Source organism: Schistocerca cancellata, chromosome 3 (assembly GCF_023864275.1).
Source record: "Schistocerca cancellata isolate TAMUIC-IGC-003103 chromosome 3, iqSchCanc2.1, whole genome shotgun sequence".
Lineage (NCBI taxonomy): Eukaryota > Metazoa > Arthropoda > Insecta > Orthoptera > Acrididae > Schistocerca > Schistocerca cancellata.
In genome coordinates, this window is record NC_064628.1 from 741,256,392 (window position 1) to 741,533,517 (window position 277,126).

The 277,126-nt window shown below is 39.7% G+C and overlaps 1 protein-coding gene across 7 annotated transcripts; it reads left to right on the forward strand.

Moving 5' to 3' along the window:
• The first annotated feature begins 60,245 nt into the window (after nt 1–60,245).
• LOC126175748 (cyclin-dependent kinase 12) lies at nt 60,246–239,640 on the forward strand. Of its 7 annotated transcripts, none has more exons than XM_049922711.1 (15): nt 60,246–60,538; nt 83,710–85,396; nt 87,842–89,271; nt 93,396–93,677; nt 94,201–94,364; nt 97,821–98,017; nt 98,131–98,335; nt 104,387–104,658; nt 105,485–105,664; nt 105,944–105,985; nt 115,805–116,219; nt 126,823–126,961; nt 129,168–129,386; nt 229,497–229,653; nt 239,586–239,640. In XM_049922711.1, the coding sequence occupies exons 2-15, from the start codon at nt 83,715–83,717 to the stop codon at nt 239,623–239,625; spliced, it is 5,424 nt and encodes a 1,807-aa protein (XP_049778668.1). In that variant the 5' UTR covers nt 60,246–60,538; nt 83,710–83,714; the 3' UTR covers nt 239,626–239,640. The 7 variants fall into 7 exon arrangements, with proteins under 7 accessions (XP_049778668.1, XP_049778667.1, XP_049778669.1 ...); XM_049922710.1 differs by lacking the exon at nt 239,586–239,640 and adding an exon at nt 231,975–232,041; XM_049922712.1 differs by lacking the exons at nt 229,497–229,653; nt 239,586–239,640 and adding an exon at nt 202,196–202,751.
• The last annotated feature ends 37,486 nt before the right edge of the window (nt 239,641–277,126 follow it).

A 277,126-nucleotide genomic window follows, 5' to 3' on the forward strand; every position in this document is an offset into this window, starting at 1 on the left:
AAGAAGAAGCCCGTCTGGAAGCCCAACCGAGTTTGTCGAAGTCAGACAAGCTGAGATAAAATGGAGCAAGTCCCAGCAGACCATGTTAAATGAAGGAATAAATAGACATCATAATTTCCATCATCATTCCAATAAAAGAATACAACAGCAAGTGACAAGAGCGTTAATATTAAGTTCACACACACCCACCACACATGACTACAGTCTCTGGCAGCTGAAGTGAGACTGTCTGGCTTTGACTGCCAGAGGCTGTGGTCGCGCGCGCGCGCGTGTGTGTGTGTGTGTGTGTGTGTGTGTGTGTGTGTGTGTTTGTTGAGAGTTAAGAGAGTTTCTTGAATATGTAAATGCAGCATTTGACATTGTGTGGAATGAAGATAAGACATTATTGTTTCAATATCTGAAGTCCAAAATTACTGAGGGTACAAAACCTAGGTTAACAATATGTGACAAGACTAATGTTTGGATCCAGGCAAGCCAAATGCTAGAAAAGAATTATTCCGATAAAAGAACTGTTGATTTCTGCACATGCTGTAAGTTTTAAACCATTCAAAGCTCAAACAAAACAATTGCACCAGGGAAAACAGAATTGATGAGCTGTCCAAATGATTCAGAAAGGCTGCTGTAAAGGTGATAGGTGGATCACAACTAAAAGGTGCTTTAAATTATGATGAGCATGTTTTGTCCATAGCAAGTTATCAAATTGAAATGACTTTATGAAAGCACAGTGAAAATATAAGTTTAATGGATGCCGTAGAAGCTGCACAACAGGAAGAGAGTGCACTACTGTTGATGGAGGAAAGGTATTAGGTACCAAGGGTTACCCGCAGAGAAATTGAAAGAAAAAAATAATATAGTGGCAAGATATTATAACTGAGTACAAAAAAATATTCAAATGTATGTGAAATCTTATGGGACTTAACCTAAGGTCATCAGTCCCTAAGCTTAAACACTACTTAACCTAAATCATCCCAAGGTCAAACACATACACCCATGCCCGAGGGAGGACTCTAACCTCTGCCGGGACCCTGAGTAAAAAAAGATCAGCTAGCAGTGTATTGCTGGAAACCAAAGAAAAATGTGAAAACACGATGGGTAACACAACACCACCCACAAAGGCACAAGAGGCGAAAAGTTTCAGAATTTCTGTTAGCATTGTGATAGACTGGGGCATACAGATGCTGAGTGTAGAAAGATAACTACCAGCAAACAATCCCACAGATGTGGGCATCGAATGAAGGATTATTGGACACCTAAATGCTACAGTATGGGCATATTATGCCTTGGTGTGGAGAAAAAGTGATACAAAATTTGGTGGACAGATAGGGAAATGAACAATCTGGAACACAAAGCAGCCATGTGTTACCACAATAAAGTGGCCAAAAATTAGAGCCATAGAGTGTGAAGCTAAAAACAAAATAATTGTCATGCAATGCTATGACTCAGATAAAATGTTAGTTACTGGCTGATACGGGGGCACATTATGTGAGACTTGTGAAGGAAGAGTGGCTAGACAAGAAAAGAAGAGGTATTAGTTGTAAAGACATTCATAGGTTGAAAGGGGTCACACAAAGTATAATGGATACACCAGAGGTCCACGGATCTCTGTGACAGTTTGTAGCAGAGAAACTGCAAGTAATACTCAAGATCCATGTCAAAGGGAAAGGATCTGATATTTCTTATGATGATTTAATAGGATGTGGTGTTTTAAAATGACAAAGGATCACAATGAATTTTGATGACAAAGTGTTCAGAATATGGGGTTGACATATCTACCTGCTGACGGTGCCCATAGTAGTGACACAAACAGATGAAGTAAAGCAGCAAATTTCCAAGGAACCCATAGGTTAGGTGAAATAAATAAAGAATACAAGACTACTAGTCAGATGGAAGCCAAGACTGATATGATAGTCGGCCATAGCTTGAGAAAATTTGGAGATATGTGTAGAAAGAAAAGAATCCCTCATGATTGGAAAAGAAATAACTATTCCCAAGCAGAAAATAATGAAAGTTGAAGATATACCAGAATTGATGGTACAATGAGGAGAATGTGTTATAAGAGTACTGAATATGAAAGAGGTGAGTGTAAACTGAGTTCAGTGAGAGTAAGGATGGAAAAGCTTGCAAAAATAATACCAATTAGGAGGATACAGGAAGGAGCAGGCAAAGTAAACACATATGAGAACTGTATGACTCAAGCAAGAGCAGCAGTCTGCATGGGGTGTTTGAATAGAGAAGAGAAGTATGATTTAGAGAAACTATGCAGCAAGTATTGTTACATATGCTACTTCAAAGGTGATAAGTTATCTTATACCGAAACAGTGAAGAACACTCTCCGTATATTACCTGAGCATAGTGGGGAGGTTGTGTATGTGTGTTTTTTACAGACTACCAGAGGTACAAAGAAAGTGCTGCAGAAAAAAATAGAGCCCAAAAAATGCACCAGTGCTGTTAGTGTCAAAAGACATCAGAGTATTATTAAAGTATAGTTTTGTAACAGATTAGAGGAAGTTAAATGAAATTTCAGTTGGAGAGGCTTTCTCAATACCCAATGTAAATGAGATCTTAGACCAGATGGGAAAAGTGAAGTATTTTTCCACTTTGGACTTGACAAGTGGGTACCACCATATCTTTGTGGAACCAAGGGATAGATAAACAAATGGTGATGTGACAAAAAACTGCACCAAATACATATACATCAAAGGTTAATGAATGTAGTATTGTCAGGACTGCAGGTAACAAGACTTTTAGTGTGCCTAGATGATATTATTTGTTATGGAATCTGGTGAAATAAGAATAATGAGAAGTTCAAGAAATCTTTGATAGATTAAGGGAACACAGGTTGAAACTTCAACCTGACAACTGTGAATGCCAGTGAATATTTTTAGGGCAAAAAAATAATGGATAAAGGGGTAGAATCAAACGGATGAATATAGAATAGTGTGGTATCACACATTGATACCACCCCATGGGTGTCAAAATTGGCAACAGAATTGCAAGTTTCTGTCAAATGCCGATAGTGGTGGTACAGGATCTGGCAGACACAATGGAGCATGCACACTTAGCCATGTCTCCAGTGGCTCCGTACAAGGAGCGCCCTCTGCCACTACAATATAGGACAGCCAGCAGCAACCAGATAACCCACTTGCACTTGCAGTCTCTTCTCTACGTGACACTATGCAGATGCCACCTAGTCACAGCTGTGACACCATCATTCGTGTTTTAGTTCAGAGAGCCTAATCCTTGTTGACACTGAGAACTGGACTCTGTTTCTTGTTGCATTATTTGTAACAAGTTCTCAAAGGCATGGAGAAATACAAGTTAAGTAAATCTTCTATTTACAGTGTTAACTACTCCACTAACCATTCCGCAATGTTCAGCTTTCCTACCATGACAGTTGCCGCACCACTCTGCAGCCCACTCTTCTTACCATTGAGTATGAAGTCACACACAACGTACGTGGCGATGAGTGATTGTGCCTATGTGTGGCCATTTTCAAGTTGACTTCTTCCTGTTCTGTCAACTTTTTGCTTGTTTTTTGCTGTTATTGTCTTCTGTGTCACTTCTGTGTCTTCGCCTGTTGCATTGCCTGCAACTGATCAACTCTACCTCAGTTTACTCAGTTTCAGAGTCAACAAAAGGCACAACTGCTTGAAGTGATAAATCACTTCATGACAGTGCAGATGACTTCACACAAGATGCTGGGTCCAATGGCAGTACCACCAACTGCACCACCTGTGTATGTGCCGCCATTTCATGAGTTTTATATGGAGAAGGAAGACTGGACAGCGTACCTCGCACAATTCAATGTACACATCGCAGCACATTACATACAACAGGAGTGACTATTTATAAGCTGTGCGCCAAGTTATTTCCCTCATCTCCCCCTTGCGTAAGCAACAAGGACAAACATACTGTCAGTGAGTGACTGAATTGCAAGGCCTTACTATACAATGTAACCTCAAATGTGAATGTGGCAAATATTACAGTGATACAATGGTTTGTTATGCCATCACACACAGTGTAGCTGACTCTCGGAATTGGGAACAGATTCTTAAATACCTGGATCCTTCATTGCAATAGGTTCTGCAGATTCTAGATTATCGAGATTCCTATGAAAGTGCAGCAGAAAGTTTTGAGAAAGTACCTGTTTCTCTGGTAGATAGACATGGCAAACAGACCTTCCAGCCAGCTTGCAAACAGTGGCATGGCTGGACACAGTACTTGTGTAACTACATGTCGTGCCCACTGCAAGATATGAAGTTGTCACTTTATTGCTGATTTTGCCCCTCACATGAAGTGCTTTGCTTTTTTTATGGCAAATGAGGACATGTGCAGATTGTGTACTTACAAAAACATAAGGCACTCCCTTCTGCTACTGCTCCATGCAAATCTAAGTCACAAACAGTTATAGTGTGTTTTCAAAGACTCAGAGTGTTGTTAGTCAAAAATGACAGTGTAATAGCCATTCTAGAAAGGCTCCCAACTCATCTCAGCACTACATGAGGACCATAAACATTTTGTGTCTCTTACTGTTGTTGGACAATCAGTCCATTTGCGTTTGTTCAGCTGTAGCACTTATGAATTGCCTGGCAAATTTAAGTTGTGCATATCATGCCATATGTTTTGATCTGTTTGGGTTAAGTATTTAGGACAATGTAATTTCTATTTCTTTCTTTGATCCTCGGGGCAGTGTTGCTAAGTTATTTGTAGAATTTCAGGATTTGTTTCCTGAGAGTTTAGACAAAGCCAATAATTTTGTTGCCTGCGTCACAATGCACAGCCATGTTTTGTTAGAGCTTGTCCTGTCCCTCTGGCTCTTTGAGAACAGGTGTTTCAGGAACTTAATGCTTTCCAAGATAGTGGGGGGCTTAGCACCCATTACTGCCATTCAGTGGGTGTCCCCTCTTGTTTTTCCAAAGAAGCTATTTGGCAGACTGCTGTGCACCGATTTTAAGAAAACAGTGAATGGTCAGTCAGTCATTGACAGTTATCCCTTGCCGTGCTCAGAAGAACTGATGGACAAATTAGGTGCCAGTAGTTACTTTTCCAAAATTGATTTGTGTGACACTTACCTGCAAATATCTCTGCATGAGCAGTCACTAGAGGTCTCGTCATTGATGCCCATCTACGTTTCTTCAAATTTTTGAGATTTCCATTTGGCAGTGCTTCCACGCCCACCATATTTCAGTGCTTTCTGGAGCACCTGACTGCAAAAGTTTATTTTTGCTTGAATTCCTTTGATGCCATTGTCATCTCAGGTCACACTCCTGATGAACACATCAGCAATCTTTGCACTCTGTTTTAAGTGCTGTGTGCAGCTGGTCTCAAATGTAACAGACACAAGCTTATGTTTCTTGAAACTGAACTTGAGTACTTAGGATATGTCACTAATAGCCAGAGTGTTCACCCACTGCAATCACATTTGCTTGCTGTCTGTGACCTTCCACCCTCACACAATGTGCGGGAATTACGGTCTGTATTATGGAAGCTCACATATTACATCTGATTACCCCCAACACTGCTCACAAATCATGGTTCCATTCCAGTGCCTGTCCAAGGAGTGTGTTTCTCCTGTTTGGTCATATGAGGGTCTGTTTGCTTTCCAGAAGTTGAAGGAAGCTTCGCTTGGTAATCGATGCCTTGTTCATTTTGATCCAGCCAAACCTGTGGTCTAGGCTGTGCGTGCTTCCTCTTATGGAAACAGTGCAGTTTCATCTTATGAATTTGTCTTTGCTTCGAAGCTGTTGAAAGAAGCTCAACTTAATTATTTGCAAACTGAAAAGGAGGCTCTTGCCATTGTCTATGGTGCCACTAAGCTTCACCAGTATCTTTTTGGTAGAAAATTTTGCCTGGTGACTGACCATAAACCCCTATAATCTTTATTTAGCCTTTCTCAGTCAGTCGTAACTTGCTCAGCACAGAAGCTACAACAATGGGCTCTTCTTGTGTGAAATTACCAATATGAGATTGTGTATCAGCCCACTTCTAAGCATGTCAACACAGATGGCCTTTCTCGCCTCCCTGTTGTCCCACATTCAACTTCAGATGAGTGCTCTGCTTCTTGTTGCTACATTCATGTACAAGACACAGATGCCTTTCACAGTTTTCCACTTAATCACTGGGAAATTGCCCAGGCCATAGCCGTCCATAGCAGTGGATCCTGATTTACAAGATTCTGTTGCACAACATTTGAAATATTTGGCTGCATATAGCCAGACAGATCCATAGCTCTGTGGTTTGCTGATATTTTGCCTGTTGGCACGCTCTTGAGTTCAACAAGATGTCATTTTGCTTTACACCAATAGTGACCAGTCTCATTTTGTGGTTCCCCACAGCCCAGCCTGACATGCTTTATTTGCAACCCCAAGGTCACTGGGATGTTGTTCGCCCCAAGGAGTTGGCACAATGTCATTGCACCTGACATGGTCTGGATGAGCAAATTGAACAGTTGACTTCTCAGTGCCAAGCCTGTACTGAACATCAGTCAGCATCACCTGAGCAGTTCTTTGAATGGCCCAAACCACAAGCACCTTGACAATGCTTGCACTTGGATTTCACAGACCCTTACTGAAATATATGCTGGCTCTTTGTCATTGACACTTTCAACAAATTTCACTTCATGAAGCCTATGCAATCTGCTGTGATTCAGTCCTTGATCCAGGCCTTATCACAGATATTTTGCCTCAAGGGATTGCCTTAAGCAATTGTGACTGACAAAGGATTTAAATTTGTTTCCTCCAAGTTTCAACAGTTTTTCACTGCCTATGGCATCAACCACATCACGAGTGCACTGCCCCCCCCCCCCCCTGCCTCCAATCCAATGCCAAAATTGAATGCTATATACAAACACTTAAGCAACACATGGACAAACTTCATGCCTCCCACACATGGGATCAATCTCTGTCGCTTTTCTTGGCTCCCTACTGCTCCCACACATGCGACGGGCCATCACCGGTGGAGTTGTTACGCTGACGATGCCACCGCACCTCACTTCAGCTGCTGCACCACAATGTGCGGTACCCACTCTTTCCAGACAGGTGAAGTATCACACTAACGATTCAGTCTTTTACAGATTGTATGGCAGGCAGAGGTTCTGGAAGTGAGGCACCACTGTAAATTTTCTTGGATGTTCTATGTTTCTCCTGCAGGGACTGAGAGTCCTGTTGAGGTGCCACCAGAATCAAATTTGTCTATGTGAATTGCATGATCCTGCCACAGGAGTTGTGCTTTCATATTCCATGACCACCTGGAAGTAGCAGTCCTCACTTCATCACATACAAAATAAGAGGTATGGAATGCAATGCTTACTTTTTGTCCACCATTGGCCCTGACATGTATTGCCTCCATGTCAAATTATGTGCTGCAACTGTTCTTGAGAAAATCATGTTTGAGAACCTTTTGAAATTTTTAGAAGACTATTTTGACTGTCAAGTCTATGTAACAGTTGGATTGTTTAAATTTTTTCATCTGAAGCAGCAGCCTGCTCAGACAGTTAAACAGTGGATACTGAGCATTATGAGTTTAAATGTTTGTGTGGAATTAACAATAGTGCAATAATGTTATGTGAGGCTTTTATACAGAATGTATCTGATGCATGCATCGATGCTGCAATTCTATAACTGCCAGACCCTGATTTAAAAACAGTGTCTATAGTGGAATCACAAACAATTGTGAACTCAGCAGAGATTGATTTTCAGGCTCCATGTATTTCTGTTGTTCATGGTGCACCAGACACTCAGTCTCATGTATAACATGGTGTTCAAGTAATTAAGAATAGTGCTCAGACAAACAGCAAGAACAATAGAAGTAAACATTTTGTCTTGTAGGGAACACAGCATATGTTTTCCGAGAGATGAACGGAAAAATTTTCCATGTCATAATGCTCAAACTACATTGCACTTGGCTGCAATTATTGACATGCTGGCACCTCGTAACATTAAGGACCTCCAATCAGTCATGGGAATGCTCACGCCAGAACACACTTCAGCAATTGAAAGAGCCACTGTTAATTTGTAGATGTTTGATTCACTTTCATGCAGCTATGTTGTGTTAGCTGTGGATGCATCTTCTTATGGGATTGGAGTTGTGTTCTCCCATCAGATTGGTTATTCTGACAGACCTATTGCTTTTGTTTCAAGAGTTCTTAACAAAGTACAGTGTAACTAGAGTCAGCTTGAAAAAGAGGTGCTTACAAATTTCTACCAGTATTTGTATGGTCAGAAATTCCATTTGTTGATAGCTCATCAGCCATCAACAGCCTAGTTTGATCTTTCCAAGCCTGTATGACCTTGGATTGTGCAAAAATTACAATGTTGGGCTCTGACATTGTCTAATTATCAGTATGAGATGTCATACAAGTATAGTGCCCAACATTTGAACACTGACATGTTGTCTTGCTTATTGGTCAGTAACGACATGGCATTTAATTTGTCTGAGGAACCATGTTTTCAGATCAATTCTCAGGATATTGATTGTCTTCACAATTTTCCTCTCAACTTTTGGCATGTTGCCACAGCAACTTGTGATGAAGCAAGCTGGGATCTCTTTACTTTCTCTCTTGTTTTGCCATCTGCCTCCCTGAATTCATTTTATTTTCATTTTTGCCTAATTACCTTTAACATACATGAGTATTTTCTGCATTTCTGTAAAAGAGAAAGGCTGACCCTCAGTCTTAAGAAATATAGCACCAGATCTAATTTTGTGCATAGTTTTGTGTATGTAATCAATTTCCTAATTTATTTTGACCATTCCTAGTTAATATATTTTGTTATAGGATGATATCAGTAATTGTTTTGTGGCTTAGATTCTGTTGTTGACTTATAAACAGATATAAATTCTGTACTAATTGTAAACATTTGGAAGAACTACTAGGATTCTTTTAGTATTTTTTTGACTCTATTCGAAAACATGTTAGCAAAGCTAGCCCTTATTTAATTCCAAAATAAATACCAGATTTGTCAAAAGCATTGTTTGCATAACTATATCTGTTAATTTCATTATTTGAACAAATAATTTGGCCTAACCTTCATGGTAGAAGAAACTATTAAAAAGGAGGAATTTTTCTGATGTATTCAGTTAATTGAATAAGTTATGTTCTAATTGTAATTTCTGCAAATTAAACATCAAACAATGAATAGTTTCAATGCCCATTATTGTAAGGATATATAAAGGATGGATTTTTGGTCTCGAAACAGTCAGTCCTTGCTGATTTTCAGATGGGAAGTCTGTATCAGTTAGAGGAACAATAATGAATTAACTTAACAGTGGAATTAGTGTAACACAAATAGGCCATGTGTTAAAACAATGACAGTGTCTGTTCAATTTATTTGAAAAATGGTGTCACACATAAGTTATTATTCTGCAAGAACTGTGAACTGTGTGGTTAGGTATTTACTGCTCACAGATGTTCAACAGCAAACTATTGTAGCAGTATGCTCATGTTTGTCTGTAAACTATTAATGAGCCTTATCAGAAGTTACCAATAGTGAACTGGCCATATAACTGTTATCATATTGGTGGGTTGTAAACAGTGAAAGTAAGGAACTGTGAAACACAACTGTTGGTTATATCATTTACAGTAGTCAGTGTTGAACTTCCATCTCCCATTTTTCAGCCAGTATAACAATGCCGTACATCGACAATGAGGACTATCAACGAAGAAATAAAGCAGGTGAACGTCACAAACTGCTTCTGATGCAGCTTTGCAGGTTGTTTTGCCATATGTGCATGTTGGATGGCCACACAATTTTCGTGTCGGCACACACTTTCTGTGCAGTTAGGCATTCTGCTCCTGTGCACACAGAACAATGATGTGCATGTTGTGATTCCTCAATCCACACAGCGGAAATTCTTGTTTTTATTGCACCAAGGCCACTGGAGCATAGTTCACATAAAGGAACTTGCCTGCTGTCATTATACTTGGCAGGGCATGGACAATCAAACTGAGCAACTGACTGCCCATTGCAAAGTTTGTGTGGAAAATCAGCCAGCTCTGCTACAACACTTGTTTGAGTGGCCATGTCCATCAGGACCATGGCAGCACATTCATATTGATTTCACAGGTCCGTTTTGGAACACACGAAGGTTGATAGTGGTCTATGCTTCCAGTAAGTTTCCTTTTGTTGTCCCCACAACATTCACCACTACTGCAAGTGTGGTATCGGCTTCACTTCGCAGGTCTTCCCAAGGTCATTGTCTCGGGCAATGGTCCACAATTCATATCAGCTGATTTCCAACAGTTTAGTGCCACCAATGGCATTCACCATGTGACCACTGCACCTGTTCACCAACAGTCTAATAGTGAAGGTGAACAGTTTGTTCGAACATTTGAACATCACTTGCAAAAAAACCATGTTCCTCCCACACGTGGGACCAGGTTGGTTCAAATGGCTCTGAGCAGTATGCGACTTAACTTCTGAGGTCATCAGTCGCCTAGAACTTAGAACTAATTAAACCTAACTAACCTAAGGACATCACACACATCCATGCCCAAGGTAGGATTCGAATCTGCGACCGTAGCGGTCGCTCGGTTCCAGACTGTAGCGCCTAGAACCGCACGGCCACTCTGACCAGCGGTGGGACCAGGCACCGTAAAATTTTCTGTCCTCACACTGCTCCTTGCCACACGATAGGAAGCTGCTGGCAGAATTGTTATATGGTCAAAGCCACCATACTCTGTTCCATGTCCTGTGGCTGCCATGGAAACCATTCATTCCACCGGGTTGGATAAAGTTTCAGCCCCAGGATGAAGTCTTTTAAAAAGTCTTTGGCAAGAAACAGCATTGGGGCAATTGAGTCATTATTATCAAAGCAATCGCAAGCTCATCTTATATCATGCACTGTTTTGCTGGGCTACTGCAGTGCCACCACAAATAACTGCACCCCACACATACGAGCACATTACTGATTCCACTACCAACTATATGTCCACAGGCTCGGTGCATTGCTAGGGTCACCATATGCAGTCGCAGTCATCTCTTGGCCAGTCATGGCGGGCATCTTCCCCAGTGGTGCCTGTGGAGATCGACACCTCACCACTGCTGCTGACATAACTGGCATTCCAGCCACCCGAAACAATGTCCATGGATCAGTTGCCACTGGAAGGTCATCACGTTGCTCCAGAAGATCACTTGCTGGATGCGGCATGCACCCTGTGTCTGTTTTTCGGTTGGTGTTCCTAGATACCCTTCTGATGGATACTGGAGTGTGAGCAGAGAGGTGCCAACAGGCACAGTTCCCCTCGATTACCTCCTCATCTGCATCTGGATCCAGTCCTGCCCCCACCATCACCATTGTCGTGGGTGTCCACCCTACACGACAATTATGTAGAGGTTGGGGGGGGGGGGGGGAAGAGGAATGTTGTTCTGTACAGAGATTACGTTGCCACATCAAAGTTGGCAACATGGATCGATATCACAGACATAAGTGGGGGTTTGCTGCAATCCACAATGACAAATAGGAGGTTTTCCTGAAGACCATGCCCCCACTCTCGTCACAGCAGCACCCTCACACTGAAGTCAGTATAGTGTCAAACTAGCAAGAGCTCTACGACAATTTGAGACCTCAGCTACAGCAGTTACCATCATCGTGTAGGATCAATGAGTAATTAAAGTTTCGGATGAACTTTAGTGTTGTTAATGTCCTACATTGTACCTCAAGAGAACAGTTTGTTAATTAGTGCTTCAAGTGATGCTTTACTAGCCAATGAAAGTTTTGAATTATGCAGTACTCCTGTGGCACAGAAGTGGGTCAAAGTTCAGTAAATCTTTTATTCATTTGCATAATAAAGTTAACAAATATATCACGTGTTATAGTTTGATGAGCCTCCTCCCAGATCAATCAAAGAACTCACAGTTATGGACGGATGAAAGCAGTTTCATCAGGACACAAGACAAATAGCACAGAAGAAAGTAGTTGTCTCACATAAGGATAGTTAGAGAAGAAGAAGAATGAGATGCCAAGGTTGAAGAAATTAGTGCAGAAGAAAAGACAAAGATTATGAAGGAGATGCACGACAATCTATTAGGCAGACACCAAGGGATCTACAGAATGTTGGACTGCATAAAGAAGTATAAAACATAGAAAGGCATGAAATAAGACATGGAAGGATATATCAGGAGAAGTGACAAGTGTCATTAGAAGAAATTTACAAAGTGAATATGCTGTTAGTGATTACAGACGTGGTATATACAGTATTTGAGAAATGTAATATATACATAGCTGGTCCACTAGTTGTCACATAGCAGGAAATAGATATATCATGACATGCCAAGATGAATTAGGCAAGTTTATGGTAGCAGTAGCGATCAAATGTCAAGATGCTGAGACAGAGGCGCAAAAATGTGTGGAAGAAATTGTACTGAGATATGGGATTCTGTCAAAATTACTAACTGACCAAGGGCTGAATTTTTTGAGTGATGTATTTAAGCAAGTATGCAAGCTACTACATGTAAAAAAGATACAAATGAGAGCTTTTCATCCACAGATGAACGGAACACTAGAAAGGAGTCGCAGAACATTGGTAGAATATCTGAGGCATTTTATAGGTGATGACCGCAGTAATAGTAATTGGGATTTATGTGTATCATACAGTACATCCATGTTCAACACTACACCACATAATAGTGCCATATACACTCCATTCAAACTTATGTTTGTGAGAATGGTGAACATACCAGGAGTTTTTCAGAAAGAAACAATGACTGTTGGGTACAATTATCACAAATACATATACTAACTCAGAACACAGATGCAAGAAGTTCAGAGTAATACACAAGGCAATTAAAGGGTCAATTGAATCAACTGAGATTTATAGGACAAAGAGACCAAACACATTTGAAACAGGAGACAAAGCCATTAGAAGAGGTAGATCAGAGAAACAAGAGTCACAGTTCAGAGGAAAGTGTTCAGTGGCAGCAGTGAATCTGGCAGACTTAATGATCAAAGTACACAGAAATAAGAGAATGAAAGTACACGATAACTGACTGAAGTCCTGTTATTAAAATGATATATGCAGGAATGCTGAAGAGGAATAATAAATATTCAGGCATATGACATGAATGATTGTCTTAAGCAAAATATTTCTAAGGAGATAGGGCATATTCCAAATGGTTTCCAAGATAGAACACATTTAATGAACAATTGTTATTTATTTTCTGTATTATTAAATACACTGTCAGATTTAAACATGTACAACAGTTAGAAAACATTACATGTGTTTTACAAAGTGTCAATTCAAAAAATATGTATTTTTAACATGTTCACCTCTAAGCATTCATACACATCTCATTTACTCCTGTTGTACAGTTCACAATAAATGTTTGAATATCCTGTCGTCAGCTTCAGTAAATTTGTGCATTCTTTGGAGAACATATTGAGTTGCTTGTCTGAATGCATCTGCACATTCCCTGATGAGGGTGGCAGTGTCCATGATGCGACCAAGTGGTTCATCTCACATATTCACCTGTCATTTGTACACCTCAGACTTCATCCTAACCTGAAAAAAAAAAAATCTAGTGGCACAAGGTCTTGGTGGCAAGTTAATCGTATTAACACGTCCAATCCAGTGATTAAGGGAAAATGCAGTTGAGATGTTCCTTCACACATCTGGTAAATTATTGAGGGACACCATCATGCTGGAAGCACATTGCAGTCTGTGTAGCCAATGGAACATCCTCAAGGTGTTCAACGAAAGAATTTTCCAAAAAATGCAAGTTGTTCTTCCTGTCATGTACTCTTCTAAAATGACTGGACCTATCAGCGCATTAGTGATCATGCCACATCAAACAGTGATTAAAAAATGAACTTGGAGTTTGGTTTCCACTACAGTATGTGGATTTTTGCTGTGAACATTGATGGTTATTATGTGTGGTGTTGACTCCATTCCGTTTAAAAATTGCTTCATCGGTGAACAGTATTAATGGAAGCAGTTGACAATTTTCATTTAACCAGTGGCAAAATTCAAGTTGTGTGGTATTGTCGCCAATGTAAAGATAATAGACGCACTGTGTGTGATATGGGAACAAGTTTTCTGCATGTAATGTTCACCACACACGTTTGTGGGACAGCAATACATGCAGAAAGTCCCCATGTGCTGGTAGCAGGACTATACTGCACCATTTCAACAATGTGTTCCTGTTCCTGCACAGATTGTTGAACTACAGATTCAGAAGAAAAATGGGAACTTGAAAGGATACCTGTTTCTTATAGTGTGCTGAAAACTCAGGAAAGCACTTTGTGATCAGGAAATGGACTAGTTGGAAAGTTCCAATGATATTCTTATACAGCAGAAGGAGCACTACCATTGCAGAAGCCATAAGAATATACCAACCTGCATATTCTTATTAGTGTAACGTGTGGTATTTTAGCCAGCATGTGTACAAACACAGGTAACTGATTGTCCTCTCTGATAAAGTCTCAGTCCCTTGCACTACTTCACTCACAACACACCACAGACAAAATGAAACTAAATTAAATTTCCTACTGAAAAGGTTCTATTCATTTTTTATCTAGGACTAACAGTTTCCATGTTGCAGGGGATAGAAAAATCACAAATCATTAAATATATTGTTCAAAGGGTAAAAAATTAAAGTTTATCTTTAAATGAACTAGGTTAAAAACAAATATTAAATATGTGTACAACATCTAAGTACAGTAGAGCCATATTAGGGGATAAATTGTATTATAGAAGTGTAACGGGGGGAGGGAAGAAGCGTGAGGGAAAGTAGGTCACAGGATTGTGTTCATGCCTTCCCTCCTTCACAGGTCTGCAAACTGAAGGTTACTCCCTGCTCTATCCACCCGACTTTATTTCACAAAGCACCTTATGAATCACCTTTGATGTAGCGCCCAGACATGTCTGGGGAGTGTTTATTTTGCACAAAATGCATTAATACTACATGGAATGCAGATATGAGTTACTACTAATATCGATGCAAGTAATGCAGATTGACAGAATCTATGTCAATCTCTGCACACTGGTGTATAGTGTTAGAGGAGAAATTGATTCTTAGTTATCCTATACAGCAGCTGTAACATTCTTCCAGGAAGACAACTACCCACACCATGAGTGCTGCTCACTTTTCAGTTTACAAGAAGACTATACCTCCCCTGCATTCCTGTTCAGTTCTCTTATGTGGGTAGACAAAATAACTTCACTGAGCTCATGTTGATATAGTGAAGTTATTTTCAGTTTATTAAGTGGGTACTTAATTGCAGTTGTTAAGTGAATTATTGTTTAAAGAGCTCAATAACTGGAGCAGTTAACTGTCTACCACACTGAAGAGCCTTTTCCAAGTGCAACATGCTGTCAATATACATTCAACGATGTCAATTGTATTGTCTTCACAATCACTGTTTAGAATGTTTTTCACAGCATGATGGATATAAAACACATCATTCTAACCTCAGCTCTCCCAAGTTATGAAGAGGCCCACAGGTGTAAACTGTCTCCCTTTCCAACAGAAGTAGGTCATCTAGATGTTATAGAACTTCAGATGTTTCAACATAAGTCAAGCAATAAGATGATGGGAAAGAGTTATACACTCCACCAGTAACACAATTTATGGTGAGAGAAGTGCAGTAACTCTTTGGTCAATCACTAATTCACCACCAAGCATATTTACAATATGCTCGGAAAATTCAATCTCTTGTCTTTAAACCAAAACGGTTTTTGCAAAGGCATGAGTACAGAAACAGCAATTACCCAATTCATCGAAAACATTGTAATATTACTTGACAGAAATAACAGTACAATAGAAATAAACTTGGACTTAACGAAGGCATTCAATACTGTTGATCACGATATCTTGCTAGACAAACTAGAAGCTATAGGTATACGAGGAGTTGCATTAAATGGTTTCAGTCATATCTCCACAATAGAAAACAGGTAGTAGAAATTACCTCAGCAAACAATAAAAACCAAAGCATTATGTACAGATTGGACATGCAGACAGTACCAATCGGAGAACCTCAAGGCAGTGTTTTAGGACCTTTCTTGATATCAAAATCCCAATCAGTGGTATGCACATAACTTTGTTTGCTGATGACACAAATATTGTTGTAACAGACATAAGTAGGGTATTGTCAACATCTGCAACCACGGTTTTGGAATAAATACAAAACTGGTTTGAACAGAACAGGCTAACCTTAAATATTTCAAAAACTAATTATATACATTACAGGAAAACTAAGTCTCTTCATGATGTGAACCTCAAAATTCAAAATAAACAAACTGAAAGGGAAGCTGTCACATAATTCTTAGGTGTGAAAATTGATGAAAATTTAGACTGGAAAGCCCACATTCTCTACCTCACTAACAAGTTAAGCTCTGCTTGTTTTGCATTACGCATAATTAGTACTGTGTGTAGCAGAGAGTGTAGCAGAACTGTCTACTTTGCTTACATACATTCTGCTATCACCTATGGCCTAACCCTCTGGGGTCATAATAAGGCAAACATGAAAACTATCTTCACCTTACAAAAACAAGCTGTTAGAATAATTTCAAACAGTAAAAGGCTAACAGTTATTTCAACATCTAAATATTCTACCCTTACCATGCCTCTGTATAAAAATAAGTATTGTTAATATAAAAATGCACACTGATAATTACAAAACCAACTCAGATCTTCATTCATACAATACAAGAATGTGCAATGACATCCACATAAAAAGAGTAAACAAGGCTTTAACACAAAAACAAACCAACATTCAGGGTACTATTTTGTACAACAAACTTCCAACTCAGCTAAAAGAAATATAAACATTATCTACATTCAAGGAAGCAATATTTAAATTCTTAATGACCAACTGCTATTATAGTGTAAATGAATATCTGCAGTAACCTTGAAGCAAGTAACTACATTCATTTACTATATGTTAATAGTACCATAAATCAAATGCTTGCCACAGCCTCCATGTAATTTTTCTGAACAAAAGTGTTAAATCAATTATTTACTTGAAAAGTATTTCATGTAAAACGCCCTGAACAAAAGTGTTAAATCAGTTATTTACTTTTAATGTATTTCATGTAGAAGATTCTTCTCATATTTTTATATTATTACAGCAATCAAAGTTGTATTGCCCAAAAATATTGTGATGGGTACAATGAACCATTGTATTATGTAGGAAACTGTACAGCCGTATCTTATGTTTGTTATACATGTTCTTTGACGAAGTCCATACAATGTACATTGTTGTTTGATACTACTACTACTACTACTACTACTACTACTACTATAGACAGAGCAAGGTGTATAACAATACATTACCTTTCCCACCAACACTATATAGGCTACTAACATCATCACACTTACAAATTAAATACACTGGCATGTGTTTTACATAAAAGTTCACTTAAAAACTGCAAATAAGTAGTCATTCAATAAACTCAATGTAACTCCACTATATAAGAATGTGCTCAGTGAAGTTATTTTGTGTATTCACATAAGAGAACTGAACAGGAAATGTTGGGAATGTATACAGTCTCTAAGTAAACTGAAATCCGAGTAGTACTTATGAATGAAGTCACCTCTCCCAGAAAAGCTGCCATACATGACGACTAAGAATGAATTTCCCCTCTAGCAGTGTAGAACAGTGTGCAGAAATTTACACAGATTCTGTTCATACATTTGTGTTGGTACTATTAGAAACTCATATCTGCTTTCCTAGTATCATTAATGGACTTTTCAGAAAATAAACACGTCCTCGGGCACTTCACCAGTAGTTCATAAGGCACACTGTGGACTGTCCGTACGTCTTGGTAAAAATCTTATAGTCACTTCTTGTGATGTAGTGGGAATCACCTGCTCGGCCTTCAGCTTGTAGATCTACAAAGGAGGGAAGAGCATGAACACAATCTGGTGACGTACATTCCCGCCCAGTTCTACATGACACATCTCCCCCTATCCCCTCTTAACACAATTTACTCTTAATACAGCCCTACTGAATTCAGATGTGGTAGACACATTTAATATTTGTTTTTAACCCAGATCATTTAAAGATAAACATTAATTTGGTACAATTAAAACAATATTTTTAACAATTTGTGATTTTTCCATCCCTTGCAATGCGGAAACTATTACCCCTACAGAAAAAATGAATAGGACAATCTCTGTAGGAAATTTAATAAAGTTCACTTTTGTATGGGGAAAAATTTTGCGAGAAGCCATGGTTTTTGAGTTATTCGAGTGAAATATAAAGAAGTGACCTTAAAATGACCCCCACTCCAATGCTCACACCCTACCAGTCAGGTTTGTGACACTCCCCCCTAACACTGTGCAAAATTTGTGGCGACTACATGATTTCATTCCCAGGTCGATTTCCTTTCTTTTTTTTTTTTTTTTTGCTGACTGGGCTATGTAAAAAAAAAAAAATCAACAAAAAGGGAATACTAGTATTAATGGCACTCTGTTTACTGCTCATTAAGTATTCTAGGGAGGAGCTATCATGGCAATCCAATATGATTAATTTATTAAATGTCATTGTCATGAGTGTGCAACTCAATTTGTATAAATGAACACTTGAGCCAGTGCAGAACCAGAGGACATGAAATCGGATGTGACAGGGTAAGAACTACAAGGAGAAAATAAATCATCACTTGTTGATACAGGTCTGGAAAGAAGACAGTATGTATGTCACATTAGCACAGCTGGGAGCTGAAACACAGAAGAGATAATAAGCCATCCAGATTGATCATCTCTGTAACAATAAGTGAAAGGTTTTTGGAACTTGGGAAAAAGTCAGAGATAGTGACAAATAAGTGACAAGAAACACAGATGCAGAATTTTGGGAAAAAGTCAGAGACAGTAACGAATAAGTGACAAGATGCAGAATTATTAGAGAATACTGTACTATAAGTAATTCATAATATGTAGCTGACAAGAGAGTTCACAATTAGTCAGGCACAAAGAGCCATCACAGCACAGTGGAAGATGACGAGCTACTGAGGTGCCATTTTGGGGAGCAAATGACTTACGTAATAGAGTCCAGAAATATTGAGTGTCTCTGTGTGTCAGATAATGGTTAGAAGAACAATGGTAGTCAGCACTTGTTTCTGTAAGTTTCTGTACATATGAGGGTAGACTGTAAAGTTTATGACCTCACAAAGAAATACATTTTTTCATCAAATTTATTTTTGGGTTTCAACATTATCTCCTTGTAAGTCTATACACTTCTCCCAGTAATGCTCCCATCTCCTTAACCTGTCCAAATAATAGTGTGTTTCTCTATAGTTGTTTACGAAGGTGATTGCCTCTTCATTTGACAAAAATTTCCATACTTTGAGCTCAACTTTTAGCTGAGGTAATAAAAAAAAGTTGCTTGGGATTAGATCCGGTGAGCAGCTGAAACTGTAATTTGTGGATTTTCACTACAGAAATCACTTAGGTTTGAGGCAGCGCATTGTCTTGGTGAAACAAATTTTTTTTCTTTTTCTATTGTGATCATTTTTCCTCAATCTCTGCTTTCAGTTTGTCAAGTAATGTCACACGGTATGAGCCTATAATAGTTTTCCCTTTTTTCTAGCACCATTTGGTGAACTTGAGCAATATTATCATCAGTGGTTGCTGTTTTTTGCCGTCCCATCACAAATTAATTTGTAAATATGGCTACATGCTAATCATTTATAAGTATTTTATAATAATAATAATGTGCAATAATGAATGTCTTTTTTTATATTGTAATTATGTAGTACATCATTGTTTCTTTTGAACTGCAGTGGATTATTTACAACAAACTTCAAGGGGGAGTAAATATACTGTGCACCTGTAGTCAGAATGCCCAACAGATGTGTACAAGATGATCATGGATGAGCACCATATATTATTCTTGCAGCACATTTTCAGGTAATGAAGACTTTCTTTCCTAGAGATGAGTCACCCCAGAATATTATACCATATGACATAACTGAATGAAAATAAGAAAAATATGTCAACCTACTGATTTCTCTCCATAAGATTTGCAATTTTTCTAAGTGCAAATGTGGCTGAACTAAATTGATTTAGGAGTTCCAAAATATGCTTTTTCTGGTTTACATTCTCACCAGTATGGACACCCAAAAATTTTTAAATTTCCGCCCTATTTATTACTTCCTCACCATGTGTTACACTTATCATTGGTATAGTATCTCTAGATGTACAGAACACAAGAACCGCCATAGTCAGACATGAGACCAGTTGAGAAAAATTTGGGGGGGAGGGGGGGGGGGGCGGAGTAACACCTTGATTCACCAGGCCCGGGTGATACTACCTCACAAGGGTGGTATGGTGAAGACTTCAAAAGCAGCGAAGATGGAAATGGAGACCATCAGAATGGTGGAGCTAGTGGATGAAGCAATCCTGTGTTTCTGAGCCGACACCAAAATGGATAGAGGAGGAACCTCCTTTTTGTGGTTCTCAGTCGTTGTCGAGGTGGATGATATCATGCCAGATGGACCAGCTGTGAGAGCACAACTCAGTGGCATTTTGAGTCAGTGATACTCTGTGGCAGTTGCAGTACTAGAATCTGCATGTCACATTTCATCTGAACTGTAGAGTCTAGACCAAAGATCATACTGTGTGGGTCACTTCCTTGCAAGCTGTGATCCACCTTAACGAAAATCCTGCTTGTGGGACTTTTTCCTGCTGTCACACCTTCAACTCAAGTTCAACAGTGATGGGTAAGGATAGTGGAGGGAGATTTTCAGATGAAGCTGGAAGCCTCCAGTTCAGATCTGCATGTTGGCAGCAGATGTGTGATGATCATCTTTCTGAGATCCCATGACTACTCAGGAATTTGGTCCTGCATCTGTGTTTGGGCAGGCCTCTTTGGGATTACTGCTGCCCACTCTGAATGGGGAAGGCCCTAGAAAATGTGATGAGAAGGATGTCCTTGTCACCAGGACTGCAAGATGCATTGGTGACTGCTGGGCAGATCATAAGCTTCTTTACTGCTGGTGGAGGATTTAGTCTGTTGCTAACCAAAAGAACCCATCCACAATCTGCCCAGGCTGAAATTAGATATGTCTAAACTTCAAATTAAATCCACAGGTACAGTTTAACAAAACACAATCTCAAATAACCTGGCTAGTCATCCAGTCAGCACTAACAGTATTAATCAGGAACAGGCCACACTTCAGAATGCCATTACCGAATCAGCTAAAGAAACAACTCGTTTTGTGAAGAAAAAAAGACAAGACTGGTTTGATGAAAATAATGGAGAAATTATGCATCCGATCGATCAGTGCTAAACAGGAAGGCTATCTATCCTTACTTCATGATCCGTCTTCCAGTGCGAATAAATCACATATCATGGAACTTAAGGGGAAATGCCAGGCACATATCACAAAAATAAAGAATAACTGGTGGCAACAAAAAGCTGGAGAACCACAAAGATTATCTGACCTGCAAAACTTCTATGCAGGCATAAAGGAGATATATGGTTCACTCCGATCCTCTTCAGTAACACTGAAGACTGCTGACAATTTCATCACTTTAACTAAGAATGCGAAAATCTTAGAGCATTGGAAGGAACATTTCTCTGGGCTTCTAAATCATGGCTCCAGTGTTGCTGAGGACTTTCTTTGGATTATCGGTCAGCAAACCCAACAACCATGGATGTCGCATCCATAGGCTTTATCAAAGTACTCAATCAACTAAGACCAAGAAAGACTCATGGTCCTGATAACATTCCTCTGGAACTGATACATAATGAAGGTAAACCCCTGAAGAATAGACGTTTTACACTGATCCTCTTAATTTAGGAAATTTGAGAAGTACCTGATGACTTGAAGAATGTTACCATCATCACTATTTCAACAAGGGCAACAGTATTGTAAGTGGGAACTACCGTGGTATATCGCTATTGTCAGTTGTAAGTAAAATTCTATTAAATCAGCTCCTGATTATTTCAGAGAGGATTTTGCCCAAATCTCAATGTTGTTTCCAGACCTCCAGAGGCACAACAGATATGACTTTTTGTGCAAGACAACTCCAGGAAAAATGTGGAGAGCAACAAAAGCCGCTATATTTAATTTTCTATGGCTTGGAAAAAGCCTTTTATACTTTCCCCAGATTACATTGTTTTAATTACTAAGTATAATTTTCTGCATTCTTTTGGTTAGGTGTCATTACCCATTGGTTGGCTTTACCATTAATTCCACAGAACTTCAGTTTGTCTAGGAGCACATAGTGGTCAAAATAGACAAATGGCTTAGATAGATCACACGATTGGATATTTGTGTGGAGTTTTCAGATAGTTCTTCATTATCAATAACTACATCATTTGCAAATAATCTGAGGTTACTATCAATAGTGTCTGTCAAGATATTAACGTGAATGACAAGCAAGGGTCCCAAGACATTTCCATGGGAAACACCTGAAATTACTTCTATGTAATTGCTGACTTTCCACCCAAGATAAGATACTGCAATCTCCCAATGGAGAAATCCTCCAAATAGTTACAAATTTAATTGATACCCCATGTGACCATACTTTTATTAACCCTAGGACTCACTCTTGGGTCATAGGTGACCCCAATCATCTTTACTATGGATAAAATAATATTTCTATTTCTTGTAAAAATCCAGAATTTTATGACTTTTACCACACAGTATTGTAGTTCTCTCACAAAAATTTTTAGAGTGCTTGATGCAACATTTAAATCAATAATTAACAAAAACTACTGTTGGGGTCGATTATGACCCCAGATAGATTATATGTAACATTCATAGAATGTATAGATTATCAACTATCAATCTTTCTTAGGTATTTTGAGTTGGTAACACTGAATTCAGGTGTTATTCAGGTGTTACTCAGAACTAACCTCAAACTGGCAGTTCGTTTGTACGTTTGTTGTATGTTTGTTGTTGCAGTGTAATTTCAGCATGGATGGAATACGTTTTGCTCCTGGCTATAGTGTAGAACAAGCTATGGAAGACTTATTTCGTAGCAGTAGTGATTCAGAAGGTAGTGACGCCGAAGATGATGGAACAGAGACACAGGTAGACCAAACTGATGAAATTTGTTTACATGAATTAGAAGAAAATGATATTCTTGCTGAAAATGATGACAGTGGAGAAGATGAAAGTGCAGTACTGGTAAGCAGGGCTCGGGATGTTGCATGGAGTACAAAAGAACCATCAATTCGTAGATTTCCAATCCGCAACATACAACGATTTTCAGCAGGTATTCCTAGTACAGTTAGTGTTAGCTCAGCTGTTGACTGTTTCAGGCAGTTTATTACTAATGAATTGCTGGATATAATAGTTCAGTTCACAAATCAACGAGGAAATGAATTGAAAGTGTCTGAAAAATTAGTTGACTGGCGTGATACAGACAGATGCGAGCTTCTTTCATTTTTAGGCTTGCTGATTCTGTATGGCGTACAGAAGAGTTGGGGGAAACCTATTGACGAATTTTGGGACTCTGAATATGGCACTCCTCTATTCCGTGCTACTATGTCGAGGAGGCGATATCAGGACATTCTGCGTTCACTTCGTTTTGACGACCGCATCACAAGACTTGAAAGGAAAGAGAGGACTGGAAATAAGGCTGAAGCTGTACAGGAAATATTTGATTTGTTTGCCATGCAATGTCAAACATCATTTATACCTTCCAGCAACATTACTGTTGATGAACATCCTTGCGTATACAGAGGTCGGTGCAGTTTCAAGGTCTACATTCCTTCAAAGCCAGGAAAGTATGGCATCAAGATATGGTGTGCAGTAGACTGTGAACATGGTTATCTGACAAATCTTCAAATGTACACTGGAAGGAGTGGTGATGTGAGAGAAGTGAATCAAGGCAAGAGAGTGGTCTTAGATTTAGTGCGTCATCTGGCTGGCAGTGGTAGGAATATTACCACTGACAATTTTTTCACGAGCTATGACCTTGGCCAAGAATTGTTGAAAATGAAGTTGACACTTGTAGGTACTCTATGTTCTACAAGAAAAGAAGTCCCAAAAGAGTTTTTGCCTTCGAAAACTAGGGAAGAATGCACTACCAGATTTGCATACAGTGGTAAAACCCTATTAGTTTCGTAGGTTCCAAAAAGAAATAAGGCTGTGCTACTCCTGTCAACACAACATCAATCATTTGAAGTGCCCAAAGAAAACAACTTGAAATGAAAACCAGAAGTAGTGTTGTATTACAACTCAACAAAATCAGGTGTTGACACGCTAGATCAAATGAGCTCTTACTATTCTGTGAAAAAGGGTACAAAACGTTGGCCATTAGCAGTAGTTTATGATCTTGTCGATCTAGCTGCACTCAATGCCTACAGACTCTTCTGTGTTGCTGTTGAAAAAACAGAGAGACGTCTTATTCTAATGAAGTTGGCCAAAGAAATGGCAAAGCCCCAAGTGGAACGTCGTTTGAGTTTACCACAAGCAAGGAACAAGGATATTATTAGCAGTATCAAACGGCGTGGATTTGATGATCTGTTAGACAATGGACATCCAGACGTAATACCCGACAATCAGAAGAGATAGCGAGGCAGATGCTCCATTTGCCTCCAATCAAAGGACACAAAATACAGTTCAACATGCAAAAAGTGTAACAAATTTGTTTGCAAGGAACATTCTGAAATAGTTACTACTTGCAAAATATGTGCTGATGACTATGGTACGGATTCCAGTTAGAATTATGTTTCCTGTTGAGTTGTTCATCACATTTTCTGTAAATTTAAAGCCATTGTGAAACATTTATGAGTGAAACAAATTATGACTTAGAGTAATATTGTAACTTCTGATATGTAATTACTCTGCCATATGTAATTTAATTCTACTATGTACATATCTGTTAAAAAAGCTGTGAAATGTGTCTCAATAATAAATAAAATATAAACAAACAGTATTAAATGACAGTATGTTGTTCTCTGAATGATTAGTACACATAGTCAATTATATATTGATTGGGGTCATGTATGGCCCCAGATGGAGTACTAGGGAAATTTTAGCAGAGTGAGTCCTAGGGTTAACAAGTACTGGTGTGGTACTGCATCAAATGCTTTTTGGAAGTAAAGAAATATGCCAAAATGTGTAAAAAGGTTGAGCTGGATTTCACTTGACTGATGTTTGTGGAATCTGTGCTGAGCAGCATGGTGGAGGTGAGTCCATATGAGATGCCTTATTACCAACATATATGTGCTAATATTCTATGGTGCCTACTGAGCATAGTTTTTTGTCTGGAAGATGTATGGTGTATTATAGGTAACAAAGGGGCCAATCCCACTACAAAATCTGTACTGAATCTGACAAGGATTCCAATGACACCTTATTTAATTTTTATAAAATCAGCTGTTTCTCAACACAACTGACTCTAATACGTACATTACTTATATTTACAGTGGTGTGAGAATTAATTGTGGAACTAATCCTGCTCCTTCTTTTGTAAAGGACTTTTTGAAAATGTTAACCATTTATGGCTTTACATATTACCAGAATTTCATGAGGTTTTGGGAGAAGTCAGTCAGTAAGAATCTTCTATGGTAGATATTTAAGGATTCACTCACTGCCCCTTTCACAACTAAACAGGATTCATTCAGCATCTCTTTTTTCTATTGCCCTGTGCTTTCAATGTATACCATGGAGGGTCCCTCCTGCCATGAGCTGTTCTGCTACATACTAGTTCACTATGTAACATGATTGCTAATTTTGGGAATTATTATGAGAAAATCAGCTCCTCTGCAGCAGTATGTGACACAAGCATGCAAGCACTGAGGTGCTGGTATGTGATTTCATAAACAAGCCTGTATACCTACCTCAAGGTAGCTAGGCTGAGCCATGCAATTTTGACGACATCACAGAAAAACAGTGCTGCTACCAATGGCCAGAAAGGAGTTTCCATATTCTTCGGCCATGAAAGTGATGATCTGTACATGCTCAGAAGCAAGGCATCTGCCCAACAAACATGCCATTAATCACTATAAATACCATTGAGTCTAGCACAGTATACGCAGTCTGGCAGTACCGTCCATGACACCACGGCCAGACAAGTCTGGACTGTGTTATGGGCCAGTGAGCAGCTGATTTCGATCTGGGCAGCCATCTCCACCAGACTAGCTCTTGGGGCTAACTTTGCACCCATGGAATTGGAGCAGTATAACACATGAGTTGACTCCAGGTTCTACACCAGCAGTTGAATGTCTGCCTTGGAGAGCAGCAGTTCACAGCCAGGGCAGTACCACTGCCATCCACTCGCAATGGGACAAGCTTCTCTTCCAGTAGGTGTAGACCTCTACGAGAATCAGGACAGACGTTTGCATCACTGGCACTTCTTACTCACTGCCACACAGTGCTAACTGGAGCATGCACTGCTGAGTGAAGCAAGCAATGCCAGTAAAGTAGGACACTGATGTCAGACATCCAGCATACTCCTTCTGCAGCTGATGGCAGCTGGCAGAACAAACGGCTGCAGGGAGAGTGTCTGTGGTATCAAAGAATTTCGAACATTGTAACAGAAGTCCCAATTAAGATGTTTTGCCTTGTAGCCAAGTTGCTATAGCCAGCAACGTCGCCTCAACACTCAACATCCCACCACTCCACCACCTCTACACCGTATCAGCCCTGCTCTCCCCAGGTCGCTACAAATTGGTGTCAGAAGTATTTTGGTATCAGTAGACCTCGACTGGCAGCTGGTGCTACACAGTCTATCTCCATGCAGCATGGCTTTGCAACCATAGCACACAGTTTTGTCACACAGTGGGGTGAGTGAGCAGAATGTTGGTTTTTGTGGTTGTTTTTCCTGTTTCTGGGTAGATGGCATGGAGTATAAGTGGGAGATCCACAGAAATTTAAGGGCTACGCTTGTATAGCCATTGGAACAGGCTGATATTTCTCACTTCCAAGGTAATATGAAGGAGCAATATTTACAGTTGGTGAGATGTGGTCAGAATAATTTTCTAGGGCATTTTTCACCACATGCAGAATCAGTACTGGTAATTTGTGTTAATTTTCATAGGAATGGCATATGGCTAGTCAGTGAGCAGAGTCAAGATGATCAATGATAAGACATAAGATGTAAATGTTATATTGAGGTAAGCAACCTGTTATAAGTGTATTCTCTGTTATGTGGTGTGTATTAGAGATTCAGATTTCACAGTGACAGAGTCTCAGATACAAGATGTCACTGGTTGGGAGGCAGTTCAGGTGTTCGTTAATTAGATAGTGCTACTGAGGGCATATAATACAAACTTGAGTAATGAGCTTTCAGCTAGGAATGAACAGTTAGAATTAGCCAAGCAACCTAGCCCTTCACTAGATTTAGCCACCATCAGTTTGATCATGTCTTTCCCTGGAAAGTCAACAGCCAATATAATGTCCTTTTTTGATGACCTGCAGTTAATAGTGAGAATTGTCAAAGGATGGTCAAAGGATCAGTTACTAGTGGTGATGAAGTTGCAATTGGTATGGAAACCTGAGATGCATGTCAGATGTAAGGAAGGACTAAATGGTGTGGAAACATTTGATAAATTGAAACAAGAGCTGCTACAAAAGTACGAGAAGCAAAAAAGTGCGAGATTTTTTTCACAAACAATTGAGTAGTCTCTCAAAGAAATACAATAAGTCACTTGAGAATTTTGCAGATAGGATACTTAAGGTGAATGTGCTAACAAATCAATTAGGGGAGAGTGATAAGACAAAAAAAGTCATACTTCAGGAAGTGGAACAGAAAACATTGGATGCATTTTAAAGGGTTTGCTGGTTGATATGTCAAGAATAGTGAAAAAGGATACCACAAAGGATTTGTACTCTGCAGTCAGATTAGCCGCAGAGTTTGATGAATCTGACAAAGCAATAGGAATGCAGGATAAGAAGGGAGTATTTTCTGTTAACATGAAGTGCTGCAGATCTGAGATGGCAAGATATGTACAGAGGCAATGTCGCCAGTCCCAGTGTGATAGGTGTGGTGTGGCTGGACACCACCAATGCAATTGTAGGGATCGTAAGGGGCTTACTGGACACAGGAGTGCATGTATTGGTAGTAAGTAGGGACCTCATGGGTCAGCGGTGTTTGAACCCCCCAAACTATAATTTTCATGGTGTTGGAGATAGCGATGTGGAGTCTTTGGGTCCAGTAATAGCAAATTTTCAGATTGGGTGCAGAAATTTAAGCAGTGTCTAGAAGTAATGCCCCAGTTAAGTGAAAGTTACTGAATGATCTTATGGTTACATTTTCTGATAATCCAGCATACCAAAATCAACCTTAGGTGATGTATAGTTGAACTTAGAGGAATAATGTTTCAGCTAGGGGATGCTGTTGCCAGTGAAGTAATATTGCAAGGTGCATCAGTCTTAAGGGGAGAACCACTTGAATTGCAGTCAACAACATTAAGGATTAATTTGCATGTTATTGTGCCACAAGACACAGGGAAGATGGTCTGGGTAAATGTGGAACCAGAACAGCCTATTAACGTATTGTGTTTGATAGGATCAACTGCAGAAAATGATGTATTAGATAAATCACACTGCTTTGTAAGGAGAAGTATTGTAAGCATACAGGAGAGGTTGGATGGGAAAGTAGTACCCACGATTTGGATAATTTTAGTGTTTACGGAGCAGAGCTGACCAAATGAATGCTGGTAGCTAATCTGAAAGTCCTAGATATGTTGACAGGGACTCAGAGTGCAACAGAGTAATATGCAAAAGTAGAGCACCTTAAGGGTACAGACAGACTGGATATGTAGATGTTATAATTTGAGTTTGAGATTTTTTTCCCCCTCAAGGGCCTTTACCTTTGACACCTATAACACATCTTACCCCTACAGGAAATGAGTCACCAGTACATCATACGCCTTACTGCATACCTTAATATTTGCAACCAGTGTTGGAGAAATTGATTGATCAACTAGCTGGTAGAGTGATAGAGTACAGAGTAATAGTCAAGGGGGCAGCTGTGAGGGTTGTGCCAAAGAAGTCACCAGATCAGCATAAGAGATATAGATTTTGTTGTGACTACAGACATCTTAACAGTAAAACTGTAACCAAACTGTATTGGATGCATGTCCAATGCCGAACATCACTGTGACTACTGACAGCTTAGGGCAGTGCAAATACTTCTCTACCATGGATCTGAGGACAGGCTACCATCAGATAGAGGTATTTCCTGAGAACCACCACAATACAGCACTCTCAATCCCACTACCAATATCGTAGGATGCCATTTGGTTTGAAGAATGCTTTGGCAATGCTTCTGCATCTGTTAGATGGAGTGCTGAAGGGACTGAGACCTCACCAGTGCATGGTATACCTAAATATTATAATTGGTGTCATGAAGGATACGGCAGAATATACACATTTGTCAAAGGTTTATAGAAGGTTACAAGCTGAGCATGGAAAAATGTCACTTCACTTTAGAAGAAGTAGCACATTTAGGGCATGTGACTAGCAGTGAAGGAGTTCAGATGGATCAGAGGTTGGTACAGGCAGTATGGGAATTTCCAATTCCTAGTAGTACTAAGGATTTATGGCATTCTTCGTGTTTAGCAAATTACTAAACAAAATTCATAAAAGTATTTGCACATGTGGTGGGACCACTGTTAAGAAAAAGGGTGAAGTTATGAATGAAGGAATGCTAAAACATGTTTGAGGAGTTAAAGAGAACATTAACAACAAGTCTAGCACTAATTTTTCTGAACTCTCTGAAAGAATTTGTCTTGTATGATACTCCTAATCAAGTTGTCGGATGTGTTCTCAGTCAAATAGTAAATGGAGAGGAGCATCCAGCAGCATATGGCTCTAGGCATTTAAACAGAGTAGTATGATGTATGGAATCACATATTTCTGATGTTATTTGTATGGAAATAAGTTTCAAGTAGTAACTGACCATGCAACTCTTAGGTGGCTGCTGGGACTTAAAGGCTCTTTTAGTAGACTGATCAGATGGGCGTTGAGACTGAGCGAGTTCACATATGAAGTCTTATACAAGCCTGGTAGCAAGAACTACAGATGTGGATGGTTTAAAGCAAAAGATACTGGTTATAGAGTCACTGGGTCATTGCCTTGCATACTGACGAGCAGCACAATGCACTGCTGCAGAATGTAAACTATATCCATCACAGTCGCAATTCACTGTGTGTGACGAGTTGTTGTGTAAGACAATGAGCTTGGGACAGCTTTGAAATTGAAAGAAGTGCATGATCACATATTGTCAGGACATGAGGATTCTTGAACAGTGAATAGGAGAATAGTGGAATGCTACTGCAGGGAGTCAAGGAAAGAAGATGTGGATCAATATGTGAGATGATGTACACAATGTGCAGATACGAGTCATAAGTTAATACTTTTGCAAGGATTACCAGAAGTGACGGAAAATTTCCAAATGATTGGGTTAGATATTCTTGGACCATTTAAGTGGACTCTAGCAGGGGTTGATTTGTGTTGACTACTGTTGATAATTTTTCCCAATATGTAGAAAAGGTTGCAATCTCTAACCAAAAAGGAGCAATCGTAGCACAAGAATTGGTCGACAGCTGGGTGCTCACATTTGGAGTGCCATCAATGATAATCACTGATCAATGGACAGCGTTTACTCGGATTTGTTAAAGCAACTGTGTAATTTGTTAAAGGCTAGAAAGCTAAGTATTAGTCTCCTGCACCCAAAGGCTAGTGCTAGGATAAAGAGGGTGCATTGCACTATTGGCAGGATGTTGAGTAATTATGGGAACTCATACCATAATGATGGGACATGTATCTGTCATTTGTTGTGGCCTTGTGCATTTCAGAGACCTATTTTGGATCTGGTTTGCCACCTTATGAGGTAGTTTAAATGAGGTGCAAGCAGTAGCTGTTGGACTGGATAAGACCAAAGGTTGGCAAAGATGGGGAGTCTGTCAAGAATTTTGCTAAAGAATTAAGGACAATATGGAAGTATGCTCAGGTCCCAAATGCCAGAGCTCTGGAATGTCAAGATCAGTTTGGAAATTATGTGGACAGATTACCACAGTATAAAGTTAGTCAGTGGATGATGTTATCCCCAAGGAAAAGAATGAGAAGTTTGTACTTCTAGACATCAAGGGCCATATCATATAATTGAAACAACATCACCAGTTAACATCAAACTCCAATTACTGAATTGTAACATGGATGTTTATGTTGGGCACATAAAGCAGTTTCAAGGCGCTCCAGATGTGTTGAAGCAAATGTTGTCATTAGTCAAGGGTAAAATTACGTACAGAGAATAGGAAGAAGGGGAAGTGCAAAAACATTTTGCAAACTGCAGCAGAGTTTCAGTTTGGATTAAGGCATTTAGGGGTTAATGTAAAGCATAAATGATTAATGTATCAAGTGGTCTGCTTGTGTCTGTGTATATGCGGATGGATATGTGTGTGTGTGCAAGTGTATACCTGTCCTTTTTTCCCCCTAAGGTAAATATATATATATATATTTCCCCCTAAGATATATATATATATATATATATATATATATATATATATATATATATATATATATATATATATATATATATGGTTATAATAGAAGGAAACATTCCATGAAGGAAAAATATACCTAAAAACAAAGATGATGTGACTTACCAAATGAAAGTGCTGGCAGGTCGACAGACACACAAACGAACACAAACATACACACAAAATTCAAGCTTTCGCAACAAACTGTTGCCTCATCAGGAAAGAGGGAAGGAGAGGGAAAGACGAAAGGATGTGGGTTTTAAGGGAGAGGGTAAGGAGTCATTCCAGTCCCGGGAGCGGAAAGACTTACCTTATGGGGAAAGAAGGACGGGTATACACTCGCACACACACACATATCCATCCACACATATACAGACACAAGCAGACATATTTAAATATGTGTCTGTATATGTGTGGATGGATATGTGTGTGTGTGCGAGTGTATACCCGTCCTTCTTTCCCCATAAGGTAAGTCTTTCCGCTCCCGGGACTGGAATGACTCCTTACCCTCTCCCTTAAAACCCACATCCTTTCGTCTTTCCCTCTCCTTCCCTCTTTCCTGATGAGGCAACAGTTTGTTGCGAAAGCTTGAATTTTGTGTGTATGTTTGTGTTCATTTGTGTGTCTGTCGACCTGCCAGCACTTTCATTTGGTAAGTCACATCATCTTTGTTTTTAGGTATATATATATATATATATATATATATATATATAGTGAAAAGCAATGGTCCCATAACACTCCCCTGTGGAATGCCAGAGGTTTCTTTAACGTCTGTAGACGTCTCTGCATTGAGAACAACATGCTGTGTTCTGTTTGCTAAAAACTCTTCAATCCAGCCACACAGCTGGTCTGATATTCCATAGGCTCTTACTTTGTTTATCAGGCGACAGTGCGGAACTGTATCGAACACCTTCCGGAAGTCAAGAAAAATGGCATCTACCTGGGAGCCTGTTTCTAATATTTTCTGGGTCTCATGAACAAATGAAGCGAGTTGGGTCTCACAGGATCACTGTTTCCGGAATCCATGTTGATTCCTACAGAGTAGATTCTGGGTTTCCAGAAATGACATGATACACGAACAAAAAACAAGTTCTAAAATTCTACAACAGATCCACGTCAGATATATAGGTCTATAGTTTTGCGCATCTGCTCGATGACCCTTCTTGAAGACTGGGATTACCTGTGCTCTTTTCCAATCATTTGGAACCTTCCGTTCCTCTAGAGACTTGCGGTACATGGCTGTTAGAAGGGGGGCAAGTTCTTTCGTGTACTCTGTGTAGAATCGAATTGGTATCCTGTCAGGTCCAGTGGACTTTCCTCTGTTGAGTGATTCCAGTTGCTTTTCTATTCCATGGACACTTATTTCGATGTCAGCCATTTTTTCGTTTGTGCGAGGATTTAGAGAAGGAACTGCAGTGCGGTCTTCCTCTGTGAAACAGCTTTGGAAAAAGGTGTTTAGTATTTCATCTTTACGCGTGTCATCCTCTGTTTCAATGCCATCATCATCCCAGAGTGTCTGGATATGCTGTTTCGAGCCACTTATTGATTTAACGTAAGACCAGAACTTCCTAGGATTTTCTGTCAAGTCGGTACATAGAATTTTACTTTCGAATTCACTGAACGCTTCACACATAGCCCTCCTTACACTAACTTTGACATCGTTTAGCTTCTGTTTGTCTGAGAGGTTTTGGCTGCGGTTAAACTTGCAGTGAAGCTCTCTTTGCTTTCGCAGTAGTTTCCTAACTTTGTTGTTGGACCACGGTGGGTTTTTCCCATCCCTCACAGTTTTACTCGGCACGTACCTGTCTAAAACGCATTTTACGATTGCCTTGAACTTTTTCCATAGACACTCAACATTGTCAGTGTCAGAACAGAAATTTTCTTTTTGATCTGTTAGGTAGTCTGAAATCTGCTTTCTATTGCTCTAGCTAAACAGATAAACCTTCCTCCCCTTTTTTATGTTCCTATTTACTTCCATATTCAGGGATGCTGCAACTGATTCCCTGTTCTGCACTTACAGAGTCGAAAAGTTCAGGTCTGTTTGTTATCAGTATGTCCAAGATGTTATCTCCACGAGTCAGTTCTCTGTTTAATTGCTCGAGGTAATTTTCAGATAGTTCACTCAGTATAATGCTAGTGGGGGCAGCTGTGTCCAGCTCCGTTAATGCTGGATCAGTTCTTCATAGGCTAGCGGAATGTGTAGAAGGAATTGTCACCAGAATTAGAACTTGTTCCCAAGCCAGATGAATCAAACCTACCACTGTGTTACCCCATAGCAGTGGTTGAGATTAGAAGAGATCTAAAGTGATTGTACGTATTAGGTCAATTCTGGTTAGCAGTGAGTCAACCCAGTTCATGAGTTACACCCATACCTATTACAGTGGTGGACCTTGGGGAAGTTTGTCCAACTTAAAACAAAAGAGATATTGCTGATCTCAGAGGATGGTGATAGTCATGCGGTGATGTCACTAACCAAACTTCAACACTGTCAAAGGCAGAGGGTTACAATCTGCTCAACCCAGATGGTGCATCCAAACACTGGCACACATGAGATTCAGATGTACTTAGGTAGGACAGAAGGTCAGGATTGCCCATTTGACTTCCTGCAAACTGCGACTTGCAGGGCAGGCTTGCAGGAGCTAAACAGTTGGAATTACATGGGAGTGGAGTAATTATTAACAGAAAAGACTTTGAAATGACAGGGCTGACCTGCCAGCCTCTGTTACAGGAGAATCTAAATTGAACATTACGCAGCTGTACTTGCACTGGCCAGAGAAGCCACTAGGGATAACTCCAGTAGGAAATTTAACTTGCCTAAATAAAACATAGGAGCCTAACCTAATCCTATCCTTAAACCAGCTAATAGACATGGGATGGATTTCAGTACGGCAAATATTTTCACACATAGGGCAATATGGGGAGGAGTAGCAACACCACATGATCACAATTATGACTGTCACAGCAGAAGCACTGTGTTGATTCTGATTCAGTTTTGTGTAGCCTTGATCTACCTCAGGCAGAGGGCTGCTTGTCAGTGTGACCCTCCAGTACAGAAAATACCTTGCAGTGGTTAACTGTGCAAACATGAAATAGTACAAGGGGTGCAAGAAACTGAATAGTAGTGAGAGAAATTTGTTGTAATGTTAATGATTGTAACTAGGGGTGGGTGTTTTTTTTTTGGGGGGGGGGGGGGGGGGGAGCGGGCACTGAGTGATGTTGGGACAAGTACTGTTGCTTATAGTATGAGACACCATAATGGAGCGATTAGTGGATATTGATGCAAATTGTTATTAAATGTTTTTGAAGGGTTAATGCTTATGGGGTAATTTAAACAAGAAAAGAAGTTTTGTGTATTAATGTAAGGAAGGATGGATGAGTCGATGACCTGAGAATAGCAGAGTGAGTGTGGGACCTCTGAACTTTGTAGCCCATGCTGCTTAATATTGTAGTAACACTGTTCACGTTTTACGTCGCACTTCACTTAGCGTGGACTGGGAACTGTGGCCTAGGCATGGCCGATGTGAACTGACTGGGCACGGCCTGTCCTGCCTGAGTTGTTGTTGTTGTTGTTGTTGTTCCGCTGGCAGAGGTCGCGTCCGAATTTTTGCGTGCCCTCTGGTGGACGAGACTCTACTTGTGGCAACTACCGTCTGTGATGCGCCGTGCCGATGTGCGCCTCCCGTTATCTTTCTGATGGCTACTACACTCCTCCTCCTTCGGGGGGTGAAGCCACTGTGATCCACTGCATTGCAAGGTGGAGCGTCGCGCAGGAGCGATGACCTCCACGTCCATTGGAAGGCTGGAGTCGAGGGGATCTGCCAACCCTCTAACCGGAATCTTCGAATACGGTTGGAAGTGACCCACACGAAGAGGCCCCTGTCGTCCCACCACCGGAGCCCGGGACAGAACGGGAGACAAGCCATCGAACTCCAGATCCTGGTCCACCTTGGGAGGGGCAAGACCCAGTGGCGGGGACGATGGGGAAGGAAGACCACAGGTGAACAAGCCTCCTGAGAAACCGGGCCTGCAAGGGGGGCCGGCTCTCACTGGGGCATCTCTAACGATGGCAATGCTGGTGCTGGAGCTACTGGAGGCTGCCAAGGGTGAGAACCATCGCAGTGCGGCGGAGTCACAGCGGGGAGAGGCGGTAATGTCCCCTGAGAAACCAACACGGGTGCCAGCAATGGGGAAGCGGGTGCCTGAGAGGTCGGAGGGTGGGTGCCCAAACGTGGATGTAGTTGATTTTGGTGACAACGTACCACCCGGTCCCCCGCCTGCAAGGTATAGAGCCAGCGGCCATTTTGGCACAGGACCACCGCCGGTATCCAATGTGGATCACGACCAAACCCACATGGCCAGACCGACATACCCAGTGGAAAGCCAGGTACTCCGTTTTGCGAAGACTGGTGAGGACCAGGCTGGAGGAGGTGCAGCAGAGTCCTAGGTTGGCGCCCGTGGAGGAGCTCTGCGGGGCTGTGTTCTCCCATTCGTGTGGTCCGGTATGTCGCCAGGAAAAACGTCAATGCCAATACTTTTTCATCTGCGTCTTAAATGTGTGCACCATGCGCTCGGCTTCCGCATTCAATTGTGGATGAAAGGGGGGAGAGCAAATGTGCCGAATACCGAAGCACCTACAAAAATCCTGGAAGGTCTGCGAAATAAACTGAGGTCCATTGTCCGAGACCAGGGTGTCTGGCAGACCTTCCATAGAAAAGATTTTTGCTAGTGCCTGGATTGCAACTTCTGAAGTGGTTGAGGAGCAGTGAACCACATACAGGAATCGGGAATAAGCATCAATGACAATGAGCCAAAAGCCATTGAGAAACGGGCCCGCATTTTGATGTGAATACGTTCCCATGCTTGGGTTGCAGGTGGCCATGAAGAGAACGTTGCCCTGGGAGATGCCTGTTGGCTCGCACACTGGGAACAGGCGGCCACCAAGTGCTCAATTTCTCTGTCAATACCGGGCCAGTACACATGTCTGCGAGCCAAGGTTTTAGTACAGGAAACACCCCAGTGCCCCTCATGTAATAACGTGAGGACCTCCCGTCGTAAACTTGCAGGAACAACCATGCGAGGAGCTTTATCATCGGTAGCCAGAAGGAGAACTCCTTCCAAGACCGAGAGGCAGTCTCGTAGAACAAAATAATTACGAAGAGGGTCCGAGGCCCGGCCTGGAGGTCGGGATGACCACCCCTGCTGAATGAGGCAAACTACTTGCTGGAGAACTGGGTCAGCTGCTGTTTCCCTGGTGACTCTAGGACTAGTGATCAGGAAGCCATCAACCGCTTGGCGGGACGCCACATCCAAATGAAAACACATAATCTCCTCTCGATCAAACTTAGGATCCGGGCCCACCGGAAGATGGGAAAGAGCGTTGGTGTTGGCATGCTGTCCGGTAGGGCGAAAATGAATGTCATAATGGTACTTAGAGAGGAACAAGGCCCAGCGCTGTAGTCTGTGGGCCGCCCTATCTGGAATCTGAGAGGCGGGGCCAAATAACGATATTAACGGCTTATGGTCAGTGATTAACTGAAACTTCGTGCCATACAAGAAAGGGTGAAACTTGGTAACAGCGTAGACAATGGCCAAAGCCTCTTTTTCCACCTGGGAGTAATGGGCCTGCGCGGGACTAAGAGTTTTAGATGCAAACGCCAATGGTTGCTCGGAACCATACGCATTGCGATGGGGCAGGACCACCCCCACCCCATACTGTGAAGCATCAGTAGCCAGGACCAGTGGCTTATGGGGGTCAAAAGTAGCCAAACAAGGTGCTGACGTGAGGAGGCCCTTCAAAGAGGTGAACGCTCGCTCGCATGCAGGCGACCAATCAAAAGGAACACCCTTGCGCAGAAGCCAGTACAGGGGGTGGGCTATGGTGGAAGCCCTGGGAATGAACCGGTGGTAATAGGCAATCTTGCCTAAAAAAGCTTGTAACTCCTTCAGCGAAGCGGGCCGAGGAAGGTCGACGATACCTTGGACCAAACTTCCTAGTGGCTGGACGCTGTGTCGAGAGATGGTGTAGCCCACATACTCAATGGACGGTTGGAAGAAGTTTTGACTTACGCAGGTTGTAACGCAAGCCCATGGACCTGAATTTGAGAAAGAGGGTGAGAAGGTTGTGCAAGTGTTCCTTCGTGCTGTGGCCTGTGACAATTATGTCATCCAGGTAATTAATACAATGAGGGATCGTCGATGTGACGTGCTCAAGATAACGCCAGGGCACTGGATGTTCCGAAGGCCAACCGCTGGTATTGGTAAAGGCCAAACGGGGTGTTGACAACCACCAGCCATTTGGAGTCCTCATCAAGTGGTATCTGATGATAAGCCTCCAAAAGATCGATTTTTGAAAAATATTGGCCTCCCGCCACGGCGGAGAACAATTCATCAGCACGAGGCAAAGGATAGGTGTCCACCACCAATTGGGAATTAATGGTGGCCTTGAAATCGCCACAATGACATAATTTTCCTGAGGGTTTCCTGACAATAACGAGGGGCAAAGCCCACTCACTAGAAGAAATGGGAAGAACGACCCCTAGGGCTGTCAGCCGGTCTAGCTCTTCTTTTACCTGAGGGCGGAGAGCCAAGGGGATCTGCCTCGTGCGTAGAAAACGCGGGCGAGCCGACACCTTCAATGTTAAGTGAGCTTCAAAGTCTGAAACACGCCCCAGGCCCTCCTCAAAGATATCTGGAAAGTCTGAGATCAAAGATTCCAATGATTGATAGGAAACGTCTTCAGAGACCAACTGTATGGTGTCAGCGATAGAAAAACCAAAAGCTTGAAAGGCATCCAGGCCAAAAAGGTTAGCGGAGCTCGCATCACTGACAACAATAAAAGTAATAGGCCGAGTGACTGATTTGTAAGTCACATCGGTAGTGAATTGACCCAGTAGGGAATGAACTGTTCATCATAACCGTGTAGACGCCGGTAAACTGGCGCCAACGGGGGCGATCCAAGGTTGGAATAAGTTTGTGCATTCAACAAAGAAACTGCCGCACCCATATTTACTTGCAGTTGTAATTGGTGCGACTGAACCGACACCTTGATAAAGAGTTTGTGTGCCGATGCGTAGGGAGCCTGGCCCGATGAAACTTCCTGAATGTCAATGTCCATGTCCTCTGTACCTGCTTCCTTCGATTCTTTTGAGGCTGAGCGGCAAACTTTAGCAATGTGTCCTTTTTTATTACATTTGCAACAAACGGCCCAACGCTGGGGGCACTCTGACCGATCATGATGTATATAGCATGACGCGCAGGACGGTAACAGGGACTGGCGGCCGGAACTCTGTTTACGCGCCCTGCAGGAGCGGCCGTAACGGTCGTATTGTACTGCTCGCACGTCATCCACCCCGGATCCACCCCGCCTTGAACTGCCGCGACGTCGCACCACGCTTCCAACTGTTGACCTGTGGCATGAGAGACTTCATACGATTGAGCGATGGACAGGACTTCCTGAAGGGAAGGGTCTTCTAACTGCAGGGCCCGTTGCCGGACCTCCCTATTAGGGGCAGAACGAACAATGACGTCGCGTACCATAACATGGGCATACGACTCTCGCGACTGCTCCGTGACAAAATGACACTTACGACTAAGACCGTGCAGGGTAGCGGCCCACGCCCGGTAAGACTGATGGGGCTGTTTCTTGCTCGGAACCATATGCATGACGTCGCGTACCATAACATGGGCATACGACTCTCGCGACTGCTCCGTGACAAAATGACACTTACGACTAAGACCGTGCAGGGTAGCGGCCCACGCCCGGTAAGACTGATGGGGCTGTTTCTTGCATTGATAGAACTCGACCCTAGCTGCCACAACATGCATACGGCGGAGATAATATGAAGACAGCAATGAACACAATGCGTCAAAAGACAAGGATGAGGGTTCCTGCAACAGCGCTGCTGCAAAACTTGATACAGCGAGGGAGATATCAAAGACAAGAAGAGAACACGACATACCTCCGCATCGCCGAAGGCGATGTTCATATGCGTCCCAATCCTCCACAGTCTCGTCATACGGGGGAAAGGGAGGAGGGAACGGCGCTGGAGCAGACTGCGTGGAGAGCAACGTCGGAAGCACTTGTTTCATGGTGGCCATGAGCTCCGTCTGCTGCTCAACCAAAACCCACACTAAATCCTCCATGCCGTGGATAATCTGCGAAACCGGAACAATGACGCAACATGCGAAAGAACAACCCTACTCGTCGCCAATTGTGTAGTAACACTGTTCACGTTTTACGTCGCACTTCACTTAGCGTAGACCGGGAACTGTGGCCTAGGCATGCCTGATGTGAACTGACTGGGCACGACCTGTGCTGCCTGAGTTGTGTTGTTGTTCCACTGGCAGAGGTCACATCCGAATTCTTGTGTGCCCTCTGGTGGACGGGACTCTACTTGTGGCAACTACCGTCTGTGACGTGCTGTGCCGATGTGCCCCTCCAGCGATCTTTCTGATGGCTACTGCAATATTAACAGGGAGACTGTAAATTGCTTATGTCATAATTATGTATTTGAAGTCTTTTGTTGCAGACTGGTCACAGGTTCAAACCTGGGGTCCAGATCTTTCCAAAGAGGGGAAGCACGTAACGGTATTGCTAATTTTGGGCATTACTGTGAGAAAAGCAGTGCCACTGTTGCAGTATGTGAGGTGAGCAGACAAGCGTAGAGGTATTGGTATGTGATTTCATAAATGAGCCTGTTTGCCTACCACAAGACGGTCATGTCAAGCTGCGCAATCTTAGCGGTGCCACAAAAAAAGCAGTGCAACTACAAACAGGCCAGAGGGGAGTTCCCACACAGTTGAGCTACAGAGCTGTTGCTCTGCAAAAGCTTGGAAGCAATGCATCAGCACAACAAACATGCCATTAACCACTATAACCACTCCCTGACTCTAACACAGTTATGTACAGTCTGGCAGCACCCTCATGACACCATAGCCATACAAGTCTCCACACATTATGGGCCAGTGAGCAGCTGATGCCGGTCTGGCAGCCATCTCCAGCAGACCAGCTCACAGGGTTAGGTCCACACCTGTGGACTTGGAGAAGTACAATGGATGAGTCTTTTCCAGGCTTTACAGCAGCAGCAGCAGCAGCAGCAGCAGCTGAACTTTTGCCTTGAAGGACAGTGGTTCACAGCCAGGGAGGTACAACCACCAGAGCCTTGTGCTGCTGATGATGCAGAGCGCTGACCAAGCACCTGCAGGGGCATGTCTGTGGCATCACAGCACTTTGATCATTGTAGCACAAGAGTAAATAAAGATGTTTTGCCATGCAGCCAAATTTACTTAGCCTCTATAGATCAGTGGCACCACCTCAACATCCCACCACTCCACCACCTCTACACCACAGCGACCCCACTCACCTCAGATTGCTACAACTAGTTCAGTCCCCTAATTATACTGTCATCATAGGAGGAGACTTTCAGCATCTGGCAATTAATTGAGAAAGAATAACAGTTTTTATGTGGTGAGCATGAGTAGGTGTACTGTGAAACATTACTAAATGCCTTTTTTAACAACTACTTAGTACAATATAATGTAAATGGATAGATAAAATATCTACTCAGCATGAGGCAGCAGGAGAACATACACAAAAAAAGGTTCAACTTTTACAAGCTTTCAGAGCCAGTGGTGCCTTCTTCTGGCAAAAGAGTTGAAGGCGAAGGAAGAGGGGTGAAAGAAAAAGTCTGGAGAGGTTTAGGAAAAGGGGTACAGTTCAGAAAAGTCACCTGGAACACAAGATCAGGGGAGACTTACCAGACGGGATGAGAAGGAAAGACTGATTCTTGGGGACTACAATGGATGAGATTTCTGGGCGACTTTCCTCCAGTCCTTTTTCTTTCATGCATCTTCACTCCCCTTCAACTCTTCTGCCATAGGAAGGAGCCACTGGCTCTGAAAGATTGTGAAGGTTAAGCCTTCTTGTGTATGTGTTCTCCTGCCACCACTTGGTGAGTAGATTCTTTTATCTATCCATTTACATTACTTTGTCAATAACTGATTATTTTTGTTGTTTAACTACTTAGTACAGATTATTTGGAAGCCCACTCGTGATGGAAATATGTTGTAGTTGTGATGTTCAGTCCAGAGACTGGTTTGATGCAGCTCTCCATGCTACTCTATCCTGTGCAAGCTTCTTCATCTCCCAGTACCTACTGTAACCTACATCCTTCTGAATTCTGAATCTGTTTAGTCTATTCATCTCTTGGTCTCCCTCTACGATTTTTACCCTCCCCCTCCAATACTAAATTGGTGATCCCTTGATGCCTCAGAATATGCCCTAACAACTGATTCCTTCTTCTAGTTAAGTTGTGCCACAAATTTCTCTTCTCTCCAATTCTGTTCAATACCTCCTCATTAGTTATGTGATCTACCCATCTAATCTTCAGTATTCTTCTGCAGCACCACACTTCGAAAGCTTCAATATTCTCTTCTTGTCTAAACTATTTATTGTCCACGTTTCACTTCCATACATGGCTACATTCCATACAAATACTTTCAGAAACGACTTCCTGACACTTAAATCTATACTCGATGTTAACAAATTTCTCTTCTCCAGAAACGCTTTCCTAGCTGTTGCCAGTCTACATTTTATATCCTCTCTACTTCGACCATCATTAGTTACTTTGCTTCCCAAATAGCAAAACTCATTTACTACTTTAAGGGTCTCATTTCCTAATCTAATTCCCGCAGTGCAGCATCACCTGATTTTATTCAATTACATTCTATTATCTTCGTTTTGATTTTGTTGGTGTCCATCTTATATCCTCCTTTCAAGACACTGTCCATTCCGTTCAGCTGCTCTTCCAGGTCCTTTGCTGTCTCTGACGGAATTACAATGTCATCAGCGAACCTCAAAGTTTTTATTTCTTATCCATGGATTTTAATTCCTTCTCCAATTTTTTTCTTCTTTTTCCTTTACTGCTTGCTCAATATACAGATTGAATAACATCGGGGATAGGCTACAACCCTGTCTCACTCCCTTCCCAACCACTGCTTCCCTTTCCTGGCCCTTGACTCTTATAACTACCATTTGGTTTCTGTACAAATTGTAAATAGCCTTTCGCTCCCTGTATTTTACCCCTGCCACCCTCAGAATTTGAAAGAGAGTATTCCAGTCAACATTGTCAAAAGATTTCTCTAAGTCTACAAATGCTAGAAATGTAGGTTTGCCTTTCCTTAATCTATTTTCTAAGATAAGTCGTAGTGCCAGTATTGCCTCACGTGTTCCAACATTTCTATGGAATCCAAACTGATCTTCCCCAAGGTCGGCTTCTACCAGTTTTTCCATTCATCTGTAAAGAATTCGTGTTAGTATTTTGCAGCCGTGGCTTATTAAACTGATAGTTCAGTAATTTTCACATCTGTCAACGCCTGCTTTCTTTGGGATTGGAATTATTGTATTCTTCTTGAAGTCTGAGGGTATTTCACCTGTCTCATACCTCTTGCTCACTAGATGGTAGAGTTTTGTTAGGCATGGCTCTCCCAAGGCTGTCAGTAGTTCTAATGGTTTGTCGCCTACTCCCAGGGCCTTGTTTCACTTAGGTCTTTCAGTGCTCTGTCAAACTCTTCACGCAGTATCATATCTGCTATTTCATCTTACTCTACATCCTCTTCCATTTCCATAATATTGTTCTCAAGAACATCATCCTTGTATAGACTCTCTATATACTCCTTCCATCTTTGTGCTTTCCCTTCTTTGCTTAGAACGGGGTTTGCATCTGAGCTCTTGATATTCATGCAAGTCGTTCCCTTTTCTCCAAAGGTCTCTTTAATTTTCCTGTAGGCAGTATCTATCTTACCCCTAGTGATATGTGCCTCTACATCCTCACATTTGTCCTCTAGCCATCCCTGCTTAGCCATTTTGCACTTCCTGTCGATCTCATTTTTGACATGTTTGTATTCCTCTTTGCCTGTTTCATTTACTACATTTTGTATTTTCTCCTTTCATCAATTATTGTGTTAACCAAGGACTTCTTGTGTTAACCAAGGATTTCTATTAGCCCTCGTATTTTTACCTACTTGATCCTCTGCTGCCTTCAGTATTTCATCTCTCAAAGCTACCCATTCTTCTTCTGCTGTATTTCTTTCCCCCCATCCTTGTCAATCGTTCCCTAATGCTCTCCCTGAAAATCTCTACAACCTCTGGTTCTTTCAGTGTATCCAGATCCCATCTCCTCAATTTCCCACCTTTTTGCAGTTTCTTCAGTTTTAATCTACAATTCATAACTAATAGATTGTGGCCAGAGTCCACATCTGCCTCTGGAAATGTCTTACAATTTAAAACCTGGTTCCTGTATCTCTGTCTTACCATTATATAATCTATCTGAGACCTTCCAGTATCTCCAGGCTTCTTCCATGTATACAACCTTCTCTCATGAATATTGAACCAAGTGTTAGCTATGATTAAGTTATGCTCTGTGCAAAATTCTACCAGGCGGCTTCCTCTTTCATTCCTTACTCCCATTCCATATTCACCTTTCCTTCTCTTCCTTTTCCTACTATCGAGTTCCAGTCACCCATGACTATTAAATTTTTGTCTCCCTTCACTATCTGAATAATTTCTTTTATCTCATCATACATTTCATCAATCTCTTCGTCATCTGCGGAGCTAGTTGGCATGTAAGCTTGTACTACTGTGGTAGGCGTGAGTTTCGTACCTATCTTGGCCACAATAATGCGTTCACTATGCTGTTTGTAGTAGCTTACATGCATTCCTATTTTCCTATTCATTATTAAACCTACTCCTGCATTCCCGTATTTGATTTTGTATTTATAACTCTGTATTCACCTGAACAGGAGTCTTGTTCCTATTGCCACCGAACTTTTCTAATTCCCACTACATCTAACTTTAACCTATCCATTTCCCTTTTTAAATTTTCTAACCTACCTGCCCAATTAAGGGATCTGACATTCCATGCTCCGATCCGTAGAACACCAGTTTTCTTTCTCCTGATAACAACGTCTTCCTGAGTAGTCCCGACCCGGAGATCTGAATAGGGGACTATTTTACCTCCGGAATATTTTCCCCAAGAGGACGCCATCGTCATTTAACCATTCAGTAAAGCTGCATGCCCTCGGAAAAATTACAGCTGTAGTTTCCCCTCGCTTTTAGCCGTTCTCAGTACCAGCACAGCACGGCTGTTTAGGTTAGTGTTACAAGGCCCGATCAGTCAATCATCCAGACTGTTGCCCCTGCAACTACTGAAAAGGCTGCTGCCTCTCTTCAGGAACCACACGTGTGTCTGGCCTCTCAACAGATACCCCTCTGTTGTGGTTGCACCTACGGTACGGCTATCTCTATCACTGAGGCACACAAGCCTCCCCACCAATGGCAAGGTCCATGGTTCATGGCGAGGGATGGAAATATATTGGATGCAATAGCAACAAATTAGTCTCGGAAACTGACATACAGCCGGGGGAGAGTGGTGTGCTGACTACATGCCCCTTCATATCCGCATCCAGTGATGCCTGTGGGCTGAGGATGACACAGCAGTCGGTTGGTACTGTTGGGCCTTAATGGCCTGTTCGAGAGGAGTTTTTTTTTGTTTAATAGCAACAAATTGCCACCCCCCCTTGATGATGTCCACAGCATAACTGGTATCAGTGACCATGAGGCAGCTGTAGCAACAATCATTTATGAAGTAAAAAAGGCTTACTAAAACAAGCTGAATGATTTATAGGTTCAGCAAACTAGATAAGGAGCCAGTAGTGTCGCTTATCAGTTACGAAACTGAAACATTAAGCTCTGGAGAGAAGCAAGAAGAAGATCTGTGGCACAGATTTAGAATAATGGCTGACCATGCACTTGATAGATATGTACACAGACAGCAGTTCATGATGGGAAGGACCCTCAATGGTGTACAATCATCATAAAGAAACATCTACAAAAACACAGACTACTGCATAACAGGTGTAAAATCATAGCTAAGGGTTATAGACGGGGAGATGTTGAATGAGTTTGGCTGTCAAAACAGCTATACATGAAGTCTTCAATGACTATTGTAGCAGAATATGGCAGAAGGATCTCTCATAAAACCCGAAGAAATTCTGGTCACAAGTAATGGCCATTAGTGATACTAGAGTTAGTGTTCAGAACGTATGAATGCAATTCATGTTAGTAGAGCAAAAGCATAAATGCTGAACTTTTGTTCCAGTAGCAGTATTACTGTCAATGGTGTTGAGAAAAAGCTGAAATTGTGAAAACTGAACAAAGCTCCAACCGCTGAGGAAATCCCTATCTGATTATATACTGAATTTGCGGCTGAGTAAGCCCATCTTTTAATCATAACCTGCTGTACCTCCCTCAAACAAAAGACTCTACATAAGAATCTGAAGAAAATACGGGTCACACTCTACAAGAAGGGCAGCAGAAGTGATCCACAAAACCACCATCTAGTGCACTTGATGTCTATTTGTTGTAGAAACTTAGAATATACCCTGAGCCAATAGGTAATGAGGTATCTCTAACAGAATCACCTCCTCCATGCCAACCAGCATGAATTCCTAATACATAAGTCATGTGAAACACAACTTGCACTTTTCCATTAAATCTCAAAAGTCATGGATCAAAGGAATGAGCTACAAGTAGTATTTCACAATTTCTGAAAACCATTTGATTCAGGAACATACCTGTGCTCACTATCGAAAGTACAATCATAAGGGCAATCAAACAAAACTTGTGACTGTATTAAGGATTTCTTAGTAGGCAGGACACAGTATGTAATCTTAGGTGGAGAGACGATGACAAATGTTGAGTTAACATAAAGTGTGTTACAGGGAAATATGTTCAGAACCTTGCTATTCACACTGTATATTAACGACCTTGCAAGACAACAGTAACCTCAGACTCTTGACAGATGATGGAGTTATCTGTAATAAACTACTTGCTGAAAAAAGCTGTACAAATACTCAGTGGTGCCAATAGTAGCAATTTGCTATAAATGTTCAGGAATGTAAAATTTTGCAATTCAAAAATGAGTATGCATAGTATCATATGGCTACTATATCAACAAGTCACAACTAGAATCTCAAAGCTCATACAAATGTCTACAACTACATTCATCTCTGCAAGGCATCATGAAATGCATGGCAGAGGGTACATCCCATTGTGTCAGTTTTTAGGGTTTCTTTCCATTCTATTCATGTGTGGAGCACAGGAAGAATGACTAATTGAATGCTTCTGTGCATGCTATAATTATTCTAATCTTGTCCTGAAAATCCCTATGTCAGTGATACACAGGGGATTGTAATATATTCCTAGAGTCATCAATAAAAGTTGGTTCTTGAAACTTTGTCAGTAGACTTTCTTGGGATAGTGTACTTCATTCTTCACGAATCTGCCAGTTCAGTTTCTACAGCATCTCTGAGACACTCTCCCATGGATCAAACAAACCTGTGACCATTTGAGCTCCCTTTCTCTGTATACATCCGATATCTCCTGTTAATCCTATTTGGTACAAGCCCCACACACTAGGGCAGCATTCTAGAAGGGGTCACATGAGTGATTTGTAAGCAATCTCCTTCATAGAGTGATTGTAATTCCACAGTATTCTACCAATAAACTGAAGTCTACCACCCGCTGTATCCAAGACTGAGCCTGTATCATTGTTTCAATTCATGTCCCCACCAAGTGTTATATCCAAGTATTCATATAAGTTGGCCAATTCTAACAGTGACTCTTTGATATTATAATCCTAGGATACTACTTTTTTTTTCATTTCTGAACATTTGAAGGAAGCTACCAATCTTTGTATCATTTTGAAATCTTATCAAGATCTGACTGAATGTTTATGCAGCTTCTTTCAGACAGTATTTCATTATAGGTAACTGCATCAACTGCCAAAAAGTTTAAGTTTCCTATTAATATTGTCCATGAGAGCATAAACAGCAAGGATCCCAAACACACATTTCGGGTGCACACCTGAAGTTAATTCTACATCTGCCAATGACTCTCCATCTGAGATAACATGCTGCGTCCTCCTACCATTCTCAATTCAGTCACAAAGTTCACATGATGCACCATATAATTATACTTTTGACAATAATCATGGGTGTGGCACTGAGTCAAATACTTTTCGGAAGTCAAGGATTACTGCATTACCTGCTCCCTAGTTCAAAGCTTTTGTATGCCATGTGAGAAAAGTGTGATTGGGTTTTACATGATCAGTGTTTCCAGAATCCATGCTGGTTGGCATGGAGGAGGTCATTATGTTCAAGATACTTCATTATGTGTCAGCTCAGAATATGGTCTAAGATACTCAAACAAATGATGTCAAGGATACTGGACAATAGTTTTGTGATAATTTCCACTATCCTTCTTGTAGATGGATGAGACCTGCACTTTCTTTCAACTAGTGGGCATTAGCATGGTTTGCAATCAAGTGATCTTGATAGCTTATAGTTGCAACACAAGCTAACTCAGCCACAAATTCAGTGTAGGATCTGATACTGATTCATCGGGCCCTGGTTTCTCAACACCACCAACACTAATACAGATTTCACTCATTTTTTTTTTCAGTGGTATGAGGATTAGATTGGGGCAATTGTACTGGGTTTACCTATATAAAGGAACATTTGAAAACAGAGTTAAGCATTTCAGCTTTTGCTTTCCTACCCTCAATTTCAGTTCTTGTCTGATACACTAGGGGCTGGACACTAACTTCCATCAACAATCTTAGCCTTTCCATACATCCAGAATTTCTTTGGGTTTTAAGAAAGATTATTTTACAATATTCTGTTATGGTAGTCACTGAAGGCTTCACAAATTGCTCTCTTAACAGCCAAATGAGTTTCATTCAGTGTATCTATATCTATAACCCTATGTTTTGTTTTACGTCTGTTATGCAGTAGTCTCTGTCTCTCTAGAAGTTTATTTATAGTGACTGTATACTGGGGAGGGTCCCTCCCATTATGAACTATTCTAATGGGTATATATCTAACCAACACATGGTCAACTCTTGTTTTAAACCTAATCCTTAGATCTTCTACATACTCCAGGCCTGTGCTGAAAGTTTCAAGTTCCTCATTGAGATATAACACTACTGCTGTCTTATCTAGTTTACTGAATATATCAATATTATGAAAAGGATAGTTGCTACTCACTGTATAGCAGAGATGGTGAGTCACAGACAGGTGCAACAAAAAGACTGTCACAAAATAAGCTTTCGGCCAATAAGGCCTTTGCCAAAAATAGACAATAGACAGATACGCTCTCACAACCTTACACAAGCAACTCACACACACATGGCCACAGTCTTGTCAGCTGCAAGTGACTGTGGTTTTGTGTGTGTGTGTGTGTGTGTGTGTGTGTGTGTGTGTGTGTGTGTCTTTTATCTACTTTTGACAAAGGCATTGTTGGCCAAAAGCTTATTGTGTAACAGTCTTTTTGTTGTGCCTATCTACGACTCAGCATCTCCGCTATATGCTAAGTAGCAACTATCCTTTTCATGATATTGTTACAGTCCATCCTGGATTTTCCATTGTTTGTTTTTATTGAATATGTAATACATTGTTGATATTCCCACCTGGCGTTTCCACTGTTCTGTTCATTTTAGTTGTCCTTTGCACTTTGGTAACCATTGTTGCAAAACCGCGTCAGGGTCACCGATATCAATTTCAATGTGGACATGCTCAAAGAAGTCAGGTCCATTTGTTGCCATTAGATCTAGTATATTTCCATCATGGGTGGGGTTCTGAACTGTTCGTTCTATGTAGTTTTTAGAGAAGGCATTTAGTAATTTAGTTATTCCGTATGCTCATACCTTTGTTAATATTCTGTAGTGGGGCACAATGTCAAATGCTTTTTGGAAATCTAGAAACATGGAATGTGCCTCTTGTTCTTCATCCATGATTTGCAGAGTATCATGTGAGAAAAGGGTACAGAGAATTTGACATGAGTGATACTTTCTAGATCCATGCTGATTTTCTGTCTCCAGGAACTTTGTCACATTCAGACTCAGAAGAAGTTCATGAATTCTGCAGGTAAAAAATATTAAGATTACAGGGTCCATTCTTTTGCTGTTTTTATATGCAAGAGTTACCTGTGCTTTTTTCCAGTCACCTGGGATTTTGTGTTGGGTGACAGATTCACTATAAGTGCAAGCTATGTAAAAGGCCAATGACATAGAGTATTCTTTATAAAAAAGAATTGGGATTCCATATGGACCTGGTGACTAACTAGTTTTCTGCTCTTTCAGATGCATCTTTAAGACAAGGATACCTATTACTATGTCCTCAATATGGGAATCTATCCAATGGTCAGTTGCAGTATGTCTGTATCATCCACGTGTGTGAACAATATTTTAAACTCAAAATTTAAAACTTCAGCTTTCCTTTTATTATGACACCAGACAGGACTGCGAGTAACTGGACAGAAGCCTTCGATCTGCTTATTGATTTTATATGGGACCAAAATTTTGTTGTATTCTCAGAATGATCTTTTGCTAAGGTATGATGGTGGTAGTACGCTTCAGTATTGATCCTTTTATAGGCGCATGAATCCCTACTAACTTTTGCCTGTGATCATTTGTGCATTTTCTTTTGAATGTGAGTGCAACCATCTCTGCTTCCTCAGAATTTTATGAATTTTGTATTAAACCACGATGGGTCTTTTCTGTCATTGCTCTGCTACTTGTCTCACATTTCTCCAGAGCCCGATTTATAGTTTGGTTAAGCTTTGCCCATAATTCCTCTACATCCATCATACTGTAAGTAAATGATGTCCATTCATTTCTCTAACTAGGATTCTAACAACTGCTTATTCACTCTTTCTAGCAAAATTACTCTCCTTGTCTTCTTGGTTGATTTGTTAATATTAGTAACTATCATCACTATGATATTGTTAATCTAAGTAGCTATATTAACACTGTTGATAAAGTCAGGCCTGTCTCCAGCTACAAGGTCTAAAATATTTCCATTGCATGTGGGCACTCGAACCAGCTGCTCAAGACAGTATTCAGAAAACGCATTCAGAAGTACTTCACAAGACTGCCTGTCCATAGCCCCTGCAGTGCATCTGTAGATGTCCCAGTCCATACTCTGTAGCTTAAAGTCTCATCCAACTAATATTGCACAATCTGTGTCTTTACATGCTACTGACCATAGATTTCCTGTGATTGATCCTAATACTGTTACACCAGAATTGGGTGGCTGTTAAAAACATCCGACAGTTAACTTGATTTCACGTAGACCTGTTGTATGTGTCCAGATAACTTTACAATCACACTCAAATTCTACCTCAATGGAGATAATATTTGTTGACTGCAATGAACATTCCCACTCCAATGGTATCTAATCTGTCTTTCTGATATATCTATCATGAATTGCTAAATAATTCATTTGGGGGTAGGAAAAGACTTTTGATAGGTTGCTAGAAACAAATGACTCTACAGAAGTTTCTCCTTTATAGGGATTTGGTTAGTAAATAATATTTTTTTCTACTTTTGAACCATAAACCTTGAAGTTGGTGGGGTGGCTTGCATGCTTCAGTGATACAAATAGCCGTACCATAGGTGCAACCACAATGAAAGGCTATCTATTGTTAGGCTAAACAAACTTGTGGTTTCTGAAGAGGGGAAGCACCCTTTTCAGTAGCTGCACAGGCAACAGTCTGAATAATTGACTGATCTGGCCTTGTAACATCAACCAAAATGGCCTGGCTGTGCTGGTACTGGTGTAACTGTTCCCGAGAGTGTGCAGCTCTACTGTATGGTTAAGTGATACTGGCAACCTTCTGGGTAAAATATTCTGGATCTCGAGGAAGGGACTACTAAGGATGACATCATCATCAGGAGAAATAAAACTGGCATCCAACTTATTGGACCATGGAATGTTAGATCACTTAATTGAATAGGTAGTTTAGAAAATTTAAAAAGGGACATGGATAGACTGACGTTATAGTGATAGTGAATTTCGGTGGCAGGAGGAACAGGACTTCTGGTCAGGTGAATACAGGGTTATAAGTACAAAATCAAATAGGGGTAATGCATGAGTAGGTTTAATAATGAGTAAGAAAATAGGAATGTGGATAAGTTGCTGTGAACAGCATAGTGAACACATTATTGTAGTCATGATAGACACAAAGTTCCCACCCACCACACCAGTACAGGTTTATATGAAAACTAGAGAATTGAAAGATATTGAAGAAATAATAATGAGATAAAAGAAATTATTTAGAAATTAAGGGTGGCGAAAATTTAATTTTGATGGGAGCTGGAATGGGACAGTACGCAAAGAAAGAGAACATATTTGTTCATATCAGTTTCAATGTGGACATTGTCAAAGAAGTCCTGTCTATTTGTTGCCATCAGATCCAGCATATTTCCTTCATGAGTGGGGTTCCGAGCTATGTGTTCTAGGTAGTTTCAGAGAAGGCATTTGGCAAGGTTCACAGGATTTCTTATCATGCCCACCACTAACAAAACTGTAATTTTCCCACTTAATTGTTGGATTATTGACGTCTCCATCAATGATCACAGCTTGATTGGAGAACTGAGAGGTTTTTGGTTATGTCAGTGGATGAGTCTGGTGGGTAATACAAGGATGCAGATACCATTTTATGCCCACCCCTGATACTGAGTCTTGCGAAAACAATCTCACATGCAGCTCCAATTTCTATCTCATTGGATTTGAGTTTCGTGTCTACTGCAACAGGTTTCAACCAGCTTTCTGTACCTAGTATTATGTGAGCTTCACTGCTTTTCTGGAGCACTTCGAATTCTGGCACTTTGTTGTTAGTGCTTTAGCAGTTAACCACTAGGATGTTAATACTCTCACTTGCGAGAGGAATTTATTTCGATCTTACACTGATACTTCTAGATTTCTTACAGCTACCGTTATTTGGACTGAACTGAGAGTCACCTAATCTAAAAAAAAAAAAAAAAAACAACCTTGTGTGTACCCCGCACACAGTTAACTACTTGGGTAGCAGGCTCTGATGTGTACTACATACCTGACACTTTTAGGGGCACCCTACAGGCCTAAACCCTATAGCGCAAGTATAGGATGTCACAGCCTAGCTTGACACAGAACCTTTGTTGTCTCTGGTTCAGTTCTTCCACTTAACTCAGAACCAGAGGGCCATGATCTGGTCTGGGGATGATGCTGCAAATTGTGAGCTTCATTGAAACCCCTTATGCAAGTCTGGTCTTCTGAACTTTCTCTGCCAGTCGCTGGAATGATCGAAGTCTGACCTAGGAGCCCAGATGACATGCACCATTTGTTCCAATGTGCACCACAGTCTTGCAATTGGTTGTACCCTGTTCCATCAATCGCTGCCAGAATAGTCTCTTCAACATGTCCCACGAAACCTCCAGGCGCACATACACTTAGTGCCTCTGGTGTCTTTTCCTATCCATTGCTGCCATTTCCCCAATGGGTGCCATCATTTGCTATATGTCTGAACTGCTGAAAATTAATAATCCTCTACCCTTTGGCATTTGCCCCCTCTTGACAGCAGAGAAAATAGGTTTCCCAGAAGAGATGAGTCCCACTGACTCAGTTTCAGCTTCAGTGAACTTGTTGGTTAGGAGGATCCGTGTAATACCCCGAGTCCTGGACCCTATCCATCCTGTATAGAACTACTAGATCAACCATTGAGACACTACCTGCTGCCAAAAGGATGAGCAATGACAGATCCCTTACTTCCTGCAGGTACATGACTCTCAGGAGTTCTTTGGACACACTGACTTGCAGCAGCTGCCAATTGTTTGATAGTAGTCAGGGCAATTTCCAATTCCTTACAAACATCAACCAACTCATTCTTTGTTCAAGAAGGGCATCCACAGTGGGGCTGCATTTTGGCTGGTGCTATGTATTACAGGGCAGTGAGCAAATAATTTTAGACTAGGCCTGCTGATTATGAAACTTCCTGTCAGATTGAAACTGTGTACCAGACTGAGACTCGAACTCGGAACCTTTGCCTTTCGTGAGCAAGTGCTCTACTGCCAGAAGTAAAGCTGTGAGGACGGGACGTGAGTTGTGCTCGAGTAGCTCAGATGATAGAGCACTTGCCCACGAAAGGCAAAGGTCCTGAGTTCGAGTCTCAGTCCGGCGCACATTTTTAATCTGCCAGGAAGTTTCATGTCAGCACACACTCCGCTGCACAGAGAAAATCTCATTCTGGAAACATCCCCCTGCTGATTATCTTTTAATCTGTATGACCTGACCGAAGAACAAAACAAGATTTCTGTTAAGGCAACAGAAAAACCTGTGGTAAAAATAAATAGTTTCCTAAAACTTTTTGACGTTAGTTATAATTGTTAACAAACTCAAAAATTGAGTTAATGTATGAAAAATGTAGATCATATATACTGTACCCATATTTAAGGGAAAACTAGATGTAACACACTATGTTAGTTACTATATCTGCTACAGTAACTAAATCACAAACGCTGATTTACTAGAAATTAGATTATGCATAGGACAATGGTAAATTCTGGAAATTCTCAAAAATGCATGTTCATTTGTGTTGATGTACAATGAAATACCTATTTGTAACAATCAGTAGGAATATAAAATGGAAGAGATATGCTCCCAGTTGTGGGTAAAACATTTCAATTTATTGACAGAAAATGGGGGAAATGCAATTGGTCTACAAAGGAGATTGCTTACGAACCACTTATCTGACAGGGGATATTGGATGTATACAGAGAAGAGTATTATGAATTATCACAGGTTTGTTTGACACATGGGAAATTGTCACAGAGAGGCTAAAGAAACTGACTTTGTAGATATTTGAAGATAGATGCAAACTATCCTGACGGAGCCTACTTACAAAGTTTCATGAACTTTCTTTGAACTATCAGGTCAAAGTAGATTCCAGAGGGTGCCGTTACCATTGATTTGCAGGTAGCCTCATCGTGCACACTGCTCATGAAACTGTAAATATCCCAACTGATTGTCAGATGACTGAAGTTTGCTTCAGTGATGACAGTATGATAGGGGGAGACATACTAATGAACTTGAGTTTTTCTCTATAGTATTTGATTAGATCAGTGGGAGAGTCTGATGATTGATAGAAATACATAATTAGAAGTTGTCCACTCTGGATACTGAGTCTTGTCGAAACAATGTGGCATGCAGTATCAACTTTTATCTTGGTGGATTTGAGTTTCTTGCCTATTGTGAAAAATAAAACAGCTCCATTTCCGATTAGCCTATTCTTTTAATATCCACTTAGATTCATAACAAAATTACAGGTTTCAATTTCATAATGTACGGAAAGTTCTGGCTGAGAATTTCGAATTATTTAGGAATAAAGGAGACGACTCACCAAAAGGCAGAAGTGCTGCGTCATCGACAAGTACACAAACAAAAGGGAAAGAGCTCGCTAGCTTTTGGAATAAAATTCCTTTTTCAAGCTTGTAGGAGAAACGTGCACAGAAACACACACACACTCATGCATACTCCTGGCTCCCTACATTGTGCTCAGTCAGCTGCCAGCTCTTTACTGCCCCACAATGAGTGTACTGGGGTGAGGTGGGGGTGCAACACACACGCACGCACGCGTGGTTGGATGGTGGTACAAACTGGGGCAGGAATCCTGTCTGTCCCAATTCTTACCAACATCCAACTGTGACCTTTCCACACTCCATTCTAACCATCGCCTGGTCACCTTCCAGGAATTCCTAACTTCCAACCTGGCCTCACCATCCTTTCCCAGGTCCCTCCCTGAGAACAACAACGATTCTGCAGAAGAAACGACTGCCCCATACAACCTAAAAATGGCCAACATTGTTGTGATGAACTGGAGTAACTACCTGGCAGAGGGCCTCTGCCAGTTGTCTGACACCTCCACCTACAAGCTCTGCCAAAGTGACCCCATCCCAGAAGTCCAACGTAACCTCCAATCACTGACGAAATCTTTAGGCCCTTCCCAAAACCTCTCCCCTAAATCCATCTCCCTACTCACCACAACAACAGCCTGCACACCCACCTTCTACATGCTACCCAAAATCCACAAACCAAACAATCCTGGGTGCCCTATTGTAGCTGATTACAGTGCCCCCAGTGAAAAAATATTGACCCTTGTTGACCAACAACCAATTGTCCAAAACCTAGCCTCCCACACTGATGATACCAACCAATTCCTGCACCAGCTCTCCACTATGCACACCCTTACCTCCTGTGTTCCTACTCGTCATTGTACATGCAGCCTCCTTATACACCAACATCCCTGTAGCCCATGGCATTTCTACGATTGAACACCACCTCTCCCAACACCCTGCAGATTCCAAACCCACCACTTCATTCCTCATACACCTAACCAAGTACTTCCTGTCCCATAACTACTTCACGTTTGAAATTTGTGGCACAACCATGGGCACCTGCATGTCATGCTCCTATGCTAACCTCTTCATGGGCCACCTAGAGGAAGCTTTCATAGCTTCCCAAAACCCCAAACACCTGGTCTGGTTCATGTTTATTGATGACATCTTTATAATCTGACCCAAGGCCAGGACACTTTATCCTCATTCCTCCAAAATCTCAACACCATCTCTCCCATTCACTTCATCTGGTCCTCCTCCACCCATCATGCCACCTTCCTAGATGTCTATCTTCTCCTCTCAGATGGCTCCATCCATGTCAGTTCACATCAAACCGACCAATCACTAGCATTGCCTGCAGTTTGACAGCTGTCACCTCTTCCACACCAAAAAATCACTCCCATACAGCGTGGCCACCTGACGCATCTGCAGTGACGAGAACTCCCTTGCCCAGTATGCTGAAGGCGGCCTTTACAGACAGGCAATACCCTCAAAATCTAATACACAAACAGATTTCCCATGCCATATATCCCCACATACACCTGATCCTCACATCTATCCCAAAAACCAGTCACAAAGCAGTGCCCCCTTGTCACCCGACACTGCCCGGGACTGGAATGAAGGAACTGTGTCCTCCGTCAGGGATTTGATTATCTATCATCATGCCCTGAAATGAGGGACATCATACCCAAGATACTTCCGTCCCCTCCCAAAGTGGTGTTCTGACACCCACCCAACCTCGACAACATCCTAGTCCATTCCTATGCCACTCCCACCCCAAATCTCCTGCCATGAGGATCATATCCTTGTGGAAGGCCCAGATGCATGACCTGCGCAATCCACCCACCCAGCACCTCCTAATCCAGTCCCGTCACAAGCTTATCCTACCCCATCGTACGCCAGACCACTTATGAAAGCAGCCATGTTATATACCAGCTGTGCTGCAACCATTGTGCTGTGTTTTATGTTGGTATGACAACCAACCAGTTGTCAACAATGATGAATGGTCACTGTCAAACTGTTGCCAAAAACAAGGTGGACCACCCAGTGGTACAACATGCAGCAGAGCACAACATGCGAGATTTCAATGGGTACTTCAGAACCTGTGCCATCTGGATCCTCCCCACCACCAACAGCTTTTCTGAGCTGCAAAGATGGGAGCTATCCTTATAGCACATCCTTACTCGTGTAACCTCCCTGGCCTAAACCTAAGGTAATTCTGTGTGTGTGTTTTTCTCCTACAATCATGAAAAGGAATTTCATTCCAAAAGCTAGCAAAGTTCTTTACCTTTTTTTGTGCATATGTCAACGATGCAGCACTTCTGCTTTTCAGTGAGACATGTCCTTTATTCCTAAATAATTCATAGTTTTCGATTTCAGGTTTCAGTCAGTTTGCTGTATTACATGAGCTCCACTGTTTTTTATTAATGCATTAACCATCAAAGACAATTTATTGCATTCTGCCAGTGATGAAGTTATCAGTTTAGTCAAAAATCTAGCTAATTATCCATTATGATGTTTTTACTCTAATAGGTGTCTGCTTAGTGCTGAATCAAATACTTTTGTACGTCTAGAAACAGCAAAAGCATCTGGATACTTCTGCCCGTAGTTTCTAGATCATCATATAGGACATGAAAAGTGGGACTATCATTTTTCACTGTTGGAGTTTACAGATTCCATCTTGGCTGCAATGGAGTTTGTCTTTTTGCTACAGGTAAGTCATTATGTTTGAACTGGGAATGTTCATAAAGTATGGCACTGATAGTTTAGGTAGCTATTTGTATGCTCTGTACATCAGTTGTACAATTAATTGTTATGAAGTGGAACACGTCATTTTGCATTCACATGTAATATGATACAAATGTTCATCTACTTTTTTTTCTTCAGTACTTTTGTTAACTAATTATTCTTGCCTGTCACCTTGAACACATTATAAAATTACAAATTCTTCTATGGAATGGATGGAGGTATCAAGAAGAAATTCTTTCAGTTTGTTTTCAAATTTAACTTTGTTGTATGTCATATATTTTTTATCCCTGGGTGAGTGATGAAAAATTTTGGTGGCAGCGTTGTGCACCCCTTTTTGGGCTAAAGATGACCTTAATGTGGAGTAACAAATATAATTTTTTTCTGATATTGTAATATATAGATCATTGATTCTCTTGAACTATAATAGATTATTTACAACAAACTTCCTATGGGAATAAATACAATGGGAGGCAGTAATCTAAATGCCTACCTTACACAGATGTCTACAAGATGTTCATTGGTGAGCTCCATATATTATTCTTAATGCACATTTTTGAGCAATGAACACTTTCGTTCTTAAAGTTGATTCACCCCAGAAATATTACTGAGTAAAAATACACAAAATATGTCAACACACTGATATGTCTCTCCCCAATATTTTCAATCATTCAGTGTCCAAATGTGGCTAAATTAATTGTTACAAATTTTTACATTTCCATCCTAGTTATTATTTCCTCACCACGTGTTACACTTGTATTTGGTGTAGCACTAATACCTTTTTATGGGTAGAACTGAATATTCTGTATCTTTTTGAAATTGAGAGTGAGACTATTTACAGAAAATGACTCAATAACACTTTTAAGGACCTTATTTACCATTTCCTATGTTACCATATACTTGTTTGGATTGATTACAGTCCTAGCGTCATCCACAAAAAAAAGTAATCCTTCTACTTGTATGTTAGATGGAAGGTTGTTTACATGTCTGTGAAACAATAGTGGACCTAAGATTCAGACTTGTGGACCCCGTAAGTGATTTCTCCACTCAGAAGAATCTCTCCTGCTTACATTGGTTGAATTTTTAGATGTAACTTTCAGCATTATATTAATGATATGGACAGGTATACACTCGCACACACACCCATATCCAACTGCATATACACAGACACAAGCAGACATGTCTGCTTGTGTCTGTGTATGTGCGGTTGGATATGGGTGTGTGTGCGAGTGTATACCTGTCCTTTTTTCCCCCTAAGGTGTCTTTCCGCTCCCGGGATTGGAATGACTCCTTACCCTCTCCCTTAAAACCCACATCCTTTCATCTTTCCCTCTCCTTCCCTCTTTCCTGACGAAGCAACCGTGGGTTGCGAAAGCTCGAATTTTGTGTGTATGTTTGCGTGTCTATCGACCTGCCAGCGCTTTCATTTGGTAAGTCACATCATCTTTGTTTTTAGATATATTTTTCAGCATTATATTAGTTAGATAAGACATTACCCTCTGGTTTACTATACAATCAATTCTATTCCACCCCAGTTTCTCTAGGAAAGTATTTTATTTCACAGAGTCGATGATTTATGATACAGTAGTTAAGGATACCTTTTTGCTGATGGATATGAAAAAACTGTTTTCCATCTAACAATAGTGATAAATTACAGTTAATAACGGATGTCACCCCCAGTGATCCTTGTCTCCATGTGCCCAATCTTCTACACCCGATGTTTTAGCTGAAGTACCAGGAACAGCTTTTAAGGGAACACATCAAACTGTTATTGCTGTTAATGAATGTGAAGTTTATCACTAATACTTTAGTGGCCCAACCAATTGAGTACATTTCTTGTGTTCTGTGTACACCCTGGCTACAAAGTCTAATAATTAAACTACAGTTATGTGTTGCAGTGTTTGCTGGTAGCCATCTGTTTATGAGATCTTAGAGCTTAACTCTAACAAGTAGCAATATTAGTTGTCAAAAACCATTAATATAGCAGTCAGGAAACAGAGTGTGTATTGTGTATTGCACATCCTCCCCCACCTCTTATTCTCCCCTGTGACGTTATTTCTGTACCTATTGACTTCTTGTAAAGGGCGAACTAATTTCTGGGGATTTTCCTCATGGGTTTTTGCACAAAATTAACTCCCGTCAAGGGTTAATACAACAGCGATGGTTTTTCTTTCTTTTCAAGGACAGCAATTGAACATCAGAATTAAGTCACTCGACAGCATAAAATTTGTGCAGAGGCCTAAAGAAACCTACTAAAGCGTATAACTAGAAAAATTCTAAATATGTAACCAACATAGCTACATTATAGATATTATTAGTTACGATGCATCAAGGTCTACAATTAAAATAATTATCCCTGTACGTTTACTATTTACCACTAGTGTGTTTTGTTGACGCTATTTTAACTGTGTATTTCGTCGTCATATGCACACGACGGATGAGTAATATACTTTAATACCTAGACTGATTTTTGCTACGGACTGTAATAAAGTGCAAGATGCGCATTAAAGTTTTCCAAAACATTTAATAATTATGGGCATCTATTCCCCATGTCTTCCGGCGTGCAAACACCCACCCACATTGACTTGTTTCGTTTCCCCTACCCTACGCTTCCTTCACGTTTATCCAGTGCATGCAACGTTTTTAATTGGTGTGAAAATGGACACAACGCAAAGTTTTAATATTGAAAAAGATATTTTTAAAACGTAAAACATCGATAGGTCAACTGCGTGAGCAACACAGTTGGGTGAAATATGGCCATAAACATGCACTGCTCATTTTTCAGAAGACTTCGCTCTCGGTGCATTCACAAGGTTGGCAATAATGTTGACGTCACCAAAGTGACCAAATGGCTGTATCTAAGTTCACGTAGATGATGAAGCTAAAACATGAGTAAAGAATAATGTAAATTACGAACATAGCTCCAGAATCGAATAGCTGACTAGCAAGAAAAACTGACTTCAAAAGTATAGATAATTTTGCATAAATAAAGAACGATACCTGAGAATATATATATATATCTTCCTTTTTATCCTCAATTTACGTCGGGCTCAATGGACTGATGCCCTGTGTACTAATCGGATCGCCTTGATGAAGAATACGCAAATATGTACTGTCTGACTGAATAGTGCTACCCATCAGTTCTGGTGAGTACGCACCGTTCGCTTTAGTTAATATATTTAATGATAGTTTCTGTGTAAATATCAATTTACGATACTAATTCCAACGAATGTACCGTGTAACCACTTCTGAACAAGATGGCGGACAGGTAGTTCCTGAAATTATTTTGCTGCGTGTTTTGAAATCATTTTTAAAGTTTTCAGTAGTGATCATTACATGACTGACATTTGTAAACACAAATTCTAAAATAAATGTAGTGTTTTTGTGGCTGTAAACAGAAACGGTAAGGTTATGATGTCTTTGTGGGCTACATTGTGTATCTACAAATTAGGTTTTGTTTTCCTGGAATGATAAAACACCGTTGCACAGTGACGAAAAGTTGAACACCTAGCACTTCAGTTATTATGTGTTTTGTTTGCAGGTAAATGTCTTTTCGTATTTTTGGGCCTTTTGGAAATCACTTCTAGTGTCATTGTGGTGAAACAGTTGTGCAGCGGTGCTGTTTCTATGGCAAGGGTAGATCACTGGCTGTATCTCCCGTGTAAAGAGATAAATTTTCTAAAAGGCGCCTTAAGAATGTTATCCAGATTCTAAATTACTATAAATTACTTTTGGTGCCAATTGTCCGTTTCTCAGTGATGTCAGCTGCGTGTTTACGTTTGATTATACAGAAAACATTGTATGTTTTCTTGTATGGAAGAAATTTATTTCGTGTGAGTTTATTTTTATAAACTGTTACAGTTATGGACTACGTTTTACGGTTTGTAGAGTGTCATATTGACATGGTCAAATTATCGCAAAAGGTTTGTTGAGAATCAGCTGAGTGGTTATTCTTATTTGTATTGTTTTAGCCTCCAAATCGCGTCATTAGCTTTCTGAGCGTTTACCCCATGCAGTTAACAATAATTTTTGGAATGCAGCCCTGTGAAATGACCCTTCAGTGTTTTTTGAATCGTAATGCCTATTTTATACCCACAGTATATTTGAATGTTGTGTTGAAACTAGTTGCTGGATTGTGTTCTCAGGAGGTGTTACAAACATATGAAGTGGCATTAGTTGTGCCTTTTTGGAAATTGATAATATATCCGCCTTGTTCACTTGCTTATCTATAGGCCTAATGACTTAGCAGAATGGTAGCTGTACCTATATGTAGAGACCTGGTGAGATATCCATGAGTGGAAGTTTGTGAGCAGTGCAGTAGAGTGGGAGTATTCAAACAATAAGTCACCAGCAATTCATGGTGGAGGGAATTACATAGTGTAATCTGACCCTTTTCTGAGAGCGAATAAATCTGTGAAAGTTGAACGACTTTCAGGTGGTGTGGAATGTTACCGCCCATTGCCAGCCTTGCCTATTACACAACACAACATACCATAGCATTTTAGCAAGCACTGTTGATGCTGTTTATTCCAGTGTGCTGCCCTCTCTGTGAGAAAGAGGTGGGGGCTTGTTTCCCAACTCCTCTCCTTCTCTCATAGCAGCATACAAACCAGGGGATGATCATGTGCTTACACTTCCACCAACTACTGCAGTTTCAAGTTATATTTTGTGTATAGTAGTCATATTACCATAATACAACAATGAAAATAATCAAAGGTTAACAAACATGCAGATATTTATAATTACTCACAGGTCTCTGCACATATATTGCCCACATGACTTCTGGTCAATATCAGGGCTGTGTAAAGATTCCTGCCTCTCCATTACATTCTTTCTGCACTTGTGTCTGTATGTCTGAAAAACAAAATGATTTAACATTTTACATCTCAAATCTTTGGCAGAGAGTTAGCTAATATTAAGCAGTATGCTACGAAAGTGTATTACAGAATGGCAGAGATGTGTTATTCTTGTTTCACCAACTCTTACTTTCTTTTATTTAGGTAAACCTATGCTGTTTGTTATTTTATTTAAGGGGAGGCCACGACATTGGGATCACAGATTCACTTCAAACTGTGTATTCTTTTATTAGGCCATAAAAACAGTATAATATGCAAGTAGTAAGGTGCACTACTCAGGCAATTCCAAGAAAACCACAAGGGAAGTTTTATGCATCTTATTATGTAACTGGTGTATCTGTGTGAAGGTGCCGGCAGTAAGAAGTCATTGTTACCAAGCGGTTACTGTTGGCGCATAGCGAAAGGCTTGTGGACGAGGCTATGATTCAAATCCTGCCATCACTTATTTTTTTAATCGATATTTTTTCCATCACTGGTCATATTATTGAAAAAAAGACCATGGGCATTTTCGTGAAGTCATAGTGAATCTCGTGTGTTATTTGACTATTTACTATTTGTAATAGAATTTTCAGGGACAAGGGACAGCCTTGAAAAGCCAAGTCAAACCTCGATAAATAATGATGCGAACGACGCTATTCACAATCAGTAATACAGTAAGTAACAGTGTGTCAGACAACAAGACTAGTGTAAAATTCCTTGTCAGTTGTGCTCTGGATGTCACATGTTGCAGAATGGTATTTGTCATGAGCTATGTAAAACATAAACTGAAAACTTCATACAAATACACATCATTTTTCTTTTGTTCTCATTATATTACATCTCAAATGTCATATAAATTAAATTAAATGGCTAGTTATGAATGAAAAAAATAGATCAATAATTAAGTTTGAGTGGGAGTCAAACCGTCACCTCAAACATGTATGTCTGACGAAGCTCGAATGCTAATCATTTGATGACTAATGAACTCCGATGTTTGGCCACTAGGCATTGATATATAAGGCACATAATAGACGTGTAAAAATTCTCATGTGATTTTCTCTGAATTGTCAGAGTAGTGCACCTTACTACTTGTACATTATGTTGTTTTAATGACCTACTAGAGGTGTGCAAAGTTTGAAGTAAATCTGTGAGACCAACACCGTGGCCTCACCTTACAAGATGTATGCTTTAGGTGAACTTTTAAAGAGGTTTGTTTTAATCACCCCTATTGTTTCTTTGGACAACTCATTATATAGTTTAATTTCCTTGTGGAACACACTGTTTTGGGTTTTTTTTGATATGGTTAAGTTAGATTTGGCATTTGTTCCATGATAATAAATAGAACTGCCAGTGTAATAATTATTAGCATTCCACAAAATGGATTGGTCGATGTACACAGACAGTGCAGTTAAAACCCCTAAGTCTTTCAATTGATTGTTACAGTGACTGCAATTACTGTTTTTGGTTGATATTCCTGTGTCCCTTTCTGTAATTTGAATGTTGTCACTGTATGATGTTTACTAGATTCCCCAAAGAAACGATATTTCATGCAGTGATATCTGATTTCCTGGCCACAATGAACAGTTGATTGCAACTGTAATTTACAGTATTAGTTTTAGTAATTTATTCATCCAAAGATCATTTCATAATGATATAGGATTCGTCAGCTGAATACAGGGAGAAACATAAGGTAGATATACAGACTTACATATGTTTTGTGTGAGAGGTCAGGTGATCTGCTGTAGTCTTATCTAAGGAAACATCATGTAATTTGCCTGAAATGATTTATGAAAATCACGAAAAGCCTAAATGTGGATGATTGAACTGAACGTCTGCCTCCATTCTTCCAAATCCCAGGCCAGTGTCATATTTTATGTATTCCTCCTTATATCGTTTGGCACAACACTGGGGGGGGGGGGGGGCATGTCAAGTACGTTACATAAATAATTCATACATATATGAAACAGATAAAAAGTAGGCTAGGGCAGAAAGTTGCCCATAGCCTTATCAATGGAAAAATCCCAACATTCACCTTAACAATGTGGGAAGACCCAAGTTAGTATGGCTAAAGAGGTATGAACCCTGCTTTTTCCAAGTGCGAGTCAAGTTCATTGACATCAGTTTTGCTACCTTGCTTAGGTACATCTATTCACACTATGTTGGAGTGTACCTTGCGAATAAGTTTCTCTTCTTTGGGGTTGTATGATGGATCTTGTTTATTTTTATTATTTACAATGTTTCCTTCACTTGGAACTCCTAAGCAAGTTGAAGAGAAGGAATGAAGATGTCTGTCATCAAATTCCTTCCTTTCTTCAGAAATTTCAGTGAGAGGCACAGAAAATGTAACTTCCAAACAGATGATTAATTAAATATATATTCTCTGTATAGAGGTGTGGGAATGCATCCCAAACATACTTTACTTTTATGTCAACAGTACTAAGAAACTGAAGCTGTTGATGTCTCTGTTTTTTTTTTTTTTTTTTTTTTTTTTTTTTTTTTTTTTTTTTTTTTTTTTTGGAAAGAACTAAATGAACCTGGACTTTTTTTTTCCTTTGTATGAAGCAAGCACAAAAATTAAGATTACTCGATTTTTATATTTTTCATAGAAAAGTGTATTTGAAAAAAATTACTGGATATTGTTGAGACACTTGTTGACTATTTTTTCACTTAATCACTCTCCCATTCAATGCATGTTGTGAGCTTTGGTATGAGCTGCTTCTGCTCTCCTCGAAGAACTCTTCCACAAGTTCCTTCTTCCACTTTGAAACCACTTTTTGCACCTGCTCGTCAATTTAAAATTTAATTCCACCAATGTGTGCTTTCAGGGAGGTGAAAAATTGATAATCTGGAGGTGCCAAATCAGGGAAACATAGGGGGTGGTTCAGAACATCCCAACCAAATGAGTCTAAGGGTGCCGTGTTGGCTAAGGCTGCGTGAAGATGGGCATTGTTGTGCAACAAGCACACTCCTCTTTTTTTCTTTTTTTTAGGGTCTCGAAATAATGTTGTGCATTGATGTTCTGAGGAAGTAATTCGAATGAAATCAGCCCCAAAACAGTAAGGTCATGATACCCCCCTCTACAAAGATTGTGGTTGTGCATTTTTTGGCAAGTGGGGAATTGGTGTGATGCCACTGTGACAACTGTCTTTTCATATCAGAAACATATCATCTTGACATAAAAAATTGTTGTGTGTTATTTCTTCCGTGAGTAGGAAGCAGATCACAGCATGTGGCTTGCACTTGGGGGCATTCTTATTAATATTTTTCATGCAGCTAGACACTACAGTGTGAGTTCTCATTCTACTTTGTTCATAGGATGCTGATTGTGGTCAGGGGATCCCCCTCTGCCACTAAAGTGTTGCCAACTTTCAAAAAACCACAGCTTGTTCTGGTCACAGTACACTGGCTTTCTGAACATGCTTTGTGTTAACTATTGATCTAAGATTTTTTTTTTCTCCTAGGTAATCACCAAAAAGGAATTTCCCACAAACTTATGCTAAAACTGAAACTCAACCTAATGAATTGGAGCAATCAGAGAATTGTTTGAAGAAGTATGTGTTAGCACTTAGTTTTCTTTGTAAATACAGGCTCGCAATTGTGCAGCCTAAAATGACGACAGTCTGTTCTTTCCCTTGTTCTTTCTTTCATTCATTGTAACTTCTCAAGATAAGGTCTGTTCCTTTTTCTTGAGTCAGTTTTTGAACATTTGGTTCTTGGTGTCTCTGTATCAGTTAAAGCAGCACATAAGTAATATAAAAACTTATAATGGTATCATCAGCTCATTGACAGACATTCAGGATGTTCACAACTGATTTTCTTCCACTTGGGAAATAATGAACAGGCAATAATATCTCACGCTGCTTCATGTCTAATTACCAGCCTGTGAATCATTTGTCCTGATGTGGGTCAGCAATTTCATTGTGTTCTTGCAATTACATTTTATTCATGATGTTAATAGGCCTACTTGCTTGTCTCTGGAACTAAATCGGTTATCTTCAAGAATTTAGGTTCCAATTTGGTGTTCAAAGTTTGAAATAAATATGACCTCAGCGTATAAGTAAGTGTACTCTGGTTTTACATTAGTGAATAATAATACTCATGCAAAGAAAATCACTTGTATCTTTGAATATGAACTGCCACAAAATGAAATCTTTATGTTTCTGGAAACTGAAATGATTGTATTTTGACTGTACACTGATAGCTGACAGCTTGTATGGAGTTACTTCCAATAGAAGAGTACACTTCACTCCTGCATTTAGAGATGACATTCGTGTGGCCAAATTGACACCTTTGGTTGTTTGTACAAAATTTGTAGGAGAAAAGATTATTAGTGCAATTTTCGAAATTGCTGTTGCCCCTTCCCAATTTTTCCACCCCTCCCTCAATTAACAACTAATCTCGGGTCAACTCAGTCATTCAATACCAGTCGTTTTCTTTGACCCATGATGTAACTGTATTCTTTTATGTGACGTCACAGTGGCACAGCATGTGTGTTGTGTGTAGTGTTCGCAGAGGGCATGTTGCAGTGTGCTGTGGCGTGCTCTAGTGTGGGATTTTTTAAATTCTTTGGCAGTGTTGTTAGTGACATTGGACTCCATGAGTGCTGTTTATGAGCAATAGATTCATTTCCACGTTTGGGATTACGATTGGGGTGCATTGTTTGATAAGAGATTGAGTTTTATGTTTCATTTTTTGTTAGTTATGGATGTGACAGTGAAGGTCACGAGTAAGAGTCTGCATGTCACAATGGGGCCAAAATGGTGAACAAGGTTAAATAACTACTGTTGCTCAGTTTAACTGCTGAGTATGTATTACATTTGTGGAGGATGCGTGAGATTTTCCAAAGTTGCTGCAACTCAGACCAGAGACCAGTACATTTGTTGTTGTCTTCAGGACAATGGATGGTGTTCTGCCTAGAAGGGGTTCCTGGTTTGAGAAGTCTAGGCTGGTTCGTGTTGCTGTTGCTAGAGTTCTGGATTTGTATGTCAACTCACTTTAATTGCTAATTATGTTTTTATGGTTTTATCTCTTTTTTGTTGTAATATGTGTGATGTGTGTGTTTTATGTGCGTAATTGTGTGGATCTTGTATTTCAAAATTTATTTATTGTAGGATTTTGATTGTGTTGGTAGTTTTTGTAATTATATTGGATTGTGACTGGTAGATATCGTGTAGTTCATTTTACCTACATTGGTGAAGTTACGTTTTTGACATTTGTCATTTGAGCATATAGTTTTGTGGTACTGTGGTCAGTCTGACCAATGTTGTTGATACAGTCTGATAGCTTTCACGATTTTTTGCTATGTATATTGGTCTTCCTTTTTGGCATTTTCTAGTCCACACTGCTGTAAGATTTTTGCAATGGTATTGATCTTTCAAGTAAAACTATAGCTCAACTCTGGTAACAAGGGGTACCGGGTTCAATTCCTGGCCGGGTTGGGGATTTCCTCCACCTGGGGACTGGATGTTTGTGTTGCCCTCATCATTTCATCATCATTCATGAAAGTGGTGAGATTGGACTGAGTAAAGATTGGGAATTTGTGCGGGCGCTGGTAATCACGCAGTTGAGTCCCCGAAAAGCCAGACATCATCATCATCATCATCATCATCATCTGGTTATCACTACCACATTTTGTTAGTTTGATGAATTATTTGCTAGTTGTATAGTGTAATTTATTTTAGGATTTCTGTACCGATTTTCCACTTTATGGTACTTCTGTTGTTGTGTTTTGTACAGGATTCTAATCATGTGTTTTTGCGATGGTTAGCCCTACCCAAAAATCACGCTGTTTACAGTAGTCCCACTAGCTTCTGTATTTAATATAAATAATTTGTATGGTTTTGTGCTTGTTGGCTGTATTTCACACCAGGTTATTGGTGCCATTGTGAAATCATTGCGTTGCATCTTGGGGCTTGGTGTTACATCGTTGATCAAAGCCAAAGAGTGGTATTGGATGCCCGAGTGGCTTATTCCTACTCTACCTCCCACTCCTTGACACTCTAAAATGCACCAACACCACAGTGCTTCAGGAAACCAGTCATCCTACACAACTGTGCACATTGGACCTGCTTCAAAATCTCTCCTCCGAGTCTAGTTTTCTGGCACAGATAGTGGCTATTGAAAGAGGTTAATTATGTAAAATGACAATAATGATAATCATAATCGTGAGCATGAGGTGAGTTACAGACCATATTTGGTAATAATTTTCCAATAAAATGTTGTATGATTTGGTTGGTGAATTAATACGGAGTATGTTTAGTGTGAAGATCAAGAGAGATCCCAAATTGCTGCTGATTAAGTATTGCATTTTTATGGAAATATTTGATTGTCGTCTTACACTCTTCCCTTTGTCCCCATTCTCTCCACTCCCTTTCTTCTGCTACCACACTACCATGATGAGTCTTCATAGTATAACCGCACAGTAAAAGTTTACATTGGATATAAAACTTATTACAAATTACCATTGGTGTAATCACATTAGACGTAACTTTATCTGAAAATAAATCAAATGTACTTTAATTTTTATATATACTTTTTAATAGTGTTGATACATTTTTCAAACTTTTCTATTTTAAAACCCTACTTATTTCATGATAATGAATGTACATTTTCTAAAATTTCATGTTTTTAAAAGATGGGCAGTGATTGTCAAAATGACTGAAGGTTTTCTTTATCACCTTTTTTGTAGTATGCATAAAAGCCATAAATTTATTAAATGAAGGCAGCATTTTTCCATTTAAACTGTACTTATTTTGCCTCCTTAATAAGTACAAACTACACGAAAGATACTTTTTTAAAGTACGAATAATTCAAACTTTAATTGCTATTTGATAGAAACATAGTAACATAAAGCTTAAAATGAAAATGGAAGGCACGTATTACTCAGGAATGAATATAAGTTTGATGTAAAATACAACAATAATGAAATGTAATTAAATAAAATAATAATAATAATCACATGGATCCATACTGATGAAGGCTGATGAACAGATTTCAACTTTGCAGTACCTCGGTCCATCTCCTTGAATAGGAATCTCATATGGCCCCTTTCACCCCTTTTACATGATAACACTTCGTTTGTTGTTGTTATCAGAAACTGCTGCACGACACTGAAAGCTGTTTCTCCGAAGTACATACATAGAAAAGCTAAAATGATAGTTGTAACTTTCACCACAGAAGAGGATGGGAATTGTTAACTTTTGACCAGAAACCTTTGTAGCCATATTATTGGAGTAATACATGGGCTTTCGTTGTCTTTCAAATCAAGTGACTACTCTTGAAGCATCTTTATGATATTTTTCTTAGCCTATTGAAATTGGATTGAAACTCATGTTGGCAATTTGAGTTATATAGGTCATGACATTTACACTAAGGTGACAAAAGTCATGGGATACCTCCTGATAGTGTGTTGGACCTCCTTTTGCCCAAAGTAGTACAGCAACTCGACCTGGCACAGACTCAATAAATCGTTGGGAGTTCCCTGCAGAAATATAGAGCCACAGACACCCATAATTGTGAAAGTGTTGCTGGTGTATGATTTCGTGCATGAACTGACCTCTCGATTATGTCCTATAAATACTCTATGGGATTCACGTCAGACTTTCTGGGTGGCCAAATCATTTGTTCAAATTCTCCAGAATGTTCTTCAAACTGATGTCATGGCACATTGTCATCCATTAAAATTCCATTGATGTTTGAGAACGTGAAGTCCATGAATGGCTGCAAATGGTCTCAAAGTAGCTGTACATAACCATTTCCAATCAGTGTTCGGTTCAGTTGGACCATGGGAACAGTCCATTCTACTAAACATAACCCACACCATTATTGAGCCACCACCAACTTGCACAGTGACAACTTGGCTCTGTGGCTTTGTGGGGTTTGTGGCACACTCAAGCCCTACTGTCAGCTCATACCAATTGAAATCGGGACTCACCTGACCAGGCCGTGATTTTCCAGTCATCGAGTGTCCAACCGATATGGTCATTAGCCGAGAAAGGTGCTGTAGTCAATTTACGCTGGTAGCAAAGGCACTTGCATTGTCATCTGCTGCCGTGGCCCAGTAATGACAACTTTTGCTACACTGTCCTAACAGATATGTTTGTTGTACATTCTGCATGGATTTCTGCAATTATTTCACGGTGTTGCTTGTCTGTTAGCACTGACAACTCTAAAACGCTGCTGCTCTTGGTTGTTACGTGAAGGCCTTTGCCCACAGCATTGTCCATAGTGAGGGGTAATGCTGAAATTTGGTATCCTTGGCACACTTTTGACACTTTGGACCTCAGAATATTGAATTCCCTAACAATTTCTGAAATGGAATCTCTCATGCTTCTAGCTCCAATCACCATTCTGCATTCAATCTCTGTTAAATCCTTTTGTGCAGCCATAATCATGTCAGAAACCTTTTCACGTGAATCGCCTGAGTACAAATAACTGCTGCACCAATACACTACCATTTAAAGGAATGTTTTTTCTTCCTTTGAAATTTTTTTCAACTTTCTCATGTAAAGCTTGTTGGTTGATTAGAGTCCTGGCAGACAGCAGTTCTTCTAGTACTTTGTAATTCTGATTAATGAAACAAATGTAAGGCAATAGTAATACTTCGTTAACTGTAGCTGTTGATCTGTCAATCTGGAGTACACATTTTGTGTTTTTCTATGAATTGAATGACAAGGCACCTCATATTTTCACAGTGGTCTAAGAATAATTTACACAAAATTTCAGTAATGTCATTATTGACACATCACTGTTTTTAAAATGGTTGTCCGGTGAAGATTTGGTTCATGGACTTCCCTTATTGTAGCTGAGCCCATCTGTGAGCTCGTGCACTTTGTGTGTGCGCATATTGACTCCAAGGCAGAGAACTTGTTGTTATACTGGCTTGTAGAAGCATTAATTGTAACAAAAATTATTTGAAAGCATCTTTACTTTTATACATCTTGCATAAATTATTCTCTCATTTTTAAACTAACTGGTAAAGGGAATATCATTTTGATCAATTGTATTGTCTTTATCGTTAATGTATCACTGAAAAAATGTTTAGGAAATTAAATTCCCTTGTCTTTCTCTGTTAGTAACGGAAAGAGCAATCAATAAAGTTATTGCAGAACATGCATTGTCCTCCTGTGTCCCCAATTCATAGTTGCACTCCCCTCACCCTTCCATCCTGGTTGCTACTTTTCATTCCACTGCCATCTCAAGAAGTGGAATGCCTCCCCCCCCCCCCCCCCCACCCCCCTACCCCCCTCAACATCTTCCATGGGGAGATAACTTCCAGATTGTGAACTGTAAGTCAGAATCTACATCTACATATGTACTCTGCAAGCCACAGTACAGTGCATGGCGTGAGTAGTGCATGGTGGAGAGTATCTTGTACCACTATTAGTTATTTTCTTTCCTGGTCCACTCACAAATAGAGCAAGGGAAAAATGACTCCATATGCGTCCTAATTTCTTTTATCTTCGTGGTTCTCACGTCAAATGTACATTGGTAGCAGTAGAACTGTTGTGCAGTCAGCTTCAAATGCTGTTCCTTTAAATTTTCTCAATAGTGTTTCTCAAAAAGAACGTCTTCTTCCTTCCAGGGATTTCCATTTGAATTCCGAAGCTTCTCCGTTAAGACATGCATGTTGATTGAATTTACTGGTAACAAAAGTAGCAGACTGTCTATGAATCGGAAAATAGCCACAGATTGCTGTTCACCCTGTCCATCAGATTATGTGTATAGAGAATAATTGCAGTCCTATCACACTTTCCTCTGGGGCACACTTGATGATACCCTTGTTCCTGATGAATACTTGCCGTCAAGGGCAGCGTGTTGGATTCATCAGTTAAGAAGATTTTGAGCCACACACGCACATCTGGGAACCTACTCATCTGCATCTACGTCTATTGTCTATAAACCACTGTGAAATGCATGGCGGAGGGTACGTCACTTGTACCAATTATTAGGGTTTCCTCACATTCCATTCGTGTATAGAGCATAGGAAGAATGACTGTTTGAATGCCTCTGTGCATGCTGTAATTATTCTAATCTTATCTTTACAATTCCTGTGTGAACTATACGGGGGGTAGGGTTGTGATATATCCCTAGTCATCTTTTACAGCCGGATCTTGAAATTTTGTCAGTGGTTTTTCTCAGGATAGTTTATGTCTGTATTCACAAGTCTGTCAGTGACATTTCTTCGGTATGTCTGTAACACACTCCTAAGGATCAAAAAAACCTGTGACTATTCGTGCTACCCTTCTCTGTTTATGTTCCATATACAGCATTACACCCAGGCATTTGTATGAGTTGACCGATTGCAATGCTGACCCATTGATATTATAGTCGTAGGATACTGCATTTTTTTGTTCTGTAAAGCCCACAATTTTACATTTTCGAACATTTGAAGCAAGTTGCCTATCTGAAATCTTAGCAAGATCTGAGAGTATATTTACGCAGTTTCTTTCAGATGGTATTTCATTGTAGATAACTGCATCATCTGCAAAAAGTGTGAGGTTGCTATTAATATTGTCTGCAGAGTCATTAATACACAATGTGAAGAGCAAGGGTCCCAACACATTTCCCTGAGGCACATCCGAACTCTCCATCCATGATAACATGCTGCGTCCACCCTACCAAAAAGTCCTTACTCGAGTCACAGATTTCACTTGAGACCTCATATGATCATACTTTTGACAATAACAGTAGTTGTGGTACTAGTCAAATGCTTTTCGGAAATCGAGAAATATTGCATCTATCTGACTGCCCTTATCCAAAGCTTTCAGTATCTCATGTGAGAAAAGTGCGAGTTGGGTTTCTCATGATCAATGTTTTTGAAATCCATGCTAATTGGTTTGGGGAGGTCTTTCTGTTAGAGATATCTCATTATGTTTGAGCTGAGAATATGTTCTAAAATTCTACAACAAATCGATGGTAAGGATACTGAATGGTAGTTTTGTGAATCATTTCAATTACCTGTCTTGTAGACAGGTTTGACCAGTGCTTTTTTTCCAAGAACTACGATAGACGTTAGTTAGAAAAGGAGCTAACTCAGTCTCAAATTCATTATAGAATCTCATAGAGATTACAGCGGGCCCTGGAGCTTTGTTCGGTTTTAATGATTTTAGCGTACAAGTGTTAAATTGGGGCAATTCACCAGGTTTTCCTTTGCAAAGGAACATTTGAAAACAGAGTTAAGCATTTCAGCTTCTGCCTTGCTACCCTGTTTCAGTACCTGTCTCATTAGGGATGGGACTCATAACTTTGTTGATACTAATAGCCTTTAAATATGACCAAATTTCTTTGGGTTTTGTGAAAGATCATTTGACAGTATTCTGCTATGGTAGTCATGAAAGGCTTCACACATCACTCTTGTAGCATCCAAACGAATTTCATTCAGTATCATTTTATCTATAGCCCTATGGTTTTTTTTCACCTATTATGCAGTAATCTTTGTTTCCTTAGAAGCTTATTTACAGTGACTTTATACTGTGGAGGGCCTCTGACATTATGAACTGTTCTACTGGGTATATTTCTATCCAGTGCATGGTCAACTATTCTTTTAAACTTGAACCATAATTCCTCCCCATGCTCCTGTTCTGTGCTGAAAGTTTCACGTTCCTCATTGAGCTATGACCCTACTGAGTTTTTATATAGTTTATTGAACATGTATACCTTTCAGCTTGTTTCAGTTGTTGTTTGTACTTTGGTAATCATTGTTGCCCCAACCAAATCATGGTCACTAGTACCAATTTCAATGTGGGCATCCTCAAAGATGTTAGGTCCATTTGTTGCCATTTGATCCAGTACACTTTCATCATGAGTGGGATCCGAACTGTCTGCTGTAGGTAGTTTTCAGAGAATGTGGTGCAGTGGGGCACTGTCTCAAATGCTTTTTGGAAATCCAGAAACATGTATTCTGCCTCTTGCCCTTTGTCTGTGGTATACAGGATATTCCTAAATCCGTGCTAATTTTTGGACAGAAGCTTTTCTGTTTCAAGGAAATTTATTATATTCAAACTGAGCATGTGTTCAAGAATTGTGCAGAAAATCAATGTTAAGGACATGGGGTCAATTCCTGTACTATCTCTATATGAAGGAGTCACCTGTGCTTTTTTCCAATCACTTGGGACTTTGCACTGGGTGAGAGATTCACTATAAATTCAAGCTAAGTAATGTGCTAGTTACATAGAGTATTCTTTATAAAACCAAATTGAGATTCCGTCCAGACCTGGTAGCTTCTTCCCCACTCTTTCAGTTGCATCTTTAAGACAAGGATGCCTATTACTATGACCTCCACATGGGAGTCTGTGCAACAGTCAGTTGCAGAATGTTTGTATGATCCTCCTATGTGAACAATATCTTTAACGCGAAATTTAGAACTTCAGATTTCTTTCTATTGCCACACCAGACTGGTCTAAAAGTGACTCGATAGAACTCTTCGACAGTTAAGTGAGTTTCATAGGACCAAAATTTTCTTGTATTCTCAGCAAGATTTTTGCTACACACATCAATCTTTTTACAGGCACATGAATTTCTGCCAACTTTTTCCCTTCAACATTTGTGGGTTCTCTTTGGAACAAGAGTGCAGCAGTCTTCACTTCCTCAGGGTTTTCTAAATTTTGTTGTTAAACCATGGTGGGTCTTTTCTGCCCTTAATCGACTTGCTTGGCACATACGAGGTCTGTTCAAAAATTTCCAACATTTGTAATTTCGTCCCAGTGGTGTGTTGGAGCGAAATATGGTGGCGTCCCAGCACATGCCTGTGTTTAATGTGTAACTGTCATAAGTTCCATTGTTGTATTTCTCTTAGTTATTGTTCAGTGCTGTATAGAGTAGAATGTTTTGTTGCACAGTTTGTGAATTTTGAGATGGAAGAATGAGAGGAGCAACACATCTGCATTAAATTTTGCGTGAAACTGGAGAAAACCTGTACAAACACGCACCAAATGAGCACAGGAAGCCTATGGTAATGAATGCTTAAGCTATTTTCTCAGTGCTGTGAATGGTTCATACAGTCTAAAAATTTCCGAACAGAATTTAAAGATCACCCCCATTCAGGACACCTGCCAGCATCTACCGATGACACTCATGTCAGGAATGTCAACAAAACTGTTCATGTCGTTCAAAGACTGACTATCCGAAAGATTGCAGGAAAATGTAACATTTCAGTATGATCATGTTATGGAATCCTGACACAGCATCTTGGAATGCACTGTGTTGCTGCAAGTTTGTCCCATGGCTCATGAGTCAAGACCAGAAAGACTTTCACCTTGCAACCTGTGAAGAACTTTTGGACCCTGCAAATGAGAACAAGATGTTCGTTAATAGAATCAAAACTGGTGATGAGATATGGGCCTACGGTTATAAAGTTGAGAAAAAGGTTCAGTCTTCATAATGGGTCGGGAAATGCCAAGACCTAAAAAAGCTCGTCAGGTCAGGTCAAATGTCAAAGCCATGCTCATAGTTTTCTTTGAATGTAAAGTATAAAGTCATCATGAATTTGGGCCACAGGGACAAACTGTTAATTGATTGTACCGTTAGGTCATGTTGTGACACCTGCGAGAAAATGTGAGAAGGAAATGGCGTGAAATGTGGTGAGATAATTCATGTCTCTTGCATCTTGATAACGCACCCGCACATTCATCCCTGTTGGTGCAAGGCTATTGTGCAAAAAATGAAAACACTGTGCTGTCTCATCCTCTTTACTCTCCAGACCTGTCCCCTGTAGCCTTTTTTTATTTCCAAAGTTGAAAGCCACACTGAAGGGATGAAGATATGCATCAGTAGGCAAGATAAAAGGAAATTCACAGATGGTGCTTCGCGCAATCCAGAGGTGTACTAATACAGCTTTCGGAAGTGGAAAAGATGTTGGGAGGGATGTATCAAATGTGGAGACCATGAACAATAAGTAAAAGGCGAGCGCAGAAAAATTTAGTATTTTTCGAACAGACCTCGTACTTCTGCAGAGCTCAATTTACAATCTGATTAAACTTTGCTCATAATTCCTCTAAATTCGTCATACTGTAACTAAACGATTAGCCTTTGTTGTTTAAGTGGGATGCTAACAACTACTTATCTGCTCTTGCTAGCAACACTACTCTCATAGCCTTCTTGATTGATTTGTTAACTTCAGTAACCATTGACGCTGTGGCATTGTTAAATTTAATCTTTATAGAGACTCTGTTGATAAGGTCAGGCCTGTTTGTAGCTACAAGATTTTAAAATATTTCTATTGCATGTGAGACTCAAACCAGCTGCTCAAGGCAGTTTCCAGAAAATGCTTTCAGAAGAACTTCATACTGCCTGTCCATAGCCCCTGCAGTGCATCCATAGATGTCCTAGTCTATACTTGATAGGTTAAAGTCTCCTCCAGCTAATATTGCATGATCTGTGTATTTACATGCTACTGACCATAGATTTCCTTTGAGTGAGTCTAAAACTGTTACGACAGAATTAGGTGGCCGTTAAAAACATCCAACTGTTAACTTAGTTTCATGTAGGCCTGTTGTATGTGTCAAGATAACTTCACACACTCAAATTCCACCTCAAAGGAGACAATATTTGTCAACTGTAATGAACGTTCCCCCTCCAGTGTTATCTAATCTGTCTTTCTGATAAATGTTCCACAAGTTGCTAAATAATTCACGTGTGGGTAGGAAAAGGATTTTGATAGTTTGCTAGAAACATATGACTCCACGGAAGTTTCTCCTTTATTGGGATTTGGATAGTAAATAACATTTTTGTCTACTTCTGAACCATAGACCTTGAAATTAGTGGGGTGGCTTGCGTGCCTTAGTGATACAAATAGCCATACCATAGGTGCAACCACAGTGAAAGGGTATGTATTGTTAGGCCAGACTAACTTGTGGTTTCTGAAGAGGGAAAGCAACCTTTTCAGTAGTTGCCCGAGCAACAGTCTGAATGACTGACTGATGTGGTCTTGTGACATCAACCTAAAATGGCCTGGCTGTGCTGGTAGTGATGTAACTTCCCCTGAAGGCGTGCAGCTCTACTATTGCATAATTAAGTTATGTTCGCATCCTTCTGGGTAAAATATTCTGGATCGCGAGGAAGGTACTAGTAAGGATGACATTGTCATCAGGAGAAACAAAACTGGCATTCTTTGTATCAGGCTATGGAATGTTAAATCCCGTAATTAATAAGTAGTGTAGAAAATTTTAAAAGGGAAATGGATAGATTGAAGTTAGATGTAGTGACAGCTAGTGAATTTCGGTGGCAGGAGGAATAAGACTTCTGGACAGGTGAATACAGGATTATAAGTACAAAATCAAATAGGGGTAATGCATGAGAAGGTTTAATAGTTAATAAGAACATATGAATGCAGGTAAGCTACTGTGAGCAGCATAGTGAACACATTATCGTAGCCATGATAGACAATGAAGTCCCCACCCACCACTATAGTACAGGTTTATGTGCGAACTGGAGAACTGAAAGAGATTCAAGAAATATGTGATGAGATAAAAGAAATTATTCAGAAAAATAAGGGAGTCAAACATTTAATTATGATAGGGAACTGGAATTCAGTAGTAGGCAATGGAAGAGAAGAGAAAATAGTAGCGGAATACGGACTGGGGGAAGGAATGGAAGAGGAAGCAGCCTGGTAGAATTTTGCAGAGAGCACAATTTAATCATCGCAAACACTTGGCTAAGAATCATGAAGAAGGTTGTATACACAGAAGAGACCTGGGAACACCAGAAGTTTTCAGACTGATTATATAATATGGTAAGGTAGAGATTTTGGAGCCAAATTTTAAGTTGTAAGACATTTACAGGGGAAGATGTGACCTTTGACCACAGTTTATTGGTTATGAGCTATAGATTAAAACTGAAGAAATTGCAAAAAGGTAGGAAATTATGGAAATGGACTCTTGATAAGTTGAGGGAACCAGAGGTTGTAGAGTGTTTCAACAGGAGTATTAGGCATTGATTGATTAGAACTGGGGAAAAGGATGCAGTAGAAGACAAACAGGTAGTTTTGAGAGATGAAATATTGATGGCAGCAGAGGATCAAATGGGTAAAAAGACAAGGCCGAGTAGAAATCCTTGTATAACACAGGAGAGATTGAATTTAATTGATGAAAGGAGAAAATATAAAAATGCAACAAATGAAGCAGGCAAAGCAGAATACAAACGTCTAAAAAATTAGACTGGCCGGGATATGCAAAATGGCTAAGCAGGAATGGCTAGAGGGCAAACTTAAGGATTTAGAAGCACATTTCACTAGGGGAAAGATAGATATCACCTACAGGCAAATTAAAGAGGGGTTTTGAGAAAAAGCAGCTGTAGGAATATCAAGAGCTCGGATGGAAAACCAGTACTATGCTAAGAAGGGAAATGAGGTAGTAGTATTTAGAGAGTCTATATATGTGAGATGAACTTGAAGTCTATATTATGGAAATGGAGGACGGTGTAGATGAAGATGACATTGGAGATATGATTGTGCGAGAAGAATTTGACACAGCACTGAAACACATAAGTTGAAAGAAGACTCCAGGAGTAGACAATACTCCATGAGAGCTACTGATAGCCTTGGGAGAGTCAGCCTTGACAAAACTCTTCCATCTGATGCGCAACATGTAAGAGACAGGTGAAATATCCTCAGACATTCAAGAAGAATGTAATAATTCCAGTCCAAAGAAAGCAGATGCAGACAGGTGTGAATATTACTGACCTCTCAGTGTAATAAGCCATGGTTGAAAAATACTAACATGAATTATGTACAGAAGAATGAAAAAAACTAGTAGAGGCCGACTTCCAACTTCGGGGAAGATCAGTTAGGATTCTGGAGAAATGTAGGAATGTGAGGAAATACTATACCTACGACTTATCTTAGGAAATAGGCTAAGGAAAGACAAACCTATGTTTATAGCATTTGTAGACTCAGAGAAAGCATTTGACAATGTTGACTGAAATACTCTCTTTGAAATTCCGAAGGTAGCAGGGGCAAAATAGAGGGAGCAAAAGGCTGTTTGCAGCGTGTAGAGAAACCAGACATCAGTCAAGAGACATGTAAAGGAACCAGTATTTGGGAAGGGAGTGAGACAGGGCTGTAGCTTGTCACCAAAGTTATTCAGTCTGTACATTGAGCGGGCAGTAAAGGAAACCAAAGAAAAATTTGGAGTGGGAATTAAAGTACAGGAAGAAGAAATAAAAACTTTATGAGGTTTGCTGACAACATTGTAATTCTGTCAGAGACAGCAAGGCACTTTCCATAAGTTGAATGAAATGAATGTCCTGAAAGGAGCTCATCAGATGAACATCAGCAAAAGCAAAACTGAAATAATGGAAACCAACCAAATTAAATCAGGTGATGCTAAGAGAATTCGATTAGGGAAGAGACACTCAAAGGAGCGGATGAGTTTCATCATTTGGGCAGCAGAATAACTGATAATGGCCGAATTATTGAGGGTATAAGATGTAGACTGGCAATAAGTCTTGTCTGGAAGTACAGTGTGTACATGAAGCCCAGGAACACTTTGTTATCTACTGAATGAGAACCAAACTTTGTACAAATATCATACATGTGATTGTTGAATCTGGGGTACAAAGCATCCACATGAATGCATTGAATTTGAGCATGATTCCCCAATGGTAAATTTTTTTTGTGCCTTGTCACGTTGAAAACTGTACGGGCCATTCTTCTTCTCTGAGAGCACTGTCACTAGATATTCCTACTTGGACATCTTGCAGCAATGGCTGATGCCTCAAATGCAGGTGGACTCTCCGTTCATCTTTCAGCAGGATGGGGCTCACCCCATCATGAAGTTTGTGGGTACCTGAACACGGAGCTGCCACATCGACGCATTGGCTGTGCTACAGAAGGGGACAGCTGTTTCATGAAATGGCCTCCCCCATCACCAGATGTCACGCCATGTGACTTTTTTCTGTAGAGACACTTTAAAGATCTGGTGTGTGTAGTCCCTCTACCACGTGATGTAGCAGAGCTCTGGTACATAATACGGGAAGCAACTGCCACAGACGACGATGCCATGCTGGGATGGATATGGCAAGAATTTGATTACCGTATTGACGTCTGCCGGGTCACTCATGGTTTGCATATTGAATGTTTGTAAAAAAAAAACTTCCAGAGTTTCTCTTCAAAATGCAATATGCATGACATCTGTACAATGTTTAGTTCTTGTGCAATAAATAATTGAAAGTGTTCCCAGACTTCATGTACACCCTGTATTTGTATGTAGTCTTGCCATGTATGGTAGTGAAACATGGGCTATAAGCAGTTTAAACAAGGAGAGAATAGAATCTTTTGATATGTTGTGCTACAGAAGAGTGCTGAAGAGGGGAATGATAGGTAGGCGAGTAGATCACATGACTAATGGGGAGGCGAAAAGAAATTTGTCTGTCAACCTGACTAGAAGAAGGGGTCAGTCAGTTGATAGGACACATTCTGAGAAATCGAGGAATTAGCAGTTTAGTATTGCACGGAAGAGCATGTGTGTGTCATCCTGAGGCTGTCCATAGTGTAAGAAGATTTCTTGGTGTCACAGTGCATATTCCAGTTAGTCCAGTCGATGCCCAGTTGGATTCATGTTAGCAGATACAACAGACCATTCCATTCAGTTGGTTTTGCCTCATAAATAGTGGTTTAATGTTTTAATTATGCCACTGTACGAATTTGGCAGGCAATGTCTTGTGTCAGCAAACTACACCCTGAATGTTTTACAGAAGTCACATTGTCCCATTCATACTGGGAAACACTGCACAATTTTACTGAATTATTATGAGGGTTCAGGTTCACTTTTATTTCTGTTACACAGCAATTTCCTATGGTCAAAAGATTATTAATAAATGCATTTTTGATAAAAAAAACAGTACAAACTATTCAATCCATGAGGGTGAGGGTGGTGCAATGAAAGGAAATTATATATTAACCTTCTACTGACTTCATAGTCATAGATTGGACTAAGATGGGTGCAGGCATCACTTGTACCTGTGTTGAACAAAACACCCTGATTTAGCATTTGCTTGAAGTGAATTAGGGTGCAAAGTAAGACTTTAAATCAGGATGGCAAGATGAGAATGAACCTTGCTCCTTTATCACTGTCAACTTGTTAAATTTGTGCATGATGTGAACCACACTGTCATATTACACACTTTAAGATGATTTGTCTAATTACATTGAAACTTATGTTACTGTGGAGAAACTCTACATTCACATGATGTCAGTTAGAGTGTGTTTAAAATTAGTTGCGACCTCTGACATTTGGCTACCTGGAGGGGGACTTGACGCCATTGCCTGGGTAACACCAATTACAAGCTGGCTTTCCCTGCCACGCCGCCAGCAGTTTGGCTGGTAAAGCGCCCCTACTGCCACACTGTGTGTAAACAAAACCATGTGGTGTCTCACATATAAATGAATCAATGTTTGTCAGCTCTCATAGTAAAGTATTTCTGCTGTTGAAGTGTTCTGTATTCGTCGGGTATTGTGAACACGTGTTTTGTGTTGGCAATGCAGTAATGACAACAGTGCAGTACATCTGAATACGAGATTTGCAGTAAAAGTGTCGTCCAAGAACACGTTCATTGGCCGGGAAGATAATGTTCTGCTGCAAGGGATTCCTCTGAATTCGACAATAGTATGGACAAAACTCCATACCACTCTGTTGTGATGCATAATGCTCCAACAATGCAGTGGATGAAAGCGGATGTTTTCTCTGGGCACAAAGAAATGTTCCATGAGATAAAAGTTTAACCTAGCATGTATAAGCCGAAACTTCATCTACCATGTCGACGAAGTGGCTAATAGGACAAAGTTTAATCAGGCTTCATCCGTATCGTACTCGTTTAAATCTGACAGAGTATATCGGCCTAGGTGAAAAGTAATGTGTCAAGAAACAGAAACAAGTTTACACTCAGTGAGATTGAAATGCTGATAAAAGGAGCCACTGCAAATGTTACACAACAGTGCTGGTCAGCCAATACCAAGAAGTTGGCTGAGGAGACACTGATTCATTAAGGACTGTGACGAGTTTTGAAGAATATGTAACGTTTCCTGTAGTCATGTTAAAATCTGCTTCTCTTGTTAAAACACAGCCGAGTTTGGAAATATTCACCTCACTAATACTGTAATGCAGTTGAAATGGCAACAGAATCCTGAAATAGTGTATTATTAAACTAACAACCGACTGCAAGTCAGGTCAGTATTTATGAAACATAAAATTCTAAGTATAAAAGTAAAGATGTAACTTCTTCACTTGTATCATTACAAAACCCACAGCAGTTATCATTTCACCATGGCCTTCAATTACATTATTTATTTGGAAAAATCTGTAGTCTCTTGAAAATTGCTGTAGATATGGAAATTCCGCATATTAATCATTTGGCGAAACAGTTTCGTTTTAGTTATCATTTGCCGAAATCTTGTTTTGATATCTCAAAACATTTATGAGATATGAGGAATTGATGAATATTTCATTCTAGTTTTTTCACGTAATGTTGGAGCGCTGTATGCACATTGAATTTTCTCAAGATTGGAAACAGACAGTGATATCCTGGCAAGTTTAAAGGGTAATTCAGTATATTATCTACATTTAATACACAGCAACATGTAACATAACATACATCAAACACAAATTCATAGAGGCATCTATTTTTCACTGCAAACTAAGAATTTCTTGCAGTAATGTACCTACTACTGAAATATCACAATAACTGTGACTATTAATGAAATGATATGTGGTTCTTCATGAAGCTGATGACTTAAACTGTAGGATGTGTGAGAATGAGAGTTTATTACTGAATAGTTCATTTGAGAAAGAGTGCAGATCGGCCAGCTTGCTGTTAACGCAGTCGAGTGACCATGCCAGGTTCCGTGCTGAGTGAGACTGGCATTATCCTGTGTTCATCTGCTGATGCGCGTTACACATGCTGGCAACTACGCTACCCTCCACTCACCCCCTGCTGAACTATCAGAAGTCGCAACTTATTTTAAACACACTATAGGTTATACAGCATCTTTTGAACTTCAGCAGCAATATTTGTTTTCACACATGACCATTTATGTAATCATTGTTCTGCTGCATGTATTTTTATTGTTATTTTTATTATTAGAATCGTTTCACACTCATCATCAGAGACTGTGTTTCTGGTCTATCCTCTCAAGTGTTGTATATGCTTATTCAAAATAATAGATAACTTTTATACACATAGACAGGTAATGTAGAATCAATAGTTTTGCTACGAATTTATGGCATTATGGTTTTCATAGCATTTAAGTTACAAGTTTATCTTACTTTGTGGAGGAAGTTTATCTTATTTGATCCTTTTTACGATTAAGTACTCATAAATTGGTTAAAATTGGTCATGGATTCACTTCTGCTGGCAAAAATTATCAATAGTAAAATCTTGCATTTTTTCCTTGCTTAGTGCCCTATTGTGACCAGTGGAGTATCATTGTTATGTAACAATGTTTAAATTTCTTAACCTGTACCATTATCACATTTTTTCTTTATTTTCAGCTGACATGCCCAGTGGTCGAACATTAGAACGCAATGGAAAGATTGGGGATCATAGAAGACATTCAAATGCATCATATACTAGGTCTGATGGCTCTGGGAGTGACATAGAAGGAGGAAATATGGAGAACACTGCAGACACAGTATCACGTAACAAGCATTCAAAACATTACAGCAAAGCAAAAGCTTCAGTGAAGAAGAGTCATAAGAGACGACGTTCTCGTGAAAAATCAGTGTCTGTTGACAATACTATTTTGTCTGTGGCATCGTCTGTGGTAAAACCATTAGTGGAATATTCAGATGTATCATCAGAAGCTCTATCTGGACCAGAAGCCGGTGAAATTCAAAGTGACGATAGTGCTCGTGTCAGTTTAAGTGAAGGTGAAGTAAGTCCTCCCACTGGTAAGTCCTCCCACCGCCGCAAGCACAGCAGGAGGGGAAGTAAAGATGATGCTTCGAAATCTTATAAGCACCACTCGGAGCACAAAATCACACAGTCACACGCATCTCCCTCGAGACGGAGCCCCAATAGAAAAGCTTCAACACCCCATTCACCTTCACCCCAGACACTTAAGAGTGTTAAAAGAAGGGACCACCAGCGTTCTCTTTCACCATTGGCAATGAAAGAATTACGGCATTGTAAACGTCAAGAACAATCCCCTGTATTAGATAAACGTGTAGATGGTGTTAGAGACATTTCCCCCTCATCAGCGTTAGAAGTGTATAGAAAGATAAAAGATGAAATGCGCAGTTCAAGTGGTAGGCATCGATCTCCTAGTTCTACAAGAAAAAAAGAAAAGAGGCACAAACGTGATAAAGTTGATAAACGAAGAGGAAGCCGAAAATCAAGCAGGAGTCCAGCATCAAGCACTGGAAGGAAGAAAAAGAAGAAACGATACAGAAAATCTAGCCCTGAGGTATTCCATCGTGAAAGGGTCCTTTCACACTCACCTACAAGAAGGGAAGGAAGCTTTGGCTCTCCTGATGAAGATCTAATACAGCGAAGGCAACCATCTTGGACACGACTGCCTCCAAATGAAATGGAAGGAGCTATATCACCTCCAAGGAAAGCAAAGAACACAGTGTGTTCACCTGAATCTCCTCCTTTTATTAGAAGTCCTACCAGTCCGCGAAATAAGGAATGCAGTGACATGGATATCGATCCATCAGATTCTGAACGTAGTCCATCCCGGCGGTCTGTAACGCCATCACATACGACACCAAGAGTAATGAGACGAGCTCGGACTCCTATCTCGTCCCCACATACACCTCCCTTGCCACCAAAAGCATATGAGAAATTAGCATCTTCAAGGTTAGCAGATAGTGATAATACAAGTTGTAGGCAGTCCCCCAGCGTAACTGATAGACGGTTGAACACTCATTCAAGATGCACTTTATCTCCAACGGAACGCTCACATACAAGATCGAAGCCAGTTATGATTGATGACGATGATAGACGTGAACATTGGCCTTCCCACTCCCATGCCAGTTCACCGAGAACTATGGGTCATTCCCGTACTCCAAGTCATCATCCTAGTCGTAGAAGTGTTAGTCCATCATACCACAAGAGAAGAAAATCTTCACAAAGGGAGAGAGAGAAAACCAGATCTCATCGGCGAGAGAAGGATCGGGATCGTAGTTCCCACAAGACAAGGAGTCGAAGGTCTAGAAGCAGATCACCAATAGCAAGGTATGTGAATATAAATGTTAATGTTCTTTACTTATTTAGGAGTACATTGTGTTGTTTAGTTTATGCCTGTGTGGGAAAAAGATTTAGAATTATTCAAAATTTAGATTTGTATTTGCATATAAAATGCTATGCAGTGTAAAGAAATTTTGTCTCAATATTTCAAGTCTGATCAGAGACAGTGTAATTGAAAAAGTGAAAGGGAAAAATAAAAACAAGTAAGGAATAATGAAGAGTGCTTAAAAAAATTTTTGTTTCTTCTGATGTGATTCGGTTAGTCCCAAAATGAAATTCTGTGACACAAAATAAGCACCTGAAGTAAATGCATTTCATGACATTGAAGTCTCCAATGTAGTAAATTACCATATTGGCAAATGTAATCAAGCAGAGCCTTTGTAAGGTGTGGAGGATCTTATGTTTACAGATAAGCATGCTGTTCACACGATTTTGTAAGAATTTTGTGCAGTATATTACTTGTACATGCTAGTTGTCGTGGACAGTAAAGCTCTTTGAATGCTGTGTGTTATAATAAGAAGGAAAATGTATGTGATTAGTTTTGCTCAGGTTTATTGCCAGTGACCTGGTTTCAGACTGGGTCAGGATTGCTTAAACAAGTTGGCTTTCAGGTAGATGGAAGATTTGGTGCTCTATCACAGTGTTAGAATTATCAGTAAACTTGACAATTTTGGAAAAGGGTGAACTTAAAATTCTTTACATAAATAACAGTATACTTACGTAAAAATTAAAAGTTGTTGGAGTATTTTAGCATTTTTCTGTTTTTATGAAAGAGAGTAAAATAGGTAAACAATGAGGTACTGAAAGAGAAAGTAAAAATGAAGAGTAATTCAGGCCCACAGTGCTGCTCTCGTCCTATATCAGTTTCAACTTTTTGTCTTGGGACTAGGATTGTAGACAGTTTCCTGTTGCCTGCTTGGTGCCATAATGGCATGTGCTTTCAAGAAATATTTTGTGATAAGGTCACTCCAAAGCTTATGAAAGATGACAAAATTATTAGTTGGCATCTTCTTGTCTGAGGCTTCGAGTAAATCATTTTTGAAATGACAAAATCCCTTCAGTTTTGAAATCCAACCTGTCTCCTGTCGATGTCACAGTTTCAGATGCTTCACAGATATGATATACAGTGTACTTTTTTGAAGGCTTAAGGGCAGAAGATAGATGGTTGTTCAATAATTTGAAATGTGGGTTGTCGTTGAAGGCACTGTTAACTTCATGAAGCCTTAGGTATTTGGACCAATGCTTGTTTGCCCTGAGCAGGCTCTTAGACGTTTGCAGTGAATGTGGACGTCAATCCTTTCGTATTTGAAGAGAGGATGGTTTCTTTACTTCCTGTAATAAAGGAACATATTTCCTTAAAAGGCTTAGTGAAAGCTATGAATACTTAAATTTCATGACCCTAAGAAGCCACTGTAGCCAGTTCAGTCAGCAACAAATAAAAAATTGCCGCTGAACATTCCCATAATCATCTTTTGGTTTTGTCTGTGTTTCTTATCAGCGTTGGAAGTAATATCTCCAGTTCTGTTTGTACAGTTGACTCTTGTCTCTCATTATATCAAGTTGTTATGATTTTATTACAAAATTAGTTGACTTTGAAGCTGAAATAAAGCTTTCAGTAGTTCTTAGTTACATTGCTTAATATTTCATGATACTTTTGTAAACTGTTGAGGTACCTAAATGAGGTGAGGTTCCTGATTGGAACTACTGTTGTAGATAGAACACAATTCTTCTTAACTAAGCAGTAAGGAAATAAGTAAATAAGAAGAAAATGACGATGAAGAGTAAACTAAATCATAATAATTAAGATACTGCAAATTGTAATAGATGGAGAGGAGAATGGTAAAGCAGAGAATAGAAATGTAGACAGGCAGAGACTGGGGGAGCGAGGTTCAGGGTGTGAAGAAAGTTACCTGCAGTTACCAGATCGGGGTAAATTGTGTGTATGCTTCCAGATTACCAGAGCCACAGAAAACAAATTCTAGGTATGATTCTGCAACTATCTTGCTGTGTAAGTAATTTCCATGTAGATTCTTTAAGATATTTTTTATTCTATATGACATGTTTGTGTACAATCTTAGTTAGACGCTGTAAACAAAATAAAAATAAATACAGTGAGAGAAAATGTGCATACATTACTAGCATAGCTACCTTTGCCTTCCTACATGAGATACATGTTCATTGACATGGAACTTTGTTTAGGGAGTTGTATGTTTCGGTTGGTGGAACTACATTGTTTCTCTGTTTATAAAATTTACACTTGCTATTGTATATTTGGTGGCATGAACCAAAACATGTTAAGAAATAAAATATCGTGAAGCCGTGCAGGCTGTTTTTTTTTTAAATCAATTTTTATTTGCAGCATTGAACATGGTCTGACAGGTGGAGCTTAAAGTGTTCGGTTTTGTTGTTTCAGATGTCGCTTTGTTTTCACAGGGTACGTTGGACGCCGTCACGGTCACGCAGCCGCAGTATGCACCGACGACGGCGTCCTTCGAGGTCTCGATCACGTACTCCACCTCGTTTGCGCCGCTGGAGTCGTTCACCAAGCTACCACACACGTAATGTGCGTGGCTCTAAGAGGCCACGCTCACGCTCACCGAGGCCTATGACGCCACCACGAAAATCGTACAAGACCAGGAGTCCAATGACGAAAAGCCCTAGGACTCCGAGAAGTCCTATTTCTTCTTCTGGTGCAAGTGTGAAGGACCTGCGTGATGCAAAAATGAGTGAAACTAGCCTTTTTGCAGAACTTGTGAAAGACAAAAACACTCGTGAGTTAGCTATGAAGAGACTTGCACAGTTAAAGGAAAAGACTGCTAATAGGGACAGTGAAGTTGAAGAGATAATCATCTTGGACAAAGATGAATCAAGCACTGATACTGTAGAAATAACTAAATCTGTTTCCTCACAGAGCAACCAGACTGCACAGACTGCTCCAGTCATTCAGTCTTCACAAACTTCTCAAGCGCAACAGATGACACCGTCAACTCTCACAGTTGTGACATCGCAAGTGTCTTTGCCACCACTGCCACAGCAGCAACAGCAGGTTCCTCATCAAACACAAATTCCTCCACAAGTCCAGATTACTCAGCTGCCACTACCAGTGCACACTCAGCTGCCAAATGTTCCTTATGTCCCTGCAGCATCACAGTTAGATGTTAATACTATTCCTGTACCTTCAAGTGATGCAGTAAAAATATCCCAGTTTCCACAGACTGACCCCATTCGTAACACCCCTACTGGTACACAACAATCTGGAAATGCTAATGTTGGTCAGGCATTGCAGGATGCTGGCACAGGGCTTGGTGGTAGTTTGGCAGTACTCCCTGCACAGAAAACTTCTGATGCCAATGTGCAGTCAGAGCAGCAGGCAGTGTGTCCTCCTTCAGATACTGTATCTCTTAATGTGGCACCTTCTGGTTATTTACCTCACCACGGGCAGGAGCTTGCTGTTGTGACAGCTTCACCAAGAAACTCGACTGTGTTGCAGATTCCTACTCCTGCTGCCACTGCTCCTCCTTCAGTAAGTCATGCCACAAGTCAGCTGCCACAGGATCCTACCCAAGTTATTAAGGACCAGAAAGTGTTGAAGTTAGTGAATGAGGTACCATTAGTGCAGACAAAGCCTGTCTCATCTGACGTCATTAGCTTGGCCAGCGGAACAGGGCAAGTAAGCAAACCTGTTATGGCAGATGTTGGTCAGACTCAACAAGCAAAACATAAGGATCTCACAAAACTTCCAATGCCACCTGGTATTAACCAAAGTGACTTTGAGAGTATTGATTCACCTCCAAGTAGATCACCTACTCCAGAGCCAGTGAAACAGAAGGCACTTGGAATAAAGGATTTGCCAATGCCACCAGGTATTTATTAATAATACTACATTTGAAATATGAACGATAAATAAAATGTCATGAAAATCTAATTAAATTGCCTTGTGAATCTAGACTACACATGTTAGAAATTATCATTGTTTCAGAAATCAAGGATTTCATAAATAGTGTGCAGTTGTTTCTTTTGATTTTATATCACATCAGATGCTCACAAACTTTTATAAATCATCTTTTTTAAATTATGACTTTAAAGTAATTGTGGATTTGTAAGTGGGATATTCTTTCCTATCAACATTTGTGTTAACATTATCATTGGCAACTTTTGCTGTACTTTCATTGCGCATACATTCACGTCTCTCTCTCTCTCTCTCTCTCTCTCTCTCTCTCTCTGTGTGTGTGTGTGTGTGTGTGTGTGTGTGTGTGTGTGTGTGTGTGCGCGCGCGCGCGCTCTGGTATTCTTGCAAGTAGCATTCTTTTACACGCTATAGGTCTAGATGCTTCACTAAATTAAAATTTGCAGTTGTGACTAGAAAATGTCTGGTTCTACATTAACCTTACATCGGCTGCCCCAATTATACGTGTAGGAGGAACTTAGGTTTATATTGCCATTCTTTGAACAGAAGTCTTGAAGTATTGCAGTGATTAATAATGTAATGAGGTTTACCAGTTTTGTTTCAAAACATTTTTCACAAACGTTTCACTTCTAAAACACGTGGCATTTTATTGAAACTGATGTCTTTCTAGCTGGAATTAACACACAGAGGTGTAAAACTCAAATATATGTTTCTCTCTATTATTGGCTTATCATATCCATCCCTCTAAGTATTAGTAAATGAGGAGTTCTTTTTTTTTACAATTAATGTAGTGTCCTATGTGGCCTTTGACAAGCAGTTTCTCTCAACTCAACAAGAGTTCTTCATAAGGCTAATAATTCTTTCTGGGCCAGCATTAGAATGAAGTACAGATTTAGATAAGTTTAAACAATTTCTCACAGGTCGCACATCAGTGCAAAATTCTCAGCCATTTCTCATCTGACTTAAGCTTAAAAAGGGTCTCTTTTTCATCCTTGAAAAAGGTCCTTAATTTCACAAGGTCCTTAATTTCACACATTCTTCGAATGTCGAATCTTCAACAACATAAATTTTACATTGAGAGGTCTCTCTTAAAAATTCCAAAGTATCAGTATTAATAAATAATGGTTTTGAAAACATTGTTTTCATTTTCTTCAAAATCAAAACTTGTTAATGTGATGTATAACACACTGCAAGTAACTGGATGCTTCTTGTTTGGATGCTTTGATATGTTGGTCATTTACTAATTTCAAGATGACTGAGAATGTCATAGAACTATAAAACTGGTCTTCTTTTCTTTGCTTCAGAGATGTTCCAAAGTACCACTTACTGTCAAATAAATCCGAAATAAGCAATATTGTTCACTATACAGCTGAGATGTGTGAATAATGTCATCCTCATAACTGTTGCTGAGCATCTTTGATGGGCATCGTCCTGCAAGGTGATGTACCATTTGATTAGCTCAAAGTTCTGCACTATTCACTTTACAGCTGTAGAGGAAATAGTTACAGGGTTGATATGTCTCTTAAAAATATCTTGTCATTCAACTTCCAACCGAATGATGGTGCCGTGCTTTTGATTTCTGCCGCAGTTGAAAAATATGTTTCACAATCATTACTGTAAAATGACAGAAGTTCTGCACAGCTACTTTCTTCATGAAAAAGTAATGAACTACAATTGGAAAGGTTTCAATGTGTCCTTTGTTGGAAACATCTAGAGAAACAATGATAATGAGAATTGTTCAGCTTCTTAAACGTTTGCTCTTTACAATATGGACCTAGCACTAATTGAAATAAATTCCGTGACCTTGATGAGTCCACTTAAATATTTTTTGCAGCTTTTTGAATCAGGAAGTAACAGTGAGGATAATTTGCTGCAGCATTCCACAGAAACATCATCATGAATATGTTTAACTGAATGAAACACAGTGCAGGAAACATTATAAGATTTCTTTGGTAAGCCATGAGTAAACCTTGCGTCACTCATTAGTAAACTCAGTTTACAGTTTTAACTTTTGCTTGTTATTTCAACTTGTCATTTTATTAGTTTCGCCATCTGATGCCAAATCCTTTTGGAAAAATGCTCTACGAACAGTAAAATGCACATTAATGACAATCAGTTGTTTTGATCAACTTCTGAGCTGCTGCTGAATGTGAGGAAGTTTAGTGTAACAGCTGTTGAGCATCAGTGTGTCAACGTAGTTCTCTTTGGTGTGAAGGAAGAAATTTTAACTTCATCTGTGTTTACAATAGTACCTTTTGATTTAAGACACACACAGTGAACAAATTATATTATTATCGTTTTTGGTCTAATTGAGATTTTTATATATTCAGTTGAGCTTTTAGTTGAGAGTTGGGTTTCCACCAGGAAAATGGAGACAATCCCGCCTAAATTGGTGTATTTGACAACCTTGAATGTAACTCGTGTCGCTATCTTCAGGGATAATGATGAAATGTTTATGGACATGTTTGTTTGACAATACAACTTCACATGTTGTCTAATCAAACCAGTGGATGGCTGAATTTATCGACTTTAAATTTCCAACACCTCCCTCTCTGAATTTAAGTTTCTATCATCTTCCTCTACACTTGGATTTAGATTTTTTGTGGTTTCCGTAGAAAACTTAAGAAAAATACTGGAATGTTTCCATTGAAATGGGCACAATAGATTTCCTTTCCCATCCTTAGCTCATCTGAGCTTGTGCTCTGTTTCTAATGACGTTAAAATGTATTGTTAAAATAAAACAATGGGTAGTCCAGGATGGATAACAGTAGCATTACGAATAGGATAGATTGCTACTCATCATGTAGAGGAGGCATTGAGACACACATGGGCACAACAAGTACACAGTTTGGAGACCGTGGTCATGTGCGAGTGAGCTGTGCTTTTGTGACTCTGTGTGTGAAAAATCCAGGGTGGAATGTAACAATATTATGAAAAGGACAGTTGCTACTCACCATATAGCAGACGCTGAGTCACAGATAGGCACTATGAAAAGACTGTCACAAATATAGCTTTCGGCCAGTAAGGCCTTTGTCAAAATTAGACGACAGACACACACTGCAGTTGTGTATGCGAGTTGCGTTTGCGCGCGTGTGTATGTGTGTGTGTGTGCGCGCGCGCGCGTAGTCTAATTTTGACGAAGGGCTTACTGGCTGAAAGCTATATTTGTGACAGTTTTTTTATTGTGCCTATCTGTGACTCAGCATCTCCACTATGTGGGGAGTAGCAACTTTCTTCCAATGTTTCCATTGTTTCTATGTCCAGTGATACACCTGTAATCACTTGTTTGTTCTGATACCTTTTGAAATTGAATGCAATGTTTAGAATAATTTTTCTGGGAGTACCTTTGCTAACCCCCCCCCCCTCCCCCCCGCCCCCCCCCCCCACCACCACCACCACCAAAGCTCAGTTCTGTGTGACAAGATACTTGGAGTATTAAGGAACTGATATTTCCTCATCTATTCAGAACATTTTAGAAATTGCTTCCTAAGAGTACATTTATCCATATCATCAGTGGAATATTTATTGTGAGGACTTTGCTTCTTCCTCTCATGTTCTTCCTTTTTTGTTGGGGAGATATTTAAATTTTGTTGTGCATGGTACAGTGTCCACCCTCATCAACTTAACTTTAACTGTTTGCCAGGATGTTCCATTGATAGCTTCCTAAGTATGCAAGAGAACTGCTGTGAAGTTGGTAAGTATGGAGAGGTACTGACAGAGGAGAAGCCGTAAGAATGAAGAATGAGTTGTCAGTTCTGCCTCGATAGTTCAGTCAGTAAGACTATTGCCTATGAAAGACAAGATTCTGGATAGGTTCCAGTCTGGCACACAGCTTTAATCTGCCAGGAACTTTCAAAGTAGCACTCACTCTCCCGCAGAGTAAAAAACTCATTCTGTTTGCATATAACTTTTTCCACAATTACTTTACATGTGCACCTCTTAGAACTGAGTGTCCAGTTCAAGTGACAGGATTGGTTCACACTTCAGTTCAGGTTGTGGCGTAAAGTACTCTTCTTTTTGTGTTTTTTCAGATAGACTAAAACTCAGGGAAAGCATCTTGTAATAGATTTGTTTTCACAGTCGTTATGGACTCTGAAGACCTTAGCCCAGAGGAAGATGCACCAGCAACACCTCCACCACCCGTGATGGTAGAAAAGGTGAAGCCAAGCAAAACATTGCCGCGGCCCAAGCTGAAGCGTCCCAAAATTTTGCACCGCCGCCGAGTGAAGACTGCCAACACGACCATGTCAGCAACTGGTGGCAAAGATTGGGGTGAAAGATGTGTTGACGTATTTGAAGTAATGGCACAGATTGGTGAAGGGACATATGGCCAGGTGTACAAGGCAAGAGACAGGAGATCAGGTATGTTCGCTATTGTAATTTTCTGTGCTGAAATGTTAGTCCTGTAACAATATGTAGCTATTAATTGTAAGCTATGAAATTATATTCTAGTTTGTGCATTTTAAAAAATAATTGTTATCTTCCTCTTTTTCTCTCTCTGTCTTTCATGTGTAAGTCTGTTGCTGGTTGACTCTCCATTCTTACCAATGCTGATTTGTTATCTTGTAAATTTTTTTTAAAATTTTTGTCCTCAAAATAACAAATTTGTTTTTCATATGTGTGTGCCTTAAAACTGATTTATCTAAAATAGTGTAAAAACATTTAATTTGTCTACAACAAAAGAAAAAATGAAAAAGGAAAATTGGCTAATGCTATACGTTATTTACTACGATTACAACATTTTGTGTATTTTAAGAAGTTTTGGACAAAAGGCAGCCGTGGAAATAAACAGATTACACAGACTTGTAGTATCGTGCACTGCTTAAAGAAAAATTTATTCCTATGTGATGAATACATATACTGTATATTTTTTTTATTTTTATAGGTGACTTAGTTGCATTAAAGAAAGTGCGACTTGAGAACGAGAAAGAAGGTTTTCCTATCACAGCTGTCAGAGAAATTAAAATTTTACGTCAGCTCAATCATAAAAACATAGTTAATCTCAGAGAGATTGTTACTGACAAACAAGATGCCCTGGATTTCAGGAAGGTATATGCATGCAAATGTGTTTAGAAGAATTTTTAAAAATATAGATACTCTGGGGTTTTCTTTTAAAACTAATTTGTGATTGGGTAGTACTAAATCTGTCATTCAAAAGTAATCATCTTACATCTGTTTTAATGTCACTTTTCTCTTCCTCTGAATGAATGTTGCATGCTTTTAAGTAGTGTTATTTGTATCAGTGACACACTGCATGAAATCATACTAATCTGTATTGTTCATTTTTTCCCTATGCTGATTTGTGTGAAATATTATTGCAAAATGCCACATGATATATGCTATGAAAACAGATACTATATTGTGCAGAATTCAGTAAATACTCACAAACATATATTATAAACTATTGGAACTCATAATTTATACACATACCCACAGTTGTGAGAGAACTACATTTTATTTTACTTCCAGCTTTGGTTTTTCAGACCATTTTCAGGCTCAAACCTCATAACACTGTCCTGTGTTCACTTTATGATTTCCGGACAGGTTCTTCAAGTCAATCAGTGTCAAACATTCCTTAAATCCCATATGAACAAAAATACACTAGATATATTTAATGGGTGGCATGAATTACACATATTTAAAAATACATTTGTAATTGTCCTGACAACATATATTATCTAAAAGTAATGCTATTTAATCTGCTGTTATACACCAGTTGTGTTCTAGTTTTCATTCAGAAAGAAGTGCTACAGATCAGATAATATCACTCATGACCTGCATAAAAGAAGGCTTTCAAAAGAACTTTAAAAAATCATTTGGTTTATAGATGATGCAGTTTGGAGACGTGGCTACAAACTCATTAAAATAACCCCATACAGGAAAGAAGTCCAACTAATTAATAATATGATTGCTGGATGGTTATCCCGGATCATGCTAGGCAACAGGATATGCTCTTCAAAGATGCTAAATGATGGACAACCTTGGGGATCTGTCCTTGCCCTACTCCTGTACATATCCAGTGTGATTGAAACTAGATCTCATAAGCTTGGATATGCTAATGACTGTTTGCAGGCAGTGAGACATATAAATTTTGAAGAAGCAGAAGCCATCTTAACATCTAATCTGGTGATAATGGGAACATACTTTCGGAGATGGAGACTAAAACCGAATGCCACCAAGAAAGAGATGACTTGCTTTCATTTGTGCAACAGCCCATTGAATGGGCAGCTCCTAGTGTATTTTGGTGACAGACTACTTCACCACAATCTACACCCAGAATGCCTACGGGCTATGTTGGCCTGGACACTGTCCTACAAGAAGCATCTGGAAAACACCACTGTGAAGATATGGGCTATGAACATCATCCTACATAAGCTGTTTGGAACAACCCAGCGTTTCTGCTGTTGAAACCCTTTACACTTCAGCACTTGGACTGATATACTCTACTGCGGAATTTGGCGCTCCTGTGTGGCTTAGTAGTGCGCACACACACACACACACACACACACACACACACACACACACACATATGCACACACACTCTATGCACAACTGAACAATGCTGTGAGTATTATCAGTGGTACACTAAGATCAACCTCCCTGTTGGATGTCTGTGTATATTGAGCCACATTCCACCCTCTGGGTCTTGACGAAAAGTGACTCTACTCCATGAGTTTAAACACATACAAGGCAACCTGCAACTCCTCCATCAAGACACAGTTTTTGTAGAAAGCAACTGTCTTTGACCAAGAAAACCATCCATAAAAACAGCCATGGAGCTGTACACATCTCAGTTAAACTTAACAGGCTCATAGATATGAGATTGGGCAAAGGCTTGTCCTCCACATTGCCAGAACTTGCCCTGCATGAGAAAGAAGCACCCCTGCCTTTCACCACCCACACACAACATGGATAATGTTCAACAGAATATGCACCAATCGTGGCAGAAGCATTTACTCTCTTCACAGGTGGTTTAAGGCTTAATCCGTAAAATGAGATTTTGGAACAGGCATGCAAACTGTTCGTCACATTGCTATAGAATGTCCCAACAGGGCCTATCATGGATCTTTCAATGATTTCCTGATGTCAACGAATGGAGCAACTGACTGTATTAAAAATGTAGATGTTTGTTTGTCAATTACTTGTTACTGTGTGTAGTATATTTAATATTGTGCTTAGAAACCATACAGTAAGTAAAAGAAATGAATAAATAGATATGTTTTGTCATGCCTCATGAATATTCGGGAGAGTGTAGAATGTTCATGAGAAGTGACCGAACATTATTCACCCACAACAGCCACCTAGATGGCATGACTTTTTGACAGTGTGTGTTATGTTGGGCAATTACAAAGGTATTGTCAAATGTATATGTAGTTCATGTTGCCCACTAAAAGTATGTAGGGTAAAGTTTTTGTTCAAATGTGATTTTAAGGAACTTTTGGTATAGATTGACAGGATAGACATGTTTTCAGATCATAAAGTGAATATACTTATGTGCACTGTGGTGGTGATTTTGTACCTAAATATGATCTGAAAGACTGCAGCAGTTTGGAAAGTAAATGGAACTCACCTAGCAACTGTCAGGGTGTCTGTATGAGTCTCATGCAGACTTGCAACCTGGCATAAATAAGTTGTATTGCTACACTGAAGTGTTTTCAGCTTCTGTTAATAAACATTGATTGCAGTATAGCTTTAAGGACAGTTCTATGTCATCAATAACAACCTGTCTTGTTGTAGCCAAAGTTTTAAAATTATGAATATTGGATGATATGAATTGCATACAATTGTATAAATCAAACAATGGAAATCCAAGATGGAGTGTAACAATATTATGAGAAGGAAAGTTGCTATTCACCTTACAGCGGAGATGCTGAGTCGCAGATAGGCACAACAAAAAGACTCTCACAATTATAGCTTTCGGCCATTGAGGCCTTTGTCAGCAATAGGCAGACACGCGCACGCACACGCACACATGCGCCCAACTGCAGTCTCAGGCAACTGAAATCACACTGCAAGCAGCAGCACTGGTGGATGATGGGAGTGGCGACTGGGTAGGGGTTAGGAGGAGACTGGAGCAGGTAGGGGGAGGGATAGTATGGTGGGGGTGGTGGACAGCAAGGTGCTGCAGGTTAGACTGAGGGCAGGGTACAGGTGAGGAGGGTGAGGGGGGCGAAGTTGCGGAAAAGGAGAGAAATAAAAAGACTGGGTGTGGTGGTCGAATGATGGCTGTGTAGTGCTGGAATGGAAACGGGAGGGGCTGGACGGGTGAGGACAGTGACTAACAAAGGTTGAGGCCAGGAGGGTTACGGGCACTTAAGATGTATTGTTGTATAAAGTAGGATGTATGATAGTATAAGCTGAATTCTGGATGATTTTCAGAAATAAGTTTACTTCCCAGTTTGAATGCAAACCAGAAATATTTGAGTGATTTTCGCAATTCAAATATGTTGTTAGAAATTTAAAATTTTATGCATATTTCATGGGAGTTCTGTCATTGCTTTTCAGGATAAGGGATCATTCTACCTCGTTTTTGAGTATATGGACCATGATTTAATGGGTCTTCTGGAGTCTGGTATGGTTGACTTTAATGAGGCCCATAATGCTTCCATAATGAAGCAACTACTCGATGGTCTGAATTACTGTCACAAGAAGAATTTTCTACACAGAGATATAAAGTGTAGCAACATTCTTATGAATAACAGGTAATTACATTAGCTAAAAGTACTTGGAGAAAGTAAAACTGTTGTCATGAAATGATTTAGATGAGAGGAAAAGTAATTTAGTTTGATTGTACATAAATTATTTGTACTTTTAGGGGTGAAGTGAAGTTAGCAGACTTTGGTTTGGCAAGATTGTATAATGCTGATGATCGGAAAAGGCCCTACACAAATAAAGTTATTACACTGTGGTACAGACCGCCAGAGTTACTTCTGGGTGAAGAGCGATATGGACCTGCAATTGATGTGTGGAGCTGTGGCTGTATTCTTGGTGAACTCTTTGCAAAGAAACCCATGTTTCAGGTATGATTATACAAATTGCGCATTGGAATTGCCAGATCTTATGACTTAATTTTGAACATCAGTTTGCATGTTGTGAAATGTAGTTGTAAATGCTGAAATTTGTTTAATTATTGTAAGCAATGGTGTATTGTCTAATTGTGCAATTCTTTCCTTAATGATTGAAGTTGCTTGTGGACACTTAATTACCTCAAAGTATGGATGGTATTACAGTATACTTCTGATTATTCATGGTAACATGGTAATGTGGGGGAGAGGAGGCACAAATAATCAAAAAACATGAATAATACAGATGTTTTCAAACATCTATTCTGTGTTCAAAAGTTTATTCAAGTTCTGTGCATAGGTACCGTAGGTGTGTTTATTTCTTAAAATAGTCTGTGATATTGGTCTGCTTCTGAGAGGAGTTGACATTTCTTTGTGCAGTAATAATGTCATTATACTGAACCCCATCCGTGACCCAAATAATGTAGAAGAGTATAGACACATTGCTATGTGGTACAATGACTGACAAGGTCACTGTCTTCATCCCCACTTTCACATTCCTCTATATTTTATTGTGAAGCAGCAGCTACAAGTTCAGTGTCACTTATGTAGTGGAAGCTGGGTTCATCCGCATTGATCTTCAGCCACTTATTCAAATTTACTTCATTGACATATTCGGAGCCATTTAAACTGCCTGTCAGATTCATTATTTGTACAGTTGCTGTTATTCGTCACTAAAACCTTTAAAATCACTTTCTTGTACACCTGAAAGAATTTTCTCTATGATCAAAATAGTGTATGTGGCTTGACTTCCTGCCAGGCATCAGAAATCCCTTATATGCCATCTAGAATTGTCAACTTCTTCCAGAACGCCACATAATTAATAATAATAATAATAATAATAATAATAATAATAATAATAATAATAATAATAACAACAACAACAACCCCGTGGAAGCCCGGGAAAAGAATAGGCCTTCGGTATGTTCTGCCAGTCGTAAAAGGCAACGAAAAGAACAAACCACTAATAGGGCTAACCCCCATTTTAGTGTGATTAGTTGGTTCAGGACAGAACTAAAGAAGCTTCGGACAAGTGCCGTCATGGTTGGGGACGACACTTGAACCCTATGTTCGCCCACAATGGTAACGACACTGCTAGCCAACTGGAAAATGATTTAAATCCAAATAGAGGTGGTTCGCAGGATATGCTTCCTGCAACCACCCTAGAAGGAAAACAAAGGCAGAGGATGAGATGGTCAGATGAAGTTAATTGACACCTCATGTTCTGTTATTACCAAGCAACAAACCTAGGAACCAACACAACTGGATACAGATCACAAGTATACACAACATTTATTACCAGATACCCAGAATTAAAATTTTTAACAGAACAACGTCTAGCTGATCAGATCCGTGTAATAATAAAAAATAACAGGATACCCCAGTCAAAATTAGAAAACATCAAACAACAAGTACAACAAATACTGGAACAAAATAATGTGCAATCAGAAGAAGAAGAAAATACAGTAATGGACTCAAGCATCCCAGAGCAAACAAACAAAGAACAACACGCATCAATTAAACAATCAGAGGAAAACGAAATCTTAAGCCAGCCACCAGAACAAGCACAAATAGAACACGAAGTGACACACATGTTAGATATAGAAAAAAAATTCAGCTGACATATATAGAATACAAAGACACAAATACAGACATTAGACCACTCTTGCATAGACCGCCAAATAACCCACAAGTCAAAACAACAATAAAAACTATCAACACAATCATACACAACAAAATAAACGAAAACACAACTATGGAAGAGTTACAACTACTGGTTTATATAGGAGCACTCACTACACTAAATATACACACTAGGCAGAGATCAGAACCAACCAACACACAGAAGAAACCCACAAAACCAGCATGGCAACACAGGCTACAGATCAGAATAGAAAAACTGAGAAAAGACATCGGATAGCTAACACAATTTATAAGAAATGAAATATCAGACAAAAAACGAAAAAGGTTAGGTAAAATCTCACAACAAGAAACGATAGAGCAATTAGATGAAAAGAAGCAGAAATTACAAGCATTAGCCAAACGACTTGGAGTCATGACTCCTTACCCTCTCCCTTAAAACCCACATCCTTTCGTCTTTCCCTCTCCTTCCCCCTTTTTTCTGATGAAGCAACCGTTTGTTGCGAAAGCTTGAATTTTGTGTGTATGTTTGTGTTTGTTTGTGTGTGTATCGACCTGCCAGCGCTTTTGTTTGGTAAGTCTCATCATCTTTCTTTTTAGATATATTTTTCCCACGTGGAATGTTTCCCTCTATTATATTCATATCATTAAATTATTTAACAGTTACATTGCAGACCCATACACATTCCCTGATACACTTACACATGGAATAACTTAACTGAAACCTAAAGATCAAGCAGACACAGCAAACCCAGCTAAATATCGCCCCATAACATGCCTACCAACAATATACAAAATATTAACTTCAGTCATTACACAGAAATTAATGACACATACAACACAGAACAAAATTATAAATGAAGAATAAAAAGGCTGTTGCAAAGGAGCACGAGGATGTAAAGAGTAACTGATAATAGATGCAGATGTGACATATCAAGCTAAAACTAAACAAGGGTCGCTAAACTACGCATACATTGGCTACCAAAAAGCTTTTGATAGTGTACCCCACTCATGGTTACTACAAATATTGGAAATATACAAAGTAGATCCTAAATTGATACAGTTCCTAAACATAGTAATGAAAAATTGGAAAACCACACTTAATATCCAAACAAATTCAAATAATATCACATCACGGCCAATACAGATTAAGCGTGGAACATACCAAGGAGACTCATTAAGTCCTTTCTGGTTCTGCCTTGCTCTGAACCCACTATCCAACATGCTAAATAATACAAATTGTGGATACAATATTACTGGAACATACCCACACAAAATCACACATTTGCTATACATGGATGATCTAAAACTACTGGCAGCAACAAATCAACAACTCAATCAATTACTAAAGATAACAGAAGTATTCAGCAATGATATAAGTATGGCTGTTGGAACAGACAAATGTAAGAAAAATAGCATAGTCAAGGGAAAACACACTAAACAAGATTATTACATATTGGATAACCACAGCGACTGCATAGAAGCGATGGAAAAAACATATGCCTATAAATATCTTGGGTACAGACAAAAAATAGGAATAGATAATACAAATATTAAAGAAGAACTAAAAGAAAAATGTAGACAAAGACTAACAAAAACACTGAAAACAGAATTGACAGCAAGAAACAGGACAAAAGCTATAAATACTTATGCTATACCAATATTGACCTACTCACTTGGAGTAGTGAAATGGAGTAACACAGACCTAGAAGCACTCAATACATTTACACGATCACAATGCCACAAATATAGAATACATCACATACATTCAGCAACAGAAAGATTCACATTAGCAGAAAGGAAGGAGGAAGGGGATTTAGTGACATAAAAAACCTACATAATGGACAGGTATACAATTCAAGAAAATTCTTTCTAGAACGAGCAGAAACTAGAAAAATACACAAAGCAATCACTCATATAAATACATTGGCTACACCACTGCAATTTCATAACTGCTTGTACAACCCTTTAGATCACATAACATCAACAGATATGAAGAAAGTAAATTGGAAAAAGTAAACACTACATGGCAAGTACCCGTATCATCTAACACAGCCACACATCGATCAAGAAGCATCCAACACATGGCTAACAAAAGGCAATATATACACTGAGACGGAAGGATTCATGATTGCAGTACAGGATCAAACAATAAACACCAGATATTACAGCAAGCATATTATTAAAGATCCCAATACCACAACAGATAAATGCAGACTTTGCAAACAACAAATAGAAACATAGAACACATCACAAGCGGGTGTACAATACTAGCAAATACAGAATACCCCAGAAGACATGACAATGTAGCAAAAATAATACATCAACAGCTTGCCTTACAACATAAACTTTTAAAACAACATGTTCCCACATACAAGTATGCAGCACAAAATGTACTGGAGAATGATGAATACAAATTATACTGGAACAGAACCATTATAACAGATAAAACAACACCACATAACAAACCTGACATCATACTCACCAATAAAAAGAAGAAATTAACACAACTAATCGAAATATCCATACCCAATACAACAAATATACAAAAGAAAACAGGAGAAAAAATTGAAAAATACGTCCAAATGGCTGAGGAAGTCGAGGACATGTGCCATCAGGATAAAGTTGACATTATACCAATTATACTATCAACTACAGGAGTCTTACCACACAATATCCACCAGTACATCAATGCAACACAGCTACATCCAAACTTATATATACAACTACAGAAATCCGTAATTATTGATACATGTTCAGTTACCCTAAAGTTACTAAATGCAATATAACATATACCGTACAGTTAAAAGGAAGTCACGCTTGATCAAGGTCCGCATCACTTTCCATTTTTGACCAGACATAACGTCTGAGAAAAGCAAGAACAATAATAATAATAATAATCGTTGGTCCATTGGCTGTATAATGGTAGTCATGTTATGAGCTAAAAACTTAGTTTTAATGAGATGACATCAGATAAGAGAATCCTCTCATAGAGATGTGAAGGAACATTATCAAGCAATGGACCGGCCAACTGTGGCAATCTTTTCTTTTCTAGAAATCACCAAACTTGTAGTACAAAACGTTTGTCGAACCAGTTTTTGAAAATTTCAGTGACCATTTGTGCTCTTTTTTTATTTGTTATTACGAACAGGGAGATCCTTAGCTGTGATATCCTTGAATACTTGCGGGTTTATTTGGCTTTCCAATCACTAGTAGTTGCACCTTTTGGTTTCCAGAAGCATTAGCGGTGCACAAAATTGTAATGTGTTCTTTAGACGACTTATATCCAGGAACACAAACTTCACTCTTAAAATGAAGAGTTCTGGTGGTAGACATTTCCAATACAGACCGCTTTAGTCTGCATTATAAATTTGGTCTGATTTGAAATTCTCTTGTTCCTAAAATTTCCGGAACCATTCCTGAAACTAATCGGCTGCCGCAACATTTGAACTAAGCCACTCTCCTTGCCCAGTAAGTTCGTGAAACTTCACTCTGGATAACCGTCTAGCTGAGTGTTAAATTCTCCCTCTAATAACTTTAGACCTTCATGAAAAAATTTAGCTTTTGTGGCACACATTGCACTGAAACAATCACATTTCCTGGCAAAATCTTGTGTTCTCTGCTTATTCTCTGGAATGTCCTGAACGATCTGCATACCAGTGCAGTAATCAGCACTCAGTTTTGCAGCAGTTTCTCCCTTCTCAAATCTTTCAGTTAAGTCTTAAGTTTTATTTTAATCTCATCACTTATTTTTTTCATTTCTCCTTCAGCGCTTTTTACAGATTTCTCTTCACTTGCTTTGTGGTCATGTACATGGCCATTAACATCAGAAAACAGAGTTTGTTTTCAGTTTACACGGAACAAGGTGGCCGATAACAATGAAGATGGTGCACTGTTGTCATTGTTTAAACAATGGAAATAGCCTTATTGTCATGCAGTAGGTTGTTTATTGCTTTTTACTAAAGAAAAACATGCCACATTTTTTAAGATGTGTGAATAATCTGCAAACCAGATACTTCGCACATGAATAATCTGGAATCCACTGCATTTGCAAAAATGTTGAGAATTTGATGAGTAGTCAGTCTCGAACAATGAAAGCAAAAATTGTTTTCATATTGAGAGATAGGCAAAAGAACAAAGTGTTTCTTCATACTCAGTTTCCGCTTTCTTCAAGTCTCTCCTCTCTCACTTTTTCCCTTTTAAAAGTAAGTGGTGTGAGGTACCCAGAGTTGTTACGTATGTTGATTTCAGTTTGTAGGGTTTGAAATATTGGCTTCTGTTGTTTAACTATGAATTATATAATTACAGGAAAACTGATGCAATATTTAATTTTTCATTTTTGATTAAATAGAATTTTTGTGTGTGTAGGGGAATGTGGAGCTGATGCAGCTGGACATTATCTCTAGACTTTGTGGTACACCAACACCAGCTGTGTGGCCCTCTGTAATAAAATTACCATTGTGGCATACACTGAAGCCGAAAAAACCACACATGCGGCGTTTGCGTGAAGAGTATGAAATGTTTATGCCCGCATCGGCCCTTGATCTGCTAGATAAGATGCTTAGACTTGACCCTGAGAAGAGAATCACAGCTGAAGAGGCTCTCAAATCAACATGGCTGAAGAATGTGTGCCCTGAAAAGTGAGTTAAAATGTCTAATTTTGCATTCTAATTAATGTAACAAAATGTGAGATATATGCCTGCTTCTCTCTCTCTCTCTCTCTCTCTCTCTCCCTCCCCCTCCCCCTCCCCTCCCCCTCCCCCTCCCCCATTCCCCCCCCTCCCCTCCTCCCCCCACCCCCTTCTTTCTTTGTTGTATTTTAATTCGTTGAATTAGAAGAGAAACTACAAATTTATGAAGGTTTGTGCATTCTGTTTTAACTGATTGCAGACAAGTATGGCTTACATTTTAAATTTTTTGTTATACCTGCCATACATTTTAATATTGATGATTTGTATAGCAGAGCAGTTAGCTCGTATTTTTCTGAGCACAGTGATAAGCTGGCCATGTATCTATATTTGTTTCCTTTTGTATTTGTTCTTTGTCTTAAAGTATTTATTATGGGCAGCCCAAAGTTGGGTTTGTGTGCCAAGGAATAATTTTAATACACATTTTAAATAGCTTTTTATAGCTATTTATTATTAATTACTTGTTATACCTATATTTTTCTCATAATATTTTGCTCTGAATATTAGAAATACCACCTTTAGGTCTTCAGAATCTATATACTCATTGTAATTGTCAGTTTGTATACACTGCACCCTGTGTTGATGTAGCAAAGATCCTCTTGAGTGTAGAAAAGTGTTCATACTGGATTGCTACTCTGTAGGTAATAGCACAGCACTCTTCTATATATATTTTACCATTATTGACTGGGGAGCTGTCTGTTGAGTCCCATGCTACAATTTTAGAATTAAATAAATGTAAGTGATAAATGTCATAACAGGGACTACAATTCTGTTTCAGAATGCCAGTGCCTGAACTACCTACGTGGCAAGATTGCCATGAATTGTGGAGCAAAAAGCGAAGACGACAGCTGCGTGAACAGCAAGAATCTCTTCAGAATTTGCCCCCTGGTAAACCTTCTACCTTGAAAGAAAAGACTTCGAGTAATAAATCTTTTGAGGAGAGCTTTGAAATGGGAGGGTAAGTATGGTTCAGTGTCTGCGAACCCATTTTCTTTCCTGATATATTGTGGGCATTACATTTTGTCATGTTAAATGCAGTTGAAAGAAAAGAACTGTATACAACAATTGTAAAGTTGTCAAAGTGCTGTAATTTTGGATTTTAGTTTTCATTGCAAAATAGTAAAGTTTTTTATTTTCAATGTTCATTTTGTCACCAAATTTATGATTTTCTTTTATTTAATTTTCTATTCAATTAGATGTTGTTAAACTGAGAAACTGTTGGCTGATATGCTTACAGATCTGCCAACTGTACCCCTTCGAAGCAGGCAATGTCTGACAGGTAATTAAAATTGTAAATAACTTAACTGTGGGTTCTAATTAATGGCTGTAATGGGAAATACTTTCTGTTTTGTATGTGTGCTAATTTATGTAGGTTTGTGCAAGAGTTGTCCAGTTAATATGTGGATTGATTTCATTTCATAGTAAACTTTGTGGGTACAATGATTGAAATGGTATCTTTCTTTACAGTGTAGATAAAAATTATAGCATTATTTCCAACGATCTCAATAGCACTTCGAGCTGTTCATGTTGTTCTTTGCATTGGTCCTAAGAAATTCTAATTGATAAAGTGCTAATTATATACTATCTTAATGTGAGGCAACACTTTTCATGTAATTTCTTGTTTATGTATAGTTAACTCTTAAACAGTGGTCTTGTCGCAACAGAATAGATGCTGTGTTGAAATGCACCACTCACATTAGTGCACTGATTGCAAATTATGGGTGATGGCAAGCTTTATTCAATTCATTTGAATAGTTGTATAACATCTTTAATTCGTTGGAGTTACAAGATTTTTAAACAATTTAGTAGAGAGAAGCTTAACAGCTAAACATAATATTCTTGCTGTCTGAAGTCTTTTTGATCACAGGCATATACATTAACAACAACATTTTGTGATTTCATTTAATTGAAGATATAGTTTCATCTGCCTACTACCCAGTGGGTGAAATTAACTGCAAGATTTGATTCAGCTGATTTCCTTGCTGATACGTACTACTGTCATAGGTCTGAAAAACATTGTAGTCAGCTCATCATTGTTCACCCAAACTGTGCTTTCCTTGTCATCAGTATGTAGTGTGCCCTTGTTGCATTCCCAAATTCTAGAGTTGTATGATCCACTTCAGGTCAGTTCCTGCCCTAGTTCACAGTGTGAACTTGTCAGTAACAACTACATTTAATTCGGTATAAATACTATTCTAAATAAATCTTTGTTACTGCTGTAAAGAAAAGTGCTGTTCAAAATGAAACTTAAATTAGAAAAGATAGAAACAATGTGCTTGCAGGACAGCACATTCAGACACTAACACATGTACAGGTTTTAGAAAACAGTAGTTCCTTTGATTGACAGTGAAAGGAAGAGGGTGTCTGCATGTGGACATACCACGAGAATAAGTTTAATACTGTTGCATGAAGTGACATGGACACTTACTGGCTTGTTCTATATGTACATAGGCTTGTACATGGTTCTCACTCATTCATTACAGACATTCTGTCCCTATTTGATACAGATCATGTAACTGTCTCCAAATGTCTGCTGGTGTGTTGATATGTATGTTACATGTGCTGCAACATGTTGCATAGAAGTTATCTGAACTTTGCTTGATAACGACTAAAAATTCAAAGTTTGTTAATAGCATGTAAATTTGAAAACTGTGGCGCTTATAATGGTCAACATTTTCCTTTGAAAAATATGTTGAGGCTCTGGACTCATGTGCAAACAAAATTATTAAGAGGATAGGCTGGAAAAAATTTGGCTGACAAAGGTCAGATGGAAATCTACCCAAGATGCAAGCTGGAGTGAGTCCTGCTGTGCCTGCCTTGCCTGTAAATATCTGTTGTGGTCTGTACTTTCCTCTCTCTCTTTTTCTTTTTGGTTGCTTTTTTTCCAGACTGAGAAGTTGCAGGCTACATGTAATAATTTTTATAGATCACTGGAAATATCCGCATATGTAAAATAGATGCGAATTCTGCCTCAAAATGTGAAAGCATGAAATTAACGAATAGATGTTGTTTCATAGGGAATTGTATGCAGAGGAACTTTATAATAAGAGAGACTTCGAAATAGATTTGTTTTCCGCATGTTAATGTAGAAACCAGTTTTTGGTTACTGGTATTGTACATCATCTGGCGAACCCAGTTTGGAAAGATAATGTGTGTATGAAACTCTTTGCAAAACAAAAAGTGCATGAATGCAACAGTGTATCAATGTGTTTGGTACTCTGGTGTCATGCTAGTTATGGGCAGAGGAATGGTCTATTTGTTATTCAAGCTAACTAAGCTGATACTCAGTGTGGTGTCTGATGGGAATGACTGAAATTGGGAAATACGTTTATGGTTGCTTCCATCAGCCACTGTGCTGAGTGCCAACTTACTTTGTGCAATTAGTAAGATACGTGCTGTGTAATGCAACATAGTAGTCAGCTATAGGACCTAGCTTGTAACATTTTATAACAGAGAAACATGCACTTCCATTTTTTAGCTAAAATCCAAACAGTGGTGTAATTCAGACACTTTCAATGTGGCAAATTATGTTGTGGATATTTCAAACAGTGGATGTGCTGCGTACCACTAAAGGTCAGGCCTAAATTATCTTGTTAATAATACTCTGCCAACCTAAACAGTCAGTTGTGCAGTAGCTGTTCTTGAATGCTTTGTGTTGTGCTTTCCTCGTTGTATTCCTTTCTTAATTTGAAATGACTGAAGTGACTAATCCTGGTCCATCACGGATTTTGATTACAGCCCTTACAACACCAGCGTAGATCGATGATCGCTGTGACAATTAGTCAGTTCTGCTTTTGCAAACATGGGGTGTAGGCTCCTACCCTGCAAGAGGGAGCAGGGCTTGTTTCCCTTTACCAATCCTCTCCTCCCTGGCAGTCAGAAGTGTAGTTTATGTTCACAGCCGGCTGCCACTACGTAGTGTATACACTGTGCACTAAAGTGATTGGAAAACAAAATCCGGCACATTTCTTGACTGCACTGAAATTCATCCCGTAGTGTTCAGATAGAGCTACTTTTGGTTCTACTTCTGTGCTAAGTGCCTCATTATTTCTATCTGTAGTTTTGTGAAGCATGGGTTGCACGGCTAGGAATGCCCACCACAGGTTTTGTAATCATCGAATTGTGCAGGAAAAGACAAATATTGTCGAGAAACTCTTTAAATAAAAAATGTATTTAGTTCAGCAGTGGGAAAATGCTGCTGCTTTTCAACACAACAAACACTTGGTGTAAGATTAAACACAGCCAATGAAGAAAATGGAACAAACACTTGTTATAAGATTAAGCACAGCCAATGAACAAAATGAAGGCCATTTTGAAGATAAAAGCTTGTAACTTTTTGCAGAAGCAAAGATTCCGGTCAATAAGCACTTTTTTAACAGTCTGTTGACAAGAATGGATGCTATATTTTGCAGTAATCAGACTAATTCATGGTGATTTGTTATTCTTCAGATGAAATCAGTGCCAATATTCACTGGACACTACTTGCACATGTAGATGGAACTAAGTGTACTGTCAGTCTTGCCTCGTATTGTATTACTTTGTTTTGTTCAAATGCATAACTTAAGATAGTAATTTATATTGGCAGATTGACTTCTTGTTTTATCAAGCAATTGATTTGTTGGTTCTAGTTAGTTTAAGAGGAATATAAATTCAAATGGTGATGGTGAGAAAATTCTTATAATTTTTGCTATAACGCCTCAATTTTCCTTATGAATTTTGCTATAAAGCCAAGTTGTTGCAGTTGGCAAGAAGTATTGTTGGGAATATGAAGATGGTTTGATAAGTTTGGTGAAAAAGCAAGAAAAATTTTTGTTTTGTAAACAATTCACCTTGCATTTTGACATAGTCTCCTTTGAGGGATATATACTTGGTCCAGTGATCCTCCAGCTGGAAAAATAGGTTCTGTAAAACTTTGCAAAATACTCCTTGATGGAAACTATCACTTTTGGCAAATAAGGTGGATGAGGAACTGATTCAAAGTTAATTTCATGCACTTGTTATCGCTGGTGTGTGGGATGGTGTATTATCCTGATGAAAGTGCACTTTTTTGATCTTCTTTCAGACAGTGCAAGTTTCAGATTAACCAACGATGAAGCATAATATGGCCGAGTTATGGTTCTGCCTTTTCCAAGTAATCTATGAGGATTATTCTTTGGGAATCCCAAAAAAACAATAGCCATCACCTTACCAGCTGACAAAATGGCTCCTTCAGTGCACTTTCAACACCTTTTGCCTATTGTTTTTACTGATGTTTTGGCTCTAGTGTGCAAAATCAATGCAAAATGTCTTGAGGATTGCAATTAAATGTCACCATAGGTTGTGCTGAAATGTGTCTGATGTGGTTTTGTGTGACTGAGTAATGCTGCACCCACTTTGCAAATTGCTTTTTCATAGCCCATTGTCTGTGCAGGATACTATGCATTCTCTCAGTTGAAATGCCAACTGTCTCGACAATCTCACAAATTTTTATTTGTGGTTTTACATTACCATATCATGGATTTTGTCAGTGGTTTCCTTTGTGGTGACCTTAATTTGACAGCAAGAGTGCATTTCATCTTTGGTAATTTTGTGCCCATGTTTAAATTCATTAACCCAAAAGTAAATTGTCTTAATTGGTGGTGCAATGTCTGTGAGAACTTCATCCAGTTCTGTTTTGATTTGTGCGGTAGCCCAACGTTTCAAATGAAAATGTTGAATAACAGTGCAAAACTTGGTTTTCCCCATTTTAAATTGCAATTGACACATTGACCAATTCAGACTGCTATTAACAATGGACTGTATGCTGTAAACTGCTGAAATTCTTTATATGATCCTTGAAATAATCAAGCTTACAAACCATGAAGGCACAACAAAAAGTGTGGTCTTCTTTCCTGAAAATATACTGTACATATCAAACCATCCTCATATAATTACACAGCAATTTGCTTTGACTTTGGCTTTTGAAACCCAAGATGAATAAATAGTGGAAATGCAGTTTGTCCTTTTAAGTTTAAGTTTTTATTTGGTAAGCCAATTTAGTAAACAGCCAGCAATATAAAATAACAACAAGAAGAAGCAAGTCACATATCAAAAATCTGTTACTTTTTCCTTAATATTTAGAATTTTGGTACAAAACACATTCACAGACACTCTTGTCAAAAATTTGTCAACTATTTGTTAGTACATTAAATTTCAGGCATGCAGCTGTATGAATTTGCATGGCTGCATGCTAAAAATTTAATGGCTTATTCATTAAACCATGAAAAATGGAAAGCGCACAATTCTGTTGTTGATCACCTGTTTCCATGAAATGTTTAAATTGGCTTCTACATTTTATGAAATCGATATTTGTTTATTTGTAATTTTAGAATTGTCCATAGTATATTGTGTTTTTATGTGATAAATTCCCTTGTTTTTATTTCTTACTGAATTTTCATTAATCTTCTGTATACTCAATATAATTTTTAAATTATATGTGATGTTAATAATTGAGTGGTCCTTGTCTCCCTCTTCTGCCCAGCATTCTGATCTGTTTCTGAAATCTTGATAAAGGTCACAGTGGACTCTGTCAGGACTAAAATTATTTAAAATGTTAATGCAAACAATTTTCCAAATTGGAAAAAAAAATCTCCTTTGTATGAGAAATAGAGCTAATTGTATGTGCGCATCCATCTGTACCCATGTCAGTTATTGGTTGACCTCCATGATGAGGCCAAGAAAAGGCAATGTGCAATATGTCCATAAATTTTGAAATTTATTTCATGTGTCGTATATGAGTGTAGGATGGACGTGTCCTTATTTATAAAGTAATGTGAAAGGAAAGACTGTGCTCTAAGAGCCAATGAACACTGAAAAGACAGAATGAAGCTACTTTTTATTCAGCTGAATATTAATTTCATTCTGGTATTCTTCACTAAATAACAAGATACTGAATTATGTATAAGAATGATAAATGAGATACTCAGACAATGGAAACTTTAGGTAGTAAATCAACAACATAGGAAACAATAGATTGCTACTTGTGGTAAAGATGACATGTTAACTTGGGGACAGGCAAAATTAAAAGACACTTACACATAAGCTTTTGGCCACAGCCTTTGCTAGAAAAAGAGAAACACACACTTTTCATTCACAAAGCAAGCACATCTCATGCTCACATGACCGCCCGAGCTGCCAGAGTTGGAGTCATGTGTAAGTGTCTTTTAATTGTCCCTGTCTGCAACTTAATGTGTCATCTTTATGGTAAGTATCAATTTTTTTTCTTACAATGGTAAATAAGATATTTCATGTTCTGCAATTATAGGAACTATTTTGTATTGTAATTTAATTCATTAATGAGTATGAAAAGGTTGAAAAATCAGCCAATGAGTCATTGAGTCGAGCCTGTAAACAAGCTTATAGGTAAGTACATTGGTTGTGCTGGCAGGTAGAACATATCTACAGAGCAAATTATCTTCATTTTCTTACTTCCGACAATCTGTTGCATAGTTTCTCTATCACATGTAAGAAGTTATTGTTGACAATAAAGAGATTAATATTCACAATAGGAAGCACATCCCCTCTATTTGTAAGACCGATGTTCCAGTTGTTATATACCTGTATCAATGTCCAGTTCAGTAACGAGCACCGAATTCTGTTGGGCTTCCCCCTCCCCACCAGCCTCCAATTTTGGCCAGCTGTGAACCGTATTGGACTTCAAGGCTTCTTTGCCTTCGTTTTTCTTTCTTCCCAGAACCTCTTCATTCTTTTCACTCCCTTTTAGTGGTTTCACATTTGTGCTATTGGCTTCGCTTCGGAATTCTTCTCATTTTGGATCATCTTTAAGTATAATACCATTTTCTTATACATCTCTTTTGACCTCTTTTTGTCCAGTTACAGGTGCACTTTAATGATGCGATGTTACTGAAGATTTTTTAACTCGAGCAGTTTTCATCCATTCTTTCTAGGTGTCCATAAAATTTCACATTATTTCCATAATATTTTCAGTGTATTTGTAGAGCTCCTTGTTTTTCTTATTCTTCCAAGTTCCACCAGTAGTTTTCAGAGGTTTGAGAATATCTTGAGAATCTTCTTCCGACTGTGCTTTTTTGCTTAAAATAAAGACACTCTGAAGCAGTGTCCTTATATAACTTAATTATAGTGACTGCTTTTTGTCCTTGTAGCATCCTGTTTTTTATTGAACATGTTCTGTTTCAGTTTGTAAAGCAAGATTCTTCCTTTGCCTGCTTCTTTATCCAGTCCGTTAGTTTGGATCCATTTGCCTAAGTATTTGAAGCCCTCTGTTCGTTTGATCTTTCTATATTGAACTTCCAAATATTCCTTCTATTGTTGTTTGTTTCATATATTCCGTTGTTTCTTAAGAGGCATTGACACCTGCTTTTACTGTGCTTTCATGCAAGATCTCCCATGTTCTTTGTGCATCCTTTTGGTTCCAAACTAAATGGGCAAGACTATAACATCTCATTTCCAGATTGTTTCCTTTCTTTCCAAGGTGTACAAGGTGTAATCATGCGATAGCGATATGCACGTATACAGATGGTGGTAGTATCGCATACACAAGGTATAAAGGGGCAGTGCATTTGTGGAGCTCTTATTTGTACTCATGTGATTCATGTGAAGTAGTTTCCAATGTGGATTATGACCACATGACAGAAATTAACGAACAGACTCTGAACACAGAATGGTAGTTGGAGGTAGACGCATGGGACATTTCATTTGAGAAATCATTAGGAAATTAAATATTCTGAGATCCACAGTGTCAAGAGTGTGCCAAGGATACCAAATTTCAGGTATTAGCTCTCACTAAGAACAGTGCAGTGACTAACAGCCTTCACCTAACGAAGGAGAGCAGTGGTATTTTCATAGAGTTATCAGTGCTAATAGACAAGCTTCACTGCATGAAATGACGGCAGAAATCAATGTCGGATGTATGACGGAACATATCTATTAGGACAGTGTGGCCTAATCTGACATTAATAGGCTAAGGCGGCAGACAACCAATGTGAGTGTCTTTGCTAACAGCACATCGCCTGCACTGTGTTTCATGGGCTCGGGACCATCTTGGTTGGACCCTAGATGGCTGGATAACTGTGGTGTGGTAAGATGAGCCCTGATTTTAGTTGGGCTGATGATAGGGTTAGAGTGCATTCCAGACTACCACGAAGCAATGGACCCAAGTTGTCATCAAGACTTTGTGCGAGCTGGTGGTGGCTCCATAATAGTGTGGGTTGTGGTACTCTGGTCCAACTGAACCAATCATTGACTGGAAACAGTTATCTTTGGGTACTTGGAGACCATTTGCAGTCATTCATGGACTTCATGTTACCAAATAATGATGGATTTTTTCTGGGTGACAATACGCCATCCTACCAGGCAATTGGTTTGAACAACTTTCTGGACCATTCAAGCGAATGATTTGACCATCCAGATCGCCCGACATGATTCCCGTCAAACATTTATGGGACATAATTGAGAGGTCAGCTTTTGCAGAAAAAAAAAAAATTGCAATTATAGTTGGCTATATAGGTAGCCATGGCTCAGTAATTCTGCAGGATCCTTCCAGCGACTTGTTGAGTCTATGCCATATCGAGTTGCTGCACTATGCCGGACAAAAGGTGGTCAGACACAATATTAGGAGGTATCCCATGACTTTTGTCATCTTAGTGTATTCTATTTTCTCGTTGCGTAACCCTGTCTTTATTTCAAAAGGCGCAGAGATTTTTGCGAAAAATTTAACTTTTGAAATGGTGAACATCAAGGATTGTTTTACAGTTTACCTTATTTATGTAGCAGTTCTGAATTCCTCTAAAATCATAAATAAAGTTTGCTTGTCAGTGGAATCATATGCTTTCTTGAAGCTGACGAAAATCACTGTTGTATCCTGACCCTTACTTCTTATTGCTCTAGTTCTCAGAATACTCTTGAGGTTTGAATATCTGTTCCACGCATGACCAGCCTTTTCGGAAACAAGCTTGTTATTCTCCAATGAAGTAATCAGGCTGTTCTTCAATTATTCTTGGTAGGATTTTGGAGGGTAGTGAAAGAAAGGAGATCCCTCATAATTGTTGATATCTGTTCAGTTGCCTTTCTCAGAGGTGGGGTGTATGAACACACATTTCCAGTCTTATGGTATCTTTTCAGTTTTCTGTATTTCTTCTTTAAGGCAGTACACCATCTGCAGTAATGTGTCCTCCAGTCTTCCACATTTCTGCCACAGTACTATCTTCATATGGTGCCTTATTACTTTTGAGCTTCTTGATTACCTGCTTGGTTTCATGAAGGCTTGATGGTGTGGAATCTGAATTATTGTTGATTGTTTCCCGAGGCTGTTCAAAGTTTAGCTGCACTTTGAGGAAATTTTGCCAAGAACTCACAGTTTTATTTGCCATTGATACCTATGCTACAACCCATTCTCCTGAAATACAGACATGGAGGTTGATATCCCTGTAGCTCCACTTTGAAGAGTCTATAAAACTCACTGATGTTGCTCCTTTTGAGCTTTTGCTCCACCTTACTTTAATCACGTTTCTTCTTTTCTCCTATTACAATCTCAGCTGTTTCGTTCCTTTCATTCCTGAAGTTCAGGCACTGATGACCGCATAGTTGAGTGGCCCACAAACCAAACGTCGTCATTCTAGAAGTCCTCCTGTTTCCTGCAGTCTTGTTAAGAGTTCCACCACTTTTAGAATTTTAATATCCTTTCTGAGCTTTGTAGAAAGTGATTTTTGATTCCTCTTGAAGTGTTGCAGAAAAATGAACTCTGCACAAAATTTTGACCAATACAAACTTTGTTGGACCAATACAAACTTTGTTGGACCAATACAAACTTCGTGTGCCTCTAAATTTACATGTGATACATTGTATACCCTACTACAACACATCTATACTATTTTTATGTACATTATGGTGCAAATTTGCATTTCTTGTCACATAAACAGCCATTTTGCATAATTATGTGAGTATTCTGAATTATTATAAAAATCATTGCAATTGATCAGTAAAATCGTGAAATTTGCTAAAAAAAGTATGGACTTAATATAGCATGCATTTTGTTTGATAAAGGTAACTAATGAACAGTTTGATTATAAGTTAAAACCGTTTTTGTTTCCTCCGATTGCAGTTCTTCAAAGGCGTTGAAGAAAGAAGCTGCCGTCTTTTCATCACGTGGTGTAGAAGATGCTTACAACCAGGCAGTGTTTTCTACAGCAATGGCAATGTCTGCTGCAGGGAATACATCTCCATATCTGCAGAATGTCTCAGGGCCTAATAGTCCCTTAGTTGGACGACCTATACCTCGTCTTGGTGGTGGAATTGGAGAATCTTCATTAACACCACCTCCAAATTCAAATATGGCAGCACTTGGGTGTATGTCATCTAATCACTCGGAAGGTTCTCATACTCCTCAGGCAATTGATGACCACCCCAGTATGGAAACAATGTCCCTTCAAAAACAGCTGTCAGTGCTGTCACATGCATTGGTTAATAAACTGCCAGTACATGTTGGGCAGCTGTTGTCTCTCCATGCAGAGAAAGAGGTAAGTTCACAGCATTTTTTATGCCAATTTGCAGTAATCTTTTACTATAAGTAATTTTCTTGACATAAGTGCAGAATGGTTTTTGCATCTAGCAAAATAAGGAAGTGATATTTTCTGTGTTGAAACCTGCAGCCATTTGTAGTTCTTGTTTCTGGGTACTCCTATTCTTGTAAACTCGCCACTGAAAAAAGTGCAGTTAGATGTCACTATTTTGCTGCGGACTGTGCTTCTAGTGGCACATTAAGGCACACAATATTGGCAGTAAGTTATAATGGCGTGTTTGCAAGATATTAAAGTCTCCTGCGGCTAGCGAGTCCCCGTATCTGTTCCCAATTGAACATGTGTGGAACCAGCCCAGACGTCAACTCCATCGCGATACCACTAAGATATCAAGGACTAGTTAACAATTATGGGCCAGCTTGACTCAGGATATGATAAATTAATTTAATGACACCCTTCCCAACCGAATTAGTGCATGCACCCAGGCCAGAGGGAATGCAGCATCATACTGATGAATGGGTTCATACTGCCAAGTTGTCAGTCTGACTTCATTTTGTAATCATTGCAGTGACACCGCTCCGCCTCTCAGCTTGTGAAATCTTGTTTCATTTTCTGCTACCCTTCTGGGTGCCTCACTTTTTTTTGTCAGGCAGTAGATGTCACAATAGAACACACAGTTACCTGGCTGTTTTCACAGTAACTTGGCTGTTATCACAGTAATTATCCTAAACAGTACCCAGGAAACAAACAGTTTTCTGCAAAATCTGCAACTACTTCATCAGGTTTTGGATTTTCTTTCAATGCTATCAGGTATTGAGAAAGTGATATTCTGGCACAAAATGATGGCCTGGAAAATACACAATTCTTTCTGGAAATCTTGACAGTTGCTGTACATTTAGTATAGCTTGATCAATGCTTCCCTCAGGATATGCATCCCCATACACTGAAGAAACATATCTTTCTACTTTTGCCTTTCTGTGTGTGTGTGTGTGTGTGTGTGTGTGTGTGTGTGTGTGTGTGTGTGTGTGTGTGTGTGTGTGTGCGCGTGCGTGCGTGCGTGCGTGTGTGAGTGGTGCAGCATGCAGTCTTTTGAGTCTCTACTGCAGGCTGTGCAATCCACAAACAGATTTGTGCTTTCCTTGGGCAATATTAGCAGATAGCATCAGTTTTATATTTCTGTGAGCAATGCACACACAAACTGAATGCATTCCAGCAGAACAAACAGTGAGACAACATTTTGTTTTTAATCATCATCATCATCATCATCATCATCATCATCATCATTTAAGACTGATTATGCCTTTCAGCGTTCAGTCTGGAGCATAGCCCCCCTTATACAGTTCCTCCATGATCCCCTATTCAGTGCTAACATTGGTGCCTCTTCTGGTGTTAAACCTATTACTTCAAAATCATTCTTAACCGAATCCAGGTACCTTCTCCTCGGTCTGCCTCGACTCCTCCTACCCTCTACTGCTGAATCCATGAGTCTCTTGGGTAACCTTGCTTCTCCCATGCGTGTAACATGACCCCACCATCTAAGCCTATTCGCCCTGACTGCTACATCTATAGAGTTCATTCCCAGTTTTTCTTTGATTTCCTCATTGTGGACAGCCTCCTGCCATTGTTCCCATCTACTAGTACCTGCAATCATCCAAGCTACTTTCATATCCGTAACCTCAACCTTGTTGATAAGGTAACCTGAATCCACCCAGCTTTCGCTCCCATACAACAAAGTTGGTCGAAAGATTGAACGGTGCACAGATAACTTAGTCTTGGTACTGACTTCCTTCTTGCAGAAGAGAGTAGATCTTAGCTGAGCACTCACTGCATTAGCTTTGCTACACCTCGCTTCCAGTTCTTTCACTATGTTGCCATCCTGTGAGAATATGCATCCTAAGTACTTGAACTAACTTTGTTCCTCCTATTTGGCACTCAATCCGTTTATATTTCTTTCCCACTGACATTACTTTCGTTTTGGAGATGCTAATCTTCATACCATAGTCCTTACATTTCTGATCTAGCTCTGAAATATTACTTTGCAAACTTTCAATCGAATCTGCCATCACAACTAAGTCATCCGCATATGCAAGACTGCTTATTTTGTGTTCACATATCTTAATCTCACCCAGCCAGTCTATTGTTTTCAACATATGATCCATAAATAATATGAACAACAGTGGAGACAGGTTGCAGCCTTGTCTTACCCCTGAAACTACTCTGAACCATGAACTCAATTTACCGTCAACTCTAACTGCTGCCTGACTATCCATGTAAAGACCTTTAATTGCTTGCAAAAGTTTGCCTCCTATTCCATAATCTTGTAGAACAGACAATAACTTCCTTCTAGGAACCCGGTCATATGCCTTTTCTAGATCTATAAAGCATAGATACAATTCCCTGTTCCACTCATAACACTTCTCCATTATTTGCCGTAAGCTAAAGATCTGGTCCTGACAACCTCTAAGAGGCCTAAACCCACACTGATTTTCATCCAATTGGTCCTCAACTAATACTCGCACTTTCCTTTCAACAATACCTGAGAAGATTTTACCCACAACGCTGATTAAAGAGATACCTCTGTAGTTGTTACAATCCTTTCTGTTTCCATGTTTAAAGATTGGTGTGATTACTGCTTTTGTCCAGTCTGATGGAACCTGTCCCGACTCTCAGGCCATTTGAATTATCCTGTGTAGCCATTTAAGACCTGACATTCCACTGTATTTGATGAGTTCTGACTTAATTTCATCCACTCCAGCCGCTTTATTGCACTGCAATCTATTGACCATTTTTTCCACTTCCTCAAATGTGATCTTATTTCCATCATCATTCCTATCCCATTCTACCTCGAAATCTGAAACATTACTGATCGCATTTTCACCTACATTGAGCAACTCTTCAAAATATTCCCTCCATCTGCCCAAGGCATCCACAGGATTCACCAGCAGTTTTCCTGACCTGTCCAAAATACTTATCATTTCCTTCTTACCTCCCTTTCGAAGACTGCTAATTACACTCCAGAATGGTTTTCCAGCAGCTTGACCCATAGTCTCCAACCTGTTTCCAAAGTCTTCCCACGATTTCTTCTTGGATGCTGCAATTATCTGTTTGGCTTTGTTTCTTTCTTCAACATAACTTTCTCTGTCTACCTGGGTTCTGGTATGTAGCCATTTTTGATACGCCTTCTTTTTCCTTTTACAGGCTGCCTTGACTGTATCTTTCCACCAAGCTGTTTGCTTCATCCTACTTTTACACACTACTGTTCCAAGACATTCTTTAGCCACTTCTAGTACTGTGTCCCTGTACCTTGTCCATTCCTTTTCCAATGACTGTAATTGACTACATTCAACTAACTGGTACCATTCTGAGATCACTGTTATGTACTTGTGCCTGATTTCCTTATCCTGAAGTTTCTCCACTCTTATCCTCCTACATATGGACCTGACCTCCTGCACTTTCGGCCTCACAATCCCAATTTCACTGCAGATTAAATAATGATCAGTGTCATCAAAGAATCCCCTGAATACACGTGTGTCCCTCACAGCCTTCCTGAATTCCTGATCTGTTATTATATAGTCAATGACAGATCTGGTTCCCCTGCCTTCCCAAGTATACCGGTGAATGTTCTTATGTTCAAGAGTTGTTTCCCGTTCCTGTTGGCCTCCATATCCTCTCCAAATTTACCCATAACCTTTTCATACCCTTCTGTTCGATTTCCAATCCTGGCGTTAAAATCACCCATGAGCAGAACACTGTCCTTGTCCTTTACTCTAACAATTACATCACTGAGTGCCTCATAAAAACTATCCATCTTATCTTGATCTGTCCCTTCACAATGCGAATATACTGACACAATCCTAATTTTCTTGCTAGACACTGTCAAATCTATCCACATCAGTCGTTCGTTTACATACCTTATTGCAACTACGCTGGGTTCCATTTCTTTCCTGATGTAAAGCCCTACACCCCATTGTGCTATTCCTGCTTTGACTCCTGACAGGTAGACCTTGTATTCTCCCACTTCCTCTTCTTTCTCACCCCTTTCCCGAATGTCACTAACAGCTAAAACGTCCAGCCCCATCTTACTTGCAGCCTCTACCAGCTCTACCTTCTTCCCAGAGTAGCCCCCATTGATATTAATAGCTCCCCATCTCATTACCATTTGCTTGCCAAGTCGTATCTTAGGAGTCCCTGGTTTGTCAGTTAGAGGTGGGACTCCGTCACCTCCAAAGGTCCGAGGCATTTTGCTCTGATTGTTGCCAGCATCATATTTAAAGTACCAGGGAAGCAGGTTGCTAGCCTTACTTGCCCCGAGTCCAATTTGGTTTTACCCCTAACGGCTGAGGGACTAACCGGTGGATTTGGTAGTCTTTGCCGTATGAGCACAAAGGTGACCACGACTCAGAATATGTCCGAGATGCCCAGCCTTATTCCAAAGTAACTGGTATCCCGACTGTTGGAACCACTTACTTGGCCACTCATACGTTGCCCGTGGTTCATGAACTAGAACATGACTACAGGAACCCACACCATGAACCACAAGTTTTAAGTCACAAATAAATAAATAAGTAAATCTGATCTCTGCATCAAACTTGATATGTGCAACAAACAGTTACTTTAAATTTAGCAAGAATAATCTCTTCTACTTTTTAATTTTTTTGGCATCAATTCTTAAAGGTACACAATTCTTTATGCCAGGCCAAAGTTAGAAAAAAAACTGATTGTGCTGTTTTTTATTTCCTGAGAAAAAGCACTGCCTGTCTTATCCTTTGGTATTGACTGAAACAATCTGCCTACTCACCATTGTTATCACTTGATTCATTTTACATGTTGCGTAGGTTTCTGAATCTCATACACTCACTTTCTTAACCTTCAGTGGTGACGCCCAAAACAAGTTAAGCATTAACTTTTATGTATCAGCATTCATTTTGACATCTTCATCTTCCTTGTCAGATGAAGATGATTGTGAAACATGCACCAACTTTATGTTCAGTTTTTTGTGACACAGTGTGCAAAACTTTAAGCTAAAGGCAACAGTATCGGAAAACTTACCAGCTGCAGTGGTTTTCCAGCATCAAACCTTATTGAACATGTGTGGTAACTGTGGTCTTCAATCCGAAAACTCGATTGACTGGTTTGCTGCACTTCTCGATGCTACTCTGTTCAGTGCAATTCTTCGAATAATTAATGCAAGTTACGTTGTACTGAATTTGCTTCCTGTATTCATCTCTTGGTGTCCCTCTACAGTTTATAGGTTCAACACTTCGTTCCAATAATAAATTGGTGATCCCTTGCTGTCTCAGAATGTGTCGAATCAACTGATCCCTGCTTCTAGTCAGATTTTGCCTCAAATTTGTCTCCCCCCAATTCAGTTGAGTACATCCTGATTAGTTATGTAATCTACCATTTAGTTATCAGCATTCTTCCGTAGCACGACATTTCAAAAGCTTTTGTTTTGTTTTGTGTGAACTATGTATTGACCATGTTTGTCTTTTATACATGGCTGCACTCTGCCAAATACTTTCAGAAAAGCCTTCCTAACACTTAAATGTATTATTGATATCAACAAATTTCTTTTCTTCAGAAAAGCTTTTCTTGCCATTGCCACTCTATACATTTTGTATCCTCTCTACTTCAGCCATTATCAGTTTTTTGCTGCCTGAGTAACAAAACTCATCCACTCCTTTAAGTCTCTCATTCCCCAATCTAATTCCCTCAGCATCACCTGATTTAATTCGATTGCTTTCCAGTATTCCAGTTTTGCTTTTGCTTATGTTCATCTGATGTGTTCCTCTCGGGACACCTTCCATTCCATTCAACTGATCTTCCAAGTCCCCTGCTGTCTCTGACAGAATTACATTGTCATCAGCAAGCCTTAAAGTTTTTATTTCTTTTCCTTGATCTTTAATTCCTACTCCAAATTTTTCTATGGCTTCTCATTGTACAGATTGAATAACTTCAGTGATAGGCTACAACCCTGTCTCATACCCTTCTCAAACAGTTTCCCTTTCATGTCCCTTGACTGACATCTGGTTTCTCTATATACAAGTTGCAAATAGCCTTTTGTCCCCCCTCCCCCCCCTCCTAGGGCCTACTTCCATCCAGGCGCATCTGATCTAGTGCGGACTTCAGATTGAGCATGTAACATAGTGCAGACTGAAAATGGAGCAGCTAAGTGCCTAACACCATCCAGGCACAAATACTGGACCTGATCCACAAAAGGACCGTTCTCAGATCATCTGAATAAGACATTGAGTCACTCTGTTGAAATATCATGTGAGAATGACGAGTCCAACTGGTGGAATACTTGATTATTCATGTCACCTCAAGTAATGCATATCAAGAAATAAATTCTGTAAATGTTGGAATCTACATACCGAATTTTAACAAAACCTGAGGGGGGAAGGAGAGAGCAGTTCAGTATTACAGTCTGAGTGCTTGACTGCGGGCACAGATTAGTAAGGCTGGACAGACAATTCACACTTAAGTTGTCAGAGTGCTAGTCTCTAGCCTATGCAATCATACTGTTTTGGTCAAGTGCTGATGATTGGGTGGCAAAATGGCTTGTATACGCCTTGAACATGTGTAATAGGTAGGGACTGGAAAATGTGGTATATATTTTTTGGTAAGTTCGCTTCTATTTCTGATGAAATTTGCATTTACTTTTTGTTTGTAAATGATTAGATGCGCAAATTTCAAAGGTTGTCATGCTGCATGAGTGAAGACAAACAATGCCTTAGTTCGTTGAATCTGACTGTTAAAAAAAATTTTTGATTGGGAACTTTTATACTGGAATGTTTGCTTTTGCAAAAACTTTCACCTTTTTCTTCCACAATGGCATTTGCTTTCTTCACTTGGCTGTATTTAAGCTTAAAAAAATGATTGTTCTATTGAAAAGCAGCAGCATTTTCCTCACTCTTCAGTGTAGAAGTAGAACCGAATGTACGGTAACTCTTAGTCGAAAAACCTTGCAGATTTTGTTTTCAGTTGCTATAGCGCAGATTGTGAGCAATATAGGCTGTAGTGGCAGATGGCCCCGAGCGTAAACTAACTATTAATTTTGACTGCCAGAGGGGAGATGAGTGGTGCGTGGAAACAAGCCCCACTTCCCTCTTGCAGGCCAGCAGCTTACGTCAGAACTGATGTGTTGCCATAGGGATTGCTGATCTCTTCTGTCGTCGTAAGGATCACAGTCGAAATCCATGATGGACTAGGATTAGTCGCTTCACATATTTCGGAATAAGAGAAGAAAAGAATGTGTGACAAACAACACAAAACTATCGGGAATGGTTACTGCGCGATAGCTTGTTGAGATTAGCAGAGTATGGTTAACGACGTAGTTCAGGCCTGATCACTAGCGGTATTCGATGCAAACACAGTTCAAAACATCCTCCACCTAATTTGTCATGTTAAAACTGTCCGCCTTATATCATCTTTTGAGCTTTAGTTAGCAAACAAATGTATGTATTTCTTAGTTATAAAATTCTAGGTCCCATGGCTGATTAGTTGTCTCTTAAATAAATCATGCAGCCGCTCACAATTGGCATGACATTAGATCATTGAGCACATTGGGTTGCCTATACTACTTGTACCTGTTGACAGCCGATATGATGGGTGCCTGTGCACCATGAGGCTGCGTTGGATCTGCTTTTTATATAATGTGTAGAAGTTCAAGAAGAAATTTTAATTTAAATTCCTTAAATGAAACACACCAGTGACAGCCAGTGATTTAACCACTTTTAAAGTAAATTGTTCCCCTAAATCTCAGAATGCATTGGAGTCTTTCCATTGGCATCAACGTCCTTTTCACCTTGGAGGCTATTAGTGACAATGTATATGATTGTTTGGAGTATGAGGGTTGCAAGCTGAAGACTGATGCTGTTAACTCGTAGTGTATACTTGTTGAAAGGAAAGTTAAAGCAGGGTGGAAGTCGTAGGTAGTGTGTATCTTGTGGCGCACCAAATAAAATTAAGAGTGCTCATGCACAACAGACGTACTGTGAAGTGTCTAACAATAATGTTGATGAGATATAACGTTTTAACCTACCATCCAGTGGCGGAGCAAAAGGGGAAGGGGGAGGTGTTAGGGGGTCTATCATCCCTTGGGTGTCACTTGCAGAAGGGCGCCAAATGATCTCCACAAGATTTTTCAGAAAATGTGGTGTTAGAGTAAATTCTGTATATTATATCACAGATGTGTGTTTCTGGAGAGGGCACAGCAAAGAGTGTTGTACAGCAGGTGCTGTGAGGGGATGGCAGTAAAGTGTTGTGCCAAGGGCACCGATTTTTTTGGGGGGGGGGGGTCAGTTATGTTTGCTACGCCATTGGTACCATCCTTTCAGGCAAATGACACTTTGCCACAGAGATTCTGTAATTTCGTTGTTATTGATGAGACCAAGCTTTCAGACATTGTGATTTGAGTTGATAGTCTGGACTCATTAACACTTTGTGACCTTTACCTTTTGTTGTGTCCATGATGTGGAATCCCTAGCATTTTCAGTCTTTCATTATCATAATTATGTTTGCAAAAATATAAACATCTTGGGGGAAAATTCTTCTTCGAAATAAAAGCAAAATCAATAATATTTGTTCTAAGTACTGCGTACAGACTTCATTTAAATTTGGCTGAAAATTTCAAATTTAGAAAGCCTATGCAAGAACTTAATTGCTGCATTGTCAGGTAAAAGTATAACTTCCAATAGAATAAATGTATGTTTTGTTCATTTTTCAGCTTTTTAATTGCCTGTTTAGTTGAATAATGCTAACTACATATAATGAAAGGTATTCTACCCTCTGCTGAGAGGCTGAGGCTACTGGAAAGACGCAAGAAAGATCCATATATGCTAGGTTTTCGAAAATAATTGTATGTATAAATATTAAAAACTATTAATTCGGTATGAGAGGGCAGTAAAAGTCTGACAAATGTGATGTATACCAAATACAAGTAGAATCTAAAACTTTGAAGAAAAAAGAAAAGCCTGGCAGTGGGAATGATCAGAGTGTAGGATAGTTGTAATATTGTTTGGGTCCTAAGTTTTAAAGAGTCATTCTGCCAATATAGGAAGAATAGCAATTTCTGCTCAACACATCTCAGAAATTGAATGGGAATTGAAGCAATGTTCCAGCTACCAATACTTTTCAAGGGTAGTCATTGAACAAAATACCCTAATTTTGTTTTCAGAAGGGAAACCTGGTGTTGCAAGACAGTGAAGTTTGTAAGAGTGATTTCTAATGGACCGCTTCTTAAAGAAACCACACGAGTGAGCACCAGTGGGCTTCAGTATATATGTATAAACGATATTGCTGGTGTGAGCTGATCCCTTACTTGCCCAATATGATAAAAAACTAGTGGTACGAAGATACAGGAATTTGTACAAAAGTTGGTGGGTAGTACTTCATACGTGGAAATTATTCTTGAGAAATATGTTGGAAGGAGTGAGATTTATTGTGAAATATTTTCTGCTTTTAGCTTTCACTTCATTGTACAGGGTGCGGTAAATAAAAGTGGCCTGGAGAACAGTTGCAGGGTACAAGGAAACATAGCAGAGGAAAGGAAAAACAGCACTAACCTGACTGTAGCAGATTTTGAAAGAGGCCACCATTCAACTCTTGGCACTTTTGTGCCCTCGTCAGCAGGCGGATTCAAGCTGGAGTGCTGCAGTCTCATCCGAAATGTTCTGGTGCAGCTCTTGAAGACAATGAGGATTGTTGAGATATACCTTAGATGTGCAGGCTCCCCACATACACTAATCAACACTTATCAGGTGACCTGAGTGGTCAGCTAGAGCTGCAACGAGAGTGACCTCTGTTAACAAATCTCTTGAGTGTGAAGATTATGTTAATGTTCTCCAGGGTTCGTCTGGTTATATGGGCAGTTGCCCCATCCTCTTGGAAATAACGGGGTGTGGTTATATGCATAAATTCACACACAATCATATCCATTCATCTGGGCCACTTTTATTTGCCCTATCCTGGATATAGAGGGACAAGTTCGTGACACAATTTGAGAGAAATTTAGAGAACATCACGTCACATAAGGTACACAAATAGAAATTCAAGGATACTAACAACAAATAAAATAGCTGGCAGGTTTTGTGTGTGTGTGTGTGTGTGTGTGTGTGTGTGTGTGTGTGTGTGTGCGTGCGTGCGTGCGTGCGTGCACCAGTGGGCGCGTGTGTGTGTGTGTGTGTGTGTGTGTGTGTGTGTGTGTGGGGTGGGGGGGCGGGGGGGGGGGGGGGGAGGGGAAATTTGAAGGTGAAGCGAGTACGTGCATCATTATCAGCAAGCAAGGCAAAACAGTACAGCCCCTACTTCTCTGTTACGTCAGTGTTAAGATAATATGTGCAAAAAGGAGACATATCTAAACTGATTGTCAGTGGAAGCAATGAGTAACACCAGCAGTTTTATGTGCCCAAATTGTTGCCTTAGGTAATACAATTTTTTTCCCAAATGGCCTTTCTGTTAGCAAGGTATTAAAAGTTCCATCGCATATTCTTCAAAACACACATAATTTCATTATAATTTGTACTTTTGATTCGTAGAAATGTAGCAGTTGTTTTAGAAAGAAAAATTTGTAACCGTTTGACTGAGAATATGTACTTTGCAGTCTGATCCACAGTCACAACAGCTAATCCAGAAACTTCACATGGAGCTGAGGGGAGCTGTTGGTGGTAAATACAATAGTCAAGCGTTCCAGATCAGTTCTATGAGGCTGGATCCAAAACAGCTAATATTTAATCCACCAGGTAAGTGCATATATTCTGTTGGTGTAAGCATTCATAAAACTGATCAAATATAGCATCACAAAAGGTGATATAAACATTCTTTGGATTTACTCTGAAGAGCCAGAATATTATGGCCACTGAGCAACTATCGATTTAAACACGTCCAGGTGATAGCAGCATCACCTGGTGTGGAATGACTGTTAGTCAGACACACACGTAATGCATGTAATATCAGTGAGCATGCTGTCCATGTGTAGAATGGAGGTGGCACACAATCTATCTGTTTGACTGAGGGCAGATTGTGATGGCTCAGTCGCACGAATGTCGGCTGTTCTAGGAGTGCTGCAGTGAATGTCTTCAAAACATGGAAAAACCAAGGTGAAACCATTTTCTGACATTGTGGGGTTGCGCGGCCAACTTTTCTTTACAGATGTCGGACATCATAGGTGAGGCAGAGTGGTAGAACAGGACGCATGGTGAACTGTGGTGGAAGTAACATCAAACTTTAATGCTGAGCGGAATACAAGTGTGTCAGAACACACAGTGCACCGAACACTCCTAACAATGGGCCTCCACAGCTGACAAGTCTTTCATGTTCCAATGTTAATACCACGACTTCGCCAACTAGGACTGAAATGGGCACGTGACCATCAGCACTGGATGTTGTCGCAGTGGCAGTGTGTTGCATGGTCTTATGAATCCTGATACCTTCGTCAATGCACCGATGGGAGGGCGCGAATCCGTCTTGTTCCAGAGGAACAGCTCCTTGACATGTGTACTGCGGGACAGGGACAAGCTGGTGGTGGCTCCTTTATGCTTTGGGACAATTCACGTGGGCATCCGTGGGTCCAGTAGAGCTCGCACAAGGCATAATGAAGGACAAGGAGTTTTGTACACTGGTTGGAGACTACATACACCGCTTCATGACGATCATGTTTCCTGATGGCAGTGGCATTTTTCAGCTAGATAATGCACCCTGTTACAAGGCCAGAAGTGTGATGGAGTGGTTCGAGGAACACAATGGTGAGTTCCAGTTGTTTTGCTGGTCCCCCAACTCGCCAGATCTGAATCCGAATGAAACATCTGGGATATCATTGCACATGGCATCAGAGCTCGTCATCCCCCCCCCCCCCCCCCCAAAATTTACGGGAATTAGGTGACTTGCGTGTGCAGATGTGGTGCCAACTCCCTCCAGTGACCTACCAAGGCCTCATTGCTTCCATGCCATGACTCGTTGCTGCTGTTATCCATGCCAAAGGTGGACATACCGGCTATTAGGTAAGTGGTTGTAATGTTCTGGCTGACAAGTGTAGATTTCATTTTGTGGTGTACATTCAGAGTTAGTTCTGTAGTATGCTTTATTAGGTGAGATGTTAGGAAAGTTAAAAGATATATTAGAAGTACACTTCAGTGTAAAGTATTTTAATTGAGACAAATATTTTTGGCCCATAACAAATTACTTATTGAAATTTTTTGCTTAGTTAAACTTTCTGTCTTGCATGCAGTTACTGCTGCAAAGTTGTGTGGGCCATAATAGTTAGAGATGTATGGCACACACAAATTTGACTGTTCTGTAACAGTTTATGACTTGTCAGATAAACAATGTTACATGCACGACATCTTTCTTTAAATATGGAAACTACTTTCTTCGTTGTTCTTGTTTGCACATTCAGTATCTTATTTGATCTGGATTTTTTTCCTCTGCATACAACTTTCAGAAGAATGATATCATTGTAGATTTGGCCTACCATGACTGGGAATATTAATTGACACATACAAGTAATATTAACCAGTCACTGTTCGTATTTTTCATGTGTTCGAGATACGTAACTTAGTGTTAATTTGTAATGGTTCTGCAGCACCCCACGAAGCCACAAAGCTTGTTTTGTAGAAAATTGTACATTTTCAGTAAAATCATCTGGCTGCAAATTGAAGAAAATATGAACCTACTGAATTATTTATTTATTGGAAGAGTGCCATTCGATATATACCAGGAAGATAAAATTTTGGGTTTAGCAAATCCAATTTTCTCTTTTTAAGCTGTTCTTAAGAAATTTGTTAGCCCATTGTAAGAAATATGTTGTAATCGGAAGGGGAGGGGGGAAGAGTTTACTTTCAACTGTAGTTTCACTTTTGCCAGCATGTACTTCTGATTCAAAATGTCTACTATGCACAAGAAAGGAAACAGTCACATTTTTGTGTTCCAAGATTTTTTCTTCTTTTCCAGGTGGAAACTTGTGGTCAGTGGGTGGAAAGGCAGACGGCAGTTTCGATGCACATGCTGTTTATGCTGGTGATAACGCTGTTAGTAGTGGCAGTCGGAATTGGGGTGGTGTGACACCCCTTGCTACTGAAGGTGTCCGCACTGCATTAGCAACTTTGTTTAGTCGTCATGGGTTGTCAGGTGCTGCTGGAATACTCATGAAATCTATGGCCAAGGACTCAGGTACAGTACCCCCTCAGTCTCGAACATTTCATCCAGGTTTTAGTGAGTCAGAACAGGGTCATCCCATCGCTACAACGTACAGTGCAGATATAAGTGGTGATACAGGAAACCTTCATACAGACAGTTTGCGAAATGTGGGTTCAAATGTTCCTGGGAGAGGTAGAAGTCGTGGAGGTAGGGGTATGTATCGTGGTGGTCCCAGAGGGTCAGTAATTCGTAGCCCTCAAGACTCCCACACTCCTGTATTTACAACGCCGCCGCCACCTTTACACAGGCCTCCTCTGCCCTGGGGTACAGGTCGAGGAGCACCTTTCCCATGGAGAGGACCACATCCAGGAAGATAGTATCGGAGAAATTCCCGAGTGGTTCTTGGGGTAAAAGCTCGGACATATCAGGTTTTCTGTACTTGAAATGTGTGGAATTCACTGACATAGAAGATATTACATAGCTATTTTTATCAGATGGTGATGCTAATGCTCATTTTTCATTAATTCCTTGGTGCTATCAGTATTTTATGTGGAGTCTCTGACTTCCCTTTTGTATTGCAGGAATGTGTGGTATGTAGCACATTGTCTGGTTAAGATTTGCCATAATTCAGTTTCATTAATATTATTCTTACCCATCACAGAAACGTAGAATGGTAATCATACCCTGGAAACAAAGGCTGTGTTTGTTAGTGTACTAGTACAAATATGATTTGTAGTTTTCATCAGATGTGTAATGTCTCATCTTCCAGTCACCATTCATAACACTGAAGGTGTGGCTTCATAGAATACATTGGAAAGCTTATTAAAACCCAGAACTTACATTGTGATAAACAGTGTCACATCATTGAAATGTATATTTTGTGATTATTGTTCAAATATAACGAATTGATTCGTAGAGCAGTTGGCATTGCTAATATTTTTGTTCCATTTTGATCATCACTTGTGTCGCCGTGCCTTACTTTTTCTTTATGATTTTAAATCATGAAAGTGACTTGTTATCACACTTGCCCTTCAGTTGCTCGAAGGCTAGCATTACTCCTGAATATGATAAGTGTACTTAGTTTCTGCTATATAACATGCATCTTTATTTATGGCCGATGTTTGATCTTTTATTATAATTTCTTGTTTACATTAAATTGTCTCAGCTTTTCTTGGGTACAGGAAGTAGCAGTGAGTACTTCTTCCTCTGTCATATTTTTTAGTAGTCTGTTCAAAAAAAACAGAGGGAGAGCTATGCTGCAATACACTTTCTATGTTAGCTGGAAAGTTCATATTTGTTTTATTGTTATTTTCATAATGGTAATGGAGTTTGTGCTAAGCATTCTCTGTAGCGAACTGAATGTTTTATATGGTTGTGGCCACATACAATAGTCCAGTCCCTGCCTTTGGTGGTCTACAAATGACGATTGATGTAGTTGAGGTTCATGATACTGAATCATGTAAGTTAAAAATATTGCTCTTTCAGATCCGTCAAACAGTCTTTGGATACATATTGTTTGGCAACAAGAGCATTATTCTTATTTGTCTACCAAAGATGAACTGTTGTGTTGATTCACTATATAGTGTGTATACAAGATGCTGATGTGTAAATATATTGTCAGGTGATTATACATCTGATATTTGTCAGCAGATTGTGGACTTAATCTGGTACCAACAGATTTGTACAGTGTACACATTAAGAAAGTTGTTTAATATTATATGTTATATGTTTCTCTTCCTTTTATACCTTTTTTAATGATATGCTTAATTTTTTAAGCAAATCATAGATGTAAAGTGTATATATCATATTGAATGTGACAGTAAGTCATAAATGCATTCCAGTTAAAATTTTGAGAAATGCTGTTTGTGCCTTGTGCAACATTTTTGAGAAATATTCGAATACTGGATATAAGTGAGCGATAAAAATAAACTATTATTTATTTCATCAAGGCTCAGTAAATGTTGCCTTGTTGCTTTGTAATATAAAATTTAATAAATAAATACAATTTAATGTTCTGTATAGTACAAATCCAATGTTGTTATTTGTATAGTAGGCATAGCAGTGTTTTTGTTGAATTTACTGCATGTTTGTGTTGCCCTGTAAACCCTGTTCCTTGTTAATAAAGGTTTCATTTCCATTTTTAAACATGTTTTGTCAGTGCGTATGCTTGGTTAGTTTTTATAGAGAAGAAAAGAGAGTCTGACTAATGTGTCCATTTTGATATTTGCCAAAAATGGAAAGGAAATCTAATTATCATTGTTAGGCTACTGTGATTTTGATCTTCCACTTGAGTGGTGGATGTAAGAGGTCATTGGTGTCATTGATGTGTTTTGCGTAAGTACTGAAGAATCAGTAGTTATTGACTACCACTGGCAATCAGCATTGCTTGCGCTCCCCCCTCCTCCTTGCAAAAAAATTGTCTTAAGTTTTTAAACTCCCCCCTCCCCCCCAAATAAATAAATAAATAGAGTGAATATCCATAATGTGTGCTGCAGAATTCCTGCTTTCTCATAAAAAGCTTTATTATATTTCAAATTTCTTCAACAGTAGGGATGGCATTTGATTGTGTAACATGCAGGTGTGAGCTTGGGAATGTAGCGTGTATCTCAGCTACATAAATGATGGTGTAATATATTAAACAAGTAACACAGTTCTTTACTTTGTGAAATGAATAGGATTCTATTTTATCCACAGGAAAATAATTTGATTGGTCAGTTGTTGACAAACTATATCAAATCTCAACAGTGATTTTATAATGTATGTAAGGTACTGTATTTATTTGTTTTTTAAGTGTGGAGAAGAAATATTTGTTTGTTTTTTAACAAACAACTTTTCCATTAAACCATTCATACTTTGCATGTAGTTAGTAATTCTTTCTCTGTCAGCAGTACTTGTGCTATTCATCTTCTGTCACTGACATTTCATTCTAAAACTAGGAGAAAGTATTATGCACCTGCGGAATAAAATTAAACCATGAAAGGAAGGTTTGTAAATCGCGTAATGTTTCACTTAAATAATCAGAACTCTATTACCAACAGGAACATAATGTTTGAATAACTTAGCTCATAACTGTGTTGGTACCAGATACAATCCAAGCATAGTGCAAAATTTTCACTAGCAGTGCTAGCCATGGTACAATTGGATGCCTTTCTTGCGCACTTTTCGTCAAATGTAGGCAGTTTTTCGTATATTGTGATCATGCATTAATTTTTCAAAAATCATTGCCATTTGTATTTTTTTAAATTGTTGGTGCATTTCTGCTTTTGTAGTTATGTTCAGAAGATGGTGGAAGGGCCTCACCTTGCAAAAAGTTTTGTTTGAACAACTTCAGTTTTATCAGTAATGGGGGAAACGGCTTGAGTGGGGATGAGTGTGTCAGTTTTACACAGAGCAAGTCTTATTTCAATATATGGATGGCCATGATGACTCATCATTTTTATTCAAGTGATGAGTACACATCGAGAATTATGAAAGGCAACTTCTTGGTGGATTGGTGTTTTGTAGACATGAATTACATCCCATTTATTGACAAATTTATACCAGTAATTCACACACAATAATTTTTGTGTGTCCCAATGTTTAATGTCAAAAATGATGTAGGCATTTTTCAGTGAATTACTTGCAGCGATAGCGATTTCAAAATATGACAGTGGAACTGATCACATTTTGTTACTTTCTTTGAGTTAGTGTGTAGATTTCAAGTACACTGCTGACTAGAAAAAAGGCAGTATCCAGAGAACTTGGTCAGTTGTCAATGTACGCATTATTGGGAGATATGTACACGATTTAGATTACAATCCTTTGCGACAGGTAGAATGGCCACCAGAGTGCATTACTGTTGTTACCAGGTGTGTTAGGATACATAAGGGGAGTGAACATCGATAGATACTGAGTGCTGCTGTGAAAGATATGAATATGCCATGTACTCATTGGAGACCTTCAGTGAGGATGAGTGTGTAAATTTTACAGAGAGCAGTTCTTTCTTCAAAATATTGGTTGGCCATGATGGCTCATCACTTTTTATTAAAGTGAAAACTGAGCAGAGTTGGAAAGGTGTCTCATCGTAGGTATCTGTTTGGCCAGCTGATTGAAATGTGCAATTCCAGATTTATGGAGCATTCTGAAGTGACAGTGACACAATGTAGGACTGCATGGGAACGTTGTAACACTCATACTGCTTGTCGAACACGTCTAACCACCCCAAGTGAGGTTTGCTATATTTTGCATCAAGCCCATCATAACTTGTGTACATGTAAGTGCGTGTCATCCGAGAACTAATAATGGTCTCCCTACAACATTCTGTGTTGTCCCACATCATTGGTTGGAGACTAGCAGCAGCCGAGCTAGTGAATTCCATCCATGTATAGGCTGCCGTTAACATCACAATAGAAACAACAGCATTTGGAATGGTACCAGAACCGGAAAGCATGAACTGCTTATGGATGGCATAGCATTATGTTCAGTGATGAATCATGTTTCTGTTCTACCCCAGATGTCCATTATCGACAAGTACAGTGATGATATGGGGAGAAGTCCCATTCTTCCAATATCTCGGAGAGGCACACTAGTGTTACTCCTGGCATCATTGTGTGGGGAGTTGTTGGGTACGACTTAAGGTCAAGGCTGGTAGGACAGCACAGTAGCGTATCACAGACATTATGCATCCTGATGGATTACCTGTCATGTGACAGCATTGTAGTGTCATTTTTCAACAAGGCGATGTTCATCCACATGTTGCACCTGTGTCTATGAATTTTCTGCATGATGTTGATTTACTCTTGCGGTCATGAGATCCCTAGATGTGTTCCAGAAAGAACATCTGTGGGACCGGATCAGACACCAACTGTGCCCCAGTATCAATACATGATTCAGGATATCAAGACTCAGTTATAACAGTTGTAGTCCAGCTTTCCTCAGGATAATATACAATGGTTTATGACACTCTTCCTGCATTTGGGCCAGAGGGGGTGGAGCCAGTTTCTTTGTAAATTTGGCTCAATGTTGTAATCATGAAGTGTCATTTAGTTTCCTCCTATCCTTCTGGATACTTTCTGACCCCCCCCCCCCTTCCCGTACACTCCCTCCCCCCTTCCTCCCAAGGCAGTGTATGATGATGACTTCTAAGTACATGTACACTAAATATTTTTCAATATAAATGAAACTGCATTTTTTCGATTCATTTCACTCTGTTTGCTCTCTGAAATTATGTTTTTAATTATATGCACTTCAGAAGTTGCTGTGGCATAATATGTTAGCAGCAGGTTGTAACATAATGAAGTTCTTACGAAAAAATAATTTCTGCTGTGTAAAGATTGTAGATCTGATGTCTTCACAGCCAAGGTAATGCTATAGTAATTTTGAATTGGAAACATTGTCGAGGCATTGTAAGAAAGAAATCTATACAACCTGCATCCAGAGGGTGTTGACTAATTTTCAGACCCTGAAGAATTTTACAAACAAGATTATAAAAACGAAGATTGGTAGAATTTGTCAAGTTAGCAACAGAGATGTAAGAAACTGAGAATGAAGTAAACGTGACAGGAAGATGACGACAAGGATCTCCCCCCCCCCCCTCTCTCTCTCTCTCTCTCTCTCACACACACACACACACACACACACACACACACACACACACACACACATTCACTTTCTTTGATTCCTCTGTGTTGGATGTCGCAGCCCAGCAAGAAAAGTGATGCAGGTTGAAAAACGGCATATTTAGTTTATGTCACTGAAAAATGTGTGTTTAAGTCTCGCAGTGTGCACAAAAAATATGATAGAATTTACTTCCAACAATACTTATCTGAAATTCAAAGGGAGCTTGCATTATTTCAGTATAAGTTTCATAGAATTAATTCTTTAAATCGAGTTTTCTCTGTACTGAAATTTTGAATTGTGTCACTGTTCTTGCTGGGCTATGATATAATGTTTTATTCTCTTGGATCTAATTGTTTCGTGGTTTTTATTTAGTAACTTCTGGACTTGATATTTCGCCTCTGACTCTGCATACTGGACAGTTGTGACTGAATATTGTGAAGTTTCCTTTCCTCCATCTCCTAATCCGTAAACCTGTTGATTTATATTCCTTGTATATGACAGTGATGTTCTTCATTTTAGTAAATTATGTGTGTAAGAGTTTGATGTAAAAGTTCAGCTGACATGCACACCAAACCAGTAAAGCAATGGCTTAGCTTTTATACTCCATCTTTGTGTAAAAGTTCAGCTGACCTATCATGAATTTTAATGCTTTATAATACTCAAAGTGGAGGCTAAAACAAGATGTGAGAAGTGCAACACAGGTGAATGAGACATGTGAAGGGTATCATGAATTTTATCACTTTACAACACTCAAGATGGGAGATAAAACAAGATGTGAGAAGTGCAGTACGGGTAAATGAGACATGAGAAGGGTAGTTAAAACAGAAAATATCAAAAGTCTCAGCTAAGCCTTTGATTCTCCATGAGCCATATTTCCATCTCCTCACAGATGTTGTAGTTGTCCTCATGTCATTTATAGTACTGTCATAGCACTCTTGAGGCATGGGCACTAACTGAATTCTAGTGGATTCTTCCACTTATCTCAAAATGAAAAATCACAAACCATAAATCTGGAAGAGTAAGAGGGCCAGGTCAATGACACAGAAATGTCATTTCTGCTGTTGTATGGTTGTGCAACGAGTAAGATCGATTGTATGAATATTTAGATTTAACACGTTGATGTGATAATGAAAAATGCAGGGTGTAATACAAACATTAGTTTGAGAAAAGACACCTACTCTATATGGGCATTCCAATCTGAGCTGCCAGAGATGATGGTGTGTGTGATGTCTCCTTGCTTGTATGAATGAATATGTGGATGTTTTCTTTTCTGAAGAAGGCTTTGGCTGAAAACTAAATTTTAACAGTCTATTTGTTATATCTGTCTGTAACTCGAAGTGTCATCTTTACAGTGAGTAGCAATCTATCCTTTTCCTTATACTGTTGATATTCCAACCTGGAGTTTCCATTATTCAAATAATGTTCAGTTACTGTATAGTAGATCTACTGATGGGGCTGTAATGTTTGTCTCCTTGTTTATGTGCCTATGTACTATTCTATGCTTCTTCTATATTGAATATGTCTGTGATGAGCACCATCAAATTCGATCCATAGCTTTTAAGTCTTAGTTTAAAACTTTGGACTCTTTGTGATGGTTTTGTCTATGTCTTTTGTAAGTATTATTTGATAATTCTGCTTGGTTTGCTGTTTTAGTGTATGAGAGATCAAACTTCTTCATTAATTCTGTGAAGCCGGCCGAAGTGGCCGTGCGGTTAAAGGCGCTGCAGTCTGGAACCGCAAGACCGCTACGGTCGCAGGTTCGAATCCTGCCTCGGGCATGGATGTTTGTGATGTCCTTAGGTTAGTTAGGTTTAACTAGTTCTAAGTTCTAGGGGACTAATGACCTCGGCAGTTGAGTCCCATAGTGCTCAGAGCCATTTTTTTTTAATTCTGTGAAGAACTAAAAAGTGATTCCCATTTTAGTGATTTTACTGTATCTCATATTTTTAATTGTTACTACAAAATGCTGGGATGTGTTTGCCGTTTCTCCTACTGGGATAAATAGTCTTTCATCTCAGTTTATTTCTTCACTACAGTCATCCTTGTCTATTGAGCGACAGTGTAGTATGTTTTACATGTGCACATCTCTTTGACTTTCCTCCCTTTCCCTCAGCTGTATATGTAGACAGTGAAACAGCTTAGTAAGAAATTTCCACAGAAATAAAGTTAATGTGATGTATTGTAAAAGATAAAGTAATGTCTTTGCATTCACTGTATTTCCTTCTTATTAGTTTGTTATGCTCTGAAAGGTAAAATGAGTTGTTGGGTTCACTGTACCTCCTTCACCATTTGTACATCTACAAGAAAAGTGCTATAGTTAAGCTTTCAGTTGGAGAACTATGTCAAGCAGCCATTCATATTGCTTCTCCCAAAAATGTTTAAAACACTATAAATATGGATCAGGTGAACGATAATGCCCATTAGTCAACATGTCTTATTTTGCAAGGAAAGACCTTAAGGGTTCTACATGGAGATGGTAATTACTGAAGTCACTAGACTATTACAAACTAGTGACAGTTCACAATAATGCTAAATCTGTAAAATCCTTGTGTTTGTCTGTTTGTCATTGGACACACTAATCTGCAGAACTACTAGATGAGTTTGCGTGGGGTTTTTGCAGGTAACCTGAGCATAGTTCGAAGCACTGGATAGGCTTTGCTTCACCAAAAGTTGATCATTTAAGAAAGAAAAGATAACATGATTTAAAGTTTTAGTAAAAGTTCCTTGTCTGTCTGTCTGTCTGACTGAACATGCTAATCTCCAAAACGACTGAGACAGGTTTTTACGGGGTTTTCACTGGCAATTTCAGTGTAGCTAGGGGCACCGTATAGGCTATATTTCATCAAAATCAGATCACGGGTAAAAAGGTATTCATACATATTATAAAAATGTATTTATATATATATATTCCACAATGATAGTCAGTTAAAGAAATGGGACAGCCACGAAGAATACCAAAACACAGATGGTGGAACGAGCTGTGTGATGAAGCAATTGACAATCGACTAAAGGCATGGAAAAAATGGAACAGTAATAAGAAACACGAATACTGGGAAGAGTCGAAAGAAGAAAGGAAAAAGACAGCAAAAATCATCAGATCAGTGAAAAGAAAATATGACAAAGACAGATTAGAAGAAATGGATTCTGATTTCAAAAGGAACAACACTAGAGACTTCTATAAGCCTTTCAGAGAAGTTTTAACAGGATTCCAGTCACCAAGTTTACATTTTAAAGATAAAAATGGAAAAATGGTTTTAAGCAATAAAGAGAACTGCCAAATCTTAGCTGAATACTTTGAAAATCTATTAAATTGTGAGGAGCCTAATGACAGGTTACAATTTCAAAAACCACAACATGAAAATCCACTTCCGGAACCACCTACAGTAGAAGAAATAGAAAAGATTATCAAAGCATTGAAGAATAACAAAGCACCATGTGAGGATGGGATAGTGGCAGAAATGTGGAAACTAGGGGGCTTATCCGCATGTCAGAAAATTCACAAAGTAATTAAAGACATTTGGACAAAAGGAATCATACCCAGTGACTGGAAACAAGCATTGATCCACCCTCTCCATAAAAAAGGAGATAAAACAGACACAAACAACTACAGGGGCATATCCTTGTTACCAGTGACATACAAAATACTCTCTAAAGCACTTTTAAATAGAATAGAGGAACAAGCAGAACCTAATATAGGAGATTATCAAGCAGGATTTAGAAAAGGTAGATCATGTGCAGAACAGATTCTTAATTTAAAAACAATTTTGAGAGTGAGAGCTATACAAAATAAAAATACAGTAGTTACTTTCGTAGACTTCAAGAAGGCCTACGACTCAGTTGACAGACAAACACTATTCCAGATACTTTATGAATCAGGGATAGATGAAAACACCAAAAGACTTGTTGAACAAACACTCACAGATACAACATCAAGAATTAAGTTTCAAGGCGAAATTTCTGAACCATTCAAAATCAAAACAGGAGTTCGACAACGTGACGGACTGTCGCCAATTCTCTTTAACTTGGTTTTAGATAAAGTAGTAAAAACATGGGAAAACACATTAAAAACAGAGGCACAAAGGGTATAAGCATGGGCCGAGGAAAGAACAAATTTGAAGTAAAATGTTTAGCCTTTGCGGATGATATGGCATTGATAACTGAAAACCGAACAGACGCAACAGTTATGCTTGATATGTTACACGAGATTGCTGAAAAAGACTGGGCTAAAAATATCCTACGAAAAAACTGAGCATATAGAACACAAACATAATACAGAAAAGTTTATGAAAACAAAGTATGGAAAAATTAAAAGAGTTGATAGATTCAAATACCTGGGGGAGTGGATCCAAGCCAATGGACTGGATAATGCAACAAATAAAGAAAGAATAAAAAAGTTGGAATTTGCATATAAATTAACACAAAACTACTACAATAAGAAATCAATATCCATACAAGCAAAGATTAAACATTATAATTCAGTTATTAGGACACAAGCAACATATGGATCAGAGTGCCTAACATTGAATAAGAAAGGCGAATTAAGAGAACTAGAAAAAAGAGAGAGAAAAATATTAAGAAAAATTGTAGGTCCTGAGAAAAACAAGGAAAATAGGTGGATTAAAAGGAGAAATGAAGACCTATACAAAAATACAGAAAAGATCACAGATACAATGAGGAAGAGACTGCTAAAATTTTATGGACATTTAAAAAGAATGGAAGAAACACGGATTACAAAGAAAATTTTTAATTACGTTAGTAAGCTGAAAAACACTGTAGGATGGATAGAAGCAGTAAAGAAAGACGCCAACAAAATAGGTGTTCATCCATTGTTTGAGAATGAGAGCACTTAGTGACTTTCAACAAATTTTATACATAATTTCAAACCTTTAAAAACTTTTTCTCACATATCCCCCCCTCCCCTCCCATTCCCTCCCCCTCCCCTTCTCCCTCTCCCCTCTTCTCCCCTCCCCTCCCCTTCACTTCCCACACAATGATGAAAGGGAAAAAGTTTATCACTTATCTGAATTGTCGCTGTTCATTTTCACATCTGGCTGGGTGTTTTTGCTGCTGCAATGTATTTCTTCTTTGCTACTAACTATATTTGCAACACATTTTGTACACAATGTTCAAGTACAAGGATGGTTTGGTGAATCTGGTAAATTTCCATGAAAGGATGGAAAATTTTTGTTGTGGATTCAATGTTGGTAATGTTAATTATTTCAAGGATCGTATAAAGAATTTCGGCAATTTACAGCATACAGTTCATTGTTAAGATTAGTCTGAATTGGTAAGTGTGTCGACTGCAATCGCAAATGGAGAACACGGAATTTAGTGCTGTTATTAAACATTTCCATATGAATAATTGGGACCACACTGACCAAAATATAATTGGATGAAGTTCAAATGGAAGTGCACCATCATTGAAGACCATTTGCTTTTGGATTAATGAATATAAACATGGACGGACAACCGTGAGAGACGAAGCGCGCTCTGATCGTCAAATTGAGGTCACCACAAAGGAAATCATTGATAAAATCCATTGTATGATAATGAAAGGCCACAAATAAAAATTCGTGAGTTTACTGGGACTGTAGGGATCCCAAATGAGCGCGTACCCTGCACAGAGAATTGGCTATGAAGGAGCTGTGTGCGAAATGGGTGCCTTAATTGCTCACATTCGATTAAAAGCCATTTGGGACAACATTTCAGCACTATCTCTAATGATGTTTAATCACAGTCAGCAAGACTTTTTGTGCTGATTTTACACAATGAAATCAAAACAATGGTCAAAAGCTGGTGAAAGTACATTGATGTATCAAAAGACAATTTTTCAGCTGGTAAGGTGGTAGCACCTGTTTTTTGGGATTCCCAAAGAATAATACTCATAGGCTATGTGGAAAAAGACAGAACCATAACTGGACAGTAGCATGCTTTCTTGCTTCTTCGTTTTACGCTTAGGTGTGCTGAAAAAGGCCAATGTTGGCATGCTAAATAGTGGTCATTCACCAGGATAATGCACCATCCCACACATCAGCGATAACAATGACGTAAGTGTGTGAATTGGGCTTTGAAGTGGTTCCTCATTACACTGTTCAGCAGACTTAGCCCAAGTGACTTCTTCCTGTTCCATAATTTTGAAACATTAGCTTGCTGGGAAGAAATTTTCATCAAATGAGGAAATGATTTTTCAGTCAATAAGTATTTTTCAGAGTTTGAGAGACTCTATTTTTCCGATGGGATGAAAATGCTGGAGGATCGCTGGACCAAGTGTGTGTCCCTCAGTGGAAATTGTGGCAAAAGGAAGGTGAGTTGTTTGCAAAATAAACATTTTTATTTTTGGTTTTTACCAGACTTACCAAATCACTCTCGTACACCACTGAATGTACCTGCAAAATTATATGTGTGTACAGCACATAGTTCAGGATATATGATGTCATAAACACTGAAAATTTGAAAGACTGCTGCATCATGCGTGGCATTTAAATGTATCATCACTAACCCGTAGATCTGATTTTGATGAAATTTGGTAAGGAGGTAGCTTGAACCCTAAGAAAGATCATAGGCTACTTTAGAAAATGTGTAGTACAAGATTCTTATTGATTTAAAGAATATTATACAATTTACGGAAAAGTGTTTACTCTTTGATAAAGCTACTCTGACTTTTTTATTTTATTGAATTTTTTTAAAATGTCTTTCTTGGTTGATACATGCTATATGATTTAGAGTAATGAATGTGATGCTTATGCAGTCTAGTAGTTTACTCAGTACTTCCACACTACTTGTTGTATGGTGTTTGCTGCATGATATTCAGGGTGTCCCATTTATCTTGACCACCCTAAATAACTGTTTGTCCAGACGCAAATTACAAAATGTTTCAAGCAAATGTTCTTTAGTCATCAGGGGGACTAAGGGACATCCTGTAATATTTTTTATTTTATTTTATTTTATTTTATTTTTTTATTTTTTTTTTGGTAATTCATTTCCTCTCTTAAAGATCTATTCAAAAATGTATCACAGTGTACCATTCACTGAAACACAATGTTATTAATTACATAACACAACATTGATGTTGACACTCCCAGTGCTTAGTGCAGGTACTCGGGGTAATGGAACACATCCATGTGCTGACGTTGACAGAGGACAAATGTAAACATAAGTAGAATGCACACCCGTCATTCCATCAACCATCGTCAGTTGAAGAGTTGTGAGAGAAGCATGTTTAGTACAGTAGTTTAGTCCTTTCAAATATTGTTGTGTAGAGTTGGCTTACAGTAAAGGCTGTCCTTCCTGCAAACTGCATCGACATAACGTTTCTTTTATTGTTATTGTTGAAGGTAGGCAGAATGTTACATAGGCAGCGGAACTGTACAGAGAGCGGTATCCCGACAAGAACCCACCTTCCCAACGGATGTTTTTTTGTCTTGTTGCGACGCTTCAGGAAACGGGAAGTTTCAACCCCCTACAATGCAATCGTCGTAGCACTCGAACAGATGAAGCTGACAAAGTTACTGTTTTCGCTTCCATTGCTATCAATCCACATGTGAGCACGACAGCTTGAACACGAGATTGGCATTCCTAAAACCAGTATACATCGTATGCTTACATGTCATCGGTTCCATCCTTATAATGTACACTTACATCCAGAATTGCATGGGAATGATTTCCAGAATTGTGTACAGTTCTGTCAGTGGGCGCAGCCTCAAATCCTCGCCAACCCGAACTACTTCTCGCCAACCCGAACTACTTCTCCAATGTTCTATTTACTGATGAATGTTCCTTCTCAAACAAAGGACAGGTAAATACAAGGAACATGCATTATTGGTCCAGCGACAACCCACAATGTCTTAGATAGGTGGAATATCAGCGTCAATGGAGAGTTAACATCTGGTGTGGGATGCTTGGTACTACAATTATTGGCCCTTATTTCATCAATGGTAGTCTAAACGGCACAGCGTATGCCAACTTACTCAGACGAATTCTTCCTCCTCTCCTGGATGAAGGGCCACTAAGAACTACACATCGTGTTCTAAACCGAAGGTATCCTGCCAGATGGATTGGTCGAGGAGGAACAGTTACTTGGCCTGCTAGGTCTCCTGCTTTAAATCCTGTGGACTTTTTTCTTTGGGGATGCATTAAAGATGTCTGTCGTGATATCCCAACAACTCCAGAAGACATACAGGAATGTATCCTGCTTGCTTGTAATTCTCTTCAGCAGGCAACACTGGAAGTAGTAAATAATTCTTTCATTCAATGAGTGCACCAGTGTATCTGTGTCCAGGGTCACCACTTTGAGCACCTCTGAATGTTCTACTTCTGGGAAATGGTACAGGAGAGTCAAAGTCAGTTTTGTTTTGTGTCTTTTTCTTCATTTTCATTTGTTTTCTGACAGCTCCAGCAAGTAGAAAAGTTTGTGATCCCAGGCTGAAAGTCAATGTTGTGTTATGTAATTAATAACGTTGTGTTTCAGTGAATGAATGGTACACTGTGATACCTTTTTGAATAGGTCTTAGGAGAGGAAATGAATTACGAATAAAAAAATACAGGGTGCCATTTAAAAAAAGTCATACCGCTGTTCATATCTTTGTAAAAAACAAAGCTACAATGAAGACAATCATGCTTATTGATGTCCCCCTGACAGCTAAAGCACATTTGCTTGAAACATTTTGTAATTTCCATTTGGACAAACAGTTATTTCGGGTGGTCAAGATAAATGCGACACCCTGTATAGCTGCTATGTGCACTGTCCAGTATTTGAGAATGAGAGAACTTAATGAGATGCAGCAAACTTTACACATAATTTCGAACCTTTACGAAACTTTTTCATGCTGACAATCCCTACAATATGATGAAAGGAAAAACGTTTATTGCTTACTACATTTTCACTGTTCAAGCAGTAAACTGTAACATCAGGCATGATGTTATGACATTTACATTTAGTGCTTGTTTGGTACTAATGCTATTCACAACTCCTTTAGCGGACAGTATCCACATATGCTGCTGAACGTGTGTACAAAATTATACCATTGTATGACACACAGTTTAGGAGATATGAAGGCTGCAGGAGATGGACAGAGAGAAGGGGAGGAAGAGATGGACAGAGAGAAGGGGAGGAGAAGATGGACTAATAAAATTAAAATAAATATATACCAGGCCAACATTGGATGCTCAGCTAGTTAGAAAGAAACTCAGATTCGTGGAAGGGTAAGAGAAGGGTAATATGACAGCACCTAAGGTAATAGCAAAATCGTTGTATTGCAGTATACATAACAACACAAATAGACACAGTGTATTAATGGATGGGACAAGTACAAGATATTTCTTACTTTGATTTTACATTGTGAACTCTCTTGGGTGTGACAAAGTTTCTTTAATGCTACTATTCTTCAAATTTATTCTAGATTACACATGACTGCACCTCTAGGTACTCTTGAACTTGGATAGTGACTGTGTCCTTTTATTCTTCAAGACTGCTTGTATAAAGGATCTGCCCATATAAAAAGGAAAATTAGTTCTCTAAGTGTGCTTTTGGCCTGTGACACAGGTCGATGATTTGGTGGTAACAGGGCAGCTTCAAAGAGTCTTTCTTAGTTAGAGTAGTACAGTGGTGGGCCTGTACTTCCATGGTCTGCTTTTGATAACTTTGCTGACAATTTCATCATTACAGCTTTTTACTAGTGGATGTGCATGCTACGTATCAGTCAGTCATACTCACTGGTGCAGTTGCCGTCAGCTACATAACAAACACTAGACCATGAGCAACTGCACATGATGGAAAAAGCCATCTGAGTCATGGGGTTAAGAAGGAGGTTGGGGAGGGGGAGGGATAGCAGGGTATAGGTGGGTGATGGCGAAGTGCTGCTTGTGGTACCATGCAAGCATGTGGTGGGGATGGGGTCGGCAGCTAGGTGCAGTCAAGAGGTTAGGGGGGTGGAAGTGGGTGTGTGAAAAATAAGAAATGTAGAGTAGGAGTAAAAGAACTGTGGGTATGTTGGTGGAATAGAAGTCTTTGTAGTGCTGGAGTGGGAGCAGGGAAAGGGGTAAGCAGGTGTAGGAAAGGGAGAAACGGAAGTTGAGGCAAGGGGGTAACATAGGATATATTGCAGGGAGAGTTCCCATCTGTGCAGTTCACAAAGGCTGGTGTTGGTGGGAAGTATATAGATTGCACAGACTGTGAAGCAGTCAGTGAAGTGAAGAATGTTTAACCTCCCAACAAGCAGCACTTCACCGTCCCCTGCACTTACCCTGCTATCCTTCCCCTACTTGTGCCAGCCTCATTCCTTATCCCATCAAGCACAGTTGCTCGCATTCTGGTCTCAGTGGCCAGAGACAGTGGTCAAGTGTGGGTGAGCTGTGCTTGCACGAATGTACAGGGTGATTCTAATTAAAGTTAAAACTTTCAAACTGCTGTAAAATAACACCATTGGTCAGAATGACGTGAAATTGCAACAGAATATTATCGGAGAAGGGGGGAAAATGTATGGCAGAAGAAAAATAAATAGTTAAAAAATGTAGCAATAGATGGTGCTGCAAGCATCGTAATTTAATTGTGGTCGACAACAAATGATTCATACAACGATGCCTAAGGTGTACGTTTAACATTAAACAAACTGTACTATTCAGTGTGCATGCAAGGTCACATCACATCGGATGGGAAAATTGGTTTTTAATTGTCGTGAGGCCAAAAACTGCGTAAAAGGCATCAATCAAATTCAAATCGGATTATTAATTTCTCTGTGACTGGTGCAAAACATGTTCAATGTCCACCGTTTTCTGCAACAAGTTGAAACTGAGAAACAGCACATTCCACAACTGATCGAAATGTTTCCAGGGTCACGTTCAGAATGTGTTGCACAATGCATACCTTTAACACAGCTAAGTTTGCAATCAGAACAATGAACACAGTATCTTACAGATAGCCCCACAACCAGAAGTCACACGAATTAAGATCAGGTGATCGGGATGGGCAAGCTGTTGGGAAATTGCGGCTGATAATTCTAGCATTTCTGAAATGGCACTTCAACAGTTGCTTAACTGGATTTGCAATGTGCGGAGATGTGCCATCTTGCATAAAAGTGATCCTATCCACGATATTGGAGAGCTAACCAGTGATGGTATAGGTAACAGGACCAGAAGCACCCGTCTCATCAAAAAAATATGGCCCTATGATAAATGATGCCATAACCCGTACCACACAGTGACCTTTTCAGGATGAAGTGGTACTGGTTGATTTGCGTGTGGATTTTCTGTTGCCCATAGTCGACAGTTCTGTGTACTGACATATACTGTCAGATGGAAGTGTGATTTGTCTGTCCACAAACTCTTCCATGGCCAATCATTGTCCACTTCCATGTGAGCAAGCAATTCTAAAGCAAAGGTCTCTCGTGCTGGCTGGTCAACAGGAAGCAACTTGTGCACATGGGTAATTTTGAATGGATATCAAAGAAGGATGTTTCGTAGTTTTATACCCACCATGCTCATGGGTATGCTCACTGTTAGGGCAATTCTCCATGCACTACACGTTTGCACACCACCACTTGTCTCCTCCTGCATGGCTGTGGCCACTGCTTCCTCTGACATCGAACCAATTTGTTTCCTCCCACTACCAGGTTACACACCAAAACAACCTGTCTTTTTGAATTTCTGAATCAATTTCTCAAGACCCGCGGCAGTCATCGGACCAACGCCTTAACGCCTTTTTTCAAAACCTTCAGTGTCTGGAACTTCTGCAGAGCAATGTGTGCACAGTCATAATTCTTGTAATACAGCTTTACAAGCAGAGCATGATCCTGCATTGGAACAGTCATAGTGAATGTCACAGACGCGAAGGGAACAAAAGCCATGTACCTGGCGTGTTTATACCAACTTCAATGGTTTGTACGCATGAGAGGTGTTCTCATTTATGTATTCTGATACATACAGCACCATCTATTGATCAGTTTTCACACTATTTTTTTCTGCTGCCATGCGTTTTCCTCCTCCTCCGATAATATTCCGTTGCAATTTGACGTCACTCTGACCAGTCGTGTTACTTCTACAGCATTTTGAAAGTTTAACTTTAATTATAATCAGCCTGTACATCTCTCTCTCTCTCTCTCTCTCTCTCTCTCTCTCTCTCTGTGAGTGTGTGTGTGTGTGTGTGTGTGTGTGTGTGTGTGTGTGGAGGGGGGGGGGGGGCACTGAGGTACAGATAGGAACAACAAAAAGACTGTCAGAAAGTGAGCTTTCGACCAACAATGCCTTTGTCAAAAATAGAGAAGAAGTATAGAAGTTGTCCATGTGGCCAAAGGCTCACATGCTTAGCAGTCTGTGTGTTGTGCCTGTCTGCAGCTCATCATCTCCTCTATATAGTGAGTAGTAGCAATCTACACTTTTCATAATATTGTTATTATTGCGTCCTGAAGTTTCTATGTGAAATTTAAGGAGAGGAGTTGAACCTGATTTCTTTATATAAGGAGAACTTGGATGAAAATGAGACAGATGTGGGAAAAAAGCAAATAAACTGTGATGTCAAAAGTAATCGCCATAGCTGTTATTACATTTATCCCACTGTGGGACAAGACGATCAGTTCCTTAATGGAAAAATGTTTGTTGTCGTGTATGGAATCATGATTGTACCCAGGCATGTACCTCTTCGGCCAAAGCAAAACGATTGTCACAAGTATCTTTCTTCAGGGCTCCAAAAATGTGCGAAACGCAAGGGGAGAGACTGAGACTGTATGGGGAATGGGTAAGGGTTTCCCAGCAAAACTTCTGCAGTGTAGTCGAAACAGCCCTGGTGACGTGGGCTCATCTTCTCACAAAGTGGCATAAATTTACTAACAGTTATGGTGATTACTTTTAAAATAGTAAACAGTTTATATACTTTTTTGTATGACTGCCCCTTACACCAACAGTTATGGTGATTACTTTTAAAATAGTAAACAGTTTATATACTTTTTCTATGACTGCCCCTTACACTTAGTCATGTCCACTGAAAAATTTGGTGTCCTGGGTGTAAATTTAAAATAATGCAGTAGTCCAGAGGACATGTGAGTAATGAAATACAGCTTGTCTTTATTTGTGTATCAATGTGATAATATTTAATAACTTTCAGATGTCTTGACCACACTTCCAAAATTGCCTTATGTGTTTCAACATTTCATCATTTGCAAAGGCTATAAAGTACAGTATGTAATTGGTATTGAAGGTGTAAAGTGTGTTACATTTCACCATTGATTAGAGATATAATACAGAATGTAGATTTTTTTTAGCTTGCCAATGTTATGTCAATTATAGGAAATTGTTCAGTAGATACATTGTATCTTATCAGTATTCTCCATCATGAATACAAACTACCACTAAGGAACACATTAGAAACCAAGGGGCTAAACAGCTAGGTGACACTGAATATGGTACACACTGCATTTGTTTGTTCACTATTACATTTTTCAGTATTACACTTTATAAAACAATTTAACTGTAAACAGTTAATGGAAATCACGTAAGTGTTTTACAAAGAGGTACTTTTTACAAACGAGTGTGTAACAGTGTTTTTGAACTGTCGAAAATAATACAGTGGAAGAGGCTGCTGGGCGGCGCAAGGGTATGTGAGGCAAATTGTATCTTAACAAGCATAATTCTTGACAACTTAACAGTGCCTAAGTTAATAGCATCAGTAAAAATTCATAAATACTATTGTATGATAAGTTACAAACTATAGAAATATCATTTGAGGCACCTAGCACTCACTTTTGCAGAACAGGCGATGCCCATGCATTGCCATTGCCACTGATGGAAGTAAGTTAATAAGCGCCCTATAGGAAATCCAAACAATTTGAGAAGGTGCTATCTTGGAATGCCGTACATCCGTGTCATCAATAGTATGATGTCCATGGCAGGTTGCCTTAGCTAATTGAAACTCCTTGACCCCCATGTGTCAGTTTAACTAAAACACATCCAGATTTACAATTATGTGAATACCAGTGCAGTTTTACTGCTAATGACTTGGTAATTGTGCTACCCTACATAACTTGTTCCCATTTACGTATATTACATGTTACAATCTTTTCTAGGGTCCAAGATAGCTCCTACAGGAATAGGTATAACTATATCATGTAGTATAAGCTGTAATTGTAAGTATGATAAAGTGATAAAAAATAAAGAAATTTGGGTGACATTAAGAACTGACACATTTAAAATATGTTCATAGATCTGTGGTTCTATGACCATGAAATTGTTTCTCTGTAAATAACAAGCATTATGAAATTCCATGAGGCAAGTAAAATGGGGAGAGTGGCGAGCAATGGAAAAATCTTTTATAACTGTTTGTAGTCCTGTGATTACACCTGTTTTATAAAATGACAACTTTAATTGAAATAAAGTGAAAGTATTGTGGAGCAACTAAAGTAGTTCTTTTGTAGAGGGTTTTCAATTTGTGCTGTGTAGTGTCAAGCACCAAGTAATAATTTAATCAGTGGAAACTCCAGGCTGGAATATCAACAATATTAGGAAAAGGATAGATTTCTGCTCACAATAAAGGTGACCCCTTGAGTTGCAGACAGGCATGATCTGGATGAAGCTGCCGGTGATAGTGGCCCTGAGTGAGTGAGGTGTGTTTGCTTCTGTGAATGTGTGTGTTTTCTTTGCTGAAGAAGGCTTTGGTTGAAAGCTGTAGTGTGTAACAGTCTTTCCATTGTTCCTGTCTTGTATGTTTAGTAGCAATCTATCCTTTTTCTAGTGTTGTTAAGTAATAATTTATGAATATTCTATCGACCTGTGACCAATATGATGATGGGTGACACTATATGTTTATGAATATTTAAGCTTTTACTCATCTTAGGAAAAAAGCAAAATACTGGGGGGAAGCCACACAAAGATACACAGCCTTGGGGGTTAAACACAGAATAGTACAGCATTTATCACTAAAAGAATACTGTGCAGTGGTGAACTGTTGTGTGTTACCATTTACCAATGTCATAGGATGAAGGCAGAAATATGTATCCTAGAGACTTAGTAGACAGTGATGCAATGGAGTTCACCACTACACAGTACTCTTTTTGTGATAAATGCTGCAACATTGTGTATTTTACCTGCAAGGTTGTGCATCTTTGTGCAGCTTCACCCAGTGTTTTCCTTTTTTAAATAAGATGAGTGAAAGCTTAATTAATCACTACACATACAGTGACATATGCTCAAATTGGTCTGTAACTGATACAGTATTTGTAAGTTATTACTCAGCACTTATGCTTGTTAACATACGACTTGCCTCATGTACCCCAGCACCACCTAACGGCCTTTTCCACTGTATTATTTTCGACTTAAAAAAAAAAAGAGGGGGGGGGGGGTAGAGAGAGAGAGAGAATTACACATTGTTTTATAAAGAAAGATACATTTTTATAAAACATTGTAAAGTGATTTCCATGTGTTGTTTACAGGTGAAATTGTTTTATACAATGTAATGGTGAAAAATGTAGTTGTGAACAAACAAATGAAGCATTTACCATGTATCCAGCACTGCCTAACAGTGTAGTCCTCTTGGACTCTAAGATATTCCTTGGTATCAGATTGCACTCATTGTTAAGAATGTTGATGAGATACAATATATTTGTTGAACAATTTTCTCTGTTAACAAAACACTGGCAAGCTAAAAAACATATTCTACCCACTGTACTACCTGTATGTCTCTAATCAATGCTGAAATGTAACATTTTCATATATTTTGATACCAGTTTTGTTTTGTATTTTATAGCCTTTGAAAATTCTGGAATGTTGAAATGTGGAAGGTGATTTTGGAAACAATAAAAAGTGTGCTCAAGACATGTGAAAGTTATGAGAGTTCATCCAAATGGCCACTTTGTCTCAAAGCATCTGCATGCTGTTAGCAGACGTGATAAAAAGTATCAATTTGCTCTTTACATAATAGGACTGTAAATATATTGGTGTTAGTCTGTTACTATGAGTTGGATGGTGCAGTTGATAAGAGATTGGGCTCGTATATGTCAGCAATGTAGATTTAGTTTTTGTTAGACTGATTAAGATCTATCTTGGGATTTTGTTTCTGTAAAGGATAGGGGAGACTTCTCTTCTCTCCATGTCCTATGCAGAGTTATGTCTCTAATGACGTTTCCAGTGATGGACTGTCAAACCCAATCTTCCTTGCCTTTTACATTATTGCTTTGCTTTATACTGGGTGTACGTAAAGTCCGGGAACATTTTCAATTATTTATTGCACAAGAACCAAACATTGTATAGATATCATACATATGTCATTTTTAAGAGAAACCCCAAAAGTTTTTTTTTTTTCACGTATACTGCCACAGCGTAGTTTGGTAATTTGCCTATAGTTAGTGCTAGTTGCAAACATGGCGAGTTCAGGTGAGGAGAGAGCTTTCTGTGTGTTGGGAGCTCGACATAAACAAGTGTGCTAAAGCTGTTCAATGGATGTTTAGAACCAAGTATGGTAAGAAGCCACTAACAAGTAGGGCCATTTACCACTGGCACAACAAATTTGCTTTGACAGGTGGCTTGTGCCCGGCAAAGAGAAGCGGACGTCTCAGTGTGAGTGAAGTGAATGTGGAGCATGTATGAGAGACCTTCATAAGGAGTCCAAAGAAATCAGTTCTTCTTGCATCCTGTGAACTTGAAATGGCTCCAATGACAGTGTGGAAAGTCGTGCGATAGAAGCTGTCTATGAAACCATTCAAATTGGAGATAGTGCAGAAGCTCAATGACAACGCACCTGAACTCGCCATGTTTGCAACTAATGCTGACTATAGGCAAATTAACAAACTACGCTGTGGCGATATACTGGGGGGTGGGGTTTGAAACTTTCAGGGTTTCTCTTCAAAATGACATACGTATGATATCTGTACAATGTGTGGTTCTTGTGCAATAAATAACTGAGTGTGTTACTGGACTTCATGTACACCCTGTACTTCTTTTTATTTGGTAAAGTGATAAATTAGTGTTATGAGCATATGCAGAGATTGTGTTCATGTCAGTGTAAGAGGTACAAAAACTGAATATTACCCTTTTTTGTCATGCTTCGTCCAAATAAGTAATTTGTATAATTTTTATATTTTGATTCTACAATTCCTCATTGTAAAATTTTAGGCTTATTGTTTAAATCAGACTGAAATTCAATTTCTCAGTCTTTCCTGATGTCAAGAGTAGCTATTAGGATAGAGCCATGTATTTTTCATCTAATAGTGTGGTAGAGAAAATTAAACTCTTTCATGTGAGAATCATACTTGAAGAATTTAAAGAGCACAGTGTTACCCGATGATACCTTCATGAAAGTTTAGTAAAATTTGAAAGGGGAGACAAAAAAGCCCTGAGTGTGTCTTGTTTTGTTTGACCTAATAAGGACTGTGACCTTTGCTTTTTGTGGGCAAGTGCTCTACCGACTGAGCTATCCAGGCATGAGTAATGACCCAGCCTCACAGATTATTTCTGCCAGCTTCTCTTTTCTACCTTCCTAATGTAACAGAAGCTCCATTCCAGAAGAAAGGATAATGTGTAGAACTGGCTTAGCCATTGCTGAGGGAACTGTTTCCAGAATGAATCCCCACTCCACAGTGGAGTGCAGTGAGTTGAAACTTCTAGGCAGATGTAAACTGTGTGTCAGATTGATACTCGAACCTAGGACCTTTGCCTTTCGTGGGCAAGTGCTGTATTAATTGAACTATCCAAGACAGACTCATGACCCGCCCTCACATCCTGGTTTGTCATGCATTTTTGATGTTATTTCTTTAATGTAGTTTGAAGGGAGTTTTACACTATCTGATCAAAAGTATGTGGACCCTTATTAGTGGACATTAATGTGGTGTGTGTTCACCCTTCACCTATGATGGCTTGAACTCTGCTGTGAGTACAGTCAGTGAGGAGTCTGAATATCTATGGAGAAATGGCAGCTCATTATTTCTCAAGAGCTGAAACCAGAGAATGTAGTGATGATGTTTGATGCAGGGTTTGAGCAAAGTACAAGTCATAACTCATTCCAAATTGTGTTCCATTGGGTTTTTGGTCGTGATTCTGGGCTGGCCACACTGTTTCAGGAATGTTATTGTCCACAAACCATTGCCTCACAGATGCTGCTTTATGACAGGGTGCATTGTCATGCTGATAAAAATAATCGTCATCTCGAAACTGGTACTCTACTGCAAGCCAGTACATAATGCTGTGTAATGTCTTCATATCCATCTGCATTTAGCATTTTATTAAGTGCTGTAAGAGAACCACACCCTAACTTTGAAAAACATCCCATACAGCAACACAATCTCCTCTGTACTTCACTGTCGCTTATACACACGATGGCAGGTTGTGTACTTCAAACATTTGCCAAACCCAATCCCTTCCGTTAGATTGCCGTGGGTTATAGCATAATTCATCACCCCAAATCAATCATTTCCAGTCATTCACTGTCTAGTGGTGTCACTCTTTACATTACCTCAAGCATCACTTGCCACTGACTACAGCAATATGTGACTTATGAGGAGATGCTCAACGGTTGTAACCTGTTCTTTTTAATGCAATCACTGTGCTAGCTGGATAACTAGTAACACTTTGGAACTCGTAAGTGGTTCCTTCCATTGATATCATGTTTTGTTTTTGCAACCACACTGTGCGTTGCTTGATGGTACCTTTTCAGTACATGAGGTCAGCCTGCTCTTGATTTTTGTTGTGCTTGTTCCTTCACATTTACACTTCACAATCACAACACCAACAGTTGATGTGGGCAGCTTTAGGATTTAAATATTCATGATGGCTTTGTTACTCATGTGACATTCAATGATGATAATCCACAGTAAAAGTCATTGAGCTCTCCTGACCGTGCTGTAACTGGTTCTTTACTGGCAACACAGTATTCACCATTTCCTTTTATACTGACAGGTTGACCCCTCATAACATGTAGTGGTCATTTCTGCATTACATGTGCGTTTCCAGACATTTTTGATCAGCTAGTGTGTTTATAACCCCTTCCATTAACATTAGATTTTAGCAGCATATAGCTGCATATATGTTCTGCGTTAGGAGGTGTAGTACATCCCAACACGTGTGGTTTGTACTTGCTAAGATAATCTGCTTACGGCCTTGCTGCAATGGTAACTCCGGTTCCTGTCAGATCACTGAAGCTAAGCACTGTCGAGCTGGGCTAGCACTTGGATGGGTGACCATTCGGTCTGCCGAGCGCTGTGGGCAAGTGGGGTGCACTCAACCCCTGTGAGGCAAACTGAGGACTGTGAGGCAAACTGAGGAGCTACTTGATTGAGAAGTAATGGCTCTGGTCTCGTAAACTGACATACAACGGGGAGAGTGATGTGCTGATGACATGCTCCTCCATATCCACATGCAGTGATGCCTGTGGGCTGATGATGACATGATGGTCAGTCAGTACCATTGGGCCTTCATGTGGGTGGAGTTTAGTTTAGTTTTAAGATATCTGCATTACAAACTATCATGTTTGTTCTTGTAACATCAGTTATCTGTGTCATCTGGCTTTTTGTGCATATTGACAGATTATGCTTCCCTGATTGGATCATGGAGTGGGCTTTTTCAATTATTTCTTGATATTGTACATGGAAATTTTATAAACAAAAGTTAACATGTAACATAACACTATGGAAAGTGCTCAGACTGTGACAGAAAATATTTTATTCTGTGGAATGGCTTTGCGCAAAGCTTGAAGGTTGACTTAAAACGAAATACAGGGCTAAAGTGTACAGCAAATGCATTGCACTCTGGCAGAAAAGCAGGCAAATTTATGCCATATGCTATGGAAAGTTACTTTGCTGGTGTAGTGTTCTGTGCTCATTAAGTGCAGCTCAGCAGCTCCTTGTGCTGTATAAACAAAACAGAAATTCTCATTTTTAATTTTTTTTCCTTTGGAAGGGAAGAGGAATATCTGATTACAATAGAAAAAAGTTAATATAGAACGTATCTTTTGTAATGTCAGCACTTCAAATAATTTGCAAGTGGATTAAAGACGTTAAAATGATTTTTTTAGAGTAATCTATTGAGATATTAACCTAATTATGATTTTTAAAAACAGTGGTGCTTGAAAGTAGTAACGTAGTATTGTATCACTCGTCAATATTGGTAGTGAAAATATTCTGAAAATAGGCAGGAAATTTTATAAACGTAAGTAAACATGTAAACATAACTTAATAGAATGTAAAGTGCTCAGTTTGTATAATCTTGCTGTTCACATTTACCACAACAGGAGTAATTTGTTCTGTGCAATGGCCTTGGGAAAAACTTGGAGGTTGAGTTCAAAAAATGAAATAGAGGACTGTAGTGTACAACAAATGTGCTGCACTCTTGCAGAAAACAAGGGAAGAAGGATGGTAATAAAAAGAGCGGTACCAAGAGGAAGTGAGAAATTTTGTGAACGAAAAGCAATTGCAAGTCATTAGAAGAAGACACAGGTCACACTCATCTACAAGATGGGTAGCAGAAGCAAGCCACACTACTACTATCCAGTTTCATTGATTTCCATCTGTAATAGAGTCCTAGAACATATTCAAAGCATAAAATAATGATTGACAACCTCTATAGTAACCAGCATGGGTTCTGGGAAAAAAAAAAAAAAAAAAAAAAAAAAAAAAAAAAAAAAAAAAAAAAAAAAATTGATTGGGCGAGACCCAGTTTGCGCTTTTGTCACATGATGTCTTCAAAGCTGATGCAGTATTTGTTGACTCCCAAAAGCGTGTAACTCAGTTCCACACCACTGATTATGGTTTTATGTCATATGAAACTAACTTTATTACTGAATTGTGACGATTCTTTGGTTGGGAGGAAACAGCATATTATCTGAGATAGAGAGTCACCAACAGAAGCAGAATTAACTTAAGGTATGCCGAGGAAAGTGGGTTGGAACCCTTGTTGTTTGTTTTGTATATTAATTTTCTGTCAGGCAATATTAACAACTACTTTAATAATGAAGAACTGAAAATAGGTGCATAAATGCTCAGTCAGATCTTGATAAGATTTCAAAGTGGTGCAGAGATTGGCAACTTGTTTTAAATGTTCAGAAATGTTAAGTTGTGCACTTGAGTGTAACAGTTTGTAGGAATGTGAAATGGAACAATCGCACAGTCTCGGTCATAGGTAAGGCAGACAGCAACTAAGAGACTGATTCATTGGCAGGATACTGAGAAAGTGTAGTCAGTTTGCAAAGGAGAATGACTACAAATCACATGTACGTCCCATCTTCGGACATTGCTCAAGTATGTGGAACCCGTATGAAAAAGGATTAAAGAGGGATAATGAATGTATATGAAGTAGGTCAGCACAGATGATCACAGGTTTGTTTCACTCATGGGAAAACGCCAATAAAATGCTGAAAAACTTGAATTTACTGACACTTGAAAGATAAACACTAATTAAATGAAAAATCAGGAGATACTCTTTAGCCTAGTACCTTTTTCATTGGGACTGCAAAGACAAGGTGATATTAAATGCAGCATTCACAGCAACTTGTAAGCAGCCATTCTTCCCACCCCAGATATTTAATTACAATGGAAATAAACCCTGACATCTGGTATAATGTTTAGTACTCTCTGTCATGCACTTCATAGTGATTTGCAGAGTATGTATGTAGATGTAGAGTTAATGGTGAGAGGTCAATATGAATGGGATAGGGTGAGACTTACACGTCATTAGAGCTTGTAAATAATGTTATCCAATTTACCAATAACTCAGAGTCCTTTTCTAAAAACGTGGTGCTAGAACATTTCCAGTACCTGTTAACCCCAACTGCACACCCTTCAGCTGCCTTTCCATATCCCACCTGTTTTAGCTGCTCCTCAGTATTGGCTTTTACAATTAATGTTTAAGATCTCAGTATCTGCGCCCTTGATGTTTTAGTGTGGAACTGGAAGACTGGCAACTAGTATAATAGATGAAGGGAGAGCCACTTTGAAATGTTGCATCATTTTGATGAACTCAAGGACTGGAAATGCAAGAACTTTATGTTAGCTGAATTTGTTACAAATACAAGATCATATACAGCAGATGGTGTGCTTGCCACATCTGTGATTAGTCTATGCGGTAATGAATATTTAAAGCATTTGGTGCAAAAAATGATTTCCGTAGCAAATTCCTGAATTATCACAAATGCCATGTACGACTTTCACATGAATATGCAGTTTGAATTTTTGTTACAATGTTTCAATCTTCAGTGTTATTCTTGGTGTTACCATTTTGTGCTGCCAACTGGTAAACAATCTTGAAACAAAAATGACACTACTTCATAGGTCAAATTTGGCTGCCATTTCCATAAATTGTGGAAAGTGCTTTTGGCTGAGATGGAAAAACTGCAGAATCATACAGTGATTTGTTTTTAAATATGAAAAATGCCAAGATAAAAGTGAATTTGAATGCTGATTATTTTGGCCTTTGTCCTCCAATGTAAATGATTGGACATGGTTTGTGCAGATGTATTTACTGAAGAAAGCATTGAAACAGTCCTCAAAACAATTCTTACTGATTTTTTGAGGAAAAAAAAGAGCATGAAATACCAAAGGCCATAGATTTGTCAATTGGAATGTCAGCTAACATTTCACTTGATCAGTTGGCGATAAACTGGGTACCACTATCGCTGAATATCGACCACAATGGGGTGTAGGTTTCAACATCAAAGTTATGTTTGGAGCAATGTAACTGAGGTCTGGAAAACATTTTATGGTTGTGTTGTTACCATCAACGAGACCAATATTCATCATTATAACTCATAAATCTAGCAACAGTGAAAAGGATTTGCCCCAAAGAAAGTGCAGATTGTCCCATTTGCCAGAAACGTTACGGTGATAACTTTTGGGCTGTAAAGTGCATCATACTCTATGGATTTCATAGAAAAAGAGTAACAATCACTGGACAATAATACTGTGAGGCATTATACTGCTTTGACAAGAAATGGAAGAAAATGCTGTCCTGTTTGGTGAAGAAAAAAGTGCTGTTTTGCTGGCAAATGTGGCAACACATTCATCTACATTTGTTGCCACAATACTGCGTGAACTGCATTATGAACTGCTGTTGCATTTACCTTATTTGCCCAGCCTGGCTGCCCTGCAGTTCCGTCTTGCTTCTACATGAAGAAATGGCCCACAGGTTAAAAAGTAAGATTTGAGGTTTTAAAAATATGATTGAGACATTAGAGAAAATGTATGAAGCTAAAAGAAGAGACTGTTGGAAAATAATGTCTTCTTTGGAGGAGGGGGGTGGGGGGGTTTCAGTCATATCTTTGTTCCCAACATAGGTGCTTGTTGAATTGTTGAATCGCCCTGTGTACGTGCTTCCAATCACCCAGTGGTCAGCAGTCTAAGAGTTTTTGGTTCTTATACCCCCCCCCCCCCCCCTCCATGAACGATGGACCTAGCCGTTGGTGGGGAAGCTTGCGTGCCTCAACGATACAGATAGCCGTACTGTAGGTGCAACCACAATAGAGGGATATCTATTGAGAGGCCAGACAAACGTTAGGTTCCTGAAGAGGGGCAGCAGCCTTTTCAGTAGTTGCAGGGGCAACAGTCTGGATGATTGACTGATCTGGCCCTGTAACCCTAACCAAAACGGCCTTGCTGTTTTGGTACTGCGAACGGCTGAAAGCAAGGGGAAACTACAGCCGTAATTTTTCCCGAGGACATGCAGCTTTACTGTATGATTAAATGATGATGGCGCCCTCTTGGGTAAAATATTCTGGAGGTAAAATAGTCCTCCATTCGGATCTCCAGGCGGGGACTACTCAAGAAGACATCGTTACCAGGAGAAAGAAAACTGGCATTCTACGGATCGGAGCACGGAATGTCAGATCCCTTAATCGGGCAGGTAGGTTAGAAATTTAAAAAGGGAAATGGATAGGTTAAAGTTAGATATAGTGGGAATTAGTGAAGTTCGGTGGCAGGAGGAACAAGACTTTTGGTCAGGTGAATACAGGGTTATAAATACAAAATCAAATATGGGTAATGCAGGAGTAGGTTTAATAATGAATAGGAAAATAGGAATGCACGTAAGCTACTACAAACAGCATAGTGAACGCATTATTGTGGCCAAGATAGATACGAAGCTCACGCCTACCACAGTAGTACAAGTTTACATGCCAACTAGCTCCGCAGATGATGAAGAGATTGATGAAATCTATGATGAGATAAAAGAAATTATTCAGATAGTGAAGGGAGACGAAAATTTAATAGTCATGGGTGACTGGAACTCGATAGTAGAAAAAGGAAGAGAAGGAAACGTTGTAGGTGAATACGGAATGGGAGTAAGGAATGATAGAGGAAGCCGCCTGGTAGAATTTTGCACAGAGCATAACTTAATCATAGCTAACACTTGGTTCAATATTCATGAAAGAAGGTTGTATACATGGAAGAAGCCTGGAGATACTGGAAGGTCGCAGATAGATTATATAATGGTAAGACAGAGATACAGGAACCAGGTTTTAAATTGTAAGACATTTCCAGGGGCAGATGTGGACTCTGACCACAATCTATTGGTTATGAACTGTAGATTAAAACTGAAGAAATTGCAAAAAGGTGGGAATTTAAGGAGATGGGACCTGAATAAACTGAAAGAACCAGAAGTTGTACAGAGTTTCAGGGAGAGCATAAGGGAGCACTTGACAGGAATGGGGGAAAGAAATACAGTAGAAGAAGAATGTGTAGCTTTGAGGAATGAAATAGTGAAGGCAGCAGAGGATCAAGTAGGTAAAAATACGAGGGCTAGTAGAAATCCTTGGGTAACAGAAGAGATACTGAATTTAATTGATGAAAGGAGAAAATATAAAAATGCGGTAAATGAAGCAGGCAAAAAGGAATACAAACGTCTCAAAAATGGGATTGACAGGAAGTGCAAAATGGCTAAGCAGGGATGGCTAGAGGACAAATGTAAGGATGTAGAGGCTTATCTCATGGGGGGTAAGATAGATACTGCCTACAGGAAAATTAAAGAGACCTTTGGAGAAAAGAGAACCACTTGCATGAATATCAAGGGCTCAGATGGAAACCCAGTTCTAAGCTAAGAAGGGAAAGCAGAAAGGTGGAAGGAGTATATAGAGGGTCTATATAGGGGCGATGTTCTTGAGGACAATGTTATGGAAATGGAAGAGGAGGTAGATGAAGATGAAATGGGAGTTATGATACTGCGTGAAGAGTTTGACTGAGCACTGAAAGACCTGAGTCGAAACAAGGCCCTGGGAGTAGACAACATTCCATTAGATCTACTGACAGCCTTGGGAGAGCCAGTTCTGACAAAACTCTACCATCTGGTGAGCAAGATGTATGAGACAGGCGAAATTCCCTCAGACTTCAAGAAGAATATAATAATTCCAATCCCAAAGAAAGCAGGTGTTGACAGATGTGAAAATTACCGAACTATCAGTTTAATAAGTTACAGCTGCAAAATACTAACGTGAATTCTTTACAGACGAATGGAAAAACTGGTAGAAGCCGACCTCGTGGAAGATCAGTTTCGATTCCGTAGAAATGTCGGAACACGTGAGGCAATACTGACCCTACGACTTATCTTAGAAGAAAGATTAAGGAAAGGCAAACCTACGTTTCTAGCATTTGTAGACTTAGAGAAAGCTTTTGACTATGTTGACTGGAATACTCTCTTTCAAATTCTGAAGGTGGCAGGGTTAAAATACAGGGAGCGAAAGGCTATTTACAATTTGTACAGAAACCAGATGGCAGTTATAAGAGTTGAGGGACATAAAAGGGAAGCAGTGGTTGGGAAGGGAGTTGAACAGAATGGACAGTGTCTTGAAAGGGGGGTATAAGATGAACATCAACAAAAGCAAAACGAGGATAATGGAATGTAGTCGAATTAAGTCGGGTGATGCTACGGGAATTAGATTAGGAAGTGAGACGCTTAAAGTAGTAAATGAGTTTTGCTATTTGGGGAGAAAAATAACTGATGATGGTTGAAGTAGAGAGGATACAAAATGTAGACTGGCAGTGGTAAGGAAAGCGTTTCTGAAGAAGAGAAATTAGTTAACATCGAGTATAGATTTGTTAAAAAGTTGTTTCTGAAAGTTATTGTATGGAGTGTAGCCATGTATGGAAGTGAAACATGGACGATAAATAGTTTAGACAAGAAGAGGATAGAAGCTTTTGAAATGTGGTGCTACAGAAGAATGCTGAAGATTAGATGGGTAGATCACGTAACTAATGAGGAGGTATTGAATAGAATTGGGGAGAAGAGGAGTTTGTGGCACAACTTGACTAGAAGAAGGGATCGGTTGGTAGGACATGTTCTGAGGCATCAAGTGATCGCCAATTTAGTACTGGAGGGCAACATGAAGGGTAAAAATCGTAGAGGGAGACAAAGAGATGAATACACTAAGCAGATTCAGAAGGGTGTAGGCTGCGGTAGGTACTGGGAGATGAAGAGGCTTGCACAGGATAGAGTAGCGTGGAGAGCTGCATCAAACCAGTCTCAGGGCTGAAGACCACAACAACAACAACAATATAAAACCTTTTTTTTTTCCATTTGCCTTGTTGAGAAGATATTCAGAAATGCTGAGTTTTCTATGACAGTGCATTTGTGCAATTAAGGCTTTGCTGTTTCCAATGACACTGTGTTATCTAGAAGTGTATGAAGAAAAGTAATCATGGCAGTAATAACAGTTCTTATTAAAACGTTCCTCTCTGTAGCATTGAGTTTAGTATTTCTTCTACTGAAGGTTTTGATGTTTTCCCCACCTGTGGCTTTTATTGTCGTGGTCACAGTTGTGACTGACTTAGGTACCCCTTCCAGATTTGTGACTTGTCACTGATGCACCAGTCAAGTGGGAATCAAAAATCGATGCTGATTGAAAGCCTGAAAAATCTGACTTGACGATATGTTAATAAAATGTTACAATGATTGTGGATGTATGGCAAGAGGAGAGAAGCCAATCACAAAGTCTGTAAACTAGGGATAAGATGGAAACAAGCTCTGAAATTATAACAATATGAGTTAGTTTGGATATCTACTCACCATATAGAGGAGATGTACAGGCACATTTAAAAAGTAAGGTAGGTTGTAGGACTCTTATCTGAGAGTGCTTCAGACGTAGAAAACATGCACACGAATCCGTGTCCCCCTCCCCCCAAAATCCACCAAGCTATGAGGGTAGTCATAAAGCATTAATTTTTTTTCTTGATAAAATAATGAAACAGATTTTTTTTGTTTTGTTTATTTGCAGTACATATCTGCAGTCCTGGTACACATTGAGTTTTCCATTCTACAGTACCATAGCACACTGCTAGAGGAATCAAAATAAAGTGGTTCATTGACAAAGCAAAGGATCGTGTGGCAATTCATTTTCTGTATTTTAATGGGAACAGTGCTACATTAATCCATTCTGAGTGAGTGGGAGTGTACGGCAACAATACAACATCATACGACACAGTGATGTGATGGTGTAGACATTTACGTCCACTGTCATCAAACAAGTCTGAAAGGCAAGGAACAAAATGGCACATCATCTTGTTATGAAGAAATGAGAATTGCAGGAGAGGTGGAGGCCCTGATGCTTGAAGACCAGTCTATCACAGTTGGGACAATAGTGAAAATCATTCATAGGTCAGTTTCATTGTACATGAATTTTGCCACCCTCTGTATCTGCAACTGCTTGCACCCGTTCAGAAATCCTGTTGAATCAAGGCAGCAAGGGAAAAGTAACTGTGTTAGGTCAGTCCAGATGACTTCCTTATCTACTTAGTCACCGTTGATGAGTGCCGAGTGTATCTCTATGACTTTGAGACAAGAAGGACTAACTTTGATGCAACATATTTTTGTTTGACCTCTACCAGTAACATATCTCAAACACCATTTTTGAGAGTTATTTCAGAATTATCCCCATGTCATTTTTTACTTGTACTGACAGAGACTGTGTCTCATAAGAGTTTTACTAGGTTGCTCAGAGAATGAAAAAATAAAAGTCAATTAATTATTATTTTACGATCTATATTATCTCTTACAGTTATATCCTATTATGTAAGTCACTAAGCCATATAATCAAATGGACCAGTTAATTCGAATAGTGTTTGCTGCATACCGCTATTACAAAATAAACTACTAATTAAAGTACATTAAATCTGTATTCATTATCTGATTACCAGTGTAAACATTATTGCTGTTGCTGGTGTAACTATTATCACTATAATTACAACTATTACCATTATATGTCTCTCATTAGTTTATTCGTTATGGATACCATTTCCTTGTAGAAAAACATATTTAAACACATTTAGGAATATGTATCACCGCTAGACCCAACAGAAAGCTACATGAGTCAACAGCTACAGTAAATTGCTTACATAAGGCTTGGGTTGGCATGTTAGTGCAATTTCCCATTGGCCTACATTTTGTGTTGTACCATCACAGAACCTGTTTACTGGAAAGTTTCACTCTTACTCAATATAGACTCCTGTAAATAGTTCTATTCGGTGGTCAGTGAGCTCACGTATCCTCTCTGCAGAATATTGACTGACAGTAAATGTAAATCACTATGAAATGATTGCAATGTTATCCCTAGCCTCCCCCCCCCCCCCCCCCCCCCCCCCCCCCCTCTGTTACAACAGTATTGTTGTCCGAGTGAAAGCAGTTTGCTACTTTGAAATCTAGCATCCCTACTGTGACTTGTTGCATCTACATAGAGAGGAAAGTGCTATACTCTGTGTTCTGAATTATCCACGATATAGCTATTGTTTGTCTGTCTTTAATGATTTTATTCAAGTGATCATATATAGGCTGCTTCCAATCAGTTAGTGGCTTAAACAGTTTGACAGGTTAAAGAAGCTAAATGTTCATTTCTCCTGACTGTTATGCAGAAATATGTATGGTTTTCCACCCCTTTATTAAAATGCCATTCTGTCTACCACAGTTACAGTATGCAATATCTTTTTATTTTTTAATTTTTTTATACATATATCTGTATGAGTCTCCAATCCAAGTATTTTATGCACTTGTGTTTGATTGACATTCTTGAATCAATAGAAGGAGCATCTTTCCCTGATCTTCATATGTAACAGATGTATTGTCAATGTGAAAGCTACATTGGTGTAATAAAGAGAGCACATGCTAACTTAAACAGTGCTGAAGATGCAAGCTATCGGCCCAGATAGTAGCCCTGTACCACACAGCAGATCCCAGTATAGATCGTTGGCATGACTGCAGTCATCTAAGAGTACACTGGAACCTTCGATCACTGTCTTCCTTTCTTCATGTTCAATACCTGCTTTTAATCCCAGTTGTTATGGATGCCGCTCACACCAGTAATATTCCGAGATTGATTGCATGAGTGTTTTATAAACAATCTCCTTTATAGATTGATTGCATTTTCAGGTAGGAAATCTTCCTGCAATATGTCCTTTATTCCTGCAATTCCTCTTGCCTCATCCTTTGCTAGTCCCTGCCCTCCACATACTACCATCTTCCCTGGTCCCTCTCCAACACTACACAGCCTTCTGTTCTGCCAATGCACTGACAGTCTTTTTTTCTCTCCTGTTACTCTTCCACTCCTCCCCACCGTCTTCCAAACCATACTTCCTGACTGCACCTCGCAGCCCTACTCTGTCCCCTCCACGTCTCTGCATGTTCTCCAAAGTAACAGTACACCTTACCCCTCCCCTGCCGTGCTATCCTTACCCCACATCCCATGCCAAATTGCTACTCCCATCAGGTGCAGTTTCAGTCTGTAGTCTGGCTACAGTGCCTGAAGACAAAGGTTGTGTGTAAGTTTTGTTGGTTAAATGTGTTTGTGTTTAATATCTCAGAAGAAGGCCTTTTGGACAAATGCTTAAATGCCTAGTATTATTTTTGTTGTGCCTGTCTGCAACTCTGTGTCTCCTCTATAAGCTGAGCTGCAATCTATCCTTTTCATAACATTGTTGTTATTCCATCCTGTACTTTCCATTGTTTAGTTGGTACACCTGTGTATTTGTAAGAGTTGATTAATTCCAGTTGTCACTCATTGATATTGTACTCATAGGATACTATGTTCTGTATTTTGTGAAGCGCATTTTTGAACATTTAGAACAAGCTGCTAATTTTTACTCCACTTTTAAGTCTTATCAAGATCTGTATTAGTGCAGGATTTTTAAGACAGTATTTCATTATTGATAACTGCATCATCTGTAAAAAGCATGAGGTTAATGTTAATGTAGAGTATAAACAGCAAGGGTTTCAACACACTTTCGGTGTGCAGCCTGAAATTTGATGTGCTTCTGCCAGTGGCTTCTTATCAAAGATAATATGCTGCATCTTCCCTATGAAAAACTTTAGCCTGGTCACAAATTTTATTTGATACCCCATATGATAGTAGTTCTGTAATAAGCATTAGTGAGGTTCTGAGTCAATTACTTTTGCAGAAATTGGACCCATCCATTTTCTAGCAGCTCAATAATTGTAATGATTTATTTTCTTTTGTTACATTGGCGTAGAGTAGGGGTGAGGGGTGAGCACTACATTATTCTTTGAGACAATTATTAAGTAGTATCACTATTCTTATTTTATGCTCGTAGTGAGGTCTTACAGGAATTGTGTTATGTATGGAAATAATATTTCCTTCCTATATAATGATTCCTGTTTCCTTTGAGATATCAGTGTCTGGACTACTAGTTTTTTTATGATGTTAATCACATGAACCAGATGCAATGGAGCAAATTATTACATATTTAAATATTTTATTTGTTATCTTGCTGTTGTTGACTTCATCCCAGAGAATGAGGGTCAATTTTGTGTAATCAATCCTAGTACTGCAGTTTTGCTGTGCCTTTATGACAGTTATACAACTGCATTGAATTATACATTCAATACGTGCTGGTTTGTTTTTACAGTTCATGTAATACTACTGAGCTGTGTTAATTGCAGTGTGAATTCAATACATAGGAAACACTGTTCTAAAGAGAAAAAGAACACTGAGATGAAATGGAGAGTGTAAAATAAAGTAAACAAATTCTCATGTTGCTGGATGGAACATAGTTACTGAGTGAGGTGACATGAGGTTAGCACAGTGGACTCGCTTTTGGGAGTACAATGATCCATATCCATTTCTGACCATTCACATTTAGATTAGCTATGATTCCCCCCAAATTGCCCCAGGTGAATGGTGGGTTTCTTCTTTTGATGAGGTACAGCCAATTTCCTTCCCCATCCTTGACAAAGTCCGAGCTTTTATTCCTCTCTAATGACCTCAAAGTCAACAATATGTTCCCTCCTTCCTTGAACCTAGTTTCATTGTGCAAATTTTTCCTTAACTGTTTCATGTGGAACTTCATGTCATTTAATGTTCTGACACAGTGCTGTGTTAGGTTGCATACTTTTTGTGATTTTGTTATTTGCAAATTATGCTGTCATTGAGAATTGTACAAAGTGAATTTTTCTGTGATAAGTTAGCCTAGCTGTAGAAGTCTCTGACTGAAGTGTCCCTACAAATGTAGAGAATATCTTGTGATGTTGCAGTTTAGCAGGTGAATAAGACAGCTAACCAGTTGCAAAAAATGGTGGTTTTCAACTAACCTTAACTGTGGTTTCAATGGATTTAAACCTGTCTTCTTCAGAAATTACACCATGTATTACAATGAAAACATAATGGACCAATATTATGTGACATACAAAAGCTACTATCTGCAACAAGTGTAGGCATGTCACAAACAACATGATATATACCAACATAGGAAAACTAGTACTTACAAACTTCGCATTACCAAACAGTCAGTCAGTAAAGCGATGTAACATTTCCGCATGAAATGTGTCAGCAAACTTGTAAAAGTTAAGGCCCTTAAAATCAAGGGCTTGTCATATCAGTAAAATCAATCACATAAAATGCCAGACCCTGTTGAGAGCTATATACTGATTGAAGGAGAATGGAGAGTGTGGATACCAGGAAATAAATCATGAGCTGCATGTGCCAATAACATGTATGTTTGGCAGCATAACCAGCCAATGAGCATAAGCACATGAAGTTACTAACAGAATTAAAGAAATACACAATGCCAATAAACGAGTGTAGAATAAAATGTTGAAAAAGACAAATACGTAATAAAATATACTAGCACACATTAAGACCCTTGTAGGACCATTAGTACATTATTGTACAAAAATAATAATATCTGTGTGTAAGTAAGTTATTACAAGCATAATGACAGTAAACAGATTAAGATGACCTATAGTAAATCATTGTACAGGAAGTAATAACACCAGTGCATAAGCACACTATTACACATAATTACAGTAAAGAGCAAAAACTCATAGGTCCCTGTATAGTGAAAAATGTAGAGTAAATGGACTGCTTGCAAAGGCTACCAGCAGTCATATGGAGTGTTTTTTTTATATAAATACAGCATTGGTTTGAAGCCATTAAATAGTTGTCTACAGGTGAGCTGCAACTGATCATTTAGTAAATTCCCATCTCTGCACTCTAGATGTTTATATATATTTAGTTCTCCCCAAAGGTCCATCCTGCACCCTTTGACCTCTGTGAAGATTAGCTGTCTTTTTCCACACTGGCTGTTTATGCCACCAAGCATAAATGTTCATCGGCACTTTTGCCTCAGGATTTGTTTCCTGGTATCTCTGCTCTCCACTCTCCCTCACTTAACAAGTAGCTCTTAACATGTCTGACATTTTATATGATTGATTTTACTGATGTGACAAGCCTTTGATTTTAAGGGCCAACACCTGTTGTAGGTAGTGGTTTCTGTATTACACATAATATTGGTCCATGGTTTTTTTATTGTAATTTATTGTGTTGCACTGTATGCAGGTTTGTTCTTCTGGAAATTACAGGTGTAAATTCTTTGAAACCATAGTTAAAGTTAATTGAAAATCACAATTTATTACAACTGGTTGGCTGCCTTGTTTACTTGCTGTTCTGTAATCATTGCTGAAGTATAGCTTTGTTCAAAATATTGAAGTTCCTGCCTGTCGAGGTATCTAAAGCTGTTTCTAAATATAGGGACATCAAACTGAAAATAGTAGAAACACATACGACCATTGACTTTAATAAACTGTATTTGAAGTCAGACATAATTCCTGATTACATGAAATTGTACATAGATGTGAAGCAGTGTAACAAAGAGCCTTCCATCAAAAGGAAACTAGTGCAGCAAGTCATTTCTGATAAGACAGTACAACTTCACAGAAAGAAAGACAATTTAAATAGTGAAGCCTATTGTTTGCATTTGTTTTTATTTAAATATTTTAAGGAACTTTATAAATTTCAAATTGATTGTATCTGGGATAGTATTAATGATAACAACATAGATAAAATTAGGGCTAGATATGAAAAGAAATTTTAAAAGTCCAGTAATAAAAGTGCCAATGCAGTTAACAATGGTGTGAAGTATCAGTTTTACTATAGGGTGCTTAATTAAACAGACATTACTTTTGCACAGGCTGAGAACAATTTGTTACATAAAAGACTTGAGTACAATCTAATTTTCCAGCTTAAGAAGTTGGGTTGAAATCTCTTAAAACTGGATAAGGTCGATCAGGTCAAAATTGCACGTGAATGCAATAACATAATGGATAAAGAACTCGCAGTGCAGTCTGATGTCTACTGTACTGAACAGGGATAAGTAAGAAGTACTAACTGTAAGCTGAAAGAAAACTATGCTTTAATTTCCAAAGGTGATGAAGGCGCTACTGTTGTCATTGCTCATAAAGAAAGAGTATATTGACAAAACTGTAAAGTTTTTTGAGTATAATGACATCATTGAGGCTACCGTAGATCCAACCGTGGACTTTTAGAAAGAGATTTGGCAAGATTTATATAGTACAGAGAGTTTGTTTTCACAGTTTCAAAAATGTGGCTTATAAATGTGAATGTGAAGCCGCCTCTGCTGAGAAGTCAGTTGAAGTTACATAAACAGGATCACGCAATTCATAATGTGGTGAATGGAATATGTAGTGCCCATCACACACGTTGGCTAGGCATCTTCATTATAAAATTAAAGATTTGTTTGTATTTGAGCAAAACTTTCCTGTTAAAAACAGTAAAGATTTATTTGACAGAATTCAAATAATACAGTGCACAGCTGATATTAGGTTGGTCTCTCTTAATTTTGTCATTCTGTATATGAATGTTCCTATCGATACAGCTATACCCCTTGTTGAGAGGAACCTACTAAAACATAAAAAAAGAATAGAATACAGACTGCTAAACTCATCTGTTTACTGAAAGTTGCTGTCAAATATAATCACTTCACATTTGACTGAAAAATGTATATTCAACCTAACCATTTGGATATGGGGAGTCCACTTGCTGGTGTTTTGGCTGATGTCTTCATCAGCACGCTTGAAAGAACATTCTTCAGTACCAATTTGGCACTACATAAAAAAATTTGTTTTTATGTGAAATACGTTGATGATATTCTTGTCGCATTTGACAGTAATGGTGGTGAGCTGGAGATACTTTTCAATGCATAGAACAACTTCCATGAAGAAAATTGCTTCATAAAAGAACTTCAGAATGAAAAAGGGGAACTAAATTTTCTTGATTTAACAATTTTTGTAGTAAATGCTTCCTTCAAAATATAAACTTCTTCTACAACCAAACTTATTCAGACAATAAGATCCCCACGAACTTCTCCTTTGTTGCCTGCCAGTCAGCTAAATGAGTTAAATGTCATTAAATTGATTGCAGTCAATAACGGGTATGGCCAGAGCATGGTAGGTTACATCTTCAGAAAGAAAACCTCTCAAAAATGTTCAACACTGTACAAAGACCTTTCCTCCCACACTAAGAAATTCATATGCGCTCCCTTCTGAGGAAATGTTTCGTAGAGGGTTAAATGTCTTTTAGCTGTAATGTCTCTTTCCTTGCAGACAATAGTTTGCAGAGAATTCTTTTGCATACAGTGAAAAATACTGGTGGCTTGTTTTCCAATTCAGGTGTCTATAAATTAACCTGCAACAATTGCCCATGCTGAAACTTCCTGGCAGATTAAAACTGTGTGCCCGACCGAGACTCAAACTCGGGACCTTTGCCTTTCGCGGGCAAGTGCTCTACCATCTGAGCTACCGAAGCACGATTCACGCCTGGTACTCACAGCTTTACTTCTGCCAGTATCTCGTCTCCTACCTTCCAAACTTTACAGAAGCTCTCCTGTGAACCATGCAGAACTAGTGCTCCTGAAAGAAAGGATATTGCGGAGACATGGCTTAGCCACAGCCTGGGGGATGTTTCCAGAATGAGATTTTCACTCTACAGCGGAGTGTGCGCTGATATGAAACTTCCTGGCAGATTAAAACTGTGTGCCCGACCGAGACTTGAACTCGGGACCTTTGCTGCACTCCGCTGCAGAGTGAAAATCTCATTCTGGAAACATCCCCCAGGCTGTGGCTAAGCCATGTCTCCGCAATATCCTTTCTTTCAGGAGCACTAGTTCTGCATGGTTCACAGGAGAGCTTCTGTAAAGTTTGGAAGGTAGGAGACGAGATACTGGCAGAAGTAAAGCTGTGAGTACGGGTGTGAGTCGTGCTTCGGTAGCTCAGATGGTAGAGCACTTGCCCGCGAAAGGCAAAGGTCCCGAGTTCGAGTCTCGGTCGGGCACACAGTTTTAATGTGCCAGGAAGTTTCATATCAGTTGACACTCCACTGCAGAGTGAAAATCTCATTCTGGAATGGCCCATGCTATTACATTGGTCAGACAGGCAGAGCTGTGAAGTCAATATATAAAGAGCATCTGTTAGGAAAGAAAGGAGCAAACATACATAACTCTATGTTTGCTGAACATCTACTGATTGCCAACCACACTCCAAAAAATTTGGGAGACACAGCTATTGTTCACACAGAAGTCAAAGGGTGCAGGAGGGACCTTCAGGAAGAACTAGAGATCTACAAACGTCTAGAGTGCAGAGATGAGAATTTACTAAATGATCAGCTGCAGCTTGTCTGTAGACAACTTTTTGATGGGTTCAAACCCATGCTGTTTGCAAAAAAAATCTTCAGATGTCAGCTGGTAACCTTTGCGAGTGGTTCATTTCCTCAGAATTCTATTATACAATTTTGTGCATACAGGTTCATTTCTCAGTTTATGTTGTACTAGGATACTGATGCCACCCACTCTTGTTATGTTTGTTACTGTACAGGGACCTACAAATTTTTCCTCTTTACTGTCATTATATTTAATAGTGTGCTTATGCACTGGCATTATTACTTTCTGTATGATGATGTACTGAGGTCATATTAATCTGTTTGCTGTCACTATGCTTGGAATAACCTACTTATGCACAGACATTATTATTTTTGTACGATAATGTACTGATGGTACTATGAGGATCTTAATGTATGCTAGTATATTTTATTTTGTGTTTGTATTTTTCAACATTTAATTCTATACTCCTTTATCACATTGTGTATTTCTGTAATATTGTTGGTAAATTTAATGCTCTTATGCTTACTGGCTGTTTATGCTGCCAAGCATAATGTTATCGACACACATGCCTCCCAATTTGTTTACTGATATCCACGCTCTCCCTCAGTCAGCATATAGGTCTTAACATGGTCTAGCATTTTATGTGATTGATATTACTGATATGACAATCCCTTCATTTTAAGGGCCTTAACTTTTACTTGTACAGATCATTGCTGACACATTTCATGGGGAAATGTTACATCACTTTAGTGACTGACTGTGTGCTAATGTGAAGTTTGTAAGTACTAGTTTTCCTATGTTGGTATATATCACGTTGTTTGTGACATACCTACACGTGTTGTAGGTCCATGATGTTTTGATTGTAATTTATGGTGTCATAATGTATGCAGGTTTGTTGTCCTTCTGAAGAAGATGAGTTTAAATCTGTTGAAACCATAGTTAAAGGTAATTGAAAACAACAGATTATTGCAACTGATTGGCTGTCATATTCACCTGCTCTTCTGCAACCGTTGCTGAAGTACAACCATGTTGAAAATATTGTTACAGTTTTCTACTTTTGCATTTTTGCTGGATTTTCCTTTACTTCATTTTTACGGTAGATTTCCTTTTTGTTTGGTTTGAAATTGCATAATTTATTTCATTAATGTTTATTTAAATTTACCCAGTTTTTGGCCCTGTATATTAAAGTTACGTACTATTCAGGGAGTCATTAGCAGAAAATGCGTTAGTTGATACAACATAGTGGCAACCAGAACAGGGAGAAAAATATTATTTTGCTGTATTTATGATGAAGTGTAATAAATATTGTTGTGATGCCACATTTGCAATAATTATTTGTTTTTGGTTTACATTATTTATTTTTTGCTGGTTACAACATCAGATTTTCTTGCTTTTTTTTAGTTAGGTTTTTTTTCCCTTGGTGATAATACTGCATCCTTTCAAGTGTAAGGTTAGGATCTTTTGTGTAGTTAATGATCCTTGAGAAGCAAAGAAGTTGTTCAATTTATGATGAGAATGATGTGTATTTTGATCTTCACCTGTTGACTGAACTACACAGGCATTTTGCTAGGATGAATAATGAAAAACAACTCCAGGAGCTGTTGAGAACTTTATTGATTCCTGTAGTGGATTTGTCTTTTATATTAAGACAATGCCAATGGTTCTGAAAACTGCCATAATTATTATAGACATAAAAACATTGTATATAACATAAGATAGAGAACAAGGCTCACATTATGAACAGTTTAAGTACAGATAAAGTATAAAACTTACATTATGCTGTAGAGAAGCCACATCCAAATGAGAAAAGTGCAAGTCATGTGAGAAACATGAGCATTACTGATAACTTTGTTTAGAGTTACTCTGCAAATGCGGAGCTATATCTACATGTTTGTAAATATGATCTGTAAGTAGTCCATGTGGACACAAACTATGCCAATTCCCTCTGCAGTTTCCAAAAGTTCAACTTTTGCATACTAGAGGATATAATTTTGCACTTGGCTTGGTTGCCCTATCCAGTGCTACTATTTTTACAATTTTATATTATATCTAAAAAGAACTATACGTTGCCTTTATAATGAAAAATATAAATTGCTACCCACCAAACAATGGATAATCCTGGATGGAATGTAACAATATTATGAAAATGGCAGTTGCTACTCATCATATAGCACAGGTGCTGAGTCACTGATAGGTACAACAAAAACACATGACTACGACTACGAACAGCAGTACATGATGGGAGAGGCAACTGGTTTGGGGTAAGGAAGAGGCTAGGGCGGGGAGGGGAAGGGTAGTAGGGTAAGGGTGGAGGACAGTAAAGTGCTGCTGGGGAGTGTGCAGGAACGAGGTGGAGAAAGGATAGGGCAGCTAGGTACAGTCAGGAGGTTAGACGGAGGGTGGGGAGAGAGGAGTGGGGGTGGGAGTAGCGGAAAAAGGAGAAAAGTAAAAAGACTGGGTGCATTGGTTGAATAGAGGGCTGTGGAGTGCTGGATTGGGAACAGGGAAGGGGCTAGATGGGTAAGGACAGTGACTAGTGAAGGTTGAGGCCAGGAGGGTTATGGTAAAGTAGGATATATTGCAGGGAGCTTTCCCATCTGCACAATTCAGAAAAGCTCATGTTGGTGGGAAGGATCCAGATGGCACAGGCTGTGAAGCAGTCATTGAAATGAAGAATGTTGTGTTGAGAAATGTTTTCAGCAACAGGGTTGTCCTGTTGTTTTTTGGCCACAGTTTGTCAGTGGCCATTCATATGGACAGGCAAATTGTTGGTTGTCTTGCCCACGTAGAATTTAGGACAGTGGTCGTAGCTTAGCTTGTAGGTCACATGGCTCAACTGGAGCAGTTTCTCATTCATTGCCAAAAGAGCTGCGGAACCAGCACACGGAGAAACTAATTTTTAGGATGAGTTAGCATCACCTTGCAAACAGAAATGAAAATACACTGAAGAGAGCAGGTGCTGATTGAATTGGTATATGATCATTACGTTTTGCTGATGATATTAAATTTACTTTGCCATATTTTAGCCCACTCTTAGCACTAAATGCAGTGTGTATGTGGCTGTTACTAACACTTATTAAATTACAAAACAGGTAGAATGCCTTGTCATTACTTACCTTTGGGAAGTGAAATTCCAGGCACTGCTGGTAGAGACACTAAAAAATGGAAAATATTGATCAACAATGTACCTTCCTTTTGCTAATATTAACTAGTATGTATAGACGTGTAAGTAACTCTTTTGTTTCCTGTAAATAGCACAGTCTTCTCTCCATTTAAGCCTAATACCATAATATGAGTACATCCAATAATTGCTGTGGCTGAAGACTGACTACATGAATACAAAATGAATGTGGTTTCTGTGTTATCATCTTCTTCATATCTGTGAGGTGTATTTAAGGCACAAAGGGTAAATGGTTCAGAATTATTTAATGTGGATATAGTGGAACTGAAGAACTGTTCCTTTTATGGCTGTCCACCAACCTTTCTTTTGGCAGAATGTAATACTTTCAGTTCTAAAAAGGGAAAATGCTTACAAGTGTGAATATTACTGATCTGTCAGAGTAATAACTTGTGGTTGCAAAATATTGATACAAATTATTGGAGAAGAATGGAAAACTTGCAGAAGTGAACCTTGGGTAGATCAGTTTGGGTTCTGGATTAATGTAGGATTACATGAGGGAATACTGATTATAAAACTTATCTTACAAGATATACTGAAGAAAGGCAAACCTATGTTTATAGCATTTGTAAACTTAGAGAAAGCTTTTGACAATGTTGACTGGCATACTGCCTTTGAAATTCTGTAGGTGTCAGAAATAAAATACAGGGAGTGAAAAATTATGTGCTATCTGTACAGAAACCAGACTACCATTATAAGTTGAAGGACGTGAAAGGGTAGTGTTGGTTCCGTTGGGGGCATGACAGGTTTGTAAGTTATTCCTGATGTTATTCAGTTTGTACATTGAGCAAGCAGTAAAGGAAACGATGAGTTATTCGAAAAGCAATTGAAGTTCAGGTAGGAGAAACAGAATTTTTTATCTCGAGAATCGGAAAACTACTTCAGCTGTAACAGTATCCTTTATCCTGATTCCAGTAAGCAGCAAATCTGTAATTTCCAAGGTGCATATTCACAGCTGTTGTTGCCATAACTATACAGTGTTTTGCAAAATCTTTGATGTATAACAGTGACATTGTAATTATGTCAGATATGACGAAGGATATGGAATATCCATTGAAAAGAAAGGGTAGTGTCTTGGAAAGAGTTTATGAGATGAAAATGAATAAAAGTATAACAAGGATTACAGCATGTAGTCAAATTAAATCACACTTTTCTGAGGGCATTAGATTGGAAAACTGAGACACCAAAAGTATTAGATGATTTTCGTTGTCTGGGCAGCAAGATAAGTGAAAATGGCCAATGCAGAGATGATGTACGGTGCAGACTGACAGTAACAAGAAAATCAGCCTCCAAAAAGAGATATAAAATATAAAATTAGAAATCAGAATGTCTCTTTTGAAGACTTCAGCCTTGTACATAAGTGAAAATTGGCTTGTTAATAGTCCAGACAAGAAAGAATGAAAGTTGTTGAAATGTGCTAAAGCAGGATGCTGAAGATTAAATGACTAGATTGGATAATTAATGAAGAGGTTATGAATCAAACTGGAGAGAAGGAAAATTGTGGACCAACCTAATTAAAAGAAGGGATTGGTTGATATAACACATGCTGAGGCATCAGGGAATCATCAGCTGTTCAACTCTTTGACTGCTGTTGACTAATTAACTTGTCATGTTCTGATGCTCTCCGGGTGCTGCTGACAAATTTAAGTACAGCCTCTGGGCTTTCCTTCAGCACTATTGACAGGTTAATGCTGGTTTCCTTGCTAAAGATGAGCACAGATGCACCACTGTTGCGATACCTGCATGTTATGGACACGTTTAAGCAAACAGTGGAATTTCTGCCCAGTATCTCAGTGGCTTTGTGCAGTTATGCCTAATTTGTGTACAGGTACTTTATCTGTTTTGATCACATTTTACTGCATTTGACTTAAGTGTACGTCTTTCTGTTCATCAAGTTTGCCATTACAGTATTTTCCTCATAGTCGATTCTACAAAGAAACTGACAAGGCCTCGTGGTTGTACTGAGGTAGACATCACATAAATATTCATGAAGAGCGACAATGAGGATGAGTTATTTGATATCAGCATCAGTGACAACTGCTCCTCAGATTTTGAAAGTAACAATCCTAAGCTGTCTATATCATTTTTTGTAGCACTATAGTCTTATGTCTCAACAAGAGATGTAATTGATAATTCTTCTGAATCTGAAGAATCTGAACATGATTGTGAAATGCCAAGAAAGACAGTTAGTCTACATTTAGCATTTCATATTCCCTCTACTTCAACCCTCATCATTGTTTTACTTCCAAAGTAGCACAAGTCATTTCCTAATGTAATCCCCTCAGCATCACCTGATTTAATTCCTTGCTTAAACATGATTTCATTCTTGCCATAAACTGTTCTTAATTATATACAACACAACAAAATCCCACAAAAACAATTCTTCCTCTTTCCAGACAAGTTACATATATTATTATTGTTGTGATTTGTAGCCTGTGTTGCCATGCTGGTTTTGTGGGTTTCTTCTGTGTGTTGGTTGGTTCTGATCTCTGCCTAGTGTGTATGTTTAGTGTAGTGAGTGCACCTATATAAACCAGTAGTTGTAACTCTTCCATAGTTGTATTTTCATTTATTTTGTTGTGTATTATTGTGTTGATAGTTGTTATTGTTGTTTCGACTTGTGGGTTATTTGGTGGTCTATGCAAGAATAGTCCAATGTCTGAATTTGTGTTTTTGTATTCTATATATGTCAGCTGAAATTTTTCTTCTATATATAACATGTGTTGTCACTTCGTGTTCTATTTGTGCTTGTTCTGGTGGCTGTCTTAAGATTTCGTTTTCCTCTGATTGTTTAACTGATGTGTGTTGTTCTTTGTTTATTTGCTCTGGGATGTTTGAGTCCATTACTGTATTTTCTTCTTCTTCTGATTGCACATTATTTTGTTCCAGTATTTGTTGTACTTGTTGTTTGATGTTTTCTAATTCCGACTGGGGCACCCTGTTATTTCTGATTATTACACTGATCTGAGCAGCTAGTCGTTGTTCTGTCAAAATTTTTAATTCTGGGTATCTGGTAATAAATGTTGTGTATACTTGTGATCTGTATCCAGTTGTGTTGGTTCCTAAGTTTATTGCTTGGTAATAACAGAACATGAGGTGTCAATTAACTTCATCTGACGATCTCATCCTCTGTCTTTGTTTTTCTTCTAGAGTGGTTGCAGGAAGCATATCCTGCAAAATACTTCTGTTTGGATTTAAATCATTTTCCGTGTGGCTAGCAGTGTCGTTACCATTGTGGATGGGCATAAGGTTCAAGCGTCATCCCTGACTATGACAGTGCTTGTCCGAGGCTTCATTAGTTCTGTTCTGAACCAACTAATCACACTAAAAGGGGGGTTAGCCCTATTAGTGGTTTGTTCTTTTCGTCGCCTTTTATGACTGGCAGAACATACCGGAGGCCTATTCTTTTCCCGGGCCTCCACGGGTTTTATTATTGTTATTATTATTATTATTATTATTATTATTATTATTATTATTATTATTATTGACAGCAGATGCTATTAATTTCACATTCTGATTATTATCTGTATTAAAAAATTTTTGAACACCCAGAATGTATACCTATGAGTCGCCACTGGTCCCAAGGTCAGCACCTTCTTTCTTTGGAATTGGAATTATTCCATTCTTCTTGCAGTCTCAGGGTATTTCGCCTGTCTCATACATCTTCCACACTGGCAGAATGTAGATGAGTAATGATAAGAAAAACATTTCTGAATATGAGAAATTTGTTAACATCGAACATAAGTTTAAATGTTAAGAAGCCTTTAATGAAGGTGTTTGTCTGGAATGTATCCTTGTATGGAAGTGAAACACAGATGATAAGCAGCTGAAACAAGAAGAGAATAGAAGCCTTTGAAAAGTGGTGCTACAAAATAATGCTGAAGATTAAATGGGTAAATGTAATGAGGAGGTACTGAATGGAATTGGGGAGAAAAGGTATTTGTGGCACAACTTGACTAAAATTAGATGTCAGTTAATAGGAGATGTTTCGGGCCATTAAGGAATTGACATTTGAGGGAAATGTTGGGAGTAAAAATTGTAGGAGGAGACCAAGGGAAGAATAGAGTAAGTGGGTCGAAACAGCTGTAGGTGTTGTAGTTATTCAGAGATGTAGTAGTTTTCACAGTATAGATTAGCATGAAAAGCTGCAGTATACCAGTATTTGGACCAAAGACAACAGCAACAACAACAACAAAGAAAACGCACTGTAGTGACGAATTTGACTGGAAATAAAATGGCTTTTGTCCACTTAACCACACATTTGATGATTCACCTTCAGCACACAAGTGCCAACAATGGGGTAAGCCAAGTATTTTGTCATTCTTTATGCTATTTTAACATAGGATATGATGAAATTTGTGATCGATAAAAAACTATCAGTTTTATTTGTTCATCAAGAAAACTACTCCAAAATCAGTGCATTATTGGCTATCAAAGATAGATATACGATATGAAGAAATGTATTATTTCATTGTTATTTGTCATCTCATGCATACTGTGAAAATGCTAAAATTAATGAAAATTGCTCCAGGGATGTTCCTATGAACACTTCAGTTTACAATGAAATTATGTGCAGATACCATTTTGTTTTATTTTTGAGAAAGTTACATTTCAATGACAACTGTGTCGATAACACAAGAGACTGATTATTTAAAAACAGGATCACGGTCGGTAAAGTTCGTATGGGATTCTGTTGTGCATTTAATCCACATCAGAAGCTCTGCACTGGCCAAAGCCTTTTGTCATCCAAAGGACGTTATCTTTCAAATAAGTCATTCCATCAAAATGTTTGATGTTTGGAATGAAAATGCTTTTTCTGTGTGACAGTCACACAAGCAATGCCTTAGATTTCTAGTTTGTACACGGGCAACAGTAACTGGGTTCTACAGTTAGCTTAAAAGTTATGAAACTCTGCCATTGATGGCCTTTATCCACTTTATCCCTCATGTGCAACAAACCAGCATAGTCTGTACACTAGTGGAAAGTAACCAATGATGTGTGATCTAAAAGCATCCACTAAACTAAATTCATTATTTCTTCATTTATTAGAGTGAGGAATACATGCAGTACAGTGTGTATTATGAACATTTACATATGATGGCACACTAAACTACTGATGTATACTATGTATAATGAAAGTGACATGTAACTTTTCAAATGGGCCACTAAAACTGGATCAGAAAGTACTGAAGGAAAATATTCCTTTATATGTATATGGATTTGTAACAACCATAAATTTTCAGAGCAGCTTAAAAGCAAAAAACTGATTTTCACACCTGGAGTAACATTCATCTCAGTGGTGACGAATTTTAGAGTGACAGGAGGAGACATCGTACAAAGCACTCCAGAAATATTCAGCACTGAGTGAGGCAGGTTGTTCATGTAACCCTGCCCAAGGTAGAATCCCAAATGTATGCTACATAGTATGGGTAGATGCAATAGGCAGTAATGATACAGGCACTTCTGCAGTTGTTAAAGGGCTAACAAAAGAAGTTTGTGGACAATAGGGGGGTAGTAAAAATTGTAGAGGGAGACAAAGGTTTGACTGTGGTAGGCAGGTTCAAATGGATGTAAGCCACAGTAATTGTGCATAGATGAAGAGGCTTATGCAGAATAGATTTATTCGAAGAGTTGCGCAAAACCAGTCCTTGGACTGAAAGCCACAAAAACAATATGGAAAGTAAGTATGATACACACATGCTGGTAAATTTTGTCCCACATCCCAGTAGTCCAATGTTTACATTGATACCTTACTGTAGAACATCCTTTCTGTTGTATAGGTGGCCATTAATACTTGTTAATGTGCTATAGATGTGCATCAAGGTATCTTTGTATGAGGAGTTTCCTAAAACAGAAGTAAGTAACACATGTTAGGTAGGTATGTAAAATCAGGTACAAATAGAAGCTTAATGTAAACTGTCTCTGACAGACTTTATTCCACAGGAAGAAATACTGACATAGGACACCATTACTTGGATTTTCCAGCATAACCATTATGTCTGGCAAAACATTTGTTAATTATTGTGCCCCGCATAGATGGAATCTGAGATGCAAGGGAAATTCTGAACATTCTGGCCTAACACAAAAATGATATGTTGTGAAGTTTCTGAAAACTAGGTTTAATTCCTTACATGTGAAAACTGTCCAGACATTGAAATCTTAAGACTATCATGAGACATAGATAAAATTGACTCAAGACTCTGATCAGGTGCTTTTTTAAGGTGTTTAACCCCAATGTAAGCAGAAGACGAATTAGATTTAGCATTAAAGGTTCTCCCACCAGCTTTGTTTTTTCAATGGTTGGGCCAATGTTAAAGTGCAGTTGTATAGCCAATGTATGTGAACAGCATGCAACTTGCCCAAAAACGTGTGCTACTAAAGAGATTTCACAAAAAAATTGACACTTATGGACTCTCTTGTGATTACCAACAGGACATTGAATAAACATTACTCAGTCATGTTTAGACTAGTTTAAAACTAATTTCAAAGAGATTCTCTGATATTCTATAGCAACGGGCAAAATGTGGGTTCAACATCATGTGGTTTAGAGATGAAGGAACAATCAAAATGATTAATAACAAAAAGAGAAAGTGGCTAAAGAAAGCAATAGGAGTACCATCTGGAGCAAAAGTCATTGTTTGCTTGCTAGTATTCTTGTGGTTTGAATTCACAGACTATGGGTGGTAATGATAGGAGTATAGTGCACAAGTTGAAGCATGCTGTTTGTGACAAACACTTATACCTTGAAAAGATGAAAGTTCTTGTGCATCACAATGGTACAGCCATACTCAAATTTTGAATTATTGCTGCATAACTACACAAAATTAATTTGAAGTACTTCCAAATTCACTATACTTGCCAGATTTGCCTCCAATGGATTACTTTCTGTTGCCAAACCTAAAGAAATGGCTTAGCTCAACCTGACCCATGTTTTTCCCAGTTGTACAAATCTTATTTTATTGTAGGCACTAAAATGTTGGAAAGTCATTGGATTAACAATATTAATTTACAAGGTGGTGGTGGTAAAAAATAACATGATTCCACATTCAATAGGATTATGTCTGGTAAAGTACTGTGAGTTTTAAATCAACCTTTTAAGTTGAGAACTACTTTACTTTTTATCTGTTTTTTATTTTGTGTTGATGTTAATTTTATTGTGAAGTGTCCTGGGTGTTTTTGTTGATTTTGTGTTATAGCTATATGATTCTTATTGCTATTGATAATGCACTACACTTTTGGTTGCTTTCCATATGCATTTTATGTCATTTTATTTGAACTGTTTTACATAGAATTACCATAATTTTCAGTATTAATTTGTTCAATTAGTTTGCATTGTTTTACATATGGCAAGTGCTTTGTTATTACATACTGATCCCTAAAATATGGAAGTAGTATTTGTTTCGTATCATTAACATCTATACTTGTACTCCTCAAGGCATGTCCTGGTGTCTGGCAGAGGGTTCATCTTGGAACACTATAATTTTCATCCCTTCTTTCCCAGTTATGAATTGTGCACTGTGGCAAGCATCTTTGTGAGCTTAAATTTATCAGGTTTTGCAGTCATGATTGTTTAATAAGATGTATATGTCACAGCAAATAATATGTTGCTTAATTATCCTTGATATCTGCATTTTCATGATTTTATTGATAAACAACTCCGTGACACACAACGCAACACTTTGCTTATAGTTTCCTGCAGCAGAGTGTGCACTGATTTAAACCTCCTTGTTATATTAGAACATCAATAGATTCTGCCCATGCTTGGATAATTACAAATTACTCAGCTGCTAATGACGACAGCAACAAAATCCATCACTTGTGGGGGAAGGAAAGAGTACATCCCATGCTGGTCAGAAAAATGTGAGAAACTGTTGGATGACTTTAAAACAACTGAAGACAATGAAGTTGCTGAATCAAGTACTTAAATCAACAATGGAGAAATAGCTTGAAGGAGACAGTATACTCTCTTAACTTTACACATTCCAGTCATAAACAATGGGATTTATTACAGAAACATGGAGGAGCAAAGCAGATGAAAACTGGAGCTACTACACTGAAGAGTCAAAGAAACTGGTACACCTGCCTAATATTGTGTAGGGTCACTGTGAGCACGCAGAAGTGCCACAGCATGATATGGCATGAACTTGACTAATGTCTGAAGTAGTGCTGGAGGCAATTGATATCATGAATCCTGCAGTACTGTCCATAAATCCATAAGAGTATGAGGAGGTGGAGATCTCTTCTGAACAGCACATTGCAAGCCATCCCAGATATGCTCAATAATGTTCATGTATGGGCAGTCTGGTAGACAGCAGAAGTGTTTAAACTGAGAAGAGTATTCCTGGAGCTACTCTGTAGCAATACTGGATGTGTGGGGTGTCATGTCATCCTGCTGGAACTGCCCATGTCTGTCGGAAAGCACAATGGACATGAATGGATGCAGGCGATCAGACAGGATGCTTACGTACATGTCACCTGTCGGAGTCGTATCTAAATGTCTCAGGGGTCCTATATCACTCCAGCTGCATATGCCCCACACCATTACAGACCCTCCAGCAGCTTGAACAGTCCCTGCTGACACGCAGGATCCATGAGGTTGTCTCCATACAATTTGAAATGAGACTCATCTGATCACGCAACATGTTTCCAGTCATCAACAGTCCAATGTCAGTGTTGAAAGGCCCAGGTGAAGCATAAAGCTTTGTTTCATGCAGTCATCAAGGATACACAAGTGGGTCTCCAGCTCTGAAAGCCCATATTGGTTCGCATGCTGACTCTTGTTAATTGCCCCGCACTGAAATCTGCAGCAATTTGTGTAGGAGTTGCACTTCTATCATGTTGAACGATTCCCTTCAGTCATCATTGGTCGCGTTCTTGCAGGGCCATTTTCTGGCCACAGCGATGTCGGAGATTTGATGTTTTACCAGATTCCTGACATTCACAATACACCGGTGAAATGGTTGTACGTGAACATCCCCACTTCATTGCTACCTCGGAGATGCTGTGTCCCATCACTCATGCGCCAACTGAAACACCACATTCAAAGTCACTTAAAAATCTTGATAAACTTCCATTGTAGCAGCAGTAACCGATCTAACAACTGCACCAGACACTTGTTGTCTTGTATAGGCATTTCTGACCGCAGCACCGTGTTCTGCCTGTTTACATGTCTCTGTATTTTAATATGCAAGGCTATATCAGTTTCTTTGGCACTTCAGCATAGCATCTTGCCATGCCAGATTGCTTTCATACTTAAGAAAAAATCAAAAATAAAACATAGTAGTTGAGAAAAGAAGGAAATGTCTAGAAAGCTGAACGACTATTTAGAAAATTTGCATTGGCAAAGTCTTGTATGTTGAAATAACATAGCCTCAGTGTCTTTAATTGCACATTCAATTGATATTGGTGACACAGACATTGCTCTGAAACAAGTGAAAAACCATAAGACCCCAGATGTATTTGGTGTACTACTGGAATTTTTGAAAAATTGGACCCAACCAAAATCTGGTTGGCCAGATTCTTCATGGAAATAGTTGACTCTGTAAAACTACCAAAGCTATTGATGGAGGTAAAGGTGATTGCAATAATTAAACCAGAGAAAACAGCAGGAGATCTGAAGCACTTTATACCTATCTCTTTATTATGTACAACCTACAAATTGTTTGAGAGGGTATTGGCTTTGAGATTAATGCCACTTATCAAAAAGGTGCTATCGGTGGAACAAACTAGTTTGAGGAAAAACAGGAATTGCAATGAATGAGTATTGACACTGACTACATACATAGAAAGAGGCACCGAGCGATGTGGCACACTGGTTAGCACATGACTTGGATTCGGGAGGGCAATGGTCCCAATCCACATCCAGCTATCCTGATTTCCCTAACTGGCTGAGGCAAATGTCAGGATGGTTCCTTTGACAGCACGGCAGATTTCCCAAATCCGATGGGACCAGTGACCTTGCTGTTTGGTTCACTCCCCCAAACCGACCAACCAAATGAAAGAGGTATCCAAGGTGCAATGGAGACAGGACTAATGCAAGTAATTTTGCTGGATCTGTTGCAAGCGTATGACAGTCCGCATCCAAAATCTTTTATGTAAACTCGCAGAAGTCACCAAATCCAAGCAAAAACTGAAGATCATGAAATCTGTGCTAGTGGAGAGAACTTACACTTCTGAAAAAAATAAGCAATGTTAGAACACTTAACAACTGCCTACCTCATGGTTCAGTGCTCACTCCCTTACTTTTCAACTTCAGTCACATATATTTGCCTATGCCAGTTATTTAGCAATTGCCACACAATCACAGTCATTCAAGGAGCTAGAAGCTATTCTTGAATAATGATCTACACACTCTTCATAAGTATTGTATCAAATGGCGCTTGAAACCAAATCCTTCCAAATTTTTATCACTGTGCATCTCAACAATAAAGAAACTAACCAGAAGTTGAGGATTAAACTCGGGGAAGAGCCAATTAAACATGAAAATACCCCTAAATAGCTGGGAGTTAAACTTGACTCAACACTTTCATACAGGCACCACCTAGAAGTAGTGAAGCAAAAACTGCAACCAGAAAAACTATGCTAGCCAAACTAACAGGCAGCTCATGAGGAAGCAATGCCTGCACACTGTGCACACCAGCATTGGCAGTGGTATCCAGTACTGCAGAATACTGCACCTTAGTATGGGCAATGAGTGCCCACACAAAAAAATTGGATGTGAACTCAGTGAATTGATGAGGATCATAAGTGGTTCACTTAAAATGCTCGCACAACTTGGCTACCACTGCTAGCCAATATTCAGTCACCAAACACTGGATGCAAAGGTGCAATAAAACAGGAATGGTAGAAGATACCAAACCAATGTGATGTCCCAGTTCATCATCATTTACACACCAAGAATCAGCTGCAGTTGAGGATACCAAAATGGATCCCTTATTGCTGATGTGACCAAACAAGTTCCTGGTTTTGACCTTCCAAGAGACTCTGAACAATATTAGACAGATTAAGAAGTCGAATGGGTTGCTGTAAAAGCTTCATGACAAAGTAGAATCTTGCAAATGATTATTTCTGTGAGTTCAGTGAACTTTAAACTGTGGATCATATTTTAATTTGTGTAATGTATGGTTTTAAAGAAGAAGGAATTACAAATATCCATATTGTCCATGGAGAAGCCCTCCAATGGCCGAGTAATCTCCAGTGTGTATTTGACTGTAGTGTATATAGTGTATATCTTATTAATAGACCTTTTCTTAAAATAGTTCTTTTAGATTCACGAAGTTTTGTGGTTTTCAGTTCAGATATGCTATCTGTGTGCAGTGTGTATAATGTATTTTCCCTTCCCTTAGGATTATTCCTGTGACTCTCAGATTTCCGTCTGCTTCTTCTACAACTAACTTTATGTGGTGTACAGTTTAAATTACTTCGTATGCTCATAGATAGCTTGCACTTGTTGCTATGACTGCCTATGATTTAATCGAACAACAGTGCATCCTTGTGGCTGTCTACACACAATGCATTACATTTGTTTGTGTTACTAAATTGCATGACTTTCCAGCAAGTGTCTATCCTATGTAGTTTCTGCTGCATAATGGTACAATTTTCGGGACTTACAACTTGCTTGGTACATATCAACTGTCTGCAAACTGTCTCTTATAACTCCCGACATTATGCACCAGGTGATTTCCCCATATTGTGAACACAGTAATGGTCCTATAACACTCCTATGAGGCATAACCAAACCTAAGTCTCCATCTCATCATTTCTCCCCACTGAGAATTTCATGCTGAGTTCTGATTGATACAAAGTCTTCACTCACATATTCCATAAGTATTCATTTCTTTCATTAACCAACAGTACAGATTTTGTTGAATGCTCCTGTAATTCAAGGAACACAGCAGCAACCTGAGCACTGCTACCTACTAAAGACCAACAGAATCAGCCAAGTCTTACTCAGGTACTGCTTGCAGAATTTTCGTACAAAGGATATTTGCAGTGTTTCAAATGTTTTTAAATGTTTTTAAAAAACTAACTCTAACCAAAGTGTGGTTCGCCAAATTTGTGTGACAGATGTGGACATAAAATGTACCCAATTTTTCAATACTTATAACTGATCTATATCTATAGTTATGTGCATCAATCCAATCATTTAGTTGGAAAATAGGAATAACTTGCATCATTCTCCAGTTGCTTTGATTGGCTTGTCGCTCCAGTGACCTACGACCTCCTAGTAGGAAAGAAAGTTCTTTTAGTTGGTCTGTATAGATTCAAACAGGTATCTTATATTGTCTAGGTGTCTTTCCCCTTTTGAGTGTTTTAAGTTGATTTTCGATTTCATGGTCACTTATCTCAGTAACAGTAACTCTGGAAAATCTAGGATGGAATAACAAGAAGATGTAAAGAATAAATAACTACTGACCACATATAGGAGGTGCTGAGATTCAGACAGGCACATTGAGAAAAGACTTAGACATTATTAGCTATCAACAAACAGTAATTGTATTATCAGACATGGACACCCCCTGCCACATGCACACAGGGTCTCTGAAGTCTCTGAAGACGAAGGCCTGACTGTGACTGCATCTGAAGTAAGCAGCAATCTCGCTGGGGTGAGTAGCATGGGTCCAGAAGAGGCATAGGGCATGTAGGGGGAGGGATATAAGGGTAGGAGTGGGGGAAGGTGCTAGTGATGTCTGTGGGAGTATTAAGGGATGTGATGGGGGACCAGGATAGTAGGCTGTTAAGTGTAGTTTTGGGATGCTGTACCAAACTGGTGGGGAGGATGGGGGGAGGGGACAAAGGTGTGAGGAGAGTAGTAGAGGAGGGAAAATGACTATGCTAGTGTTCTTGTAGGATAGGAGGCATGTGTAGGACTGGAGTGGAAGCAGGGAAGGGGATAGACTGGTGGAGGATAGGGCTTCAGCCTTCACTACTCACTTGCTCAAATTATCATGTCATCCTTTATGAATTCTTCTACTGAATAGTAGCATTTCCCCCACAGAATCTGCTGTAGCCTTATTTTTAGACTCTCTGGCTTCATATTAAATATATTTTTGCCCATTAGCTTGTTATATATTGTCATCCCCATATACTGTGGAGTTCGTGCATATAATTTCAAATGGTATGTGGGTAACATAAAATTATTTTTATTTCTTGTGTTGTATGTGTGGTTAAAATGATTTTCCTCAAATAATTTTTGTCTGCTGTGTACAAAGATTATAATTTCATAACTGTATATGGAGGGAACTGTTAGGATTTGCAGGTTCCGAAATAATGGGCGACAAGATTGTTTGTTGTGCACTACATGTGTATCTTATAATTTTCTTTTGCAGTTTCAGTATTCAAGATACACTACTTGAATTTCCACAGAAAATGATACCATACCTAATGACAGATTCAAAATAACTATTGGTATGCTATTTTTCGTGTACTCATGTCAGTAGAGTTTGCTAGTATTTGCATTGCAAATGCAAAGCTGCTTAGTTTATTTGATAGGAACTCAATATGTGTACTCCAGTTTAAGTTGTTGTCCACATTTAGTCCTAGGAATTTGACTGTGTTAACTTTTTTCATAGGATGATTGTGATGATGTATTTTAAGATCCACACATTTCAAATGTTTGGCTTTTGAAGTGTACCATATTGGTTTTTGCAATGTTCATTTTCAAGCCATTTAACTGGAACCAGTTTTCTAGAGTACCCATTGTGCTCACAATGAAGCACTGAATTTTTTCTGCATCATCTTCAATTAAAACAGAAGTGTCATCCGCAAACAGAACTGATGAGAAAGTCATTTACATAGAATAGGAATAGGATTGGCCCCAAAATGGAGCCTTGAGGCACACCTTGTGATACTGTACTCCATTTAGAATAATAATTCACTGCATTTGATGTGACACTTACCCTTTGCTTTCTGTTGTGCAAGTATGATGTGAGCCATTTCAGAGCTTTGTCCTTAATCCCATATTTGTTTAATTTGTAGATAAGCAAGTCATGGTTCACCTAGTCAAATGCTTTTGAAAGATCGCAGAAGGTACCTGTGACTTTACTCCTCTGATCCAATGATTTGCATATCTTCTCAATAAAGTTATTTACTGCATCCAGTGTGTTTTTTCCTTGTTGGAATCCAAGTTGGTTACTTACAATAATATCATTTTTTACGATAAAATTTTTGATCTGATTTGCAGCCACTTTCTCTTACACTTTTGACAGGAATGGGAGAATAGAAACAGGGCGATAGTTTCCCATATCTTCCTTGACCCTTTCTTGAACAGAGGTCTCGCTTCGGCATATTTCAGCACATCAGGAAAACACCTCTGTTCAAAAGACTGGTTGATTATTTTAGCTAGTGGGGGTGCTATTATGTCATATACTGCTTTAATCACTTTACTTGGTGTCCCATCCCACCCAGCAGAATTTTTATTTTTTAAGGACAATATAACATTTTTCACATCCTTTGTTGTGACTTTTTTAAAATCTGTGAGATACTCACCTTCGTGGTTGAGTCCAAAGGGATTTACTTTACTCTGATATCCTGCTACATCAACTTCTGACTTTGCTACATTTACGAAGAATTCATTTAAACACTCTGATATTTGAGCTGGGTTTACAACAACATTATCATCTACTTTAATCTTAATTATTTCATTACTACTGACTTTAACACCTAACTCTGATTTGATAACAGACCACACTGCCTTTGTCTTACTACTATGTTGTAAAATAAACTTATTGTTTGCCATTTGTTTTGCTGCCTTTACAACTTTTTTGAATATGGATTTATAATGTTTCACATACACAGCAAAATGTCTGTTTTTGTTATATTTCAGTTCATTATGTAGTTGCCTCTTTCTGACACTAGAAATTTTTATACCTTGAGTTATCCATTTAATCTTCCTAGTCATTTTGTTACATTTGGTTTTAAGTGTAAAAGTTTCATTAAATATTTCAAGAAAGGTACCAAGAAATTTGTTAAAGTTAGTACTACTTGAGATACAGCTGTCATAAGGCCATTCAACCTCTCTTAACTGTATGACATTCGAAAGGAGAGTCATAGTACAATCTTGTCCTATGAAACCAATTACCTCTCTTAAAATTCTCAACACTCACAGTAACTGATGCTGTAACTGACTTAGTCAGGGAACGTTAACTGAATCAGAGAATCCAGGACTTTATGCACCTAGAAACATTAACTTAAAATTATTTTTCAAACTATTCAAGTTAATCTTCAGATATTTCCCCTGCTAAACATTCTAGTTATGCCCTTTTTCAGTCTATGGCTGGTAAGATGAAATTTATTGATATTAGCAAAGCATGGTTAAGAAAGTTACATACACTGTTTTTCCGAGTTTCCCTGATTACTTCTTTTTTAAAGGCAGATAACAATGAAAGCGACCGATTACTGTGTTTAATCCTCTTTTGTTGTTAATGTTACCCTGATTATGTCAATAATGAGTAATAACCTCATTAAATGTGGCAAAGTTCTTTAGGGCAGTAAATATACTGCAAAAACCGGTCTTAGCCTATCATTACATTATGTATGTCACTCGGAACTTAAGATTTTACTTCTGTTTTCATCCCTATTTCTGCTTCCAGTACTACTTGGCCATTATTAACATTAATAAGTGAGGTAAATTCTGAGACCTTACCACGGATGTTTCTACAGTTTTTTAGTAATGGGCTGGGTGATGCTTAAGTACACTTAATATAACGGAGAAGTCAATCTGTAAAAGACTTTATGTCATTTCTACCTCAGAAAGGTAAAATAGTGCAGTTCGTGAACCAAAACAAAAAAGTAGTACTCTCTATGACTTGAATATCAATGAGTCTCATTGGAATTGGTAAACTCGTATAAGGACCTGGTGTAATAATTTGTAGTGATATGAAATAAAGTGATCATGTAGGCTCACTTATAGGTGACAGACTTCTATTCAGTGACAGAATACTATGGAAATGCAATCCATCAACAAAGGAGATTGTTTAACCTGGACCTGGAGGGACTAGGGAAGAAACAGGTAACTGGTGGGTCAGATATTGGCTGTTCGGCCAATCTATAAACCAGATATCCAGTGGCCGGTTATTCAACTGAATGTTGCCACATAGCATGTAGGTTTGAGTGAGCCCAAGGAGGTCAAGTAGTGACAATTGTGCAAATTCAAGTAAATTCAGCCATCGTTGTTCATGACTGAAGTGAGCGAATGGCATTGAGTGACTGACTTGACTGTCTGATTTGTTGCAAACTGTGATCACTTTCATTTGGTGTTATATAAGGTTACTACTGAAAATAAATTCTTAGTTACAAGATAAATGATGAAAAATGTCATTTGGGAATATTTTGAAACAGACAGCAACAATAATCAGTTTTTCAATTGTTTTTTGAGCTGAGTTCAAAATTATTGTGGTGGAGATGGAAAAAAAAGCAGGTATGTACCAAAGCTTTAGCTTGTCTTTTATTCTTTTGTTTTGAACTGTTTGATTACATTGATAAAAAAGGTGTTTACTCACAGATATGATGATTAATATGGTTAAGTAGGTACTATTTATTGAATACTTATTTTAAATAAACTTGTTGGGGATGTGCTGATGTTTTTGTGAAACCTAATCATAAAAAACCATTTAAACTAATAGAAAATATATAACCTACCATAAACCCAAAAAAAAACATTTTTTTTGTCTAAGAGGTACTTTGGCTATGAAAAATTATTTGAAAATGAAACATCTAGATAAATTGCAAGAAATGAATAAGGCACAGCCACTTCTGTGCCTACACCACCTTCATCCATCCATGGTACAAATTCGTGTTCAGCATCAACAGAAAAGTAATTGACTGCATCAGAATTGTTTGAAAGGAAATTGCTTTAGGATGTAAATGATGCAAAATCCAATGAATATTGTTATTTAATAGCAGAAATTATTGCACCAACAATGAGCAATTATATATAACAGAAAGGACAAGATTCACAAGACTCGTAGAACAAGTTTTACCGCACTATGAAAATCCAAGTCATACATTCATTTCTTAAGAAAATGTTCATGACATCTACAACACAATTTATGAAAAAATCAAAAGAATCATTTCAAATGCTCTGATGTTTTCTGTAACTTCTGATATGGGGACCTGTTTGCATAACAATTCCAGTTTCTTGAGTTTCACTGCTCATTGGTTTCTTCTGAATTCCAGCTTTAACACAGAGGTCTTGCAGTGAAGCCTTTTCTAGGTTGTCATTGTTGTTGTTGTTGTCTTCAGTCCTGAGACTGGTTTGATGCAGCTCTCCATGCTACTCTATCCTGTGCAAGCTTCTTCATCTCCCAGTACCTACTGCAACCTACATCCTTCTGAATCTGCTTAGTGTATTCATCTCTTGGTCTCCCCCTACGATTTTTACCCTCCACGCTGCCTTCCAATACTAAATTGGTGATCCCTTGATGCCTCAGAACATGTCCTACCAACCGATACCTTCTTCTGGTCAAGTTGTGCCACAAACTTCTCTTCTCCCCAATCCTATTCAATACTTCCTCATTAGTTATGTGATCTACCCATCTAATCTTCAACATTCTTCTGTAGCACCACATTTCAAAAGCTTCTATTCTCTTCTTGTCCAAACTATTTACCGTCCATGTTTCACTTCCATACATGGCTACACCCCATACAAATACTTTCAGAAATGACTTCCTGACACTTAAATCTATACTCAATGTTAACAAATATCTCTTCTTCAGAAACGCTTTCCTTGCCATTGCCAGTCTACATTTTATATCCTCACTACTTCGACCATCGTCTGTTATTTTGCTCCCCAAATAGCAAAACTCCTTTACTACTTTCTCATTTCCTAATCTAATTCCCTCAGCATCACCCGACTTAATTCGACTACATTCCATTATCCTCGTTTTGCTTTGGTTGATGTTCATCTTATATCCTCCCTTCAAGACACCATCCATTCCGTTCAACTGCTCTTCCAAGTCCTTTGCTGTCTCTGACAGAATTACAATGTCATCGGCGAACCTCAAAGTTTTTATTTCTTCTCCATGGATTTTAATACCTACTCCAAATTTTTCTTTTGTTTCCTTTACTGCTTGCTCAATATACAGATTGAATAACATTGGGGAGAGGCTGCAACCCTGTCTCACTCCCTTCCCAACCGCTGCTTCCCTCTCATGCCCCTCGACTCTTATAACTGCCATCTAGTTTCTGTACAAATTGTAAATAGCCTTTCGCTCCCTGTATTTTACCCCTGCCACCTTTAGAATTTGAAAGAGAGTATTCCAGTCAACATTGTCATAAGCTTTCTCTAAGTCTACAAATGCTAGAAACGTAGGTTTGCCTTTCCTTAATCTTTCTTCTAAGATAAGTCGTAAGGTCAGTATTGCCTCACGTGTTCCAGTATTTCTACGGAATCCAAACTGATCTTCCCCGATGTCGGCATCTACTAGTTTTTCCATTCGTCTGTAAAGAATTGGTGTTAGTATTTTGCAGCTGTGGCTTATTAAACTGATTGTTCGGTAATTTTCACATCTGTCCACACCTGCTTTCTTTGGGATTGGAATTATTATATTCTTCTTGAAGTCTGAGGGTATTTCGCCTGTCTCATACATCATGCTCACCAGATGGTAGAGTTTTGTCAGGACTGGCCCTCCCGAGGCCGTCAGTAGTTCTACTGGAATGTTGTCTACTCCGGGGGCCTTGTTTCGACTCAGGTCTTTCAGTGCTCTGTCAAACTCTTCACGCAGTATCATATCTCCCATTTCATCTTCATCTTCATCCTCTACATCCTCTTCCATTTCCATAATACAGGTTGTCATACAGAATAATATCTAACAAGGGTGCTTAATACACTTGCAGATCACTGTGATATTGACCGCAACAAAATATATTAACTCATTCATGACAATGGCACTAACACAGTGATAGGTGTTAGGATGGCTGAGTAAGATTCTACTGTTTCATCCATTTGCTTCAGAAGGTTGTATCTGAATCATTTAATATCCAGTGTGAAGTAGCAGGAATAGTCACTACTGGCAGACATTTTATAGTGGACTTGAGTTGTTTGAGCTTACGTAAAGGGTAAAAATCGTAGGGGGAGACCAAGAGATGAATACACTAAGCAGGTTCAGAAGGATGTAGGTTGCAGTAGGTACTGGGAGATGAAGAAGCTTGCACGGGATAGAGTAGCATGGAGAGCTGCATCAAACCAGTCTCAGGACTGAAGACCACAACAACAACAACAACAACAACAAAGAAAAATTGTTGGTTGTTCAAAAGAAGCTAAATTTACTGGAGCAACAATTGGTGCAAGATATCAGCACATTATGGAATTCCACATTTTTTATGGTGGAGTGTGTGCTGGAACAAAAATGTACTTTCCCTCTCTATGTAGCTTACCATGGTACACACACTAATTTGATGTCTCCAGTGGTGTTTGCTGAAGCATTGCATTTAGCTTTTGAAACCTTTGAAGAAGTAACAAAATAAGTTCTGACCTCTCCTAAGTATCTAAAGTAATACCATATGTTGCGGCATTAAATAAGTATGTAGATAAGATTGAGACGACGTGAAGAACCCGTGACTTACCACACCTGAGAGCATTGTTGAAAGGTGAATTAAAATGTTATTTCAGTCTATTAAGTGAAGATCCAAATCAGTTGATTGCAATCTTTCTAGACTCAAGATTAAAGACAGACTATTTGGGGATTCTTGCAGCCAAAAGAGCTCAACAGAAGATTCTATTGGAATTCTATGAAGAATCTTTCACCAATAACAGTACACCTCCAGTGCCTGCTAAAAGAAGCATAGAGGTGAGACTGAACAAATGTGACTTGCAAAGCTCATGACATGTTTGGGACTGGTTTAGTGAGGTGGCAAATGAAAGTAACCAGTGTGATTGTCAAGAAACAAACACGACTACAAGCAAGGTTGGCTATCATCTGAAGATAGTTCAGATCAGCCACAATCACAACCCTTGTATTTGATTGTCTGCTAATGCAATGGATTACCTAAACTGGACAAAGTTTGTTCAAATTTATCTTTCAGCACCTTGCAGTCCTGTACGAAGCAAAAGACTTTTCTCTGAAGTTAATCTTGTTTATGAAAACAAGCAAAATCGCTTATTACATCTTAATGGCAGAGAAATTGGTGTTCATTCACCAAAATTTGCCCTTAGTTCATTATGAGTACTAATTTATTTTTTGTTAAAGTGAATAATAAATTGTGTATTGATTAGAAGATAGTGTGGTTTTATTTGTGTTTAGAGTATTTTGTAGAGTCTTGTTCCACAAGGTAGCTAGGGAGAGGATGTTGTTATGGGTGGCCGGTATCCTCTGTCTATAACACCAATGCACACATGGATTAATATGGTTCTTTATTTATATGAAGCTGCTGCTTAACTTGAATAGAGTCCATGTTGTGGTACACGCTCATCAGTAATAATCCTCTTGCAGACAATATCGGTAATCTTGTTATTACAAATTTTAGTCTCACTGCTAGTCCCACTATAATCACTAATCTGGTCGCTATGTACTGTTGTAGCCTGTGGTGTGCTCTGTGACTATATTGACAGACACCAACTGGATGAGTGAGTCGATTGAGGCCCTCTGGTCAGCAGTGGTGGCCTAAATACAAGCTGTCGAGAGAGCTTTGGCGGCGTGTTGCTTGTTGGTGTGTCTCTGGCCTCTCTCACGATACGAATGCTTGATCCAGTGCCTGCTACTGATCTTCGCACTACATCTTTGCTGACCAGTGTGCTGGCAACAGCTTACATCGGCACATTCCTCGCCAAAATACTGCACCATTGTTGTGTAGAAAGGATGTGAACGACAACAGGTGGGGGGTGGGGGATGGAAAGGATGCTGGACATAGAGATGAGCTGTGAGCTGTGGCTGTGGAGGATGGCATACTTCTGACCATCCCGAGGCAACAGGTAAACCCTTTAGAAAACTGCTACCAGGGCGTATGTCCAGGCCTGAGGGCTTGTCTGGGGGTGATGATGGCGACGATGGATCCACATCCAATGGGTCAGTGAGCAGGGATGGTGAGGGTGAGGGCGTATTGTCCTCGTGGATGCCCTGGTGGCACCGGCAGGTGGCTGCGAAGGCAGTGCAGTCCTGTGAGGCCATAAATATGAGGGAAGAAAAGCAGCAGAGTCACGGGGAAAATGATACGCAAGAATTTGGTTATGGTGGCGGCACTGCACACCATCGGCACCTGCAATCAAATACATAAAAGAGCCAATGCGTTCCTGGATCACGCCTCTTTCCCAGTGCCCATGGTTTCCATAAACCCTGAAAAGAACAAGATCGCATGAAGCAAAACGATACTTGTGGAACATTGGCAGCACAGGATGCTGAGGTAGGTGTAGCAAGTGTAGAAGTGTCCGATGGTGGCGGCCGTGCAGAAGTTCCACCAGTGATCGTACGTCTTTTGGGTGGGAGCAATAGGAGGCGAGAAAGAGTTGCAGCACCTGTTCCCATGTGTGGGTGATGCAAAGCTTGGCCATTTGTTGTTTGAAAGTGTGCACAATGCATTCTGCTTCTTCGTTGGACTGTGAGTGAAATGGAGCACTTGTTAGATGGTGAATTCCATATCATTCACAAAACTGTTCAGTGTCACATGAAGTGAACTGTGGTCATTGTCTGACACAAGTACTTACAGGAAACCTACTATCCAAAGTATGGAGGATGACATTTGAATTGTGCTAGGTGATGTAGTAGCAGCCATAGGCACTGCAAATGGGAACTTGGCTGAAAGAGTCTACCACTATGAGCCAATGAGTGTTCCAAAATGGTCCTGCAAAGTCAATGTGCACTCATTGCTATAATGATTGAGTCCTAGGCCAAGCTGCGAATGTCTGTGGTGGAGCGGACTGGTTTTCCACTCATGCGTGACACTGTGACATCATCTGTTGAATATGGGCGTCCATGCCCTGCCAAGTACAGTGCTGGCGCACTAACTGTTTAGTGTGCTCAATTCCCTAATGTCCATGATGGAGCAATCCCAATACATCCTTTTGCAACACTTTGGAAATAAGGATACGCGATTCTCCACCATTATTTTGAACTAGACTCACACCTTGTTGTACTGAAGGATTATGCCAGTGTGCAAAATATTGGCACACTATGGAGTTCTCAATACTGTTCAATGAGGAGGCCAAGATGTGTGAATGTAATGCAACAGAATCTTGAGATCTGGGTCTGCTTCCATGGCCTGTGCAATTTTTCTGTTGTGCAAGGGAAAAGATTCCAGCAATTCAGAGTCCTGTGCATCAATTTGGCAACAAGATGCGGCAGATGCATCAAAATCAAAGTCTGGGTCAATCGAAGATGCAAGAGGGTGTCTCCATAGCCATGCTTGGCCATAGGTCTGTACACAATTTCATACTTATGCTGTGAAAGCAAGAAAGCACAACATTGCGATTTTGGAACAGTGCATGTAGGAACCGACTTTGGTGGATGAAACAATGACTGGAAAGGCTTGTGATCTGTCACTAATAAGAACTTGCGACCATACAAATAGTGATGGAATTTTCTCACACCATACGTAGTAGTGAGAACTTCTTTTTCAGAGTGCCGAGTTTGAATTAACAACTTTGAGGGAAAAGCAATCGATCTCTCCTGTGCACCAATTCTGTGTGAAAGCACAGTACCGATTCCATAGGAAGAAGCATTGACTTGCTAAAGTAAATGCACTAAACATCTGTTGCTGAGCAGGGCATTTTTGACACACACAAAAGGTACATTTTTGTGATGCAAGCAACGCAATGGAGCTGCAATCTGTGAGGCATTTGGTTCTGAACCGAATGTAGTATGTCACCTTGCTTAGTACTGACTGCAGTTCAGACACATTGTGAGGAACAAGCAGGTCACAGATTGCGAGCAAATGAGATTGGGAGGGGTGCACTCTCTGACTGTTTATTACTTGTAGTTCAGTTTGAAAAAAGTCATACTTTTCTAGACGATGCTAGGGTCCTGCTTCTGATAACATTCAAAAAATAGTATGCAAATTTGCAATGTGTTCCTCTGGTGCACGACCTGAGACGACAATAACGATGAGGTACTTTGAACAAAATTGCACTTTTGCAGTCAGCTTTTCCAAGCCCATTGAAAAATGGCAGGTGCAGAGCAACTGCCAGAGGGCAAATGCAAATACTTAAACAGTCCTAAGTGTGTATTTATGACAAACACTTCCTGTGATTCTTCATCCAATGGAATTTGCAAGTAGGCATCACACAAATCTGTCTTAGAAAAATAGCATCCTGCACCAAGCCTGTCCATGAGTTCCTCAGGGCGAGGTAATGTATAAGCGTCAACCACTTTTTGTGGGTTGACTGCAGACTTGAAGTCAACACAAATGTGAATGCAATCAGAAGGCTTAGGCAACAAAATGAGACACTTGCCCATTATAAAGCTTGAATAGGAGCAATTACATCATTATCTGCAATTGTTTGAATTCACTGGGTACTTTGCCGCTTAATGCAATGGTATTGGGGTGAGCCCGGAAAAACTTGGGCTGTCCAATGTCTTTCAATGTAATATGCATTACAAAGTTAGTAGCTTTTCCCATTCCTTCTGAATATAGTCCAGGAAATTCTTTAATCAAGCTAGCTGCACTGCCTTTTTATATAAAATCAGGTACTGGAAGTACATTGTCTTGGATGCGAAGTCCAAACAAATCAAAGGCATCTGAATGGAACATGTTCTCACTGTGTCTTGATTTCAACACAAGAAAGTTCACTGACCTAGTGTGAGATTTGTAAGTGGCAGGCAAACTACACCATCCAAGCACTGGGATTTCCTGTCTGTTGTAAGCAGTGAGGCACTTGCTAGATTTAGAAAGGCATGGTGAATCTAACTGTTCATATGTGGCACAATTAAGCAAAGTTACTGAGGCACCTGTGTCTAACTGAAAGTTCACATGACGGCCAGCAATTCTTAGTGAGACAAATAGTTTGTTAGAACATCATTGCACAGCACTAGGGTGAGAAGGAGGCACAACCTTAATTTTAATTTTGTCAGAATCTGTTGTAGGTTTTGAAAACAAAATATTCACTGCATGTGCATGATCTTGTTTTTTCTGGGAGCAGGCAAAATTGACATTTTGGTGCTGTTGCAAACAAATTGTTTGGACATGGCCTTTTTTTCCACATTATCATGTTGCATTATGTAATGGGCAATCCTCTCTTTTATGGCAAGCAGAACATCTAGAGCAAGACTTCACTAAATTCACAGGCTTGTTTACATGTCTATGTGGCTGTCTGCACGGCTACATACATGCTTGTTGTTGTGGCTACTTGGGGCGGTCGTGAACAAGATGCAACTCAACCTGACAAATCGAGACCTGGTCAAACTTACCAGCTGATATGGCACCTGTATCATATTGCTCTAAGATTCACAATACTTGGGGAAGTGATAGATCAGAGTACTTGAAGATCTGTTCCTGTATTCTACTATGAGGGACATTGAATGTTATTGCATCCCATATCATTAAATCACTGTAAAAGTTGCTGCAACTACACTTGAATTTACACTTCCTGGTCATGCCCATTAATTCAATGTGCCATGGTCAGTATGTCTGTTCTGGCTTTTTCTGCAAACGAAGAACTGATATCTAGCTGCAGCTACTTGGACTTGCTCAACACAATATTTAGTTACTGCAGCGATTACTTGGTCGTAGCTGAGTTTGTTGGAAGGAGGTATTGTAATTTTACAGTATCTTAAACACAATGAACTTGACAATGTGCTTGGAACTGAGTCAGGTATTTGAGCCAATCTTCTGCTGATTCCTTAAATTGCAGGAATGGTGGTGTACCAGTCGGTGGCACCTGTTGGGCTGGTCGGTTGGACAGTTGTGGTTATGTGGCAGATAAAGCTTGATTAGCCAGTAGTTATACTGTTGTCAGTAGGGTAGCAATTTGTTGGTTAGATCCATCACACTGGCCGTCTGCAGCTGAGACATGGGGGCAGGGGATGGAGGGGGCAGGGAATTCACGGATTATGCTAGTACATTATATAAAAAAGCAAAGAAAGTACTGTTGTAGCCTGTGATGGGCTCTGCAACTATACTGACAGGTGCCAAGTGGAAGAGTGAGTTAATTGAGGTCCTCTGGTCAGTGGTGGTGGCCTAATTAGTGCTGTCAAAAGGGCTTTGGCGGCGTGTTGCTTGTCGGTGTGTCTCTGGCCTCTTTCGTGATAGGCGCACTTGATCCAGTGCCTACTATTGATCTCTGCACTAAATCTTTGCTGACCAGTGTGTTGGCGACAGCTTACACAAGATGAATCTTACATGTGAATTAAATGAAGTCAACTTTGCAAAATTTTCATAATTTATTGTAAATCCAGTATCCACTGGATATTCACCTACCACCTGGTATCTGGCCCAATAGTAAAATTAACCTGGATATGGCAGATACTAGATAGTTGTTGGATGTACATTTCATCCCTAAATAGGACTAATGGCAGATATTAAACTTATACAGAGAGATGCAGCACAAATGATCATAGGTTTGTTTGTTTTTATGAAATAGTGTCATGGAGATGCTGGATAAACTGAATGCCCAGATGCTTGAAGACAGATGCAAACAATCTCGCGAAAGCCTACTTACACAGTTTTAAGAACCAATTTTAAATGAATAATCAAGCAATACACTGCAACCATCTACGTATCACTTCCATGGGGGGTAGTAAAGAGAAGATTTGACTAATTATAGTGTGTACCGAGGTGTTGAAGCAAACAATCTTCCCGCATTCTGCACACTAGTGGAATGGGAAGAAGTGCTAGTGACAGGTAGGGTTGGGAAGCACCGTTTACAGTTAACAGTGGTTTTCAGAGTTTAAATATTGATATTGAAGCTTCCATTTCAAGTCTATAACTGATAGCAAATAAATAGAGCTTTTGATAACGTCAGGTTGTTGAAAATTTCTACAAAAGGTGACATTCTTGCCAGTCTTGATCAAAAGCATGGAAGTGTACCAGAGTTCAGTGATTCTCAATACTTTTAGTGTGATCCTGTTGGTGTCTTTGCATATTAAGTGCTTCTGAAACACTGTGCATAGAATTAACAACCCAAGTGTTGATGAAGTTCAATGAGACATTCTCAGATATATTTTGAGAGTGAAAACTCCCAGAAAGGAAGATGTATGGGTTCATGTTTCCATCAGGTTCATAGTTCCAACTTGTCACAAATGTTAAACCAATAGATACTTCTGAAAGAATCAAGTAGCGGTGTCTCACTTTACTGTGTGTAAGTTTGAACACAGGGAATCAAGAAACTTCAAGGGGGTGGGGGGAGCTCACTGCATTCATAGCTTTCAGTAAGCCATACATGCATCCTAGTTTGTGCCAAGTGGTATGTACGTCAGGGAGCTCAGTGTTCATCAGCTGGGTTCAAGTTTGGCCACAGATCTTACAACTGTTATAAACACTCAGAGTGCCTCAGCTGAACCACAGAGAGTATCAAGCACCTACCACAGAAAAGGATGACTAAAATTAGTAATGGAGCTCATTTCACAAGACAAAATGTGTTTCTGGTTTTAAAAGGAAAGCAGCGTGGTTTTATTCTGATAGCTGAAACTGATAAATCAATTCAGGTGGAAGCACTAATAAAATTAGAAACAGAAGGGTGAATTAAATGTAGAAGTTGAGATGCACTACTCTCTCAATTCTAGCAAGGGCATATTCGCATAGCGTGATATAGTGGAAATGGGTACCTTGGAAATTAAAGAAGAATGGGCATCAGAGGGAATAGTCCAACATGTGAGAAATGACATGAAGAAATAATGAAGAGTGGGAGAAGACAATCGTTCTCCTTGTAACTTTCAATACACAGTCACGACCTGACTATGTCACAACAGGCTCCCTGTGTCTTATCAATATGCCTAATTTATGCAGAGATATGATGTGAAACTAAATTTCAAAGCTAAGCTGCCGGGCAATGTGAATGTGTGGTGCACGTTGGCAAAAGTTGTTAATGAAGCTAATCAATTTTGGCACATTCCAACTTCTTTACCATGAAACTGTAAGTTGCGTTTGTTTTCAGGATAGCTTTATGCCATGAATAGGTGCTGATGGGATATAAATAGTATCATTTTAAGAATGTAATATGAGATGCTGCAATATTTGAGTAATTTTTGTTCGTGATATGAACATCGAAGTATTGATGGGTGTCACAGCTATTGAGCGAAATGCATTTAAAAGAAAATACATAAACAAATCAACTAAGAAAAGGTAAAAATATGGCCATGGGACTGGTGATGTGTACATCCCAAAATTTACATGGTTTACTTTATTGGATTGAGTATTGAGCAAAACTGTTACAGAAGGAAAAGCTATACAACTTTGGTAAGCTGAACTCCGTATTTAATATTATTTTATTTGATTTTCTGAGATAAATTAATGTCTATTAATTTTTTAAATGCCGCCATAGCATTGATCTGCCTTCAAGAAAATAGTTAGCAAACCATTCTCTTCTTAATCTGGCCTGTTTCAAATAATCAATTCTGCCAGATTGCAGCTCCACATAGTCAGTCCCTCTGGGTTTATGCTCCTCCTTGTGCCCAACTTGTGGTCTTTACTGTAGTCATCTTCTTCATATATTAACTGTGGCTGTACATGCCACAGTGGAGATGTTTTGCACCAGCAGTTACGAATCACAAATGTATAGCTCTACCGTTTTATGTCATTTATGTATGGCTGAAATGGTACTGGCTTTTTATGCAAGCACACTGTAGAAATCAAAACTATGAATCAATTTTTCACATGATATGCTTGTAAGTCAGTGGACCATGCTTTGAGGAAGGCTCCGTGAAATAAGGAGTTAAAGGAAATGTGTCAACACCAAGTAGCATTGTATATTTTGGACTGTGTAGCTGATTTTAGAGTACTGCTGCATAAATGCTACCTCCGGAAAGCCTTAAAAGCTTCACCTATTTTAACATACAAGGCGCAGTAAGTATTGTCTGATACAGCAAGGGGAACAATGTTAAATGTGCCCTTGTAGCTGTGGAATTCTGAAACAGTTTTTGATGGAGACTTTCATCACAACATGTTTCCCAGCAACTATAGTGAAACTTGGAAAGTGTAACTGGATGTTGAAGCCCTTAATTAAAATCCTCCTCAGTTTGAGATATCTGTAAGGAAAAGCAGATTTCATATCACAGTTCTGTGATTCATAATAATGCTACTTAGATCTCATGCGGTATGCTTCAGCTTAATTTATGACAACCAAATTCTTTTCCTTCCAGGATGCAGGAGTGAATCTTACTTGTTGAGAAACAAACTGGCATGGTTTGGAGGATGCAGTAATTTTACAAAAATCACCCACAGTGAGAACTGTAGGTGAAGGTACTGAAGCTGGACTTGTGCTGTCCAGCAGCAGATCATCTTTAATGTCACAAAGATCTCTTGCAAAGAGGAAGCAATCTATGAAAATAAAGATTACTTTTTGCATTTGGAAAATCAGTAGATGCTCTTAGAGCAGGCCTGAGGAAACATACAAAGCAGCCAGCTCCACTAAGAGTGTTGCTGTGCAAATGGGGAATCTGTCCTTTAATACAATGTGGAACTAATGGTAGAAATACAAAATATTATCTCTGCAAAGCAAAAAGCTTTCATGCCAGTAAGAGGGAGAAATGGAGCTTCTGGCCTGGAAGACTTTCATGCTGAAAAGGTGGCAGATGTGTTACAGTAACATATGATTATGGTGGTTTACTGTGAAACTGTTTTGTAAGAACTGCAAGCACTTTATGTTGCATCTATTACATTATATTTTTGTTCTGTATCCTATTAAAGTGAAAAGTAAATAAAAACTTGGAAGTTGAAAATGTTTATGTGTGTTCTGCTTTGTATATTACACTATCCTCTTTCCTTTTACTTGTTGATCTATGTAAGAAAATACGTGAAATGTTTTGATGCCATTCATAGATGGTTGAAATTGCTGCAGTCTTCTGACCTTTCAACGAAGTTGCTAGCACTCAACATGCCATCTCTTTAACCAGTCACTAATTCAAACATATTTCTTTGTCTTCTTCTTTTCCTTTTGGTTTGATTTCAAGGAGAGAAGCATTGTCTCTGCCATTGCTAATTTAGCTGCCAAAATATAAAGTGAAAACTGAAGGGTACACTAATTTGTAGACAGCCACATACAAAACTAGTTTTGTATTGCTGGTTTCTCGAATCTAGTTTCACAATTTAGTGTCTCTTTGTAATTTACACTTTACATCCAAAAACCTATATGGTGTTACAAATGCCATTATTTTAGTCCTATATCAAAGATTTGTAAAAAAAAGTAATGTGTAGAAAATGTGGAATGGCTGTCTATTAACCTGCCTCTGGCTGCCCACCTCCAGCCATGCACATCAACTGCTCTGCCATCCACTCTGGCGACAAGACTGCCTAATATTCAACAAGGAGAAAAAAATTCAAGAAATAAAAGTGACAAAAATGGATACCATGTGCAGACAACCAGTAACCTCCATTGTTTTCCATCTCTTTTGCTTGTTTGATGAAGAAGCCTGTCCCTAAAGTAGAAATTTTGATGAGAAACAATACCCATTGAAGCAGGAACAAATGACTGTACATAGATCTACAGTTTTACTTACAAAAGGAAACAAGGTAAGGAAACAGCAACCCATGCAGTTACAATAAAAGAAAAAAAGTCAAATTTAAAGTTATGTTTAGAGAAAACAATGTGAATATGAAGTGCCTTCCAACAAACGCATTGCCCATCATCCATGAAGCAGAAAGAGACTTGGGAATGGGCATAAAATGTTAATCATAGCCAGTCCCAGGTATCATAAGTATGATATTGACACAACTGACTAATGAGGAGGACATCATGAGCCTAGATGTCTTGACATCAGAACTGCTGAGCCCCTCCACGTCCTCCCATCAGTTGGTGGCTCTGCACCCCAATACAAAGTTGGTCAAAAATTAAAAACGCAGTGCTAAAATAGATTCTATAAATCAGTGGAATTTTAAGGGGGAGGATATTGAGACTACTCGTAGAGGAAGAACATTTCTGTGTATGTTTTTAAGATATTCCTTCTTGAAAGACTGATGCTTCTCTACTTGGAGGCTACAGTTTCCATAGAATAGGTGATGTTAGCAGTGATACAACAAAAAACGTGTGGTTGGCGAGATCTGTTTGTTCATCAAGGATACGTATATCTCCTCACTTATGCCCTTAACCACAACACTGCAAATAGTGCTGTCACAATTCATGCTCATGATAACAAACCAGTGAGTTTTATGTACTGCTTGCCACCCAAGCTTTTCAACAGTGTCCGTCAGAAAACTTACTGCTGAGCTCCTCATGTCTTCCTTCTTTTTGAAGACTTTAATGTATGTAATGCGCTATGGGTATCTATCATTATCTGTCCCAGGTGTCAAACGACTGAGGCTTTCACACTAACTTAGCACATCTTGGTGATGAACATGATCATTGATTTATTTTTGTACAGCTACACGGTCAGCTAAAGTCATAGACCTCTCATTTTGCTTACCTACTTTTGCAGACACTGTTCAGCAGAATGTGAATCACACAACCTGTATTGAAGTAACTACTTTTCCATTTGGATCCATCTGCTAGACAGAGCAGATTCTGCAAGCAAGGTGCTGAAATGGATACTTCATAGGCAGTTACTTGTTTTCAGACAACATGAAGTGTCTATGCCTGGGCAGATTACATCAGAATTGCTATCCCCAGGCAGTTGACATATACAGTGATCTGTACCAAAGTCATCAGAAAAACCTCTGAGAAGGCCTACCCATTGATAGAATGACAAGTGTCATCCTGCAGTAAGGGGACAGATGAGCTGCTATGCGAAGTTTCAGGCAGTGCCAACATTGCTGAAAACCTCTCAACGTTTTGGGTGTCAAGTGTGAAACTGAGGAGAATAATTAAGAGGATAAGAAGAGGTCATTGTAAGCATTCTCGAATGCTGTCAGCAGATCCAAATTGCAAGAAAACTGCAGTAAGCAATGAGGAATATTTGCAGGTGACATTTGAGACTACCTATAGCAGCTGTAGAAGATTAGAGGTTGTCTCCTCATATCAGGGAACATCACCCAGTCAATGGTTGACTTTTATATAAGCTTTCTGTCACTATCTGGTGACACACTAAGGAGTGATTGTGATTCTTGTTCCACTAACAATGTAGAACTGCCCCTTCTTCCTGTGGGAACTGGATTCTGAATAGTCCACAGCTTGTCATATTGTGACCTGTGATGATCCGTTAACATACGGCATACTAAAGCAGTTGAACCAATGGTTGGAGCAAGTCCTCTTTCATCTTTTAAATATATTTGATTGACAAAAATATTTCTCAGCTCTTGGAAAGAAGTCAGTTTTGATCTTAAAATTAGGAAAGGACAGTACTTGCTTCAGAAGTCATAAGAATGTGTCTTATGAACTACATATGAAACACCATGGTGGTGCATGGTCAATAGGTGCATAATATGGGTTCATGTAATTCTACCACTATAATGTCATTTTCACTGAGTGTTTAGGAAGTATCGCTCCACCATTAGTAACTTGACACAGCTAGAAGTGATAATTCAATAGGCTTTTGATGGAAGAAACATATTTATCTTTATTTTTTGACGTGGAAAAGTCTACGGTAGTACTTGTAGGCATGACAGTCTGCTGCAGCTCCATGAATACAGTTTCCATCGACATCTGCCCACATTCATGTGGCCATTTCTATTGGAAAGATTCTATGTTCTAGAGTCATGACTATCCTAACTAAACACTTTAAGAAGAAGAACTGCATCCCACAAGAGCAGGTTTTAAGTGTAACCATGTTATTCCTTACGATAAACAGTATTACATTCATGGGAAGAAGTCCTGTACAGTGCTCCTTAGTACTAGATGATTTCTCCATTTTCTGTGCATCCTCTAGCCTCCTGGTACACTAACTTCAAATAACTTGTGGAAATGCAGGTGGGTAATGTCCTCAACAACAGCCAGTGTTTCAACGGCTGAGCACCCCATCATTTTGTAGACATAAATGCTATGAGAGTTTGATGTACAGAGCATTTTAAATCCTAAGTGGTTGAGGTTGCACCTGCCCAAAAACCAAAATACAGCATATGCAGAAAGACAATAAATACTGCAAACAACTAGTGCTATCATCTAACCAAAGAAGAGCAATGCTAGACATTATCAGTAGTGAAATAGAAATCAGCAACAGGTGAGCAAGTAGTGCTAACTCTGTCCCTCTATTGTTTAACCAGGTAGACAGCAGGATTCCAACCAGAATGTAGGTAAACGCCCCCATCTTTATTTATAAGGTCACTTGCTATTTTAATGTCAGCCGCTTACTTAATGACACTATCCCAGTAAATTGAATTGCACACCAGACACTCTGTGTTGTTATATTCCATAGGATAACTGGTGCAAAGGGAGTGTTCTACAGTCCCAGATGTGTTTGGCTGTTGTAAAAATGTGTGATGCTTGTTCTCTATGTAATGGCTCTGCATGGTCCTAATAGTATGACCAATGTATGGCAAGCCACAATTGCAGGGGATACATTAGACACTCATCTTATGCAAACGAAAGTCATCCTACACAGACCCTAAAAGGGCTGTCATCTCAAATAGTTGTTGAAAACACATTTCCAGTTGTGTTTCCTCATTATACTACCAATCCTGTTGGAAATACTGTCTAGATAAGGAAGAAAAGCTGTAAACTTCAGAGCCACTTCATTATTCTCATCACTCACCCAATTCACAGTTTGTGAATAGCACAAATAATATTTGATCTGTCTCAAAGTATACATTTTCTGGTGAAAGGTAACATCAAGTTAGGCTGATACAGCTGACAAACTTTCAGGAGCTGAGATGGTATGGAACCTGTGAACTGGAATATGAAGTATCATTTCACGCTGAGCCAAATAACAACTGTCAGCCTGAATACACAAATTGGTGTGAGATAGTTCCTATAAACAAATTGTTTCAGCATACCATCATCTCTCCTCCTGACCAACACATCAAAGAATGGAAGGCAACCATCTTTTACAGCTCCATAGTGAAGTGAATATTCAGGATGACGGAATTGAGAAGTTTTAAAAATTGTGCACATTCTCACTACCAAAAGGCCAAAAACAGAAGTGTCATCTACATATCTAAAACAGCAGGCAGGTATTGACCCCATTGACTCCAGAGCACATTCTTTGAAATTTCCCATGAAAAGATGGACAACAATAGATGACAAAGAGCTCCTTGAAAAACATTCTGGCCACTGAATAAAACATTAGTGAAAGACAACACATATTAAAAGAGGTTATTTAGTTCAACACCAAATCTAATCTTAGTTAACCATAATGAGTCCAACAGAGGAACACAAGAGAAGGTTCAAATGGCTCTGAGCTCTATGGGACTTAACATCTGAGGTCATCAGTCCCCTAGAACTTAGAACTACTTAAACCTAACTAACCTAAGGACAACACACACATCCATGCCCGAGGCAGGATTCGATCCTGCGATCGTAGCAGTTGCGTGGTTCCAGACGGTAGCGCCTAGAACCGCTTGGCCATTCCAGTCGGCACAAGAGAAGGGGAAGACCACATCAAAACTAAGCAAATCAATAGAATGAATTGCCAAATTCTGAATACAATGTGCACTCTGATCTCTTCTAGTGGGTCTAACAATGTTTTGCTACATTATGTGTTGGAGAAACTATATTACTGAATAGGCCTAAGAGGAAACATTTTCTTACGGATCTCTGGAATGCTGTGTAATCTGAGGTGGACCACAAAATAAGAGTTGGGGCTTATGGTAGTGTCATGTGGCAAGGAAGGGTTTTAGTGTTCCTCTAAGTCCTTTGTGTTGGATGAGCACTTGAGTCTGAGATATTGTAGATCATATAGTAAACACTGCATTTTCTGAGCATAATCCCACTTGTCCAACACAACTCTAGCATTGTACTTGGCTGCAGATAGGCTAATACTCAGATCCAACCTGAGAAATGCAAAGCAGATCTCCAAGCTGTCATTGAGATTAAACTAACAAGTGTCTTTATAAACAGAGGTGAAGGTTTTTGCCTAAATTCTGCTCTCTCCCAAGTTAAATATTGGAGGGACAGGTAGAGATACCTGCTCATCTGTTGCTGGCTAATGTTTAATTATCAATAATGTCTGATGTTGAGCATCCTCGGTTGTGTAGTGTATCTAGATGGTTACGGTGTGAGTTATCATCTTGTATATGCTATGGTTTGATTTCCCCACTGGCACAGCCTCACGCACTAAATTTTTTAACTGACATGCAAAGTGAATTCTCATTGCAACTGAAAATGATGGTGTGTTATGTCAGAGTACTGATGATTGTCAAGGATGTTACCTGACTGCTTTCCCATATTCATTTAAACATTCAGTATGCTGAAAGAAGTTTAAGATTCACATATAGAACCTTATTTGTTGAATTACCCAACCACCTGTTCAACATTTACTCAACAACTGTCCACAGGCATTCTGGCTGTTTGCGATCAATGTGAGGCAGATCCTTGATATTCCACAGTCCGATGGAATTGTAGTCCAAAGTCAGGGGTGCAGTTAGTGATCCCTCTTTATACAGGATTACACAGAAAAACTGGAACATTTCCACAGTCCAATAAGACTGAAAGTGATGGAGAAAATCAATTGTATTCATAGTAACTGAAACCTTACAACTTTGCCATTTACGAATCATTGATGGCATTTATGATTTTTTAAAAATACATCCTTTAGATGGCGTCCTCCTTTATGAATACATACATGAAATCTGTTATTGAGACTTCTCATTGACTGCTGCAACATCTCAGCTGAGATACTGTGAATTGCATCCCAAGTTCTCTGTTTTAACTCATCAAGGGTTCTTGGTTGATTCGTATAGACTTTGCTCTTGAGGTAGCCCCACAAGAAAGAATCAATAACTGATAAATCTGGCAATCTAGAGGCCAGGGAATGCTACCAAACCATGAGATCACACGGCTGCCGAACAATTCTTGCACGTGTGCCATTGATTTCCGTGCAGTGTGTGATGTCACTCCGTCCTGTTGAAACCAGTCATCTTGAATGTTTGGAAAGTTGTTCAATGCATGTGTAGCAAAAGTTCGTAACATCTCCATGTAACGATTGGCATTGACAGTTATTTTGTTTCCCTGTTCATTTGTGGAAAAAAATATAGCTCAATAACCCCATGTGATGAAATACCACACCATACTGTCACTTTACAACCATGTAAAAGGATGCTCATGAACTTCATTAGGATCTGTGTTTGCCCAGTAATGGTAGTTCTGTTTATTCACATACCCTGTGAGATGAAAATGTGCCTTATCTGACATCCAAAACTTGTTTAGATATTTGTGATCATTGTTTACTTTTGTTATCATTTGTTGACAGAATCCTAATCGTAACCAGTAATCATTGTCCTTAAATTGTTGCATCATCTGTAGTTTGTATGGATGAAATTTTAAATCGAGATGAAGAATTCTGCGAACACTCTCCTGGGAGATTCCAACCACTGCTGCTTGCTTATGAACTGAACGCCATGGGCTGCGTAAGACAGACTCGTGTACAACATCAGTGTTTGCTGGAGAACACACACTTCTTGGTAATCCTGTTGGTTTCTTCTTGAGGACAGATCCAATCTCTTCAGAGTTATTAATCCAACATTTTATCATGTGCTTCGACAGAACAATGTCGTGATGTCCTAAATTATAAAAACTTCGAAACTCCCTCTGTATTGTTACCAAACTATAATTGTTTTTATAAAACATTTTTATGGCTAACGCACGCTGTTGTCCGTTCCATTGATTCATGGTTACTGAAATGGCGGACTGTTTACTCACTAACTGTCATGACCCTCCAGTGCTGCCACCTGCTCATGGCTGCCACTACTCATTTCAAACATTTCCATTATTCTGTGTCACCCTGTACTAAATTGATCCAGATTAATATCGAAACTGATGAGATGCATGAAGGCTTGAACCCAAAATTCCATTTGTTAGAATAAATTTTATCAGGTTTTAAACTGACACCTATATTTTATTTGTGTTTGCGTCAAGGGGTTTAAGCAGGGAGCCTTTATCAGCTGGGTCGAATTGTTGGAAGAAAGCATGCATCACATCCATCTAACAAGAAGGTAGCAGAAGTGATCAACAAACTGTTGTTTATATTATTGTCATCCATCTGTTGTAAAATCTTAGAACATATCCTAATCTCAAATGTAATTAGGTATCTCTAAAAGCATGACCCCCTCAAGGTCAAATTACAAATTACAAATTACAAATACATCAGTTATGCGAAATCCATATTGTGCTTTTTTTGCATATCCTGAAAGCCATTGATTGTGCCAGTCATGTATAAGCAATATTTCTTTTGAGAAGCAGTTGACTCAATACCACACCTACACTAATTAGCAAAAGTATGATCGTATGGGGTATTAAGCAAAATTTGAGACTGGATTAAAGATTTCTTGGTAGAGAAGGTTCAACATGTTATCTTAGATGGAGAGTCATTAAAATGTAACTTCAGGTGTGTTGTTTGGCCTTCTTTCCAAAATATTGGAAAGTAGATTTTAATGTATGACAGTGTGGTTGCATCATCCATTGTTTTTAAGTGATCACTCAGCCGCACTAATCTTCTTTCTTTCTTCAAATGTTTTTGTTCTGCAATTTTGTGATGGTTTAATTTGTTTTATGTTATTGTTCTTAAGAACTCCTGTTCGTCAGTATATTTTATTAGCTGTGGTTTTTTGTTGTTGTTCGGTTTGAGATTTATTGTTTCGATTAATTTTATCCACTGTCATCTATTTATTTTATGTAAGGGGAGTAATGACCCAGCAATTTCTATCCCATTGGGTGTGAAGTTTTTATCTGTTGTGACAAATACACCATCTCTCTCCCCCATTAGCTTATCATTTTGCTATACACTTAGATTTCCCCAAAATCTTGTTGCTATCAATTTGTGGTATTAGCCAACCTTCCACTCCTTGTGTTATGTGAACTCCATTACTTTCTAAGCATTTGATCACTAAGATTTCACTAGTCTCATCTGTGGGGTCATTTCTTTGGATTTCGCAATAATACTTCAGACTCGCCTACAGCTATTTTTATCTGGACTGTATGGAGAGTCACTTAATCTAAAAAACACTTGTGAACTCCCTGGACATGCTGTCAGCTGGAACCCCATAGTTCATAAATCTTTGGCACAAGTCCATAAAGTTGCAGCCTGGCTTGTCACAGAAAGTTCAAAGTATCTGGTTTGAGGTTTCCGTGCAATGTGGAACTAAAGGGCCATAATCAATTCTATGAAAAATCCTGCAGATGTATCTTTGAAATACCACGAACAAGCTGGTCATCTCAACCTTTTCTGCCGGTCACTGGACTGATTCAGTTATGACCTTGGAGCCCAGATGGTTAATGGTTTCCTCAGTATGTAGCTGGTTGCACTCTGTTCCCTCAGTGGCTGCTGGAACACAGCCCCAAGTGTACACACTTGATGCAGAAGATGATCTGTCTAACCGTTGCTTACATATCCCAGTGGGTGCCATTATTTGTCATATGTTAAAACTGAAGATGAGTAACAGATCACTACCTTTTTGCACTAGCTGATGGAAAACACAGTAGGCTGCCCAACAGGTCAAGTGTGTGACATGGGCTTATGTTTTTACTGCTGCTCCTGTTAGTACATATCATGAAACTAAATATCACACAGGGCTAGCCTGGACCCAATGTATCGAATGGGTGCATAAAATTCCACTTTCAAAAACATTATCAGTTGCTGCTGAGAGTAATGTGAAATATGATGAGCAGCATTTGTTTGGACTGGCTCCATCCACACATTATTAAAAACTGAATTGCAAATATCTGCAGAAATACAATCCTGAGAACATCAGAGCTTCTTTGCCAGTCTCTGACTTTCATCAGCTGTCACTCCAGGAGGAAATCCTGCCTTAATTTTGTGCACAACCCCACCAGAGAAAGCTACTGTTACTACTTTGTGAGCTGTATTCATGATTGTGTTGACCTATTCACCTCACAGACCATTGCAGTCTTTGCCGTAATTGTCCAAGATATTTTTATGATGCACTACTGGCCAGACCAGTTTGACAAATTTTTTTTTAAAAGGAAGCATTTCTCTCCCATCCTTCTCCTTTGTGCTGATTTGTGACAGGGAGAGCCTGGCCTCCCAAGGGAGAGGTGAGATTTCCAGGATTATATGTATACAAATACATTGTGAACTTTAATCCAATTTCTTTCATGATTCATTTCAGCAGCTGTTTTCTCCTCAGAAATGGGAGTCTTTTGAGTGTAATGGTTAAAACACTTTACTCGCCCTGATAAGTAGTGAGTCTAGCTTCTTATCCAGTTACCCTGATTCAGGTTACTCATAGTTTCTCAAAATCATTTCAGGCAAATACCAAGAGGCTAGGGCTTGAGTAGCATTATGATGATAACCCCCCCCCCCCCCTCTCTCTCTCTCTCTCTCAAGGCTTGTGTCAGGACCTTGAAGATATTTCTCCCATTCTATTTCATTCTTCATGTTGTCCCCTTGTTCCATCTGAAAAAAAAAGCTGACACAGCATCTTATCACAAAGAATTAGATGATCAGCTCAAGAAAATGGAAAAAAAGTTAGAATAGTCCCCCACACATTTTGGGGATAGGATTTTACCATAAAAATCATTAATCTATGACAGTTTAACTGTAGGATAACAGTTGTTTATTATTAAAAAATGGCAATTTTTTACTATTCAGTATTCTCTATTCTGTGTTATCTAAATAACTCTTGGCTTTGTAGTATGAATTATTTCAAAGGTTTGCTCTGACTAACTTTATAAATATGTGGGTTTTAGCTATCTCTTTATTCTCTTTAATTGCACAATTTTATTCGTGTGCAGAAAATGCTGGTTTGTGTTTTCTCTTTACTCTTGGTAAGGAAAACTTTAGTCTGTCTCTTATTCAATGATCATGAATGCAGCTGCTTGTGAAGTAATTGCTGATGTTCTTCTTGATGTGCTAACCAGTTTAATAAATGCACTTACATGACACAACTACAATGTCCAGCTATTTAAAGAACTTCTTACTATCTTTAGTTATTATTCTAGTGGTCCTTTTTTGTAGTTTCAAGACTGTGTCCATCTTTTGTGTTTGGGACCACCAAAAAATGATTCTACAGCTAAAGATGGAGTGCATATAAAAACACTATGTAACTATAAGACATTGTAAATTACGCACTGATGACATGACTCTTAGCATCTTGATAACATTTTCTTGGCTAGTGCACTTGTGTGTTCATTTCACTTCAGGTAACAATCAGTATTAATTTCCAAAAACTGCGTGTTTGCTCTATAATCTATAAAATTTTCACCCACATTTAATTTTCCAGTATTATTGTCTCCTTTTAAGGAGAAATTCATGCTGATATATATATATATATATATATATATATATATATATATATATATATATATATATATATATATATATATATATATATATATATTTTATTCGGTGTAAGTTAAATGCATGATGACCAGTTATAAATGTCCTTCAAGGTTTCATTTGCTTTCTGTACTAGGAGTTCTGGCGTTTTTATCTGTGATTACAATATTGCTGTCATGAGCAAAAAGAATTTTTTCCCCATGTCTAACATGGTCTTGAAATTCACTGGTCTACACTGATGAAAAAAATTGCAACACCAAGAAAGAATTATGTGATGTAAATTAAGGTTTACTGGTGTGTTTCTACTTCTGAAAGATGATGTCTCTCCAAATTTCGCACCAATCACATAGGAGTGGTGCTAGTGGTACTACTATGAGGATGCAAATCAGATTTACTTTAAATACATGGTCTAATGGCCATAAGCATTAGTTACCTTTGAGATTGGACATATTACTCAAGAATTCCTTTAAGGTGACAAAGACACCATTATCAACACCTCACTGAGTTTGAACGAAGTTGTGCAATAGGGCTGTAAGAAGCTGGATGTTCCTTCTGCGATACTGCAGAAAGACTTGGTAGGAATGTAGCAACTGTACATGACTGCTGGCAGTGATGGTTATGACACTGGTCCTAAAAAGACCAGGCTCTGGAGGGCCATTTGGCACTACCGACAGGGAAGACTGTGTATTTGTCAAAGGGTTATGGCACATTTTACTGCTTCTGCAGCAGCAATTTCAGCTGCAGTTGGCACCACAATGACACAACGAATTGCTACTAATTGGTTACTTCAAGGACACCTCCGAGCTAGATGCATTCCACTGACCCTATACCACCATCATTTTCGACTTCAGTGGTGACAAGTGAGAGATTATTGTAGGGCAAGATGGAGGTTTGTTGTGTTTTTTGATGAAAGATGTTCTGCCTTGGTGCCAGTGATGGCTATATGTTGGTTAGAAAGAGACCAGCTGAGGTCCTGCTTTCAACATGCTAGACATGCTGGGCCTACACCTGGAGTTATGGTCTGGGGTACGATTTTGTGTGACAGCAGGAGCACTCTCATGGTTATCTCATGCACCTTGACTGCAAATTTGTACATCAGTCTGGTGATTCGACCTGTTGTGTTGCCGTTCATAAGTGTCATTCCAGGGGGTGTCATCAGAATGACACTCACCCACTACTGCTGTTGTAATCTACAGAGTCTGGACATGTGGTCTTGGTCTCCTGGATTGCCAGATCTGTTTCCAGTTGAGCACATATGGAACATCATCAGACAACTTCAGTGTCATCCACTTACACTGTTAACTGTCCCTATATTGACCAATGAAGTACAACAGGCATGGAACTCCATCCCACAAACTGACTTCTGGCACCTGTACTACACACTACATGTACATTTGTATGCTTGCTTTGGACATTCTGGCAGTTGCACTGGTTATTAATGTACCAGCATTTCACATTTATAATGACTTATCTTGTGCATACATTAACCTGTGATCTTGCAATGTTAACCATTTAAATATGTAACCTAGACAAATGTATTCCCAAAATTTCATTACTCAACAGTAATTATTTTTTGTTGTTGCAAATTTTTTTCCATCAGTGTGTATCAGAAACAATATTGGTCCTCAAATGCTTCTCTGACTGACTCCCTGGTTTATATATTTGGAATCTGATAAATGTTTCACTAAAAATTTTGTTTTCTTTGAACCCCCTGCAACCTCTACCCTTTGTACCCTGTTTTTCATGCATGATGAGAACCAGTCATTGACAGTTCCTCTCATTCCTAATGATTCTAGTTTTTTTAGTATAATATTATGGTTATTGATATCAAAAGCCTTTGATGGATCTAAAAACATATCTATGATACATGCATCCTTGTCTAGTGCATTAACCCTCATGCATACACTCCTATATATAAAATGTGCCAGTCACAAGTAACATTGTTTTGCACCATTCCATTGCAAGCCCACACCCATTCTTTCATTATTGCTTCAGTGTAACACAGTGATAAATTGTGTTGTCTTATGTACAAGTGAGCTGCATTAATATAAAATAAACAGCAAGCTAGGTGAGAAAAAATTTATGATTAGTAGAAGAAAATGACCCAGATTACGAGATAGTAGCACATTCGTACACTGAGGCTGTTTTCTATAAGATAATTAGCAACTGAATAAGTGGCTAGCTGAGATCTGATGCAACTTTGCTGCTTAGTGCTTTGAGTGGGTTGTAATTGTCTGGTAACACCTATTATCCATGGCAAGAGAGTGCTGTAATGAAAGTTTATTTCATTATTGCTTAATTAAACATCATGTAAGTTTATTTTATATTGTTTAATTAAACAAAGATTTAACTGTGATTGCACGCATACATGTTTATCATGGTAACATAAAGACAGTTATTCTTTTCATGTGTACAAAGTACACCATGTGACTGCTCATTTTATGAAAAACAGTGCACCTTCTTGAAGGTTAAGTACCAGTTAGTAAAATCGGCTGTGGCTGATCCTGTACACTGTGCTGTGTTGAGGAGATTATATTTATCTATTAATCTCTCTGTTATAATGAATTATATTATTTTTGAGAATGATGACAGTAGAGAAATGGGCTTATAGTTTTCTAAATCATCTGTTTCTTTGGTAGAGGCATAACTCTTGACTGTTTTTGGGATTCCAAAAAGTTACCTGAGCGGAAACATTCTATTGTTAAGCCAGTTAACAGGGCTTGTACACTGCCTATGAATACTCTTAAGTATATAGACAGGCAGTTCACCTATGCCTGCTGGCATCTTATTCTGTAATTTTTGAACTGTTTTCCAGACTTCATATTCTGTGGTGGCTAACATCAATTTCATATGTCTGAAAAATATTTATTCACAAAATTTGCTAGTTTCTGTGAATCATTTATCAACCTATCTTGTCTTTTATCTGCAAGTTATTGTGATTCTGTTTCTGTAATCCTATTTCTTGTTTGACAATCTTCCAAGCTGATGATGTGTGAATACCTTTTCACCAAATGCTGCTCATAGTATCTGAAGATGCCCTTTGAAGGCTGAAACTGATTGTAATGATATAATTGAAAATGATCGTTATTAAATCCAGCTAGCACTGAGTTCACTACTACGAAAAGTCCTAGATGGAATAACCAAAATATTATGGGAAGGATATATTGCTACTCATCATACATCTACATCTACATTTCTACATTTATACTCCGCAAGCCACCCAACGGTGTGTGGCGGAGGGCACTTTACATGCCACTGTCATTACCTCCCTTTCCTGTTCCAGTCGCGTATGGTTCGCGGGAAGAACGACTGTCTGAAAGCCTCTGTGCGCGCTCTAATCTCTCTAATTTTACATTCGTGATCTCCTCGGGAGGTATAAGTAGGGGGAAGCAATATATTCGATACCTCATCCAGAAACGCACCCTCTAGAAACCTGGCGAGCAAGCTACACCGCGATGCAATCATATAGAGGAGGCACTGACTCGCAGACAGGTGCAGTGGAAAAGAATACTAGAAATAATTTTAGTTTTTGGAGAAAATCCTTCTTCAGAAGTAGAACTCTCACACATTCACACAACAATAATATACACACATATGACACTGTCTCTAGGCACTAAGGCCCGACTACCACTGCATCTGATGTGAGCAGCAATACAGGTGGGGTGGGCGGTGGGGGTAAGGAGGAGACATGGAGGGGGGGGGGGGGATATGCGAGGGGTAGGACTGTCTGTTACTTTCACTATCCAACCCAGCCAGATTGATGCTCACATCAGATGCAGTGGTAGGCAGGCCTTAGTGCCCAGAGACAATGGTCATATGTGTATGAGTTGTTGTTGTTGTTGTTGTTGCTGCTGCTGCTGTATGACTGTGTGAGAGTTTTCTTTCTGAAGAATGATTGTCTTAAAGCTGAATTTATTTCTTATATTCTTTTTCATTGTGGCTGCCTGTGAATCAGTGCATTCTTTATATGGTGAATAGTGATATTTCCTTTCCATAATATTGTGGTTAGTTCAATTCCTGGTTTTTCAAAATGTGTCTCATCATTAACTATAGTAAAATAACGTATGAATTTAAACCATTTTCCCTTTTTTATATATGTTTATGATTCTCCCTTCTTTAAAGAAACCTTACAATAAGAGCTTGTTCTCTCATATGAGAATAATGTTATATGTTGGAACTTTGTACAGCTTCACTATTTTAAACTTTCAGGAAACTCTCCTTCACTAAAAGAATCTAGGACATGTGGGATTTCTTTTTGAAGGTTGGAGCTATCTACTGGTCTGAACGTATCTGTTTCTTATAAAGCTGCTGTTGTCACTGAACGTAAAGTCCTCAGGGTTGATAGGCAATGTCATTTTTCTCTTAATTTGATACTGGTAAAAACCAAACAGAGTTCTAATGTCTATGAAGTACTTCATCAAGGTATAACTGAAAATGTGATACCAATATATGAGTTTTTGAGAAGCAGTAATAAAAAAATAACTTTTATATGTTAAGGAGACATACTTGTACACAGTGTGTTCACCACTGTCCTGAAATCACTGCATATTTCCTGGTATCCACCTGATTTGCAATGCAACATTAAAGGGAGCTGCCCATACACTGGATGAACACTTCTACTTTGCCTAGTGATAGAACTCATGACAGCATATATAATAGAGGAATATGAATTTGGAATCATTTTTCTGCATTCAAAGTCTGGCTTGAACAGTAAATGAAATTGTGCTTACATTAATACATTACATTTTCCTTTGAACAGGACAGATACCAACTGTATGCAAGTGTATTGTCTGTCATTCACTGCTTAAATCACTGTTGTTCCAGAATTCTATTGAAAGTAGATCGGTTAGATTGACTGTGAACCACAAATGCATACTGTAGGGTATTCTCACAGTGTGTACCACGTGTTTTACACCAACATGTGTGTGTGACATGAATTGTTGACTATTTGAAGCACTACTGTAACAGTCTGATGGTACTTGTGTGGCACAACCACAAGGAGCACAAGAGGCATAACAAGAAGTACACTCTGCATGTTGCTTTATGTGTTCTGTGCAGTATAATGATGTGCAAGAGAAACTAGATGCTGTGACATGTAGATTGCAAAACATGTGATAAATGCTTTATTCTGACATAATTTTGGTACATGTTTTCTGAGCAATCAAGCATCTAGAGTACTTTCTCAACTGCTGAATGGGCCCCTTCTGCCTGTAACTTGCGCCATGCAAATCACTGCGTTTACTCTTTTCAGCGGTTCTACGACCCTGTGGCCTCCATTCTATTTTGCAACCGCTGGTAAGTGTAACTTACTGTCAAATGGCCCGTGCCTGGTTGTAATTTGTTCGTGAAGAAATATTGCACCGAATCTAACTTTTTCCTATCTTAAACAGTGGTGCCACTACATTATTTCCCCCCTTCAGAAAGACCTGGTCCCCGGGTCGTACTCTAATGGGTCGGCACATACTTATGACATATTTACTTCTACCATAACAAAACTTAGATGTGGTCTAATCCTCTTAAAACACATGACATGAGACAAAACGTAAAAATTCCTTACTCGATGACCACTCCACTTAATGCTCGATCAACCCTTTACCTACCCGTCTTATACTCTCGGTATCCAGTCCACTGGGATTTGGACTGCTGTTGGTTCCCTGTTGGAATTGGCTCTCCGCCTAATCTGAATGAAAGCAACACACAACGAAGTTGAGGCTGTGATGGCACTTGGCTCAGAGGTGCTCAAAACGATCGTTACTTGTCGTTGCCTTTCCCTATATTGAGCAACATGCTGCGCAAGCTGCTCGGCTAAAATGAACTGGTTTACAGATCTCGACAGACCTGACTCCAGAGTTTGATTTAACAAGGTCAGATTCTGCCTTGGCATAAACTCTTAAGTTGCTTCTGGCCACTACAGCTGTGGCTGTGTGACATTCAACTGCGTGTCTCCTGAAATTGACGCTGGCAGATGGAAGATTGGTCCTATTATGTTACATGCAGTTCCATTGATTAAAATTCCACTCCCCTCGAGCTCTATACGTTTTGCTTCTGCAAATACTCCCTGCTCAAAGCAACTTGCTACTACTGTCAAATTTTTGTGGGTGGAGGAGATCCAATGCTTCCCAACCCACTGCAAGCTCAATTTTGGCTCCACAATGTCCCTAGAACAATCTATTTCTTTCCTCCTGGCTAAAAATAACTGCACTGTGCATGAGCCTGGATTGGTGCTTATCACTCTGGTTGGATATATCGTTACCTTCCCTGTATGGCAGCTCTGTAATTCCTCCCTTGTCATCTTGGCATACCGGCTGTTAACAGCTGAGATCAGCAATACCTCCTCAGTTTTTACTTCTACAAACTTGATCAACGCTCGCCACTTCACTGGATATGGATGGACCGTGTAACTTTGAAACCTCGCGTTTTTCCCCATAACTGGGAATTGAACCAAAATATACACACGTGCATCCTCGGTTGTTACCTTTACTGTTCCAACATGGTAGAAAAATGGCAAATTTTGCTCACTGGGCTCCATTATTAAATATAACCCCGATGGTAGCTCCTTCTGCGCCTTGCGCAACCTGCGTAAATATTGGTCCAGCAGTAACAAATAGGTACTAATCTGGCCTTGCCATGCGTGATGCGCTGCTTCTCGCAGATTCGTTATCACTCCCTATTCATCCCACACACTGTCAGCTACCTCCTGCAGAAGTCTAGTTAACACCACCTGGCTATCTATGACTTCCAGATGCCCCTGTAAGGTTCCCAGGTTACGATTTCTTATGTCTTCCGACGCCTTAGCGTATTCCACTACCTCCCCTGCTGATGAGTGGAGTAACCATGTGTTATTCAGGACTTCCCCTTCCAATGTCCCTATCTGGGTTCCGTGCCAAGCTTCCGCCCCTCTGCTCTCCTGTGCATGTTGTCTCCCAGCTTAAACCATGTTGTTCAGCTCCTTTATATCGCTTTCATCCACAGTTCCAAAGACTGTTTTCAAAACTTACCCCCCTGAATTCAGCCACCCTCATTTCTGTCTTACATGTGGCATCACTTCCTCCATCCATCCTACCTGTTTCCGTAGCGTCTCATAAGTCTCGTGCAATTTCTTATATTTCCTGGCTGCTTCCTTCAGCATTCCCTTTCCCTCTGCACATTGCCTAAGCTCTTCAAACACTTCCTCAAGCCTCCTTACTTCATTCCACATTTGCCATACATTCCGTACCCACTTTAATGCCCACTGGTGACTTGACACCACCACATCTTCCTGCCGCAAGTACAGCACACCTCCATCCAGGTGCTGCAACCGCAAGGCATCCACCCCGATGATGAAGAGATGAATTACCGCCAACACTCACCTTTTCAGTGACCTGAGGTCAGGAATCACCATCACCCTTCCTCCCTCTTCAAAAAGACTGCTGTCCCCAGCAGGCTCACAATACTCGAAAACGCATACAACATATGAAAATACAATGCCTAATTAGTCTACGCAAATCCAGTGATACATAACAAGAAAACAAAAAACTACAAATACTCTAGTAATTTCTGAATTGCAAAGTGTACAGTACATCATGCTGTACTCTATCTTCCTGGTTTTCCCTGCCCTTAACACCTCTCTCCACTCTCTCTTTCTTCCTCTTCCCTTCCTGTGACATGCCTGGAACCACATCCCGACAACCCTTAAATGGCTGCACCCACCCAGTGTGTACTATTGTTGTTCTAGTTAGCAGCTGAAGCTTACGTTAATGGGGGATGTGGTTTCAACTAATTGATATGGCCCTCAATACCTCGTGACGAACTTCTTCGTTTTCCCTTTTGGCATATAGGGGCTGGACAGCATTGCCCATTGTCCTACTTTATACTGCGGTAAACTTCCTTTCCACTTCACTGTGTCTTTCTGCCTTTCCAAAGCCTTCGTATTTGCCTTTTGTACCCATTCCCAAACATCCCCAATTGTCCTCGCGAATTGACGTACAGATTCACCAGTTCTTCCTTTCTGTAGCTTCACTAAATCAAACAGTGATAGCATTTATTGCCCATACACTACCTCAAATGGAGACAAACCGGTATTGGTATGGATTTTTGCATTGTATGCACATACAATATGCCTCATATACTTGTCCCACTGACGGCGATGAGAATCCACATAAAAACTCAGCATCTTCCCAACTGTTCTGTGTACCCGTTCTGCCCTTCCGTTTGCCTGTGGATGCAACGCGCTTGTCCTCAAGAACAACGTACACAGTTCCTTCATTAAATCCTGACATGAAGTTGGTCCCTTGGTCAATAATTATTGTCTCCAGTACACCAAACTTCCAAATCCAGTTCTTTATTAATGCTTGCACAACCATTGCTGCCTGTTGATTTGGCATAGCCACCATCTCCACATACCTCGAAAAATGGTCTATTATTGTCAGAACGAATCTGGTACTCGATGATGTTTGACTGAAAGGTCCTAAGACATCAATTCCTAACATAGCAAATGGACATGTTGCTTCCGACAATCATTGTTGCTGAATCCATTTCCGACTCAAATCTGCTCTCTGCGCAGGTGATATACAATTCTTGGCATACTGATCCACATCTACTTTCCTACCTCTCCACCAATACCTCTCCGCCACTCTCCTATTTGTCGCTCTACCCCCGCCATGACCAGATAACATGTGAGAATGTGCTTCTTTTAAAACCTCATCTCTCAGCTTCACTGGCACTACTACCCTTGGCCATAACTTCGTTTCCCTGCACAGAAGACCATCGTACATATTAAATTGTGGCTGTGTCCAATACAATTTACAATCATAGTCAGTGTCCCATAATTCTTGCCATACTGCAAGGTCATAACCTATGACTTCTACTTTTGCCACCTTACTACTCAGTGCATCTGCATTACCATGCTTCTTCCCAGGCTTGTGCACCACCTTGTAGTCAAATTCACTAAGCCTCACAGCCCACCTAGCGAGTCTAGTGGACGGATCCTTCAACCCCAACAACCACTTTAATGCAGCATGATCTGTCACTACCCAAAATCTTCTCCCATATAAATAACACTTAAAATATGTAATGCCATAGATTATGCTAAGCATCTCCCTCTCTGTTGTTGAGTAATTCCTCTCTCCTGCATTCAACTGCCTAGATGTGTAGGCTACAGGATGTTCATTCCCATCAATTTCCTGACTAAGAACACACTCTAGTGCTTGATGCAATGCATCACACGCTAGAATAAATTCCTTTTCAAAATCTGGAAACACAAGGACCATACTTGATGTTAACACTTCTTTCAGTTTGTCAAATGCTTTCTGATACTCTTCTGTCCACTCAAAAATTTCACACCCTGCCATAACAATCACATCAATGGCTGTGCTAAATCTGCAAAACCCTTCATGAACTTTCAATAGAAATTTCAATTTCCGGTGAATGATTGCACTTCCTTAACTGTTTTCAGCTCCCAAAAATCCCTTATGGACTATACCAACCTCAGATCTGTTCACACCCCGTCCTTACTGATAATATGACCTAAATATTTCACTTCTTCCAATGCAAAATGACACTTCTCCAGGCTCACCATCAAATGAGCTGCTCTTAACCTCATAAAGACTTCCCTTAACCGCTGTCTGTGCTGCTCCATACTACTTGAAAACACTGTAATGTCATCCAAATAGACAAGACCCTCAACACAATGTCTAGCAACCTCTGAAACGTTGCCGGAGTGTTTTTCAAACCGAATGGAATTCTGATGTACTGGTAATGGCCTCCAGGAGTAGAGAAAGCAGTTTTTGGACGATACTCTGGAGCTACCTCTAACTGATGATAACCGCTTGTCAAATCCATCGTAGAAAAGTACTGGAACTGTCCTAAGTGATCCAAAGTCTCCGATGTGTTTGGAATGGGGTATGTGTCCGTTACTGTCTTATTATTGAGGTATCGATAGTCACAACATAACCTGTATTTCTTAGTTCCATCCATAGATTTTTTAGGCACAATGACAATGCCTGATCCCCAGCAACTATTACTATCCTCCCTAATACCGTCTGAAAGCTGCTGATCAATGAAATCCTCCACAATCAGCTGCAAATACCTCGGTATTCTGTATGGTTTACAGCAAACAGGTGCTTCATTCCCTGTTGGTATCCTATGTTGAACTAATGGAGTTGCTGGTAACGGTGCTCGTGGAAAAAACAAATCCTTAAATTCTCACAACATTTCTTCCATATGCTCTTTTTGTCCTCCTTTCAAATGCTTAACTTTGGTACGCAATGAAGTTCTATCGGCAGTTAGTGGTTGATCGCTATGCCTACCTCTCAAACACCAGTCTTCACCATCTGGTACATCCAGATTCATTACTAAAACTCCTTTTCCCAAATTCGCATCTACAGCGCTAAAATTATCCACATTCATGGGGACTACTCGCCCACCATTTCCCTCTTGTACGCATACAATACTACATTTCACAAAACAACTTAATGGATCCAAAACTTCATTATCCTCCAATGGTTCAATAACACATACTGCACCCACAGGTAGATTTGACTCTATACTTACCCAAAGCGAATTCCCGGTGCCACTAGACACACATTCATGTGAATTAAGCCTTAATGCTAATGTACGCGGTTCAGTTGGTTTGTTCATTACGTTGAATGCCCCTCGTGACAGCTCTGCATTGACAACAGTTTCCCCTTGCTGCCATAATATTCCACCAAGTTCCACAGTTCACTGTCCAAGGTCAATTTTGGCATGATGTTGATGCAAGAAATCTACTCCTAGGATCATGTCTAGCCCTCGCTTACCCATGGAACTACCTCCATGCATGCATCAAATCGGACTTTCCCTATGCAAAAGTCAACTGGCACTGACCCCAAACGTGTGACCTCCTTATCCCCCACTCCGCACAACCTATAACGTGGTGGGTTCAACTTCTTTCATCCCATTAAACTCTCAGTAGCCACTGACACTTGCGCCCCTGTGTCCAAGAAAATCTTAAACTTTTTAGTTCTTATGGATCCTACCACTGAACATTTCACCTCTGCATACCTATTTCTAACTTTGAAATTAAACAGGAGCTCCCTTAGGTGGGTCTTGGGCCCCCTCTGCCATTTAACGATTGTCCACCTCTACTAACTCCACTTCTCCATCCTCCACGCTGCTGATTTCCACCCCTTCCTCTATTCCTTGGTGACTGGGTACATTGCCTCTGCACATGTCCCATACGACCACACTCATAACATTTTATACCTACTGTAAACACTGTTTGTCTATCACATACCCCTGTTGTCACGTCTATTTCCTCACAATAAATTGCCAGCTGAATGGCCGAATACAAGTCTTTCAGAGCCCCTTCACACACTTTCCGCACCATATACGCTGGTAACCCCCTCAAAAATACAAGTGCCCTTTGCATGGCCTCCTGCAACAGAATACAATTCACTTCATCGCTCTGACCCAACTTGTAAGTATACTCGTTAATTTCTCTTATTCTGTCTGCAAATTTCTCTACTGTCTCCCCCTGTCTCTTCGTCATTGTACTCAGCCTCTCCCTAAAGTACGAAATGCTATTCTATTTCTTGTACCTCTGTAAAAGCCCCTCATTCAACTGCTTAAACTGTCCTGCCTTCCTTAAGGCCTGAGAACACCTTACATATGTTTTTGCTTCACCCATTAATCTAATCTTGGCTACATGTAAGAACTGTCCATCAGACCAGCCATTCATCACAGCTGAAGTTTCCAAGTCTTCCACAAATGAATGCATGTCCTCAGGTACCTTGCCAGAAAATGGAATAATCAAACTCATGGCAGCTGGATCAATTTTCTGCTGCGGCACCCTAGGCAACAATGACTGATCAGGTGAAGTTTTCCTCTCACTCCTATATGTTAATTCACTTCTCAACTGCATATTGTCTGCTGTCAATTGTGCCAACTTTTCCAACAAAATCTGTACCACTTCTGGTTCCGAAACACTATGTGTCCCTGACTCTGTCATTGTGTTGCTTTCATTCCCAGTTAGTCCCATTTAAACCCATAAAATCCCACAGAAATGAAACATTTAACTACAAAAATGAACTGACTTCCTACAGCTCATATGAACTACTCATCCTACGTTTTATGCGATGATGTAATAGGAGGAGATAAATAAAACATCATACTCAACCCAATGCAAAAGTAATTAATTGCCATGAAAAAAAAAATCTTGTTGCCCCAAACACACTAACACTTATTCTGGCAATGCAAAGAAAGAAAACGTTCAACACTCAAAAAGAAAAATTGGTCAATGCTCACCACAAATTGTTACTGTAATGCAGGTGGTGGGCTCAAACATCCTACTGTACAGACAACGCCTGCTATTCTGACACCAAATGTAGCAGTCACTGCTAAATGTAGATGTTGGTGTGCAGTGGACGAATGTTGGATGTGGATGGAAACTGTCAGGAAGCGCCGTATTAAAACTCGGCCATGATCTTCAAGTGTTTCATTATTCCCAGATACAGTGCCGTGTTCCTCTCTGTTCTGTGATGCCGAGGACACCACTTCGCTGTGTGCAAAACAGCTTGGCATGGAAGGGCTACCTCAGCAACCCATGCAATGTACTGCAGTGTGCTGGCTGTGTACAGCCGCAGTGTTTTGACGACATCAGGATGAGCTGGCAGCCGACTCAGAGGCCTTTGTCTCCGTTGCCTGCTGGCTGGCTGTGGACCCTGCATTGGCCTCAGAGAGTCGAACCAGTGACCCGCTGTGGACTGGACTGTTGGTGTCCCATCTGCTGCTGCATATAGCTGGTGGTGTGACAAGCCCTGCCATCCAGGAGAACTGACACACTTGAATCCCCCTCATTAGAAAACCGACACCTGTTTATACGCGGCTGTGCGCCTCTGTTTTGCTAATGTGCTGCTCCGAGTCATGTACTCATAACACTTAGGTTGGGCCAGTGGGCCCCTTCTGCTCATAACTTGCACCGTGAAAACTGCTGTGTTTACTCTTTTCAATGGTTCTATGGCCCTGTGGCCTCCATCCTACTTTGCAACATCTGGTAAGCGTAACTTACTGTCAACAGGTCCGTGCCTGACTGTAACTTGTGCGCGCAGAAATATTGCACCGAATCTAACTTTTTCCCATCTTAAATGGTGGTGCCATTACACAGGGATCAATATTAAGTGAAGAATCTACAGAGATTCCTCTTCCTTCTACATTTGACTCCTATCGGGCATACACAGAGGCAGTTTAGCAGTCATTCTTCCCATGCTCCATACAAGGTAGGAATGGGAAGAAACCCTGAAATTGCAGAGGGTGTATGTAAATGTAAATCAAGTGTATTCTGTAAGAGACAATCTCTTACAACACTATTTGAGTACTAATGACTCATTCTGAGCTGGAACAGATGAAATGGCAATGTTGACTCCTTGCGGCGAGGCACAAAATATTAAAAGGATTGACCTGGTTGATTCTAACAATTAAAGAAATAAACATGTTCTGACACTACATGTGCCATCTAGTCAAACAACTGATCTAAAATATTTTTGAGTTCAACAGCAGTTAAAATGCATCTGAACCATTCTAGACCTTGATTTAATCACTGTGGTGGTCAATGTGTCTGACTTGTGCCATCACAAGATGGTGTCTGAACTGTGTGAATAATTATTTTAGCCCTTTGGAATGGACAAGTGTCAATGGTGTGCATTACGAGGATGGTTTGAAAAGTTCTCGGGATCACCACGAAATGTCAGCGCTTGCACAGCGAATTGTTCACGTGATATTCATTGGACTGTTGCCTGTAATCACATGCCATGTTAGTGCTCTTGGAAAAGAGCTATGGCAGTGACGTGGCTCTGTTGTTGTTCCCGCTTAGTGATTTGTGAAGATGAAAAGAATCGAGATTCGAGCATTGATTAAGTACTTTGAAAAGAAAGGCATGAAAGCAAAGGACATTCATGCCGATTTCCAAATTATGCTGAGGGACTCTGCTCCTTCACATTCAACTGTTGCTAAGTGGACAAATGAATTAAAATTCGGCCAGGAGAGCTTAGATGATGATTCGCACAGTAGTCGGCCAAGATTTGTCACTACTCCAGTAATCATTGCAGAAGTGTGCAAAATGATCATGGAGGATAGCTGATCAAAAGTGCGTGAAATTACTCACGCTTGCCAGATGTCATCTGAAAAGGTATATCACATTTTAACTGAAGAATTATAAATGAAAAAATTATCTGCAAGATGGGTGCCGCGACTCTTGACGCTGGATCAAAAATGCATGAGAATGGACATATAAGAACACTGGTCCATTTTAGGAGAAATTGACAAGATTTTTTGCACCGGTTTGTGACCACAGATGAAACTTGGGTGTGCTACTATACCCCAGAGACAAAACAACAGTCAAAGCAGTGGAAACATGCTGATTCTCCACCACCAAAGAGAGATAAAGACAATTCATTCAGCAGGAAGGTCATGGTATCAGTGTTCTGGGATTTGAAGGGGACCCTGTTTGTAGATTATCTCCCCACTGGGCAAAAGATTACTGGAGAATACTGTGCTAACCTCCTGGAAAAATTGCAACAAAAGATACTTGAAAAAAGACCAGGTTTAGCAAGGAAGAAAGTCATCTTCCATCAAGACAATGCACACCCGCACATATGTGCCGTTGCCATGGCAAAATCACATGAACTCAAGCATGAATTGTTGCCACACCCGCCTTATTCACCTAATATGGCTCCGCCAGACTTCCATTTCATCTCAAAACTGAACATTTTCCTTGGTGAATGAAGATTCACTTCAAATAAAGAATTGATAGCTGCAGTTGACAACTATTTTGCAGTCCTGGAGTGAACATTGTTGGACCTAGTGCTTTAATCTACAAGGAAACTACATTGAAAAATAAAAAAAGTTTCAGTGATGTAAGTACTTTTTTCTATTCTGTTCCGAGAACTTTTCAAACCGCACTCTTGCGTAAAAAGTCGTTCAGTAAGCTACTATTGTAGTTAAGTAGTTGTCTGTTCTGCAGCTGTTGTTACTTAATTTTTTTCTGTGGCAAATGAAGCTGATGGGGGATCTTATTTTTTTAATTTGGGAACAACCTGTTTGTGAATGAAACTGAAAGAAATCTTCCATTGTAGAAAAATACCATTATTGCAAGGAAGGGAGATTAAGGTTCAATACTCTGTCAAGAACAAAGTCATTTGTGGTGATTGTGTTGTGCCTTCACCTTCTTGCTTAAACTCCTAAATACAACACCTTATCTAAAACCTTTAATTATCCTAACACTATTTTGGTATTTGCCTGCATTTATCACAACTATGATGATTTTTAGGCCCCTCCTACCATAGTGATGTCTTATATGGTAAAGTGGCCTCGTAATTACATAAATTTCAGGGAAACTGTGAAAATACACATACATTATATCAGATAGGACATTATGGAGGCATCAATGTTCGTCCTCAATTTACAAGTTTCTCAGCTATGTAGGAGGACACAGTCCACTACAAAGGCCAAAGACTGTCATGAGGACACAGTCCATTACAAAGGCAAAATGATTGTCATGGTCATTAGTGTGAGTGCCCTTTGCGTGGCACAATATATTTATGTTTTATCATCGGAACTGAAGTTTTTCTGGCAGTCGGTTGCAGAATTTGTTTTTGTTGGTCCATATTACATTTGAAAATATCATGAATATGAATTTATGGTACATTTGATCCACTTTCTCTGACTTATGGGAAAGATCCTCCTCCTCCTTTTTCTTTGCCTTTGTCTGCATCTATGCAGGGTTGGCATGGTTACTATGGATTGACGTGGTTAATTTAAGGGGTGGCTGGATGTTTTTTCTTACAGGAAAGATTCTTATGGGAGTGATTCAACACAGATTATTAATTAAAATTGTAAGTTCCAACGTATTTACATATAGTATTCATTAGTGTGTGAGCTGAGTGCCAAATTTAAATATATATTGTCATGTAACTGTAGCATTTTGCAATTTATGTGAATGTCCGTTAGTAATCCTTGATGGCTGCATTTGAACTGATTACTTCCTAAATGTGTTGAAATAGTGCAAATGATTACATCTTATGAAGGATTGTTGAAGGGCAGTCATTAAGCTTCAATTATGTGTCACCTCGAAAAAATGAAGTTATGTAATCAACTATTTCTTTGTTTGCAGGTATGTTTCTGCAGTGCTGGCACACAGTCAAATCCCCATGTGACAGTACAATAGCATGTTGCTTGGGGAGTCATGAAAATGCTGCATGCCATTCATTAAACACAGTACTATCTGTGAATTCATTTTTGACAGCAGTGGAATGTTGCAACAGAGCCAGGTCAGTCCCCTATGGCTGAAGAAGCTATTTTTTCAAGGTGATAATTAATGAAATTTGACAAAAGATGGACCAATAAGCTTAAAAATAATGGTACTTCTGTATGTTATCAAATGATATTACTTCATGTATAAACTGTTGCCTCACTTATACAGAAATGTTGCGCGACCTTCAAGGGGTTGTAGAGGGTGACATGAGCAACAGATTGCAGATGGGAACTGGAGTCTGGAAACATCAGCCAATGATGTTACAGAATGTCAAAGTTGTAGGTGATGGCACCTGCCACTAAGCCACCCCTTCTACAGAAAATGTGTCTTTGTATTTCGCAGTGTTGATTGTTATTCAGTGATCATGACTGATTGCCATGATTTCCAGTGCAGAAACTGAAGACAGCTGCTGCATAGAAAGGCCTTATCTTCCATGAAAGCAATGCTCTGTTGCCTCAGTGAGTGAGGGTTTCAGACATGGGTTTCCATCTGTAGTCTGTTTTTCTCCTGGGACCCTCTAAAATCTCTAACGTTTTGTCAGTATACAGGAGAAAAATAAACTGCAGATGGAAACCTGTGTCCAAAATCATCATCCACCAAGGTAACAGAGCTTAATATTCATAGGAGAGAAGGCCTGCCTACGCAGCAGCTAGGTCCATCTTCTCCACTGGCAATAGCGACAATCAGTTGCAATCATGGAATAGCAACCTACGTGGAAAGACGTTTCACCTATGGTTCAGCAGCATGCAAAGTTATGTTTGCTCCTGAAGCGACAGCCTAGTGGCAGTGACAGCATCTATAGCTTTGATGCATATACAAAAGCCTTTCAGAATTACACATAAACTGAATTTTATGGTTTTCATTTAATTTGGTGTATCCTTTCTGAGAATGATGGTTGTTGCCATGTAACAGCAGTGAGTTGATTTGAAATAGGAAAAAAGGACTTTTTGAAATCTTTATATTATCTTTTCATATGTATGTTACTTAGTTTTGTTTACAGTTCTGCTATGATCTAATAACTATCTCTGTAATTACCAGTTGTGTAGAAAGAAGTAATGCCTGTGTTGTCTTGTTAGAGATTTCATGATCACATCCATTATGATGAAGACATAATTAATCATTGAAGAATGGCAATGTCAGCAATTCATCTCTAAACTGTTAGTGGGGAAGTTTAAAGTATATCAGAATGATTGGCTCATTCTGTCACATGTATAATCCCAGGTTTTATTTTCTTTTACTATATATTCTATCTTCTTGACCATGGAGTTATGCTTGTTCATCCAAAGACACATATGTAAGACCATCTTGTAAATCACCATAAAATTTTTACACACAAAACCTATAACAGTAGATACACACTAAAATGAGCCATAAACTATGTTATTGTGCTAGTGGATGTTAGCTGCAGTGTACATTCATTGCAAAACTCCATTACCAGCCTCAATAGTATTTTCTCCATGCCAGCCACTTAAAAATCCAAACTGAGCCACAGTCTTGCCAGTTAATGTTTTGGAAGAGTGTTTCTTTTTTAGTTTATATAGGGGACTATGTAGTAGATGAATTGAAGGAATTCTGCTGTCTTGTACACAAAAATTCACATTAGAGACTATCAGACTACAACAGGAAAGACATAATTTCTCAAAAAAAACAACCTTCTAATATCTAACATGGGCCTTAATTTGAGACAGATATTTCTGAAGCACACCCCGTGAGAAGACTGGACAACATTATTCACTATTACTTTGATACTGTTAAGGCTTCCTCAAAACCAAGAAGATTGTTTCATTTTGGAACATATTTCAATATGTATCTGAAATACAGACCCATATAATTGAGATTATAACCACTACAGTTGTGCAACTAGCCTTTCAGATGGCTATAAGAAGGTTTCCACAACTAACTTAGTGAAAGCACAATCAGTTTCCCATTTAATTTGTGTGCTGCATTAGAGAAACAGAGAATGAAGCTTGATGTAATTACAAGAATGCTAATGCAACATACAGTTCTGATGTTCCTAGCTGGTTCAGCTCACATCATCTTCACCAAAAGTGATGAGAGTGCCACTCAACATTGAAGATGTTACTTAGCCTGCTTTCTATGAGTAGTAATAGTGAAAAGTACTTGCATGTAGGAGGCACAACAAATTGAATAATTGTTCTCTTCTTTGTAGAAATAGTGTGTCGTCTTAATCAGTATGTGATATTGTAGTGATTCGAGAATTTCTGTGTAAATTCTAGAACCACTCAGCCTTCTACCATCTCGAACACACAATGTTTTGGATATGAGTGTGGGATGGTAGAATCCTACCTACTGTGCATCACATGTTTGTGTGTGCAGGTTTAATATCAGTCGCAGGAAGAAAGTAGACGCAGCGGTCGGATGGCACTGACAAGTACCTGTCGGGAAATCCATAGCTGTTTTAGTGAGTGTGTAAGGAAGAACCATGCAGCTCTGTGCTTACTGTGTCATTGACTATTGTTATTGAAACAAGAACTGTTGAAAAAAGTACACTTGTAGACTCTTGACACAACCTTGTTAGAGGCAAGACTCATTTTATGATCCATGATTTTGTATTCCTGCTACTGACCATTGCAACTTCTCACCTTCCTTGTTTGTGTCCATGCTGAGTCCCACAGTAGCTGACACAACAAACCAACTTTCTTTTAACTGCAATTCAGTATGTTTGTAATGTCTGACTGTACAAGAGACTTGCAGGAAGTTATATATTCATGTGGAAAGTGAAATTTTTATTTTGTATGGAGGTCAAATACATCATTAGTTGACGAAAAGTAAAGTTTGTATGTCTACTTATTTCGTAAGTGGAAAGTGTCTAAAAATTCCTGTATCTAGTGTTATTCGATGGAGAAGAAGTCAAGAGGGCTTCCAGCAGCTGGCTATTCAGTAAAGAAGAGTGGCTGCAAATACCAAGTACGTCATCTCGTAAAGAAGTGGAAGGTGGTTTGGGGGAATAAGCCAATATAACCGAGATCCACACTCACACTTTAAGTCATCAGAATGTTAGAATATGTACAGATGATTTTGTATTCCTGCTACTGACCATTGCAACTTCTCACCTTCCTTGTTTGTGTCCATGCTGAGTCCCACAGTAGCTGACACAACAATAATATCACAGTATTTCAATGGGCTCAACCATTGGAAACCCAAGAATTGTAAATTTCTTCAGCTTACTGGCAATGTCAGTGAGATCTCATGTTCATTGATAACTGAAAGCCTCAAACTCTCCTTCCTGACCATTAATCTGTGCACAGAATTTACAGCAGTGATAACATACAATGCCACTGTAAGGACAAAATATGCAAAATAAAAGATTCATGACACATGGCTGTTCCTCAGTTTGCATCTGAGATGCTAGACATTATTGTTTCAGTACAGGACCACAAGGTGCTGGTAAAGATCTTTTACAAGAACAATGACTGTGCACCAATAGCTCTCCAGAAGTTCTCGATACTCAAAGTATGAAAAAAAGTGTTGGTCTGATGTCTGCCAAGGGCCTGGACAAAATGATTATGAAATTTGAAAAGGCAGGCTCTTTTGAAGTGCAATGTGACAGGTGGAGGGAAACAGTTGATCCAAAGAGAGCAGCAGGTGAGACCACATCATTGCAGGAGGGGTTGAGCAGTGGTGAGCTACCATGCAGTGCAGGGAATTGACCAAACTTTGGACATGCCCTTGAGCACAGAGCCTAGAATTCTATGAAATATCATGCATTACTAGCCATACAAAATTGCCCATGTTCAGGAGTTGCTTCATGATGATGTGCCAATAGAACAAATGTTTGCTCTAGAATTTCTTACTCACATGGAAGTGGACATTGAATGGCCATGGAACATTCTGTGCACAGACAAAGCCCATTTCCACCTCCAAGGACATGTCAATACACGGAACACTGAAACTGGGCAACAGAAAAGCTACTTGGACATCAATCAGTACCACTTCATTCTGCAAAAGTAACTGCATGGCACATCGTTTATTGTAGAGCCATATTTTTTTTGAGGGGGTAGATCCTGTGGGTTGAGATGGTTTGTCCCATTACTTGTCATGATAATAACTCATACTGGTTACACACTCCCTCCCTCCTGAAATACAATCTTAGTAGTTCAAAGCCTCTCTGCCTTCATTTATTCACAGAGAAATGTCGGATATCCCCGATATGGTCAGCATTGTGCTCTTCCTTCAGAGGTGCCAATATTGAATTAAAATTTCTCAAAGAATATTTCCGATAATATAAATGACTATTTTTATTGGCAGGACTAAACCTCATTCAAAAATGTCTTCGTAAATAGATTTATTTCTTCCTTTGTTGTAAATATATTCCACTTTCTGTTAAATATATGTATATCAGGTTCCTTTTATCTACCTAGATGAGAAATGACTGTTTTTTAGATTTTTAATAAATTGTCTTCACCATGTAAGAATAGCCTTTCGCTTTAGTAAAACAATGGCACATCGACTTGATAAAATTCACATGACCACTGACATTAGTTAATAGTTCTCCTGTGCAACACCAAACTCCATCACTTTTGGATATTTTCTTCTTAAATACTGATCAGTGACTGACAAGTTAATGTAATAATTATTATTTGTCTAAGTTTCTATGTTCACTTGCCAGTCAAACGCCTCTTTAACCTAAAATGTTGGTCAGTAAGCCTCACAGATTTTAATGCAAGGATGAAGTGATACTGACTGGTTAAGTGACCACCAAGATCAAATTCTAAGTCAAGCAATCAAACAAAACTATTTTGCACACTGGTCGTAGTTCGTTTCTTTGGGAAAAGTTCATGTTTTTCAGTGATGTAACACTTCCTACTCTAAGTTTGGGCACTTTTCACAATTAGAAAAACTGTTACTGTATATCTCATCAAGTAGTAGTTTACTAAAGTTACCTTGTCCATCAGTAATTCAAAACTGGTTACATCAGTCACCACCAGATTAGAGCAGAAGAGCTATTCTTCCAGTAAACATCAACCAGAGATCTTTTAGAATTTTCTTGTAAGAAGACCATCTTTGATAACTTCAGTAGGCTTATACGGTACAATTACTACATTGATCAGTAAACAAAGTTGACAAACATTTAGTTAACATGTGGTTTATTTTACAAATTTTGTTAACATACAAGTTCAAGACCTGATGTGGAACTGGTGCATTTTTATATATTCATTTTAAACATAAATTTTTAACAAAATACAGATGTGATCCTGAATATGGTGCCTTTATGTTCATGCCAACATGGACCATTGGCCGGCCGCGGTGGTCTAGCGGTTCTAGGCGCTCAGTCCGGAACCGCGCGGCTGCTACGGTCGCAGGTTCGAATCCTGCCTCGGGCATGGATGTGTGTGATGTCCTTAGGTTAGTTAGGTTTAAGCAGTTCTAAGTTCTAGGGGACTGATGACCACAGATGTTAAGTCCCATAGTGCTCAGAGCCATTTGAACCATTTTTGAATGGACCATTGGTGCTGTCATGATAGAGACCCTTACTGCTGATTTCCTGCAATAGTGGAACATTGATAATTTACTTGTCAGAATCTCTTCCATGCAGCATGAAACAGACAGAAAACACCAACATTTCACTATACAAATCATAGAAATAAATTTTCACATTTAAAGCATATACTGCCAGCACACAATGAGGGAATATGCTCCTGTTTAAAAGATTCTAACTGAAGAGTGGATACCAACTTGATCTGCCATTACAGCAGTAGCAACACAGCCTTTACAAAACTGGCGATGAGGGTTTACAAAATCACTCTCACAAGCTCCACTAACTGTAACTCGCTCATACCCCCTAGTCTATCACTGCAAGTTGGTCATACCCATCACCTCCCACCTTCTCATTCTCATTAACTTATTCCGCCCAACTTGTTGTCATTATATCTTTTTGTCTTCCTGTCACTATCTCCTGTCTCACAGCCATAGTCTCCTTCCTTCTGTCCTACTACCACTACTACTACTGTCTCCTCTCCCTGTCACTGTCTCCCTCTTGCTCTCTTTTACTGTTACTACCTCATTCATTCCTCCCCACTGCTGCTGTCTCTTCTTACTGTCACTATCTCTTTATTCCTTGTTGTCATCATTATAAGTTCTGTCTCTCATTATCACTGGCTCTCATCCACTGTTCTGTCACTTCAACTATGCTCCTTTGCCACTGCACCCCTCTCATTCTCACATACTGCCATTGTCTCCATCACTCTTTCTGTACCACAACCACAACCACTGTATAATATAATTCAGTATTTATTTCATTTCCATCTCTGTGACTCTGCCACAATCTCCTTCTCTCTCAGCTTAAAAAAGCATGAATATGTGTGCATGCCAAAATTTTTGGGAAAATCCTAATGGTGCTGAGGAAGATAGAATGAGGCAGCTTGTACCCCATATTTCATTCAAACTTTTGAACAGGAAGGAACATGTTCACCTTTTTCGTGTTCTGGTAGTAGTGTTTTTCTGATGATTCCCTCATATGAATAGAACTTTAATGGTAACAAAAATTTGGATAATTGACTTATGTAAAATTGAAATAATGAAAATCTAATTTTACACCTCAGATCAGATTTTAAATGTACAAAAATTTTGTTTGTGCTTCACTACAACATGTGGTGCCAGGACCCTTCTGATAACTTTACAGCTTGTTTCTCAGCACTTTGTAAATTTATAAACTACGTTTTCATCTCACACTGGATTTTACTTACATATTTTGTGGGTACAAGTAGGGTAACTTTGAACCTTTGTATATCTGAAATGTATGAAGACATCAAGAACATTGTGCTGTGCTGACCATTGCACCACCTCGCTTGGTCTATTCCTTGAATTTACCAAGGAACCAATCATGTACTAATAAATATTTTTGAAAGGAGAAGATGGCACTTCTAGATAAATGAGCAATTTAAGCAATTTGCTGCAGTTATTTATTATTTAGATTCTGCCTCATATTGGATTTTATGTGCATATTTTTATTCATAGAAGTAGGATGCCTTTGAACCTCTGTATCTTGGAAATGGATAGAAATATCAAGAGACTTTGCAAGGTTGTTCCAGGTCGGCATCTTAGGAATATTTTGTAAAAAATTTCAGCCATTTCCTGTGTATAGCCATCTTCGAAAATGCGCTTGGTTTTGGTGTGGAAAATGATTAAATAAACCCTTTTTTTGAAAGGAGGGGGGAGGTGTCTGATGAACCACCCATGAACTGATGCTGGTCCATAAGGGATAAAGGCCCAGGTAGAACACTACAAATGCAAAAAGAATCAATCACTTTGCTCCATTCAGCTAAGCAACAGAAAGTGTGTAATATTCATACTTTGACTCTGTCCTTTAGGGCAGTGACACTTAGAAGATCTGTCTGTTGGGTATACAAATGGTCCCTTGCCAAGGGCTATCCAAAAGACTTAACACTCCCTTCCTATCACCATTAGAACACAAGGTATGAGCCACAGAAGAATCCCGTTTTTATTTGTAGCGTTTCGGAACATATTAAGTAGAACATGCTGTCACATGCATACAGATTGTGACTTACCTGATGTCACTCAAGTGGAAAATAAGGACAGTGCTGCTCACCTATTTGGAGCAGGACGGGGTCCTGTTACCTGTACCATCACTGGTAAATGCTGCGATAGTCTCTTGGGCACCAATGTTGCTCCATCTCTTCAATAGTGTGGATATGTGGGTAGGATCATTTTTATGTAAGATGGCACTCCTCCACATGTTGCACAGCTGTACATTGCTTCAGGGGAATTTTGGAAATGCTAGAATTATCAGCTGCCATTTAGCTACTGCCTAGCTGTCCAAATCACCCAATCTTAATATATGTGACTTCTGGCTTTGAGGTAGTCTGTAAGATGCTGCATTCAGTGTTCCTATTACAAATGTAGCTGAACTGAAGGCATGCATTGCGCAATGCATTCTGAACATGACCCACATGACACTCAGAGCTGTTGTGGAACATGCTGTTTCTCAATTTCAGCTTGTAGCAGAAATACAGCGGCAGTGTATTGGGCATATCTTGCACCAGTCTCATGACAATTGAAAGCTGATTTCACTGTCGCTTTCCATACAGTTTTTAGCCTCAGGACGATGAAAAACTGATTTCATCATTGCTTTTTATTTGGCTTTTGGTGCCAGGACAATTAAAAACTGACTTTCCCCCTCCCATGTGGTATGACCTTGCTGTGATGGATGGGCTTACCTAGCTAAAAATGCCACAACTGTTTAATGCCAAACTTGTGTGGTCATGCACATTGTACTGTAGGGTTGGTCAAATGTGCCTCTCACACTGTAGCCATCAAATTGTGATTCATATGTCATTTGTGGGCAAACCCTTTTATTTTATGACACTTACAGTGCCATTTACTGGAGAAATTTTTGTTAAAATATGTTTCCATAAAGTTTCACTCTTCTTCAGTTATATTCTGTTCACATTTGACATCATTCTGAGCAGCAGTTCCTTTTTTTTACAGCATATTGAAAATGGAACTTTAATTATGATCACCCTATACTAAAATATTTTCTGTATACAGGGCTATTACAAATGATTGAAGTAATTTCATAAATTCACTGTAGTTCCATTCATTGACATATGGTCACGAGACACTACAGATATGTAGAAAAACTCATAAAGTTTTGTTCGGCTGTAGCCACACTTCAGGTTTCTGCCGCCAGAGCGCTCGAGAGCGCAGTGAGACAAAATGGTGACAGGAGGCAAGAAAGCGTATGTCGTGCTTGAAATGCACTCACATCAGTCAGTCATAACAGTGCAACGACACTTCAGGACGAAGTTCAACAAAGATCCACCAACTGCTAACTCCATTCAGCGATGGTATGCGCAGTTTAAAGCTTCTGGATGCCTCTGTAAGGGGAAATCAATGGGTCGGCCTGCAGTGAGCGAAGAAACGGTTGAACGCGTGCGGGCAAGTTTCACGCATAGCCCGCGGAAGTTGACAAATAAAGCAAGCAGGGAGCTAAACGTACCACAGCCGACAGTCTGGAAAATCTTACGGAAAAGGCTAAAGCAGAAGCCTTACCGTTTACAATTGCTACAAGCCCTGACACCCGATGACGAAGTCAAACGCTTTGAATTTTCAGCACGGTTGCAACAGCTCATGGAAGAGGATGCGTTCAGTGCGAAACTTGTTTTCAGTGATGAAGCAACATTTTTTCTTAATGGTGAAGTGAACAGACACAATTTGCGAATCTGGGTGGTAGAGAATCCTCACACATTTGTGCAGCAAATTCGCAATTCACCAAAAGTTAACATGTTTTGTGCAATCTCACGGTTTAAAGTTTACGGCCCCTTTTTCTTCTGCGAAAAAAACGTTACAGGACACGTGTATCTGGACATGCTGGAAAATTGGCTCATGCCACAACTGGAGACCGACAGCGCAGACTTCATTTTTCAACAGGATGGTGCTCCACCGCACTTCCATCATGATGTTTGGCATTTCTTAAACAGGAGATTGGAAAACCGATGGATTGGTTGTGGTGGAGATCATGATCAGCAATTCATGTCATGGCCTCCACGCTCTCCCGACTTAACACCATGCGATTTCTTTCTGTGGGGTTATGTGAAAGATTCAGTGTTTAAACCTCCTCTACCAAGAAACGTGCCAGCACTGCGAGCTCGCATCAACGATGCTTTCAAACTCATTGATGGGGATATGCTGCGCCGAGTGTGGGAGGAACTTGATTATCGGCTTGATGTCTGCCGAATCACTAAAGGGGCACATATTGAACATTTGTGAATGCCTAAAAAAACTTTTTGAGTTTTTGTATGTGTGTGCAAAGCATTGTGAAAATATCTCAAATAATAAAGTTATTGTAGAGCTGTGAAATCGCTTCAATCACTTGTAATAACCCTGTATTTTAGTTTTGTGTCTATGTCACTGATCACAGATAATGACATTAGCTGTAAAGAAATGGGTATTATTACTTTTTTTCAGGTTTCCAGTCAGGTTTGAGGTACAGAGGGTCTATAAATAAAGTGTGATATGTAGTCCCATTTGAAATAACTAGCACTATTGATCTGATTTTTATTTCCATCAGTGACAGGTAAAGTAGAAGTCACTTACAGTCTGTGATTATTTGAACAAAGCATTTTGAACTTTTTTCTCTTAGTATGAACAGAAACCTTATTGAAATTCATACTGTTATAGGACAACATTGTAATTTTAAAAAAATAATTAGCAAGTTTTTACTGTTTACAGACTCCATTTGTACACTACTGCGTTAAACTGGTGAGTTATGAAACTTGTTGTTAAAAGGGAAGATGCACTTGCAGTGATTGCAGTATTTTCATATAATTATGGGTTTAGGCATGGCTTTTTGTCAGTCAGTTTTCTAATATTACACTTCTGCCATAACATTTGCATATTTTTGTTTAAGTCATCAGAACAAGTAAGTAGTTTAGTTTACTTTGTTACAAATTATGGATGACCGAGTAGTACTGATCAAAGTGTAGCACTGGACTAACATTTGGGAGGAGTGTCCTTGCTTCCATGTAAGGTCATCTACATCATTTCATGTCCACTGCATAGTTTATGGGTCATTCCCTTCAACACGCTTGTTTGACAGAGGTAGCACCACATCTCAAATGACATTCATCTCCACAGGACACTGATCTTCTTTCCTCTCTTATTTGGACAGTGTGTCATAATGATACAGAATGGGTTAGTTTACAGACTGCTATACATAATTTATAACCAAACTCATGCTAGTGACTTAGAAGTGAATACATATAAAAGAAAAAGAAATATTGAATCTAGTAACAGAAATAAGTACATAACTCATGAAAGGAGACTGTTTGGACCTAGCAGAGGTATATAAGGATGGGGCCCCTCCACGCCCACACCAACATGGTGACCAAACCAAAAGTTCTACTGTCACCTCCGTAAACATGTTAGTTTTTGAATCAGGCGTCACAGGATGCAGGCTGTGATGTTATCCATGCGTCTGGGTAAGATTACTCATTAACATGGTCCATCAAGAGATAGAAGTGGTCGAAAACGATTGAAGGGTAGCGGTTGTAAGGGCAGAGGAAAAGAAGTGCCAAGGCCAGCGCCAAGGGAAAAAAACCTCTGCGACAGTAGGACAGGGAGTAAGGGCAGTAGCGGCTTGCTAGCTGCAACAGAGCATGCAAGGTGAGGGAAGGTTAGCGTGAGGTATAGTGCAACGTTACCTATGTACTGCGTGGTCGTTAGCTGGGTCAGTCTGGTTTCTGCGGCTGGGCTCGCTTGTAGTCTCCTGGGCCGGCCGCAGTGGCTTCCTCCCTGTAACATAAAAGTTCGGCGCGGCAACGCATGCACTGCTGTTAGGCCCTCTGCTGCGCCTTGTCGTCAGTGACTTGGTGCAGCTTCATCAGGCTGGTGCAGAACGGCAGCGATCGGCTGCCGTTCAGCGTCCTCCTCTACTGCACGGCGCAGCCCTTCTGCACTGTAGCTTGGAGCTCAGCGAGCTGGGCCGCTTGAGCGTCAGAGAAATGCACGCCGTTCGCTCGCGCTTGCGCGATGATGGCTGTATTTCTGTCTTCTTGGTCCCTTGGTGGGGCGGCTCCAGCAGCGGTCGGCGTCGCCACCAGTTCCACTGGGGCGGTGGTTTTCTTCTTTGCACCTTTCACCTGTGGTGCTGCTGGGGCAACCGCTGGGACAGGCGCGTGAACGTCCTTCTGCGAGGTCGCAGGAGTGTTCGCAGGTACGACTGCACTGGGGCCTTGGGCGAAGACTGCTCGCAAGTTTCCTCAAGGCCTCCTCCTTCTCTGCAGCCACAGCGGCTGCGAAGGCAGCCCTCTCCGCCGCCATGACGGCTTTGAGGGCTGCTGTGGCCTCCTTCACGGCGGCGCCGAGTTCGAGGTCACACTTCTTCACGGGAGAGCGAGCTGCGTTCTGGCTGCCCATTTCTGAGTGGTCATCCCTGGCTCTGGCAGGTGGATCTGCTGCTGCGCCGTCCCTCAGCTGCGCTGGGCTGTTCTGCGCCCTACACCGTTTCCGACGTCGTCTTCGCTTCTGCCGCTGCGTCGGTACGACCGCGGCCGCCTCGCCGCCCCCGGCACGGTTGTGGCTTGAGAAGGCTGCACAACCGCGCCAACTGGCGGGCCACCACACCGGACACAAGTCGGTAGAACGTTGCTGCCACGGTCGCAGGCGCGGCTGTCGTGCTTGCCTGAGCACTTGACGCACCGCGCCGCGTTGCGGCAATACTTCGCAACATGGCCCTCGCCCTGGCACCTGAAGCACTGGGGCAGAGGGTCCATGGCGGTCAGGAGAGCCTCTGCCGTCACCAGGAAGCCCAGCAACTTCCGCAAGTAGAAGATGTCGCTCCCGCCGTCGACCATTTGCACAGTCACGGCATAGAGCGGCGCCCTCCTCCTGTTGGTCCGGTTGTGCAACCTTGCGGTTGCACAACCAAACCCGGCTCGCAGCAGCCCTTCCCGGACCGCTGCCTCATCACAGCACCAAGGTAACCCCCTGAGGAGTGCCTTGGTTGTCTTCATCCTTCCTACGGAAGGTGCCTTATCACGCGCCGGCGGTACGTCGACGACGTGGTCGGCCACTGCGACCTTGATCGCCCTGTGGTCGGCCACGTTTGCAGCTCGAACGCAGATCAGCGAGTCTGTATCGACAGACTCGTAGACCACCTCGTTCCGAGCGCAATTCGTGATGGTGTCGAACAGCGCTGTCCACCCGCCTTTGCACTTGACGTGCAAAGGGGGAACAGGCCGCGACTCGTCTTCACGGGAGTTCCTTGCATGGTCGGCAGACTCAGTGAGTTGCACAACCGAAGGACCCTTCGTAGCGGCAGGTTTCCTCTGCGCACCCTTCTTTCCCATGCTGCGAGGCGCGGAACACGACAATCTGCACGCGTTGTGAAAACAACGCACGACAGTTTGCTCTCCGCGGCGCCCACAGCACAGAAACCTCTTCACAAGCTCTCAACGGCCGAGTAAGCGAAGCGTGCAATGGCAGCGATGCGCTCGCCTCGCCCCTAGCAGAGGAGACCTGTGGCCTTTAAGCATGATTAGATTATAAATGTCAGTGTCTAGGTCACATGCTAGTTTCTTCTTCTTCTTGCATTAATGCCTGCTAGGAACCATGTTCCAATTTCAGTCTCCCCCCCCTCTCTCTCCCCCTCTCTCTCCCCCCCCCCCCCTCCTTCTCTCCCTCTACCACTTTGTGCCAGTTTTCTTTCCCTCCCTGCCTTGGAATCCTTTTTACCCAAAAATCTTGCTTTCCAATACTTCTTATGTTATTCTTTTCCAAATCTAACCTAATCTCTTGAATCTCGTTGATTGTTAATGTCTCTCCACCAAGATATTTGAAGATCTGCTTCATGGGTCTCTTGCAATCCATTCTGTAAATATGTTTAAAAAGTAGTAATCTCCACTTCCTTATTGTTTTTGATATGTTTTCTATGTGCTCGTGAATTTCATCATCACTCAGTAATTTCTAAGGACTTAATAGTTTTTTCTGAGGACTTAACGGTTTCCATATAATTCTTCTTTCTAATATTTCCAATTTGTCAAGCTTATAAAGTAATACTTTACTAGCATACAAGCACTCTGGTTTCACTACTTTGTTGCAGAGCTTTATTTTTAAGGATTTTTTTCTTTTTTTTTTTAATAAGCACTTTTTGTTGTAGGTATTCTTAGCTATACATAAGCTATTTCCATCATGTGTATCTCTAAGCAAGATTTTTTAAACCATTTTTTTAAATATTCACTTCCAAAGATTTCATTTTTTTACATTTAATATTTGCCAAATATCTTTCATTAAATATTTTGATTTTTATATTTGTCATAAGTTCTGTTTTCTCTGCAGAGATTTTTAAGACTGTGATGTTGACTGTTTCTTCCAGAAGACGGACTTGTACTGCTGTGTGTATCAAAGATTCAGAAAGTCAATCCACAAATATTAGGCAATTTATTGCAACACCCTTATTCTTTCTTGCTGGTATGAGTGACAATATTTTTGTATTCTTGCAGTTTTCCATTCCAATTTTTTTACACTTTTCTTCATGACACAATTGAAAAGAATTAGAAATGAACCATCAGCTTGCTTGACAACATTATTTATTTTGAAAGTTTCAGATATTTCACCTATAAATTTTGCTTTTGACGTTGTGTCCATCAGAGTTTCTGAGATTAGTTTTGTCTATTTAGCTTTAACTCCATATTCGCAGGTTACTTTACTTAGGGTTTACCTATCAACAAAAGTAAACATTTTTTTAAAGTCACTAAATGTCACAACTACATCTTAGGAGTTTATTAATCTGTGACAAAATATGGATTTCGGGATGAAAATCAGTTCTGAGTAGGATGTTTCCTTTCTAAACGTACATTGATATTCAAGCAATTTACTGTCAAGTGTACATTGTATATTGTTGAGAATAACTTATAAGCAGTTGATGAAAGGGATGTACCTAATAGTCAACATCGTGCTTGTTGTACAATGGATGTTTCAGAGCCATTCTCCATTCTTCTGGGATATTTCCTGTTTCCTAAACTTCTTCAAATCAATTGTTGGTTTTGACATTGTAGCCATCAGATCTAATGATTATGTAAGCAGCCTGTATGTGTGTTGTCAATATGTCAATACATGTATTGACTACATGCCTACATGTTGCTGACATGCCCTTGTATTGCTGCTGTAATCACTAGATCTGATTATGGCTACAAAGCTGAAACTCAATCAGTTGTAATAAAGTAGAATGTGACCAGTGATGTATATTCTGTCAAGCATTTTGTTTATAACTCATCAGTTCTGTGTGAGGTCCCCAATTCTGATGATATTCTAAGATTCTGCCATTTAATTTGTAAATGTCGAGTGTCTGCCATTGGTCTTCCAGTATCTTTGTGTCTCTCTATGTCGTGCCACAACTGAGCATGGAAATCACATTTCAGAGGCTTGGACTCTACCTTAATTCTTGCTTGAGCTTCCATGTAAACCTGCCAGTACCAGCATTATCTTGTAGAATTTCAGCATTGTTTTCTTCTTCTTCTTCTTTTTTTTTTTGTGGTTTCCTGCTTATTGTACCACACATTGTTATAAGTTTTCCAGTTTTTTTCCAGTATCAATTTCTTCAAAAAGGTCACTCAACTGACTAACTTGTGTGATGAAACGCATTTATTATTAATAACAGACTTGCAGCAGACTTAATAGAGGCCACGAAATACTGTGGACTCTATTTTATGTAGCGAATTTCAGAAATAGTACTGTTCCATTATGTTATTGAATCTGAACAGAGTTCACTGTAGTATGTCATCAGAATCTGTTATTGTTCATTCACTTGAGTGTGAGTTGTGTGTCAATGGTAGATCTAGGCTTCCTGTATATGAAGGACTCAGGGTGTGACACCAACCCCCTAAGCCACAAGTTATAGGTGCTGTCTGTCACTGAAATTGAAATTGAACTCACTTCACCTATTTTGAGGAAACCTATTTTGCTGGTGTTAAGAGGAGGCAAATGCAAAAGGGTAGGGGTCTATTAATTGCTGACAGATCAAATGTATGACAAATGATGGTATGCCTTAGGGAAATGCCAGCGAGGAACAGGAAAGGATGCCAGATGCACTGTGTGTGTGTGTGTGTGTGTGTGTGTGTGTGTGTGTGTGTGTGTGTGTGTATGTATGCACGCGGGCCTCATTCAACATGTTGAAGAAGCTGTTCCAGCAGCCACTGAGTGAACAGGATACAACCAACTGCAGACTGTGCATATTGGAACAAATGAGGCTTGTTGTCTGGACTCCAAGACCCTATTTGGTTCATTCCAGTGACTGGCAGAGAAGGTTGAGAAGACCAGCCTTGCACACGGACTTTCAACGAAGCTCACAATTTGTAACATTTTCCCCAGAACTGATTGTGGGCCATTTGGTTCTCAGTCAATTGGAAGGACTGAACAAGAGACTTCAGAGTTTTCAAAGACTGTGATAAGTTGTGCAGCAACCTACTAGACTTGTGCCACAGGGTTGATGTGCTGTTGTAAGCTGGCATCAGCACACTATACAGCATAGAGGTTGCGAGAAGATTGATAGAGGCCAGGAAATGTGCTGCCAATGCCCTCTCAGCTGTCAGTATTTAGATCACCGCCATGGATTGGAGGGCCAGTCTGTCGCACCCAGTGAATTCGAGTCTGTCATCAGTTGCAGCCCAGTCAGAGTCGCAGTCACAGCCTCCATCTCAGATTCGTAGAGCACATAGCGACCAGAATAGTGTACACAGTGGACTTTGTACTTTACCAGCAGCGAGGCTAATGTGGACTATTACAGAGAGCTTGTACCATGATGACTATCTTGAGTTAAACAGATTTTTGATTCTTGTGAATAAAGAATCCAGTTCATATATGCATGCAGTTTGTGTTATAGAAAGAGGGCACCAGTCACCAAACAACATCCTCTCATTCCTCCCTTGGTACAAGCCTACAGAGACAATGAGACAACATAAAAGATGGCTCAGATGGCTCTGAGCACTATGGGACTTAACTCATAAAAGATGGTGACAAGTATAATTCAGAAGAAGGTTTTGCTTGCTTCTCTTGTGTTCTAGCTTTCAGGGGTGCTAATTGCTAATTTATTGTTGTGTTCATGCTTGTATTCCAGGAGGGGAGCTACAGAACTAATCAAATCTCTGTTTTCAGAGGCTTTGCTCTCTTTTTTTTTTTTCTACAATGTTTTTGTTTAAACCATGGCACCCTGCCCCATCCCCCCCATACACCCACGCTTCAGCTGCAGATGGCTATGTAATGGATCTAACACAAGCTTTTCAGATTCAACAAATTGGTACCTTGCTGATAATGGTACAACAACTTCTGGGTGCACAAGCCGCATCGGCCCCAAGACAACATCCAACCGACTGACAAGCCCAACAAGTGCCACTGAGCAGCATACCACCATTCTGGCAATTTAATAACACAGAAGAGGAATGGTTCAAATACCTGACGCAATTCCAAGCTAATTGTGCAGCTCATCAAGTTCAAGGTACTGTGAAGCTACAATACTTTCTTTCGGCTGCGGGGTCTCCAATGTTCATGTTAATACAAAAACTATTCCCTACAGCATCTCCCAATGAACTCAGCTATGATGAAGTAATCGCTGCAATAATTCAATATTATGACCAGAAAGTTGAAATAGCTGCAGTCAGATATCAGTTTTTTCACTTGCAGAAAAAGCAGAACAGACGTACCACCAGTGGTACACAGAATTAATGGGCATGACGAGGAAGTGTAAATTTAAGTGTAGTTGTGGCAACTTTAACAGTGACTTAATGATTACAGATGCTATAACATTCAGTGTCCTTGATAGTTGAATATGAGAAGAGATCTTGAAGTACTCTGATCCATCACTTCCTCCAGTGTTGCAAATCTTAGAGCAATATGATTTGGGTGCCATACCAGCTGGTAAGTTTGACCATGTCCTAATTTGTCAGGCTGAGTTGCGTCTTGTACACGACTGCCCCAAGCGGCCACAACAACAAGCACATTTGTAACCATGCAGACAGCCACATAAACATGTAAAGAAGCCTGTGAATTTAGTGTAGTCTTGCCCTAGATGTTTTGCTCATCATGAAAGAGAGGATTGCCCATTACATAATGCAACATGATAATGTGGGAAAAAAAGGCCATGTCCAAACAATTTATTTGCAACAGCACCAAAATGTCAATTTTGCCTGCTCCCAGAAAAAACATGATCATGCAGATGCAGTGAATATTTTGTTTTCAAAATGTACAACAGGTTCTGACAAAATTAAGATTAAGGTTGTGCCTCATTCTCGCCCTAGTGCTGTGCAACAATGTTCTAACAAACTATTTGTCTCACTAAGAATTGCTGGCCATCATGTGAACTTTCAGTTAGACACAGGTGCCTCAGTAACTTTGCTTAATTGTGCCACATATGAACAGGTGGGCTCACCATGCCTTTCTAAATCTAGCAAGTGCCTCACTGCATAAAATAGACAGGAAATCCCAGTGCTTGGATGGTGTAGTTTGCCTGCCACTTACAAATCTCACACTAGGTCAGCGAACTTTCTTGTGTTGAAATCAAGAGACAGTGATATTCAGTCTAGATGCCTTTGATTTGTTTGGACTTCACATCCAACACAATGTACTTTCAGTATCTGCTTTTATACAAAAAGGCAGTGCAGCTAGCTTGATTAAAGAATTTCCTGGACTATTTTCAGAAGGAATGGGAAAAGCTACTAACTTTGTAATGCGTGTTACATTGAAAGACAATGCGCAGCCCAAGTTTTTCCTTGCTCTCCCCATTCCCATTGCTTTAAGAGGCAAAGTAGCCAGTGAATTGAAACAATTGCAAGATAATGATGTAATTGCTCCTATTCAAGCTTCACAATGGGCAAGTCCTCTCATTTTGTTGCCTAAGCCTGCGCTAAGGCTGTGCACAATTGTTTACCTGTATCTCTTTTATGAACATTGAAAATGAAAAGTACAAAAGTAATGTGGTATACGAATGCTAAGAGAAATTTTATTACCTTTGATATAATTTTCTTTTATTTACATTAACTGTTGTTGTTGCTCTAGTCTTCAGGCCAAAGAATGACTTGCTGCAGCTCTCCATGCTACTCTTCCCTGTGTGAGCCTCTTCATCTCTGAATAATTATTGCAACCTACATCTTTCTGAATCTGCGTATTGTTTCATCTCTTGGCCTCCCTCTACTATTTTTACCACCTACGCTTCTCTCCAATACTAAATTTGTTATCACTTGATGTCTCAGAATGTGTCATATCAACTTTTGGCTAAGTTGTGCCACAAATTTCTTGTCTCCTCAATTCAGTTCAGTACTTCCTCATTAGTAACATGATTGACCCATCTAATCTTCAGTATTCTTCTGAAGCATCACATTTCAAAAGCTTATATTCTCTTTTTATCTAAACTGTTCATTGTCCATGTTTCACTTCCATACATGGCTACACTCAAAACAAGTACTTTCAGGAAAGACTTCCTAACACTTAACTCTGAATTTGATGTTAACCAATTTCTCTTCTTCAGAAATGCTTTTGTTGGCATTGCCAATCTATATTTTATATCCTCTCTACTTCGGCCATCATCAGTTATTTTGCTGCCCAAATAATAAAACTCACCTACTACTCTAAGTGTCTCATTTCCTAATCTGAGTCCCATAGCATCTCCTGATTAATATGACTACATTCCATTATCTTTGTTTTGCTTCTGTTGATGTTCATCTTATATCCTCTTTTCAGACACTATCCATCTGTTCAACTGCTCTTTCAAGTCTTTTTCTGTCTCTGACTAGATTACAATGTGATCGGCAAACCTCAGAGTTTTTATATCTTCTCCCTGGACTTCAGTTCCCACTCAAAATTTTTCTTTCTGCTTGTTCAGTGTATGTATTGAATAACTTTGGGGATGGGCTATAACTCTGTCTCACTCCATTTACAACCACTGTCTTCCTTTCATGCCTCTCGACTCTTATAACTATTGTCTGGTTTCTGTACAAGTTGTACATACTCTTTCACTCCCTGTATTTTACCCCTGCTACCTATAGAACTTCAAAGAGAGTATTCCACTTAACATTGGCAAAAGCTTTCTATAAGCCTACAAACGCTACAAATGTAGGTTTGCCTTTCCTTTACCTATCTTCTGAGATGAGTTATAGGGTCAGTACTTCCTCACATGTTCCTTCATTTCTCCAGAATCCAAAATTATCTGCCCGAAGGTTGCTTCTATGAGTTTATCCATTCTTCTGTAAAAAAACTGTGTTAATATTTTGCAACCATGTCTTATTAAACTGATTGTTCAGTAACTTTCACATCTGTCAGCAACTGCTTCCTTTGGAATAGGAATTACTACATTCTTCTTGAAGTCTGAGAGTATTTTTCCCTCTTATACATCTCGCACACCAGACAGAAAAGTTTTGTCATGGTTGGCTCTCCCAAGGACATCAGTACTTCTGATGGAATATCATCCTTTCCTGTGGCCTTGCTTTGACTTAGATCTTTCAGAGCTTTGTCAGATTCTTTTCGCAGTATCATATCACCCCTCTCTTCTTCATCCGTGTCCACTTCCCTTTCTAAAATGCTGCTTTCAAGTTCATCTCCCTCATATAGACCCTCTACATGCTCCTTCCACATTTCAGCTTTTCCTTCTTTGCTTAGGACTGGTTTTCCATCTGAACTCTTGATATTCATACAGCTGCTTTGCTTTTCCCAAAAGGCCTCCTTAATTTTCTTGTAGGTGGTATCTGTATTTCCCTAAGTGAAGTTTGCTTCTAAATCCTTACATGTGCCCTCTAACTATTCCTGCTTAGCAATTTTACACATCCTATTGATCTCATTTTTTAAACATTTGTATTCCTTTTCCACTGTTTCATATACTGTGTTTTTAAATTTTCTCCTTTCGTCAGTTAAATTAAATATCTCCTGTACTATCCAAGGATTTTTGCTAGGCCTTATCTTTTTACCTACTTGATCATCTGCTGCCTTTACTATTTCATGTCTCAAGGCTACCCATTCTTCCTCTACTGTATTCCTTTGCCCCTTCTAGTCAACTTTTGCCCTCTAAAGCTCTCACCAACCTCTGGTTGTTTCAATGTATTCAGTTCCCATCTCCTTAATTTCCTACTTCTTTCCAATTTCTTCAGTTTTAATCTACAGTTCATAACCAATAAATTGTGGTCAGTGTCCACATCTGCCCCTGGAAATTTAAAATCTGTTTCCTTAATCTATGTCTAAGAACCAATCTGAAATCTTCTTGCATCTTCAGGTCTCTTCCACATAGACAATCTTCTTTTATGATTCTTAAACCAAGTGTTAGCAATGATTAAATTATGCTCTGTGCAAAATTCTACCAGATGGCTTCCTCTTTCATCCCCCCCCCCCCTCCTCCCCCTTTCCCCAGTCCCTATTCACTTACTCTTTTTCTTTCTCTTCCTTTTGCTACTGTCAAATTCCAGTCCCCATCACAATTAAATTTTCACCACCTTTAACTATCTGAATAATGTCTTTTACCTCATCATACATTTCCTCAATCTCTTCATCATCTGGCGAGCTAGTTGGCATGTAAACTTATACTACTGTGGTAGACGTGACTTTCACATCTCTCTTGGCTACAATAATGAACTCACTATGCTTTCATAGTAGCTTAACCACATTCCTATTTTCTTGTTCTTTATTAAACTCACTCCTGCATTACACCCACTTGACTTTGTATTTATAATCCTGTGTTCACCTGACTAGAAGCTCTGTATCTCCTGCCACTAAACTTTGTTAATTCCTACTATATCTGACTTCAGACTATCCATCTCCCTTTTTAAATTTTCTAAACTATCTGCTGAATTAAGGGGGTCTCACATTCCACACTCTGATCCATAGAATGCCAGTTTTGTTTCTCCTGATGATGACATCCTCTTGGGTAGTCCCCACCCAGAGATGTGAATGGTGGATTATTTTACCTCTGGAATATATTATCCAAGAGGATGCCATCATCATTTAACCATACAATAGAGCTCCATCTCATCAGGAAAAATTACAGCTGCAGTTTTCCCTTGCTTTCAGCCATTCTCAGTACCAGCACAGCATGGCAATTTTGGTTGATATTTCAATGCCAGATCAATTAGTCATCCACATTCTTGCCCATGAAACTACTGAAAATGCTGCTGTCCATCTTGAGGAACTGCACATTTGTCTGGCCTCTTAACAGATACCCCTCTGTTGTGGTTATACTTATAGTATAGCTATCTGTATCACTGAGGCACGCAATACACCTCACCATTGACAAAGTCCATGGTTCATGGGAGGGTACATCAACTATGCAGATCTATTCATATATTGAATGAGTTAAACCCAAAAATGGAGAAAGGGCACTGTTTGTGAATATAACCGAACTGTTTCAACAATAGACAGTGACTAACTGTGTAATCAGCTAAATGAATGTGGATATCAAGCGATGATTCATTGAACAGTGTCATCAAGTTGCAGAAAGAGGAAACAATGCCAATGCCATTCAAGACAGCTGTATAATAGATCAATATGTAAAAAAAAAAAAAAAAAAAAAAAAAAAAAAAAAAAAAAAAAAAAAAAAAAAAACATGTAAACTTAACAAATTTCTGATAATGTTAAAAATGTATGTAGAATGTACAGAAATGGTAACAGAAATTTCATTCTCATTGTGTTTAAAAAACAATTCCTAAATGTTGGTAAGCTTCCTCTTCACTTTTCCTCTTTGGTCTTCTCTGCCTGAGCTACTGGCATAATTTGCTGTCATATTTTTCTTTGTATTAATGAGACTTATAATATTATGTGAAGGACACAACATTTCTATTAATGTTATCATTATCCCTTCTCCTAACCCTGGCTTTTAAATGTTTTTGCAGCCATTTTTAATGGTGAGGGTTAAGTTGGATGTTATTAATATGGTGAACTTACCAGCTATCATTGCTGCAGCCTTGAATGCACAATCCGTGGTCAGTAAAATAACCTGGATTTACTCTAAATTCATGGTATATAGTGTGATACCTTTTAAAGAAGTATTGCAGTTCAAAGCAGATTCTGGCATTGAATTACTGATATTTATTCTCACAGGCATGCATCGCCCTGTTAGTAAAGAGCCATTAGTCACTGATTACACCAACTTCCACCTCAACTTCCATCATTAAGATAATTTCACCTTACCTTCTCTCACTAGTAATCGAATACAATAACCTTTAATATTCAGTTCAAGAGAAAGAGGAATTATAAGCTAAAACGTTCAGTCACTGGTATAGGAGAGCAGCGACTGCACGTGGAATCACTGTTTACTATTCTTCCCAGGACAGTATGTTTGCAAATTTTGCAGGTATGTGTTTTGCCTGGTATAGTCTCTTAGCTCATTCCAGATCCTTCAGTTTCACAAAGCATTACTTGGTGACCATCAGATACTGTTTTCACTCATTCTGATGATGATCAGTGGCGACTGATACTAATTAACAGTATAAAACATTTTATGGATTGCATCAAAAGAACTACGAGTGTACAATAAAAATGTGAATCACTATCTCCCTGAGAGAAGTAATTTTTTCCATGAACTTCTTTTGGAGTTTGGACATTATTATGTCAGCCAGATGATGCGGTCTGTAGTGTAATGTGGACATGAACAGTTGTTTGGGTCAACGCTATTCCAAGATGTATCAGAACACATAATAGAAAAGAGATTGTAATTGTATTGGCTAACACTGCCTTCAGAAGGAAAGGAAAATTTTTGTGTAGTGTTTTATGTATTACTTTAGAAAATGACAGCATCAATATGGTATTGAAGATGTTGCCTTTTACTGTGCTAATATAGGCACCAGTGACATCATAAGGAGTAGCAGGAATGTGTTTTATTTCATTTATTTGTTCATTTATCTTGACACAGTTAGGTTCATCATGAATCTCGTACATTTAACTAAACAGCACACATATTTAGTGTTACAGGTATTATGACAATCATATAATCAGAGTTTTTACATTTAATATGGAATCCAACACCTACAAATGACTATGACGTTATTTGTGGAAACAGTGATAGCAATAACAGAAACCTGTGATAAAGCCATAATATACTGTAGATCTTCAAACAAATAACTATATTTAGGTGTTGGAAGAAAGCACAGGTCACACCCATGTACAATAAGTGTAGCAAAAGTGATCCACAAATGTGCCACTTAAGATCCTTAACTTCTGTTTACTGTATATGAGCTACCTCAAAATTACTACAACATAGAACATTCAGTTTGATAGTGGAAGGAGCCAGATGCATACACTGAGAAATAAACATGTATACTCTTTTACAAAATTTTATTTTATCATAAAAGTCTAATTAAAATGACTAGTTTAAAAAATTAAAAGCAACAATAAAGACTACCATGGGATACAATTATTTTACTTTAAGAGATGTACAATATAAACATAAGTTAGATACAATTCCTTTGTGGACTCCAATTGAATATAACAACTTCAAATACCCGCCCAATCCAGCCTCCCAAAATGCTGTGGGCTGTCTCAAACAGGTTAATTAAATCAAACACATAAGAATCTAAAACACACATAAGAAATAATTACAATATGTGCCTTAAAATGAAACCAGCCATTACGTGCTGTACACTACGGTATCATACTTACATTTATTATCGGAAACATGGTCATATGGGGTTATTGAACACTCATGTGTTTGATGTTTTATTGGATTCCTGATATTCACGGTGCACTTGTGAAATGGTCATACAGGAAAATCCCCACTTCTTCGCCACCTCGGAGATGCTGTGTCCCATCACTCGTGTGCTGACTATAACATCACATTCAAACTCACCTAAATCTTGATAACCTGCCATTGTAGCAGCAGTAACCGATCTAACAGCTGCACTAGACACTTGTTGTCTTATATAGGCGTTGCTGACTGTAGCGCCATATTCTGCCTGTTTACATATCCCTGTATTTGAATATACATGCCTATACCAGTTTCTTTGGAGATTCAGTGTAAAAAAAAGCTGTAAATAAATATGAAAGTAACTAAACTCCATCCAAATGGGCCTCAGAAAGCCCAACGGAACTGACCGACCACCGTGTAGTCCTCAGCTGATAGGCGTCACTGCGTGTGGATATGGTGAGGCATGTATTCAGCTTCCAGCTGTTGTCAGTTTTCGTGACCAGTGCCATTACTCCTCAAACAAGTAGGTCTTCAATTAACCTAACAACAGCTGAGTGCACCCTGCTTGCCAACAGCTCTCTATATGCATGTACATATTTATACTAGTGTGCAGTCTGTGACAAAAAGCCCAACATTCTATGTTATTTGCATACTTCTCCTGAAAGAAAAGGCACCCATATGATGGTTTGTAGGGATGGGGATAGGGAGATAGGGAGGGGGGGGGGGCAGGGGATTGGAAGGCTAGATCTAGGGTATGGAGTATCTTTAATATTTTGTAAGATGAATTGTCCTGTTAAAAAACTATGCAATACTGACTTTTAAATCATCTTCTTGTAAGAAAAACACCTGACTCTATATGCTTTTTCCTTTGTCTGAGAGCGAGGGTGGGAGTGAGAGGACTTCATTACAGATAACTATATCATTTGTGAAAAGTCTGAGGCTACTATTAATGCTGTCTGAAAGTTAAATTGATACACAGCATTATCAGCAGTGGTGTTAAAAACATACAGGAGTGACTGAAGTTAGTTCTACTTCTGTCAATGACTCTCCATACAATACAGCATGCCATATCTTGTCCATCAAGAAATCCTCAGTCCAGTTAAAAGTGTCAACTCCCCACACGTCCAGAATTGCTACAGAGTGGCTCCAGGAACACTCTTCTGAGTTTAAACAGTTCCGCTGGCCACCAAACTCCCTAGACATGAACATTATTGAGCATATCTGGGATGCCTTGCAAGGTGCTGTTCAGAAGAGATCTCCACCCGTTCGTATTCTTACGAATTTTTCGACAGCCCTGTAGGATTCATGGTGTCAGTTCTCTCCATTACTACTTCAGACACTTTGTAGTCCATGCCACTTTGTGTTGTGGCACTTGTGTGTGCTCGTGGGGTTCTACATGATATCAGGCAGGTGTACCAGTTTCTTTGGCTCTTCAGTGTGTTTATGTACCGTGATTACCGAATAGCCGAATAGCTATTGTGTCACTAGATTAAATTTTAGGTTACTGTGCAATACTATAACATACGTTGCAACCACAGAATTGGTTATATATTCTAGTGACTTCAAATTTCGTTTTTGTTTCAAATGATAATGCAGTACAGCTGTGGGATGAATTGGAGGTGTCAGCTGAAAATGATTCAAATGGCTCTGAGCACTATGGGACTTAACATCTGAGGTCATCAGACCCCTAGATTTAGAACTACTTAAACCTAACTAACCTAAAAGCATCACACACATCCATGCCCGAGGCAGGATTCAAATCTGTGACCTTAGCAGCAGCGCGACTCCATACTGAAACGCCTAGAACAGCTCGGCCACAACGGCCGGCGTCAGCTGAAGAAACTGCTAACCCACAAGAGTATATTTTGAGTTTCTATATATTGTATGTTTGATTTAATTGAAAGACAGGACCTTCCTTTCAATAACGCAAAACAGATTATACAGTGCAGAGCCCTTTCTAGCGATATATTGGATAATTTGGCACCAACATGTGATGCATTCGAAAACACAACAGACAGTGTAATCAAACTAATTCTTACTATTTTGAGGGTTAAGTTTATGATGTCTTTCTCACCTCTGTGAAACGCATTTTCTGTTAACAACCTAGTCGGCGCGTGCTTCGAAACGTTTTGGCAGACCATTAGCGTTCGGAGCGAAGCTTCCAGTTACCTACCTATCCCTAGTGTTGAGTGATTGGCCTATACAATGTTGGCAGATTTATAGGTTCGTGGAGATTTTGGTTGTGGCTTCTTTCCACTTGTTTGGCACTGTTCCTGGTGTGATCGCTTCTTCATAAAGGTGGCTCAGTGTCGGTAGCAGGAGATTTGTTGGAGTGGCATGAGAGGTGCTGACTTGAGGTGGGGGAGAACGAGGTACTTTGTGACTCCCCACCATCCCTTCCCAACATTTAAATGCAGCCTGTTGCGCCAATGTTCATACGTGCATTTCTCCCCTTTTACCAGGAAATCTGTTAAAATTCCATCTACTATCATGCTCAAAAGTATCCGAACTATCTCAATCGCGATCAGCCTGATTTGCATTGGGCCCTTGTTACGTAACTATCGTGCAGGTCCTCTAATCTCGCTTCTGTACAGTCGTTTGGTTAAACAAAACGGTTATTACAAGTGGCCACTAGAAAACGCTGCTCTGTAAGGCAATAACTCCAGGTGTAAATTAATAAGAGTCCACGGAGGATACAATATCCGATGAGTAGTGACCAATTTTCGTCCAGTGCTGAACGTGTTCTTTCCTTTTTTCGGAAGGGGAGGCCGACAGTGTCTGCCACCTTTCGGCCGGTCGGCAGTGATAGAATCGAGGTGGACGTCCTGCAGTCTTTCTCAAACGATTTTACAGAAACTACTTGGTAAAAAAAAAATCATTTTTGCTTTTCTTGTAGCTTTATATGTCGGTTTATTATGATGAATCTGAATTTGGTTAATGGTCATAGTTATTGTGATATTGACGTGGAAGTAAGATAGTGCGCGGAATTCGAAAAAGTGTACAGGGAAAAATAGGGGTCACTATGATTTTCCGTTAGGTGCTTATTACACAATATGTTGCTGCGTATGAAATTTAGCCAACATACTGAATTTTTCATTAGACTTGGGTGGAAGTCTCTATCTGTCACCAGTATCGAGAAAATTAATCTGAAATAGCACACATATTTGCGATCGCGCCGCACCAGTCATAAAGCCAGTTTTTCATGAACGGTTTGAGATACCGAAATAAGATTTTGGCAAATGATAGCACGCAAAGAGGAGAGTATTTTGGCATATGGGTATTACGAAAACTTCATTACCTAGCGTGGTATTCCACTAACTACAGACTTTTTCGATAAGAAGTGTAATTTTTAAGGGTCATCATTAGCTGGTGAAACGAAAAATGCTACGGGTTTTGGAACAACATAAGTGAAGATATTACACGTTTATTTGGTACCGAGGATGTGCAATTTCATAAATTACTGACCTTACTTTTCTTCACTCACTTACTTAATAAATTTAATAAACCACTGTTTCAGAAGTCTCTGACAGCTGCGTCTGCACACCATGTTGGTGAGGTGAGACACTACAGACTCCGCTGTGTTTTGGCAAAAGAAGCAAATTTTAACATGGCAACAAGAGATGTGTGGTTTTACTCAAAATTCACCATTCGTGACACTTCTCTGAAAGTTACAAATGGTTAACAAGCCAGAGCAAAATAGATCGCCGCATTTTTTTGCGAAATTCCTTTTAGGTACTAACCAAAGCAGAGGTGACATCTTTTCGAATTGTCACGATGCAAGTGTGGTTGTGGAGGAGCCCCGCTGAATATTTGTTAAAAAATGTGAGCGTAAGCTTCACTTTAGACAGCGTACAGGAGATAGAGGAGAAGGGAAAGAACGAAGCCTTGGGGCACGCTGGCAGCAGGATAGAAAGTACGGGAGTTGGTATTGTGGATAGTGACATAGGAGGGATGATGGGAGAGGATGGAAGCAACAAGATGGATGACGTAGGTCTGGAGTTTAAAGAGGAGCCAGGGATGCCAGACACAGTCATAGGCGTTCTGGAGATCGAAGGAAACAAAAATAGCGGAGCGACAGGAGTTAAGTTGGAGGGAAAGAAGATTTGTAGGGTTAAGGAGCTAGTTGTCAGCTGAGGAGGAGGACCGGAAACCACACTAGGTAAGGGAAGAAGTTGGTGCTGGTAAAGGTAGTGATGAATACAGCGAGAGAGCATGGACTCGAAGACCTTACTGAACACAGAGGTGAGACAGATGTGATGATAGGAAGAGGTGTCAGAGGGGGTTTTGTTAGGTTTAAGGAACAGCAGGATGCAGGAAGTCTTCCACAGGTCAGCATAAAAGCCAGTGGAGAGGAGGACTTTAGACCTACAGGGCCTGCCCGCAGTCCCCAACACTACCATACCCTGCCGTCTGCGCATCTACTAGCCACTGTATTCTGCACGGACTCCACCCCTATAGGGGACTGATGACCACAGATGTTAAGTCCCATAGTGCTCAGAACCATTTGAACCATTTTTTTGTTAATCCATGTGCAGTTCGAAAATCACGTGTCGTACTTGTTATCTAACACAAAAAGAAATTAAAAATGAATGTTTCCGTGAACAGCTAGTCGTGGATGTGTTTGAACTTTAAAAGACATGACGAACTGTTTTGTTCTGAATATGGACTGAAACACAAAACTTACTCAGCAAAATATTCGCGGCTGACCGAGACAACCACAGCACTAATCGTCATTGTTGACTAGTCATAAGGAGATGTGATATATAATATTTTAGCCAATATCAGTCAGAAAATCTGAACTTGAAGTGAAATAACGAAAATCGTTGAACTGGACCGGGAGTCCTATCTGGTCTCTGTTTACCAACTACAAAAGATGTTAAATATGGATTCATTCCCAAGTAACCAGCTTGAAATGACATGTGCATGGGACGACGATTCGAACCCAGCGCTTAATGTAAGCACAATGGAATGATAGATATCGAATTTTCTCAGCACTAAGACCTTGCCAAGCAGTTGCGGCACGGTAACTCAGTGTGTTCGGTCAGAGGGTTAGTTGCCCTCTGTAATAAAAAACTGAGTTGCCCGCATCTCGTGGTCGTGCGGTAGCGTTCTCGCTTCCCATGCACGGGTTCCCGGGTTCGATTCCCGGCGGGGTCAGGGATTTTCTCTGCCTCGTGATGGCTGGGTGTTGTGTGCCGTCCTTAGGTTAGTTAGGTTTAAGTAGTTCTAAGTTCTAGGGGACTGATGACCGTAGATGTTAAGTCCCATAGTGCTCAGAGCCATTTGAACCATTTGAAAAAACTGAGTTAATGGATCAAAGACGAACTGAAACGGGTGTCTTGCGACGTCCACACCGAGCAGATACAACGAAAAAAAAGGCAGTTAGCGATCTGGCGGCGCTGTCCACGCCGCGGCAGTTGGCAGCGGCGCCACACTAGCAGCTATCCTCACGGAGCGGCTGATAACTGCTGTAAAAAATACTGTATCTAAACGAAGCAAAACTACGTCAACTCCTGTCATTAATTTTCGGTAGTGTTCTCTTCTTCTTTAAAAAAATTAAAAACTATTTCTTTCGGTTTTGTGCGTTTTCGTCACTGTAAAAATACTTCTCATTCAATTCTGAGGAAACAAATTGGCACAAAAAGTTGATATATGCGTATCTTATAGTTTCATATTATAGCTTGACAATGAAGAGCCAATTTTGTCGATGTTGGTCACAGTTACTGTGATATCTAGTTTCCAAGCACTTAGTAGCGTAAATAAATTTTGAAGGGTTTGCAGTGAAAAAATATGGTCGCTAGCTACTTTACATTTCGTTCGTTTTAGGTGATACGTTGCTGTGAACTAAATGTAGCTAATATGTCAAAATTGTTTTTAAAGTTAGGAAGAGAGCCACATCTGAGTACAGTATGTAGAAAATACACTAGCGCCAAAGAAACTGGTATAGACATGCATATTCAAATACAGAGAGATGTAAACAGGCAGAAGCAAATTCATACTCCGCTCCAAATGCAACACCGCCCCTGGTCACGACGGCATCACCTACCACCACCTCAAGGAATCCCCCCACCCTCCTTCCTGGCTGTCCTTGCTGCCCTGTATAACGTCCTCCTCTCCACCGGCTTTTATGCTGACCTGTGGAAGACTTCCCACGTCCTGCTGTTCCTTAAACCTAACGAACTCCCCTCTGACACCTCTTCCTATCATCCCATCTGTCTCACCTCTGTGTTCAGTAAGGTCTTCGAGTCCATGCTCTCTCGCTGTATTCATCACTACCTTTACCAGCACCAACTCCTTCCCTTAGCTAGTGTGGTTTCCGATCCTCCTCCTCAGCCGACAACTAGCTCCTTAACCCTACCAATCTTCTTTCCCTCCAACTTAACTCCTGTTGCTCCGCTATTTTTGTTTCCTTCGATCTCCAGAACGCCTATGACTGTGTCTGGCATCCCTGGCTCCTCTTTAAACTCCAGACCTAAGTCATCCATCTTGTTGCTTCCATCCTCTCCCATCATCCCTCCTATGTCACTATCCACAATACCAACTCCTGTACTTTCTATCCTGCTGCCAGCGTAGCCCAAGGCTCCGTTCTTCCCCTTCTCCTCTATCTCCTGTACACTGCAGATATGCCTAAACCTTCCCTGCCTGTTCACCTCCTCCAACATGCTGATGACACCGCCTTCCTGGCCCTTTATCCTACCCTTCAACAGTCCCAACGTACCCCTCAAACCCACCTAACCAGTTCACTGCCTGGTGCAACCAGTGGTTCCTTCTCATTAACCCCCTGAGACCCAGGCAATCATCATATGTTGTACCACCCACTCCTTCTGGCTCCAGAATTTTTACCTCATTATTCATGGTCGTCTATCCACCTCACTCCTATCCTGAAATACCTTGGCTTCATCCTTGACCAACACCTCACTTGGAATCACCATCTCCTTATGATCCAACACAAAGCCCATAATAAACTCCACCTCCTGGAACTCTTGTCTCGCTGGACATGGGGACTGCATCCTGCCATCATTCTCTCACCTACAAATTCTTGATACATCCCATCTTTTGTTATGCTAGCATTGCCTGGATTTCTGCCATGCCCAGATTCTATAAAGCCCTCAAAATCCTTGAATGGCATGCACGCCTTCCGTATCTGCCTCCTGTCCCCCACACAGATCCTCTATGGCCTCAACCTTGGACACATATGCACCCTGTACATTGTCCACAGACTCGATGCCCCCCCTCCCCCCCATTCCCTGGCATCTTCTGTCCTCTCTATTCCCAGCCTATTGCCGCTCCTTTACCGTGGTGTCCCACCCTCTCTCCATCTCTGCACCCTCCGTTTCCTTTCCAAATGCAACTTCCAGCGCCTGCTCCTCCTGGATAATGAGCTTCGCCCTGATTTCTAAGGGCTCTATCTCTCCTCCTCTTCCCTTCCCCTGAACGATTTTTTCCTCCCTCCTCCACCCCCTCCCTTTCTAGTGCACTCCTGAGTCTCAGCACTCCCTCCTGACTTGCCTTCCATCTCCATCTCCATCTTCCATCCTGCCCGTCTCCTGCACCTTAGTATGCCCCCAACCCCCTAGGTTTTTCTCCCACCATCTCCAGCCCCCTCCCCCTCTACCCCCTCCTGTCCTCTATTTTCCTTCCTCTTATGCCTCCTCTCCCTTGACAGGTCTCTCCTGGCAGTTTTTACTTTTCGTCATGTGTGCTCTGTCTCATGCAGTGGTTTTTAAGTGTTGTCGTTCTGGGGTATTTTAATACTGTGCCCATCCTTCAACTTGTAAGTGTGGCTTCAGTGTTTTTTACATGCTACACAAATTGCAAACTGCGTTTTTTAACTTTATGTGGACTTTTTTTTAACTGTCCAACATGAACATTTCCATGTACATGTATATTTTAACACCCTGTGTCTCCCCTTATTATGTTCTTATGTCCCTCTTTATTGCCTTTTATATGTATAATTTTCATCTTTTTATTAAATGTATCACTTGGCTGAAGACCATCGGATTGTGATGCTGCCAGCCCTCCACTGCCTATATGGGGCAAGAGAATGAAATCACAATAAATAAAAAATGGCATAGTTGTTAGATCGGTTACAACTGCTACAACGGCAGGTTATCAAGATTTAAGTGAGTTTGAAGGTGGTGTTATAGTTGGTGCATGAGTGAAGTGGGGTTTTCCCATACAACCATTTCACGGGTGTACCGTGAATATCAGGAATCCGGTAGAACACCAAATCTCCGATATTGATGCGGCTGGAAAAGATCCTGCAATAACGGGACCAACGACCACTGAAGAGAGTCATTCAACGTGACAGAAATGCAAATTGCTGCAGATTTCAATGCTGGGATATCAACAAATGTGAGCGTACAAAACATCATCGATATGGGCTCTCGGAGCGTCCTGTATGTCAGCAGGGGCTGTTCAAGCTGGTGGAGGCTCTGTAATGGTGTGGGGCGTGTGCAGTTGGAGTGATAGGGGATCCCTGATACGTGTAGATACGACCCTGTCAGGTGACACGTACTTAAGCATCCTGTCTGATCACTTGCATCCACTCATGTCCATTGTGCATTCTGATGGACTAGGGCAATTCCAGCAGGACAATGCGACACCTCACACGTCCAGAATTGCTACAGAGTGGCTCTAGCAACACTCTTCTGAATTTAAACACTTCCGCTGGCCACCAAACTCCCCAGACATGAACGTTATTGAGCATGTCTGGGATGCCTTGCAACTTCCTGTTCAGAAGAGATCTCCACTCTTTCGTACTCCACGGATTCATGGTGTCAATTTCCTCCATCACTACTTCAGACATTAGTCGAATCCATGCCGCGTCCTGTTGCGGCACTTCTGCGTGCTCACGGGTCCTACACGATATGAGGCAGGTGTACCACTTTCTTTGGCTCTTCAGTGTAGAAGTACTTCATTCGCGCGCCGAGGCCGAGCGCGCTGCCTGAATGCACCACAGCCAGGTACTGTACCCTGCTGGTCAGCCGTGAACATTTCGTAAAATACAAACCCCCTTTTCAAATTAGTGATAGCAAATTATTATTGTACTTACTGCTAGAAGAAAATGATGAAGAAGAAGACATTATACTCCAACAGTTGCGTATCCTATATTTTAAGACAAGACTTGTTAAAAAAATTTTACGACACTTACCATTGTCATTTATTGCACAAAGACAAGATACTGTGGGTTTTTCAGGTTAAATATTTTGAAGTTCAACTATTTTCATAGATCTGGCCAAACGAGCTTTCGGGAAGAATTCGTCAAATAGATATTTGTATCTAGTAACATCTAACACGAAATTAGCCCTAACACTAAAGTAAGAAAAGTCAAAATACTTTGAAAACTACAGTGGTGTATTTATCATTCCTTGTGTTGTAAACGGTGCTTTTCCGTATACCTGACAAATACGAACAAAACCTGAACAGTCCCATTTTCACTTCAGTTAGATCATTCTACCGTTTTCAAGACAGTAAAGCAAGTTTACATTAAAATATGGCACGTTGTGCACAACTACATAACAAATTATCCGAACTATGTCAACACTTATCAAGCTGAGCGTGTAGGCACAGAGACATTCTCTCTAGTATCTCATAACACAGTTGACTGCAGAGCTACCTATGTTGCATTTTCAGCAGTGGTTAGTTTCGTAAACTACTAGAGTATTACGTTTGAATAAATGAATTTCTTTAAAGGAAAGAGACTAAGCGACACATCTGCGAAACTGTTTCCAAGATCTAATTTCTTTCTTCTGTGTATCAACATCTATACTCTGCAAACCTCTGTGTAGTGCGTGACAGTGGGTATGTCCTATTGTACCAGTGGTAAGGGGTTTTTCCCGTTCTGTTCACGTGTGGTGCACGGGAAAAATGAATTTAAATGCGTCTATGCGTGCTGTAATTAGTCTAACCTTGGCCACACGATTCCTCTTGGGAACGATACGTAGGGGGTTGTAGTATATTCCTTAACTCATTATTTAAAGCCGGTCCTTGAAAGTTTATAAGCAGGCTTTCTCGAGCTAGTGCACGTGTATCTTCAACTATCTGCAAGCTCAGTTCTTTCGGCATATCGGTGACTCTTTACCGCAGATCAAACAAACATGCGATCATTCGTACTGCCCTCCTCTGTATACGTCCAATATTCCTTGTAGTCCTGTCTGAAATGGGTTTGATGCCACTGTTAGCAGTACCATCCCTTTCTATAAATAATCCAGCAAGATATACGAAACTCCAATGTGGTAGGGTTAAAGCGCCTTGGTGTTCGATGACAATCCTAATGTCATCGTGCTTGTTAAATGTGGTTGAGGCATAAGGTTTATGTAAGGAGTATTCTTAGCGTATAATATACTCATCATATTCCACTGATCTAGTTACATTGAATGACGTCATTGCGAGGTTTCAGACCTTCTGATCTGAGATAGTTTGCATGTGTTATCACCTTATTGTTCTGTTGTGAAGTGCTACGCTGGGCATTGTGCATGTTGATTTTATACCTTACGCTGATACAGTCTTCATTGATAATGTGAGGATGCTGGGAAGCTATTGGCTGCTGTGAGTCCTGGTTGGTTCATGGCATTGTGCATGTTGATTTTATACCTTACGCTGATACAGTCTTCATTGATAATGTGAGGATGCTGGGAAGCTATTGGCTGCTGTGAGTCCTGGTTGGTTCAAATGGCTCTGAGCACTATGAGACTTAACTACTGTGGTCATCAGTCCCCTAGAACTTAGAACTACTTAAACCTAACTAACCTAAGGACATCACACACATCCATGCCCGAGGCAGGATTCGAACCTGCGACCGTAGCAGTCGCGCGGTTCCGGACTGCGCGCCTAGAACCGCTAGACCATCCTGGTTCGTTGGTCACCACTGCTTCTTGGTCTCTGCACGTTGGAGGTCTGCTTTAGATTTTCTCGTCACGAAAATCGACAAGTTGATAATCCTGGCCCACAACACGCAGCTCCAAGTAGTCCAATGTCTGAACTGTTACTGGGAGGTATACAGTGTTGGTAGGGGTCTCAGTGATTTTGTACCCTGTTCCAACTGATGGGAAGAGTCCGTAAATTGTATGAATCAATCTACTGTTGAAATAGGAGTTAGTTGGAATGTTACACTCGACATTAGTTGAACTGACAGGAAGTATATCCACTGACTGTATATCCCCTAACAAACTTGAGCAGATCTGTATTTGAAAGTGGCTTTTTTAAATTTATGAACGGACTTAGTCCTTTCTTGTGTGATTTCAGGTGTAGTCCTTTCCTGATGCCTGCAGCTTCCATCATGTGGCTATGTCTTCTCGCTTCCTCTAGCTGTTCCTGGTAATTCTGTACATTCTTGACTGTTCGGGCAATAGCCACAGCACCACCAGCCAGTGAACCCATCGCTGAGAGATCTGTGAGGGCAGGAAGAGGAAGGGCATAATTTCACCTGATGTCTCGGGTATCAGCAGAACTCGAGGTACTTTAACCGGTCTTATATGCTTCAGAGCACTCTTGGCTGCATATCTCGCTGGCAGGATACAGTTTTTTAAACACCCCTCCTCTGTATTTTGCTCCTTCGTCGTCTTCTTCTTCCCCTTCTTCAGTGTGTGACATGCGGCGTTTCATAACTTACTTGAAATTCACGCCCAAGCCCAACTTAATTTTACCATGCATGGTTTTATCAGCTACAAATGCTGCATTGCGCTCCGGTTTACCAGTATCGTTTCTTGCACATATTGCCTTGGTTTTATCAGCTAAAATTCGGTCTGCAGTGTGACGTCCTGGGAGATCCTTATGTTTTTTTGTATGCAATGTTGTGTTCCAAACACGCCTCATCAAGTAGGTTAATCCTCTTATCACCATAAGTCAAACGTTTTTGAAGCTTTGTGTCGGGTCTGCAGTAGTTGTAACCCGGATGTGCAATTCATCTGGAAGGTTGTCGAGAATACCGCCACTTCCTATAAGTGTCTCCCATCGTGTATGTTATGCTACTGTGCTGGTTGTGCTCTGTGCGTCCCATTACATAGCGAAACGTCAGCATCAATCCAGCTGTTTTCTTTTGCAGGGAAACCAAGCCATGTAAATAGTGTTCTATTCCCTCGACATCTTATGACATCCTCTATGAGAAACACATGTGGTTCTGAGCTCTTCTGCAACACCTCTGTGTAAAAGCATCCCAAAATTTCAATGCCATTGCTATCCTTTAACTTGTAATAGCCAGCAGTTCATGTGAGCATAGATGAAACTCAGAGGGAGACAATTACGGGCTGTATTGTGGCTAATTAAACATTTTCAATTGAAAACGATGCAGAAGCATCTTGCATTGCCCCTGCAGAATGCGGCTGAAAGTTGTCTTGAAGAAGAAACCGCAAGACAGTCATGTAAAGTTGGCTGCATAGCTTCAGGCGAAATTTCTTACCTGGCTCTCGTATTTGGCGGGAGACACTATTGTTCTACGTATCTTTATGTGCACCCTGTGTGCTCATAACTAAAATGAACGACGTAACGCGATCGACGGGCATACTAGAGACACTGCCCAACACACCTGTGCAAAACTTCATAGGATTTTCACTGTGGTTTCCATTTCGCGACCGATCGTTCCTTACTTCCCGAATAACCCTCGTAGCACATAGTAGACGGCGCCAGTGGTCAATTAGTTTTACTAGGACTTGAACGAATACCTAATCAGTCTTTCGTGCCTTAATGGTTAGTTTAAAATTGAAAAGTTTATTATTAGGAAAAATGTGTCAATGGGGCAAAGTGTGAGTGGTACCAAGTGATAGCGGTGCACTGTGTGAAGACGAAGACAAAGGTATTGACGAAAGCGTGGCGTTAACAAAAAACAGATTCAGGAAGAAACATCGCTCTAGTGGAACCAGAAATTTGCACGGATCGATTACAGTAAGGTAAAATATGTTATTTTTTGGCAAAACTTGCGAACAAATATTTGAAGAAAACATTTTTAAAGTTTTCTCACAAAATGGAAAAAAACCTTAATTGAAACTGCATTTTCGAACTCTTAAAATCGAAAGTCGATGTACACTACTGTCCATTAAAATAGCTATACCAAGAAGAAATGCAGATGATAAACAGGTATTCATTGGACAAATATATTATACTAGAACTGACATGTGATTACATTTTCGCGCAATCTGGGTGCATAGATCCTGAGAAATCAGTACCCAGAAAAACCACCTCTGGCCGTAACAACGGCCTTGATACGCCTGGGCATTGAGTCAAACAGAGCTTGGATGGCGTGTACAGGTACAGCTGCCCATGCAGCTTCAACACGATACCACAGTTCATCAAGAGTAGTGACTGGCGTATTGTGACGAGCCAGCTGCTCGGCGCCCATTGACCAGACGTTTTCAATTGGTGAGAGATCTGGAGAATGTGCTGGCCAGGGCAGCAGTCGAACATTTTCTGTACCCAGAAAGGCCCGTACAGGACCTGCAACATGCGGTCGTGCATTATCCTGCTGAAGTGTAGGGTTTCGCAGGGATCGAATGAAGGGTAGAGCCACGGGTCGTAACACATCTGAAATGTAACGTCCACTGTTAAAAGTGCCGTTAATGCGAACAAGAGGTGACCGAGACGTGCAACCAATGGCACCCCATATCATCACGCCAGGTGATACGCCAGTATGGCGATGACGAATACACGCTTCCAATGTGCGTTCACCGCGATGTCGCCAAACACGGATGCGATCATCATGATGCTGTAAACAGAACCTGGATTCATCCGAAAAAATGACGTTTTGCCATTCGTGCACCGAGATTCGTCGTTGAGTACACCATCGTAGGCGCTCCTGTCTGTGATGCAGCGTCAAGGGTAACCGCAGCCGTGGTCTCCGAGCTGATAGTCCAAGTGGCTGAAAACGCCGTCGAACTATTCGTGCAGATGGTTGTTGTCTTGCAAACGTCCCCATCTGTTGACTCAGGGATCGAGACGTGGCTGCACAATCCGTTACAGCCATGCGCATAAGATGCCTGTCATCTCGACTGCTAGTGATATGAGGCCGTTGGGATCCAGCACGGCGTTCCGTATTACCCTCCTGAACCCACCGATTCCATATTCTGCTAACAAATGGTTCAAATGGATCTGAGCACTATGTGACTTAACTTCTGAGGTCATCAGTCGCCTAGAACCTAGAACTAATTAAACCTAACTAACCTAAGAACATCACACACATCCATGCCCGAATCAGGATTCGAACCTGCGAGCGTAGCGGTCGCTCGGTTCCAGACTGTAGCGCCTAGAACCGCACGGCCACTCCAGCCGGCTTCTGCTAACAGTAGTTGGATCTCGACCAACGCAGCAATGTCGCGATACGATAAACCGCAATCGCGATGGGCTACAATCCGACGTTTATCAAAGTAGGAAACGTGATGGTACGCATTTCTTCTCCTTACACGAGGAATCACAACAACGTTTCACCAAGCAACGCCGGTCAACTGCTGTTTGTGTCTGAGAAATCGGTTGGAAACTTCCCTCATGTCAGCACGTTGTAGGTGTCGCCACCGGCGCCAGCCTTGTGTGAATGCTCTGAAAAGCTAATCATTTGCATTTCGCAGCATCTTCTTCCTGTCTGTTAAATTTCGCGTCTGTAGCACGTCATCTTCGTGGTATAGCAATTTTAATGGCCAGTAGTGTATTTCATATTTCAAAAGAACACTGACAGAAATGGAAGAGAACCGAGTTTGTTTGGAAAAAAAACGTATTTCCCCTCATTTACTTAGCAGTACATGTGCTTGCAGTACAAAGGTATACTTATGAAACAAGTAACTGTAACAATTTATTACGCCTTCAATGTGAAGATAACTAGGACCTTTTCATCTGGTTATAGCGCAATAATTTTAAATGAACATCCCGTGGTGTACATATGATATAAAATTTTGGCTATTTTACGTCATACATTTCTTAGAAAATCGTTGGATGATATCAAAAGTGCAGAATATTTTGCACTCATAGCAGATGGAACAACAAACATAGACACCAAATATTAATTTAGTGTTTTTATAAGATTTGTAGATGCTTTATTAGAGATAGAATACGTTTCTTAGGACTGTACTCTAATTACCACAGCTAAGGATCTGTTTGATATTGTTATCGATATTTTAGGCGGCATGATATGCGTGTGTCTAATTGCAGAGGCCAATGTTTCGATGTCAAACAACCTGGGACGGACTGTATAATGATGTACAGGCAAAATTTACAAAACTGAGAACTGTTTTTGTGCATTGCCCTACACATTCTTTAAATCCAACGCTGCTAGACATTGTGAAAGCAAGCGCAGAACATCGAAATGTATTGATGTTATGAAAGATTTAATGCATTTTGTTAGCTATTCGCCTGGAAGATTAGATCTGTTTGTTCATTTAAAGGCAGATGCCTCAACAAATTTGAAATCATTATGTCCTACGAGATGGGCCATAAAGTACTTTTTTTTCCCAACGTATTCAGTTTTGTTCAACTGTACGAAACGTCGAGAATTCTTTCTAAATGTTCCAAAACTTAATAGTTCAGACAATGGGGCTAAAGAAAATGCATTTTAATATGCATTTTAATTTCTTTTTCCTGTTACCAGTTTTGGTAAATCCGTTTGGTCACAGTGATACGGTAAACATAGGACTACAGACAAAGTCCCTACACTTAGAGAAGCCCAATAAGATGATACCCATCCTTGTGATCGATTAAATTTATGAGAAACAATATTGAATCGTTCTACCCTTCCCGAGCCCAAATGAATGAATCGGTGAAACTTGACACTGATGCCATATGTGTCGAGTTCGTATGCAAGAATGAACTAAGAAGTACATTTTCCGTAAAAATTAAGGTATGCTTCTTCAGATTTCTTTGTCTTGTACAATTACTGGCCTATTTCATGGGACATACATAACTTTGCGCACTATTTGGTGGCGCTGCTACCGTGTTCACAACTTGCAGCTGGCTGATTGAATGTATTCACAACACAAACAAAACGCCGGCTGCAAGTAAACAAACGCAAAGTTATCTGTCATGCTTAGTACCTTACGTAATAATGTTTGCCCCTCCCCTCCCCGCCTCCCTGCAACAATATTTTTTTCAAGGCGACGCTTCTGATTGGAGTTTAAAATTTTTCTTGTTATTTTATCTTTTCAAAGAACAGAATATTTGTTTCAAGCGGCGAGTGAGTCAGCTATTAGATGTTTTGGAATTTATTTCCATTACTGTTTTACATCATCTCTCTCCCCATGAGGGCGCCAAGGGGGTCGGGGAGGGGGGGGGGGGGGCACTGGCAGCGCTACAGTCAACCTGCTCTTCAGCCGGTAGACGTTATTCACTAACTTAGATGCTACATATGAAACAAGGGGACATATTTCCTCTGAATTCAATTTTTTTTTTAAAAGATGACGTTAATAGGAGAACGTGAGAAATGAATCTGTCTTCATGAGTAGCTTAAAAACAGTGATAAAAATGTGAACAGGCAACACAGTTAAAAACGCTTGAATAGCACTAAACACTTGGCAAACGGGGTACACGACAGAAGAGGCACTGGCCAGTAAAAATGGAGCACTGTAGAGTTTCACTAAAACTGGAAAAGAACCAGCACTGGGATGGTAAATTGTTGATGAAAAGAAAGGTGGGTGTGGAAGAAGATAAAAGGGTGGTGGTAATGATGACTGAGAACTGGTGATGAAATAGGGGTGGCTGAGGTGGACCAGGAGAGAGGGGTCTTGGGATCTGCAAATGTGAAAGGAAAAGGAGGTGGGGCGTGACAGGTAAGGGGAAAACCAGGAGGTGTGGTATGGTGAGAAGACAAGGAGGGAGGTCTTGGGGGTGGATAGGGTGAGGTGGATTCAGAGTTGGTAGGATGGGTATATGTCAGCATGGGGTTCATGGTCTGGGAGAGGGAGATGGTTCATATTTCTATGGGAGAGGACATGGAGGGTGTACAAGCGGAGGGTTGGGGGAATGTGTAAGTAGAGGCATGGCAGTACACTAGGACTAGAAAGGAGAGGGAATACGATGGGATTGTTGGTTTCGAGTTTGTGGATGGTGTAGGTTATTCGGAGGCGTTCAGTGTGAGTGAGGAGAGGTAGGAATTTGATGAGATGGTAAAGGACCATTTTGAAGGAAGGTAATCGAATGCAGAAAGAGAGGCGGAAAGTGAGGTGGATATGGACAGACTTATGGAACTTGGGTTGGGCAGATATTCGTGGAACATTTGCGTAGCAAAGGATTGGGATGGATCAGGGATTTGTGTGTGTGAAGCACAGTGGACGGATGTAGTCCCCATGCGCGGTTAGTTAGTAGCTTTATTCTGTTATGAGCTTTGTGTTGGATGGTTATTAAGTGAGGTTTCCGTGTTAGTTGCTGCTCGAAGGTTAGTCCAAGTGTGTTAGTTAGCTGGTTAGGACAGTTGTAGTGAGGTAGAAATCGTGAAGATGGAAGGTGTGTTTGGTGCATCGTATAATTATTGCCTGGCTTTTGGAGGGGTTAATGTTAAGGAACTATCGGTTACACCAAGAGTAGGCTAATGCAGATGGATTTGGAAGGATCGTTGCGATTTCTGGAGCAAACAATAGAGGGCGAGAAAAGTGGTGTCATCAGCATATTGAAGGAGGTCGACTGGGAGAGGAGGTTAGGGCATAAGTGTATAAGAGGTAAAGAAAAGGAGAGAGAATGGAGCCTTGGGGAACTCCTGTTGTGGGATGGAAGGTATGAGAATGGGTGTTGTTAACAATGACACAGGATGGGCGATTGAATAGGAAGGATGAACAAGACGGACGTAGTTTATTGGAAGTGCATACGTCCAGAGTTTGTGAAGGAGACCAGAATGCCATATGCAGTAGTATGCTTCCTCTAGGTCTAGGAAGACAATGATTACAATGTACAGTTGTTGTGCTGTTGGGGTAGAAGGTGGGCGAGGTTCAAGAGTTGATCATCAGCATAGAATTCTGGGACAGAAGTCACACAGTGTAACGGGAAACAGACGTTGTGGTGCTGGTGTGGGGGGATGCATTGGGAGAGGATGGATTCAAAGATCTTGCTAAACACTGAGGTGAGGCATACAGGGCAGTGTGAGGAGGTATCAGTGGAGGATTTGTTCAGTTTGAGGAAATGTAGGATAATGGAGGTTTCCACATGTCATGATAGTGGTATTTGGAAAGGATTGTAGCATACAGCAGGTGTGGGCAAATAGTGGTCCATGGCCCATTAATGGTTTTTGTGTGGAGTGAAGCGTTCATTTGAACGACTCATTCACGAGCTCCCCATCACTAATTAAGGTTATGTAGTACTGGGGAAGCGATTTAATGATCATGCAACGGATCGGCTATGCTGTAATAACAACGTGCACGTTGTGTAGGATTGGACTAAAACGTAGAAATATTGCGAAAGCTATTTCCATGTAGCCTATCCTAGCTGCGACTTACCACACTTACAAAGAAGCTATCCGCGCTCTACGAACGTTAAAATGCGATGTATCGCCCAAAATGTTGCCATCAAATTAGTCGCAAGCGACAATAAACAGGTACTGGCAAGTATAGGGCCTATCTGCTAGCTGATATATCTGGCCAGATGAACTGTGTCGATGCAACCAAGTGATATATTCGCAGCTGTAAAGTATGCAAACTGAGTACTTCAACAGTGTGTCATTCAAGTCATCATGCGATTTGAAAAAAATGTGAAATACGCTGGGAGTAAATAATGAAACTTCCATCTCCCCTTGATAAAGCCGTCCCACACACCAAAGTTTCCTGCCAAAGATTTGGTTATGTGTTTTAAGATTGACGATATACAAATCAAAAGACTGGAAAGCACAAATCTTCGAGTTCAAAGATGACATCTGGAATAGTTTAGGTGCAATACTTGAAGATACAAACAGAAGTTGACCAGTGTACTGTAGTGCTGAGAAACTTTCAGTCCTGTGAATATACTACAGTTAAACATTAGATAAAAGTGATGTAGTAGACGTCCCTTGCATTTTTCTTCGTTCATGTACAGAGTGCATTGATCAGCCAGAACATTATGACCACCGACCTGCTATCGGTATAAATCTGTCCAGGCGATAGCAGCGTCACCTGACGAGGAATGACTGCTACTCAAACACACTCACAGTGCACGTAGTATGCAGGAAGAGGAAAGCGCGCGGTCCATCTGAGTTTGACGGAGGGCAGATTGCGGAGGCTCGCCAAGAGCATTTCGGAAACCGCAAGACTTTTCGGGCGTTCTAAGACTGCTGTGTTGAGTGTCTTCAACAAGCGACGAAACCAAGGGGAAATCACGTCCAGACGTCGTGGCTTTGGGCGGCCACCCCTCGTTATAGATGTTAGACGTCGTAGGCTGAGCAGACTGCTAAAACAGGACTGGTGGCGGAACTAACATCAGACTTTAATGGCGGGCAGTTAACAAGTGTGTCTGAACACGCAGTGCACCAAACACTCCTAACGATGGGTGTCCACAGCCCACGACTCATCCATGTGCCAATGTTAACACCACGACATCAGTAATGGTCACGTGATCATCGGTACTAGACGTTGGCACAGTGGCAGAGCGTTGCTTGGTCTGATGAATCACGCCGATGGAAGGGTGAAAATCCGTCGTCTTCCAGGGAAACAGCTCCGTAACACCTGTACTGCGGGATGTAGACAACCTGGTGGTGACTCCATTACGCTCTGGGGAACATCCATGGATCCAGTGGAGCTCGTGCAAGGCATCATGACGCCCAAATAGTAAAGGCATCATGACGGCCAAAGAGTATTGTGCACCGGTTGCAGACCCTGTACACCCCTTCATGCCGATCATGTTTCCCGAGGACAGTGGCATTTTTCAACAAGATAATGCGTTATGTCACAAGGCCAGGAATGTGATGAAGTGATTCAAAGAACAGAGTGCTGGCCAGTGTGGCCGAGCGGTTCTAGGCGCCTCAGTCTGGAAATGAGCGACCGCTACGGTCGCAGGTCCGAATCCTGCCTCAGGCATGGATGTGTGTGATGTCCTTAGGTTAGTTAGGTTTAAGTAGTTCTAAGTTCTAGGGGACTGATGACCTCAGATGTTACGTCCCATAGTGCTCAGAGCCATTTGAACCTGAAATGCAAAGTTAACTTATGCATGCAATAATTTTAAAATGTGCAGACCTCCAATAACCTCTGCTTCCACAAAGTGCCCTCGACCCAAACCTATTGCCCATTCCTAGTATAGAGGGTGCAAGGTGTTATGAGAAAGGAAATAGAGCATTCTTTGAGGTGCTGACAGGTACTACTGTCTTGACTAGGGGATGTGTTGTACTTTCTGTGAAGTGCTTGTTTTATGTCCTATTCTGTGACTGGTGTGTTTAATTTTGTTTCTAGTATGTTGTTTCAGAACTGGAAGGTGGGAGCCAGGGGTGGGACTGTGATATCTATGCGTTTGGGTACAGTAGGGAGTTGGTGGCAGTCAGTGGGAGGATTGTCAGGGAAGGAGAAGCTGTCTGAGAGATAGGATGTAAAGTGATTGGCTTTGCTCAGGTCGTCAGCCAAGGGATGGTTTTCGTGGAGGATCAGGTTGTGAGGGAAGGAATGGGTGCCAGTAAGTTAGTGGAATGCTTTCCACTACTTGAAAGAGTTAACAGGGAATGTAATATTGAGCCTTGAGCACATCTGGCGCAAGTCCTGGCGTTTTTTGGCTTTGAGCAAATTTCTAAAGGGTCAATGTATTTGTCGATGTCTTGTGAATGTATTCCAGGCGCGAATTCATAGGAATGGGCAATTCACAGAGAAGGAGTATAGCTTGTGGTGGGACAGTGGAGTGATGAGGATATATGGCTTTAGTAGGGATATCGACAGAGCTAGCATATGACAAGGTGTGCTGTTGTAAGGCTGTGGCATATGGGATGGGGTATCATTAGGTTGCTGGAAAGTTAGGGGGTGGCTTCCTATCTGGGTATCTATGGATTCCAGCTGGCACAGGAGTAGTTGTGGACACGTTTTCGATGGAAATTGGGATGGGCTGCATGAGGACAGGGTAGTGTGTAGGATATGGTGAGGAGGACAAGTAGGTGGTCCATTCCTATTGGAATGAGGTGACTAAGGAGACTGGATGACAGTAGGAAGACATCCTGGGTGGTATTTCTTTCAGGATAGGTATGCCGTGGTAGGGGGTTATGTCACCTTGGAAGGAGTTCGCAAACTGAAGCTAGTGATATAGTTCTGAATGGGGTCTACTGTGTGTGGTGTCACCGCCAGACACCACACTTGCTAGGTGGTAGCCTTTAAATCGGCCGCGGTCCGTTAGTATACGCCGGACCCGCCTGTCGCCACTATCAGTGATTGCAGACCGAGCGTCGCCACACGGCAGGTCTAGAGAGTCTTCCTAGCACTCGCCCTGTTGTACAGCCGACTTTGCTAGCGATGGTTCACTGACAAAATACGCTCTCATTTGCCGAGACGATAGTTAGCATAGCCTTCAGCTACGTCATTTGCTACGACCTAGCAAGGCGCCATTACCAGTTACTATTGATGCTGTAAAATATGTACCGTCAAGAGCGATGTTCACCATTTATGGATTAAAGTTAAGTATTCTACAGTTACGTCCTTTTTTGCTAGTCTCATTTCCTTGACCTGTTCCAGACCTCACGCCAGCCTGCGTGAGCTAAAACGCGTGCCTTTCGGCTTCCTCACATAGTGGGTTGGCTCTCTTGCCAATCCACAACACTGTGGATACTGAGGTCGGCAGCAATAATATGGAAGTGAATAAGGTTGATGTGGGTGAGGAAGTCATAGGGAATGGGGCTGGTAGATCAGGTGTATATTGTGCAACAGGTGACAGTTAGAGTTCTGAAGAAGACACTAAGGATAAGATGTTCAATGAGAGTGTGGCTGAACGGTGATGTTCCTGTGATGGCCAATTGCTACTCCACCTCTGGCCAGGGAAAGAGGATGGTATATAGCAGTTTTACTTGTATCTCTGCTCAGGTTGTTAGTGTTGTCTGTCTGCACTTTTCTGGGGGTGGCCAAGTAATTACATAACTGTTACAAATCGCCATGGTTGAAAAGCAACAGTTTTCACAACTTTACAGTATCTGGCTGCCATTCAAGTCACAAGTAGAAGTCACAAGTAGCAAATGGCAAATAAAAGTATCATTTATCATTCAATGCTGTGTGCCATCCGTTGGCCTAAGCTTGTTCTTCTTCCTAACGGCACTATATCACGTTATCAAGTCTGGTCAGTAGCATGTCGAAACTAGAAGTCGCAAGGGGCAACTAGAAGTAGTGCCTTGTGGCATCTGTTGACTGAAGTTCATATTTCGTCCTAAGAACCTGTGTCTCATATTATGGGTGTATCACACAATTATGGTCGAAGAAATAGACCAAGAAGCTCGTTGGATTTGAGAAAATTTTATTCTTGGTGTTTCATCTGGCAACAGCACTGATGTGTTTGGCTAGTGTGCGGAGACCCATCTCTCTTAAAATCTTGGATGTGGAAACAGACTGATTATAAGTGTAGCCCAAAGTCTAGGGCAGATTGAAAGGCGATAATTTGATTGATAATCGGTGAATGCCAAATGGAGGCTGTGGTAACAGACTGATCTACAGTGAACTCTGATGTTTATGTAGCACCTTATTTAAACACAATTAATGCACTTTTCATTACAAACACTAAAACTGCAAGATAAATGAGAAAATGAGGATCAGATAATAGACAAGACTCCGACGAGCATTTTGATACGTATTCTACATGTAAACTGATCAACCAGAACGTTACGACCACCTAACTAATAGTTGGTCCACTTTGGCACAGATAACAGTGGGGACGTGTCCAGGTGTGGAAAAAATGGTTCAAATGGCTCTGAGCACTATGGGACTCAACATCTTTGGTCATAAGTCCCCTAGAACTTAGAACTACTTAAGCCTAACTAACCTAAGGACATCACACACACCCATGCCCGAGGCAGGATTCGAACCTGCGACCGTAGCAGTCCCGCGGTTCCGGACTGCAGCGCCAGAACCGCACGGCCACCGCGGCCGGCCCAGGTGTGGAAACAATGAGGCGTTGGTAGGTCGCTGGAGGGAGTTGCACGCACAAGTCACCTAGTCCCCGTAAATTCCGAGGCGGGGGCCGATGAGCTCCTACTCCATGTTCAGTCACATTCCAGATGTGTTCGATTGGCTTCAAATCTGGCGAGTTGGGGGGTCAGCACATCAATTGGAACTCGCCACTCTGTTCCTTCAAATGGTTTAAATGGCTCTGAGCACTATGGAACTTAACATCTGAGGTCATCAGTCCCCTAGAACTTAGAATTACTCAAACCTACCTAACCTAAGGACATCACACACATCCATGCCTGAGGCAGGATTCGGACCTGCGACCGTAGCGGTCGCTCATTTCCAGACTGAGGCGCCTAGAACCGCTCGGC

Excerpts from the sequence above, each read along its gene's own strand:
- LOC126175748 (XM_049922708.1), top strand. The coding sequence starts at position 83,715 with ATGCCCAGTGGTCGAACATTAGAACGCAATGGAAAGATTGGGGATCAT. Across the intron at positions 89,272-93,395 it reads GGATTTGCCAATGCCACCAG|TCGTTATGGACTCTGAAGAC; the intron begins GTATTTATTAAT and ends TTGTTTTCACAG. Across the intron at positions 94,365-97,820 it reads ATGCCCTGGATTTCAGGAAG|GATAAGGGATCATTCTACCT; the intron begins GTATATGCATGC and ends ATTGCTTTTCAG.